Below are 288358 nucleotides of genomic sequence, written 5' to 3'. Positions count from 1 at the left end.
GGTTACGGTCATCAAGCTTGCCAGCGGTGTCATCTGATCTCAATAATGTTTTGCAGCCGTCATTAATATTCTCATGTGTTACTTTGATCACCGTGACCGTGGCAGTGATTCTTCTTTCCTTCTGCACCTCTTGTGACCAGCCAAACCTCTCTGGTGGCTGACTACACCCCATCAGCGACGAGCCAAAACTTCATGCGGTGCATTGCCTATTTTATATGCCCCTACCATTGCATTCCACTGCTGGGTTCTTAATGCCCCAGGCCAACATTTTTCACTGTGCTCATGTGAAGTTATTGTGCCGATACATTTTAGTGCTGATCACATTCTTAGTTCTTGACCCAGGATAGTAACGCAAGAGCCGGAACTTGCGTTATTATCTATCATCTTTTGTCCAAGTCTACATGCCTTATTCTTTTCTATGGTTCTGTATTAAATGTGCCAGGTGGCTTTTCCCCCTAGTCAGGAGTATGTCTTCCTCATGATGTAACCACATCCTACAAGTCGGATGGGGCTTTATTAAGTCAGAACCTGGCAAGAATCTGAAGGTTCTACTACCCTGAGGTCTACAAGGAAGACTCAGATGGAGGCACTGCGCTAAAGACTGAAGTGAGACCTTATACATAATCATACCTATAAGCATCCATTCCCAACCCTAGGAGTTACACTTACATGGTATGTTACTCAAAAGGACATCACAAACACTATAACATTCCAGTGAGCAAAGGGGAAACATATAGACATGTTAGTTTTGTCACATCATTTTTTGCTACCCATATGTTTCCATGTAGTAGTTGAACACACAAGTGTTCTTTTCTCTGTCTGCATTTTTTCCTCTCACTGTTTTCTGGGAGGTTTTTTCATCATGTTCGTTCAAATCAATAATAACAGCAGACGAAATAAGAAAGTAGGATGTTATGTTACAGGCAACATATCTGGTGTTTGCTTCAAAACAACACAAAAAAACTAAATAAGAAAACACTTATGTGTCCTCTAAGTGTTTCTCAAGTTAAAATAGAATATTTCTGTTACTATACTGACCAGTTTGACAAGTCTCTTGAGTAATTATCTGTTGAATTACTTCTACAAACTGTTCCATCTGTCTGTAATTCCCTGCTCTTCCATAGCATGTTAGATTCTTTTAACGATTAAGAATATACAGAAGTATAAGTACATATAGTATATTTTCTTTTTTTCCCTATCAGCCCCATTTGCAGCTATCTTCAATGTACTGTGTGTTCTGACGCCTTTCTATCATAGCCAGCATTAACTTTTTCAGCAATTTGTGCTACAGTAGCTCTTCTGTGGTTAGTCTTCCCTCCCCACGCAAATCAATGAGCCTTGAACACCCATGACACTGTTGTTGGTTCACTGATTGACCTTCCTTGGACCACTTTTGATAGGTAATAACCACTACATATCTGGAACACCCCAAAGGACCTACTGTTGCAGAGATGCTCTGACCCAGTAGTCTAGTCATCACAATTTGTCCCTTGCTATGGTGGCTCAGATCCTCATGCTTGCCAATTTTTCCTGCTTCCAACACATCAACTTCAAGAACTGACTGTTCACTTGCTGCCTAATATATCCCACTCTGTGTTCGGTGTGTGTATATGTGTGTATGTGTATGTATATGTGTGTGTATGTGTATATGAATATGTGTGTGTATATGTATATATATTGAAAGGCACGGGAATATCAGGATAGTAGAAACAGCAACTCTTGTAGTTTCAGCAATTCACAAAAACAAACCAAGGTATTAGTCGCTGGCCACTGGTTGGCGTCAGTCGTCCCAACCACAACACAAGTCCAGCTATTTAAGCTTCATCCCAAGCACTAACTAGCTGAACCCTTAATTAATTAAGTCACATCCATGTGCTCCACCTTTGATTCTGTGCTCTGTGTGTGGAGAAGTGTGGAGAATTATCCCTGACTGCAGTATGAGGCTGCAGACTGCCAGAAAATTTAAAACTCTCTTCACTTAGTCGCCAACTGCTCTTTTGCTGGGTGTTCCACCCTGCTACAGGAACACTATTTAGAGGTGCCCTGAAGATTCGGCACATGCGTATAACCACTTTTCCTATTTGAACATTCCGTAAAGAATTGAAACAGCAAGAAAGTGACTGGTGTCCTTATATTTTAAACAAGGGAGTTGTATTTATTTAGTTTTAAATGTGTTCTTTGGGTAATATCGTGAAATAAATATATTTTATTTGATTTTATTTATAGGAGAAAATCCAGGCATATGTTTCCCATAAGCCTACTAAAGGTTACTTTTGTGTGAATAATTCAATCCCCAAAGTAAACAACAAAGTATATTCAGCTGTTTCCCCTAATAGTAGTAATAGACATTGTTTTTCACCGCAGTTTTCTGTGATGTATTTGTTGCTCGTTATAATACAAAATATATATATATATATATATATATATATATATATATATATATATATATATATATATATTACTCAAAGTAATATACACTAGCATCTGTGTTAGTACATTTATTTACACCAGGTGTCCTTCATGCAGAAATGTTTGTCTTTATGAGGATGCAAACAGATGCCTTTTTAAGAAGACATTGCATGTGACCTCGACATCTGACCTTGGAATGCTCTTCCTTCTATAGCATAAAATTAGAACACTTGAAAGTTGTGGAAAATAACTAAAGACATCCGGTGTGGAACTCTCCCATGTCCCAAGCCAATGTATGGAAACCTATTAGTGCATAACTAGTAAACACGTGCTTGGTAAGTACAATAATTTGTTACATCCTTAAAAAAAAAAAAAAATTTAAATGAAAGCAAATGCTAAATTTAAAACAGTTATTCAAAAGTCATATAATCTTAAGAAAGAACTCCAAAGAAAACCTTTATGAACTGTGCGTCTAGGCACCATCTGCCATTCTACTGTACATTCGCACAAGGTATAAAAAGCAAAACTGATCACCAAACTGATATTGGTAGCAGAACAGGAATTTTCACAGAGGTGCAAAATTCCAGAAAAACAGGGCCTGATTCATTAAGGCATGTAAATACGTGCAGCATTTTGTGTAAAAACTCTCTGCACGTGCCCAGAAACAAGCCCTACGCCAGAGAACGCAGCAATGTCCAATTCATCATCAAGCGCAAAGAACCATTACTACAGCCTATGATTTCATGGGCGGAACAGGGAGGGGACTGGGCGTATGCACATAGTCAATGTACAGTAAGGGTGTGCCAAACCCGAGTGCCTGCAGCCATGTCCAATTGAAGCTTTGGGAATCTCAAAAGTACATGTTTTTCAATTGTATTACTTGCACCAGCTATAGGTCAGGTGTAGGTGCCGATTACCAATGATGACGACTGTGTATGCCTGGTAGAGCATGAGAAGCATCTGTAAAAATGTATTTTATGTACAGCAGACATTCATAACATCCTAATTTGAGTAGTTTATTTTCTGTACGTTTGTTTGTGACTTTATATTCCACATATATATTGGATGTATCCTGCAGTGTTTTCTCTGTTAGAGCTGAGCAGACCTACACCCGTATTCATCAACAGATGAATCTTCATATCCGTGTTTTTTTTTTAAAACGCACAATACGTTGTTTTGCGTTCCTTGATTAATCAGGCCCACAATGTTCAAGTTCATATTTGCTCCGTCATTCTGCACTGTGGGCCTCATGTAGAGTTGAAGTTGGCAATTTCTGTCTAAAGTGCAGCCGGTAATTGCGCCCGAACTAATGGAACCCTCTACATAGTATGTTGGGACGAATGTCAGCTGATCGCCATCATCAGTTCATAGATTACACCAAGGCGTACAGCACAAGCAACAGATACGATTCCCGACAGGTGTATCTACGTCTGCGTCCAGGTCTACATCAGTCGAATTTACTTGAACACGACTTTGCTGTACTTGGTCTACACTTGCACACCCCTTGCCTCCTCCGATCTGCCTCTATAAGCATAAGGAGACGTATACGCAAGATGCGACTGACTCTTCATACAGACTCTATAACTTCCGAACATTAGAGGAAGAGGAAATATGACTGCACTCCAAACTGTGAAGTCACATTAAGGCGTTATGAAGGCATCAAAGACAATATTCTGCAATGTCTCACATCCGCAACACATGCTACACAATGCTTCACCTCTTTAGTTTGAAACGATGCTGAATTTTCTGTTACATGGCAGCCTAATAAAGTATTTATAATGTGACTTTTGTTTGAAGTGCGTTCCCATTTCGATAATAGGAAGAAGGATTTGCATCTCCTTTTTTATATGTGTTAGTTTGGTAAAGCAAAAGTCCTTAGTGACTCTCCACGCCTCATTCCCAATCAGTTCAGAACATTCCTTATCCACTTATTCACATCCAATTCTCACAAAGTCTCACCCTCTTCAGGTGGGCAATGCAAGCTGCAAATTTCGACTGTCCAATGAAAACTGAGACATTTTGGCGTATGAATCTCTGAAGATAACTTTAGCTGATATTGTCATGAGCAGTGAAAAACCAGATATTTTACTAAAATCTCCTCTTATTAAATGAAACAGTCTAATAAAATGCTGCTAAAACTAAGGGGTAGACTCATTTTTTATATATATATATATATATATATATATATATATATATATATATATATATATATATAAATCACATGAAAGAATGAACACGCTAGTTATGGCAGATAAAGTGCAATTGCAAACAAACCCAGACTTCTCTCATTAACTGATATTCAATTGGCTCCAATTAGTTAGTCACTCCTATAGGCACCTGACATCACCTGACATGTTTCTCCGCCTCTAAAGGGGGCGGTTTCATCAAAGGTTGATGTATAAGCCATATGGGCACCCTTAAATACCATGTAGTACATTATATGGACCAATCATCATCGGTCTCACATTAATTCAACTTAACCAAAGCATTACAATAAATCAGTATTAAGGGATACCATTCAAAACTTCTTTATTCTAAAGTCTCTAATATCAGGTGCTGAGCACAAGTGGTCTGTTTTTCACTACTTCCTGTCCCTTACAAATACTAAGTGCAATGCTTAGGTGCTCTGTGTGTATCTATGTAGGGGATCTTAATTCCATTAAATAAGCATCTAATGCTGCCATCTGGCCAAACCTTCCATTCAGTATGTTCATATAAAAATTCATAAACACAGTAAGTAGACATGATGGGCCTGAGTCATTAAGGAGAGTAAATGAAAAAAAAGGAGTAAAATTGATCAAACCATGTTACAATACAAGAGGTGTAAATTAGTTTATTATTTTGCATATAAAGAAAATACTGGCTTTTTTGTCATATAGCACACAAATACTTGATAATTTTAGTTTTACATTGAAATATAAATTTGATCTAGGTCATGCCCTATCCCAACTATAATTCATAGTTGCCTACTCTCCCGGAATTTTCGGGAGACTCACAAATTTCTGGGAGTCCCCCCGGACTCCCGGGAGAGTAGGGCAATCTCCCGGTTATTAAAGACATCTATATTAAAGTGGTGGGGGCAGGGCTTATGACGCGAAACGTACGTCATTGTGGCCCCGCCTCCTTCTGCAATTGGACAACACAATGATGCCCGTTTAGGGGACGGGACCTAATGATGCGACCCCCGCTGTCCCACCCCCAACACGCCCTCCAATGCAACATGGTTTTGCAAAGGTGCAGTTTTTGCTTTGCTCTCTTTAATGACTCAGGCCCAATGTCTTACCAGCAGTTGTACAAGTATGGGTATCCAAGACGTTCCAAGTACTTAATGCCATTGCTGGTGGGCATGGCTGATGGCAAAGTAGATAATTACAGAGAGGGCAACCAACATCCACCCCCCCTCCCCCATCACAACCACACAACCTCCTCCTAAATGCCTGACACATGTTTAAAGTCCCTCAGAACAATGCAGTAATGAATAGGGTATCTGCTTTGTGCACCTACCAGGATGTGCCTTGTGTGGGTGCATGGGGGCATGTTGTTTACTGAAACGTGGTAAGCATAGTATTATACAATCCCAGGGAGCTAAACATGTTACATTACCAATACTGGATGTGATTGGGACCGCTGTAAGCATGCATATATTGACCTCAGAAATGAGATGACATGGTCCCTTGTAAATACATAAGGTTATTATTTTAATTTGAATTTGTTAGGCTGTTTTAATTAGGGATGAGCGCACTCGGATTTCTGAAATCCGAGCCCACCCGAACGTTGCGGATCCGAGTCGGATCCGAGACAGATCCGGGTATTGGCGCCAAATTCAAAAGTGAAACTGAGGCTCTGACTCATAATCCCGTTGTCGGTTCTCGCGATACTCGGATCCTATAAATTCCCCGCTAGTCGCCGCCATCTTCACTCGGGCATTGATCAGGGTAGAGGGAGGGTGTGTTAGGTGGTCCTCTGTGCTGTTTAGTTCTGTGCTGTTTAGTTCTGTGCTGTTTAGTGCTGTGCTGTTTAGTGCTGTGCTGTGCTGTGCTGTTTAGTGCTGTGCTGTGCTGTGCTGTGCTGTGCTGTGTTCTGCAGTATCAGTCCAGTGGTGCTGTGTGCTGTGCTCTGTCCTTCTGAGGTCAGTGGTGCTGCTGGGTCCTGTGCTGTGTCCTGTTCAGTCCAGTGGTGCTGTGTCCTGTGCTCTGTGCTTCTAAGGGCATAGTTATTTCCCCAATATTCCCCTGTGTTTAAAAAAATAAAAAAAAGTTTTTTTAAAAAATACCAAAAACTACTTTAATATTTTTTAATTACCACAAAATTTTCACAACCAATCCTGCAGTATAAGCCCATTGGTACTGCAATATTACCAAGTTCACACATTCAGCAGTAAAAGTCCAGTGGTACTGCAATATTACAAAGTTTACACATTCTGCAGTATCAGTCCAGTGGTGCTGTGTCCTGTGCTCTGTCCTGCTGAGTTCCGTAGTGCTGCTGGGTCCTGTGCCGTGTCCTGTTCAGTCCAGTGGTGCTGTGTCCTGTGCTCTGTGCTTCTAAGGGCATAGTTATTTCCCCATTATTCCCAAGTTTTTAAAAAATAAAAAAAAAGTAAAAAAAAATAAAAAATTTAAAAAAAAAAAAAAAATATAATAATTATAACCAAATTTGCAAAACCAATCCAGCATTATAAGTCCATTGGTACTGCAATATTACCAAGTTCACACATTCTGCAGTATCAGTCCAGTGGTGCTGTGTCCTGTGCTCTGTCCTGCTGAGTTCCGTAGTGCTGCTGGGTCCTGTGCCGTGTCCTGTTCAGTCCAGTGGTGCTGTGTCCTGTGCTCTGTGCTTCTAAGGGCATAGTTATTTCCCCACTATTCCCAAGTTTTTTAAAAATAAGAAAAAAGTAAAAAAAAATAAAAAATTTAAAAAAAAAATAAAAAATAATAATTATAACCAAATTTGCAAAACCAATCCAGCAGTATAAGTCCATTGGTACTGCAATATTACCAAGTTCACACATTCTGCAGTATCTTGTGCTACATATAATGGAGACCAAAAATTTGGAGGATAAAGTAGGGAAAGATCAAGACCCACTTCCTCCTAATGCTGAAGCTGCTGCCACTAGTCATGACATAGACGATGAAATGCCATCAACGTCGTCTTCCAAGCCCGATGCCCAATCTCGTAGTACCGGGCATGTAAAATCCAAAAAGCCCAAGTTAAGAAAAAGTAGCAAAAAGAGAAACTTAAAATCATCTGAGGAGAAACGTAAAGTTGCCAATATGCCATTTACGACACGGAGTGGCAAGGAACGGCTTAGGCCCTGGCCCGTGTTCATGACTAGTGGTTCAGCTTCACCCACGGATCTTAGCCCTCCTCCTCCTCCCCCCCCCTACAAAAAATTGAAGAGAGTTATGCTGTCAGCAACAAAACAGCAAACAACTCTGCCTTCTAAAGAGAAATTATCACAAATCCCCAAGGCGAGTCCAAGGGTGTTGTTGGTTGTGAACCCTGACCTTCCCATCACTGTACGGGAAGAGGTGGCTCGGGAGGAGGCTATTGATGATGTAGCTGGCGCTGTGGAGGAACTTGATGATGAGGATGGTGATGTGGTTATTGTAAATGAGGCACCAGGGGGGGAAACAGCTGATGTCCATGGGATGAAAAAGCCCATCGTCATGCCTGGTCAGAAGACCAAAAAATGCACCTCTTCGGTCTGGAGTTATTTTTATCCAAATCCAGACAACCAATGTATGGCAATATGTAGCTTATGTAAAGCTCAAATAAGCAGGGGTAAGGATCTTGCCCACCTAGGAACATCCTCCCTTATACGTCACCTGAATAACCTTCATAGTTCAGTGGTTAGTTCAGGAACTGGGGCTAGGACCCTCATCGGTACAGGGACACCTAAATCCCGTGGTCCAGTTGGATACACACCAGCAACACCCTCCTCGTCAACTTCCTCCACAATCTCCATCAGATTCAGTCCTGCAGCCCAAGTCAGCAGCCAGACTGAGTCCTCCTCAATACGGGATTCATCCGAGGAATCCTGCAGCGGTACGCCTACTACTGCCACTGCTGCTGTTGCTGCTGTTAGTCGGTCATCTTCCCAGAGGGGAAGTCGTAAGACCGCTAAGTCTTTCACCAAACAATTGACCGTCCAACAGTCGTTTGCCATGACCACCAAATACGATAGTAGTCACCCTATTGCAAAGCGTATAACTGCGGCTGTAACTGCAATGTTGGTGTTAGACGTGCGCCCGGTGTCCGCCATCAGTGGAGTGGGATTTAGAGGGTTGATGGAGGTATTGTGTCCCTGGTACCAAATCCCCTCGAGATTCCACTTCACTAGGCAGGCGATACCAAAAATGTACAGAGAAGTACGATCAAGTGTCCTCAGTGCTCTTAAAAATGCGGTTGTACCCACTGTCCACTTAACCACGGACATGTGGACAAGTGGTTCTGGGCAAACGAAGGACTATATGACTGTGACAGCCCACTGGGTAGATGCATCCCCTTCCGCAGCAACAGCTGCATCAGTAGCAGCATCTACAAAATGGCTGCTCATGCAAAGGCAGGCAACATTGTGCATTACAGGCTTTAATAAGAGGCACAACGCTGACAACATATTAGAGAAAATGAGGGAAATTATCTCCCAGTGGCTTACCCCACTTAGACTCTCATGGGGATTTGTGGTGTCAGACAATGCCAGTAACATTGTGCGGGCATTAAATATGGGCAATTTCCAGCACGTCCCATGTTTTGCCCACACCATTAATTTGGTGGTGCAGCATTACCTCAAGAGTGACAGGGGTGTGCAGGAGATGCTTGCGGTGGCCCGCAAAATTGCTGGACACTTTCGGCATTCAGCCAGTGCCTACCGCAGACTAGAGGCACATCAAAAAAGCTTGAACCTGCCCTGCCATCACCTCAAACAAGAGGTTGTGACGCGCTGGAACTCCACCCTCTATATGCTGCAGAGGATGGAGGAGCAGCAAAAGGCCATTCAGGCCTACACAGCCACCTACGACATAGGCAAAGGAGTGGGGATGCGCCTGAGTCAAGCGCAGTGGAGACTGATTTCCGTGTTGTGCAAGGTTCTGCAGCCATTTGAACTTGCCACACGAGAAGTCAGTTCCGACACTGCCAGCTTGAGTCAGGTCATTCCCCTGATCAGGCTGTTGCAGAAGCAGCTGGAGAAAGTGAGGGAGGAGCTGGTAAGCCATTGCGATTACAGCAAGCATGTAGCTCTTGTGGATGTAGCCCTTCGTACGCTTTGCCAGGATCCGAGGGTGGTCACTCTTTTAAAGTCAGAGGAATACATTCTGGCCACCGTGCTCGATCCTCGGTTTAAAGCGTATGTTGTGTCTCTGTTTCCGGCGGACACAAGTCTACAGCGGTGCAAAGACCTGCTGGTCAGGAGATTGTCCTCTGAAGAGGACCGTGACATGCCAACAGCTCCACCCTCATTTTCTTCCACATCTATGGCTGCGAGGAAAAAGCTCAGTTTTCCCAAAAGAGGCACTGGCGGGGATGCTGATAACATCTGGTCCGGACTGAAGGACCTGCCAACCATTGCAGACATGTCTACTCTCGCTGCATTGGATGCTGTGACAATAGAAAAAATTGTGGATGATTACTTTGCTGACACCATCCAAGTAGACATGTCAGACAGTCCATATTGTTACTGGCAGGAAAAAAAGGCAGTTTGGAAGCCCCTGTACAAACTGGCTCTATTTTACCTGAGTTGTCCCCCCTCCAGTGTGTACTCGGAAAGAGTTTTTAGTGCAGCGGGGAACCTGGTCAGTGAGCGGCGAAGGAGGTTGCTTCCTCACAATGTTGAAAAAATGATGTTTATAAAAATGAATAATCAATTCCTCAATGAAGTACAGCACTGCCCTCCAGATACTACAGAGGGACCTGTGGTTGTGGAGTCCAGCGGGGACGAATTGATAATGTGTGATGAGGAGGAAGTAGACACTGTAGGGGGAGAGGAATCAGAGGTTGAGGATGAGGACGACATCTTGCCTCAGTAGAGCCTGTTTAGTCTGTACAGGGAGAGATGAATAGCTTTTTTGGTGTGGGGGCCCAAACAAACCAATCATTTCAGTCAAAGTTGTTTGGTAGGCCCTGTCGCTGAAATGATTGGTTTGTTAAAGTGTGCATGTCCTATTTCAACAACATACCTCTCAACTGCAGCTCATCCCTCCTCTGCGGGGATAATGTCTCCTGTGCTCTGACACGTCACTCTGTGTACTCTCAGCCTCAGGATCTGACACTACAGCTACCATGCTTCTTGTAGCAGCCCTCACTCCAGGGCCTCTTCCATGTGCAGTGTCCCCCTCTCTCTTGGGTTCACTATAGTGGCATGGAGTTCTCCCCCTCATCCAGGGCACACATTCCTTGCCCTGGCTCAGTCACCACGCTCAGACTTCCAGGCAATGCTGGGGGAGCCTGGGAGCTTCCACCCCAGGTCCCCAGCTACAACTCTCCTCTCCTGTGTCTTCTCTCTCTTTCTGACACTTTAAAGATCGTGCCTTTAAATGAAAAAGTCAGTCTTCATTGCACGACTATGTGCAAGTGCAACAGGGACATTTTTTTGGGTTTACAAAGTCAAACAATAACACTTCGACCCTGTCTGTCTGGGGTCTCTCAATGACGAATTGTCTGTAGCATGTTTGGAGGAGGTATTGTGGCCCCGGTATCAAATTGGGTACCGGGGCCACCCCACTATGCAGTCCAGATACTTGTTTGGTGGAATTCCGACACGTGGAGGGTTTTTTAATTATATTGTGGCCTCGGTACCAAATTGTGTACCGGGGCCACCACACTACGCAGTCAAGATAGATAGATGCGTATTGCGTATCATAGATAAAGTACTTTCAGTGGTGTGGGGCAAATTGAAAAATATTCCAAATGCACTGACATTATCAAAAACAAGAGGTTGTCACACGCTAAAACTCCAACATGTATATGATGGAGAGGATGGAGGAGCAGCCGTATGTGTAGTGTAATGCAGATCTGTTGAAGGTTTTTTATATATTTTATTGTGGTGCCCAGTGCCCACTCCTCTACGCAGTCCAGATACATTTATTGGTGCGAATCATAAAAGTTCAGGGTTTTTAATATATATTGTGGTGACCCACTCCTCTACGCAGTCCAGGTACATTTATTGGTGCGATTCATAAAAGTTCAGGGTTTTTAAGATATCTTGTGGTGACCCACTCCTATACGCAGTCCAGGTACATTTATTGGTGCGATTCATAAAAGTTCAGGGTTTTTAATAGATATTGTGGTGACCCACTCCTCTACGCAGTCCAGGTACATTTATTGGTGCGAATCATAAAAGTTCAGGGTTTTTAATATATCTTGTGGTGACCCACTCCTCTACGCAGTCCAGGTACATTTATTGGTGCGAATCATAAAAGTTCAGGGTTTTTAAGATATTGTGGTGACCCACTCCTCTACGCAGTCCAGGTACAATTATTGGTGCGAATCATAAAAGTTCAGGGTTTTTAAGATATTGTGGTGACCCACTCCTCTACGCAGTCCAGGTACAATTATTGGTGCGAATCATAAAAGTTCAGGGTTTTTAATATATTGTGGTGACCCACTCCTCTACGCAGTCCAGGTACAATTATTGGTGCGAATCATAAAAGTTCAGGGTTTTTAAGATATTGTGGTGACCCACTCCTCTACGCAGTCCAGGTACAATTATTGTTGCGAATCATAAAAGTTCAGGGTTTTTAAGATATTGTGGTGACCCACTCCTCTACGCAGTCCAGGTACAATTATTGGTGCGAATCATAAAAGTTCAGGGTTTTTAAGATATTGTGGTGACCCACTCCTCTACGCAGTCCAGGTACAATTATTGGTGCGAATCATAAAAGTTCAGGGTTTTTAAGATATTGTGGTGACCCACTCCTCTACGCAGTCCAGGTACAATTATTGGTGCGAATCATAAAAGTTCAGGGTTTTTAAGATATTGTGGTGACCCACTCCTCTACGCAGTCCAGGTACAATTATTGGTGCGAATCATAAAAGTTCAGGGTTTTTAAGATATTGTGGTGACCCACTCCTCTACGCAGTCCAGGTACAATTATTGTTGCGAATCATAAAAGTTCAGGGTTTTTAAGATATTGTGGTGACCCACTCCTCTACGCAGTCCAGGTACAATTATTGGTGCGAATCATAAAAGTTCAGGGTTTTTAAGATATTGTGGTGACCCACTCCTCTACGCAGTCCAGGTACAATTATTGGTGCGAATCATAAAAGTTCAGGGTTTTTAAGATATTGTGGTGACCCACTCCTCTACGCAGTCCAGGTACAATTATTGGTGCGAATCATAAAAGTTCAGGGTTTTTAAGATATTGTGGTGACCCACTCCTCTACGCAGTCCAGGTACAATTATTGGTGCGAATCATAAAAGTTCAGGGTTTTTAAGATATTGTGGTGACCCACTCCTCTACGCAGTCCAGGTACAATTATTGGTGCGAATCATAAAAGTTCAGGGTTTTTAAGATATTGTGGTGACCCACTCCTCTACGCAGTCCAGGTACAATTATTGGTGCGAATCATAAAAGTTCAGGGTTTTTAAGATATTGTGGTGACCCACTCCTCTACGCAGTCCAGGTACATTTATTGGTGCGAATCATAAAAGTTCAGGGTTTTTAAGATATTGTGGTGACCCACTCCTCTACGCAGTCCAGGTACATTTATTGGTGCGATTCATAAAAGTTCAGGGTTTTTAATATATATTGTGGTGACCCACTCCTCTACGCAGTCCAGAAAGATACCTTGTTGCAACGTTTTGGACTAATAACTATATTGTGAGGTGTTCACAATACACTGTAAATTAGTGGAAATGCTTGTTATTGAATGTTATTGAGGTTAATAATAGCCTAGGATTGAAAATAAGCCCAAAAACTTGATTTTTAAACTTTTTATGTTTTTTTCAAAAAAAATCCGAATCCAATACCTTAAATCCGAACCGAGACCTTTCGTCAAGTGTTTTGCGAGACAAATCCGAACCTCAAAAATAACGAAAATCCGGATCCAAAACACAAAACACCAGACCTCAAAAGTCGCCGGTGCACATCCCTAGTTTTAATAATAATAGCAGCCAAAACAATGCTGGAAAATTTGGCATATTTATCTGCAAAAAGTGGAAGGAAATGCGTTTACTGTGATTCATTTCTTGTTTACTTTGGATTAGGAGAGTCATGAACTTTAAAATCAGACTGGGATGAAGTTCCCACACAATTAGCAATTCCGCCACCACAGATCACATTTTCAGTGAAAATTCTCTTACAGACACACTGGGAAATGATTGCTGAGTTTAGCTATATCAGACGGGGCAAACTGGCCATCTGCCAAATGCCAGAAGGACCGATGGCTAGATGGACCACTGTGGACTGGCCATTACATCCTTCCGGGACCTGAAACCTAATAAGGCCGGCCATAGCCTATTAGTGGCTGATTGCTGTAATGTGGGGGTCATGCGGGTTACTGTAATGTGGGGGTGATGCTGGTTGCTGTAATGTGTGGGTGATGCTGGTTGCTGTAATGTGGGGGTGATGCTGGTTGCTGTAATGTGGGGGTAATGCTGGTTGCTGTAATGTGGGGGTGATGCTGGTTACTGTAATGTGGGGGTGATGCTGGTTACTGTAATGTGGGGGTGATGCTGGTTGCTGTAATGTGGGGGGGTGATGCTGGTTGCTGTAATGTGGGGGGTGATGCCGGTTGCTGTAATGTGGGGGGTGATGCCGGTTGCTGTAATGTGGGGGGTGATGCTGGATGCTGTAATGTGGGGGGTGATGCTGGTTGCTGTAATGTGGAGGTGATGCTGGTTGCTGTAATGTGTGGGTGATGCTGGATGCTGTAATGTGGGGGGTGATGCTGGTTGCTGTAATGTGGGGGGTGATGCTGGTTGCTGTAATGTGTGGGTGATGCTGGTTGCTGTAATGTGGGGGTGATGCTGGTTGCTGTAATGTGGGGGTGATGCTGGTTGCTGTAATGTGGGGGTGATGCTGGTTGCTGTAATGTGGGGGTGATGCTGGTTGCTGTAATGTGGAGGTGATGCTGGTTGCTGTAATGTGGGGGTGATGCTGGTTGCTGTAATGTGGGGGTGATGCTGGATGCTGTAATGTGGGGGTAATGCTGGATGCTGTAATGTGGGGGGTGATGCTGGTTGCTGTAATGTGGGGGTGATGCTGGTTGCTGTAATGTGGAGGTGATGCTGGTTGCTGTAATGTGGGGGGTGATGCTGGTTGCTGTAATGTGGGGGTGATGCTGGTTGCTGTAATGTGGGGGTGATGCTGGTTGCTGTAATGTGGGGGTAATGCTGGATGCTGTAATGTGGGGGTGATGCTGGTTGCTGTAATGTGGGGGTGATGCTGGTTGCTGTAATGTGGGGGGTGATGCTGGTTGCTGTAATGTGGGGGTGATGCTGGATGCTGTAATGTGGGGGGTGATGCTGGTTGCTGTAATGTGAGGGGTGATGCTGGATGCTGTAATGTGGGGGTAATGCTGGTTGCTGTAATGTGAGGGGTGATGCTGGATGCTGTAATGTGTAGGGTGATGCTGGTTGCTGTAATGTGTGGGTGATGCTGGTTGCTGTAATGTGGGGGTGATGCTGGTTACTGTAATGTGGGGGTGATGGCAGTTGCTGTAATGTGGGGGGTGATGCTGGTTGCTGTAATGTGGGGGTGATGCTGGTTGCTGTAATGTGTGGGTGATGCTGGTTGCTGTAATGTGTGGGTGATGCTGGTTGCTGTAATGTGGGGGTAATGCTGGTTGCTGTAATGTGGGGGTGATGCTGGATGCTGTAATGTGGGGGGTGATGCTGGTTGCTGTAATGTGGGGGTGATGCTGGGCGCTGTAATGTGGGGGGTGATGCTGGATGCTGTAATGTGGGGGTGATGCTGGTTGCTGTAATGTGGGGGGTGATGCTGGATGCTGTAATGTGGGGGGTGATGCTGGATGCTGTAATGTGGGGGGTGATGCTGGTTGCTGTAATGTGGGGGTGATGCTGGTTGCTGTAATGTGGGGGTGATGCTGGTTGCTGTAATGTGGGGGGTGATGCTGGTTGCTGTAATGTGGGGGTGATGGCAGTTGCTGTAATGTGGGGGGTGATGCTGGACGCTGGAATGTGGGGGTGATGCTGGTTACTGTAATGTGGGGGGTGATGCTGGACGCTGTAATGTGGGGGGTGATGCTGGTTGCTGTAATGTGGGGGTAATGCTGGTTGCTGTAATGTGGGGGTGATGCTGGATGCTGTAATGTGGGGGGTGATGCTGGTTGCTGTAATGTGGGGGTGATGCTGGGCGCTGTAATGTGGGGGGTGATGCTGGATGCTGTAATGTGGGGGTGATGCTGGTTGCTGTAATGTGGGGGGTGATGCTGGATGCTGTAATGTGGGGGGTGATGCTGGATGCTGTAATGTGGGGGGGTGATGCTGGTTGCTGTAATGTGGGGGTGATGCTGGTTGCTGTAATGTGGGGGTGATGCTGGTTACTGTAATGTGGGGGTGATGGCAGTTGCTGTAATGTGGGGGGTGATGCTGGTTGCTGTAATGTGGGGGGTGATGCTGGTTGCTGTAATGTGGGGGGTGATGCTGGACGCTGTAATGTGGGGGGTGATGCTGGTTGCTGTAATGTGGGGGGTGATGCTGGTTGCTGTAATGTGGGGGGTTATGGCAGTTGCTGTAATGTGGGGGGTGATGCTGGATGCTGTAATGTGGGGGGTGATGCTGGTTGCTGTAATGTGGGGGGTGATGCTGGTTGCTGTAATGTGGGGGTGATGCTGGTTGCTGTAATGTGGGGGTGATGCTGGTTGCTGTAATGTGGGGGTGATGCTGGTTGCTGTAATGTGGAGGTGATGCTGGTTGCTGTAATGTGGGGGTGATGCTGGTTGCTGTAATGTGGGGGTGATGCTGGATGCTGTAATGTGGGGGTAATGCTGGATGCTGTAATGTGGGGGGTGATGCTGGATGCTGTAATGTGGGGGTGATGCTGGTTGCTGTAATGTGGAGGTGATGCTGGTTGCTGTAATGTGGGGGGTGATGCTGGTTGCTGTAATGTGGGGGTGATGCTGGTTGCTGTAATGTGGGGGTAATGCTGGATGCTGTAATGTGGGGGTGATGCTGGTTGCTGTAATGTGGGGGTGATGCTGGTTGCTGTAATGTGGGGGGTGATGCTGGTTGCTGTAATGTGGGGGTGATGCTGGATGCTGTAATGTGGGGGGTGATGCTGGTTGCTGTAATGTGAGGGGTGATGCTGGATGCTGTAATGTGGGGGGTGATGCTGGTTGCTGTAATGTGTGGGTGATGCTGGTTGCTGTAATGTGGGGGTGATGCTGGTTGCTGTAATGTGGGGGTAATGCTGGATGCTGTAATGTGGGGGGTGATGCTGGTTGCTGTAATGTGAGGGGTGATGCTGGATGCTGTAATGTGTAGGGTGATGCTGGTTGCTGTAATGTGTGGGTGATGCTGGTTGCTGTAATGTGGGGGTGATGCTGGTTACTGTAATGTGGGGGTGATGGCAGTTGCTGTAATGTGGGGGGTGATGCTGGTTGCTGTAATGTGGGGGTGATGCTGGTTGCTGTAATGTGTGGGTGATGCTGGTTGCTGTAATGTGTGGGTGATGCTGGTTGCTGTAATGTGGGGGTAATGCTGGTTGCTGTAATGTGGGGGTGATGCTGGATGCTGTAATGTGGGGGGTGATGCTGGTTGCTGTAATGTGGGGGTGATGCTGGGCGCTGTAATGTGGGGGGTGATGCTGGTTGCTGTAATGTGGGGGTAATGCTGGTTGCTGTAATGTGGGGGTGATGCTGGATGCTGTAATGTGGGGGGTGATGCTGGTTGCTGTAATGTGGGGGTGATGCTGGGCGCTGTAATGTGGGGGGTGATGCTGGATGCTGTAATGTGGGGGTGATGCTGGTTGCTGTAATGTGGGGGGTGATGCTGGATGCTGTAATGTGGGGGGTGATGCTGGATGCTGTAATGTGGGGGGGTGATGCTGGTTGCTGTAATGTGGGGGTGATGCTGGTTGCTGTAATGTGGGGGTGATGCTGGTTACTGTAATGTGGGGGTGATGGCAGTTGCTGTAATGTGGGGGGTGATGCTGGTTGCTGTAATGTGGGGGGTGATGCTGGTTGCTGTAATGTGGGGGGTGATGCTGGACGCTGTAATGTGGGGGGTGATGCTGGTTGCTGTAATGTGGGGGGTGATGCTGGTTGCTGTAATGTGGGGGGTTATGGCAGTTGCTGTAATGTGGGGGGTGATGCTGGATGCTGTAATGTGGGGGGTGATGCTGGTTGCTGTAATGTGGGGGGTGATGCTGGTTGCTGTAATGTGTGGGTGATGCTGGTTGCTGTAATGTGGGGGTGATGCTGGTTGCTGTAATGTGGGGGTGATGCTGGTTGCTGTAATGTGGAGGTGATGCTGGTTGCTGTAATGTGGGGGTGATGCTGGTTGCTGTAATGTGGGGGTGATGCTGGATGCTGTAATGTGGGGGTAATGCTGGATGCTGTAATGTGGGGGGTGATGCTGGTTGCTGTAATGTGGGGGTGATGCTGGTTGCTGTAATGTGGAGGTGATGCTGGTTGCTGTAATGTGGGGGGTGATGCTGGTTGCTGTAATGTGGGGGTGATGCTGGTTGCTGTAATGTGGGGGTGATGCTGGTTGCTGTAATGTGGGGGTAATGCTGGATGCTGTAATGTGGGGGTGATGCTGGTTGCTGTAATGTGGGGGTGATGCTGGTTGCTGTAATGTGGGGGGTGATGCTGGTTGCTGTAATGTGGGGGTGATGCTGGATGCTGTAATGTGGGGGGTGATGCTGGTTGCTGTAATGTGAGGGGTGATGCTGGATGCTGTAATGTGGGGGGTGATGCTGGTTGCTGTAATGTGTGGGTGATGCTGGTTGCTGTAATGTGGGGGTGATGCTGGTTGCTGTAATGTGGGGGTAATGCTGGATGCTGTAATGTGGGGGGTGATGCTGGTTGCTGTAATGTGAGGGGTGATGCTGGATGCTGTAATGTGTAGGGTGATGCTGGTTGCTGTAATGTGTGGGTGATGCTGGTTGCTGTAATGTGGGGGTGATGCTGGTTACTGTAATGTGGGGGTGATGGCAGTTGCTGTAATGTGGGGGGTGATGCTGGTTGCTGTAATGTGGGGGTGATGCTGGTTGCTGTAATGTGTGGGTGATGCTGGTTGCTGTAATGTGTGGGTGATGCTGGTTGCTGTAATGTGGGGGTAATGCTGGTTGCTGTAATGTGGGGGTGATGCTGGATGCTGTAATGTGGGGGGTGATGCTGGTTGCTGTAATGTGGGGGTGATGCTGGGTGCTGTAATGTGGGGGGTGATGCTGGATGCTGTAATGTGGGGGTGATGCTGGTTGCTGTAATGTGGGGGGTGATGCTGGATGCTGTAATGTGGGGGGTGATGCTGGATGCTGTAATGTGGGGGGTGATGCTGGTTGCTGTAATGTGGGGGTGATGCTGGTTGCTGTAATGTGGGGGTGATGCTGGTTGCTGTAATGTGTGGGTGATGCTGGTTGCTGTAATGTGGGGGTAATGCTGGATGCTGTAATGTGGGGGGTGATGCTGGTTGCTGTAATGTGGGGGGTGATGCTGGATGCTGTAATGTGGGGGGTGATGCTGGATGCTGTAATGTTGGGGGTGATGCTGGTTGCTGTAATGTGGGGGGGTGATGCTGGTTGCTGTAATGTGGGGGGTGATGCTGGTTGCTGTAATGTGGGGGTGATGCTGGTTACTGTAATGTGGGGGTGATGGCAGTTGCTGTAATGTGGGGGGTGATGCTGGTTGCTGTAATGTGTGGGTGATGCTGGTTGCTGGAATGTGGGAGTGATGCTGGTTGCTGTAATGTGGGGGGTGATGCTGGACGCTGTAATGTGGGGGGTGATGCTGGTTGCTGTAATGTGGGGGGTGATGCTGGACGCTGTAATGTGGGGGGTGATGCTGGTTGCTGTAATGTGGGGGGTGATGCTGGTTGCTGTAATGTGGGGGTGATGGCAGTTGCTGTAATGTGGGGGTGATGCTGGATGCTGTAATGTGGGGGGTGATGCTGGACGCTGTAATGTAAGGGGTGATGCTGGATGCTGTAATGTGGGGGGTGATGCTGGTTGCTGTAATGTGGGGGTGATGCTGGTTGCTGTAATGTGGGGGGTGATGCTGGATGCTGTAATGTGGGGGGTGATGCTGGATGCTGTAATGTGGGGGGTGATGCTGGTTGCTGTAATGTGGAGGTGATGCTGGTTGCTGTAATGTGGGGGTGATGGCAGTTGCTGTAATGTGGGGGGTGATGCTGGTTGCTGTAATGTGGGGGGTGATGCTGGTTGCTGTAATGTGGGGGTGATGCTGGTTGCTGTAATGTGGGGGTGATGCTGGTTGCTGTAATGTGGGGGTGATGCCGGTTGCTGTAATGTGGGGGTTATGGCAGTTGCTGTAATGTGGGGGGTGATGCTGGATGCTGTAATGTGGGGGGTGATGCTGGTTGCTGTAATGTGGGGGTGATGGCAGTTGCTGTAATGTGGGGGGTGATGCTGGACGCTGGAATGTGGGGGTGATGCTGGTTACTGTAATGTGGGGGGTGATGCTGGACGCTGTAATGTGGGGGGTGATGCTGGTTGCTGTAATGTGGGGGTAATGCTGGTTGCTGTAATGTGGGGGTGATGCTGGATGCTGTAATGTGGGGGGTGATGCTGGTTGCTGTAATGTGGGGGTGATGCTGGGCGCTGTAATGTGGGGGGTGATGCTGGATGCTGTAATGTGGGGGTGATGCTGGTTGCTGTAATGTGGGGGGTGATGCTGGATGCTGTAATGTGGGGGGTGATGCTGGATGCTGTAATGTGGGGGGGTGATGCTGGTTGCTGTAATGTGGGGGTGATGCTGGTTGCTGTAATGTGGGGGTGATGCTGGTTACTGTAATGTGGGGGTGATGGCAGTTGCTGTAATGTGGGGGGTGATGCTGGTTGCTGTAATGTGGGGGGTGATGCTGGTTGCTGTAATGTGGGGGGTGATGCTGGACGCTGTAATGTGGGGGGTGATGCTGGTTGCTGTAATGTGGGGGGTGATGCTGGTTGCTGTAATGTGGGGGGTTATGGCAGTTGCTGTAATGTGGGGGGTGATGCTGGATGCTGTAATGTGGGGGGTGATGCTGGTTGCTGTAATGTGGGGGTGATGCTGGTTGCTGTAATGTGGGGGGTGATGCTGGTTGCTGGAATGTGGGGGTGATGCTGGTTACTGTAATGTGGGGGTGATGGCAGTTGCTGTAATGTGGGGGTGATGCTGGTTGCTGTAATGTGGGGGTGATGCCGGTTGCTGTAATGTGGGGGTGATGCTGGTTGCTGTAATGTGGGGGTGATGCCGGATGCTGTAATGTGGGGGTGATGCTGGTTGCTGGAATGTGGGGGTGATGCTGGTTGCTGGAATGTGGGGGTGATGCCGGTTGCTGTAATGTGGGGGGTGATGGCAGTTGCTGTAATGTGGGGGGTGATGCTGGTTGCTCTAATGTGGGGCTGGGGGGGGCATGGGGACATCTGCCCCCTGGGTTGGTCCCATTGTGGGCTACCTTGGGCTAAGTTACTGGGCCACATGCATTTTTCTTTCTTTATAATAGGCTGCTGAGTCTTAGCCCCCGTGGTAAAGTTTGCCAGCCCTCAGATATATCATTAGTAAATTGTATTTATCAAACATACTTATATTGACTAATGTAATACCCTAGGGAATAGCCAGCACTTTTACACATAACTTTGCTTTGCTCCACTGTAGTTTTCCTCCCTTACAGCCATAGGTTTATACAAGTACTGGTTTATTGTACCAAGTAGGCACAAAGATATCAGAATTTATTGCTTGATGGCCACTTGGTTTCTCTTAAGGATTTCATGGGTCACTAATAATTCATATGCTGTTTGTTAGGTGTAATTTAAAATAAAGTTAGGGGAGCTCCACTTTACTTTATGGCTGGCCCCACCGCCTGTATAATGTAATCCAGGCGGTGGGGCCAGCAAATGCCGCTTTAAAAGCGCAGTTTTTACTGTGTCCATTCCAAGTGACGTCATTGATCACTGTACATATTTAGTTCAGTCACATTTTACATTTGGAGGCGAGTGCCTGTCTGTTATAGGGTAAGTACATATTTTCAGGTTGTCGGTGTCATGGTAATCTGTATTGTTTTCTAGTTATAAATTGTGTCAGCATTTAAAGTGCCTATAAACCCCACCACACCCCTTACATGAGAGTGAGTTTCTGATTTACCAGTATCGTTATAGAACATAATCACACATAATTAGTATCCAGGTTCAGTAAAGGGGCTGGTGTAGAGTAGGCTAGATTTCATAGCGTATCTTGTGTGAAATCACTCCCACTGCCCAGAAAGTGGACACACGCATATGCGCCTATGCAGATTTGCGTGACTCTGGCACTTATGCCCACCGGCTTCTAGAGAGAGGGGACGGGGAGGTGGGTGCGAGGGGTGTTCTTACATTGGGCCAGTGCACTGAAGGTGTTTTTACGCAAATGCAGCCCACGCAGACCTGCAGAAACACGTATATAAGCCTGTTATCTTTTGCACCTGCTGCGGGGCAGGTGCGGGGCAACATGCCTGGTGTAACCCTACAAGGCCTGGCAGCTCCAACAAATCCTGCTGCCTCCACCTTGGTCTATCCAATCCCACCTGACACTACTACCGCTTACCAGAATTCATCCATAAGCTTCACTCCCACTCCTCATATCTCAACATCCCCTCCTCCCTCTAGATTGTAAGCTTGCAAAAACAGGATGCTCCATGATTTGTTTTATTTTTCCAGTTGTTTATATGTACCTTGTTTTGTAAGCTTTCTTTGTATGCATTTATACTTCACCCATTGTACACAATGCACAGCGCTATGGCATCTTTCAACCCCCCATAAATTAACAATGATGACAGGGTCCCACAAGTCTAGAATGCCAGCTTTTAGTAAAGCTTCATAAACACCTTATACATAGTTTCAGTTGCCTCATACAAAGTCATATGAATGAATTGAAAAAACTATTCAAAGACAGGACATGGAGGAAGACTGTAGATCCACGTTATGTGAGTATTTCACACAGCTCTTACCATTACAGATCATTGTGTTAAAAAGTATAACGTTTATGAACAATAGTGGTATCCTGCCCTACTTTCCACTCTTTCTTTGTCTATGTCTCTCTTGATCTCTCCCTCGCTCTCTTATGAACCCTTCTTTTATTTTATGAGAAAGAACGTTTTGAAAATATGACGACCAAATTCTCTGAGCTACTGCTAGTGTTCTGGGAAAATATAATATTTACAAAGCTGGATATTTCTGTTTTCAAGTAGATGGAAAGTACATTTCAAATGATAAAAGCCAGTTGTCCTATCTATAAAAAAAAGTCAGGTGCACATTGATTGTGACTACAGAGAGCCGCAACACGTTTGCTTTCTTTATAAAATAAATGTAAAACTTAATTAAAATGTATATTTTTTATACAACTTTTTAAGCAGATGCCTAACTTTCAAAGCTTCATGTGCAGAAATAATAAAGTGGAGTAGAACTTGATAGAGTCATATTCACATAAACCCCATCCGCGCCCCCAACCGAGTCCCTTTATAACTGCAGCGTGTGTCCTGTAAGTGCTTCTGTAAAGTCACAAGCGTCAGTTTGTGGACCACAACCATATTTGTATAAAAATGTAAGAATGTGGGGACAAAGTGCGGAGTTATTATTATCCTTTGTTTATAAAGCACGACCATGTGGTCAAGGTGATCATGATACAATTTACATGAAGCCGAAGCTAAAGATGGCCCTGCACAAAGGCTTGCAATCTAAAGCTGGGTACACACTACAGAATTTTCCACCAACTTTTTATGCCGATCGCTCGGACCATGGACTGCATACACACTAGCCTTGTTTTAGACGATAAAGGGAAGAGCGGACGTCTCTTTAGCGACTTTTTACAGCCATGTTGTCGTGAGCAATGATTGCAACTTCGTACACACTGAAGCATCATTTGCGGGGCATATAACGATATACCAAATACATTAGCCTAAAGGAATGAAAGGAAATATAGCCAACATCAAGAAAAAAAATTAAAAACCTTGATAATACTTTTGATGACATGTATATGCTGTTTGCAACTTTTGTGCCACAAACCAGTAGCACCTTTTAAGTGTAATACTATTTTTGTTTCACGTGTCATATTGTACTATACAAATTTTTAAACTTTTTTTTTTACCTGCAATAAAACTGTTGCATCAACACTGTGTGATTTATTCTGGGCATTTTACAAATATTACTTAAGGTTAATATGACTTTTATAAGTTGAATAGTTTATAAAGGTTAAAGTTTATAAAGTGTAAATATGAATAGATTCCCAACATAGATGCAAAGGGTAATAACACACGTGCTTTACACAAGTGTAATGGTCTGCAACCAGACAGGTGCAATACACATTTATGCAAAACACAAGCCTGTGATGTGTGGATACCGCATCACGTGGGACTGGTACAGGCATCACAAATTTACATACACACGTCCCCCAGGTCGAGGAAGTATCGGAGGATTGTCATGGATCGGTTGGAAGTTTATAGACACTACACAACGGAAACGAGATTGGAACGAAAATATTTAACGGTACGACCAACCAAATGAGGCGACAATCGTCCATTTGGGCAGACTTTCGACCATCGTGTCACTACACACACTGACCCGACTTTTGAACGAGCGGTCGTATGTCGGCTGGTTGAGCCGATTATTGGATGAAAACCCTGCAGTGTGTACCCAGCTTTAGAGGTGTGTGGAACTGATACAAAGAGCTGGTAAATACTGCACAAGATAATGGGTGGGTTCCTGCCTTCTTTGGTACATTCACTATGATGTGCCTGAGTACGTGCACGATAAGAATGTTATTTAGGTTTTCAGAAGAAATGATGCAATAAGTGCCAGTAATCAAATACATAATAAGAGCATAATCAATTAAACAGTTTATACAGCCAGCGGGTTGGGATTACTAATTCGAGATGGAGTGGAAAGTGGTGTCAATAGGGTGTGCGTTTGTGACTGGCATAAATAAGAAAGGTCAAAGGGAGGGAAGTAAGGGGGGGGCAAGGCCTGGACCCCGTGGGCCACAATTCCGAGATGCTAATACAGAAGAACAATAAGAATTGGCTGAAATTTATGACATTTTATTTAAGTCTCTTGAATAATTTTTCATAGACCCAACTACCTCTTATCAATATATTATCTGTTGCAGTTCACAAATCAAATAAATTGTGATGTCCATATTTCTTACTATATTGAAAATAATGTATTACACAATCATTTTTGCATGTGTTTATGTCTCGATGCAAAATTTAGCTTTAGAAGAAGCCAATATAGTTACACAGATGTGCAGAGAATGTGAGTTCTCCATACAGAACCATCATGTTTATATGTTTTAGAATGTAAAGCAATTAAAGGCACATAAGTTTTGCTTATAAATAGATCTTGGTTTCAAAGGTCCATCTTCAGACCAGAGTCCAGTTATTTTGGCAGAGCTGTTTTGGAGATCCCTGCTGAGTCAGACTTACAGATACACCAGACATAATCAGCATACTTAACATAGCTGACCTTGTCTATTTAGGAATCAGGTCAGGGGAGTAGGGCAACGCCTTTGGCAGATTGTATGTGGTTCCATTCTCACTCCTGGCTGGATTCTAGTGTTGTTTGACCTGACTTAGTGAACCGGATAAACAATGCACGATATCTTCACATATTGGAAATGACATCATGATCAATTACAGCAAAAGCATTAGCATAAACATGTTGTGATTTCCCATAGATGAATTATATACACATAAACTCCACCTTGCTTGCACGCACGTGGCTCTTAATAGATCCATCACCTACAGACAGTGGGCGGGGCCATGTTGTTGGCTCAACCAATGTCACTAGTTCCTAGCTAAATAATACGCAAATGTTTGTTCTGCCCACAGAAAGGTCGCTCCCACTGTCTGCAGGTGACAGATCTTCTTACATGTTCTGGAACGGATATTACTTACTTATTAGTATGTCAGAGGATCATCATCACCATTTATTTATATAGCGCCACTGATTCCGCAGTGCTGTACAGAGAACTCATTCATATCAGTCCCTGCCCCATTGGAGCTTACAGTCTATATTCCCTAACATACACACACAGACAGAGAGAGAGAGAGAGAGAGACAGACTAGGGTCAATTTTTGATAGCAGCCAATTAACCTACTAGTATTTTTTTGGGCGTGTGGGAGGAAACCGGAGCACCCGGAGGAAACCCGCGCAGACACAGGGAGAACATACAATGGTTGGGAATTGAACTCATGACCCAAGCGCTGTGAGGCAGAAGTGCTAACCACTAAGCCACCGTGCTGCCCCAACTGTGTAAAAAGTATGTGAATTGGTGCGTACGTATTGGGCACCTCCAGGCCTGCACTAACCCTAATCTGCCAGCTCTGGCATTTGCGCGAATGGCCATTAGACGGGCCCGGTCTCCCATACTTTTGTTACAATAAGCTGCTCAGCGGCAGCCAGTCTTCCATTTCTGCTTTTAATAAAATGGTCTGGGCAAAAATTGGAGTGGGCATCAGGCCCTAGGCACTCCCTGATTCTGTCCTGTTTCTGCAGTCATGCCAAAAGACACAAATGTGAGTCTATTAAGCCAGGGTTGTTTTTGTGTCAGGACCATGGACCAATTGCCAGCTTCTGCATAGTACAAACAGGGTCCATTTTACACATTGGTCCTGTGCTCACAGAATGACAGGTTTCTCTATGATAAAACCTCACTCGTGCTGAGGATGCACTGATGGTTTCACAAACTTATGTGCAGGATTAAAATTAAAAATGAATTGACCTATTGAAAACTAAACATGAACAAAATTTCTTTATTGTACGTTAGCTATTTAAATAGGTTTTCCACCTTGGAGCAACCTTCTTTCTTTATTAAATACTTCATTGAGGGTCTCTTACCTGTCTGAGAAAATGTCACATTAAGTATAGATTTTCAATCCATAGCAGCTTAGAACTCTGCTGTACACAAGCTCCAGCAGAAACAAGTCTTTGGGGTAAAGTATCAAGCTGCGAGTTTCCGGTGGGTTTGAAATGTGGAGATGTTGCCTATAGCAACCAATCAGCTTCTAGTTATCATTTTGCAGAATGTACTAAATAAATGATAGCTAGAATCTGATTGGTTGCTATAGGCAACATCTCCACATTTCAAATCCGCAGCTTAATACATTTATCCCTGTATTGGCATTTGGAGGCTTCTGGGGTACCTCTTGGTAAGTTAGCTCTCAATTTAAAAACACATATATGTATGGCCCAAATATATGGGACTCTAACTGTTTAGAGTCAGGACCACCGTATTAGCAAAAGCACCGTGGAGTGGCGGGTGGCTTAAACTTAGATTTGCAAATGTGTGCAACTGAGACTTTTGCATTTTTATGTACAAGTAGAAATGGCAGCTCCTTTGCTGGCTATAGCAGTGTGCTGGGGGATTTTTTTATCGGTGTTTGTTCCTTTCAGGATAACCCCACCCTTTCAAGCACCTGCTATGAGCCTATGAATTGATTGAGCAACTTCCACTTCTGTAACATTTACCCCTTTGTCTTCCTACTCTCCTGATAGTACAGTCCACCAGCTGGAATAAGGTAGTAGTAGAGGTTCCAAACAAGTGCCCCCGTTAACACCTGTCATTCTTCTTCATAACAAATGACCACCATTCTTTTCCACAGGAAATGACTGCTATTGTCATACACAGCAGATGGCCACAGCAGCAAATAATTATCTTATCTAGCAAACAGCCATTACCACCAGAAATATACTGTACAGATAACCCTCACTGTTAGACACATGTTGTACAGATAACCAGCCAATGCAAGACACGTATTGCAGACAAATACTCCCATTGCAAATCACCAATTGCAGATACCCTCCACTGCAAACCACACAGAAAGAAAACAAGCAAAACTCTACTGTATAACAAAAACATTGTCCAGACAGTTCAACAGTGGAACACACTAGTCAGGAACTGAAAAAGAAGAATAATCAAGGTCAAAAAGAGAAGTCCAGGATTAGAGAGAACATAATTTTCTATGTCACTACCCGAGGTCAAGGGTTGGATAAAACAGTGGTCAGGTAAAAGTTCAGTAACAACAAGCAGTAGAATTCACACAACAAATGTTCAGGACTAATACTTTTCTCAAGGAGATCTAAATGATAGAATACAATAACAGGCAATAATGGGGCATAATATCATAATCCTGTGCCAAATACAAAAAAGATCTCAGTGTTATAGTTGCAGAGGCAATGCATGATGTCAGTGTGTATTGACAATACGACCGCGGACTTAGGGGGGTCTGGCAAAAAGGATGGGTCATGCACGTGTACACTAGAACCACGGATCAGGTAAGTTAGATATTTTTGCAAATATAGAATGATTACGCTTATTAAGTGAGGGTACTGGGCATCTAGAAAGTTTATAGACAATGCAGAAATGTCTACACTGCAAAACAAATGGTATAGCAGATATCACAGGCCAGCAATAGAGCACTAGATCTGAGCATAGTCATGTGCATTGTGGACCGTACTTAGAGTTAAGAGTAAAGTCAGCTAGAAAATTTAAATTTGCACCTGAACCATGTTGCAATGTAAGGGGTGCAAATAAAAATGTTTTGCATGCAGGGAAAATACTCCCTGTTTTTGCATGTAGCGGCCATAGGGGCATATTTAATAAAGCACGATAGTGCTTTTAACGGGTCATTAAGGTCCCACAGTGTCCTCCGCAAATTTATTAAGGGGGCATCGCAGCAGATATCATGGATATCTGCTGCTTTGCATTCCTCTTCGTTTTTGGGAGCAGTCACCATTCAACAGAATGGTGACTGCTCCTGGCCGCAATCTAACAAGTCCCGAAAAAACATTTTTTTCGGGAACTTTTCATGTTAATGTACGCCAGCTGAAGCTAGCGTACATCATCCGAATTGAGGAAATCTAATGCTGTCAGCTCTGCTCCGGAGAGCAGAGCTGGACAGCGCATGTGTGGAGGGATCACATGATCCCTCCCTGTTACTCAGCGCTCTCTCTCTGCAACTATCGTTGCAGAGACAGAGAGGGGATCTGTGTGCGCATGTCCAGTTCTTGGAACTGGACATGCGCAATTGAAGAGTGAAGAGAAGACCCGAAGACAGCGCTTCCGAAGAGGGGGGTAAGTATGATTTTTTTTATCACTGAAACAGCAGTTTTTCGGAACTGCTGTTTCTGTGCAGGGCTGTACATAAATGGAAGAAGTAGTTCAATCCTTATCATTGCGATAAGGATTGAAAACTACTTTTCACTTTATGTGAATATTGATAAATGTGCCCCATAGTGAGCTGTTTTATTTTAACACTGCCGTTTACAGTTGAGCTAAGACATGCCCCCTCTCAACTCCCGTAATCAGTCTGCACAGTCTAAATTGCGGCTTCAAAATACCTAGCCGAGAAGTACACATATACCGGAAACCACAAGCGGATGTATTACACCGCCAGAATTATAACAAAGTGGGATGAACGCTCCGACTGAGAATCTGGTACCAAAAGACAAAGGTAGAACCTTACAATATTTATATGTTGATGTAACCACTTCTGTGGATATCAGTCTATTGGAACATTGGGACTTGTGACTCAGTTGGACCAACCAACTAATTCAGCAGTTTGTGGGGATAATTTCTCCTAATTTCTAAAAGATTTATTAAAAGATTTCTAAATGACTGTATGACAACGTTAACATCATTAATCTTAATACATAAAATTATCGACTCTGCAGATATTGTGACTTACTGCTATACATGAATTGAATGTGTGCTATATATATAGATGGAATATTAACAATTTAGGTTTCAAAAAGTTGATTTCAAGGATAAAAATGTGTGTTTTTTTTTAATTGACTAAGTCAATTCCTCTTTTTTGTATAAATTACTTCTGTTACAAGGTGTTCTGTAGCACATAATATTGACTATAATATCCACGGCAGTGCTGTTTTATCTGTTTTACTTTTTATATTCGAACCTGCCCCCCCTCACCTGCAGTACAACCATACTTGCCTAACTCTCCTGGAATGTTCAGACTTCCACGTTTTAGAGACTCCTCCCTAGAGCGCAGGACTCCCTCCCAGATCCCACTTGTTGCGCAGCTGGGGGGCGATGCTGCAAATCGTGGCTTCATATCCCCAGCACTTGTCCTGGGACCTCCCCACCGTGATCTCCTGGAGGTAAGGTCCAAAAAGAAGGCAAGTATGACTACAGCATCATTTTGCTAGAGTGCAATATTGCACCTTTTATCTGGATTTGCTCTTAATCTGAAATGAGACCCTGCATGAGGATAATTCTGATTTTACTGTATTTATGTGGAAGATATTTAAATACATGCCTGACTTGGTTTTCAGCAGTTAAGGAAGTCACATTGTAGCACTATTGTAAAACATAACATAAACAATAATCAATTGCTTTCATTCAACAATAAAAAATACAATTGCAAATATCCTAAATGCTGTCAAGGAATATAAACCTTTATTGTGTAGAAAAGTAATGTTACAGACTACTCTCTAATATTTGATAAAAATGTATATTTGATTCAGCCCCTAATGATATCTGTTTATTTGCCAAAAGGATGCATTTGAATTACAAGGACTCAATAAAGTACCATATTATCATCATCTTACATATGACCTTTAGTTATGAAGGCAAGTTGTCCAATTCGTGATGATTTATTGAGTTAATGAACTTTACAAACTAGGGGCCTGATTCAATAAGGATCTTAACTTGAGAAACTTCTTATTTCAGTCTCCTGGACAAAACCATGTTACAATGCAAGGGGTGCAAATGAGTGTTCTGTTTTGCACATAAGTGAAATACTGACTGTTTTTTCATGTAGCACACAAATATCAACTTTAAATTTCAGTGTACAAATAAGCTATCAAATATTTGTGTGTTACATGAAAAAACAGGCAGAATTTAACTTATGTGCAAAACAGAAAACTAATTTGCACCCCTTGCATTGTAACATGGTTTTGTCCAGGAGACTGAAATAAGAAGTTTCTCAAGTTAAGATCCTTAATGAATATGCTTAGGAACCACATGTACAGCACCTACGTCTCTCTATAGGGATCACTATTCTCTAAATTAGCTACTTTCCTCTGATCTCCTGCTAAAGAACACAATGGATGGGATGGCGAGGGGAGGGATATGAAGACAACTATGTGCACGAACCTAAGAGGATTTGTTGAATGCACTACAAGAAGTACTGGAGAGTCAGTGGACAGCTTCTAAGAATAATTGACTTTACATGTAATGGACTTTTCGTGGTTCTGCATGGACAGGATGAGGCTTATCAATAAATGGTTACATTAGATGGATTAATGACTTCCTCCCTTTTCAGCCTAAATGACTATGTGACTGTATGTGGAATATGCAATAAGAATTGAAGATCACTGTATAACCCTCGATGTGCTATCCTTTATAGTAAAAATATAGTCACTAAAAGTATACTTTGTAACAAGTAAATATATGCATGCTGTATATAACCATATGACTGCATTGCTGTAGAGGTAATGTTATATGTATTCTGTGACCTATAAAAAAAAGCATGGCACTATGCCCGCTCTTCAGAAATGATAAAATCCTGTTAAACATTAATGTGCAGCTCTATCTTTCTGAAAGGTTTATTTAATATTAATGCTCTCAGAAGAGAGTCTATATATTTAGGGAAGCTATTTATGTGCCATTATCTTGAAGAGGTTGATCGGCTTACATATGTATGGCCATTAAAGCTTATTGTAATCCTTTCTTTCTAACTCCAATGTACACAACAAATACTATTCACATTTCATCTGGCAGGGCTATCAGTCTGTTGGGCCAGAATCACATTGTCATGTGTGCAGTCATCTGCTGATCAGGGGCCTGATTCATTAAGGATCTTAACTTGAGAAACTTCTTATTTAAGTCTTCTGGACAAAACCATGTTACAATGCAAGGGGTGCAAATTAGTATTCTGTTTTGCACATAATTTAAATACTGACTGTTTTTTCATGTAGCACACAAATATCAAAATTGCAGTGTACAAATAAGCTATCAAGTATTTGTGTGCTACATGAAAAAACAGTATTTAACTTATGTGCAAAACAGAATACTAATTGCACCCCTTACATTGTAGCATGGTTCTGTCCAGTAGACTTAAATAACAAGTTTCTCAAGTTAAGATCCTTAATGAATCAGGCCCTAGATTAGGAGTACCCTTAATATTGCTGACTTGTGGTCTCTTTGTGGCCAAACTGGTTATGAATTCAAACGTTTATTCTGGTAGTACATTAATCTGCACACAAATCTGTCAGCGTCTGTAAAGGTGCAAACGGTTGTATCTTTTGGTGGGAGGAGTTGAGCAGATACAGAAGGACTTAGATAAACATCATGTGTGGGAGGAGCTATTTAAATGCAATTCAAAGGTTCAAGAGGATGCATTTAAGGAGGTGTTCCGTGGTTAGTAGCTAAACGTTTTTTTCCCACAGTTTTCAAGGGTGCTCAGGAGTTATTGGTACTCTTCTGTGGTCCTATACTTTCAATGGGATGCCTTTTGACTCAACTGGTACATTGACTAACCAGTGAATATGTCAACACACCGGAGCCTCTGGCTTACTTACCGGGGTCCTCCGCTTCGCTGTCTTCCAAAGATGGCCGCCATTTTGAATACAGTAAATTAAAAATGAGGCACGAAGTAAGCTGTGCATTAATGCAAACCCCTCCAAACATTAATATTACATAATTCCATCTAGACTATCTTACCAAATTAATAGAATTCTTTGTAAATTAATACAGCTCCACAAATGAATACTACTCTCCCCTCACATCCAATTAAGGTAAAATAAAAATGACAATTAGTGTTGGAGTACTCACTCAGTGATTCACATCGCTCGTAACTTACTCTCTGTATTTTTTTTTTATTTTGTTTTACTAAAGTCACAAAACAAAACTAAGTAGTATAATAATGATGGCCATTTAAGTCAAAAATGCATTAAAACTTAGGCAGATCCACACAAAAAGTCTTATGCTGACATATTATAGTTTATTTAATTCTAATACCAACTGGGAGACACTTCTGCCTCCTTCACACAGGACTATCATGATAAGAGTGTGGAAGGGGTTTCTGTCATCCCTCCTCCCAGGGGCGGGCTGGGCCGCTCAGTCTGACCGCTGTTTGGCTCGGCCGCCCCCCCCCCCCCCTGTGCATGCCTGGGGGGGCCGCATCACAAGACACGCAATGTGGGCTCGTTAGCGCACAGGCGGCCGCATCACATGACACGCGATGCAGCCGCGTCATCAATGATGCGGCCGCATCGTGTGTCATGTGATTCAGCCGCCTGTGCGCCCCCTGGGCTGAAATTTGCCAGCCCGCGCCTGCCTCCTCCCAGAGTCACCACCTTCCCTCAATACTTATGATCAAGACCACAATTTCCTTAGTCTCCCAAGCCCGCCTCCTTGTGTCATTCCTGACTCCACCCACTGATTTACTACAGTCTGTTTTCTAGTTCTATCGCCTCCACCCTTGAAATATTGCTAGAATGACTGCTTTATTATTATTGGCCAATAATGCTGCTGCCTTATGAGGAAAGTATGACACGCACTCTAAACCAGCAGGTACAATTGCCATTCTGCTACGTTATGTATGAAGATTTCCCCACAACTCTTAGATTGTAAACTCATTTGGGCAGGATCTCCTTCTGTTTCATGTCATTGTATATACTTTGTGTCATCATGCTCTCTGCGTAATATGTCAGCACTTTATAAATAAATTATAATAATGTAATATGCCCTTTTCTTATCCAAGTTGCAATCAAAACTTTTACCCATTCCCTCATCTTATTCCTCCTTGACTACTGCAACCACCTTCTACCTAGCTCAACAATCTATCCCTATTTCAATTCACCCTAAATGCTGTTTGAGACTGATCCTCCACCCCTCCACATCCACCACAGCACTCTGCAAAATCCTACACTGACTCCCCACATCCTCCATAATCCAATTCCAATAGCTTTCCCCTTAACTACTAAGTCCTCTACACCACCCTTCATATATCTCAAATATTGTCAGGGTTTCCAAGGTACGACCACAGAGAGGATAAGTGAATGAAATGGTTTATTAGAAAACACAAATAACACTGGTTCAAGATGCAGGCACAGATAGTGGAACGGTTAACAGACAATGATGCGGGTTGATTGGATGACAGGTGTAGTGTTTACCACGAGTAGTGGAACAGGTCTGCAGAGATGAAAGAAATCCAATAAACAGCAGCGATAAACACAAAGCTGAGATGAGTAGCAGTAACCACAGATTGTGGCACAGGTATGCAGAGATCAGAGGAATCCAATACACAGCAGTGATGAACTCACAGCAGAGATGAGTAGCAGTTTACCACGGATGAACTCACAGCAGAGATGAGTAACCAGGAATCAAGGATTGCTTCTCATCAGATAGAATGACCTGATCATCTGGCAAAGGTTGCTTGAACAGACAGGCTTATATAGGCCAGAAGCAGGTGTAAAGCTCCCAGCAATAATAAGGCAGGTAAGAGCAGTCCAAGTAGCACAGTGGCTCCTTTGGTGGGCAGTGGTACTACAGGCAGGACAAATAGTCCAAGTAGCACAGTGACCCCTTTGGTGGGCAGTGGTACTACAGGCAGGACAAATATATGCAAAAGATCCAACAAGGTACTTGCAGACAGGAGCTGCAGAATGCAAGTCATGACAAATATTCTTTCTCATTTTTTTTAGATCTACCTCTGACCTGGGCCTCACCGCATCTGTGATAACAACCTCTAGCTTCCTCCTACAAGACTTCTTCTATACCACTACCCACTTATGGAATTCCCTACCACACCTGATCAGACTCTCCCCTAGCCTACAGATCTTTAAATGGTCTCTCAAAACATCTATATTAGAAGAACCCACCCTACTCCTACCTATACTACTCAGATTTATATCCTCACAACTGTCCCAAACTCCACTCTAAGCCCCACTTGCTCCTCTAGTCTCAGCTGTGCCCTTTTCCCAGTAGATTGTAAGCTCCCTCATGAGCAGGGCCCTCCCTACACTTTGTTTCCATGTCTGCATTTAGTTTGTGTACCTTCTTTGTCCGGTTTATGTATGCTCTGTTTTCCCACTGTCTGGCACTGTGCAGGGGCTCCTTACAAATGAACAATAAACCACTTGGTAACAGAGTGGCATTCCCTGGAGACTGTATACTATTGGTTGCTTATGTCTGTTCAGAGTAGACAGGGGTCCACCTGCTGTCCCCTTGGCACCCTGCTGATTCTGTCTACTACTGGTCTTCTTCCTTAAGTAATGGGAGGTAATGATACTACCTCCCCTGGTTTAACCACTTGATATAAAATGCTGTTCTCAGCCTGTGGATCATAAGAAGCCCCCCTGTTCCATGGTCAGAACTTTGTTACAGTCACTGAATCAAACGATATTCTCATTTTGGGCATGATTCATGTTCGGACACAACTTGCATATTAAAAAAGAGCACGGAACTTGTTCATAGTTCCTACCGTATTCAAATCCAAACGTATCTCAAAGGAGTTTGAATTTGAATCTGGGTGTAAGTACGTTCTGCCTATATGCTACTTGCTGTATGTAGATACACACGACAGCACTATACGCAAAGCGTCTGCTCAATAAAAAGTCACATCAGAACACTTAAAAGGTTTTTTAAATTATGAAATCAATGAGCAACTGTTAACAGCATAATCATTAAAAAAATATGAATTTTAAAAATATATATATTTTTTTATATTTAATACATAAATTAAGATGCTTTCAATGCACACTTTATATACAATGCATTTATATAGTAAATTTTCCTTGCATACATATGTTCTGTGCTATCTAGAGGCTTGCATATGTCTAGTTTTTAAAACAACTACTATGTCATGTCAGTCATCACTATCAGTCGGCACTTACACCTGCCCTGTAGCTAGTGCAAGTGATATGGCTGGAAAACAGGTTTGCTTACGAGAAATACAGGATTTGAATCGACTGCATCTCTGTTGGCAAAGCCGTAATATACATGGTCTACGTTCATCCTCCTCTGTCCTCCCCCATTCTGCCTCTCAAATCATAGGCAGTTGTGTCATTTGCATTTAGACATGAATTCCATGCAATTACATTCATCGACGTAAGGACCATTTCTGAGCATGCACATAGCTACTGCACACAAGATACAGCACAGACAATTACTTATGACATGAATCAGGCCCTTTATGTGCATAAAGAAGCAGACATAAACATCATATAACAGGTTATTTAACATAACTCATAATCCCTCAATCAAAATCGCCCACAAGGAAATCAAGAGTCCCAGAGCTTATGATTCTGGCTACTGACAAACGTGGATTCCAGTTGGGCTTAACCTTTATTAAACAGTACCTGATACTCTCAGCTTGCCACATTCCTCCCCATTCTTATTTCCCTTCGCTGTGCCGACTGTCCTTTGGCTGGGCAGGTTACGTAGTTTGGGGTTAGAGTGCAGCAGATCCCATAATAGAAATCCCTGGTGGCTGACACGGACATCTTGGTAGCTATCTCTATGCTCATGTGCCGTAGACTCTCCCATCTGGGTAACAATGGATAGCTTGAAAGCTCCAGAAGATCACAAATTGGAAGTCTTGTTGTCCTCTTCATGTCTTCTGAAAACAAGACACAATATCCCCTTCACCAGACAATCTTTGTCTGCCAAACATGGGAGTTTCTTGGAGTCTTGATTGCCAAAGATCCATCTGCCTTAGCATCCATGATGCCACTGCCTAGACTGGGCATGGTTGGCAAAAACGTGACTTTTATACTGGGATCTATTTCTCAGAACATGTCTTCCTCCAGCACTGCCGATGGGGAATGTCTTGGTGTTCTTGACTCTCCAGCACCCCTGATAGGGCTTGTAAGCTGGCCTAGTTTGTCTGACAGGTACCCTTCTTACTCTATGGGCTAGACTTACTAATTTGCGGGTTTGAAAAAGTGGGGATGTTGCCTATAGCAACCAATCAGATTCTAGCTTTCATTTATTTAGTACCTTCTACAAAATGATAGCTAGAATCTGATTGGTTGCTATAGGCAACATCCCCACTTTTTCAACTTAGTAAATCTAGCCCTATGTCTATTGCAGACATTGATATTTTATATGGAAGCCCTTAACTTTCTGCCTGATCCTGTTGCTCTGGTAGCTCCTTCCAAGCATTTGGCTTCTGGATGAGCCATCTCATATTATTATTATTATTATCTTTTATTTGTTAGGCGCCACAAGATTTCCGCAGCGCCGTACACCATACAAACAGTACACTATACAGGGTGAAACAGTACAAAACAATAAACAAAATACCAGTACTTCAGAAATCCAGGCAAGTAAAGCAATAAACACGGATCAGAAGAACAGGTAGGGAGACAGGAGGGAAGAGGGCCCTGCTCATGTGAGCTTACATCCTAAGGGAGGGAAAACAGAACAGGCACAAGGGGAGTCAGATGAGGCGAGGGTGAGCGCAGGTGGAGGAGAAGAAGGGGTTATGCGGGTAAGTAATACTGTGGGTATGCTAATATGTTGGACTGAGTAGGGAATATGTTGGACTGAGTAGGGAATTAAAGCTGCAGAGCCCCTGTATACTGTTGTGTTGATGACATACACACTTCGGAGATGTAAATGCAAATTATATAATTATAGTTTAAGAATTGGGGCTTCAATCATGAGACGTGCATCCCTATTATCCAGGTCAACTCTGGTCCCAGATTGTTCAGTTGTGGCAGCAGTTCATCCCAGGTGTCACCCTGACAGCATGCACAATGGTATCAAATTCAATATCAAAATCCAGCATCAAATTCAAATGACTAATCCTTACCTACAAGGCCCTCAACAATACTACCCCTGTATACAACTCAATTCTCATATCAAAATACTCTCCCTCCCGCCCTCTTAGATCTACCTCTGACCTGCGCCTTGTCTCCTCTCACTCCCGCCTACAAGACTTCTCCCGTGCTGCTTCCCACTTATGGAATTCCCTATGATCAGGGCCGGACTGGCCACCTGGCACTTCTGGCAAATGCCAGAAGGGCCGATGGCAGTATGGGCCGGTCCGGCTCCCTCTGATACCCCGATTAAATTAAAAAAACAATTATTTTTTTTGTGTGCAGCCGTCATGACGTGTGACGTCATGACGGCTCTGTGCGCCGGCCCGGCTCCCGCGTAGGATAAGCTGCAGTGGAGGCAGCTGTCAGTGTTGAGGTAAGTGTAGAGAATATGTGTGCAGGGAGGGGGGGGAGACAAACAGAATTTGTGTGCAGGGAGGGGGGGGGAGAGAAACGGAATATGTGTGCAGGGAGGGGGGGGGAGACAAACGGAATATGTGTGCAGGGAGGGGGGAGACAAACGGAAAATGTGTGCAGGGGGGGGGAGAGAAACAGAATATTGGTGCAGGGGGGGGAGAGGGGCAATAAATGTCTCCAGGGGGGGGCAATAAATGTCTACAGGGGGGGAGAGGGGCAATAAATGTCTGCAGGGGGGTGGGGGGGTGAGTGAAAGTGCAGGCGGAAGGGGGGATGAGTGAAAATGTCTGCAGGGGGGGTGTGAGTGAAAATGTCTGCAAGGGGAAGGAGGGGTGTGAGTGAAAATGTCTGCAGGGGGAAGGGGGGGGGTGAGTGAAAATGTCTGCAGGGGAAGAGGGGGTGAGTGAAAATGTCTGCAGGGGGAAGAGGGGGTGATTGAAAATGTCTGCAGGGGAAGAGGGGGTGATTGAAAATGTCTGGAGGGGGAAGAGAGGGTGATCGAAAATGTCTGCAAGGGGGGGCAATGGCTGTAGGAGGGGGAAAATAAAAATGGCCAATGTGTATGGGAACAGTATATGACTATAATGTGTGTGGGGGACAGTTTATGACTATAATGTGTGCTATTAAGCGAATGTGAGGCTGTTTGGGGAAAATGAGGTCTAATTATGAAATGTGATTATGAATTATTTAATGCCTGGGATGTTTGTGGGAAATGTTTGTGGGAAATGGTTATTTTTATTAAACATAAATACTAATTAATTTCTTGCTGAGGTTGTTTGGAGGGAGGGAAATAGATTTATTTATTAAATGGGAATACTATTATTTTAATGTTGGGGCTGGAGTGAGGCCTAATTTTATAACGTGGGTGCTATATTGAGTTAACATCGGTGCTGTTTGGAGTTTTCTAACTTTCATGTACCCATTTTTTTTTTTCAAATAGGGCCCCCAACATTCCAGGATCCAGACAAGCAGCAACTGATCTAAAGACACCAGCAGCCACAAGTGGTGACAATGACAAGACAGGTAAGAGAGACCAGGACAGTCTGCCAACTGTCCTGAATTTGGTGGGTGACTGTCCCGCTTAGTCAGGATTTGGTCTGACTGCAAGGACAGTTGGGAGGTATGTCCTACTTCACATTGTACTGCTTGTGAAGGCAGAACTGTGTGCACCTAATAGTAGTGCTCACAGTATTGACTATGTATTTGTTGAAAATGTGTCTTATAACCATATTACATCATAGGAGCCCCCTGTCTTAAGTGCCTAGGGCCCCCTGAGACTAAGTCCAGCTCTGGTTAGCAGGAGGGAGCGGATAGCTACTCCCAGTCCCTGGATAGGACACAGCCTGCAGAGCAAGCCGAGGAGCTCTAAGTCTCATGAGATTTATTAATCTTGTGAGACTAAGAGTTTCCCTGCTCACTCTACAGGAAGTTCCCATCCTGATGGATGTCAGCGGAATCAGAAGCATAGATAAGTACAGTGGACTGGGGGAAGAGCCAGATTTAGACCTCATGGGGCCCTAGGCAAGATACTGGTTTGGGCCCCCCTCCCTGAAAAAATCCATAGCACTATAATTTTTAGCATAACATATACCCCTATTCAGGGGCTGGCTGGCAGACTTTAGCCCAGGGGGGCAAGCACATAGCACTGGCCCATAAGTAGCGGCCCATTTTTAAAGGTTGGTCTCACCGCCGGCCCTGGGAGGGCCCTCTGGGGACCACTGGGCCCTAGGCAATTGCCTAGGTTTCCTAGTGGAAAATCTGGCCCTGACTGGGGGTGTTGTAATGTGCTTCTGGGGTGGAGGGGTGGCATGATAGGGAGGGCCTGATAAATGTAATGTTTTATTATAATGTATGTAATGTATGTATTAATGCCCCATCTTGACCACGCCCCAACATAATGTGGCCACGCCCTTAGCAGCACCCAGTTTTTTTCATGCTCATCAAATGAGATGGGCCTGTATGCTTGAAATGCCAGGGCTGATTTTTAGTCCCAGTCCGGCCCTGCCTATGATGATCAATCAAACTTTCCCCACAGCCTTCAAATCATTAAACGCTCTTTGAAAACCCATCTCTTTTTTAGAGGTGACCTTATCCCTGATAACACTATTTACATTAATGCATGCTCACCACTGTCCCAATCTCCACTCTGAACCACATTTGCTCCTCTTGTTTCAGCTGTGCCCTCTTCCACTTAGAATGTAAGCTCTCTAATGAGCAGGGTCCTTCATACCCTTTATTTTCATATCTGCATTTATTTTGTCTACCTTGTATGTCCCTGTTTTATGTATGTACTGTTTTCCCTATTGTAAGGTGCTGTGGAGCACTGTGGTGCCTTACAAATCTACGGTAATAATAATAATAATAATCAGCACTTACAATCTCCTCTCCCACAGTAGTCCAGACCAGCAGGAACTGTACATCACCCGAAAATTGTGATTCTCGTGTGTGCATTACACTGTATGAGACTTATTAAGGGACACCCTGAAGGGAATGTGAAAGGATTATACCAACGGCCCAGTGCAAGTGGACAGGAAAGATTTAGCTGGAGGTGCTGCAATTGGTTAAAGGGATAGCGAGAAAGCAAATATAGGACTGGGAATATTAAAAAACAAAATAATAAATTAAACATCAATCCACTCCCAAACTACAGTCCAAACTGTAAACTTTGCATATGGCCTTAATTCATAGAGCCCAGGAAAATTATGAAAAAGTGAGTGCTAGGTTCTAGAGCAGACAAATATCTGGGAAATACTATAAATAATGAAGAAAAACAAATAAACTGAAATATACTGTAATTGTTGCAGGTTAGGTGGTGCTAGTTTGCAACCTCAGCTGAGGAAATGGACCATAGGGAAGTTGGGGAGAAGGCTGAAAAAGGAGGTCAGTAGAAGTCCCAGTGTGAAGTCATTGTGTATTCTGCAAGTGGCAGGAAAAGCTGAAAAAGCACAAAAGGTCTGTCCCAAGAGGACTGTATTCCACCATACAGCTTAGGAGAGTCTTGTATTCCAGAAAGGAAAGATTTCCACAGTGGCCAGTTGGAAGGAATTCCTCTCCCTGGATATCTGAAACCACATGGTGATCACAGTGACTGTCTAAAAAGGGACTGCAGTAGTACTTTCCAGGGGGTGGGGGGATTGGGAGGAGCTCCAGTGCTGGGGCTCGTTGAAGGGAATTTGGGAGGGGGGAGGGGGAGCACGCTGCACAATTTGTAATTGCTGATTTTTCACAATACCATATATATGAGGAAAAGTGAAGCCTCGCATGTTGCAGTTGTTGACGTTGCACTGCCACCTGTCGTCTGTAACTGGTATTGTGATGGACCCTTTAAGAGCCCCCCCTCATTTCTCTTAGGTCAGACTCCGGATATGACCCTCTAAGATAAAGCACTGTTGAAATTGCTATGGGGTTTGATTAGCATGCGCCATCTGTCCGTCAACTGGGGGTGGTTCCTGGACGAGAAGTGTAGTGAAATTCCCAACCACTTGCAGAAAGTCCTCCAAAACTTAGCCATGAACTCTAAATCTAGTTTAGAGACGATCTCCAAGGGAAGTACATGCAGGTGGAAGACCTCTTTTGTGAAGATTTGGAAGAGTTCAAATGCCATAGCATTTTTTTCAAGGCTGTGAAGTGGACTTGCTTGGAGAAGCGATCTATTACTACCAGGATAATGGCGTTACCCTGAGAGCTGAGAAGGTCAGCTATGGAATCCATGAAGACATGGGTCCATGTGAGGATGACAGAGGTCAATGGACAGGTTGTACAGGAAGAAAGAGGTGACATGCTACCATACAATCGGACACCAGAATTCACGGAGGACCAAACAAATTGTTTTCCTGATGCCAGGATTCCTTATCAACCATGAGTAGTGTGCAGGACCTGGGGTGGGAGGTGTGGTAGAAACTGCCAGGAGATTGCCTGTTTTGATGGAAGAGTATTACCCAGAAAGTTTTACCAAATTATAGATAATGAGTCATTGCCTTTGAGAGCACTGGGTATTATTTTGATCCCCTGCCACTGTAAGATTAACTAAGACTTACCCACAACTTTTGGGGGTGGAGCACTACTTCTGGCAAATTCATTAGGTAAGTCTGTGTCCAACAAAGGACCTGAGTAACTTACACTCCAAATTGGGGACCAGGATATGAAGATTGTTATTCCCTCATTCCAAGTGGGGAGCAATTTGTTTTTGACACTGAAGGAAAAATAAGTCAATCCCTTCCCTCCCTTTCCATACTTCCAGTGATGATGCTGCAGGTGCCATTATTTGCACAATATGATTATAGTTTATGCTTATGAAACAAGTTTTTTAGTAGAATTTTCTCTATTATTTTGAAAGTCCTTTTAATAAATAATCAAGAAAGAATATAAAGTGCTCTTACAGCAACTAAATTATTACCAACCATGAGGCAAGGGAGAGAGCGAGTGGAGGAGATGTAGGGGTTATGCGGATGGTTGGTAGGCTTTAAGGAAGAGGTGGGTTTTCAGCGCACGTTTGAAGGAGCACAGAGTAGGAGAGAGGCGGATGGAACGAGGGAGGTCATTCCAGTGAAGGGGGGCAGCACGGGAAAAATCTTGGATTCTGGAGTGGGAAGAGGTGATAAGAGTGGAGATAATGTCATGACATTATCTAAATAAAAAAACAATACTTCACATCTAGCCTGTTTTTTGCCAATAATGCTGGCCTCACACAAACTGACCTTGCCACTCAGTCTGATAGTTGAGTTGACAGTACCACTTTCTAATTTGGCAACACGCATGGGTAGTCAAATTAGTTGAGACTGGGCAGATCTGTGCTTCAGTCAGATGGCTGGATTGTCACAAATCGGGATCTTAGCCGCACTTACCTCATCCGCCGCTGTCATATCACGGCTACCTGGGTCCCTTCTGGTCGTCTGCAGCATTCCCGTTCTCCACACCTCCATTTGTAAACAAACACATACTGTTTGTTCTGCTGCATGGGCGCGGCCATCTTGGATGCAGTCAGGTGATCATTCCAAACCAACCAGATTCAGAAGCTGTGATCACATGAACTGATCAGCCAATAGTTGTTTGGGACATCCTATTTAAACCTGCTGCTGTGATCTGTTCATTGCCAGAACAACACACTTCTCTCCAGAGGATAGTTCTTGGCTCCTGGTTCCAGTGTTCCTGTCTGCATAACTAAAGTGCAGCGTTCCTGTCTGCATAACTAAAGTGCAGCGTTCCTGTCTGCATAACTAAAGTGCAGTGCTCCTGTCAGCATTTCCAGACTGCTCATTCCCCTGCTATATTTTACATTCCGCAAGAATATGAGCAGGGAGATCATCCAGGCTGCTAGTTTATGTTTCAGTCCTGCTCCAGCTAGGCCCAAGGGTCCCGAATCGGATCAAGAAATTCAGACGACCGTGACATGGATCACTTCTGCACCACATAGGCTGTTATTGTGGTTGGGAGATAACAGCGTATGCTGGTCATTAGTGATCATCTTATGATGACAAAGTGAGTTGATGACACCATTCACCTTATTAAGTGGCTGTGGAAAAGGGTATGATGATACTTATTGTGTCGTACCACTTCTGTCACTCCCCCTTCCATGATGATAGACATTACGGATGGCGGGGATGGCATGGTCAAAACATTAATTGACTCCCCCCAATTTGACTCTCTCCACAAGTGCATGATACTCCATTTGATTCCCCCTCTGGATTAAAGCTGATTCTACCCTTGACACCCCTTCATGTCCACCAAACCAATGTTCTCAGAAAATGATATAATTAACACATAAACACTGTACTTTCTACTTACTTTTCACCTGTTCTGAGGATGAGGTGGCTGCCAGCCAGCGACAGCTACACTTGGTCTCATGAGATGAGACACTAGCAGTAGTGACATTCTGGCAGGAAACCAGAGTGCAGCTAATTCATTCTTATTCGCTGCAAAACTGTCACTGACCTTGCAGTCTCCATGTACCCAGCTGCAGTCAGACCCTGAGCAATGCTTTATAGGACAGATACAGAGGGACCTGGGACAGTAATACTGTGGTATTTACCCTGTATTATCATCCCAAGTCCAAGTTTTACCTTGAGAGACAGTCAGGGAGGTATAGTGAGTAAGCAGGTATGCCATCGTTTTGAAGTAATAAAATATAAAATCTAAAGTTTACAAAGGCCATAAAACCAAATCCCTACTCCTTTATGGATGCCATAAAAGGTAAAATAGTTATAAAGACCTATAACTGCTCATTGGGCCTGATTAAGGAAAGTAAAGCAGTGAGTAACTTTGAACCTTGTAAAACCATGTTACAATGCAGGGGGTGCAATTGGGTTTATTACTTTGCACATAAGTAAAATACTGTCTGTTTTTTCATGTAGGATGTAAATACTTGATAGCTTTATAATTACACGGACAATAAAAGTTGATCTAGGACAGTGGTGGGCAAACTCAGTCCTTAAGGGCTACCAACAGTTCATGTTTTTAGGATTTCTGTCTGTAGAAACAGCTGGGATAATCACTGACCCAACCAAATAGATTAACTCAGCTGTGCATGTGTAAAGAGGGTGCCCGAGAAGCGAGCGAAGATGCCCGCTATCGCCGTGTCCCTGGAGGGACAGAAGATGCCCCTGGTTCCTGTGCCCAGCAAGAGGGTGAAAAATGAAAAAAGAAGTTACTTACCCGCCCAGGTTCTGGCCGCGGAGGAAGGATGAGCCAATCAGGGCTCATCTTTCCCCGCTGGCCAATCAGCGGCCGGATACGTGAGCCAATCGCGGCTTGCGCTCGGCCGTTTAAAAGATTGGGGCCGACGCGAGCCAATCGGCGCTCGCGCTGGCTGATGACGTCACACCGGTGACTATATAAGTCGCCGGGCGGCGCAATTTTGGCAGAAGAGAGTCGGCGGCGGAGGGAGAAGGACGTCGTGGGACGTCCGGAGCGCATCAAGAAGAAAGGAAGCCGCCGGAGCGGAGATCATCGGCGGGGAGCCCTTGTAAGGGCTAAGAGTGCCCCCGCCAAGCAGCCTTCAACAGCGCCGAAGAGGAGAAGAGGCGCCGCCGACTGGAGAGTCTGGAAAACCCGGAGAAAGAAGAGGAAGATGGCGTGGCAAGCTGAGATTCCTGCACAGAGCAGGTAAGTCGACTCAGCGTTAACTCGGGCACTAGGCCCGCGGCCATGGTCGGGCACAAGGCCCATGGAGCAGTGAATTAGGGGCACAAGGCCCAGGGAACTGGGCACTAGGCCCCTATGAAGTAGTGGGCCAGTAGGCCATATTGTTAAAGGGGACAAGCCCCTGTTAGCTAGTGAGGTAGGGGAGGCTCAGAGCCCCCAGGTATAAGGGCACAAGGCCCTTAGGTAGGTAGTGGCCTAGAGGCCATAGGAAGGCCACAGGGTCTGAGATAGCCCGTAGACTGAGAAGGGCACAAGGCCCTAGTAGAAAGTTAGGGAGGCCACAAGGCCTAAGTAGGCAGGGGCTAGTGCCCCTAGGTGGTAGGGCACAAGGCCCTAGTTAGTGGGCTCAGAGCCCTGAGTTAGAGGGGGCTGAGGCCCATAGTCAGAGCACAAGGCTCTGTAGGCAGCTGTGCACGAGGCACATGGTGTGTAGGGCATAAGGCCCTAGTGGTGTGATAGAGGCGTGAGAGCCTTGTGAGTGTAGGCGCGGTCCTGTGTGAGGTGAGCACACAGAGTTAGGAGGTACAGTAGAGCGGAGGCTCCTGTGGTGCTGTAGCAGCCAGCTGGTTGGCTAGCAGCTGTGTGCTCTGGTGAGTAGCGTATAAAGTACTGTATACTGCATTTATAGTGTCTGTGCGGCGAGTATTGTTTGTATTACTGTATTTTGGGGTGTGCTACATAATTGTGTCCAGGGGCAAGACGTCAGGCCCCCATTAAAGGTAGGCTTGTTTCCTGTGTTTTCCTGTGCTAACCCGTGCTGTGGGGACAGGTGTAGTTACCAGCTTACACATAGTCAGGGAAGAACACGCGTAGTTTTCCCGTCCCTTAGGTCCCTGGGGTCACGCTGGTTCCCAGAGGGGGTGACTGAGTGAGTCGGTGGCAGTGCAGCACACCTTGAGGTAGTTCCAGTGGCGGCCCGTGGTTCTGGTTGAGTGTCCCCAAGGCCGGTTCCGTGCAGGTTAACCTGTGGTTCCGGGTGTAAGGACACGTGTAAGATACCCGAGTACAGGCAGTCAGGCGGTTCAGTTCGATCGGCTGTTCCGTGCGGCAGTCGGCCCGCGGGTTAGTGTGCTGTTCCAGCGAGCCTCAGTCGGGCCTGGTGCAGCCGGCCCTTAGGGTCCGTGGGTGATCCCATAGTAAGGAGACAGTCTCCTTGGTTAGACCTGGGTGAGGGGGTTAGGAACCGCCCTCCGGTATAGTCCGTGAACACCGGCTGGTGTTCCCCGTAGTGCTTAGTGAGCAGTTCCCGTTAGTGCACCACACCTAGTTAGTCATAGTTGTTTGACTTAGTTGCGTTGCCGACCATTAGAGCGTTGTTAGGGTCGGGTCGCTGTTGTAGTCAGTTTAGTTTTGTGGGTGCCCATCTTAGTCTCGCTGAGAGTGCAGAGGGAGGCTGTGTGTGTTCCTTGTCATCTGCAGGTGTCGGGGAGGTGCAGGAGAACCGGATCGGAAGTGGGAGTGTCCCGGTGAGTATCACGCTCGATTCCCCCTTTCGGTTAGGCCCTCACCGGATGGTGTGCGAGGTACTTGAGGCGGGACTAGTCCTGGTCTCAAGTGCCTGTAGTCCCCCGTGCCTTGGCAAGAGCAAAGTGAGTAGGCGGCAAGGGGGCTTGGACTGAGAGTGTCCTTGTTCATTGCCGTATTCTCGGACAGCCCTTTCCTGGTAGGCACGGCCGTAATCTCTGTCTCTTTCTTAGAGGGACGTGTTTGGAGGTGATAAGGGTTGCGGCTGCTGATCTGCTGGGATCGAATCGCAGCTGGGATATTGGAAGCAGACTGGAGGTGACCAGTGTTTACAAAGTAAGTTCTTTTGTGTTGCGTCTGTCCTGTTCCCCGCAGGCGCTACACATGATTAAAAAAATCCTAAAAACATGAACTGTTGGTAGCCCTTGAGGACTGAGTTTGCCCACCACTGATCTAGGACATGCTCTACCCCAATTATAAATCTGTCCTCACATTTTAAATTTACTTCCCATTCAATACAACATAATTTTTGCCAAGGTTCAAAGTTACTCATTTTATTTGCTTTACTTTCCTTAATGAATCAGGCCCATTGTGTTTATTTGGCTGTGTCAGTAATTTATATGACAATAAGCTTTGTGAGTTGAAGATTTGCAGTGGAAAAAGGTGCTCTATCCATGGAAAACAGGGACGTAAGGGAGCCCTCAGCATTGTGGGTGTCTTAAGTATATGGATGCAGGACAGTTACATTTTAAATGGAGAAAAATTCCTGGACCATCTGGTTGTGGGTTATGGTGGTGATGGGGCGTATTGCACTCAACACAGTTGCCTTCACTTTCACCGACTTGTGCCATCCTGGCTGCGCCCATCACGACACACGAATGTATAACTCTTAGTCGCATTAATTCTCAGCCATAAATAATGTGGATTTCCCACGTTACATAAAGCATTTTTACAGTGTACGACTGCTGGTATCGCAGAAACCAGGAAACTATATTAATTTTTATGGGCAGTGATCCTAGCAGATTTAATTTGGATTCCTATAACTGTGTTGTGCATTTATTCCCTAGAAAGAAGCATGCTGTAGTTTTTATGAATGGAGGAAAATATAGTCATTACTGAGGCAGCACTATTGGTAGTCAGCCTAGGTTTCCTCTGCAAGCACTGATCCTGGCAGCCTCATCTCTCTCTATCTCTAGGTAACACACCCCACATAAGCCAGCTTAGCACTCTGCATCAGCTGGAGAGCAGTACTCCATAACACCACCACCACCATGACTAGCATGGAGTTAATAATAACATAAAGCCAGGCTGGGCGGCTACGTATAGGGTCACGTGATACGTGACAGCGGCTCTCTCTCACACAGTGGACGTGGGCGTGTTCGATAGGCGTGCCTTATGGCAGTATGGGCGTGGCTTGGCTCAGTCGTTTCCTCTTGGTGTAGCGGGGCGGGCTGGGCTCCCTCCTTCCCCCCAGTCACGGTGCACCCCCCCCCTGGGCGGAGGAAGAGGGCTCCCAGACGTGTGCAGGTGGGAGGAGAAGAAGGAAGAAGCAAGAGGGGAAAGCACCAACTTACCAGAGCTGTATTACTGCGGCGACAGTGACCGGACTCCCAGCAGAGGAAGTCTTCCTCTCCCCAGCCAGGTGCACGGCTCAGCCCCCTCCACTGCATGAGTCCATGGATTACATGGTATGTGCCTGTCACCCCTCATCACTCTTCTTATCTGATGGCTGCAGCAGTCCAGGCCATTGCCCGGCTATTAGATGCCTGGAGATAGGTCCTGGGCTGCTGCTTGCAGAATGCAGCCCCATAAAGCATGCTCCAGTGAGCTGATCTCTGCATTTTGTCCTCATTTACCATTCAATGGCACTGCTAATTCCTGGTTAATGTGTCACAGGTGTCTTATGTGCTGGGAACTTGCTGCATAGGTCATGCTCTGCCTGAGTCCCCAGTCCCTGCACTCTAGCCTACATGGCCTTGAGCTACCTTTTAATTACCTCTCCTCCTTATGTTATATACAGTATAAAGTGCATAATTGAATGATCTGCTTCTTATGTCTCACTGCATCTCCTGTTTCCCAGTGACAGCAGTTGTGTATGCGGTTATGTGACATGGTTAATATCACCAGTGACTGTTTTACATTAATTTAGTGTACACATATTTGAGAACTCAGTTATTGGATCTATTCATTGCAGTGTTATTTGTGCTTTTCTTGCATTCATTGATAAAGCTAAGTATGTCAGACTAGTATTTTGGGGACTGATGACTTCCCTTTCCCTTGTTGTCCTCGGCCACTTTTGAGAGTTTCATTTAGAAGTCTCCACACTATTCTAAACTGTTTCATTTCACGTTAAAGGTACATCTCACTATGCAGTTTTATTTGTTTTTTTTAGTTGTATGTAGTTCTATGGTTGCTTTTTAGTCATTTTTAATATGGAGCAAACAGCTTAATATATATTAAAAGCCAATTGTCATTTTTATTAAATGCCTGGTTTTTCCAACCGAGTTTGTTTGGCCCTATAAGGCACTCTGAATACTTTGAGTGTAACATGCCTGATATCACCAAACATAGATGTGACTTGGCCCATAGTTATCAGTTGTCTATTTGTACCTCATATCTCTGTTATGTGCACTGTTTTTATATTATTGTTTTTCTGTAGTTTGGTGGAGTTATATTTATAATTTGCTTTATCTTCTTCATTTTGTCAACTTGGTTAGAGCTTCTTTTGTTGCCAAGAAAGACTCCTTGTGTCACTGTAGTTCAATTGGAATGTAAGCTTTTGTGCCCAAGCTCCCAATGTTATTGACTTAAATCATCCTTTGAATTTTATAAAGTGCGTGGCTGTAGTATTCCAGTTACACAGTGTAAAATGAATGTTAAGTTGTATAATTTTTGAAAATATACATTCAGAAAACAAATTGCAGTGTCCTATTATAAAAAAATACCACACAAAACCTTTTTGTATATATGTGGGTGTTTTAGCCACCTTGCAATCAACAATGTTGGCTAACAATGCCCACAAGGTGTTTTCTTTCATATTATGGTCAGCAACCTTTTCAGCATTTGCAAACGTCAATTTTTCAAATTGATTAAGTTGCAAAGCAGAAAGTCTGTCAAACTAGTTTGTCAGACTTTGTAATTGGTAGTTCTGCTCATTCAGCTCAACCTGCAGTTGCATAACTCTTCGTGAACAATTTGGGATTGTCAAATATACATCATGTTGTCACATTCCATGAGACTATATTTGGCCAGTTTATTTTATGTTCTGCGTATTTCTTAGTTATACGGGCGACACTTAAAACGTGAACTCTGCCCACCTGTCATTTGTTTATCAAGAGCATATGGTGATCTGGTGCTGCTGATTGAATACCCACCTTCACAGAGAGCACCGATGTGTCCCTGCCCACCAGCTGCATTGTGTGAGTGGGCCGCATGCAGGCAGAGGGGGCTGGAGGAATACTGGAGTACTACAGCAGACAAGCTCATCCTCTGTGTTAATAAGTGCAACCAGTACTCAAGGTAACCGAATGACAGGTAGGTAGAGTTCTTGTGGTGCCAAAATAATTAACAAGTACCATGTTAAAAACAGTACATATTGATAGACTTTTGTGAATAGAACCCACTTTAGTAAGTGGGGGTGTTAAAAAAAAAAAAAAAAAAGCGTGCTGCAAACCATATTGGGTCAAACATTTGCTTTTAGTATTATAGCAGTGATGGGCAACAGGCGGCCCCTTTGAACCTTCACCTGCAGCCAACTAATCTCTGCTCTCTCTCTCTCTTTATGCCCCATCTCTTTTTCTTTGCTTTGTGCCCCACTGGGCTTAACCTCTGGCCCCAGCTCTTATTCTGAGAGTAAGGGTAATGTGTGGCCCTTTTAAAGGTTAGATGGATGCCCATACACAGCCCTTGATGGGTATTGCGTTGCCCGTCACTTATATATAGTGTGTACGTCTTTTTTTCATCTGTCTAGTATTGTGATTGTACTGACCCTATGCGTAGATTTACAAACCTTTTAAAAAGATAAAAATGGAGGTGTTGCCCATAGCAACCATTTAGATTCTAGCTATCTGTCACCTAGTACATTCTAGATGAATGATGGCTAGAATCTGACTGGTTTATATGGGCAAAACCTCCATATTTCCTTTAGAAGCTTTGATAAATCTACCCCTTATGTCTTCTGCCAGGACAATTGAAGAGGGATAGAAAATTGAGATCCAGTTATTTTTGCAAAAAACCATGGCTAGACAATTGCAGGGTGCCAGGTTACAAATGCACCCCAAAATTGCTCCTGCCTAATTTTTTTTGAAGTCTTCTCTACCTTAAAAATTCCTGCTGGCTACTGAATTCCATATTATTTAGTCATTACATTTAGAGCACTGTGAACTGTTAAACAGACCGATTTTAAACAAAGGCGTGTCCACATATAGTAAACATACTGCCAGAGTGATCATTGGATGCTATCTGGTGTAACTTAATGTTTGATCTGATTCTATTCTCCTTTTGGATTTGGTCTGTCAGCTTCTTGTTGAATTCCAGTGTTCAAAACTATAGCAACCATCGCTGTGATCTGTGAAGAGGAACCTTGCTTTGTTTCTTTGCTCTGCCAAAATACACTAAATTGTTTAAAAATACAGGACATGTCTGTCCACTTCTTGGCATTACCGTTATATGAGATAAAGGCTGTATGTGCGGCATATATATGAATTCTTATTAGTGAACTACTTTTGGTTAACTTTTCCAGCTGACATTGCAGATTAAATCTACAAGTTACGCAGAGCCCTTCGTCCATGTTTTGGTATTACAAGTCATTGCAGTTTTTATGGGGCGTGCAAACAGACTGAGTTTTGAGTTCATGTCATTTGAGTTTAATGGCTATTTGTGGTGGTGTTAAGTATCGTCCATTGTCTGTTTATGACATATCATCTAATATTGCCCACTTACATTATTTTTAGGCTAAATCTTGGTTTGATATATATGTGGTATATAAATCTCTCAATCCTCTATGGACAATAAAGTGCCTTCTGTCTCCCTAAGGCTTAGACTGGGTACACAGGACAGAAAATTTCTCCCGATGCGATATCGTTAACAAGTTTTCTTGGTCACGGGGTTCCGCATAAAATTTTGCCAGTCTTTTATTGAACTGATTATTTCATGTGTACCCACTATATAACATACACATTTTAAGCATCCAAAATATGGCTCCTTGATCTGTAGTGCTGACATATGGCTTATGTTTGAGCTGTTATCACCAATCACTGTGCCCAGTTCTACTGGAGATGAATAGTGCTTGTAGCCTTTATAGGACAGTAATTGTATTTTAATGGCTTGTCTACCTAAATGGGGCATTGCACTAGTCCTTTGGTAATATGGAATTGATTGTTGGAATTTTCAGCTTGAAAATTGCTTTCATTTTGTTGACCTGGTTTAATACATTACTGCTAAGTGGATGGAAGCATAGAGATGCACTTTACTAAATTACATGCGCTCTAAAGAAATTCCTATAGCGCCAATAAGATGGGCACACAAATGGCTTGAATACGATTTTAAGAACCATTTCTTGTACTTTACAGACCTGATTTCTACACTTGTTTCAAATGGCATTCCTGTAGTCGCTCCTAACTTTTTTAACATTACTAACAAAAAACATGCACCCTGGGATAAAACAACATTGCTTTATCAGATTCTCTGTTCGTGGTTTTGCAGAATAAATAAATAGAAGTGTACAGGATTGCAAGAAGGAAGAAGCAGAATATTAAAACACTCTATACTGCAGAGAGGTTCTTTAGAGTGATGTTTAGAGAGAAAAGCTATTTTTTTTCTTTTTCTGCAGAATTTTCTAGGTACAGTATGCTGAAGTTGTATGCTCTATCAGAGCAGCATTTTTGCAGAGGTTGCCCATACCGCATTCCAAAGGCAAACCATCTGGAAAATCATGCGACAATCAAGACCATTGATCCTGGTGTCTGCACACCTCTGCTGTTTACCTGAGTGTCAGTGTGATTCACAGGTCAGAACAAAGGTTTAGAAGTCTATACATGTCCGATTTTCCGACAGGTTGACCTGCTGTTTGTACTGCTGCTCATGTGCACAGAATAGGTAAACAAGCAATGGTTTCAATGATGTCAATTCCTGCACAGGTTTGTTTTTTTGTTTTTTTACATTTTCATTTTGAAACGCGGAGTGAACAGAATTTGGTGCAATACTCTTCTTAAATAAAATAAAAAATTTGCTTTGTAAAACTATTTCTGTAAAATGCCTAGACCGGCGGTTCCCAAACTGTGCGCTGTCATAGGGGCGCCGCTGCGCTGTCACAGGGGTGCCGCGGGCCAGCCAGGGAAAAAACAAAACAAAAACTTACAAATCCGCCGGGCGCCGGGACCCAGCATCCTCCTCTCTCACGCAGCATGAGAGAGGAGGATGCTGGGTCCCAGCACCCGGCGGATTTTTGTTTTGTTGTTTTTTTCCCTGGCTGGCCCGTGGCATCCCTGTGGCAGAGGAGGGGGACAGCGTGGCAGAGGAGGGGGACAGCGTGGCAGAGGAGGGGGACAGCGTGGCAGAGGAGGGGGACAGCGTGAGAGGGCAGAGGGGGCAGAGTGTCTGGATGCAGAGGGGGCAGAGTGTCTGGATGCAGAGGGGGCAGAGTGTCTGGATACAGAGGGGGCATTTTTGTATACAACTAAATAAGTATTTCTGTCCTGACCTAAATACTTATTACATTTTTTTGACCCAACTACTTCTAAAACAGGACTGCTCGGGAATTATTTTGAAAGGGTGTCTTGAAAAAATTATGGAGACTCTAGGGGTGCCTCGAACTGCAAAAGTTTGGGAACCACTGGCCTAGGCCCTAAGGTCTTAGCACATTTAGGCTATTTCACCATCCTTTTTAAAGGCTGCATTTACATTACTGTGAATGCAGCACTACTGCGCCAAGCTTTGATCCCTATGTACGCTAGGAACACGGTACGGATCAGGAGAAGATGGCATGCGCGACTTCCTGACCTTAATATTTAGTCCTATGTTTACACTGAAGATCCATTTTATATAGGGAGCAAAAAGATTGTCCTGCTGTTGAGCTGAATAAAGAATTGCCCCCACGGTCTAGGGGCAATTTTTGCTTACTAAAGTACCTTCTTGCTGTATTCATTCTTTGTTCTCCCCTTGGTTATTTTACATGTAGAAAGGACACCGAACTCCCTGCTGTATCACTTAAACAATTGTCATCATATATCAAACACTCTGCACTGATAACTATCGGCTAAATATTTTGACCTAGGTGGAGACTTGTAATTGTCTTCTCCAGATGGTTTATATGACAACTATTGCAAACAATGGCTGAAAATTTAGCAGTTGGATACACTCTGAATCAGGTGTAGCCAACCTGTAGCTCTTCAAGTGTTGTTAAACTACATGTTCCAGCTTGCCCTGCCATCTATCAGCTGAAAATATACTGGCAAAGCATGCTGGGGCTTGTAGTTTCACAACATTTGGAGAGCCACAGGTTGGCCTGGCCTGCTGTATATGATGGTGTATATCTTGTGAGTGAAAAAAGCGGAGACCTATCCCGTTTTAAGGAAATGGATTTTTCAATTTTTTTTTACACTTTGACTTTTACAATGTATAAATACAAATATACACAAAAGCTTTCGGTATGTTATGTGACAGTGCCTGCTACAAACAGCAGTTTACAGCCCATTTCAAATACCACCTTTCTTCTTGTTGCTTTCCCATATTAGACCTTCTCCTGCGTGCTAAAAATCCCCCACTTTCAGCTGCACCACAACCCTCCCTAATTGCAGACAGAATTACATTAAATGTTTAGCGGTTGATAACATAACTATAAACTCTTAATCTTAACCTTAACACTTATGCTGTGTAATAAAGAGACACCACACCTACTTGTTCGCAAATTAACTTGTTTATTTAACCGCTCACTGATATGGTGGAGGGAGAACACTGTACGCAACATCCACAACTGCTCAATACCAATCTGGATGTCCCACCACGGTCACCCAACCTCAGGACATCAGTATTTATCCACTGTTTTGCCTGAGCGCACCATTGTAATGTATACTTAAACTGGGACCATATTCCCCAGGCCTTCTGGAACAAATTAGCCCCTTCTGGGCTAATTGTAATGCATCACAAGTCAGCCCCCAGGGGTGGAAATTTTTGATGGGGAACGGGTTCTTAAAAAACCTTGCCTATCACCTGTGCAATGTTCTCCTGCCACGCAAAAGGCTGCACCTGGCACTGAACCTGTGGACCAAGTGGCTTTTCATACCTTCGGGCCTGTACCAGTACATGTACCAGATACCAGGGCTGGTGCATCAAGCTCTTCACAGTCTCAGGCCAGCACCAGAACCTGGCTTAAGACGTAGAGAGCATCTCCCCTACCCCAGGGCACATCAGCAGGCAGACGAACCCAGCAACCAGGCGAAGAACGCCGGATCCAGCAGTCGGGCGTGGGTAGGAGGGTTACTTTCCTGAACGCAAGAGCACTGAATGACTACTCCCTGTGCTTTTATAGCCTGTTCCCTTCATCCTGCCCCCTATGACACTTGCATAGGGATCACCACAACTTCCCTGATTTTGTTAACCCTTAGGCTGGATACACACAGGTTTTTCAGCCGACAATTGGGCCAATATCGCATTAGTGTGTATACTTAAACGATGGAAAAATAGTCGTTCCAAAGTACTGATCGTTGTTTCTATTTGATTGTTCAGCAGAACTATAAATCTCATTCCAACGTAGTTCCAATCCTGCAGTGTGTATACACTCAACGATCAGGATCTCCATAGCATTTACAGAGTCACAATCTTTTCAGCCGACGGTTATGACAATTGAAGAGCACAGATCGGAGGGTAAATCTTTTAAAACATGTATAGTGTGTATGCATCAATTGGCATGCTGATTGTGGCATTTTTTTTTCTCTGTTGTCGGTGCAATCGTTGTATATAACACATTGGTCGGAAAATTCTGTAGTCTAGCCAGTCTTAACTAGTTATGTACACCACCCTCCGTTTTTAATCTCCTGGCTTAATTCGTCTCTCAGTTCTAATGACTTTCTTATCAGATATTTATTTAGAGAGAAGAATGGGAGTGAGAGGAGAGGGTGGAAGGGACCACCAGGGGCCATTTGTGGCTATCTCCCGTGGAAAGTGGCTTTAGATGCCTTAACCTAGCATTTAACCAAATGTGTCATTGTGTTCCTGTTATCCTCGTTTGTTCTAGATTTTCATTCTGGTCTATTTTTCACCTTGTTGGTCAATCTATTTGCTATCAGATTAAGTGAGAATTGTGCGTCTGGCAGACAGAGGTCACTTGTACTGAACAACAGGTATATGCTGCTCTGAGAGTACCTATCACTCCCGTCTTACTCTACCAGCCAGTTCTGGATCTTTTATAATGTAATATATCCTCTCCTCATTAATCACCTAGCACTTCTGTAGGCTTAACTTGGTCTTATAAACGGGAGTTATTGCACAAGAGAGGAATCTGATCTCAGAGGTAAACAATGTTGTGTGTGTATATATCTGCTGTAGAAAGAACTGGTATTGTTATCTTGTGATACACTGCTAATCACAGTAAACAGATCGCTTAAACAATTATTTAAAGAATGACACTTTTTTTTTTTTTTTTTTTTTTAATGTTTCGTGCATGTTTTTGGTTGGTAACCACAGGTAAACTTAAGGGAGTTAAAGACCACTAAAGTGATTTAGGGGGTCACTTAATCATCATAATTAACTATTTATATAGCGCCTCCAATTCCACAGCTCTGTACAGAGAACTCACTCGCATCAGTACACACACACACACACACACACACACACACCCTGAAAGAAACCAAGGTCAATTTTGATAGCAGCCAATTAACCTACCAGTGTGTTTTTGGAGTGTGGGAGGAGACCGGAGGAAACCCACGCAAACACGGGGAGAACATACAAACTCCACACAGATAAGGCCATGGTCGGCAATGGGACACTGTAGTTTACCTTTCCTATGTACATATGTGGCTTCCAATACTTAAAACCTTAAGGATGAACTCCACCAAAAAGCTTTAGCTTTAAGTGGATTTTACTATGTTACACTAAATTATAGATTATCTGCGGTGCGTTAATTTCTCTTGTTCCCCAATATCTGTAATAATTCAGAGCTGCTCTCCTCCGTGCAGCTTGGGGCTGAACTGTTTCAGGCAGGAAGAGGAGTTGTCGGTGACCCACACCAAAGAACGTCCCATTCCTGTCTGAAAGCGGCAAGATGTAGCCCTCTAGATAATGGCAGCGTTGGAATGTGAGAGGTATCGGGGATCTCATGGCCTCAGGGGGAGGGGAACACCTTATCATTGAGAAATAATACTCTCCAATTTACCTTAACATAGTGAACAAAAATTAAATTTTACATTTTGTGTGCAGTCCTTTACATAAGGTGGCCCTTGTGTGTTAGGGTATTGTGCTGCTGATTCTATTACGGTACTACATGCAATTCTTTCAGATTGAGTGATGCTTTGCTTCAAGTTGGTGGGGACTGTTTATTAAGTATATAGAGGCAGAACAGGCCAGTATCATAGGCCTTTATTAACCTATTGTGAATTCAACATGTTCTTAATGCAGGGCTTGATAAAGCCCAGAATACGGTAACCATTGAGTCAAGTAAACTACTGCTGGCGTCTACATTTTGGGAATAATTTTTCTTGAAGTCGGTGGATGCACATCTTCCCCTGACAGGTTATGCTTGTTAGTGACTTTGCTCCTGAACTCTACATTATTTTGTCCATCCCTGTTTTAGCTCCCAGTAAGTTCTAAGAACTGATGGCGTCCCAGCAAAGTGGAATCAAACCCAAAGAGTTTGCAGTTTATTTAGGAGAGAAACTAGCGCCCAACTAGCATCTTGATTATTCGTGTCTTGAGCTTTTTTAAAGATTGGACAGTTTTGTGCCAAGTCAGGTTTGTCTAAACCAGCAACAATCTGTGCCCCTTTATGTAACTCGACACCTCCGTTCTGCACAAGATCTGCGTCTCTCTTCCACGCTCATCATATCCTCCCATTCCCAGTTACAGGACTTTTTTCGGTCTGCACCCACTTTGTGGAATTCACTCCCTCGCACCACAAGACTTTCCTCTAGTCTTCAAAACTTCAAGCATTCTCTGAGAACCCACCTCTTCAGGCAAGCTTATAATATTCCTCTACCACCCTCTTAATCTCTCTAGGTTACCCTATTACCACCCTCTACACAGCTAACACAAGACAGCAACTCTGACCAACATAGTTCTGTGACTGAGCATACAGCCCACTAAATACTTTGTAACCTTTGGATTCTAGCTGAACAAATATTCAATATGATGTAGCACTTACCTTTGTGTATCAAACCATTGTCCCATACATTGTAAGCATGCGAGCAGGGCCTTCTTACCTCTCCGTATGTATTTCCCAGTATTGTTTTATTACTGTTTTGTTTCTAATTGTAAAGCGCTGCGGAATCTGCTGGCGCTATATAAATGTTGGTGGTGATTTTCCAGGACTGGAATAAAATGGGAGACCGTTATTAAGCTTGGTGCACATGCAAGAGTATATTAAAGGTGCTGTTATCCATAGTAATCTGATTCTAGTCCTCTTTTTAGAGGCATATAGCTATTGCACAATTGGTTACTCTGTGTTGCAGCACTTGGCTGTCTCACCTCTACCAGTTTAAATGTAGGTAGGTTTATTTAACCATTCAGAGCTACTCGGTAGCCATTGCTCAAAACTTAGACTTCCTATAGTTTGTTTTAAAAAAACAAAACAAAAACAAACCTTGCTGGTTATGGTTACAAATGTCCTGACTGCATACTGATATTTCTCTTGTTCTGTATGCTGGTTATAATGTAGGTCTTGTTTTAGGACTTTTGCTTCTTGCTGTGCATAATACTGTATGTTTGACAATAAAATGCTGGTCACTGCAGGCAGTTATATGTTGGTCATTGCCTGCGACTTGTGCAAATCTTATAAAGTGTAGCTTTAACGAACAACCAAATACCACAGTTGAATATATTGCATATGAATGATGAAGATAGAATACTTTGTTCAGAATTAACAGAGCTGCAGCTGAATGCAAGATTAAACAGTATAGTATTACCTCTCCACTCCATTAGACAGCTAAAGCTCCTCCCACATTTTTAAGACCGTGACCTGATTGGATCTGGCCCTGGTCTTACATTAAGAATGCAGCTATTTGAACTGTATGAATTCACCAATCCTCTGCACAGTGCATCACTGTAAAGCAAGTGTGCCAGGCTGTCAGTCCCTCTGCCTGCTGTATCAGAGAAGCATTTGTCTCCTAGCATGGAGTCCTGCTGCAGAAGTGTCAATGAATGTTTGTTTGATTAATGATGTATAAATATTCCACGTATTTCATGGTATATTATTCTGCTTTGTAATGCATACTTTGGCAAATATTTTACTATTTTATATTAATATATACACTAAAGTTGCCCATTTTCTTAGCTGGAGCACCAGGGACCGCTACTTGCAGCCATTTTCTATGGACTCTGCTGGTTCTGTATTAAAGAAAACGGCAAATCAGTTGGGTTAACCAAGTGTGTGAGCAACGGGCCTGCCGTGATTTGGGACTCGCGCTCTCATTTATAGGCAAATACCCTCTGGTTTATATTGGTGTTACAATTTGTTACTTTGCGGTTGCTGTATGCTTCACCAATGTGATTACTTATGGTAAAGTCATGTAAATGGTTCAAGATGCGGATTGAAAAAATATGTTTACTGTATTGGACCAGCGCTAAATGCTAGTACAGTGCATGTATGTCGTATCGGTGAGTAGGTGGCCATAGAGGGAATCAGCACATGAGGAAGGGGAGCATGTTGAGTAAAAATATTTAGGATTTATTTGATGTAGAATAGTTTTGGCAAGTTGTTTGTAGTTTACCAAATAGACTTATGGGATTTTTTTAAATGTTGCATTAAGTAGAAATAACTTAGAGATTTCCTGAATATATGGGATAAAGGAGAGTGAGTGACTGCAAGACACCGAGCTGTAGGGGTGTGTAATATTGTTGACTATTACAGATATCAGATAGTGATCTGGAGTAATATAGTTTTTTGTTTTTTTTCTGTTTAGTTGTAGGTGCCTTTGGGACATCCGTGAGCAAATGGCTGCAAGGGAAATATTAACCATTAAAGTTCAGTGAGGTTGAAGAGGAGAGGTAGATCTGGGTGTCATCTGCGTACAGGTGATACTGGAACTGGTTGAAGGACATTAGTTTTCCCAAGATGGTTAGTGTAAGCCGAATACAGGCGTTGGCCAAGGATGGAGTCCTCCTTATACATCAACAGAGAGAGAGAGAGAGAGAGATGGGAAGATGAGGATCCATTGAACCATTGATATTCGCCTTGAGCACTTTATTTCTATGTCCGGCTCACTCTTCTGCATTACTACCTTGTTTTCTTGTAGATTGTAAGCTCTTATGAGCAGATCTGTCATTCCACTTCTCAAGTCCCTGTATAATAATCCTGTATTTTATGTTTGTTTTATATCCTCTTTGAACAGCACTGCGGCATATGTTGACACTTTATAAATAAAATAATAACACCGAACAGTCAGACATGCTTTATGTAAACAAGCAATGGGCAGCATTGTGGAGGCAGAGAATGAAGTGTTCACAGGGGAAGGGGGTGGTCGAGCATTGTCTAAAAAGAAATGAAGGGGGGAAATTGGACATTTTAATACATTAAATATGGTTAATTAAACTGTTTAGCGAGTTAAAGGCTACTACAATATTCAGTGGGCTGTTCAGTGGCAGTGCCAAGAGCAAGTGGTCATTAGGCCATAGAATTGTAAAGGGATGTCAAACAACCCCATTGTATTGTGAGCAAAGCAACCTTTGATTGAGCTGTTTATACAGCCGAATAATGTGTTTTAAAGACTTCTGTCGTGAATACTCTTTAAAAATCCTCTTTTCGTACATGTAGACTATACACAAAACTTCTGACCTCATTCTCTACATCCTGCGATTCTTTTTTTTTTTTAATACCAAACCTTAGTTTTCTCTAAACAACCCAGAATAGAAGACGGCTTCGCATTGTGGCATATTAACCACTTCATACACACAGTTTATTCCGTAGTCCAGTGGTTCCCAAACTTTTGCAGTTTCGCGGCACCCTTAGAGTCTCCATAATTTTTTCAAGGCACCCCTCCAAAATATTTACAGAGCAGTCGCATTTCATAAGTAGATGGGGCAAAAAAACCTAATAAATATTTAGGTCAGGACAGAAATACTTCTTTAGTTGTATGCAAAAATAATACACATAAATCCAAGGGAAAAGAATATTTTTATATATTTTTTTCAATTATATTTCTGTCATTGAATAATTTACAGCTAACTCTCACTGCGCCCTCCTTCATCTCCGCGCGCACTCTGCGCCCTCCTTCATCTCCGCGCGCACTCTGTGCCCTCCATCTCCGCGCGCACTCTGTGCCCTCCTTCATCTCCGCGCGCACTCTGCGCCCTCCTTCATCTCCGCGCGCACTCTGCGCCCTCCTTCATCTCCGCGCGCACTCTGCGCCCTCCTTCATCTCCGCGCGCACTCTGCGCCCTCCTTCATCTCCGCGCGCACTCTGCGCCCTCCTTCATCTCCGCGCGCACTCTGCGCCCTCCTTCATCTCCGCGCGCACTCTGCGCCCTCCTTCATCTCCGCGCGCACTCTGCGCCCTCCTTCATCTCCGCGCGCACTCTGCGCCCTCCTTCATCTCCGCGCGCACTCTGCGCCCTCCTTCATCTCCGCGCGCACTCTGCGCCCTCCTTCATCTCCGCGCGCACTCTGCGCCCTCCTTCATCTCCGCGCGCACTCTGCGCCCTCCTTCATCTCCGCGCGCACTCTGCGCCCTCCTTCATCTCCGCGCGCACTCTGCGCCCTCCTTCATCTCCGCGCGCACTCTGCGCCCTCCTTCATCTCCGCGCGCACTCTGCGCCCTCCTTCATCTCCGCGCGCACTCTGCGCCCTCCTTCATCTCCACCCTCTTTTGCCTTTCCATTGCTGTTGCCTATCGCCATTCCCCTCAGTTTCGTTACTTACCATACTTGACCTTCTTTCTTCTATTTCTTCTGTCTTACCAATTCGGCTGTGCCTTGTCACTGAATGTCGAGCGTGATGACGTCACGCCTGACATTCAGTGAGAAGCGAGGAGGGATGAGGATGCTGGGTCCCGGGCGCCGCAAGATTGGTAAAAAAAAAAAAAGTAGAGTGTGAAAACTAATGTGTGCTTTAGTGGTGCAGCTAATGAGATTTATTCTTCTAATATAAATTGTAACCTAAAGGTAATTGATGGCTAGATACTCTTTAGTGGAGTGCATCTAACTTTTATTTAACTTGTACCAGGGCACACAATAATGTCATGTCACCTCCCAATGGCAGGCCAATTTAGTTTAATTTGTAGGGCAACCCCTATTTCTGCATCCCAGGAATATTCCGGCAAAAAAAACCAAAACCTCCTTTACCATCCTCCTCTTCTCTCGATCTGTAACGAGACAAGGAAGCCATAGTAAATCCCTACAAACATCCCCAGCCCTGACACACCTATCGCATCAGGACCAGATCCCCCAGTTTAATGTCAGTATAGTTAATTGCACTCGATCATCCAGTCGTGTACTACTGCAGTACAGGGTGATAATGGTTCTTTAGTGCAGCTATTTACTTGTACACCATGTCACTTATGTGAGACGCGTTGCGATAGATGCTATTATCATGCCAAGTCGCTTAAGACAAAAGTTTGAATTGAGTTTGCATATCACCTTTTGTTGTATACTGACAGTTGATGAGTTGGGGGAAAAAACAAGCATTAAGGGCTTGTCCACACTACAGTGACAATAGACCAGGCGCAGTCATTGGTGGTGATGGGCCTCCTCCAGTCACACAGTGGTATGTGGTAATATTACATGAGCCTGGAACTCTGCGTACTGCGTTTACTATGGTCTGTATGGGGAAGGTCTACTTTGACCACATTGGGAGTAATATTTCCAGTGTCTGCTCTATTCTTACTGCACTGTGTCGCTGCTCTCAAACTGTGGACATTACAAGCCGAGCACTTCATACCGTGATGCGAACAACCCCCCCCAAGTAAAGTTCTTTGGTTTGACTGTTCCGAGAAGATTGCTTAATATCTTTCTTGAAACAAGAATGTAAACACGATGTATATTTAGATAACATAGACTGATTTCATTATAATATTTAAAAGTATCATGAGCCCTGTGTTCTTATTCCAAGTATATAAACACAGAACTTTGTCTTAACAGCTGATAATACAGCGACTTGATGCCTTAATTATGCGGTCTGTAGAAATACAGCTACATTTAATGGCATCTCAAGAAAAATAACCATTGGCAGTTATACATGGCACAGCGTATACCAGTGATCGGCAACCTGATACACTTCAGAGGCCCCATGGGTGGCCCTTTATGCTTCAAAAGGGCCACACAGTACCCTTCATATCGGTAAGATAATACAATATGCTCAATCAAAGAATGAGACGTCTGTAATAACATATCAGCAGGTATATTAAACTAGAGGCACAATATATAATAAACAAATCTAGCCATAAAGTAGAAAGGTGCTGGGGGCCACAGGTAAAGTCTCCAGAGGGCTTTGTGTGGCCCTAGGGCTGCCATCACTGTGTTACATAGTTTGCTGAAGGATCTCTAAATACTTTGTTCACTTACTTAACTATGTACCTATTTGCATCTTTCTCTAGGATTAGTGTGCGTTACTAAACCTTTTCACTTGTATTATACTTGTAAGAAAGCTGGACGTCATTGAATCATTCCTTGTCATTAAGTCTTGTGCACTTCTGAGGTGTAAACGTCATGTGGTTCAGTATATGGTCATTTTATCACATGACACAATGGGAATGTTTGATTTCAGATTGTTATCTTGATGATTCTGTTGGTATAGTGACTGCTAAATAAGAGATAAGCATCTTGCCTTGACAATGCTGATTCCACAGGTCAGGGGAAGAGCGTGTTTGATTGTAGCTCGGAGGTAAAACTTGGCCTATTTTGGATATCAGAATCTTAGTCTTGGATATCGGTACACTTTACTAGCAGTGGGAAGCATGCGTTTAGCATGTCCTGCCTCTGTCAGTTTGCTAAAGCTTGCCAGTTTGCTAAAGCTTGCTAGAGGTACGTAAGGGGTGTAGTTTTTAAAATTGATAAATTATGTACTTGGCTGTCAACAGGTAGATCCCCTCTCCATTGTTTTGCCCACCCAGCGCTGTCTGACCACCATACTGTGATGAGGCTACCTCTTCTACAAAGCTGCATGGGATGAGCTGAGATTACTAGAGCCAGTCATGACACTGCTAGCTGGTATATGGTATAGGGATGACCCTGAATGTAAACTTGGGTGGGTGTGGGGCTTACACCATAATACTAACATATAGGCTATTTGGACATCATGCAATAATATTAAATAAGATAAGCAAACATTCAATGAACGCTTAGACCTGATCACACCATAACGCGCACTGGTACTACAACCATACTGGGTTATATATCCTATCGCTGGTTATTTGCTGAGCAGGCCGGCCACTGTGACATTTCCATCACATAATTGATTTGGAGCTGTGGCACCAGACTTTGTGTAGAGCCTGCTGTTGTATGCTGTCAGCAGCATGTTATACAACAGGCTGCCGCGCTGGGTGTTTTCAGGAAAAGTTGTGCATAATAGCAAAAAACAAAACAAAAAACCTGTCTTTGTCTTGACTGACCTGGCTCAGGTTGTAGCATTAATCTGGCAGATGGACAGCACTGTGTGTGTCCTTATAAAAGCAACCTAAAGATTTCTAATATTGCTTCAAAGAAGATTAATGGCACAGCTGTAACCCAAGATCTTATTTCTGTAAATCTAGGAATCCACTAAACCACCCAAGATGTAACATTAGTTTTGTGTAGAGCTCACCTAAGCTACGATTAAATACAGCGCTGGATATATATTGGGGGGCAGTGTGCCGCCAGGTTACCTAGAAGACCTCCAGCGCTGCTCTCCTCTCTGCTACTACCGCTGCCTGTTTGGCACGGACAGCCATGTTCATCCTATGCATCAGAATAGGAAACAGGAGAGGGACATCGGCAACTCTGTTGTGTGTTTAACGCAGGCCCAGCAGCAGTAGTAACAGGAAGGCAAAACTCAACCATGGGAGTCTATAATGGGGGAAAGGACAGCACCACCCCTAGGTAAATAAAACTATATATTTTTCTTTTTTCTTTGTAGTGAATTCAATCCAAAACAAAAAGGTCAACCTTTGGGTGAAATGTTCCTTTATTTATGTAATATTATCTAATGCAATTAACACTTTTCAGGCATTGTATAGTGGTGTGTGTGTGATCACTTAGCAGCAATTATTTATATCTCTAAATGCTTTTTGAAGTTATCTGTATACTGATAATCTAAGGCTAGGTACACACTGGAGAATTTTTCGACTAACGTGTTATCTACAAAGATTGTACCTAGGACTGAAGGTCCGATTGGACGGACAGGTGATTCATGCATACACACTAGACACGATTTACCTTCAGAGCTGTGCTCTTCATCTGGTCCTTTAGAGAATGACAGCACAATATGAATTCATTCCTGTCACACTGATTACACCTACCTTGTTATAGCTATCCACATGTCATAACGAATTTCGCTAGCTTCTGTGACTCTTAAACGAAATATTCAGTCTCAGAATGAATTATTCCATCTACAGCACTCTACATTTACTCACCGGGATGTGTTAATTGCAGCCATAGGCTGAAAAAAATCATGACTGTAAACTCTATATTGAGGTTGTGATCCTGAGTGCGTACACACTGCTTGGATCGCAAGGTGATTGAAATGAGATGATCAAACCGACCAACCAAATGAAACGTCAATCAGCACTTTGGAACGACTGTCTCTCTTCGTGTAAGTACACACACTAACGAGATATCTGGTCATATATCGGCTGATTTGGCCCTATGATTGGCTGAAAAACCTCCAGTGTATACTCAGCCTAAGGTATGAATTATATAATTCCCGCTCTGCATATCATACAACCCTAACTGGTGCTGGGAGATCTCAGGGGTTATGAGCACTTGCTGTTGGTCAGACGTTCTAATTTCTGTGATTGCCGGGCTCCTATAGGCTGACAGGTTGTAAGTTCACTTATTGTGTTGCTTGTTGTACCATTTGTGTAAATTGTAGGAAATCGTTGCAGAGTGATCTACTGAACTATGTGTCTGGTTGTAGACCAAAGGAAAAAGTGCATTTAAAAGAAATAACAAAATTATATTTGGGGTTCAAGTCTATTTTACATTTACAGTGTTTATTGTGCAGAATAGCTTTTCTATGTGTCTTACTGACTGTTAAAATATTAGGAAATTTCATAAATGCGTCTTATTAATCGACTCGTTTTCCTTTCACTATCTGAAAAATCTGTAAAATTAATAATTTCCATGTTTCCCGTTACCTGGACACTTACACACAGTGGACCATACACCTACTTTGGTTTTACATCGGTCTACTTTGCGCACGTAAAGTAGGTCCATCTACTCTTCCTCTCTGCCAGTTAGAAGTGCACCGAGCTGAGCAGGATGTTTATAAAATCTCCAGATGTACACTGTGCATATGTGTAAAGCCTCACCTCAAAGTCCAGCCTCTCACTGCAGAATCACTCCTATCATTAAGACAAATGTATACTGCTTGGTGTAGCTTCATTTATGGCTTAAATGAATCATGAGTAATGGGGCATCAAGATTGGCTTTAATGCATGTGGCACTTTTGTGCATGTTGAAGCTTGTTTTTACATTGTATGAAGTATGTCTGCTCTGTAAACCTATGCACTGGTGACAATCTAGGACCATGTTCGCAAAGCACTACCGAAGAGGATGTTACATTGCACCTTGGCCATTTTGTTCTTCACAAATGAGGCTCAGCTTAGCCAACCATTTTGTGAGAAGTGGCAATATGTGTCTTATGAAGTCACAAGGGACCAATGACATCACTTAAGCATTTGACACTGAGTACTTTATGCTACAGTGATGTCATTATTTACATCAAGGCCATAGTTAGAGGGGGGGAAAAAGACACCCCAGTAAAAAACATTTTTTAGTATTCTACAGCTCTAAAACACTTATCGATTTAATATTTCTTTTTAAAAAGGTTCATATTACCACATTCACAAAGTCCATTGTGGCAAAATATTAAAATAAAAATTTGAAAAGTGAAAAGAGAGAAATAAAGTGCTCTGGTAAAAATAATTTTTCAAACCCTTAAATGGGACCAGATTATGCGATCTGGTAGGGTGGAATCCTCATATGTTTAGCTATGTGTATCAATCTTTAATAAACTTGACTGATGGTGATGTCACTCCCCACAAAATGGCTGCCTCCATGGTGTGCATAATGGGTAGACTTTACTAATGTATGCTGTTTTATAGTATACTAAAAGCTTCACTAGTGGTTTTCCTTTGTCCTTTCAGTTCAGTATGTATAAAAATAATTTTATTTATGGGTGTGGGACAGAAGTATGGACTCGTGTTTAATCTTTAGAAAGAGCGCACTGTCGGCTTATCTGGAGGTGACCATATCTTGTCTTTTAATTTTAGACAGTATCAGACTGCGTCCAGCTCTCTTGTGCAGTTTGTAGAATTGCCATTTACACGGTAAGGTGTCTGTGCTGTAGCTGGCTTGTGGTGTTGTGGTATATATCGTGCCTCATGTCATTAGTTGTATTTCTGCCATTCATTAAGCAAGCATGTACTTTTCTGTAGCTAGTAGCTGTGGATGTTTCATTTATCACACAGCTTTCATGTTTTCAGTCATAAGCATTTGCATTGATTTTATTTTTTTAAAAAAATTAAATAGTTGTGTGTTTGTTTTTTTTTTTTTTGTTTTTTTCCCTCCTCGTCCTTCCTATCCTAGGCACTGTAAAGGATCAGCCATCTGTGTGACATGTCTGGCATCATATAACCCTCACCACACCCATAATGTCACCCATATTGTAGAGGCTGCTGTACATGTATAACCAGGACCCATTGATACCAATGTGACACTGAATTTAACAAATTATCTTTTTTGTAGACCTAATGATAACAAATAACATTCACCAAAGAAGTCTGTTTTATTTTCTAGAAAGCTAACCCCTCTACTTAATGGGATGAGTCATTTTCAGCATTTCCGTGCACTCTGAAAGACACATTTAAATAGCCATCCAGTGTTGACCTAAGTTTCATTTGCATGCACCCTCCCACCCAAATGTCATATTTTGCCCGTCACACCCCAAAGTGTGCCATTCTCATTGGCTCAGTTGACAACTCTTAAATTAATTATTCTTTCCAACGTTTCTTGACTGGGAGATGTTTCTATTGCAGGTGCGAGCATTGGTGAGTCAATCCTAAACAGACACCGGCCAGGGTATGGGCCCTGTATTTACTTGTTGGTGGAAATATGACATTTCAAAGGGGGTCTCCTTTTTAATTGGTACTTTTTATTAGTATTTTGAATAAATGTCAACTCTTTGTGTCATTTAAACGTTTTAATTTAAAAATTATTTGAAAAAACAAAAGCATCTCTTCGGAGATATACGTGTACAAGCCTTCACTGCAGTCCTTAGAATGGGATAGCTACGGAGATTACACCACCTTCTGCAGTCACCGCAATATCTGACCGTCACAGATCTGTGTGCCCACCAGGAGCTCAGAAAGTGCCCTGGTGAAATCCTCAAACATTAATTTGGCTTGCATGTATTTTACAAGCTCCAATTGTATTGACTGCCATGATGTGAGCTTAACTGTACTGAGAGCAAAGACCTTTGTATAAGACATGCTTAATATAGTGCTGGACAAATCCCCGTAGCCAGCAAGGCAATGCACCTTAAAGATTTTCTGCCAGCGCCTAACTTTTCTATTCATACATGATTTCTATTAATGTAAGTCAGGCTCGGACAATCTGTGGCTCTGCAGGTGTTGTGAAACTACAAGCCCCAGCATGCTTTGCTGATAGCTGGCAGGGTATGCTTGGACTTGTATCACAACGTAGTGAGAGCCATAGGTTGACCAGGCCTGATGTAAATGCATTATTCACTGCCTCGTAAAAAAATAAATTAATATATAAAATCTGTTGGATCCTGAATTCTGCAAGAATGTCCACCTCTGGTCTCATGTAAGAAGTCTAATGCAGTGTAGGTCATGTATAAGAGGGCTGTTTATTGAATTGTGTACATGATAAGGGATATAGGATGGGTAGAATTTGGAAGTAAGTTTTGAGCTATTTTCTCCCTAAGGAGAACTGTTCTGACATTCAAGGAAAAGCAGCAATGTGCACGTGTTACTACAACCAGTTAAAGCCAGGGCGAATAGCCATCCTGCTATTGTACTAATGCTTATTACTTGTCTGAGGAGTTTAAATTGTTTTTCGGAATCAAGAAGAGAAAATGATTCTCTGGTACAAGTCACTGGATCATTCTGTGTAAACTACAAACAGAACCGCACAAGTGAATGAATTATTCAATTCTATTATGATTAAGAGTTTTAATCTGTAAGTATTTTATCAAGTATCTAGCAAATAAGTTTTATATCATTACCATGTGTGATGCTACAACTGAAATCGCCGTAAAACAAGTAAAGTTAAGATTTTTCTTGTGTCCATAAAACCCTCTGCTGCCACGTTTCACCATGGCACATGTCTTGCCTCTAAAACGTCAAGTCAGAGAAAAGTGTATGGGGTATAAGATTCTTTTTAAACAGAGACGCAAACTGGTGGTGGCCTGTTTTCAAGTACAGGGGTAGGTGATGGATCACTTAAAGTTTAACTCTGTTATAGGTAAAAGGATTGTAGCGCTTCACGGATTTTGTATGACCATTTGTTTGCGTAGTTATATATAATAATACTACCTTAAAACTAGGGATGTGCACCGGCGACTTTTGAGGTCTCGTGTTTTGTGTTTTGGATCCGGATTTTCGTTATTTTTGAGGTTCGGATTTGTCTCGCAAAACACTTGACGAAAGGTCTCGGTTCGGATTTAAGGTATTGGATTCGGATTTTTTTTGAAAAAAACATTAAAAGTTTAAAAATCAAGTTTTTGGGCTTATTTTCACTCCTAGGCTATTATTAACCTCAATAACATTCAATAACAAGCATTTCCACTAATTTACAGTGTATTCTGAACACCTCACAATATAGTTATTAGTCCAAAACGTTGCAACAAGGTATCTTTCTGGACTGCGTAGAGGAGTGGGTCACCACAATATATTAAAAACCCTGAACTTTTATGATTCGCACCAATAATTGTACCTGGACTGCGTAGAGGAGTGGGTCACCACAATATCTTAAAAACCCTGAACTTTTATGATTCGCACCAATAATTGTACCTGGACTGCGTAGAGGAGTGGGTCACCACAATATCTTAAAAACCCTGAACTTTTATGATTCGCACCAATAATTGTACCTGGACTGCGTAGAGGAGTGGGTCACCACAATATCTTAAAAACCCTGAACTTTTATGATTCGCACCAATAATTGTACCTGGACTGCGTAGAGGAGTGGGTCACCACAATATATTAAAAACCCTGAACTTTTATGAATCGCACCAATAAATGTACCTGGACTGCGTAGAGGAGTGGGTCACCACAATATATATAATAAGAAAACCACCAACTTGTTTGATTCGCACCAATAAATGTACCTGGACTGCGTAGAGGAGTGGGTCACCACAATATATTAAAAACCCTGAACTTTTATGAATCGCACCAATAAATGTACCTGGACTGCCTAGAGGAGTGGGCACTGGGCACCACAATAAAATATATAAAAAACCTTCAACAGGTCTGCATTACACTACACATACGGCTGCTCCTCCATCCTCTCCATCATATACATGTTGGAGTTTTAGCGTGTGACAACCTCTTGTTTTTGATAATGTCAGTGCATTTTGAATATTTTTCAATTTGCCCCACACCACTGAATGTACTTTATCTATGATACGCATCTATCTATCTTGACTGCGTAGTGTGGTGGCCCCGGTACACAATTTGGTACCGAGGCCACAATATAATTAAAAAACCCTCCACGTGTCAGAATTCCACCAAACAAGTATCTGGACTGCGTAGTGGGGTGGCCCCGGTACCCAATTTGATACCGGGGCCACAATAAAATAAATACACCCTCCACGTGTCAGAATTCCACCAAACAAGTATCTGGACTGCGTAGTGGGGTGGCCCCGGTACCCAATTTGATACCGGGGCCACAATAAAATAAATACACCCTCCACGTGTCAGAATTCCACCAAACAAGTATCTGGACTGCGTAGTGGGGTGGCCCCGGTACCCAACTTGATACCGGGGCCACAATACCTCCTCCAAACATGCTACAGACAATTCGTCATTGAGATCCCATCAAGTATGTTAAAGACAGACAGGGTCCAAGTGTTATTAGTTGACTTTGTAAAGAAAAAAACTGTCCCTGTTGCACATAGTCGTGCAATGAAGACTTACTTTTTCATTTAAAGGCACGATCTTTAAAGTGTCAGAAAGAGAGAGAAGACACAGGAGAGGAGAGTTGTAGCTGGGGACCTGGGGTGGAAGCTCCCAGGCTCCCCCAGCATTGCCTGGAAGTCTGAGCGTGGTGACTGAGCCAGGGCAAGGAATGTGTGCCCTGGATGAGGGGGAGAACTCCATGCCACTATAGTGAACCCAAGAGAGAGGGGGACACTGCACATGGAAGAGGCCCTGGAGTGAGGGCTGCTACAAGAGGCATGGTAGCTGTAGTGTCAGATCCTGAGGCTGAGAGTACACAGAGTGACGTGTCAGAGCACAGGAGACATTATCCCCGCAGAGGAGGGATGAGCTGCAGTTGAGAGGTCTGTTGTTGAAATAGGACATGCACACTTTAACAAACCAATCATTTCAGCGACAGGGCCTACCAAACAACTTTGACTGAAATGATTGGTTTGTTTGGGCCCCCACACCAAAAAAGCTATTCATCTCTCCCTGTACAGACTAAACAGGCTCTACTGAGGCAAGATGTCGTCCTCATCCTCAACCTCTGATTCCTCTCCCCCTACAGTGTGTACTTCCTCCTCATCACACATTATCAATTCGTCCCCGCTGGACTCCACAACCACAGGTCCCTCTGTAGTATCTGGAGGGCAGTGCTGTACTTCATTGAGGAATTGATTATTCATTTTTATAAACATCATTTTTTCAACGTTGTGAGGAAGCAACCTCCTTCGCCGCTCACTGACCAGGTTCCCCGCTGCACTAAAAACTCTTTCCGAGTACACACTGGAGGGGGGACAACTCAGGTAAAATAGAGCCAGTTTGTACAGGGGCTTCCAAACTGCCTTTTTTTCCTGCCAGTAACAATATGGACTGTCTGACATGTCTACTTGGATGGTGTCAGCAAAGTAATCCTCCACAATTTTTTCAATTGTGACAGCATCCAATGCAGCGAGAGTAGACATGTCTGCAATGGTTGGCAGGTCCTTCAGTCCGGACCAGATGTTATCAGCATCCCCGCCAGTGCCTCTTTTGGGAAAACTGAGCTTTTTCCTCGCAGCCATAGATGTGGAAGAAAATGAGGGTGGAGCTGTTGGCATGTCACGGTCCTCTTCAGAGGACAATCTCCTGACCAGCAGGTCTTTGCACCGCTGTAGATTTGTGTCCGCCGGAAACAGAGACACAACATACGCTTTAAACCGAGGATCGAGCACGGTGGCCAGAATGTATTCCTCTGACTTTAAAAGAGTGACCACCCTCGGATCCTGGCAAAGCGTACGAAGGGCTACATCCACAAGAGCTACATGCTTGCTGTAATCGCAATGGCTTACCAGCTCCTCCCTCACTTTCTCCAGCTGCTTCTGCAACAGCCTGATCAGGGGAATGACCTGACTCAAGCTGGCAGTGTCGGAACTGACTTCTCGTGTGGCAAGTTCAAATGGCTGCAGAACCTTGCACAACACGGAAATCAGTCTCCACTGCGCTTGACTCAGGCGCATCCCCACTCCTTTGCCTATGTCGTAGGTGGCTGTGTAGGCCTGAATGGCCTTTTGCTGCTCCTCCATCCTCTGCAGCATATAGAGGGTGGAGTTCCAGCGCGTCACAACCTCTTGTTTGAGGTGATGGCAGGGCAGGTTCAAGCTTTTTTGATGTGCCTCTAGTCTGCGGTAGGCACTGGCTGAATGCCGAAAGTGTCCAGCAATTTTGCGGGCCACCGCAAGCATCTCCTGCACACCCCTGTCACTCTTGAGGTAATGCTGCACCACCAAATTAATGGTGTGGGCAAAACATGGGACGTGCTGGAAATTGCCCATATTTAATGCCCGCACAATGTTACTGGCATTGTCTGACACCACAAATCCCCATGAGAGTCTAAGTGGGGTAAGCCACTGGGAGATAATTTCCCTCATTTTCTCTAATATGTTGTCAGCGTTGTGCCTCTTATTAAAGCCTGTAATGCACAATGTTGCCTGCCTTTGCATGAGCAGCCATTTTGTAGATGCTGCTACTGATGCAGCTGTTGCTGTTGCTGCGGAAGGGGATGCATCTACCCAGTGGGCTGTCACAGTCATATAGTCCTTCGTTTGCCCAGAACCACTTGTCCACATGTCCGTGGTTAAGTGGACAGTGGGTACAACCGCATTTTTAAGAGCACTGAGGACACTTGATCGTACTTCTCTGTACATTTTTGGTATCGCCTGCCTAGTGAAGTGGAATCTCGAGGGGATTTGGTACCGGGGACACAATACCTCCATCAACCCTCTAAATCCCACTCCACTGATGGCGGACACCGGGCGCACGTCTAACACCAACATTGCAGTTACAGCCGCAGTTATACGCTTTGCAATAGGGTGACTACTATCGTATTTGGTGGTCATGGCAAACGACTGTTGGACGGTCAATTGTTTGGTGAAAGACTTAGCGGTCTTACGACTTCCCCTCTGGGAAGATGACCGACTAACAGCAGCAACAGCAGCAGTGGCAGTAGTAGGCGTACCGCTGCAGGATTCCTCGGATGAATCCCGTATTGAGGAGGACTCAGTCTGGCTGGTGACTTGGGCTGCAGGACTGAATCTGATGGAGATTGTGGAGGAAGTTGACGAGGAGGGTGTTGCTGGTGTGTATCCAACTGGACCACGGGATTTAGGTGTCCCTGTACCGATGAGGGTCCTAGCCCCAGTTCCTGAACTAACCACTGAACTATGAAGGTTATTCAGGTGACGTATAAGGGAGGATGTTCCTAGGTGGGCAAGATCCTTACCCCTGCTTATTTGAGCTTTACATAAGCTACATATTGCCATACATTGGTTGTCTGGATTTGGATAAAAATAACTCCAGACCGAAGAGGTGCATTTTTTGGTCTTCTGACCAGGCATGACGATGGGCTTTTTCATCCCATGGACATCAGCTGTTTCCCCCCCTGGTGCCTCATTTACAATAACCACATCACCATCCTCATCATCAAGTTCCTCCACAGCGCCAGCTACATCATCAATAGCCTCCTCCCGAGCCACCTCTTCCCGTACAGTGATGGGAAGGTCAGGCTTGACAACCACCAACACCCTTGGACTCGCCTTGGGGATTTGTGATAATTTCTCTTTAGAAGGCAGAGTTGTTTGCTGTTTTGTTGCTGACAGCATAACTCTCTTCAATTTTTTGTAGGGGGGGGGAGGAGGAGGAGGGCTAAGATCCGTGGGTGAAGCTGAACCACTAGTCATGAACACGGGCCAGGGCCTAAGCCGTTCCTTGCCACTCCGTGTCGTAAATGGCATATTGGCAACTTTACGTTTCTCCTCAGATGATTTTAAGTTTCTCTTTTTGCTACTTTTTCTTAACTTGGGCTTTTTGGATTTTACATGCCCGGTACTACGAGATTGGGCATCGGGCTTGGAAGACGACGTTGATGGCATTTCATCGTCTATGTCATGACTAGTGGCAGCAGCTTCAGCATTAGGAGGAAGTGGGTCTTGATCTTTCCCTACTTTATCCTCCAAATTTTTGGTCTCCATTATATGTAGCACAAGATACTGCAGAATGTGTGAACTTGGTAATATTGCAGTACCAATGGACTTATACTGCTGGATTGGTTTTGCAAATTTGGTTATAATTATTATATATTTTTTTTATTTTTTATTTTTTTTTACTTTTTTTTTATTTCTAAAAAACTTGGGAATAGTGGGGAAATAACTATGCCCTTAGAAGCACAGAGCACAGGACACAGCACCACTGGACTGATCAGGACACGGCACAGGACCCAGCAGCACTACGGAACTCAGCAGGACAGAGCACAGGACACAGCACCACTGGACTGATACTGCAGAATGTGTGAACTTGGTAATATTGCAGTACCAATGGACTTATAATGCTGGATTGGTTTTGCAAATTTGGTTATAATTATTATATATTTTTTTTTTTTTAAATTTTTTTATTATTTTTTACTTTTTTTTTATTTTTTAAAAACTTGGGAATAGTGGGGAAATAACTATGCCCTTAGAAGCACAGAGCACAGGACACAGCACCACTGGACTGAACAGGACACGGCACAGGACCCAGCAGCACTACGGAACTCAGCAGGACAGAGCACAGGACACAGCACCACTGGACTGATACTGCAGAATGTGTGAACTTGGTAATATTGCAGTACCAATGGACTTATAATGCTGGATTGGTTTTGCAAATTTGGTTATAATTATTATATATTTTTTTTTTTTTAAATTTTTTATTATTTTTTACTTTTTTTTTATTTTTTAAAAACTTGGGAATAGTGGGGAAATAACTATGCCCTTAGAAGCACAGAGCACAGGACACAGCACCACTGGACTGAACAGGACACAGCACAGGACCCAGCAGCACCACTGACCTCAGAAGGACAGAGCACAGCACACAGCACCACTGGACTGATACTGCAGAACACAGCACAGCACAGCACTAAACAGCACAGAACTAAACAGCACAGAACTAAACAGCACAGAACTAAACAGCACAGAACTAAACAGCACAGAGGACCACCTAACACACCCTCCCTCTACCCTGATCAATGCCCGAGTGAAGATGGCGGCGACTAGCGGGGAATTTATAGGATCCGAGTATCGCGAGATCCGACAACGGGATTATGAGTCAGAGCCTCAGTTTCACTTTTGAATTTGGCGCCAATACCCGGATCTGTCTCGGATCCGACTCGGATCCGCAACGTTCGGGTGGGCTCGGATTTCAGAAATCCGAGCGCGCTCATCCCTACTTAAAACAAAGTATATAAATTGAATAAATGAAGTCCGTGATTCCAACAGTCAGGCCAGCTTGAAGTCTTTGCTATGTGGTTCATGGAGATATCCAAAGGCTTCAGGATCTTAAGTGATGGTTGCAAAAACCATCTGTGTAAAACTAGCCTTAAATGGAACTCTTTATTTTACCTCCGCTAACCTAAGGTTTCTCTCTAACGTGCTCTACAGCTACAACAGAGGATAGCCGCGCTACCATGACAGAAGCTCAGTGCTTACACTGGTAAATAGAGCATATACACAGGTGGTTTAATACATGGCTGCACAAAGTGTTCATTTGTTCTCAAATGTTCCTAAATCCTTTTGGGGAATAGTTGGCATGCAGTTAAATGGGCACCTAACAAATGCAATGACGACGATAATAAAAATAATACCTTGAGATGGATCATATAGTAATACTAGACTAATAATAGTCACCTTATTCAAACAACATCTGTGCTGTCAGTGCCCCTCCTCTTTAAGCTTCTTAGCGCACAGGAATGGGAAGTTAACAGCGGAAGGAGCCTCAGATAAATGTCCTGTTTGAAAGATGCGTGCACTTCTAAGGGGGGGTGATGAATTCTGTGAGGAGTGAGAAAAAAAAATATGATGTTACATCACCTCGTGGCGCCTTCTCCTCCGCTCTGGGGGTAAATGTAAAGCTGAAAGTTTTCCGGCGGGTTTGAAAAGTGGAGATGTTGCCCATAGTAACCAATCAGATTCTAGCTGTCATTTTGTAGAATGTACTAAATAAATGATAGCTAGAATCTGATTGGTTCTTCAAACCCGCCGGAAAACTCTCAGCTTGATACATTTACCCCCTGGAGTCACACCGTAATGCATTTTCTGAGAATTGAATTCCCCCTTTAGTCTATGGAAGAACAGTGCAGAATCATTCCAAAAGGTGTAAACAACATTCTTAATTTAAGTAAAACTGTCAATACTATACGTTAAGATTTGATTGGCGTCCATTTACCATTTGTTTTTTTAAAATGCACATTATGCTCACAGTTTGCAAATGCTATAGTTGCATTTATCTTATCTGAAATATTTACCTCATCAAAAATACTTTACAGCAAGCTGAGAGGTTGCAGCCAAGCACAATAGCACATTTTTCCAGCTGTACTTTTGTAAATTAAACCTGAAACGATTTTCAGAGTAACTCCCCTAAGAAAACAAGAAAAGAGTGTGCTAAAAGAAAGTGTTTTATGTAAAAACAGCAGCTCAGGGGTGAATTTACCAAAGTGCAGTTTGATCAACTCGCTGTTTATCTGAGTTTCTTTGGCCGAGATGCAAACCTCCGATTTCATTAAAGGTTAACTTGCTGGAAATTCACTAGAAAGTCACGATTTTGAAACGCGACTTGCATCAAATTGCCATCCCTATGTTTAACATTGTCTGTATACAATTCGCCCGATCAATGAAGCTGCTTCTCTAGCTTAAATGGCTCACCTGCAGCCTGTTAGCATTCAGGAACACTATAAAAACCTAGACAAAGCTCTTACTGTAAAAAGATGGTTGAGCTTGTTGTTTGTGTAGCGAGAGAGCCATTAATGAGGTCCTCTGCCTAAGGCTAGGTATACACTACTGGTTTTTCAGCCGACTAATGATAAATGACCGTTTGGCCAGATATCTCATCAGTGTGTACGCTTCAACTATGAACGATTATTGTTCCAAAGCTCATCGTATCGTTTGGTGTGATTTTTAAACTGAACTAAAAATCTTGTTCAACGATGGAACAGTGTCGTTCCAATTCTGCAGTGTGCATACACGCACGGCTGGCAGTGTCCGTGGATCTCTATGGCGTGTGCAGAGTCGCCATCTTTTCAGCAGATGGTTATGACAGATGAAGAGCACAGATCTAAGGGTAAAATGTGTTTAGTGTGTACACATGAAACGGCATGCTGATTGGAACTTTTTTTTTTTTTTTAATAGTTTGTAAAATTGCTAAGGAAATTGCATCAGGAGAAATTTTGTACATAGGTCAAAGGAACAACACTAACCACTGATAAATAAAAATAAAAAAAAAACTGTACCAGCACACAACACACACACACAAATAAAGCACTGAACAATAAAAAGTTTCAGACAAATCGCTAAATGATATAAGGACACTGCACTAACTCTACTCTCTCCCTCTCCCGTTTCTAACTCCTGCAACCCTATCAACTAAGCATAGGTAACAGGCAGACTTATAATAATGCAGATGAGGCCCAAATCCCTCGGTTTGAAATTGCCCAATGAGTCTAGCATTATTTAAAAACGTTACCAGCGGTTTTCATTGTTTAGGTGTGTTTGTAATACCTGCGGTTTGTTGTCCATGATCGTGAGTTTTAAGCCTCCAAAACACAGGAGCAGAAATCCCGCTGGTTGGAATCGCCAAAATCGCCAACGAGCTTTGGCAATTACAAACACCCTGGAAAAACAATTCTCTGGGAAATAGCTGAGGTATGTCAGCGGCTTTACTATGCAGCACACAAAACGACTTCCTGTGTGTAAGTGATGGGTGTGCTTTAAGATCAGACTGTATGTTATCTCACTCGTTATTTTTCTGCACAGTTGAAAGCTAGTTTCCCTGCCAGATGTCCTTGTCTCATCCCGCATTTCAACTGTTCCTCTACCATAGGAGGTCTTCTGTTTCATATGTAGGGATTGTCACTGCAGTATCAAAACAAACAGGGTCGTGCTGAGTTTCAGGTGAATTAATCAGCTTTAATAATGAATGTACCCTAGCGCCAGAAGAAAATATATTTTCTAATTCTAGAACAGGCTCGGAACACATTCTTGTGGAAGTGTCAATAAATATCATTAAACATTACTCAACAAATCAGACCGTTAAGTGACCCTCCAGCTGAAAGGTGTATATTAAATATATTCTGTGTTGAATGTAGATGTCGGTATGTTTTTACTTGTGTACAAATGTTTAAATGACTGTACGAATGGGCTGCCCAGGCCTGACTGTCCGCCAAACAGACTTTTTTTTGTGCTCTTCATATGAGACTGTGGGTGAATTGTGTGAGATTAATTTTATAGAAGTATTTTTATTTATTTATAAGGCGCCACGGATTCCTTAGCGTCTGGCTACAGAAGCAAGTAACAAATAGGTGATATTTTACATATAAGTAGCACAGATGAGTGTGAGTAATGCTATGGGGACTCACACACTCGACAGGATGTACGAGGGAGTCAGACAGCAGACAGACGTGGGACAATAGGTAGAGCGGACCCTACCCCCGTGAGCTTACATTCTAGAGGGAAGTACAAGTCCCCTACCAGTTACATGTTGTGGTGTTGGAAGGAACGGCAGCAATTGAAAGCCGGCAGAAATATAAAATCCAAATTTGAAACAATGTGTAAGTGACATTTGTGGAGATGACGCTTTCTACATAGTAACCAAGAGATTTCTGCATCTATACTCTATGGTAGTTACTGGCTGTAGCTGTTTATAGAAGCTGGTCAATCACATCTGGGACTTTCAATTAGTCAATCGAGCTTAATGTATGAACAATTAAATAGGGTACACACAGATGAGAAATAATAAAGTCCTCTGACGCTTGTCAAGTCCACCTTTAGAAAGTATAATTGCTCTATCCAGTCATGCTCTGTTTACACTTAAGGAGCATATGTTAAAAACACAACAGATAAAATATAGAAGTTCTCTTTAGGTCTTATTGATACATGCATTATTTATCTGCTTTTTTGCTATACACTTCTTGTGGCCATGCACCAAATACCTAATGAAGGTGTGGGCGGATCAACCAGCAAAATGGGCGACATGCCAGTGTCCAATTCATATTGATTGGCACATTGTCAGGCATGCCCATGTATATGGTATCGTGTGCAGTCGGGCGGTGTGTGCAGCCATCAGTCAGTCACACTAAGCGGGCCACCATCTATTTTGAGTGCTGAACAGGGGCGAGAGGGCATCTGGATCTCAGGCCGGTCCCATAGTGGGCTACCTTGGACTCGGTAACTGGGCAACCTGCATTTTTTTTTCCCCTTAAAAAAGTTCCTAATAGGCTGCTGAGCCAAGTCAAAAGTTAGGTGTATGATGGGGGGGAGGAGAGAGAAACAGTAGAGGGGGGAGTAAAAGATATAGTTAGAGAAGGAAAGAGGTAGGTGATGGAGGTCATGGGACGGGTGGGAGACTGAGGGAAGAAGGGGTATAAGAGAGTTGGAAATGTTTGAATGAATAGTGGGGAATATAGGTTTTGGGTTAGGAGCCTGACCTTATAGAAAACCATAGAGAGGTCTATATCGCCTATCTAGTTACGTATTTTGTTTTTCACTTAACTATGTTAATAATGGAGAGGTTAGAGGTGGAAATGGTGCAAGGAATGGATAGGTGGAGGAAAACACAGTTCTCTGCACCTCTACTCAGATAAGGATTTGGCTTTAATGTCTATTCATGTATCATATTTATCAAGCTCAACCTCCTTATAGTCGTCTCAATAAGGACCATTCAGTTCCTTCAAACACCTGCATGATGTGAGACTGTACATGACCACCTAACTTTTCAATGTAGACATCCCATTTGTCATGAAACTGTTTAACCCTTTTCCAAATCTGAAAAGATAGCACGCCTATCAAAGTACAGGGTATGTAATAAGTCTGACTTTAATTCTAGCACAGTTGGAGATGCCTATGAGGTCCACCTGCTAATGCTAATGTAACAATTATCGTTAACAGACATAATTTGAAGGCCTCTCAATTGTCTTGATTTTTTAAATGGAAATGTTGGTAGGTATGCCGATCTATATTGCGGAAATGTATTTCTTACCATTAGCAATCCTCTGACCACAACTGCCGTGCTCAATTCTTCATGCTGTTTATTAAATAGAAATTATGTTGTCACAGAGTGCTACTACTCTGCCTTAGCTTTTCTTCATGTCTAAAAATGTCGGCTTTCAAGCAGCCTCCAGGCACTGTGCAATAAAATGAGTATCTATGCAGCTATGCTTCAAGGACTTTGTGCCCCACCCCCCCACCCAGGATAATCAACATCAAGTTTTAAAGTATAGTGCAAATGAACCTCGGTATCGGTGATTTGGCATTTATTCCCCAACGCATCCGGTTTATCCCCCTCTCTACAGAGTAATTGTGTGTGGTTTAATTTATCAGCACTAGTGCAGGCTCACCCACCCCAAATAACATTTCTGTTCAAATTGGCATGTCTGTTTCCCTTATTATGTGCAGGTGTGTCCTGTCTGGCACTCCGTCAACATAGGAAAATGCATGGAAAGAAATAAAAGTAAAAAATTAATAGATCACAATTTGTAGATGCAAACCTGTTCAGACTGTGTTTCTGCAAAACAACCCCGGTTGTGCCATATGCCTTGTGGGAAAATTGTGTTGTGTAACTCATTGTAGCATAAAGAATGTACATATGAATCATAAAGTCTGTTAAACAATAACATGAGCTTTAATTTGCCGCATAGTATACCTGCGTTCCTTCTACTGTTTTATAGTAACCAGACAAAATACAATATATCAACATAACCGGTTTATTATCCCAAGGTACTGGTCACGTGTAGCAATTAAGCAAGCTCCTTGCCATTTAGTGGTGTTGACATGGGGGTGGGGGGGGGGGATTATAGTCCTCTCTTTAATCCAGTGGTGTTTACATTATTATCTGCCTTGTTCTTCTCAGTAAAGGTCCAGTTTATAGAAGTGCAATATGTACATTCTGAAATTTTAATGAGCAAAATGACCTTTAAATCCCTTTCAAGTATTTATGAAACTGTAATTGTGCTTTCTTTGGACCATGATATTTATCCTTTAATTAATTTTCGCTTAAATATAAAGAATATAAATTTCTCCTATTTATAAAGTTCTTTAGGATCCACCGATCCACCTATAGTTTATATAAATATTAAGAGATGAATGTAAAAAAAAAATCCTGTTATTGTGCTTTCTCTGGTTTACATGATGGTGTTAGTAAGTCTGCACAGCTCCTCGTATAGTTCAGTTACCATTGTGTATTTATAAACCCTTCATTGTTTCCCGAAGACAACCTGATCATCTTTTTCCAGTGCAATAGTTTGGTGGTGTAACCTAGTGGCAATGGATATGACAGTTGGCAAAGAGGTGTCAAACACAACTGCTTAGTTCTATAAGAAATAGAATGCTATGTCTGGTCCCCTATGCTAGGCACGAATGAGGAAAGTAGAAATATCGCGGCGCATACGGTCAGTTAATATCTTTCCCTTAGACGCAGTTTGTTCCAGAATGACCGGGGTGCAGATGCATTGTTTTAGAGGCGTGGCCCTTTTGGCAAGTGTTTGAGTATACCTGGTAATGTACATCTTGACCTTTACCTACGGTAATTTTTGGGATGGCACTGCCTTATACATGCTGATATTAAAATACAGCGTTTAAATTTGTGTCTGTATATTTAATCCCAGTATAAGTTCTTATAGGGTGGTTTGTAGATTTGTGCATTACCGGGTAAAAAATAATCCCTTGTCGCAGTAGCTGGGCATTCACAATTTGATCAAAATGTGCACTTAGAACCTCATGTTTATTTCACATATTATTTTTTTCATTGAGATTAGAGTAAAATGCACAAATGTTTGTTGTTGTGATTAGTTTGTCATTCGTGTGTAATGTGTGTATATAACTTCTGTATGTGTGGACACATCAGTGGATGTCTCGCTATTACCCCAGTGGTTTTCTTGTGAGGATGTGCTATAGTGATTACCGAAATTTATTTTCATAGGCCGTTATCTGACTCGTCCGTTATTTAGCCATTTCCAAATTAATTTACTCGCTTACTCTGGATTCCTGTACATGTATCACTCACTATTTCTGTAGAGCAAACTCTTATGGAAATCTATAAAGATCCAGCATATCCTTCAGGCTGATCCGATTAGTGTCAGGTTGTCTCTTATTTTTTTTCTTTTTTCTTTTTTTCTTTTATTTTTTTTTTCACTCTTCGGCTTCTGTCCACTTGACATAAATCCCTTTTCCGGGACACCCCAGTCATTTGCCTTCATTGCACCTTCTACCTACTTTTGTAGTATTGGCCACACCCCTTGTATGCCATCATCCCCATCGAAGACAGACTTTTTGTGATACCTGACCTGGCCAGCAAATATCGTGATACCACTGTGAGGACCGCACGTCCTAGTGGGTTCCTTGCAATCGCCAAGACAGATTGTTGCAACCAGTTTATACCACAGATGGCAATAGAGACATGTGGATATACAATCACCAGACAGATGCTTTCTTTGCATGTACACTATACACATGACGGAAGCTCCGTTCCTAGTCCCCAATCCACGTACACACCTTAGTACTCCCAAACACAGATTCAGTATTCCTACGGTGGTGGGTGGATTATGGGTGGTAGCCAGATTTTGATATGTGGGAAAATGATAAGACTTACCCCTTAGTGTCATCCCCCATGGTGGTTGGGGACTGTTGGCTCACTGTGGAGGTGCCTAGCAGTCTAATCCAGGATACTAGTATAACAATAGTGACATTGCTGGCTAAACATGAAAAGTTTGATGGTATTATATCTGCATACGCTAATTGTTTAACCCAGACCTCTTGTTCTCTCTTATCCCTGATTAAACACTCCACCTGGCGACATTTAATAAAATAAAGTTATATAACAATTAACATAAATATGCACGGCATACAATAACATATGTTAACCAGATAGGAATAGGCATAGGAACAGATGACAAACTTTATGGCAGCGAGGCGATGGCCGTTCAGAGAGCACAGAAAGGGGCAATGGACTGCAAATGTCTTTATGCTTCAATTGCATGAATACAAATTCTGCTCCAATTGCATGAGTACAAATTCTTCTCAATCTGGTTTCAAAACCACAAATTCACAAACAGACTTCTCGATTTTAGTTGCTTTGCTTGTTTTTTAACCACCAATTACTTTAAATTTTGAAGTCTTTCTACCTGCAACTCGCGAGCAATTCCAGGGGGTTGTCGGAAGTTCTGTCTTTTTTGACAACTCGTTCATTCCCCACTACAAAGAGACCCATATTTATACATCCTACATGAACATTTGTTTTGTTTTAGAAGATACATTTTTGATGTCTTCATTGTTGGTCAGACTCAGAAAATCTCTCCTTGTTTTTTTGTGGTTTTGTTTTTTTGTTCGTACATCTTGTATGTTCTGTCGACATCAAGTTGATCTTTAGACTTTTCAGAAATAAGTTTTTTTCCTTGTGAATTTCACCCACTGCCCATGATCAGAAACATTTTTTTAAGCTTAGATGCTTCCAATAATACGCATCAACAGCTTGGGTTTCGTAATGATGAGCATTTACTGGATTTGTTTATATTTTAAAGATTGTGATTTAAACACATCAGGAAGTTTTGCCAACAGTTATTTTGCATATCTAGATTTTCCCACAATAATTTCATCACTCTTAGAGGCTCTGATTCTGCTAACTTGGATTTCTTATCCAATATCTCCACACCTACTATCTGCATTAGTACTTGCACTTGTTTTTGCTTTGGTACTTGTAGTTTTGCTTTACATGGATAAAGCCATTGCTTTATGAGATACTGTAAGTCTAAATGTAAGAATGTTCTTAGGAATGTCCTTAAGGTGACCCGCCAGTCTCCCGGAACATTGTCATTCCCTTTCTGCTCTGTTGCAGGCTGGTTCATCATGAACCTCTAAAGTCTCATGGCGATGGTCCTCGAACATATTACATTAGGAATCCGACTCAATTTATCGGTTACACAACCTAGTTCTTAAGAGTCTGAATGAGAAAGTCTATGTTTTGTATGACTTTTTTTTTTTTTTTTTTTTTTTTTTAATATAACATTCTTTATTTGGTTCTGACTTATATTGTCAGCTTTAGTTTCCTTTTATCTTACTTTGCCCAGAGTTCTGGTACGACTTTCTTGCTGTAAGTACGCAGGACCTGGTTTAGCATATGCGGCCAAAATGTACATCTAAACATACATTCGCAAAATTGTGGACTTACACCATACTTGCAAACTCTCCTCGAATGTTTGGGAGACTCCCGAATTCCATGTAGGTCTCTCGGACTGCTGGGAGAGTAGGGCATCCTCTCGTATCTGGCCACTTCCTAGTGAAGTGGGCAGAATCAGAGCTGCAATGACGCAATTTTCAGGGAATGGCGTTATTTTGGTCCTGTCCCCGCTGTGAAATGACGCATTTGCGTCAAGTCGTGGGGGCCTGGCCAACAATGATACAATTCTTCAAACCCCACCCTATCCCATACCCCTTCTGGGAACTCCATTATGGGCACTACAAAAAGTTGGCAAGTATGCCTTACATGTGTATTGTGAGTTACATCTACCCTTAGTAAAGATACAGCATCATAGGCTTCAACCTTAAAAAAATAATAAAAAAAAATGGAAAGGTGAGAAATTGGTGTAGCCCCTTCCCTGCAGATAAGTAACGAGCAATGGCTTAGACTGGTTGCTGCTAAAGTAGAAGGACACGAGCATTGGCTCCCTGGCAAAACTGGCAAGTGACCAGTCTGTCTTCACACTTGGCAAAATCAGGCCTGCACCCTATGGGCAACCAGCCCTTTGCTTAATACCCCTGAGATGGTGGTGCCAGGGTAAAGGTACAATTTGGAAAAATAGTTTGCACTTCCACAAATAGTACCTAAGGGGGGGGGGGGGGGGGGTGGCAAGCTTCAAGTATAGAATACTTCATTCCCTGAATTGAAACTATGGACCTAAATCAAACTGACTCAAAGCATTGAGAGGTTATCTAGGTGTTGTCAGAGACCATCATCCACATAAACATGTATTTATATAGCGCTAGCAGATTCCAGTAGGGCTTTACAGTTGGACCAACACCAATGCCCATTTCAAGAGCACAAATATGCTTTTCCCATTAAACAGTAGCAACATTTAGTTGTTCTGGAAAATTTTCTGTCAAAACAGCTGATGCAGCTATGTAGATAATCAGGATTTGATGGACTACAGGAAGTCCAGAACTATGCAGCAATAATTCTGTGAACAAACATAGAATCGCCACTTGTGGGTTGTTATTTATCACAAAAACAGTGGTTGTAAAGATCAGAAAATACTGCCTGTCAGTTTGCAGGGTACAGAAGATGCTGACATAATACATATATAACACTAATGGCTTCTTCCTAGTGGCAGAAAAAAAATCTGTGTATATTTATTGTTGTGGTGCTAACGGATTATACAGCACTTTACAGAGAATGTGAGTCCCTGTCTCAGTGGAGCTTATAGTCTCTACACTGATGAGCCACAACATTAAAACCACTTGCCAAATATTGTGTAGGTCCCTCTTGTGCCACCAAAACAGCTCTGACCCTTTGAGGCATGGTTACCACAGACCTCTGAAGGTGTCCTGTGGTATCTGGCACCAAGGCGTTAGCAGCAGATCCTTTAAGTCCTGTACGTTGCGAGGTGGGGCCTCCATGGCTCTGACTTGTTTATCCAACACATTCCACAGATGCTCGATCGGATGGAGATTTGAGGAATTTGGAGGCCAAGTCAACACCTTCAACTCTGTCATGTTCCTCAAACCAGTCCTGAACAATTTTTGCAGTACATTATCCTACTGAGAGGCCCCTGCCATCATGGAATACCATTGCCATGGGTGTACATGGTCTGCAACGATGTTTAAGTAGGTGGTACATGTCAAAGTAACATCCACATGAATGCCAGGCCCCAAGGTTTCCCAGCAGAACACTACCCAGAGCATCCCACTGCCTCTGACTGCACGCCTTCTTCCCATAGTGCATCCTGGTGCCATCTATTTCCCAGGTAACATAGTTGATGAGGTTGAAAAAAGACACCAGTCCATCAAGATCAACCTATTTTGGATCTCCTGCGATCCTGCACTTATATTTGAAATTGATCCAGAGTAAGCAACCGCCAATCTGTTTCAATTGTGAAAATCCCCCCAGACCCAATATTGCAGTCCTATTTTTACCCTATATCCACTACTATCCTTCATTTTAATTAATGGTCGTATCCCTGGATACACTTTTCCGCTAAAAATGTGTCTAACCCTTTCTTAAACATGTCTATTGAATCGCCATCGCAACCTTCCCTGGCAATGAATTCCATATCTTGACTGCCCTTACTGTAAAGAACCCCGTTTTTTGCTGGTTGTGAAATTCCCCCTCCTCTGACCCTAGGGGGTGACCACGTGTCCTGTGTATAGTCATTGGGGTAGAAAGTTCTCTGTATTGACCCCTAATGTATTTAATCCTATCTACTCTTAGACGCCTCTTTTCTAAAGTAAACATGCCTAAACTGGCTAACCTTTCTGTATAACTTAATGACTCCATACCATTTATCAATTTTGGCGCCCTTCTCTGAACACTTTCTTGTTAAAAATTATCTTTTTTTATAGAGTGGTGCCCAGAACTGTACTGCATATTCAAGATGAGGTCTTACCATTGATTCACACAGTGGCAAAATTATACTGTCTTCCCTTGCATCTATACCCCTTTTTATTGGCATGCATAAAAAGGGGCATAGATGCAAGGGAAGACAGTGTAACTTTGCCACTGTATAAACCGTTGGTAAGACCTCATTTTGAATATGCAGTACAGTTCTGGGCACCACTCTATAAAAAAGATAATTTGGAACTAGAAAGGGTTCAGAGGTAAATGACCAACACACGCACTCGGCTGTCCACATGATGTGAAAGGAAATGGGATTCATCAGGCCAGGCCACCTTCTACCATTGCTCCATGGTCCAGTTCTCACGTGCCCATTGTAGGTGTTTTCGGTGGTGAACAGGGGTCAGCATGGGCACTCTGACCGGTCTGAAGCCATGCAGCAAGCTGCAATACACTGTTTGTTCTGACACCTTTGTAACATAATCAGCATTAACTTTTTCAGCAATTTGTGCTACAGCATCTCTTCTGTGGGATTGGACCAGACGGGCTAGCCTTCACTGCCCCTGCGCATCATTGAGCCTGGGCGCCCATGACCCTGTTGCCTGTTCACTGGTTTTCCTTCTTTGGGCCACTTTTGGTAGGTATTAACCACTGCATACCGGGAACACCCCACAAGACCTGCCGTTTTGGAGGTGCTCTGACCCAGTTGTCTAGTCATCACAATTTGGCTCTTGCACATGCACATTGGTCACAATTTGGCTCTTATCGGGATCGCTCAGTTTCTTGCGCTTGCCCATTTGTCCTGCTTCCAACACCTCAACTTCAAGAACTGACTGTTCACTTGCTGCCTGATATAACACACCCCTTGACCATTGTAGCAAGATAATCAATGTTATTCACTTCACTTGTCACTGGTTTTAATCTTGTTGTTGATCAGTGTAAATTCTCTTTACCATATACATACACATATGCTATGGTTAATATAGTAAAAAGCCAAGTAAATGAATAGTATATTTGTTTGTTTGTTTGATTGTGGGAGAAAACTGGAGCATCCGTAACAAATTGGTGCCCCGGTCAGAATGGAGCCTGCGGCCCCAGAACTGGGACATGAAGAAGTCATGTGGGTGAAAGGTAAGTATGCCCCATGGTTCAGTAGTGTACAGAACCACATTAAGCAGCAGTAATTTTGAAGTCATTGTTTTTTTGTATGTGTTTATCAGTCTCTAACATTGTATTTTCGAAGTTTTGGACTCGTCCTACTTACAAGTGCTTACCAGCTCATTTTGTTTAAAGGCATTCATTTATGAACAGCTTCTTCTTTTTTTTGGAATATTGAACCAGAAACACAGACAATGGACAATAATTAGAACATTACATAGACAGACTGAGTTAGAATACAATGCAGAGAAATGCCAAATAGAGGCACACAGCAACAAAAGTAACAGAAAAGAACAGTATTTCAATAATTATTTTAAGAATAGAAAAGGAGATTAGGGAGAGGAAAAGAGGAAGGATGTGGTAAGCTAAACTGGTCATCGCCGATGGGGTAAAATACAAATCAGAGGTAAGCAGTGAAGATGGCCTCAGGAGCGGGCACAACTCGGAAGGTCAAGCATCGAAAGAACTGCTGTGAAAAAGAGAGAGGGTAGTGTGGGTGAATTTGGAAACTCCAAGTAGAGCCAGGGAACCCAGATCTGGTGGAACTTACCATCCTGCTGATGATGGGTGACAATAAACCAGCTATAAGACCGTAGGGCAGGAATGGTAGAAAGATCGGTCTTCTTTCACGTCTTGGCAACTAAGCAATGTGCTGCAGCCAGGACAGGGGAAGCTAACCGCGCAGTGTCTGTCATCGTCCATCGGGGATAAAGGAGGAAGGACCATGGATCTTTCTGAATGAGACACGGAAGGAGGGAGGAGAGGAGGGCCATAAACTGCTCTCTTTTAAGGTCTTGCCACAGCGTCTCAATGGAGTTGAGGTGTGGACTTTAACTGGGCCATTCCATAAGCTAGATTCTTCTCGTTTTCAGCCATCTATTCAACCATTTGCTAGTGTGTTTAGGATCATTGAACTATTGCATGATCCAAGCCTCAGTAGTCAGACAGATGACATCACATTTTATTCTGCTATATAAAGGAATTAATTGTGGATTCAATAATTGTGAGATGTTCAGGTCCTGTGGCTGCAAAACAACTCTACTTACTACTCTTCCACCGTGCTTGATGGTATGAGGACTTTGTGGTGATATACTGTGTTTTGTCCTTTGCTAGTAACACTAAACAACTCCAAGTTGGTATTTTCTGTCCAGAGGATATTCTTCTAGAACTCTTGTTTTGTTCAGATGCAACTTTTCTAATCTAAGCCTTGTGTGGCTTTTGGGTTTTCTTGAAGCATTTCAAGGTCTTATCTTTGGGTGAATTTTCCTATGAAGATTGGCAGCTGTCTTCAGTGCTCTCAAGTAGATTGATGGACTTGAAATTAGTGGAAATAGGCTTAAAACAAGTACTTCTCTGAGATCATTGCAGATGTCTTTTCTCCTCGTCATGGTGTTAACATAGAGCTGTATGCTCCAGAATTAACTGTTTTCTACTTTTCTACTTGAGGATATTCAGTTAAATGAAGATGTTCATTTTTCTGCACACCTCTAAGGAACATGAGGAAAAATGAGTGAAGATTCTTTCTTCAACTTCGCATCGATGTGTCTCTGTGTACTGCTCCAGAGACCTATTGTGCTGAATTTTATCTCCCCCCCCCCCCACTGCGCATGGATTTTTCTTAGTGGCATATCTTTTGTTGATTGATTAAATAATGGCAGTGTAAAATTTGATTGTTTATTATGTCCTGATATTTATAAAACCAGATTTCTTTTTCACGTCTAGTGTGCAACAGCCAACTTGCATGCATGTTAAATCATTCATTTTAAAATGTCATTGTTCTATCTTTCATACAACCACTTTGGAAAGATTTTTTCCCCTGAAGCATATTTACAAGCAAGTCACGTGCATCCTACTTGCGGCGGTAATAAAATGGACTGAGCTGCTCTGACGTAACTCCTTGTTGATATTTTTGTGCCACACAGAATATTTGTACTTCTTAGCAACTTGGTGTGAATTGCAGGATATGAAATGTGGGGTCCTCCCAGTCTTTTAATTCAATGATCCTAAAACCGATAGACAAACACACAATTCTGAGACAGGATACAAGAGTTCTTCAAAAATCCTGAGAAAGTGTACAGCACACAATTCATGTGTATATATAACTGAGCAGTTCCTATTTTGTGTGTTACATTCTAGGGCTGTACACTGACCTCATCTTCTGAGAAATGTTGCTATGTAAATTTGAGTTTAAGTGCAGCTGAAATACCAAATACTATAAATGTCTTGCAACATTTTTTACTTCTTAACGTTCACTGGAAACATGAATATATTGGGAAGCTTATTAAATCCATTTTTTCCCATTCGGTCGTTTCTGGTAAACTGGTTAGCATCTGATGAATTTGTGACATATTTAAAACTTGTCTCACTTTTTGTATGTAGATTGATTGAAATTAGTTTTTTTGATCTTTTATATACTTTTTCCTGGACTAACATCAATTGTTCATATTTTGGATGTTTTTATCTAGCTGCGCATCTGTGATGTCTATAAAAACCGTTGAATGATTGATAATTTTATAATCCTTTTAATACATTTTAATACATTTTGGATAATTTGGTGCATTATATAAATCTTTTCACATATTCGACAATTAAGATTATTTTTGCAACTTTAATACATTTATTCCCTGACTGACACTTATGGAGATCTTCATCATCAGCTATTTATATAGCGCCACTAATTCCGCAGCGCTGTACAGAGAACTCACTCACATCAGTCCCTGTCCCATTGGAGCTTACAGTCTAAATTCCCTAATATATACACACACACACACACACACACACACACACACACACACCTAAGGTCAATTTTAGTAGCAGCCCATTAACCTACTAGTATATTTTTAAAGTGTGTGACGAAATCTGATCTTTCAGAGGAATCCCACGCAAACACAGGGAGAACATACAAACTCCGGACCCATGACTCCAGTGCTGTGAGGCAGAAGTGCTAATCACTAAGCCAATGTGCTGTCTCTTTTTTGATAGTCTTGTTCATTTGGACAATCATCGCCATTTATTTGTATAGTGCCACCAATTCCGCAGTGCTGTAAAGAGAATTTGTCTTTCACATCAGTCCCATGGTCTAAATACGCGAACACATGCACAAATAGTAGGATGTATGATATATTGTTGGTAATATGACATGCTGACTTGTGATGCTCCTAGGAGGTTCTGAACATTAAGGCTCCACCCCTAGATTTCTCATCCATCCTCGGATGGACAGCTGAGTTGCAGCATTTGGACTGTATGTACCACTTTCATGGACCAAGACCATCAAGGGTCCTAGTGCAAACCATATAACCATCCTTTCCAATCACTTTGTGAGAGGAGCTTTAAAAATTCAGCAAAACATCACCACATTACATTATTGTTTAAACCCTTTCTCACCCTCGGCACACCTAAGCCCTTCCCAGAATTCCGCGGCACAACAAAAGCAAAAATATACACAAAACAAAGCAGGAATTGCAAAGTGCATACATTAAGAGAGCAGTGTAGCAAAATGTATATGTATTTTAGCAAGTATTATATTGAAACACTCCTTAATGCTCCAGCAGGCTAGGCGTGATTCTATTATAAACCTTTCAAATATCTTCTTATATTGTCACATGGATACATTCCTTAGTGTAGATTCTCTTAGGAGATGATAGTTTTTTTTTCAGTGGCATTGAAAAGTGCTGTGTGCATAGTATTTTATTTAAATATTTGACACACCTTCATAGGTCAGGAAGAAACCCCTGAACGATTGGATGTGATTGGTTTTCCAGTGAGGGTGTGATTGCTACATTTATCCAATCCTGTTGGAAGCTTGGCGGCAACCAGAGCCCCATCTGATCTTGCACGTGTTACACCACGTACAAGTAGATTGTGTGTGGACTCTCCGGGACACAGGGGGTATGGGCGACTTTCAAATTCAAAATGTCTCAGGAACAGTTTGTAACACTGATTCTGCAGTTAGAGGAAGGAGGCGTCCCACTTAGTGCACACCGCCGGAAGCAGGGAATAGAGGTAAGAGAACGGAGGTGTGGAGTGGGAAGAGGAGGGACGAATCAACCCAGGGCTGATCCCGTGTGGCACAGCTAGTAAGGTGGCTGGATCCCGAGGAGGAGCCAGTCACCAGGAAGTGGCTACTCCGCCCCTGGGCCCCTTTTTCTCCATGTTCTCCGGTGCCTTGCACTGGCCACACCACCGGTAGTTCCGCCACAGGCACCGCGGCACACTAGGTAACATCTCGCGGGAACATCGGTTGCGGAGCACTGGCTTAAACCACATGATCATGAATGTACCTATAATTCATTGTATATCAATTGTGGCTGCACAGAATATCAATTAGCATGAGGTATCCAGGTTTCTGATGTCCAACACTGGTTTTTAGTTAGTTTTTTAATTTTACATTATTGTTTTATAAATGTAAAAGTAAAACGGAGAACACAATTGTGACTTTGAGACTGGGTTCTATACGTCACCTCTAGTTCAGAATGCCCTGGTTTTCTGGCTGAAATGCATTCTATAACAAAATGCTGATACATATAAATTACAATATCTGAACTCGATTCAAAGAACTTTGCCTCTTATACTGAATTGTACTCTTTTTATCCAACTTGCCAGGTTAGATATTCATGTGTTTGTACTGGACAAAGCTGATTACTTTCTTTTATAAATATCATTGAATACAAGTAGTCAGATCATATAAGTGTAGTTTATTATTGGCCCTGGGAGATGTATAACCTCACTTGAGTTCTCTAAGCTAATGTTTACAACCGCTGGTATTTCAGATAAAATAGTTGAAGCAGAAACCTCAAATTATCACCATACAGGTCGTTGGTCATTGGTGGCCCTTGGTCCCACTAAGGGGCCACACAGCACCACTTGCAGAAAATTGTCAGACCACATTATGAGATCACAATAATTACATGCAGTGAATACATAGCACCAGCACAGAATAACCTGAGACAGGTTTATTACAACCCCTGGATAGAGGACCACCACTCTGACAGCAGAAATGCTAAGATGACGACCAAAGAGGAGAAACTAATCATGTCAGAGGGTAAACCCTGCACCTGCCGTTTACCTATCACTGTGTATATGATATGTCCGTTTTAATTTACAGATGCAGAGTTTTTGTAATTTTATACTGCGTAAAACTGAATGAAAAACAAAAAACAAAACGTTTTTTTTTTCTCTCTCTCTCTCTCTCTCTTTTTAAACTATGTTTCACACCCTAAAAAGTTGACTTGGTGTTTTTTTTTAATGGACGAGTAGTCCCAGTTTTAAGTTTTTATAAAAAGCAAACAAACAAAGCCTTGTAGACAGTTTGTGCCTGACACATTGCAATTGTGTGAAAATAACAAGGCAAAACTGCCCTCTGTTGGCCACAGTTTATATTGGCAAGACCTAAAGAGAAAACATAACATAGTTTAAAGTTCTCCCTTTTGGAGCAAGCTTCATATTCAGAAATGAGACATGAAGCTATTCTTTATAGCACAATGGCCACTGCGCTTTTGATTATTAGTTAAAAAGTAAGAAAGCACAGTGTATGTTAAAGAATTTAGACTATTAGCTCCAATGGGCAGGGACTGATGTGTGTGAGTTCTCTGTACAGCGCTGTGGAATTAGTGGCGCTATATAAATATATGATGATGATGATCCCTCATACATACATACATGGAACTTCCCTTATACTAAGAAATATCATTCCAGAAGAAATAGGTTTCTTAGTGTATTCCTCCTGCGCTCCCTATGACTATGTACTACAGATTTATCTGTTCTGTTCATTATTGGTCAGTAGTAGTTAGAAGTCCTCACAGCCTTTATATTTGTCTAATGCAATTTTTAATTATTTAACTTGAAGATGGGTGAATCCCTGTTGTCAGGTCACCATGGTAACTGGAAAATGTCCCCAATCTACTGAATATGTGGGCTGTTTCCTGGTGCCCGCCACGAGGCCTGCAGGGTATAATTGAATAAACATGCGTGTCACTGCCCTGACTGAGCGCCACTGACTCTAAACGTGGTGTATCTGCTTTACATAACCACACTGACCACTTGGTCATATTGGAAGCAGAAGCCGCTGAAACATTTACTGCTGAGCTCACACGGATAATGCACAAGGTGACAATTGGGCACATGATATACATACATTCCTTAGAACACACTTGTAATTACACAACTAATAAGGAGTTGAAGCATTGAACCTCCGCCCGTCCACCTGCTTTCTGTAGTCGCTGTGAACAGCCCGCCCTGGGTACGAGGATAAAAACTGACAGCAGATGCAACAGTTCTTTATCAAATGTGCCCAGGGCTCTCTAACCCCCCCATCCTTGAGTGCCTGTAATGTGCTCTACAGCATCATGTGACCTGCAGATTAGGGGGTTTGTTTTTTGTTGGTTTGTTTTGTATTTATTTTTAAGTTGCATTAAATTTACTTTATTAGCTAATTGTAGACGGTGCTGTTAATGATGGTGCAAATAGATAAAGTGGTTTGTTTCATAATGGCAATAATAATAATACAATTATTTTGGTGCCTGGCATACAGGGAGACATTGGCCAAAGTCATTAGGTGCTGACTTTGATGTATCTCGTCCCCTCCTCTGCAGGGGGGGGGGGGGGGGGTGATGTCTCTCGTCCCCTCCTCTGCAAGGGGGGGAGCGCGATGATGCCTCTCATCCCCTTTTAATGGTTTCTGTCTCTCCTTTGTATCATCCTGTCACTTTCTGAGGTAATATATCCCAGAAATCTGCCCCATGTCCCTGGTATTCTGTCTGTGATGTTGTACTATGGCCCCTAGTGGCAGCAGGTGATGGACCAGCCCCCAGATTATAAGGGGGGTCCCAGGACCTCCTCCCCTCTGTCCTGGGTCCCTGGCTGTCCCTCTCCCCTCATACCAGTCTGATGTTGCTAAGCAGCATTCCTGCTGTGTCTCCTCTGGGTCCTAGTGCCGGGCCACACTCTCAGTCACTGGGAGGTGTGACTAACAGCCCCAGAGGGGACATGACCAAAGGTCCAGTCAGCATCACCTAGTGCAGGGTTTATGTGGGACCAATAACATGCTTCTCTATCACCATGCCCTTTCTCCTAACCTATTGTGTAGTACCAACTGCTAAACTAGTTATTGTAGTATAATATTTAATTAGTGCCCAGTTTTCTATTCAAGAGTAATACCTAATTTGTAAATTAATATTTGTAAAAAAAAATTCCCCAAAAGCTTATTCGTATTTAAATGGCGAATAGTGGATACAAAACTGATCCATAGACACCATAATTTGGGTTCTGAAGAAAAAAGGTTATCCCCTGAGCTAGTGGTATCCCTGGTTATGTCATTATTGTGATGTCACTGGGTTTGAGCACACAGCTGCCCCATTGGCTGAACACAAAAAATAAATTGAATCCTTCCTTCCTTCCTTCCTTCCTTCCGTCCATTTTCCAAGGTCTATGTCTTCACTGGATGTTTATATGCTCCCCCGGGCACAGGCTTTTAGGATGTATAAACTGTTTTGGTCATTAATAGGGTAATGAGTTATATAGGGTTGGGTATACTGTGTATCTATATTCTGTTTTATGCATGTTATTTATTCTTTAATTCACTACCTGGTCAGCAATGTTCCCTGTTTTTTTCACATTTGTCCTCTGTGAACGACTATTTCTTCCAGAGAAAATGTTTGGGTTCTATGTTTTGTCCCCGACTTCTGGCTTTCAGAATTTTTTTCCAGGTTTGATTTTACTGTACAAGACCCCAACAACTGCTAAGAATGTGTTTGGTGGGTCCATCACTCTATGGAAGAGCTTTCTTATCATACAACCTTTTAGTTACCCTCCCTCCAGTCAGGCTATAGTCTCTTGCCCTAGGCATCCCCTTGTGTTTTAAATATCCTGTTTTACTGAACTCCATTATTGAATACTTATATCCTCTCTGTCTGATATATGGTTTGCATACTGTATAGATAAAGGATAATTCCAGCTGGGGGTATATGCTGGAGGCGTTTGGGAAATACACAGCACAATGTTGGTTAATCCACATTGATTTCTAATGGGATTGTGCGCTACATGTACAGTCATGGCCAAAAGTTTTGAGATTGACACAAGTATTAGTTTTCACCAAGTTTGCTGCTTAAGTGTTTTTAGACCTTTTTGTCAGATGTTGCTATGTATATACTGAAGTAAAATTACAAGCATTTAATAAGTGTCAAAGGCTTTTATTGACAATTACATTAAGTTTATGCAAAGAGTCAATATTTGCAGTGTTGTCCCTTCTTTTTAAAGTCCTCTGCAATTGGCCCTGGCATGCTGTCAATCAACTTCTGGGCCACATACTGACTGATGACCGCCCATTCTTACCTAATCAATGCTTGGAGTTTGTCAGAATTTGTGGGTTTTTGTTTGTCCACCCGCCTCTTGAGGATTGACCATGAATTCTCCTGTCCAAGGACCCAAAATGTTGATGTACGGTTTGTAGCGCTCCTTTCCTTTTCCGGACAAGCATTTTCCAGATGCCCCAAACAATCTGAAAGGGGATTCATCAGAGAAAATTACTTTACCCCAGTCCTTTGCAGTCCAATCTCTGTACCTTTTGCAGAATATCAGTCTGTCCCTGATGTTTTTCTTGGAGAGAAGTGACTTTTTTACTGGCCTACTGGACACTAGGCCATCCTCCAAAAGTCTTTGCCTCACTATGCATGCAGATGCATTTACACCTGCCTGCTGCCATTCCTGAGCAAGCTCTGCACTGGTGGTGCCTCGATCCCGCAGCTGAATCATTTCTAGGAGACGGTCCTGGCGCTTGCTGGATGTTCTTGGGCGTCCTGAAGCCTCCTTCACAACTATTGAACCTCTCTCCTTGAAGTTCTTGATGATCGGATAAATGGTTGCTTTCTTACTAGCAGCAATATCCTTGCCTATGAAGCCCTTTTTTTTTGCAAAGCAATGATGACTGCATGTGTTTCCTTGCAGGTAACCATGATTAACAGAGGAAGAATAATGATTTCTAGCACCACCCTCCTTTTAAAGCTTCCAGTCTGTTATTCTAACTCAATCGGCATGACAGAGTGAACTCCAGCCTTGTCCTCATCAACATTCTTGCCTGTGTTAACGAGAGAATCACTGACTGATGTCAGCTGGTCTTTTTGTGGTAGGGCTGAAATGCAGTGGAAATGTTTTTTTTGGGATACCCATGACACATCACAAGGATAATGATACTTATATTAGGAAACATTGCACACATATACATTTAACTTGAATAACAATCTTACAGATATATGATATAGCATAGATACATCACCAAGTTTTCTTTGCCCTGAATACACTGATCAGCCCCAACATTAAAGCCACCTGCCTACTATTGTGTAGGCCCTCTTGCGCCACCAAAACAGCGCTGAGCCATTGAGGCATGGACTCTACAAGACCTCTGAAGGTGTCCTGTGGTATCTGGCACCAAAACGTTACAGCAGATCCTTACGTCCTGTAAGTTGCGAGGTGGGGCCTCCATGGTGAGGACTTGTTTTTCCAGCACATCCCACAGATGCTTGATCGGTTTGAGATCTGGGGAATCTGGAAGCCTCTGTCATGTTATTTAAACCATTCCTCAACATTTTTGTCAACGTGGGAAGGCGCATTATCCTGCTGAAAGAGGCCACTGCCATCAGGGAATACTGTTTGCCATGAAAGGGTGTACTTGGTCTGCAACAATGTTTAGGTAGGTGGTACGTGTCAAAGTAACATCTACATGAATACCAGGGCCCAAGGTTTCCAAGCGGATCATAGCCCAGAGGATTACCCCACCTGCGCCGTCTTACCTTCTTCCCAGAGTGCGTCCCAAGGTAAATGACGCACACGCACCAGGCCTTCAACATGAAGTAAAATAAACGTGATTAATCAGACCAGTCCCCCTTTCTAGCATAGCACCATGGTCCAGTTCTGGCGCTCACATGTCCATTGTAGGCGCTTTCATCAGTGGACATGGGTCAGCATGTGCATTCTGAACTAGTCTGCAGCTATGCAGCAAGCTGCGATGCGCAGTGTATTCTGACACCTTCATGTCATAGCCAGCATTAACCTTTTCAGCAATTTGTGCTATAGTAAATTTTTTGTGGGATTAGACCAGAAAAATTAGCCTTCACTCCCTACACGCATGAGCCTTGAGTGCCAATAACTCTATTGTCTGTTCACTGCTCATCCTAGCTTGGACCAATTTTGGTAGCTACTAACCACTGCATACCGGGAACGCCCCACACAACCTGGTGTTTTGGAGATGCTCTGACCCAGGCGTCTAGCCATCACAATTTGGCCCTTGTTAAAGTCGTTCAGATCCCTATACTTGCCCATTTTTCCTGCTTCCAACACATCAACTTCAAGAACCGACTGTTCACTTGCTGCCTAATATATCGCACACCTTGACAAGTGCCAATGTAAGGAGATAATGAATGTTGTTCACTTCACTTGTCGGTGGTTTTAATGTTGTGGCTGGTTGGTGAACATGTGTATAAATACAACAAAATGAGGGAGGCGGATGCAGTATAGTGCAGTATCTTTTTATTAAAGTTTATATGCCAGAATTTTAAAAATAAATAAATATTGAAAACACACACACCCACACACCTTCATATGGTTACAAAAATGAAAAAATAAATAAAAAATAAATAAATAAAATATATATATATATATATATTTACATCACAACTATCTCTCAACTGTAGCCCTATGTCCATCCAAAGTCCCAGTCATCCTCCACATTATATCACAAGTTCTGTAGTGACGGGCAAGCAGAAGTACAGTAAGGACATGTTAACAGAATTGTGGCACATTCAGACGGGGAAGCGCTCACGGATACCCTGGTGCAAGATGATGAACTTACTACTGTTTAAAAATAAGTACATTAAAAAAAAACAAAGGCATGTGGCCCCACCCATTCCATAAGCCAATCAGAGTCGCAAAAAAAACCTCCTGCCCTAGAAAAAACATGGCCATGCTGACATCATTAGGGTTCCTCCTAACACCTTCTCCAATGGGTGTTTGTTTACTAAATGTGTAAAAAGAAGAAAAATCTGCATATTCCTGAGGCACTACTGATCCCAGCAAGCCATTGCAGTCATAAACTACTTCAGTGTGCTGGTACTTGTAGAACTGCTTTCAGCACAGGGCTGAGTTTTTTTTCTTGGGGAGTGAGCTGCATTTTTTTGCGGACACAGTTCTCCTCAGGCAGCAGTGGCCAATCAGTCGGAGACTAAGAGCCAGAAAAATATCTATAGATAGGGCAAAGAGACAAGTTTACCTTTTATATATGTGTGCATATACACAGTATATTCATGCACATACATACTGTACATAATGCACTGAAAGTATAACCTAATTTACAATAACATGAAAAAGAAAATGTCCAACATAAAATGTTCAGAATAGTGATCGAGAGATGTGTTCAAAAGACCATTTACTGTCTCTTTATAGTAGCTCAATCGCTGTGGAAGGAATTGTTGAAGTGGGGATAAAAAAGGTCATAAACATGCCCATCAGACCTACCCGCATGCCCCTTAAATGTCATTAGACCTCCCCACATGTCCCTTAATTCCCATCAGCACCCCCCCCCCCCCCATGCAATGAGATCTGCCCACTTTCCAAATACATGCAATCAGAATACCACACATTCCAACAGATCTCCCCAAGTGCCATAAGATTTCCTTAGATGCCCATCAGCCTCTCACATACCCCTTACTTACCTTTCGCACCTCCCACGCAGAGGAAGGTGGAGAGAACACTACCTGCTTTCCTCCTCCTTCCCTGATTGGATTGTCTGTGATAACGTGACCTGCTCCAAGTCCAGTGGCAGGTGGGGGAGTATGACTGGGGCGTAACGCAGGAGTCCTAAGGGAGCTCAAGGAGGACAGAATCCACCCATGGAGCAGAAGGGCAAACACTTGGCTCATTATGCAGAGGAGGTCACATGGTCCAGCTGTTCTTGGTCAGCTGAGCAGTAACATGTTTACAAATCTGCGGCTGTCAGCACCAGGAGCACTGTGCATGGGTGATACTCTGGCCAGCTGTGTTGGCCACTGTTGCCCTAGGGAATTCAGCCCCATGCTAAACAGGCTGGGGCTGTGCAATATGACGAGTGGACCCCACATTGTGGCTTTCCATGTAAGTGTCACTAGCCCAGCCTGTCGGAGTGTGGTGCCGCAAACAGCTTTGATGGGGGTCCTCCTTGTACATTATAGGAACCTGTGTATACAAAAGAAGCTTAATTGTAAAGTAGATTACAGGTGTTAGGCCACGTATTTCAAAGAAAAAGCTAAACCGTAATATACTATAATATATTATAGTGTATGTGTATATATCTCCTGTATGAAGTAAACTACCTATATAGAGGCCTGTTTATTTGAATACACCTGTTACCAAGCTTTCCTGTAATGTTGTTCAGATTTATTTTCTTTTCACAAAATTGAAAGCTTGAAATACAGTATTAGATTGTACAGTAATCAGTGGTCGAAGTTGAAATTTTGAAAGTGGCGCTATGGAGAATGTAGATGAATGGAATATGACAGTGTAACAATGCAGGCAGTAGGAGAAGTGGCGGTATGGAGAATGTAGATGAATGGAATATGACAGTGTAACAATGCAGGCAGTGGGAGAAGTGGCGGTATGGAGAATGTAGATGAATGGAATATGACAGTGTAACAATGCAGGCAGTGAGAGAAGTGGCGGTATGGAGAATGTAGATGAATGTAATATGACAGTGTAACAATGCAGGCAGTGAGAGAAGTGGCGGTATGGAGATTGTAGATGAATGGAATATGACAGTGTAACAATGCAGGCAGTGGGAGAAGTGGCGGTATGGAGATTGTAGATGAATGTAATATGACAGTGTAACAATGCAGGCAGTGGGAGAAGTGGCGGTATGGAGAATGTAGATGAATGGAATATGACAGTGTAACAATGCAGGCAGTGAGAGAAGTGGCGGTATGGAGAATGTAGATGAATGGAATATGACAGTGTAACAATGCAGGCAGTAGGAGAAGTGGCGGTATGGAGAATGTAGATGAATGGAATATGACAGTGTAACAATGCAGGCAGTAGGAGAAGTGGCGGTATGGAGAATGTAGATGAATGGAATATGACAGTGTAACAATGCAGGCAGTAGGAGAAGTGGCGGTATGGAGAATGTAGATGAATGGAATATGACAGTGTAACAATGCAGGCAGTAGGAGAAGTGGCGGTATGGAGAATGTAGATGAATGGAATATGACAGTGTAACAATGCAGGCAGTGGGAGAAGTGGCGGTATGGAGATTGTAGATGAATGGAATATGACAGTGTAACAATGCAGGCAGTGGGAGAAGTGGCGGTATGGAGATTGTAGATGAATGGAATATGACAGTGTAACAATGCAGCCAGTGGGAGAAGTGGCGGTATGGAGAATGTAGATGAATGGAATATGACAGTGTAACAATGCAGACAGTGGGAGAAGTGGCGGTATGGAGAATGTAGATGAATGGAATATGACAGTGTAACAATGCAGGCAGTAGGAGAAGTGGCGGTATGGCGTTCCACCGTATACCAGACCACCACCACTGGCAGTAATACAATATTTATTGTTCGGTCAGTAGTACAGCTCTGTGGAGAGCAGGGACAGAGATGATTCATGGACACGTTCAGATATATTGCATGTGTTGTTAGAGTTCAGGAAGGCTGTACTTTTACTGAGGTTAAGAGGATTTCTATAATGAGGAAACAGACTTTAATCAGAAGAGAGAGACAGAAAATGGGTGATAGATCCTTGAAATAGTCTCCAGCAATTATGGTGAGGGTCACCGTAAAATAATTCAAGAATGCATGGGGCAAACATATACCAATTGCTAAGAAATCTAAAATACTATGGGCAAACCCCCCACCCAAGAAAAACTCCATACTCTCTGAGCGGAGTCCTGTTTTGTTTTTCAGCATAATGATTATAGCAGGAGATGTTTTATCACAAGTATACCTTCTTTACATTACATTACTCTCTCAGGATAGGCTGAGAAGCTTAGTATTGCAGTAATTGTATTATAATATGTTTAAAAAGTGACAGGGAATTCTTCGATGTAGGACATGCTGTCAGGACTTGCTGTTTGGTTGAGAACAAGCTGACTAAAGCAGGGGTCTAATGTAACATCATTTATTCCACGTTGAGGATTTGAGTTTCTAGGCGGACCAAAAGGGTGTTTTCTATTGGGAAGCACTCTCATAGGATTCTATTATATTGCACTTAGAGAGTATCGGCATATAATATGGAAGATAAATCTCCCCAACTGCTTTTTACCCGTTTAATTTTTTACATCTGTTTACGCAGCGTCAGAGAGTTAGTGATGATCCAAAACTATTTTGCTTTTAAATGATATAAGGTGTGTGTGTGTGTGTGTGTGTGTATGTATATATGTATGTATGTATGTATAATATATATATATATATATATATATATATATATATATATATATATATATAGTTTGTGTGTGTATATGTATATATTTCTCCTTCATCCACTCTAGGAGACACTGCTACCATTGGGTTGTATGAGGGCGCATGGAGTTGACACTTAAATAGTTAACAACTAAGTTTGCTGCTGACGCCTCCCCTCTGCAATCCCACAGACCTCAGTTTTGTTTTAGTGCCTAAGGAGTTGGGCTGCGTTTACTACTGCTTAGCGGTACTTGCTGCTTAGGTTTAGATTTTATTATTTTTATTAGATTATTGGTATGAGTGAAGGTGAGGATGGATGTATTTAACATTTTTTTCCTCACAGGTTTCAAAATGGAGCAATGCTCCGTTTTCCTTTTAAAAAAATAAAAATAAAAAGAAGATGAAGAAGAATATTTATAAAATTACCGCACAGCTCAGTGTGGTGTTTATTGATCAAGAGCAGTGACAGCGCTAAGCGACTGTTACTGCACTGTCCCGACGGGTCCGGCGCTGCCACAGGCAGAGTGCGCCACACTCCCTCCGAGAACCGGACATACTGGGAGATACCAAGTCCCCCGCTGAGGCAGAGGGGGGACTTGGATCTCTTATAGCCTTAGGAAGGATTCCGAATGGGCATTGATACAGGAGCACAACGCAGTGCGGCAGCCTGAGCTGATGGAGGCTTCCTGTGGGCATTTGAACCATCAGATAGCGGGGAGTGAGTGAGAGATTCTCTCCCTGTCAGTGGTATGCTCCGAGGCGGGAGATATTCGCACCTTTTCCTGTCATCGCAGTCGGATTTCAGAGGCAGCTCAGAGAGTTCTACTGCTGATGGCTTCTCCTCACAAGTCCTCCTTGTGTCAGCTAAGTACCCCATAGGGGATATATATTAAAAAAAGAAAAGAAAAACACCAGTGCTGGGAGCGTAAAGGAGACCCCCCCTCCCCCCCCCCCTCCTGCTGATTGGTACACTCCAAAGGTGGGAAATTTCAGACAGAGTTTACTTTAGAGGACTCCTGACTGAAATAGTGGAGAATCCATCTGCTGCCGCTTCACTTCATTGTCAGTAGCACTAAGTACCCCAGTTTATGATATAAGTCAGCAGAGTTTTTTATTTATATATATATATATATATATATATATATATATATATATATATATATATTGTGTGTGTGTGTGTGTGTGTTTGTGTTTGTTTGTTTGTTAATGAGTATATATATGTGTTTACAAAAGGCATATAGGGCTATAACTAGACTCTATCTGCTCTTAGGTGATTTTATACAATATCTTCCACTTTTACATTATTATTACCACAGATATTTATATTACTGTTTTGAGGCTATTAGCCAGAGTCAGAACTGGTAAATATTTTACTGTATTTTTCTCTTTGAAAGTTGTGTAATCTGTATTTCTTTAAAAAAATAAATATAATGTCTGATAAGAACAAGAATTATTGTGCAGAATTTTATGCCTGTTCACAATACCTGTCAAATTACCTGTGGCTTAAAGAGACCAGGGGGTCGTTTGTGCTCAGTGTGACACTGTCCTCAGCAGTAATTACCGAACTGGGGAATAACTAGTTAATGAGGCACCTTGTGGTAATAGAAAGAACACTGTCTATATAATATATATATATATATATATATATATATATATATATATATATATATATATATATATATATATTATTATTATTATAGGAGGATCTAAAGGTAATGCAGACAGTATTTTATATGAGTGTTTGTTTAGTCAATGATTATGAGACATAAATTTATTATGCAGAGTTCAATTTCCATACTGTTTTGCAGCATTAGCCAGGGTCAAATCAAATGTGTTTATATCTCTGTGCTGTGATTGTTTGCGGCCTGTATCTTTTTCTTTTTTTTTTTAATAATAACATATAAAATCTGAGGAGGATCATGTCATTTTCCTATAGGACTGCTCCCTCTTTACAAATTGGTCTGTTCCTTGAAGCCAATTCACGGAACTGGACAGTAGACAGTTGAAGAAACTCCTGAGCAGTTTTACCTCACAGACACTGATCAGCAGTATATACTGTATGCGACTGACAGGCTGCTCTCTATCAGCAGTATATACTGTGTGTGACTGACAGGCTGCTCTCTATCAGCAGTATATACTGTGTGTGACTGACAGGCTGCTCTCTATCAGCAGTATATACTGTGTGTGACTGACAGGCTGCTCTCTATCTGTGGGTGCTACAGGTATCACTGCTGCTGATCAGCAGTATATACTGTGTGTGACTGACGGGCTGCTCTCAGTCTGTGGGTACTACAGGTATCACTGCCACTGATCAGCAGTATATACTGTGTGTGACTGACGGGCTGCTCTCAGTCTGTGGGTACTACAGGTATCACTGCCACTGATCAGCAGTATTCTGTGTGTAACTGACAGGCAGCTCTCTATCAGCAGTAGACTGTCTGTCTAACAGGTTGCTTTCTATCTGCGGGTGCTCTGCCCTAGACATGGTTCTGGAGGGATGAGTATCTTACATCAGTTTTGCCTTACACATATCTGTACACATAGATTTCTGTAGAATATGTACTAATCCCTTCACATAGTTATCAACTTATTGTAGAGATTCGTCTATTGTGAGAATTATTCTGATAGATATGTGTGTGTATATATATATATATATATATATATATTATATTGACACAGGATTGTGTTGGGTAGTATGATTAGCCAAGCAACCGGAGGTAAAGGTACTTTTACTACCGGTGAATGCCCCTAAATCAAGAACTACGTGTTTTGGGTCTTTTTGGAAATCCTTTCTTGTGAACACAGGCTATTAAGTTCAGCCTGCCAATAGAGGTAGTCTCCTTGAAATTCGAGAACAGTTGCAAACGGGTAGAGATGCTTACTCTAGAAGATGTCCGAATCCCAAGCTCTTAAAAGAAAAATAAATAAAATACTAATCCGCATGACGGGACTTTCCTCTCCTCGCGACTGCGGAGGTAGGGGTCACCTACAATTATTCAAATATCAGTGGGCGGCGTACACCTAAGATATTTGGAACTTGGGCATCATGTCCAGAGTGGCAGAAACACCGGGGGCTTTATTGAAACCTGTTCTTCATGCCCAAACAGGACGGTTCATTTCGATCATTTCTAAACATCAAGGGGCTAAACCAACATCTACGAGTAGATAAGTTTCGGATGGGATCAGTCCTTTGTTTTTACAGTAGGAAGCTCCCATTATCAATTCAGGGCTTTCCCCTTTGGCTTTCCACAGCCCAGAGAGGTTTCACAAAGATTATGGCGGTAATGGCAGAATGTTTACGTGCCTTGGGAGAGAACATTATTCGGCATTTGGACTATTTTCTCCTCAAAGACTTAACAGGTCCTTTTCTCTATTCGCATCTGACCCTGTCATTCGAATTCTGGAGCAACACTGTGATAATCAATTCTTCCAGATCCCAGTTGATGCCTTCACAGAGGATGATGTTTATAGGATTAATAATGGACACCACTTTTTCCAGAACCTTCTCTTCAGATCCCTCCAACTCTCTATGCGGTTAATCCTGAGTCACCCTGGTCCTTCCATGCGCTTAGGCATGGGTATTCTAAGGTTGATGATATCTATGTTCGAAACCCTCCCATACGGTTGTTACCACTCTTGCACGTTCCAGTGGAATCTACTAAGACATTGGTTGTGTCCCCCTTTTTCATCTGTGACCCAACGAATCAGATTCTCCAGGGAGACTTGTCAACCTCTGAAATGGTGGCTAGTTCAAGAGCTTCTGATGATGGGCCGATCTTTTGTCCTGTGGTCTTGGATTCTGGTGACCACAGATGCCACTCTGAAGGGCTGGGGAGCTGTTGTTTTCCAGCTTCGTCTCCAGGGTCTTTGGAAAGACAGGGAGGCGCTTTGGCCTATAGATGTTCTCGAGCTAAGAGCCATGCTGTTAGCCCTCCAGGGAGTTCAGTCTCTCATTCAAGGAAAACCAGTCCATCTTCAATCCTTCAATGTCACTGCAGTGGCATATGTAAATTGCCAAGGAGAAACAAGAACTGCAGAAGCTATGCAGGTAGCAGAACAGGTCTTCTTGTGGGTGGAGAAATTCCAGCGATTTTGGCAGTGTTTATTCCGGAGTGAACAACTACAAGATGATTATCTCAGCAGGCATGCAATCCTTCTGGGAGAATGGGAACTGCATCCTCAGGTGTTTCAGCAGTTAGTTTGGAAATGGACCTGCCAGATCTGGATCTAATGGCATCCAGACACAATCACTAGGTTCCAAGATACTGCGCAAGAACCAGAGTTTCTCTGGCTGTGGAGGTAATGTTCATGAGGTTGGACTCCTGTTTAGGATATCACTTTCCACCAATTCCGATGATTCCTCGGATCCTAAGACGAGTACTGTTGGAAAGTTTTCCGATCATTCTGGTGGCACCGAATTGGCTCGGTTGGCTCTGATTCGGCAACATCTTCTAGTGGAAGGGTCAGGCTGAGCTTTTCCTTTCAGGCTGGGCTTTTCCTCTCAGGCCCGATCTTTTAAGTCAAGAACCATTTACACCATCCACACTTGCCTCGGCTGGCTTTAATGGTGTGGCTGTTGAAGCCAACCTCTGACGGTCGAGGAGGTTCTCTTCCAGGGTAATGGAGACCCTCATAAAGGCTCAGAAGCGGGTATCAGCTAAGATCTATCACAAGGTGTGGAGGATCTATGTACTGTAGGGAAGAAGTGTCATAACCCTACCTTTTTCAGATTAGCCGTTTTCTGGTCTTTCTTCAGGATGGGTTAGGGATGGGGCTAAGACTGAGTTCTTTGAAGATTCAGGTCTCTGCGCTTTCTATTTTCTTTCAGCGCCAGTTGGCTTTCCTCCCTGACGTTTGTACTTTCCTTCAAGGGGTTTTTCATGTTTAGCCTCACAACGTTCCTCCGTTGGTCCCGTGGGATTTGAACTTCGTTATTGAGGTTCTTCAGCGGCCTCCATTCGAACCCCTGGAGTCGACTGATCTGCGTTTCTTGACGTGGAAGGTGGTGTTTTTGCTGGCCATTGCATCTACTCAACGTGTGTCCGGGCTTGGAGCTTTGTCCCGTAGGGGTCTTTATCTGGTGTTCCATGAGAATAAGACGGTTCGTAGGACTGTACCTGCTGTCTTGCCTAGGGTGGTTCCTGGTTTTTATTTAAATCATGAAATAGTGGTTCCGGGCTTTAGAGAAAGGATTGCTCCTTCTGGGCCTTCTTCCTCTGTTAGTCTGCACGTGGTCCAGGCTTTACGGGTTTATGTGGACAAGACTTCTGCTGGTTGCAGGACTGACTCTCTTTTTGTTCTTTACGAATTTCATAGGAGAGGTTGGCTGTCCACCAAGCAGACCATTGTTTATCGGATTACATCCGGGGGACACTGCGTTCCCTCCCTTTTGCTGTTCTACAATTAGTTGTTTTGTTGAGCCCTTTTCTTAGGACTTTAGTATTACTGAGGTCTGTGGGAGGAGTCAGCAGCAAACTTAGTTGTTAACTATTTAAGTGCCAACTCTATGCGCTCTCATACAACCCCATGGCAGCAGTGTCCCCCAGATGGAAATGGAGAAAGAGATTTAACGTAAGTACAAAAATCTTTATATATATATATATATATATATATAATATATATATATATATATATAATGTTAACCCGTGCATGATACTCATGCATTCTAGTCAAATCAAGATACTTAAGCTCTTAAAAAGGTTCTTGTCATGCATTTGGGCCATAGCCCAGGCCTCCTCAGGGGAAGAGCGTTACTTCCCGACGCAAGCACCCTTTTTACTGTGTGTTCATGAGGTAAAATTACCTCACGAAAATGAGTTTGAGCCCTCAACTCGTAAATTTAGCCTTTACTACCCCTCCTACGGGGGGAAGGGGGGATGATGGAAGTTTACTGACTTCACTATTCTAATTTTTTTGTCAAATAATGTCAGTATACCAAATTTCAGGTCAATTGGATGAGCCCTTTCTGAGAAAATATTTTTTTCCACACACTAACACACGCCACTACACATGTGTGTTCATGAGGTAAAATTACCGCACGAAAATGAGTTTGAGCCCTACCAAATTTCAGCCCTTTCTGGAAAAATATTTGACAATTCATGGGTTGTACCTTACAACACATATTTGTTACTAAAATATAATTGCCACATCAATGTTGAGGTGTGTGCATCAATACAAAGTGTGAAGTATTTGTTTAAATACGTATATAAAGGACATGATTGTGCCAATGTTGAAATTAAAGTAGATAAACATGATGAGCCTGCGAAGCATGTAGATTCGAGATATGTGAGTGCTCCCGAAGCAATATGGAGGATATTTGCATTTCCAATGCACATGCAGACACATGCCATCATACGATTGGCGGTGCATATGCCTGGACAACAGAGCATATTCTTCGACACAGAAAATATGGAAGACTTTGTACAGAGATTGAATAAGAATTCAACTCTCATGGCTTGGTTCAAGCTGAATGAAACCAATCAAAATGCTCGCCAATTTTTTTATCGAGAAATTCCTGAGCATTTTGTTTTTGAAAAGGGAGTTTGGAAAAAGAGACAGAGAGGAGGACACAAGGTGATTGGAAGAATGTACTCGGTGGGGTTAAAAGAAGGGGAGAGATATTATTTGAGATTAAATTTGTTACACGTCAAGGGAGCTACAAACTTCCAAGATTTGAGAACTGTTGGTGAAGTGGAATATTTGACTTTTCGTGAAGCGGCAAAAGCAAGAGGATTTTTGCTTGATGATACGGTGTGGAAATCGACTATGAAAGATGCAGTTGTGTGTAATATGCCTCGGCAACTACGAGATTTATTTGCATACATTTGCGTGTTTGGCTCTCCGACTGATCTACGCAAATTGTATGAAGAATTTAAACACGATATGATGGAAGATTACTGTCACAGACTTCATTCGCAAGACCCTACTTGCAATGAATGTGAGGGCTATGCCCTTAGAGATATTAATGATGTGTTAGCGTCCCATCGAATGAGTTGTGCATATTACGGACTTCCGAGTCCTCCAGTTTATTTGCCAGACATTGATCAAGAAATTGATCAAGAAATAGAAAGGCAGCAAGCAGAAGAAATGAGCCTTACGTTGAATGAAGAGCAGAGAAATGCATATGACAAAATAACGAAAGCAATTTCGAATAAACCTCTAAGTGAGAATTTGTTCTTTATTGATGGCCCTGGAGGAAGTGGAAAAACTTACCTTTATGCTAATTTGATCCATTTTATGAATGGGATAGGAGAGAAAGTGATTACTGCTGTCTCGACAGGCATTGCAGCTAATCTTTTAAATGGAGGAAGGACAGTCCATTCCTTATATGGACTTCCAATTCCAATTAATGAAACATCTGTATCCAGAATTAAGCCAACATCCGATCAGGCTAAGAGCCTTCAGCTCGCAAAATTATTTATAATTGGCGAGTGCACAATGGTTTCTAACCATACACTCAATACAATAGATCGTCTTTTGAGAGAAGTGATGAAGAATAATATACCCTTTGGGGGGAAAGTTATTTTACTGGGAGGTGACTTCAGACAATGCTTGCCGGTTCTACTGCATGCAATGAGAGCTGCCATTGTGCAAGGAAGCATTAAGTTTTCGAGCACATGGAGGCAATTTAAAAGACTTGAATTGAAGATTAATCAGCGATCGGAAGATCCTGAATACAGTGATTGGTTGTTGAAGTTGGGAGATGGAGCTTTTACAAATGAAGATGAATTTAACGAAGAAACAATTGAGATACCACACGACATGGTATGCGATGATATTGTTAAGGAGATATTTGGCGAGAACATTTCGATCGACATGGTTAAATCTATGTCGAATCGAGCAATTTTGTGTCCCTTAAATGAGGATGTTGATTAACTTAATGAAGAGGTGATGGAGATAATGGAAGGTGAATTTATGATTTATTTGAGTGATGATGCAGTACAAGCAGACGATGACACTGAGAAAGAAAATTTCCCAGTTGAGTTTTTAAATACGTTGACTCCTTCCGGAATGCCAAGGCACAGATTAAGATTGAAAGTTGGAAGCATTATTATGCTATTGAGAAATCTGAATGTTAAGAGAGGACTGTGCAATGGCACTCGATTAGTAGTGACAGCACTGAAAACGAATGTGATGCAAGCAGAAGTTTTGACTGGCTCTGCTAAAGGAGAAAAGGTGATGATACCTCGGATTGACTTGTGTCCATCCGAAATAGGACTGCCGTTTAAGCTAAGACAGCGGCAGTTCCCTTTGAAGGCGGCATTTGCTATGACCATTAACAAGTCACAGGGTCAAACACTTGACCGTGTGGGTATTTATTTACCACAGCCTGTGTTTGGTCATGGACAATTGTATGTCGCATTTTCACGAGTACGGAGAAGCAGTGATGTGAAGGTGCAGGTTATGAATACTGCCCTTCAAGGAAGACTGATTGAGCACAGCGATAAGGTGTTTAGCAGAAACGTTGTGTATCGAGAAGTTTTAGAACAGTAAGACGATGGAGATGAAGGATGTGGCGATAAAGATGAAGGATGAGGTGATGGAGAAGAATGATGAGGTGGTGACATGTGGACAAAACCACGTTAAAAAAGGGCGCTTGCGTCGGGAAGTAACGCTCTTCCCCTGAGGAGGTCTGGGCTATGGCCCAAATGCATGACAAGAAACTTTTTAACACCTTAAGTAGCTTCATTTGACTAGAATGCATGAGTATCATGCACGGGTTAACTTGTGTGTATGTGTGTATATATATATATATATGTATATATATATATATATATATATATATATATATATATATATATATATATATATATATATATATATATAATTTTATTAATAATATAGCATTATATCGCATCAGTCGGGAATAACTCTATCCCACTAATTCAGCATCTTGACCAGATATGTCCATGATCTGCATTTATATATGTCTGACTTGTCCTAAATGGTGTTTAGCTTATATACATATTTTTATCTATTTCTAAAATCTTAAAATATATACGCAGGCTGTGTCCATAATGAGATATGTGCCGTTAGTAATAATAATAATTTTTCTTGTTTCACGTTGAGAGTTTAGGTGAACCGGGTGGGAATTTGTCTTCTATCCATCTGACACTATCTTCTGCTGATGGGAAGAAATGAGACTGGCCCCCTTCTATCAGATTGAATTTAGGGGGGATTAGAAGGGGAACAGGGCTCTAGGGCTGTATGCGGCCCTCCGAGACTTCATCAGTGGCCCCCAGCTCATCCTAGATTTATTGTCAGATTAGTTAGTTTGTTCTAGCTTGTAACACTTGCTGGTGACATGTCAATACAGATAGGTGTCTCTAACTTTGATTAAATATATTGTTTTAATTTATTACGGAGAAGATTAGAGGACTGTCCTGCTGCCCCTGAGGTGTATCTGGCTGCCTATCACTGGTATAGAATATGGAGGCTCACTTAGTCATTTTGTGGTTTCTTTACTTTAGTGGTGAATTCAATATGATTCAAATTGTATAGGGCATTTATTCTTCAGTCAGCGGATGACATATCCTCTATTGCTATAATTCAGCATCTTAGGACTGTCCACAAAGGAGCACAAAGAGGTGGGAGTTTGGGAGAAGCTCTACAGGTGAATGTATAGGAGAACGCTTCTCTTTCAATCTTCACCTCCAATTATTTTCCCAGGAATGCCTGAGGGTCCTCTGTTCTCTTGGGAAGGCCTAAACTAGAATATTACTTCTTACCATCCTGTTCTCTTGGTCATCAGTGTCCTTTGCAGTTGTATGACCTTCTGCTGGAGGTGACGTATATCTGAAGAGAGAGGGATTTCTCCCCCCCCATATAAAGCTGACCTATCATTCTTTTAGCTATGAGGCAATATTGACATTGTTTATAGAATATTTTTTATATGGTTTGTTTCACCAAAGGAATCTGGCTGCAGTGTCCTTGATCAGAGTTTGAGGGTTCCTTATGGTTATTGCCAGTAGCTGCCAACTCTGTCAGCACGTCAAAACCTTTCTTGTTTACCCAACATTTGGACACTTTCAAAATGAAATACTATAATTACTGGTATGTCAAGTATTAGGGTGTCAGGACAACGCTGTATGCCAGCTCTCACACCCCACATTTGTCTACATGTGCAGCCAGACGCTCCCCCATATATATTTAATAATTAAAGTATAAGTGGGTCACATATTATTTTCTTACTGATAGGCTCCCTTCCGCCCAATCGGCAGACCTGTGGTATACGCAGCATCAGAAACGCGTAGGTTATGAAAAACTTTCTCTATCCCCACCACCTCCCTCTCCCTGATTAACAACATCAGCGGGTTGTCATGGGCGTCTGGCAGTAGTAGGAAGGGGGGTGTGCTTGGAAATATCTTTTTAATTGTGCCTAGTTCTTTATTCATTTAAGTTAGTAGATGTCAAAGGAATTTGTGGGGAGGGGAGGTATATTAGTGTAACGTACTGCTGATAACAGGTTTTTATTATTCAGAGGCTTGGGATGCAGGGCAGACTTTCTTAGAAATAATCCAGAAATATATAGACGTGTGTAAACACAGCTGTTCTGACATTCCAGGAAAAGTTAGATAATACAACCTACTCCCGACCGAACACGTCACATATTTTTAGTTGCGTTAGTGCATTCTCTTCGTTCATTATATTTTATATGAGAAATTCTATATGATTGCTATGAAGTTTCTATTGCTGATATTTTGAAGTTGCAATAAAGGAATCTGCTTTTTATTTGCATGCGCTGCAGATTTACAGAGAGAAATGTATTAGTCCCGTTCCCACCCCTTCCTCTGTGTAAGGTACAGCAGGGAAACGTTCTTCAAAGGAAGAGATATATTAGAACACAAAGACATGCACTGACACTGGAGGGGGAAGTAGGTTCAGAAAAATTTGAGGAAAAACTACTTCATGGAAAGGGCAGTGTATAAGTGTAATAGCCTCCCATTAGAGGTGGTAGAGGATAATACAGTAGAGCAGTTTAAACATGCTTAGGATAGACATAAGGATATCCTTACAAAGTTTAAATGACCAAATAGGGTTTTAGGTTACCATATTTTAATTAAAAATTGGGCAAACTAGATGGGACAAGCGGTTCTTATCTGCCGTCAAAATCTATATCTAGTCTAGTATATACAGCCATTACATTAGCTGTATAAACGTGTAATTCGTGAAGTTGTTTTAGAAGTCACCTGTTTGAAATAACTCAGCAGAACACCGTGGGTTATTACTGTTCCTTGACTTAATAAATAAAGATGATATTTAATGTAGGATGCTGAGGATTTAAAAACGGTAACATAAGTGTGCATTCTACTTTTCTGCCACTGGATGGCAGTGCAGTTTAACATTTAGACATTGTACTGAAAACCTCTTCAGTTTGTTGCACTTTGTCACTTCTGTAATTATAGAATCACGCTGTTTGAAATTATCCTTAAATAAAGTCAGTTCAAATGGAGCTATTTAAATTCTTCTGCTCTTTTTATAGTATGATGACCTTTTATGCTGTATAATTTTTTTTGTAAGATGTTTCTCATCCTCTGCAGCATGTATAACTCTCCAAATTCCCCTCACCCATTATATTTTGTCCATGCTGTGCAACTGCAAGTTCAGCAAATATAAAAGTTGTATACAATTCTCAGTACTTCTAGGTACATTTAGTTTTTACAATATCGTGTATTATGAATGTGACTTGGAAAAAATATCTGCGTGGGAAATTGTGCCAGAAATGTTCTTGCATCATCTCTGGTCCCTGAAGAAATAACAATGAAAAAGTTAATAAATCAACGTCTGCTTTTAACTAATGATATTTTTGGGGTTGAGCTTTTGGATATTCAAGGACAATCCCGGTTTTTTGGCACTGAGACTGTTTAACTTGCACTTTTTATGTTACCACTCTATAGACTTCCAATGAATAGGTTGAGTCAGACCGGGGTCGTACAATTGTTACTATGACACACAATAGGAAACTTGGGTATTGTGACCTGAAAAAAAAACGTTTTGTTACAGTCTTGGATGTTTGTTACAAATGTATGGATGCATGTTGGCTGTATGGTTATGTAATGTCATTTCATAGAGCAGGGGTGGACAAAGTAATGTATAATCCAGCAGTATCTTTAACATGACCAGAGATTGTTTGCATCCAATAACTATAATAGAAATGTTAGGCCAGGGTTTCCCAAACCCAGTCCTCAGGGCTCCCTAACAGTGCAGGTTTTCCATATCTCCTTGCTGGAGCACAGGTGTATTCATTACTGGCTGACACATTGTAACAGATCCACAGGTGGTCCTAATTACGTCACATGTGATCCAAGAAACCGGCACTGTTGGGGAGCCCTGAGGATTGGGTTTGGGAAACCCTGTGTTAAGCGCCAGCAGTAACTGTTGTTGGTGCATTGGCTACCTGGCTCTAGATATAATTGCGTCCTTGGTATTTCTGCTGATTGGTCGCCTTGACTATCATAGCTGGATAATCTGTGTGTGTATATAAAAATGTATACAAAAATAATTTGGCGTTAGGGATGGATGGGTGAGGTCTCGTGTGCAGGGCCCTCTCCGCTTTCTGTCCTAAATCTGCACCTTCATTGTCTACCTTGTATGTACTGGTTCTGTGTTTGTGTATGGTTTCTTATCCCATACCATCCAACTGTCCCAGCACTTTTTTGTCGGGACTGTTGGGAGATATGACCCGTTCACGCCACCTCGCATAGCTATTGCATGCGACACTGCATGTGAGATTTCGTGGAAGAGAGAGGAGGGCAGGGTGTGGCTTAGTGCTAGCCACAGGAGCGTGGCTGGGAGGTGTGGTCATTTCCACATTATGAGGTGGTCGCACTCTGTTTCATGCACACAGCAGCGTTGTTGCAGCACACACAACTACTTCCTTTTGAAAATTTGGGAGGTGTGGCTATACGGATTGTCTGGTGCTGCTGGGTATTGTAGCACCTTTATTAAAAAAAAATAAAGGGTCTTAGAATAGTTTGGTTTACCCAGCAAATTATTAGATTTTCCACTCTGAACTTCCAGTTCTGGAGATTTCCTATTAAAACCGGCCACGGTTCAAAAAATAAAGGCACCCAGTATCTACCCTTCTTGCTGTTTGATAAGTGTTCCTTGGCTCTTCTCCTCCTGCGCTATTTATATAGCGCCACTGAGGTTTTCTTTTAAATTAAGACATCATGTCTGTTCCCACGAAGTATCCAATAATACCAGTAAGAGCTTATTAGGCAACACCCTAATCCCCCCCCCCCCCTGTAATATTGTGGGTCACAATGGGTCTGTGTATGAGGTGTGTTACTTTTATTATTGGATATGTTGGCTGTTCGGAGCACCAGCGCTTTACGCTAGAAGTGAAGGACACAGACCCCGCTGTAAGACTTGGTTTGCTCCTACCTGGTAACCTTATGGCTCTCCCTGGATTTATTACAATTTCATAATTGGTCTTAAGCAAAAGTTTAATTGCTTGTCCTGTTTGCAGTCTTTGCACCTCTTGTCTCACGTATGAATGGAAGAATGCATGTACAGGGTATAGACTTATTCTTGTTATACTTAGCAAGCTCTACAGAAAATCTATCCTGATGCAATATTAACGATTTTACCTGAAAGTCCCGCTCAGCATGCCGATACCTGTGTACACACCTGCATGATTTACCGTCAGATCTGTGCTTTTCATCTGTCTTAATCATCAGCTGAAAAGATGGTGACTCTGTACACTGTATGGAGATCTGCCTACACTGCTGGTCATGTGTACACACTGCAGAATCTGCCCGATATCATTCCATCATTTATAGAGATTTTTAGTCCATTTATAAAATCAAATGAAACGATACAATGTGCTTTGGAACAATAAAACATGATTGTGAGAGCGTACACACTAATACAATATTGAACCTAACAGTCATGTATTGTGTGACCATCCTGATAATCGGATGAAAAACCTGTAGTGTGTACCCAGCCTTATAGTCAAAATGTCATTTGTTTCAGTAATATTCCTTTATAATGTTCACTCTGTGTCAGAGTTTTCCAGTCTTGCTGTGTTTCAGCTGATAGTGGCTTGTACAAGGTCACGGGAAGAGCAGGCTGCTGTTACTGATTTTCCTGTCTGCACCGTTCTTTAGAGATCATGTGTCATAATTCGGCATGTTAAATTACATAGATTTACGCAGTCTGCGGTCAGCTAACCTGCAGATTGCACGCTGTCTTTTCAGATAAGAAAGATGATGATCACTTTGAACTGGTTGACACTGGACACTAGATTATTATGTCTGTGTGGGGATTGTTTTTCTGTTTTTGTATGGTTTAGTTTACTACTGGGGGGGTGGTGATCTTTTGGAGTCATTGATATCGTATGGATGGCAATGACCGGTCTCCAGTACAGATCTGCTGGCCGGGCTGTGTGTGACACACATCGCTCATTTGTTTTGTGGTACAAAGATAAGACTGTTTGCAGAGTTTTGTCTGTGGTCGTTTCCCAGTGCATTTCCCAAAGATTTTAAAAGAGGTACTGGAAATTTCTGCTTTTCCCAACACCCTCGATTTCCCGATTGTGAGGAAGAAAAAGTCCTGTAGACTATCGCACTATTCTCTTCCCCTCACAGTAGTGACTTTAGCAGTAAATGAAGGCTGCCGAGTTGCTGGATTTGCATTTTAATGTGAACATAATGTAAAAAAAATAGACATGTTACTTAGTTTACAAAACTTTGTGTATGAGGTTGTTGATCATAATCTGACAGACTATCCTTTTCATAGTATCCTAGTAGTCTCTGTTTTTCCTTTTAATGACAATAACCTGGGCTGAATTCATCAAGATTTCTTTAACTTGACTTAATTAACTCAGACTAGGTTGTTGCAATTGAAAAATAAATGGGGAAAAAGAAAAGGGAAATGAGATCATAGTTGGCATATATAATGTTGCTAACAGGGCATCATCATCATCATCATCATCATCATGCAGACTAAAAACACATGATAGAATATAAGTATATCAAAGATTATCAATAGAGTAAAGAGAGTTAAGCATTGTGTATGATTAGGGGTGTATTAATAAAATGATTAAGTAAACCGGTATGGTTTGAGATTTTTGATGATTTGAGTGAGAGGGGGCTACACTGCAATATCTATAGCAGACTTGCCAACTCTCCCGAAATATCCGGGAGACTCCCGCATTTTGCGAGAGTCTCCCGGGCTCCCGGGCGAGTGTGGCAATCCCCCGCATCTGGATAATTCTGCCCACTTCCTAGTGAAGTGGGCAGAATTAAGTCCCAAACGCCGCGATTCCCAGTGAATCGCGGCGTTTGGCCCCGCCCCCGCTGTCAAATGACGCATTTTGCGTCATCACGTCATGGGGGCAGGTCCAAAATGACGTCACCCCCCCCCCCCCCCCCCCCCCCCCGTCACGCCCACCTCCTCTGCAGGCTCCCGGATTTCACCAACAGAAAGTTGGTAAGTATGATCTATAGTGATTTTACTAATGTCTGAAATTCCTGATCAGCATGCTGACTCATGCATATATATCATTATCATCACCATTTATTTATATAACGCCACAGGTTCTGCACCGCTGTACAGAGAAGTCACTCACATCAGTCCCTGCCCCATTGGAGCTTACAGTCTAAATTCCCTAACACACACACACAGACAGAGAGAGGGAAAGACTAGGGTCAATTTTGATAGCAGCCAATTAACCTACCAGTATGTTTTTGGAGTGTGGGAGGAAACCGGAGCACCCGGAGGAAACCCACGCAAACACGGGTAGAACATACAAACTCCACACAGATAAGGCCATGGTCGGGAATTGAACTCGTGACCCCAGCGCTGTGAGGCAGAAGTGCTAACCACTGAGTCACCTTTTACACGATTTACTTTCAGATCTGTGCCCTTTAGCTGTCATAACCATCTGCTACAAGATGGTGACTCTGTACACTCTATGGGGATCTGCCTACACTGCTGGTCATGAGTCCGTACACACTGCAGAATTTGCCCGACATCCTTCCATCGTTTATAGAGATTTTTAGTCCCTTTTAAAAAAATCAAATCATGCGATACAATGTGCTTTGTAACCGTAAAACATGGTCATGGAAGCGTACACACTAACGCAATTATCGGACCCAACAGTCTTTTATCGTGTAATTGGCATGATAATCAGGTGAGAAACCTGTAGCGTGCATCCAGCTTAATGATGTGGGACAGACTTTCACGTAAATATACCAGCACTCGGCAGCATACAATAAGCAACTTGAAATAATTAGCCAGAGTTGTTCTACATTTAAGAGTGTGAAGGAAATGCAAGTCAGGTTTATTTTAACTTTAAATCGTCAACTATACTGTGTTACAAAGCAATCATTGATGTATTCTGCAGTTAAAAAATATAAAAAAAAGGGATTAGTTTATACATTTATTTTTAAAATGTGATTTTAAACTGAAATAAGCGACTGTATGTATTATAAAATGTGCTTATTTCCTTTTTAAGTGAAAGGCAGTGTTTTTTTCTGCTAGGGAAATGCGATAACACCAGCATCATGTGTAATTATATTGTCGTGTCATTTATCCCCTGATCGAAGTTTGTTTTACCTCTTCTAAGAGAAATGCACCGATCAGCGGTAGCAGATCGCTTCTATGTTCTGATACTGTTTATAGTTCACAAATGAAAGTTACTTGGCGTTTGTTCCTTCTGTGTATAAAGTTGGCGGATTGGAGACTGCCCTGCCTCTTCACCAGACTTTTATATTCGCTATACGCAAAGCAGTTCAATAGGGGGCCCCCATGGCTTTGATGTGATGCTGCAGTGGAGTTTAATGGAAGACCGAGCAAGAGAAATACACTTAGCTATGAAGTGCAATGAATACCAATAGAACCGTTTATGCTACTGAATCATTGGGCATCTGATGGGTTAAGATCTGCAGGTTCCTAGAGGTTCTAAAGCAGGTATGGTAGGTTCTGTCTATTAACAACCATGGCATCCCCCCCCCCCTCTCTTTCTGTTCACGCTTTGCTAAGTGCTTACAAAGTCCGGGATTTCTTCGTTAAGGTCTTCAGAAAATTGCTGGGTGAGCTCAGATTGAATCTTCTGTGTGTAGGACTTCATGAACGCATTAGCATGTGCTTTGATCCCATTTGTGAATGGCACTGGGTAGACTCTTATTGCTATTTCCAGATGGTGTAACAGGGGACAAACAGTTGTGTTTGAGCATTTCTCAATAGACTGTCTAGACTGGCCTAGCAGCAGACAGATACAGCCACCCATCAAATTAGCGTTTGTCAGATTTATGTTAATAGCCCACCAAAGTCCCTTCCTGTCATTGACATTAAGATTTATGCACACACTGTTATGCTGTAACAAAAAATAAAATAAATATAAGAGGACTCCTAGCGGTACATATTTTTTTGCCATATTTATCTGTGTTCTTTTGTCTTGCACTTTGCAAAGCGTGACAGAAAGGAGAAATAACTGCGAGCATTAGTGAATTGTTTCTTTACTTGGAAAGGAAACTTTTTTTTTTTTCTTTTTTGTGACATTCTAGAAAATGAGCATTTTCGTGCTACATGGAGTAATTTGACCCTTCTCCGTGCAGTGGGAATCACCTTTTGACAGGCACTAGTGCTATTGTTTTTCTAAGTCTGACCCCAACAACTTTGATCAGGTTCTCATTTACAGGCTTGTCTGCGTGCATATTTTTTAAAACCTAGATAGCAACAAGTGTGAGAACAGTCTAGTCGGGTTTTAGGGCTGTGAAAGAATAAATTACACGCACTTATAGGCGTTTTCTAAATGAAACACACTCATAATAGTCTTATTATTTTAGGAATCTCGCACTCAAAAAAACGATTCCGATTTTCTTGTATCTGTAAATCTTGAAGTGAGGCGTAAATGGGTGAATAATTAGTTGGGGGAGTGTAGTAATAGTTCTTGGTTTGTATTTTTCTTTGGGGATCATAGTAGCCCCTTGTTTTAACCAAACGGTGACTTTTAGAATTTACAGCCAGGGAATGATGTGTTCTGCTGGTCATATGTACATGTAATATGTGTGTGCATTTCCTATATTTCCCATATTTACTATAATAAGAAGATACCCTGGGATAGATTTATCAAACCTTCTCAAAAGAAAGTGGAGGTGTTGCCCATAGCAACCTGTCAGATTCCAGCTATCGAATGTACTAGATAAATGACAGCTGGAATCTGATTGGTCACTATAGGCAATACCTCCACATTTCCCTTTTTGGAAAGTTTGATAAATCGACCCCAATATCCTTATAATTCCTCCTATAATTGTGTTAAAATATTTTAATCAAAGGGGAAGTTCATTGTAATACTTTTAAGATATTTATCATATACCCGTATGTGGTCTTCTATTGGGAAATTTACCGTTCAAAAAGATAATGAAGTAAATACTTTGGGCTCCTTGTAAACACTGCCATAATCACAGGTCATGTCCTCTCTCTGTCACTGAGTAGAGATAGTGAGGAGGAGAATATCGTACATAGAATATGAGGGAGGAGAAGGGGAGATGCCAGCTGTAATATGGGTCTAGACCACACTTATGTTTTCTGTAATTGAGTCTATATTTTAGCCATGTCGCCCCAAGTGATGGAAAGTCCCCATGTCCTGGGCATTCCAGATAAGACTCCCCATATTTGTATATATTTCTGCTGAACCTTGGCTTTGCATGTGTAGATCTCGTACTTGTTACTTTGGAGAGAGGTTTAATATGTTCGGTCACATTAGAGGTGTGATGATGCATAACGCAGAGGTTCAGGAGAGCTATAAAATTAGCTGGCAGCTCTGACTTGTTGTTCTTCCTCGCTCCAATCATATCAAACTGTTACCTCTTCACATGAAGCGAACTGTGATCACAAGTAGATTATGCATCCCTGAAAACCAATAAAAGGACACCAGCCCGATCCAATGAACTTTGCTTGCTGTGTATATTATACAGTTCCCACGTGGTTCTCAGCAGTAGATGAATGTAAGGGAACAGCTCTACTCTATCGACATGTGTGTTGAGCATTATAATACTCCTAGCTGGGCTGAAGATTTTATTAAAATCCTGCTTAGCTGGCTGTTCCAAGAACGCAACCTTATCAAGAGATCCACGAAGGCTTAGGCTATCCTCCCCCTTGGCCTCAGCCCCTGTGATGTTAAATGTTTTGCACCAAACTTGTTATAATGGGTTCTTTTGAAGCATCTAAACGCCTGTGGAATAAGGGGTAGATTTATCAAAACTAGGGAAAAGTAGTTGCGTTGCCCATAGCAACCAATCAGATGGTTGCTTTCTTTGTTTAGGATGAAATAGATTAATGATAGCTAGAATCTGATTGGTTGCTGTGGGCAACACCTCTCTGTTTCCTTTTGACTAGCTTTGCTAAATCTACCCCTTAATGATAAAGGAGTGCCCTCTTTCTGTACCTCCCCAGTGATAGTGGTCTACCCCTGTAGTGCAGCGGTCCTGGTCTGTTTCAGATACTTCCTATATTTCTTTTTTACGATCCCATTTTGAAGATAAGTGGCTCACGTTGGCTGCTTGGAACCATCACCCCAACCTCTCCAAGGGACGGACTACCTAGTCAAAGACGGTCCGCCTGTTCATACTGCCTCAGTGACTTCCTTTCATCAGATCAGTAGGTGCAGTTTATGGTACTGGAGTGGATCTGAGGGGGTCACGTTCTGTGGCACAGCCGGCTGATTGGCTGCTGGACATGGTTTTATGAAGCAGACTGCGCACATCAAGTCTGAAGCAGGATGAGGGGCTTTCTTCAACCGCACTTTGCAAGTCATTGCTTTCCTCCTCCTAGATATGGTTACACTATCACCAGCCAGCTATAATAAAGCTTCACTAAGAAAGGAGAGGCGCCACAGCCAAGCATACATATTGGCAAAACTCATTTCTAATTAAATAGATGTTGCTGTTCAATTATATAGGATTTTCTACAATCTATTGAAATTTCTACTTTGATGGTTTCTCACTTATTGTATACTATAGTCTTGCTATAGTGTTACATTTTAGGGTTCCTACACAATGTAATGAACTACATTAGTATTGTGGTATATACTTTGTGCTTTAACGGATATACAGTATTTTCTGTATTATATGACAAGTGATTTGAATTACTGTATACTATAGGAAGTGTGTACTACTATCTAAAGGATAGTTTGTTTTTAAGCAATAATTAGCAGTAACTTGTAGCAGTATTTCAGCTCAATGTGCCGTAGTCTGACATAGATTCTTCACTTTAAAACCAAAAGGTTACTTATAGAATTTTTGTGTTGCACAATATTTTTATGGGTTTTTTGTACAATAACATTTTACAGAACACACCTATTTTGAACACCTTGCATTGTAAACCATTATCATTGCTAATGTCTTTATTATATTTTGCAGTGTTTTCGAGCCCTCTGTTGTAAGGGTCCTCCCCCTCCGCGGCCCGAATATGATATAGTTTGTATAGGGCTCACGGGATCCGGCAAGACCAGCCTTTTAACACAGCTGTGCAGTGAAAGCCAAGACAATATTGTGCCTACCACAGGTAATTCCATTTACTGTGCACTGTCATAGCTATGGTGATTTTACAGGGATGTTTTCATGACTGGGGCAATCATTACAGGTGAGGCTAACTTGGAATAGAGGTTGAACCTTTTACTTTTATATTTATTTTCTTCCCCTGGTCATTGTACTTGATGAAAATAAATTAAAGGTCTCTACTCTAACAGTTGGTCCACACCTATTTATTAGTTTTCGTTATCATTTTCCCTGTCACTTTAAAGAATAATTCCACCGTTAAAATTATTTTTTAACAAACGCCTCCACCCCCTCAGCTATAAAACCTGAGTGTGAGTCACATTCCGAGGAACCCAGAAGTTCCGAATGACTCGCTCCAATGCAGAGCTTTCTCTAATAACACTTCTCCAGAATTCCAGGTTTGTGTGCCATGAGGTGCCGGGATGGTATTCCACAGTTCTGCTAGTTGGGAAGAGGGAGATGCTTTAAAAAATAATAATTTTAGGGTGGAGTTGTCCTTTATCTTTAATATGATCAGTTTGAGTGCTTAGTCACACGTTTTAGGGTTTGTACAAAGACGCTTGGGGCTAGATTTACTAAACTGCGGGTTTGAAAAAGTGGAGATGTTGCCTATAGCAACCAATCAGATTCTAGCTGTCATTTCGTAGAATGTACTAAATAAATGACAGAGAGAATCTGATTGGTTGCTATAGTAGGCAACATCTCCACTTTTTCAAACCCGCAGTTTAGTAAATCTAGCCCTTGGTCTGTATTGCATTTAGTGCTTGGCAAATGCAGCTAAACTGGCTCGGCAAATAAGATTAATTAAATCCTAGGAAGTACACGCTGACAGTGTTACCAACCACTCAGGATGAAAGAAGCATTTACAATCGTCTTCTGCCCGTGTTTCATCCAGTGCCCTCCTCTTAAATGTTAATGTGTGCTATCGGCATGTTCTTCATAAAGACATAATGTCTTTCTGCAGTTAAGTTGCGTTTGCCAAGTTGGGATATAGAAGAAAGTACTGTCTAAATTACTGCAATGACAAATTAGAGAATGCGTTACTACTGTGCCAACTCCATTTATAACCTTTTAAACAGATTGTAATAATCCGTTCTGTTATGGATACTGCTAGATGGGGTATCTGTATATCTTCATATTAAAGTCATCTATGAAAGCTTTTCCACGTATGGAAGATGTGGTATTCCTTATGTAAACTGTACTAGCCATCTGACAGTTATAATTCGATTGGTTGCTAGGGGTCACCTTTTTCCAAACAGTTTTTTATAAATGTCCAGAATACTGTGCAGAAGCAAGAGGATGTGACTGAGCCTAACAGGACTGTATATAGGAACCTGACACATTCTATGAGCGATATAGTTACTCCATACCTCCCAGCAGGCCATAGTTTCAGCCACATCCATTTGTCCCATGTTCTGCCAAAGTAGTCTCTTGTCAGTTGTATGTTTCTTAGAGACAGTGCATTTGTAGATACTAATCGGTTTGTGGATGTTTGCACAACTTGTGTTTTAATAAAGCTGTTCATGTTCAAAATATTGTGTTTTGTTTATTAATAGAATCAAACCAATGTCTATAACCATCCTTAATTGGAGGGCACTTCACATTGTACATAGCATCTTCTATGCCTTATTTGTCCTCTCTGTTTAAACCATTTAGTAACTACAAGTGCTTGTTGTCTATCTTACTGTTGGTTACATTCACTCTCTAGGGGACAAAGTCCTCTGGACGCTAGAAGTCCGCTTGTGGTGTGCCCCTTGTAAATTAGTTAGGGTTGAGTTTGCCCAAGATGTGCCAAAATTACGTAGATTGTGCCAGCAGCACATACCACAGACTAGCAGCATTGCCTGGCACATGTACTCAACAGTGCCCATCATTTATCATCCATGCCTGGCACATTGACCCAGCAAGTATTGTAACCCACATAACTACCTACCTGTATATAATAACTCTCCTCACCTCTGGTGGTCAGCAGATGTCTACTAATACACCTCCTGTTCTGCTTTAGTGACTGATGCCACTAATTGCGACTGCTTTTTTTCAGTACATTTTCCTTCCACTGGCTAGAACAGCAATGGTTGGGGGTCTTTGTACTGAAACAGTACTTGTTATATTAGTGATTGCTGATCCAGGTAGAATCCCTGAGCTCCGTTCTGGCCCAGGGTGACTTGACTTTGCAGTCTGGATAACTGGCCCAGCCGGCATAAACGTGCGTCAGTTGGGTGCAGAGCCGGATTTACACCTCATGGGGCCCTAGGCAAGATATCGGTTTGGTGCCCCCCCCCCCCTCCACACACACAGTGGCCCCTCGCACACACAATACACGCACGCAGTGGCCCCTCACACACACACACATAATACACACACACATAATACACGCACGCAGTGGCCCCTCACACACACATAATACATGCACACAGTGGCCCCTCACACACACACATAATACACACAGACAGTGGCCACACACACAGACAATTAGTATTATTATCGTTTATTTGTTAGGCGCCACAAGGTATCCGCAGCGCCGTACATGGTACAAACAGTAGACTATACAGGGTAAAACCATACAGAACAGTAAACACAAAGTACCAGAACTTCAGAGACTCCAGGCAGGCAAATACTGTAAAGACGGAGCGGAAGAACAGGTCTGGAGACAGGAGGGGAGAGGGGCCCTGCTCATACGAGCTTACATCCTAAGGGAGGGTAGACAAAATCAGGCACAAAAAGGGGGCCAGTGAAGCAAAGGGGAGAGAAAAAGGAGCCAGTGAGAAACAGAAGAGGTGAGAGGTTAAGTGGATGGTTGGTAGGCCTTAAGGAACAGGTGAGTTTTAAGTGCCCGCTTGAAGGAGCACAGATTGGGTGATAGACGGATGGAGCGAGGGAGGTCGTTCCAGTGAAGGGGGGCAGCTCGGGAGAAGTCTTGTATTCTAGAGTGGGAAGAAGTAATCAGAGTGGAGGAGAGGCGGCGATCATTGCCTGAGTGCAGGGAGCGGGCGGGAGTGTGGATGGAGAGGAGGTTAGAGATATAAGGGGCAGTAGACTGGGAGAGAGCCTTGTAGGTGGTGGTGAGGAGTTTGAAAAGGATTCTGTAGGGGAAGGGGAGCCAGTGTAAGGCAAGACAGAGAGGGGAGGCAGAGGAGGAACGGCGTGTGAGGAAGATGAGTCTCGCAGCCGCATTAAGTATAGAGCAGAGGGGGGCAATACACACAGACAGTGGCCACACACACACACACACACACACACAAGGCCTGATCAAGGGTTCTGGCAGCCCTAGGCTAATACGGCCGCAGCGCCCCCCCGAATATATATGTGTATAGGAACACTCCTGAATATGAATGTTCAGGTGTATTCTCCAGCATTCAAATTTAGAACTCTGTGTGTCAGATCACCTGTCACAGCACCCTAGTTTTAGAGCATAGAACTGGATGTCTATGGGTACCAAGTCTATGGAACTGCATATACATATATATATATATTGTGTGTGTATGTGTAATGTATATAGAGCCCTCCAACAGGAGAAGGCTTACTATAGATTGCTAACGATTGCATCTGGTGTTGCACCTAACCATTCACTACTGTTTGTTCTGTTTATGTTTTAGGTTTTAGTATAAAAGCAGTTCCATTCCAGAGTGCCATTCTGAATATAAAAGAACTTGGAGGTATTGTTTCTTTTACTTACCTGTTTCTCCATTAAGAAAAATACAAACTGCTGACTTCATGACTTGGTTACAGTACTAAGTATAGAAGTTCTGTATGACGAGGTCACGTGGGTGAATATTTCATGGTTGTTCCAGGAGGTTTGTTCTCAGAAAGCTGTAAACTTTTATGTTATATAAAATAGGTGCTGTTCATATAATAACACGGGCCCAGAGCTTTATATTAGTGTTTATGAGGAGCCACATACTGTGGGAGCATCTCATGCCCAAAGAAGTTTAGACGTCATTGATACAAAGAGTCTGATGTTGTAATATATTATACCTACGTTATATAAACTGTGTTTATATGTCCAGAAGATACAGGTATTCACTGGACTTCATCTGAAGTGAAAAATATACTCAATATACTGGTGACTTAGTTCTAAGCTTGCTTATACAAAGACATATATGCCCCAATGAGAACTCCAACCAAAACTATACTTATACTCTATCATATACAATATGGAATTAGGCCAAATGAAATTTAATATGAAATACATGCATTTATCTTCGCTCTCCGATCCTTCTTTCTATCTGGCTGTAACTATCAGAGCACCATTCCTAAATTCTCTTCCCCTTGAGGTTTCTTTTGGGAAGGGAAGATTGGAGGAGCAGAGGAAAGTAAATTTTTATTTTTTTATTCCTTATTTCATCAAAATCAACATTTTTAATTTTGGGAGGAATTATCCTTTTAGACGCTTTCCCGTATTTTTATTGGCAATATTTTATTTATTTAAAAAAAAAAAAAAAATTGATGTCAAAAATGAATAAATTCTCATAGGATTATAATGTTAATGATCCTCCAAATGGAATGATTCCAAAAGTACATTGTTTGCTACTTGTTACATTGTACATAATATCTATCTGTGTATGTTCTGAGGTCTGATACCGTGTGTTTCATACGACTTCTGGTAGTAGCACTGGAGGTCTAGTAAACACACCTCACATTTCACCTCTGGCTACAGGGTCACTAACCTCTCAGAGGGAGGAAGTTATCACTTCGGTCGCTGAGAGATCTGGCCGTTCCATAAGGGAATTATTAAGTGTGGTCTGAGCCATTGTTGCTGTTTGAGTCAGAGCATCGGGGGAAAATGGTGTTAAAAGGGCCGGTAAACAGACTAAATGTGTCGGGGTCTTGGGGGAACTCAGTGTAAAAAAGAGGTTAAACAAAGAATTCTCAGTAAATACTCGTTAGCATAGCAAATGCATATGTTGCCTACACACAGTGGGGCAGCCTTTTTTATAGGCAGAACCAGATTTTATTATACTGTCTCCTATCGTTTCACTAAGAAACAGTGACCTCATCAGAGTGCTCAGATAACTAGGAACCATTCACTTCCCAGAGTCCTCCATTCTGTGCAGGTGAACGGTAACTATGTGTGAACAATGCTATATAAACTGTGACTGATTAACCACTTAAAATGTCCAGTTCTCATACAAACATATGTGCAGCTTAATATTTATTTTGTTTTCTCTTTTGGGAGAAGACATTCTTATTTGAAATGCTTCACCCATTTTTTTTTTTTTTTTCATGTTTGCGATATAATATAGAAATAATCCTGGCGGTCTTCTAGTCTCATCTGATGTGCAAAATAAAAAAAATAATTTGCACCCCTTGCATTGTAACATGGTTTTGCCCAGGAGAAAATGTGCTCATTTGTTGCCTTACGTTCCTTAGTGAATCAGGCCTATTATTTATGCAATTGTAAAATGTATTGAAAAGTGAAAATGACAGAATCTAGAGCACGACTCGCCAACCTGTGGCTCTCTGGGTGTAGTGAAACTACCCTGCAAGCTATCGGTTGGCTGTCGGCTGCAAAGCATTATGAGGCTTGTAGATTTACAACACCTGGAGAGCCACAAGTTCCCCAAACCTGATCTAGATGGTATAAAGGGGATTGGAGAGTTGTTATAAGGGACCACAAGAGATTGTTGTGATTAATGCTGTGTGATATTTATTTCTGTCAGAGGTTGTCAACTTTCTTTGCATCAATTTCAGTGCTTCCTGCAACGTTCATGCGTTATGTTTGGTACACTATAGTGCAGTTTTATGAGAACGCTTAGTTAAATACTTAGCAGAATAATCTGAGGACTCGCTTCTAATGTTCTATTAAAAACAATGTTTTATTTCTCATTCTTTTGGTGTAAAATGGAATCTAATGAGACTTCAGTGACGTAAAGAGAAAAAAAAAACGGGATTTCTCTAACTGTATGATTGTGGAAATACCTGATGTCCCACTTTTTTTTTTTTTTTTTTTAAATCATTACAGCATAAAATTAGTTGCAAGAAGTTCGAAACTCATTCAAACGTGATTCTCCTTCTGGGTGCCGTAATTTGAGAGGGGGTCCACTGGGGGTCTGCAAACCCAGTAAGAGATGTAGTTAGTGAACCTTGCTGTACAACTGTGAACAACTGGTATATATGCACCGCAGAATCTTTTTGTCTGACGGTCTCTCACATACTTTCAGGCAATTTGTCACTAGATCAGTGGTGGTTTAATGAGCATGAAGTGTCCTGACGGAGCACTGAGCCTCTCCTGTGTCAGGGAGGTTATCCTGAAATTGGCTTTGCTGATGGAATATAATTGGCATTTTCTACTTTTACATGGAACCCTTCAAGTTTATTTTCTCCTTTGAACTGTCCCCGTCCAGTAAAGAAGATTGCGTTAACGTTTCTAAAGATGCGGAGTAGATGGTGACGATAATCATTTTTCCTTCCGGTTATTATACAGTATTTTAAATTAATTTTTTGGGGAATTAAACCACTTTCTTTGTGTTTAATAATGATAGGCTTGCTGTATTTGTAATTGTTGTCAAACGTGTTCCAGTGTCGTTTTTATTTTATTTTTTTACTAGGGAGCCATGATTAAGATGTGAAACTGGACACACACTTTGCAATATTGTCGCCATCGCATTCAAAATCAATTTAATCATTCATTCAGAACTACTAAGTTAGGGCATGTTTTCTCTCAATGACTGAAGGGCAGCACAAAGTCTAACGACGGCTCTGGTACAAACATTTTATTTTGAATAAAACCATTCCCTTTTTCCCAACTAGCCAGGAGCTCTACAAAATGCTGCTTTGTTTGCTCCTGCATTCAGTCCTCTATAAACCGACACCCTGGAGAACGTTAAATGAATCCAGCGAGCAGTCCTATGGTATCTATGAAGTTAATGTGTTGATTGCTTATCCAGTCAGTGTTCTGAATACATTTGCAGAGGTGAGTGTACTGTATTGTGGGGGTTCAAGACCCAGAACCCCACTGATCTGCTCGTCTGGGGGAACATTAGCAGAGTTCTTTAAAGATGCATTAGCACCTAGGAAAATGTTTAATCCGGTCACCCATTTTCCCTTACCGGAGCTGTGTTGGATGCTTCATGCATCATGGGGAGCGCATGGCAATAAAAGTGTTTGGAAGGGAGTACGGGGCTGCCTAGTGCTTCATGAGTGCTAGGCATGTCATTGGGGTTTGGCCACCCCCCATCGTGACCCTTATTGTGATGTGACCACACCCCCTGTCCAGAGGACACCTACCCAAATGTTGGCAGGTATGGGAAAGTGATCCTTTGTTTTTCAAACTTGCATAATGCAGAAGGCACTTTATAAAACTATTTTATTCAAATTAGAATTGTATTGAGACCTACTGCCCACACCAATCCTCGTCGTAAAGAAATATATATCAGCCCCATTTAGGGTACTATCTAAGCCAAGAAAACTGCGTTTTTAGGCAACATAAACTCTGAGTTCCTGTCACATGGGCATAGATTAAATTATAAAATTATAAGCATTGGCTTTCCTTGGCTAAAAAATGGAAGTGCCGAAAGCACTTGTATGACCAAGTCTTTAAGGGTAGTTTATCTCTATCTAATTGCTTGGTGAAAAACTCTCTTGCACTTTAAACTTTTTAGGAACATTTTTATTTTCGGCATAGTACATTTTGTAAGTGTGAAAACATGTCTAGTGTGAGTGAAGGAATCCTGACGCATGTAGCTGTGTTTTTGATCTGGGATTAAAGTCCACTCTTCTTTGCCAAATTCCGATTTTACAAGATTTTTATGAAATACTGCAGCAAGCATTACACAATCACAGTTATTTTTTAATAGAACATAGATTTAGGTCACCAGCATATAAAGGAATTTGTATAGGGTAACCTGGCTATGAGAGCTGATTCTGAAACACACAGTGGCAGTCTTCAAAAAACAGGCTTGTATGTTTTTGTAAAAAGTTCTATTTGGTTAATCCTCTCTCCTATGATTTACTATAAGCAAAGATCTTTTTCTCTTGCGCACACGCTCTCTCTCTATGTTCTGTTTAGACGTTAGATTTTTTTTTACAAACCTACCTCCGCATAAGGCTTTATTTTGTGAAGTTATTCACAAAATAGCACTAAGCGCTTTTTACCTTTGCATTGTGACTGGACCAATCTTTTATGTAAAAATCATTGGTCTGTTTGTCTGGCTGGTTATGCATTCAGACACCCCTGCACCGATTGGGATGTAACCAACGCGAGGTGGTCCAGTTATATCCTGGTCGGTGTTTAGGGGGATTAGGGTCTCAGTCGGACCTCCTGTTGGTGTATGCTGGGCAGAACTTTGACCTGAGGAGACTGTTCTGGGCCCTTCACAGTATGGATTTGGATGGCGTTTAATATTAAAACAAAAACGACACTGGACAGCTACCTCATGGGTGTGTTTGGAAAAGCTACTAATTATTTTTAAAATGTTGACAGTTACGTCCAACTCATTGATAACTTAATAACTTGAAGATTTAAACTCGGGCAACGTTTGGTACTTCAGTTAGTATGCAATATGTAGCACTTAACCTCGTATATCAAACTCCCTTTGTCCCTTCGATTGTAAGCTTGTGGCCAGGGATGTCTTACCTCTCTATCTGTCTGTATTTCCTGGTATTGTTTTATTACTGTGTTTGTTTCCAATTGTTAAGCGCTACGGAATTTAAATAAATGTTGATGATGATAATGTGTTTCTTACAAGAGGTTAAAAAGGTTGCAGCATGTATTAAATGTAGTTATATTTATTAGCATACAAATAGCACTACACATAAGCTGAATTATATCTACACTTATTATTTGTTTCACTTGTGAACACTTAATATGTAGGTATGTATAACCAAATATTGTACATCAGACTATAACCAAAGGCATTTTCTTTCAGTAGTGTAAACGCAAACATACAGTATTTTTTGAATTATCATAATCATTTATTTATATAGCGCCACTGATTCCGCAGCGCTGTACAGAGAACTCAACAACATCAGTCTCTGCCCCATTGGAGCTTACAGGCTAAATTTTGAATGAACATTGGGATCATAGATAATGCAGTTGATGGCCACACAATGTATCATGGTCTATTTTCACCAGTCTCGATCGGCATCTGTAAGATCTTGATCGATATTGATCGGTTTAGGTGGTTGCTATAGACAAGTACATTTGCAGCCAATGTCAAACGACCCAATTAAGTGTAATCTATGGTATAAATATGTGGGCCATTGTGAGTCCGTTTTTATTTAATTCACATAATCTTTTTAAAATTTGCAATACATTTGATGCTTTTATTGAAGATGTTCTGGTCTCTTTATCTGTATTTGTAGACTTTTAGTACATACTCCTACCTTCTGTTTCCATCACTTTTAACTGCGCTCTCCAGCTACTCAGCTCACCTCCTCTCAGTCCCTCTGCCCTCTGTCTCCTCTCGCTTCTCTCCGCTCCCCTCAGTGACTCTCAACCTGTCATCTGTGCCCACCCTCTTGGGCCATAGTTACCTGCCTATACTCACATTTCCCCTCCCTCCCTCTCTTTCATGCTGTGCCTGAGCCCCCAGAGTTATAGTGCTTACTGTTACTTGTACTGTGCTGTTTCACCTTGTACTGTGCCATTGTTTGTCCTTGTACGGCGCTACGGATACTTTGTGGCGCCCTATAAATAAAAATTAATAATAATAATAATAATCTCAGGGATGCAGAGATTGATATATTCACATCATCCTCTCTAAGCCACAGGAGATGACCACTGGATATGGAAATGTTCTATATCCCTTCAAAATGTAGGACGGAATTGTGCAAAGAGCAGATTCTTACAACCACAATGTGATTTGAAGTAGGCGGGGCGATCAGTGGGCCATGTGACCAGCGGCAGATTGATTTTACAAGCAGAAAGGGAAAAAAGTTTTGGTCTAACAGCAAGCACTATGCTCAGCTCTACACATTGCACACAGCCCTTTCAGAAGAAAGCAGTCCCATGGGAGGCGGGAGGGTCTCTGCTATTCAAGTCAGGGGACTGGGCACCACATTTTTTTTATGAAAGAAAAAATCGTGTCCTGTCCCTTTTATTGTGCATGCATCTTTAACACATACCTGTACTTGAGAGTTGTCCAATGCTTTATTCTAGGTAGGGAGTTGTATTTTCAGTTAAGACCTTTTGGGTCTAATGCATTTGAGAACTATAAAAACATGTTCTCAAGATAATCCATTACTTAACAAAAGATTTAAAAAATCCATAAACTCAACAATCCCCCCTCCCCAAATAAAGGAAATAGTGAGAAGTTTCAATACTAATTCCCAAAAACTCTGAGTTGCAACACAATGAAAAATGTAATTTTTACAGTAAGCAGTAGTAGTCTAGTAAGCAAGCCAGCAGGTCTAAGGTCTCACCAAGGGTAGTTCATCAAATATATTTTGGAGCATATTTCTGTTTAGTGTTATCATAAGAACATGACTCTACTCTTCCTTCATCTTCATTAGATATAGGCCGCTCCGTCAAACCTTTCAGTGATCTAACCAAGCTTCCTCGCTTTTTCCAGATAACCTCCCAGAAGTGCAGTGTTTTTGGCGGTTTGTCAGAATGTGTAGAAAGTGATGTGAATGGAACAGAACAGGGAAACACAAATGATTAAAAGTGCTGGACGGCAGCCAGGAGTTAAAGGGAAAGTACTAGACATAGCAGACATTGCAGAACTTTTCTTCTTTATCAAAGCTTAGTTGCAAGGCGTTTATTCTTTCATATTATTAATCGTGCTGTGGTTTATTATTCCTTGGTAACGCCTAATAACGGTCCTCTTTATAAACTAGAATAGTAAGTCATGTGACGGATGGCCGACCTGTGCTCGTTTGGAATGTCAATATGTCTGCAATAGTTATATGTTAGTGTCAGACCTGAGGATTAGTGAATCCTTGTGTGAAATCTGATCTGCTTGTTCTTTACGCTTTCTCTTTTACACATTGATTATCTATGGTCTGTAGAGATCAGACTGATTTCGAAGGTCTTTTACTCTTTCCTACCTATTTTTGTTTGTGAACGTAGTGAACGGACATCAGCTACGAAGTATATTTCAATTGATCTTTGCTGCTATTTATATGGTAGACAACACTATCGACATGTTAAACAGCAGTAGAAGAGTGACTCCAAAATCCAGTAACTTTGGTGACTCACTTAGAGGTGATGTCTATCATTTTATTTTTGTTAAATCCTATTCCCTCAGCTGAAGATACAGTGGCATGCTAACCATTTTATTTATTATTCTACTGTGTTGAGTTTCTATAAATTATGGCCTTTTCAGCAGCATATTGGGGGGGAATCTGGTGTAAAAAAAAAGAATAGCGTAAAAAAAAGGACATAATTTGCTACAATAAGAGTGAATTCATTGTCAGTACTCTCCTATTTAGTAAACGGAAAGTTTGTTTTGAAGTTAACAGTTGTGATTTTATGTGATTTTAGGAATTTGTTGTCTTTTAGTTTCTTTTGTTTAACAAATTGTAAAGTTATGCAAATATTATAGTACATCTCTTTCTTTCAGGTTGTTAGAGAAAAAGAGGGTAGCTGTGTTAGAGAACACAGACACAAAAATCTCTCTCTTTCACTTTTTTGTTCTTTCTTTCGCGCGCCCTGTCTCTTTCGCTCTTTGGCACCCTGTTTCTTTCGCTCTTTGGCGCCCTGTCTCTTTCGCTCTTTGGCGCCCTGTCTCTTTCGCTCTTTGGCGCCCTGTCTCTTTCGCTCTTTGGCGCCCTGTCTCTATCGCTCTTTGGCGCCCTGTCTCTTTCGCTCTTTGGCGCCCGGTCTCTTTCGCTCTTTGGCGCCCGGTCTCTTTCGCTCTTTGGCGCCCTGTCTCTTTCGCTCTTTGGCGCCCTGTCTCTTTCGCTCTTTGGCGCCCTGTCTCTATCGCTCTTTGGTGCCCTTTGGCGCCCGTGCCCTCTCTCTTTCTTTCTTGTTGTTTTTTTTTTAACAAAATTGCCAGTCACCCTCTAATACTCTTTCAATGTACACTATTTTGACTTCACCTGAAGTTTCAGACTGCACTCGAGACTGTATAAACTGTATAGTCTATATGTGACAGCAAGTTATCGAGACATCATCAGGTCTCTTTTGTACAGTATACAGCAATATACAATCCTCCTTGAAATTCTTAAGCTGCCTCCTCAAATAAGCAATAGCTTTGTTTCTCCTGTCACCTCCATCTTCACAATGCCTTCTCAGTGGTATTAAGTCAGAATCACCTGTCTAAACCAGTGAGTTCATTTCTGAAGATTTTCATGGCTACTTTGCAAATCCCAATTTACTAGGCTCCCCTGTTAGTTACAATGCATGGGTAATTTGTATGATTTTTATATGTGTACTCTTTAGATTTTATTTTTGAAGTTTTTAAAAAGTGGTAATTTTGGGGGGGTTTTTGGGCAAATTTCCCGTTAATGGGTTTTGAGATTTGAAAATCTCCAAAAAGTAGTTTTTTAATGGTGCTCAGAGCAAATCACTATTTACTAGTCCCCCTCCCCCTCACAAGTGCAAATGGTCCTGTTGACTTTAGAATATCCGTTGTATCTAGTGCAAGCTGGATAATACACACACACACACACATATATATATATATATATATATATATATATATATATATATATATATATATATATATATATATATATATATATATATTGTGCTTAATGTGATGTCTTCACCAGACAGTTTGGATCTAGCTTATGTATTCTAAAATATCAGCTGGGAAATGTATAAAAATATCACAAGCAGCTGTGAAGTTTGCCTTCCCTGTTAAACAGAACAAATGTAACACAAGAACCTGTGTATTATACATCGCATCGTTGTCTAGATGGCTGCCTACTCCAAACAAAGCTGAGGGTTAGGTGGGTAGTCAAAATCTGCACGCAATTAATAGGTACAGCAGGGAATTCTAATTGTATCCATATTGACAAGTTGGGAGGCACCTTACTGTAAAATATCTATGGCGATAAAATTCTCCTGTAGATGAGTAGAAAACTACCTCCACTAGGTTCAAACTTGACCTGTCCGAATAAGTACCTGCCTGAGTACTGGGAGTTTAACCACCAAAGCACAAGTTACTGTACCTCACCTCCCACAATGGTGTGCCAGCCAATCAAAGACATTTCTACTCGGGGATTGTTCATTTGTATTTCTGGCTTGCAGTGGCTAAGTTTGTTTCTGTTCAGTATGGACATGAGAAAAAAACAATTATTTTGGGGTTGGGAACTGGTAGTCTGAGACTCCACTTTAAAATTCAAATTAGCTGGAATTATGCAATAGTTTTGTACAATGGTGAACAGGGTTCCAACACATAAATAAAAGGTTCAGAATCAATAGGCGCACCAAATCAGATGCCGCTATATAGCTACCTCAGGAGCAATACACCTTTAAATGCCCAAAGAAGTCCAAAGTGTCAAATTACAGTTCAGATACTATTCAAATAGATTATATTTGGATACTATCTGGTCTGTAAAAGTTCATTTTCTAGTAAGTACGAACACAAAAGACCGGGACTGGAGGAATTTCATTATTTGGAGAACTTGTCCTAGACTGCTTTGTGTAACTATTATATTGGTATCCATGTGGTGGCACAAGAAGCGCTTGTCCGTTCCTCTTTATATTTTACATTAGGGTTCCAACACTTAATGGTTTTGTGGCCCAAGTACCCCTGACGTGAAAGTTCTTAGTTTAACCACAGAAAATATTGGAGTCTATGTATCTAGGATATTCGCTACAGGTTTGAATAATTTCATCTGATACCTTGCTGATGTGCTGACAAGAGCATTCGAGGAATTGTCCACCCCACTCCTCATGTCATGTAGTTGCCACGTTAGGAATGCTGAAATTGCTACTGACTGGTATTGACACAACTAAACAGGAAGGTGTGGAGTCTAACGCACTCCCGGTGTTCACCAGAAACCCCCGCAAGGAGGTATGGGCTTGGCTGCGTGAGGTGCGCAGGTCGCGATTCTCCAAGTTATTCACCAGAGCGGTGGTGTGATGAACAGGAATAGTGGAACAATCCGGGTCAAAGCCACACAGTAGCGCTGTACACCGGGAGGATCCAGAAGGTAGATCAGAGGCGAGCTAAAGATCAGAAACAGAAGGAGCAATCTGGTACCAAACAGATATACAAAGGAGAAGTCCAAGAAACAAGACAAAGGTGTGAATCCAAATGCAGATAACTGTAACGCTGGAGCTGGTGTGCACCAATACTCTGGCACTTAATTGGTGTCAGTGGGCTCCTTAAATAGGAGGAAGTTGGCCCTGATTGGGGGGAGCAGATTCAGCGGTCAGAACTCAGCTGACTGCCGACAGAACCAAGAAGGCGCGTCCCATTGCCTAGCAACGGGATTCAGCAAAATAGTTTATAAGCCAGAAGCACATCCCGTTACTAGGCAACAGGACGCGTGCAGAGACCAGAGGCAGGCGTCCGTTCCCAGCACCTAGAAGAAGTGCGGGGACGGAGCCTGACAGAAGTAATGCCAGGAGCCAGACCACGTAAAGTGACTATCTGAAAGTAGCTGCTGTAGTTTAGAACGCAGGACGACTTCATCTGTCCAATCCGATTCATTAGATCAGAATAGAACGCTTCTATAGTGATCTGTAGATTTTAGACTGGGCAGATTGAATCCCCCTAAAGTGACTCCCTGGCTTCAGGTAACGGATGGAGTTCCAGGGTTCCCTATTTTTTATACGTGGATACAGGATGAAATCTTTGGTGATTAGTAGCATTTTAAGAGTAGGTCCGCAGAGATTTAATTTTAATGTTAGATCTGTGAGAATATCTGGATTAAAAAAAGTCAACAGCTGAAAAAAAAGGCAGCTTTTATGGCCCAGCTAAGCTTATGTTTACTAAGAATACACTTTGACAGCTGTATTTATCATTGGTAACCGTATATAACAATATAAGCTGCCAGTGTTGAATATGCTGTTTGATTAATGGCTTCCTTTTTTGACTTTGAATATTTATGTTGTTTTTATTTGACCTTTTTGTGTAATTGTGCAGTAACATGGACCATCTGCATGATATTGTGGTTTTTAATTCTTTGTATATTTCGGAGAGTCCTTATAGCTGGTATTTGTAAGTCCCTGGTTGGAATGCACATTCTGCGGGGAGTGGGCTCAAGCTATACAATATAGGAGGGTTTCAGTACATTTTTTTTGCCATGATAACAGTGACTCTGCCCAGGTATTAAGTGGCCACTATAGTAAAAACAAAAATGTTTCTATATATATATATATATATATATATATATATATATATATATATATTAATGTGTGTTATTTAACTTATAGGAAAGGTGAAAATAGTATAATAAAGAATAAAACAGTGAACTTTATAAAATAGTGCTGCATCTATACTAAAAAAGACAACTGCACTACCGCTTACATGTAATATAATATTCATCTACTCTCCTGGACCATCCAGAAGATTCCCAAATTTGGGGGAATCCCCCCCAGTCTCCCAGGAAAGTAGGCTGTCCTCCCAGATCCTGCCTCTCCTCTTGTAAAAATGCAATTTTTGTACATGAGAACAGATTATCCAATTCCGTTTGCCATCTTACAATGATGGCGGGGTGGGAAGGCCAATCACAAACTCGCAGCTCATGGTTGGTCCTCCCACTAGCATCCCCACTGTTTTCAGCCACTTTAACATGAACAGACAGAGTAGGTTAGTAAAACCTAACATTCAGATGGTAGTGCAGCTATAAAGCGTTACAGGATCCTGAAATCCCCAGTGCTGATCAGAAATCCGGCTTACAATATGAAGAAAATCCTTTTTTACTGGCAATTCCATCACTACACCAGATTTCACACTGGCACATGTCTGAAGCCGTTTCATTTATAGGGGGGGGTCGGGGGATGGGGTTAAGTATAATCTTTGGGTGGTCATTGATCACAGCCCATTAATGAAATGTAGTGCATGTGTGCAAAGACAGTTTATTCAGAAATGGTTTATATTACGTTATTGTAGCTCTCTTGATTCTATAGGTGATTACGCACGCAGTTGCTCGGCCCATTTTGTTGTTTAGGCATAAATTGGCCCCCCATCAGTGAATGCAGACCCCAAAACCTTCCCCATTAAAAGATGTCTGTGAGAACTGCCTGAAAATCTGCTTGTCCAATGACCACAATCTGCTAGGCCGCACACGATTCAGGGTTTTGGTCTCTTTGCCGGGCAACTGGATCCATGTTCATTTATGGGTATGGCCGAACTGGATACGTTAGATCTCTCAGGTAGAGTATGTTCTCTTCTTAGGCTGTTTTCTGTTCTGGACATACGTTAAATGCCTTGTAACAATGCAGTTGGCATTCAAGGCAGCGCCCCATAATAAACAGATGCTTAAGAGACCAGGCTTCCTACACCAGACTTACCTCTCTTCTCAGTTATTTACAAGACGACCGTTGCAATGGCTGAACTTTCACTAGTGTGAATGTTCCCCTACTGTTCTTTAATTTATTTATTGTATGTTTGTATTATGGCCTCCCCCTTGGGTAAAATTAAATACATGATGGATTTGGAACATAGGCAAAATATTCTATGCTGTGATAGACATCCTGCTGGTTGCTTTATTGGCTGCAGATCTCCAGGTCTTCACCACATCTGCTTCTTGTGAGAAGTCTTGTCCATAGTGAAGGAGGTGAAAAGGTTTTAGTGTACATGGTATTAGACCATATAGGTGATTTATATTGTGAATGTTTGCCGCCTTCTATATAGTTAGTTATAAATCTTGTATAAACCATTTATGGAAAGTTAAAGATACATTTAAGAAATACATTTTTCATGCTTTAGTGTCCCCGGTGTATGACAAAGTTGATCTGCGGTATGAGCCTTCTCACGCAGTGAGGAATAAAATGCATAATGATTTTTGTTCCTCCTTCTTTTTGGTGTCTTGCTCTATTTAGGGACTGTTTGTTTTATTATTTAATATTGGGTAGGTTTTCTTAGTTTAGTCTGTATTGGATTTTTCAAGGACAAACGAAAGTAACTCAATAAGATGAGTTAGGCAGCGTAGTGACACTTTGGTTACCATTGCTGCTGACAGTGCTCAGACCATGGACCTATCTGTGTGTAGTTCTGTATGCTATTCCCGTAGTGACGTGGGTTTCGCCTGGGAGCTCTGGTTTCCTCCCACAGTCCAGAAACATTGTGTTAGGTAATTAGCTGCAGGCAGAAATGGACCGTAGTTTGTGTGCGCTTTAGTAGTAGCACATATAGGGGGTACTCAATTGTCCGCAAGTTTTTTTGTTTTTTCCCCCTGCAGCGTAAAAAAAATAAATAAAAAAAGAAATCTCCCGCAGGTTGTTATTTAGCGCAGCACAAAAACTTGTGCAATTCGATTGAAAAAGAGGGAACTCTGCCCCCGCCTGTTAATCATTGTGTTTGTGAATTTTTAGGGGAGTGAAGGGGAGTTTTAACGCGGTTATGTTTAACACACAATAGAGGTTGAAAATTGAATACCCCCATAGACTGTAAGCTCCAATAGATCAGGACTGATGACACGTGATTATTCTCTGAATATTGCTGCACAATATGGGGTGCTATACAAAGAAACGATGAGGAGGAAATGAGTCCACGTGGACTTCCATATTTACGTATTTGTACTACAGAATAGACATATAATTTGTTTTAAACTTCAAGTAGAATTTACAAGGACAATGCTGCTTTACAAACATTCCAGATGCTTTGTGTAATCCAGGAAGTAATCTCTGTCTATAATAAAATCAGGCCCCACCCATATGGGGCCAACTTTGCACTTATACTGATACTATTGACTGTGATCATATCAAGTTTGCAATCTGTAAATGGTTCCTCTAGTCACTGTACTACGATACTGACATGGGGGAGGGGGACAGTTGATCATAATGATTAGTTTGGCATCGTCCCAGAGCGTACTCATAAGTGATCTGATATCGCTGCGATTATTGCGCTTGGTAATGCAGTATATATGAGCTTAAAATTACTGCAGTCTCTGATATTGATCCTCTCAAAATTGTGAAGGCAAGTGTCGAGCACAGTATTACAGGAAGATGATCGCTGATAACCCCCATCGGCCTGCATGTGTTGTCATCTTCTGACCGCGCTAAGAGGCCGCCGTGAGGGCCAGAAGTGATACATATGCTCGCGTCTCGTCTACCGTGGCCACCCACAAACTATAGTTCTGTCCCTTAACCAGCTGTAGCTAGCTTTAGTGATTTGGTTTTGGGCATCCATATACTTGGCTGGACATTTGTCTTCTCTTCCAGTTTTTGTTTTTTTGGATTAGAATTAATGGTATCCTTTCATCTACAGCTGTCTTATAAAGGAGACCGGACAGGGTCACCCTTCATATTTGTCTTGGATTTAAAAACTTCTTTAAGAATATTATATAGCTGCAGGATTTTAATGGCAACCTTAAGCTATACAGTGTTTATAAATGTAACAAATGTAATGAATCATTAAACGAAGGCTGAAACAATGAACCATTTGCATTCTTAACTTTTAAATGGGTCTGTGGACATATTTGGGCTGATTTAGATGCTGATTTTTCCCTGCCACGAAATTTGCAGCTGAGCAAACCATGTTTTTAATGCAAGGGTTGCAAATGCAAACCTTTTTTGGCATGCAGGGCAAATACCGCATGCATCACACACATGCTGGCCAGCTCTATTTTTGCACAGCATTTTTAAAATTAGGCAACGCCACGTCCCCCTCACAACTCTTAAGGGGTGCCACAGTTGCCACATAGCCCCACAATTAATTTAGAACCTTGCGGCTAATTGAATCTCCCCCTAAATCAGCTGTTTATTGTACACTTGTTCTTATCCAAGCAACCAAAATGACAAATTTAGCTTTAATAAAGGTAATAATGCAGACCAATAAAGGTCTCTACGTTTTGGATATATCTGACACCATTTCTATTGAGTTTGTCAGGCTTCATAAATTATGTAATCCTGTGTTATTTTTCATACTGTTGAAACGTGAAGCTTTTTAGCATATGTAGCTCTTTAACATGAAACATTGCTCATTATAATCTAAGCCGTAAAGATGTACACTGATCTGATATGTATTGTATATGCTACATTTCTAAGAAACTCATGAGGGTACAAAGTACACAAACCTCTGCGTAAAAACTGTCAGCTGAAGAATGGATCAACCATTGCTGCCTTGGCATTGAAGAGGTTAAGTGAGAAGACCCATGAGCCTTGGTGATGTCATTATTTTAAGAGAAGTCTATTATAAACATCCATTAATTCTAATGTATGTGCATGTGTAAATAGCAACCTTTAAGTTATATTATGAGACATAAACAGATTTTGTTACAAGCTCATAAGTTTAGCACAGATTAATCACAATGACAAATTCAGCTGTTATTTATTTTTATATTTACACATTAACAGGAAACCAGTGATTAATTTTAGCAAAGTGGTTCCCAGTCTACCACCTCGGGACACAGAGTATTTAAGGCTTTAAGGATACTTATACAAGGACAGGTTGCTGGAAGTGATTGAACAAATTCATGTTCAATATGTGGATATAGTAGAGGTGAAGTCAGAATATTCCTTCATCATTACCTAGGTTGAAAAAAAGACCCAAGTCTACCAATTTCAAACCTTTAATAAATTATAATTGTTGATCTACAGGAAGACTCCCAGTAAGGCAGTTGGCCCCATAAATGGCAACCAAATAATTCCCAGTATCAATCGCCCACATCACTAGTTCCTCTGATGTCACTTTATTGTTACTATATAGTGTTGTATGCAGTTTGTAGAAAGCCAGGTGACCCACAAGATTTGCCTGCCCCCCCCCCCCCCTATAACGCTGTATAAGGCGGCGTGTAGTGATCCGGGCCATCACCATGACCTCCTTCTGTATCTCTGAGAAGCCTGTCTGTGGCAGACAGTACCTAGAACATCTTTCTTCCAAGTCAAGCTCTCATGTTACACTGTGCTCACTTCCGGGATTTAGTTCTCTCTTTTCTGAAACAGGCTTTTGTCGGTACCATGTTTTGCTTAGCTACCTGCACAGTGCCGAGACACTGAGCAGTAAAGTAACACCAGAGCCTGGTGACACTGCTTTTACAGTGAAGAACATTTTCCTGTGCTGAAGGTGAAGCAGTCATTATTCCACTCACTGTTTCACTTGTCATCTGCATGGTCTTGCGTATGACACATCTTTCTGTTGACCTTGGATATTTTTTATACACATTAGGACATTACAAAGGCATCTATTTCCAAAATGAACATACCTAGGTGTAAATGTATGAACATGCAGGTTCTTCAACACCCGCGTGTTCAGCGTGTTCGGCGATTAAATTTCAAGCGGCGCTGCATTGTAAAGGGAAGTTTCCCTTTACAATACAGCGCCGCTTGACATTTAATCGCTGAACACGCGGGTGTTGAAGAACCCGCATGTTCATACATTTACCCCCTAGTTTTAATTACCTGTTTATCATTTAAGCCTTACTTTTGCTTTCTTAATGAGGTTATTTTTCTTTCTTTTAGTGCACTAACAAGTAACTTAGAGTGGTAAAACTATGTTTGTATTACGTACATTTATCCCACTCTTTGTGCATCCCAGAAAGGAATTTGCCTTTGCAGAAGCTGACTGGCTCTGAGTAGTGCTTCTCACCTTTCTGTCAGCCTGTATTGTTATGCCATCAGTAGATACCGTTGCCATGAAGGGGTGTATTGGTCTGCAACAATGTTTAGTTAGGTGGTACGTATGAAAGTAATGTCCACGTGAATGCCAGAACCCAAGGTTTCCCGGAGCATCACACTGCCTCTGCAGACTTGCCTTCTTTCCACAGTGCATCCTGGTGCCATTTTTTCCCCAGTTAAACGGCGCACACGCACAAAGCCGTCCACATAGTGTTAAAGAAACCGTGATTCATCAGACCGGGCCACCTTCTTCCATTGCTCCATGGTCCAGTTCTGGCACTCACAAACCCATTGTAGGCGCTTTCGGCAGTGGACAGGGTGTTCTGACACCTTTCTATCATTGCCAGCATTAACTTTTTCAGCAGTTTGTGCTGCAGTAGCTCTTCTGTGGGATTGGACCAGACTTCGTTCACCTTGTGCATCAATGAGCCTTGGGCCCCCATGACCCTGTCACATGGTTCACCGGATGTCCTTCCTTGGGCCACTTTTGGTAGGCACTAACCACTGCATACTGGGAACACCCCACAAGACCTGCCGTTTTGGAGATCCTCTGACCCAGTTATCTAACCATCACAATTTGGCCCTTGTCAAACTCACACATATCCTTACACTTGCCCATCTTTCCTGCTTCCAACCCATCAACTTCAAGAACTGACTGTTCGCTTGCTGCCTAATATATCCCACTCCTTGACAGGTGTCATTGTAACACGATAAACAGTGTTATTCACTTCTCTTGTTAGTGGCTGAACATTGTATCTATTATAAAAAAAATATTTGGTCCATTTTAAAGTATAACTTGACCATGTATTTTACTGAACATATAAATAATTTTTTTTTATATAAATACTGTACATTTTTCCTTTTTCTCAAGAAGCCATAGTGCAGCTGAGAACTTTGCAATAAACATTTAATTACAGTCAACTGTTTGTGTTCCACATAGATACAAATGTTACTGATATTATTATTATTATTATTATTATTATTATTATTATTATTATTATTAAGATTTATACTGCGCCAAAATATTCTGTGGTGCCATACAGAGCATACAGAGTAGTGTAAAATGACTGACGCAGTGCAAGAGACATTCGAACAAAGCGGATGGAGACAATTTAAGTACCATTACATGGCAACCTAGATGACAATAGGGTAACAGAATGCAAGTTGTGTCACTAGACCGGAGTGACAATGAGTGGTATTTCAGAAGGTAACTACAGTAAAGATAGCGGAGTGGGGGTAGTAAAAGACAGGATAGGAACGAGTAGAGGAGACAGGAGGAAGAGCGCCCTAGTCATGAGAGCTTACACTCTACAAGTGTCGTCATGTGAATCCCCTGTTGCCTTCATTTTAATATTTAGCACGTTTTCCAATAAGTGTCACCCAGTGTATACATGATTATTACATGGATGAAGAATCGGTTACTTCATAATTCAGGCTGTTACGTTTTGTTTTACTTATGTGTAGGGGTAGAGATCTGGGCAATGGTAATAACTGGTTTGTGCTAATAACCAGTATTCTTTACACACTGGTAGAAGAGGGGACGTCTGCTGTGTTCCTATCAAGGAAATTACAATCATGTTTAATCATCAGGTTTATTATATGTCTTTTATATTCTAATATTTCACTTTTATTTTTGCAGGAGCCTCCAATATCCGGAAATACTGGAGCCGTTATTACCAGGGATCTCAAGGAGTAATATTTGTTCTGGATAGTGCTTCATCTGAAGAGGACCTAGAAACTGCCAGGAACGAGCTGCATTCGGCGCTGCAGCACCCGCAACTATGCACTTTACCATTTTTAATACTGGCCAATCACCAGGACAAGCCAGCAGCTCGGTCCTTACAAGAGGTAGGCAATCTAATTCATTCCTATTTGTCTGTACAAGATGTGATCGAGAAATCCAGCAACATTCCTATACGGTAAGTGGCAACAGGAAGTACTGTAGGGGTATCGGTGAAAACTCAGTGGAGATCGCTGTGTGCGTGCGGCCGTTACACACACTTGCTGCTGAACGTGGGTTTCTGTATGCTGAAACACTGTTATGTTTTACGATAATTCATAAATCACGGTTTTTATATCCGGAATTTTTTCTGTACAGTTCAAACATTGAAATCGTAAAACAGTAATTAGTTTTTATATATTTCTTTTTCCAGTGTCCAGATTATAAAATACGTTTTTTTGTTTTTGTTTTTTTTTGTGGGGGGATTCCTTTTCTATTTCTAGTACAGTGCTATTATTAGTGTCATTATGAACAAAACATTTAAGCCAAATACTAAGATCCTTGTTTTTGTGATGTGTTTTCTTTGTGTGTGTGTGTGTGCATATTTTCAATTACATTTCAGTAAAAATCATACTTGCATAGGTATGGAGGCGAAAATGTCACATTAAGGTTGTGTGTATGTAGACATTGTTATCCATCTATTTATCCATTCATCAATATCTATGGCACTGTGTTTCCTATTAGCCAATGAATGCGCAGACAGGACAGTCTGCCCTACCTGATACAAATCCTATCTGTTTGGATTTTGCTTGTTCCTGGTGACCGTATTGGACCAGTGGCACTTTCTCCAGTTTCAGGCCAGTTTAACAACACATTTGTACCCAGTTTAACAATCAGTGGGAATTCAATTCAGCGCCAGTTGTCTAGCCTGCCGTGAGCAGGACTTTATTATAAGCACTTCTCACTTTGGTACTTGTTCTTTTTTTATTCAGTCTGCCACTTACCACTTTCGTACTGCTGCCCCGGCAATATCCCGGGTTTTTTAAGCCAGGTTTTTGCAGGGGCTCGGAGCGTCCCAGCTCAGAAACACCATTCATACTGCACCTCGGACCCGGGAATTTCCCGGGTTGACCCCATTCATACTGCACAAGTCTGTGCCCTGGCAATTTGTGGGAGTCATCACCAGAGCAGTTTTCATTGGCTGAAAAATGAAGACTGGATGCTGCTCCAGTGTTTAAATCCTGGCAGAAAAACCTGAACTTTGCTTCCTTTCACACAACTAGTATTTCCCAGACTTTGTACCTCTGTAATGTGGGATATCAGCTACATCAGACACCCAAATAAATACACAGCACTGCACTTTAATCAGGACAAGTAACCTTTAAAGGGAAATATACTCTATCTATTAGCATGATTTATATATATAAAAAAGTACAATAGTGATGGTGCCTTCTCTATATATCTCCAATCATGTATACCAAATGGTATATTTATGCATGTAATAGCCATTAATAAAATTTCTGTAAACTGCCCTTCTTTTCATATACATTCTTTGTATTCTCCTGCTTTAAATCCTCCAGAGACAGGCAGACAGCCAATCATCTTGTTTTCTGTGCAACCTGGGATGAAAAACCCGGGTTGCACCATTCATAGTGCAGGCAACCCGGGTCCGACCCAGGAATTACCCCTCGATAAATCCCGGGTTGAAGACCCGGGTTTTTAGACTTGTACCATTCATACTGCACCAAGACCCGGGTCGTTTGAACTCGCCCCGGGAAAAACCCGGGATTTTGGTGCAGTATGAATGGGGTATTATTAGTTGTATGTACAGCAAATCAGTGGTGAAAATACTAATATTGATTAGAAACAATGAAAGGAGTTTAAAGCCACTGCAATGAAGAAAAACAATCTTCTAAGAAATGTTGTTGCTCTTTTAGTCAGTGCTGCGGCCCCTGGATTTTCAGAGAGTAACATGAGCCTGTGCTTTGCTGTTATTCCCACTTGTTAGAGCTAGTTAGGGCAGGATGAGCTTATACGCCCATCATGCACACAGCCAACCCTATTGATGCAATGAAAATGGCTACTGAGAGTATCAAACCACTCCAAGATAATGAAAATATTAGGAGAATAAGGTGGTTTCTTGTGCATATTTTTTTTATTAATATTAATTGATAACTTTAGGACTTCTGTTTACCTGTTATATTAAAGTGTATTGGCCTCTCCCCTCAGGGAGGTCATGAAGTGTGTGTGTGTGTGGGGTGGGGGTCAGTTGCAACTGCGGGAGAAGGCTATCCTGTCAATGTAACCCTGCCCCCTGCTGAGAACATGACTGCCCTTAAGCCCCGCCTCCACCGCTGTTCCAGTAGGATGCCTGCTCTACTAGGGACACTCCCAAAATTTGTGAGTCTCCTAGACATTCCGAGAGACTATGCAAATATGTGTTAAAGAAGAAGTCTCAGTATATGGAGAAGCCACACTGTCCATTTTGCACCATTGTAGTCAATGTAAGAAACCACATTCAAGGCGCTTTAGTGATGACTATAGCTACAAGCTACACGCAGATTTTGTTTTTCCAAGCAGTTAATTGAAAAGCTGCAATATATGTCATTTTATGAGAAACCTTAGGGCAAAGGCACATTGGTTTGGCCACCCCACATTCACCATTTATATTCCTATTTTTGATGTCTCTAAGGATTGTAAAAGAGCTTTAAAGTGCAGTGGCAAAACTCCCACTTGTCATTATAAAGCATAGGTAATTTAAATATAAATTGCTAATCAATAGGTGTTAATATACTCCTGTATTTATCATGCTTTTATATTTGAGGTTGTATTCAGCTAAAAACATAGATCAGTGTTTTAGACCTAGAAATCTACTTTTCCCTTGCAACATTAGCTGTCACCCAATAAATCCTTGCTATAAATCAAAGTAGTCTTTCAAGCATTGTAAAGTACATTTTGGCAGCAGTGTATAGCCCTATAATTTTATCATGCGGTATATAGGGTAGCATACATTCCTATGGAATGATTCCTGGGACAACTCCCTTTTGTGTTTTTAAGTTATTGTTTTTTCTTTTTACTAAAAAGTTATTGCACATTGCTTAAAGATTGAAATATGTCTGTCATCAATTGCAAATAATATTTCCTTATTTTTTCAATTTTGGATTGTAGACTGATTTTGTGACAAAAAGTAATAGCACAGTTATTACATGTAGTACATTAATCTCAGTGTTGTTATCATGTATGTAGAATAGTGAGAGGGTGCAGATTAATTCATCCTTGGTGGTAGCGCTATTTCATCATTGACGGACAGAGTTAGAATAGGTACACACTGCAGAAAATTTCTCCCAATGCGATATCATTAACAATTTTACCAACAAATGAAAGTCCCAATCAGCTGCTGATTCATGTGTACACACTATATACGTTTTACAAGATTTACCTGCAGATCTGTGCTCTTCATCTGTCATCACCATCAGCTGAAAAGATGGCGACTCTGCACACTCCATAGAGATCTATGGATACTGCTGGTCGTGAGTGTATGCACACTGCAGGATTGGAGCATCATCGTTCCATCATTGAGCGAGATTTTTAGTCCATTTATAAATTCAAATGAAACAGTACTATGTGCTTTGAAATGAAATCCGTTGATCGTTGGAGCTTACACACGAATGTGATATTGGGCCGAACGGTTGTTTATTGTGTGATTGGCCTAAACATTGGCTGAAAACACTGTAGTGTGTACCCATCCTTAGTGTTGAAATGTGAAGAGGAAATGAGTAAGGAGTGCCAAGGGCAGTGCAAAGAGCTATTTTATTTACAGGTGGTGATTTTCTCACGTTATCCTTAATAGTTATTTCTCATTCCATTTGCTCTGATGTATACAACTGGTTCTTTGGAGCAGCACGGTGGCTTAGTGGTTAGCACTTCTGCCTCACAGCACTGGGGTCATTAGTTCAATTCCCGACCATATCCTTATCTGTGTGGAGTTTGTATGTTCTCCCTGTGTTTGCGTGGGTTTCCTCCGGGTGATCCGGTTTCCTCCCACACTCCTAAAACATATTGATAGGGTAATTGGCTGCTATTAAATTGACCTTGGTTAAAATAAGGGGGTGGTAGATCGGGTCAAGTTAATCTCCGGTAAGCACAGAGCGGACAGGCCAATTATATCAATCATGAAACCAATAAGAATTTCCTGGAGGTCCATTGATCTCCAACCACCACAAGCTCCATTAGGCATCTTTTACTAATCTAAATTAAGGAGAGCCAAGAGATCTTCTGAGAACACCACTTAGAGGTAAAATATGCAGTCTAACGTGTATAGAGACCTGAATTAAATGGTTGGCCTGTGACTCAATGATAGAGACTCTTAATCCGTGTAAACAGTAAGAGTTGCGACTGGCGTAGAGGAGAGATATGTAAGGAACCTGTGGATGGAACCTTGGAGGTGTCAGACAGTTGTTGGAATAACATACACCCCCATTCCTACACACGTTTTGCAAGGAACCAACTTTCATGATAGTGCAGCCTATTAATTCACTATGTTCTTGTAAGAACACTGAGCCAATATTAGCTATTTACAGTACTTGAATTCTGTTTAGCAAAACCATTATAAGCTCTATGTTCTTTTTTTTGCCAGAAACCTACAGCATATTTCCCTGTGTACGTTAGATGCAGAAACTTAACATGTTAACGTCATTAACATTGCATTTAGGTGGACATTTACACTAAACCATAGCAATTAAGTCTAGTGCAAGTCAGACAAAGCAAATGTATGATTGTTGGCTTTGGCTTAATGAAAATGTTTCCCCGAAATTAAATCTTCATAAATAACTGTGTGTTAATATGGTCTCACTCAGTGATGGAAACTATAAATCAGCCTTTGCTATAAATGCCTATGCTCAACATACAGCATACCCCTGTCTGCGGCTTTGTATCGGCTACACTACCAGCAATGAAGGTAGTTTCTCTGTTGTCAACGTACGCCTGGACAGAATTCTAAAGACATATAAGCTATTATACTCATCACATATACAACATATAAAAGTCTAATTTATATATTTATTTATTTTTTTGTTTACTTATTGACTGAATTCAAACATGTATTTTACTGTAATAAAGTTGTTTTTATTCAATGAACATCATTGATGAAAAGGAGCCGAAGATCTGTCTACTAAATTTACACTTACGAACAGAAGGCATTCACATAGTCATAGCTAATTTATACCAACCAGCATAATACAGCAGAACTAGAGAGCGATGGGTTAGAGTCAAATCGCACCCTACTTGTCCCTATATGGTTCAGGTTGGTTACGCGCACATTGATACAGCCAGCGAGGCACAACGACAAATCCATTTCAGAGACCACTATTTATATCCTGTTAGGTCTCATATTTGCAAGATATTGGTCCATGATTTAATTGATGTAGAGCCTGAACAGAATATCTAATCTGATTATGGTAAAATGTAATGTCGGGCAGCACAGTGGCCTAGTGGTTAGCACTTCTGCCTCACAGCACTGGAGTCATGAGTTTGATTCCCGACCATGGCCTTACCTGTGTGGAGTTTGTATGTTCTCCCTGTGTTTACGTGGGTTTCCTCCGGGTGCTCCGGTTTCCTCCCACACTCCAAAAACATGCTAGTAGGTTAATTGGGTGTTATCAAAATTGACCTTAGTCTCTCTCTCTGTATGTTTGTGTATGTTCGGGAATTTAGACTGTAAGCTCCAATGGGGCAGGGACTGATGTGAGTTCTCTGTACAGCGCTGCGGAATTAGTAGCGCTATATAAATAGATGATGATGATGATGATGTGCTAATAAGGTGATGGGGCATTCAGTGTTGACCATACAATACGAGTTTCCTTAAACAGAAGATATCCACAAGTGTATAGCTAGTTCATCCCAAATAATTCCTTTTAAATGAATTATAGTGACCTTGCTATTACTCCAACAAAAACATAGTTACTATTAATAAATGATTTGCCGGGAATAGAGACGTTTTTAGTCTTTTGGCCTTTAAACTGGCTGACTTGCTATTGAAATATTTTGAAATTAAATGGTGATTCATTCTACTTACTCTAATTTGACCTGTGGGTTAAAAATCCCTGCATCATATGTCCATGTCATCTTCCAAACTCATGTCAACACCATAACGTAGGTTTACTTTTATTTTACAGTATTTGTGGCATTTCAGGCTAGATGGTGAAACATAACACCCTATTTGTAGGGAGTAGAGATCTCCTCTTACATTCTTTACCATTACACAGTTTGTGTTGGATCCTGTAACACCACTTGTCTGCTGCTCCAGAAAATCAGTTGTCTTTGGAAAAAGTAGAAAACCTACTGTATTTTATTTTTCGTGCTAAACTTTACCATCCCAAATAACATGTAGTAAAAGTTATTGTTCAATTTTTTATTTGTTTATTTATTTATTTTTGGTACAAAGTTTAAAATTAATTTTCAGATTATTTTTTTTTTCTTTGCCAAGGAGAAATTTGTCCAGACAAATGTAAAAGATGTCTCTATTGGACACTAATCTGATGACAGGGGAGGGAGAAAATTATAGCACATAGCGAAATAGCCAACATTATAATGGGTTTTAGCTTTAATTCACTGCAGATGGTCAGATTCAAACTCATCATTTTGTTTTTCGTTTTAATACGTTTTTTTTTCATCAAATGTGAACTGTTCAGCCACAGAGCTGATCAGCTCCTTAAAGGGACATAAAAGGGAAACTTGGGTTTAAAAGCAATGTATGTTTTGTAAAGTGCCATATAGTGAACAAGACAAGGGTGGTCCCAGGTCTGTGATTTTAATTCAAATGTCATTTGTTTGATACAACATGGCAGAATTGTAGTTTCATTTAATACTATTTGGCCTCTAGAGGCGTAAGGGTGATGATTCACTTTTTTTTTTGCCAAGCAAACAATATGACTGCTCCTTTTCATACAGCTAAATGCAAATATATTAAGATAAATATAGTTCTGTGGACAGAACATCTTAAGACTATATGTGTTTGTGACCATTTCCCGAGGGAAATATTGCCTAATAGTGTATATTTCCCCTTTAAAAGTTCACACAACTTGTTTGTTAACATGGTGATATTATATATACATGAGCCTTGTTAGTTAGAAGCAGATTTCCACCTACAAAAAATGCAATTTGCATTGCAGGGAAAGAACTGCTTGCTTTTACATGTGCTAGACAGCTTTATTTTTACACTGCAACTCCTGCTCAACTCTAAATCTGACCGCATTTTACTTTTGATTGGAAAATAGAGCATACATAAAACAGGGTCATGACGGCATACACAGTAAAAGCACATGTGGGAATAAAGTATAGGGAGGGCCCTCATGTCTCAGCTCTGCCCATTTGTCACTAAACTATAAGCTCTCTCATAACATGTGGAGATTGGGGCAGTTGTGTGGGTGTACAAGTGTGGGGGCACTAGTAAAGTGTTGGGTTTTTCAGAGATCCATAGGTGGGTAACTGCACAAGAGAAGTATTGTTGGAGGCAGTGGGAGGTGAGGCGCAGGTCATAGGTAGATCTAAGATGGTTTGAAGACAAGTATTACAGAATGAGAGATTTGTAGGTGAGGATAAGTAATTTAATTGCATTCTGGAGGATATGGAGAGCCAGCGTAGGGATTTGCAGAGTTGGAGTGTTAAGAATGGAAGATCAGTCTTGCTGCGGCATTTAGGATAGATTGAAGCGGTGACTGATGGATGAGGGGAATGCCAGAGAGGAGGAGGTTGCAGTATTTGAGGCAGGAGGTGATAACAGAGTGTAATATGCATTTTGGTTGCACTTTGGATAAAGAAAGGGAGCATTCCAGCAATTTTGGGGAAAGTGGCAACAGGACTATGAGAGAGGGTGGAGTCAAGGGTGACACCAAGACAGCGGGCTTAGTATACTTAGGAAATAGTGGTGCTGTTGATGGTGATTTGACAGGAGGTGGTGACTCGGCCGGAGGGATAATGATGACCTTGGTTTTGGACATGATGAGCTTTAGGTAATGTTGGGACATCTGTGTGGATGGATATAGCAGAGAAACAATAAGTTGGATGAGGTAGGAAGGGGAGAGGCCAGGAAAGGAGGTGGTACTGAGGATCAAATCAGCAAAGTAGCTCATCAGTAGGAGAGGTGTATGGTGAGGAAAGCAGAGGCACCTGTGAGTCCTCAACAGATTTTGGGAGTAGAGGGGGTTGTGCCACGAAGGAACGGTAGGAAGCTTTTTTTTTCATTCATCATCATCATCAGCTATTTCTATAGCACCACTAATTCCGCATTCATTATTTTTTGTCAAGTATTCAGTTGTCATTTGGGATACACAATCGTTTTAACAACTATATACTTTCTCCTAGTCCTTGACGGGCATCAATGAGTGCTACATTTGAGAGCAGAGGTTATCCTATGAGTGTGGTTTATCCACAGTGATTCCAGACAGTAACTTTTCAAGTGCATGTAATTTTGTGGGCCTAACCAATTTTCAGGAGAATGCAGTTTATCCATTTAGTAGGGACCACTGACTGAAATTGAAAAGACGACACTCTAAATTATTGTAGGTAATGCTGCAATTTTTTGTCAACACACATCTGTAATATTTAGTTTTATTTGGGCAGTTACTGTCTGTATGATAAACATATAATCAGCATTTGTTTTTTTTTTCTTCATGTGAATTCTGCCCTGATTAGTCCACTTTGATTGTGTGTCAAGCTCTCTGTTTCCAGGTCAGCTTTCCCCATTTAATTTTTAACGATAGCTCTTTTGTTAAATACCAATGGACTTAAGGTTCATTAGGCAAAGCTGATCAAGTAATGGAAGTACTGGATGAGCGCATGGCTCAGTACATGCATCCTTTTAATTACTAAAAAATAATTTTTGTAAAAGGGGGTGCAACAGGGCTGTGATCAAATGCAATGCAGAAAACAATTGTATTCACACACACACATATATATATATATATATATATATATATATATATATATATATATATACCGTATATACTCGTGTATAAGCCGACTTTTTCAGCACATTTTTTATGCTGAAAAAGCCCCCCTCGGCTTATACACGAGTGAACTTACCTGCTCTCCAGTCCCTCAGCTCTTAACTTCCGCAGTGGAACGCATGTGCATTCCACTGACAGGAAGTTCGGCATTTGGAACACAACTTGCGTTCCAAATGCCGAACTTCCTGTCAGTGGAATGCACATGCGTTCCACTGCGGAGGTAAGTAAAAGGCTATGGTGGAAATTAGGAAGCTTAAGTTGCCCTACGGAAACCTGCCAGGTGAAAAGCGTTGAACGCTGTGAGGAATGTACCAAATGCAACTGGCTACATGTGTCTTCGCCACCTGCGTCCGGGGAATACACTGTTCTGACCACCTGTGCTAGGACAACTATTGTCGTGAGAGGCCGGGGAGGGGATCATTTTAAGTGACCACCCCCAACACTGGGACATCTGCAGACCGTATGTAATAACTTATAATTTCCTTTCTTTTAATACATTCAATATAATTGTGTGGAGTTTTCCTCTTTATTGAATCAATTAACACTTGAAATTGGCTGTCTTTTTGCTAGTAGCACTAATTACCCTATTGGAGAGGTTTACTATGGGTTAATGGACGCTGTTGTATCTTATATATGATACTAGAGGTGTTCTCCATGAAGACTGGTGTAATGCTCACGTTCACTAGAACTAATTGTATTAATTAGTGATCGTGGTCTATTCTCTGTACCATCTACACATTACCAGTAGCTGCTGCATTTCCCACCCTAGGCTTATACTCGAGTCAATAAGTTTTCCCATTTTTTTGTGGTAAAATGAGGTGCCTCGGCTTATATTCGGGTCGACTTATACTCGAGTATATACGATATATATATATATATATATATATATATATATATATATATATATATATATATATATATATATATATATTGAAGAATCTTTAATATTTCTGAAGATAAAATGAAGTGTGTGTGTCTGCTTTTAAGGAGTGAATTTTTTGCGTGTCCAAACTAAAACAGTGACGTGTCTATCCTTATAATCATGCATACCATGAGATTAATATACTGGGACTTGTAAACTAACCAATTAGATATATTTTTGTTAAAAATATGAATAATAGATATCATTGGCCACAGTAATAATAAATGATATATTGCCTCGTTCTCCAATATGTAAAATGCACAATTTCGGTTACTTTCGGATTAGTAATGGTTTGTTGCATTAATCTCATGAATGATTCTCCATTGAAGTTCTCCCGACCTCTTTGGAAATGGTGGTTTGTACATCCACTTCAAGTATGATATAAATATTATAATTTCTGCAAATTGGCAAACTTTTGTGCACAAAATGTTTCTTTTTATTTAGTAAAATTGACAAGTCTATAAATCTAAAACAAAAAACATTTCCCAGCTGAGCATATCTTAAATCAATAGCAGCGAATAATGTCATGTTTTGTGTGTTTTGTTTTGTTTTTTTTTATAAATCTTTTAGGCAAGTCAGATTCCAAAACACATTTTTCGGATTATATTTGTAATTTTTCCGATAAATCACCTATAGATAACCACTTAAAATGTATTCTATTCCATCAGATTTTTAATTGTATTTACTTTTACCTAGGTAAACGCAAACCAATTGTCACTAACCAGCACTTGCCTGATCCTGCTTGACATGATTGTGACATAAGGTCAATCACAACAAACCCACCTGGTTTATCTCGTAATTATTAAAATCCCCTTTTTATGTCACACACTATTAATCCAAAACTGCCACCACCAAGATTTATTTTCAAAGATTATTCATCTTAACTAAAAATACAATCACAAATTATATCCCACTACAATTCAAGTTTAAATCAACCAGTTACATATTAACCAAATACTCTGTATTTCAGTTCTGTAGCTCTTTTATTAAGCAAGCTATCTAGCACATGAGTTCATTAAGAACACAAAGGCAAAGATTATTATGTGGAATTTAATATGGCACAATAACTACAAAGCTGAAGGTAACAAAATAATATGACATACAGTATTATACTTATGTAAAACAGTTTCTTCAAAAATTAAATGGAGAAATAGAGAAAAATTTACACAATTTCCTATCTGTTGCATAGTTTTGCGAGAGAGGATATCCCTATATAACAGACTTTAAGAACACTGAATATTTTTCTATGATTTGTTAACAACAAATCCATGTAATTTTTTTTTGCACCCTGAATCCTGGTATCCAAAATGCTTGTTATTTTTTATATCATAAATTCTCTTATGCTTCAATTTGGATAGGTTATACTGTTGATAAAACATATTTATTTTTACTTAACCAATGTTCCACCATTGTCTGAAATGTTTAAACAAATGTATCCATTTGGACCACTTTGACCAAAGAGTAAAACATTATATAAGTTGGATTTCTTTTAAAAAAGAACAGCAAAAATGCCAATAAACCTCTGTGAACTTAATAAAGACTAAACCAAGACTGCAAATCACCTGTCTGTGGTCAGAAAAACCGTTAGGATTAATATCCATGGCCTGGGGAGCAGAGGAGCATTTGGCCCCTGGGCCAGTTCCATAATGTGCTTACCTTGTCCTGGGTCACTGGGCTACCCGTATTTTTTCCCTTTGAAACGTTCCTGATATCCTGCTGAGCCAGTCAATCAGCCAACCCCTGTTAATGTTAAACAGCAGATTGATGATCTCACTTAAGCTGGGTACACACTACACTGTTTTCGTCCAATAATCGGCTCAAACAGCCGACATACGACCGCTCATTCAAAAGTCGGGTCAGTGTGTGCAGTGACACGATGGTCGAAAGTCTTCCCAAATGGACGATTGTCGCCTCATTTGGTTGGTCGTACCGTTTAATATTTTCGTTCCAATCTTGTTTCCGCTGTGTAGTGTGTATAAACCTTTGAACGATCCACGACAATCCTCCGATACTTCCTCGACCTGGGGGGCATCTGTATGTAAATTTTTTGATGTCTGTCCCAGTCCCACGTGGTGCAGAATCCGCACATCACAGGCTTGTGTTTTGTATCGCTGTATATTGCACCTGTCTGGCTGCAGACCATTACACTTGTATAAAGCACGTGGGTTATTACCCTTTGCGTCTATGTCGGCAATGTATTCATATTTACTCTTTATACACTTATACCTTTATAACCTATTAAAGTTATATTAACCTTTATTAACTTATAATTGTGAAGTACCCAGAATAAACCACACAGTGTTCAAGCAACATTTTTATTGCAGGAAAAAGGTACAAACATTTTAACACACAGCTGTCTGAAAGATCCGCATGAGTACTGCAGAGTATTATTTTTAGTATTTAGTATTTTTAAAGGTGCTACTGGTTTGTGGCATAACAGGTCTTGATGTCGCTTGGGTTTCTATTCCCTTTGATTTCTTTATCTATATTTTGGTCCCTGTGGCTAAATCGCAATAATAGCAGGCTTAACCTCCATACATTCTGGAAAACAGGCGCCATTTTGGTTATTATAACGGTACAGGTATGTGCCCAAAGCATTTAGTTGTCTACACATGTTCACTGAAATACCTTTGTGAAAAACTTCTTTAGTATATTTTTCTTTTTCAATTTTTTCTTGTTTGCTAACAGGTGTAAAATTAGTGGTATCAGTGGTATCTAAACAGGCCTTCTCACCGTTAATTCTTTGTTCTGACATAAAAAAATTAGTTTACAAATTAGGCGTTTACATTGCTTTATGTGACATTAGAATGAAATAAAGTCCTTCTAGCGAGTACACTACATGTGCTACTGACCTTTTTTAATGTCGTTGTCGTCCTGGTCCAGTACTTTGACCATCATCTCCACCTCTTTTGGGCTCATTGGATTTGCTCTTTGCTCTTTGCTCTTCTCGAGTATCTCCATCTTACACCTTAACTTTTCCAACATTTTTTGGCCCTTCCAGCACCATCTCTGACTCCGTCTCCGTCTCCATAGCTGCAACCCCCACTGACACCTTCTCCTCACCCGCAGCCCCCACTGACACCTTCTCCTCACCCGCAGCCCCCACTGACACCTTCTCCTCACCCGCAGCCCCCACTGACACCTTCTCCTCACCCGCAGCCCCCACTGACACTTTCTCACTCACCATCTTCTCACGCTCCTCTGCGCCAAACAGGTTCCTCTGTCATTTTATACAATCAGACATGGGCGTTCGTTTCTGCTGTGGACCAATCAGCGATGATGCACGCCGAGAATGGAGCATTCCATTACATACAAAGGGATTTTATTATTAGGGAATATTCATTGCATTGCACTTTAGCAGTTAAATGTTTTTCTAAATTTAATGTATATTACTAAACTTCTATTTTATAGAAATGAATGAAGAGACAGTGTTGCCTTCTCTTTTTATGCAGCTTTGGGTGTTAACTATAGTGAAAGCTCTGCCCCTTTATGCTAATGTCTTTGGTATCTCGTTACATTTCCCTCAAATGTCGCTGCAGTGTGTACGAAATTAAAATCATTGCTCACGTCAACATGGCTGTAAAAAGTCGCTAAAGGGACGTCTGCTCTTCCCTTTATCGTCCTAAACAAGGCTAGTGCGTATGCAGTCCATGGACCGAGCGATCGGACCATCGATCGCATGTAAAATCGCTCGGCATAAAAAGTTGGTCGAAATTTCTGTAGTGTGTACCCATCTTTAGGCTGAGTACACCCAGGAGAATTTTCTGAACAATCTGTTATCTACAACGATTGTACCTATGAATAAAGGTCCGACCAGACAGGTAATTCATGCATACACACTACACATGATTTACCTTCAGATCTGTGCTCTTCATCTGGTCCTATAGTCCTTTCGAGAATGGCAGCACAATATGCATTTATTCATTCCTGTCACACTGATTAACCACCTTGTTATAGCTTTACACATGCCATAACGAATTTCGTTAGCTTTTGTGACTCTGAAACAAAATATTCAGTTGCAGAATGAACAAATGAATTATTCCATCTACAGCACACTCTACATTTATTACGCGGGACATTTTCATTGCCGGAATCAGCTGAAAAGACCATGGAGACTCAGTGGAGATCGTGAACATGAGTGCATACACACTGTATGATCGGAATGTGATTGGAACGAGATTATCAAACATGCTGAACGACCAAATAAAACCACAATCTGTAGTTTGGGATGACTGTTGTTCATCGTGTAAGTATACTCACTAACGCGATATCTCACCAAACAGACGTATATATGCTGACTGGCCTGATGATTGGCTGAAAAATCTCCAGTGTGTACTTAGCCTTAAACTAAACCAAGTATATTACTCAAATCTGAAACAAAAATTTCTCTGTCATCAATTAAATCATTAACGTTTAGACATGAATTCCTCTCCATTTCATAATGAGCAGTACAATTAAAATCATCCCCAAATAACAGCTCAGTTGCAAATTTAATTTAATGCATCACCCCAAACTAAAATGTTGTTTTCCTATAAAAGGGGCATAAACACTTATAAAGCAGAAATGATCTTCACCAACAGCAGCTGTTTTTAAAATCACATCTGCACTAAAACGAACGCCATGGCTGAGATGAATGCCTCCGATCCGTTCCCTTAGTCACAGACTTTCAATGTTTACATCTGTGTATTTCTTTCAAAAAATATCAGTTCTCATTTGTAGCAAATATGAAAAAAGTAACTGTCATTTTCTCATATCGCCTTCATCCATTTACGTTGTCACTCACCTGTTAACTTATACAAATTTTTTACCCATTTTAGATAAAGAAGAATTTAAAAAAATAAAACACAGAATAGCAGAAAAAAGGTTAAATGAAAAATAACTTCTCCTAATCTGCTTCTCCTCTGGTTGTTCTCACAGCCCCACGCAAAAACCAGGGATGTGTGAACACGTAAATCTCAACTTTTTACAAAACTGCCAAATTTTTTTGCAAAAGTAAAGAAATCGCCATAAATTTTACAGTCACACCGTGTAGTTTAGAGCAGAAAGAATCTCTAAAAGGGCAATTTGCAAAATTGCTAGGAGTGAAATCCGTAATCCCACTGGTTTCAGACCATCAAAATTGCCCCAAAAAAACTGTGAGATAAGTGAGGATTTCTATTCATTTCAATGGCCGTGCGGGGGAAAAACCCCATAGAAATACATTGGTGATTGAAATGAATGTGAAATGCATAAGTAAATAAATGAATCCTTTGAAAAATATATTAAATACTGTCGTTGAACTACAAGTTCCAGCATGTTGAGTCAACCGCCGCTGCCAGATCTTTTTGTTTATTTAACTGAATAAATATCACCCTATGTATAATTTTCAAGAAGTGCTTACCAAGCCTTGAAACTGTTTCATATATACTTCTATTATTAAGTTCTTTATTAAGTTCTTTACTAAATAAGGAGCACAAGGAGGTTTGAACTTTTTTTTTTTTTTTGCGTCTTTGATACTCCGTTCTATTCTTCAGTAAAAAGCCAAATCGTTTTTTTGGTCAGGTCTTGTAAAGGTTAGCTTTGTAGAACAGTAAAAAGTCAACTCGACCGTACTAACTTGTTGCAGTGAAGGTAATGTTGAGGGCAGGCTCCATCTATTATATCTTCATAAAGTGAGTCTGTGTGGTCTTTTTTTTTTTTTTTTTAAGCAAGTCTTCTAAGGAATAAATGGCGCGGCATTCTCCACTTTTTTCTGAAGAATGAATAGCGGTACCAAGATAGCCGAGCGCCCTAAATTATCCTGTGAATTTATGGTCACACATTCCCTGTGGATCAATGGTAATGTCTGCATGTCCTCCGGAGATCATCCTTTGCTTCCACACATGTGAAGCACATGCTCCAATGACGTCTGTGGCATGTTTGTTTTATTAATGCTTGGACGTTTAATCTTTTTACATGTTTTTCTATTCAAATCCAAGAAGTGTAGTAAATTCTGTCTTTTAAGAATCGTATTTGTTTTCTTTTGGATAGAAGCTCGTAGTAGGCAAGTTAATTCATGTAGCGGATAAAAGCGCTCCTGTCATGTGCAAAAAAAATAGGTCAACGTACGTATGTCTGTGTGTGTATATATGTTTGTGTATGTACATGGTTATGTATATCTACGTATATATGTGTGTGTATGTATGTGTGTATATGTATGTATGTATATATATATATATATATATATATGTATATGTGTGTGTGTATGTATATATATATATATATATATATATATATATATATTTTCCTATTTTTGTAGTCTGCTATTCTTGTTTCCTTTTGATCATTGATCCGAGTGACCCTACCCTAGGTTTTTTCCTCTCTCTTCATGGATTGAATTTTGAAGTATAGTCTTCTTTTGGGAAACGGCAGTTCCACTTGAGTAACTTGCGATCTAATGAGCAGCTAGGCTGTGTTCTACTGACCATTTTGCTGGCATTGAGGGAGGATGGCTAGACAGGATAGGACAGGGGCTAGGTCATTGAATAAAAGAGATCCAAGGTGAAAGACTTGTTAGCCCACATTAGTGTGGCTGATTTACTTCACAGCAGGTCACCGCGGGCCAAAGACTGGGGTGCCATTAAATTGCAGGCTCTGGAAATCCTAATGTTCTCTGCATTCAGAAAGCTGAACGCTGTAAATTAAGAGTGTTTGTATAATTCTTGTTCACTTTTCACGCAATACACAGAGCAGTACTAGAATTACTTTGTCACTGAAGGTATTATAGGATGTAGCACACACATTAAAACCCATGGTAATTAGTGGTAGTTTTAGGGTGACGTGAAAAGGACACAGTTGTCCATGTGTTTCCTTTCTTTAATGACAGCAACAACTAAAAAAATACTTTTTGATGATATTATTTATTGCTAACTTCACCATTTTTGGTGCCATTATCCTTAGAGCTTTTTTGTTTGCAGTAATATTTTTTGTGTGTGTGTTTATGCAAAAATCCAGAATGATTTTTAAAAGAGAAAATCAAACGCGAGCTATAGCAGGTCTTCAAATTAAAATAAGTGGAAAGTGGAGGAACATTAACTCAATATAACTCCACAAGTAATTAAAAAAATGCACTTTTTTTTTTTTCATTTGATTTACGAAAATTTGATAGCAGCCAATTAAACTACTAGTATGTTTTTTGAGCGTGGGAGGAAACCGGAGCACCCGGAGGAAACCCACGCAAACACGGGGAGAACATACAAACTCCACACAGATAAGGTCATGGTCGGGAATCGAACTCATGACCTCAGTGCTGTGAGTCAGAAGTGCTAACCATTTAGCCACCGTGCTGCCCCTTGGCCTAAGTTATCTGTAGTTGTATTCCCAGTACCCTGCAGGAACACTCTGGATGAGTGAAGTGACTTTGAGACCCATAAACATCAATGGCTAATTTTATTTTTTATGTTTGATCTTTTAAAATTAGCTGTTTGTTGTTTTAGCCAATTCTTCCCAAACAAAATATTTTGGAGATATATGGCATGTATACAGTGATGTGTCTGCAAGCTGAAACAGAGATATTACCTGCCAGGGAAAAATCTTTTTACTGGGAAGTTTAAAAGACCAGTAAGCTCAATGTTGTGTCCATTAACTACGTTCATATTTAGAGTCTGGTCGCCATAGCTGTGCATGTTTTGTGTTTTGCCATTACGTACTTCACACAAACTGAATTTCATTAGAAGGAATGGCCTTTAGTTTTGATGAAGTGGAGATTCTTTTGTAGAGAGAAAAAGAAGCAATAATCTTTTCCTTAGGCACTTGGGACGTAGCGCCTCGTGATTTGTGGAGCACGACTCATTCTGGCCTGTAAATGCCTTGGTGTCAGTAACTTTACTAAGAGCTGAACTGAACACGTACTTAAGGGAACGCTAAACAGCAACATTTTAAATTTTCAGATATAAACTAGAAAGGTAAAGGACTTTGCGTTAACCTAACATTCCGCTGCGGCTCTGTTAACAATTAAATTATCACCTCTGCCACAAGACAGTGACCTGATGGGATCTGAAGCAGAAAGCTGAGAATTCAGTCAGTAGAGTTACTACAACCTCACTGGCTCCTCACCTGTGTATGAATCAACCAATTAGTACAGTGCATCACTACAAAACAAGGCTGCCAATCTATCAGTCACACAATGCCTGATGTGTTAAAGAAGCACCTCTCTTCTAATGGGGTAGCCTGCTGATGAGTGAATGAATTACCCCAGTTATTTCATTATATGTTATTCAGCTCTATTAAGCAGTCTTTGACATGTGTTACTGTCCAGTAGAGACCTTACTGGCTCTGTAATTGCACTAGTAGTGCATAGTATTAATGTGCACCAGTCTCCTCTATGCAGTGTAATTGGAATTCTTTTTTGTGCATGTTAGAGTCAATGTTTATCGTGCATTTCTTCTTCTTTGCATTGTACATTCATATTTATTATGTAGGAGTCAAAAATGAAATCATTGTAAATGTTGTAAACATGATATTATCGGGATTGCTGGGCTGCAAGGTCCTCTGGGACTGTATATGGCGTGAAAGAGCTTTGATGCGCCAGATCAGCAGCTAGGTGCCTCTAGTGATTAAGTCGAAACTATGAAACTATTTGAAACCTCATATTCTGAGTCTGTTTACACTTCAATGACCAAGTCCCTAATTATAATTTTGTGCCTCCTCTGTCTCCTGGAATTCATTCTTAATTTCTTTATCTCTCAATCTACACACATTGGGCCTGAGTCATTAAGGAGAGCAAAGCATAAAAAAGGAGTAACATTTGGACCTGGGAAAAAATATGCTGTATTGGAGGGGAGGTCAATTTAAAATGTGGGAACACATTTATAGTTGGGGCTGGGCATGTCCTAGATCAACTTTAAATTTCAGTGTAGTAATAAAGCTATTAAGTATTTGTGTGCTAGATGAAAAAACAGCCAGTATTAAACTTATGTGCAAAATAATAAACTAATTTGCACCCCTTGCATTGTAACATGGTTTGTCCCAGAGAACATTTTACTCATTTTTTGCCTTAATGACTCAGGCCCATTGATAGCAATAGATATCTATTTTAACTTATGGGAATGCTGTCACCTTCTTATCCTGAGTACAACAATACCAAATATGTGTATTTAAAGCTGGGCACACACTAATGTATATATTGTGCAGATCACACAATAAACGACTGTTTGGTCAGATATTCCAAGAGTGTGTACAACCTTGCCATCATGTTTTATCATGCCAAAGCACATCGTATTGTTTCAATTGGTATTATAAAGTTCTTAACAATCACGATCAAAGATGCAGCGATGCCGGACAAATGTGGAAGTGTGTATGCACTCACAACCAGCAGTGTAGGCAGATATCTGAAGAGTGTGTACAGTGTCACAATCTTTTCAGCAGATTGTTATGAGAGATGAAGATCACAGATCTGAAGGTAAATCATGTAGGTGTGTACACATCAATCTGCGTGATCATCGGGACTTTCAGTCGTTGGTAAAAGCATAGAAATCGCATCTGAAGTAATTTTTAATAACGTGTAGCCAGCTTTACTCAAAGCACTGAGGAAAAAGAATAGGAAATAAGATTGAGGTTTCAGGGCATTTGTGCTGTTCAGCCTTCCTGTATGAGAGTCCCTACTGATGGCACAGGTCAGTTTGTGGGGATCGCCATGTCAAAATGACACATTAAACTAACAGCATGAATTGTTTGAGGCTCAGTAGTGCAGGTGTTTCAAGTGTTCATCCCTTGTCCCCTGGGCTCTCATTGACAGTGGGGGTCTAGCGACAGGGGTGAAAAGTGAAGCATGTAGCTGCCATATTTGACGGAAGTCACTCTGTGAGAATGGGTTTTGGTATTTTGTTTGAAAAGAAGTTCTAAGCTTTATGACTGAAAAGAAAATAGAAAGTTTATCTAAGTGTAAATATTATGCAAATCTTCACCTGGAACTTGCATCCTATTCTAATATTATAAATATGTTTGCCAATTACATTATGTATAATTATTTACCTTGCAAATATACATACATTGTAACCTTCCCTCAATCCTTTGGCTTTCTGCATTGTCTGCCTGCATACTGCAAAAAATTAAGGAATGAACTGTGTTTATGCTTCGTTAAAAGGCCCAAGGCTCCTTACAGTATATACGATCAATCATAAAAAAACTGTACTTGAGTCCCTTATATTTCTGTTATATTACTTTAAAATTATAGAGAGCGAGCCTAGAGATCTCATTATTGCATGGTCTAAAGCAGGTCTCAACTCCATTCCTCAAGTATCACCAACAGGTCATGTTTTCAGAATTTCTATCTGTGGAATCGGATACGATTATTGACCTAGCATGATCAAAGAAATCCTGAAAACGTGACCCGTTTGGGTGGTCCTTGGGAATTGGAGTTGAATAAGAGAACGAACCATTTTAAATCATGCTCTCATGTTATGATTTGTTTTAAAGTCTGTAAAACTACGTTATTGCATGAATTAGACCCAGGCATAGTGACAACATGTGGACAATGCATAAGGTGAAAATGAACATGGCTTGTAGAATATACTTTATATATGCGTAGCACATTATTATTATCCTTAATTTATAAGATGGAGACAAATTACGCAGCAATGTACGTTGAGAGGATCATACTCTAAAGAAATTACAATCCTATTACAATGACATGAAACACAAGAACGGCCCTGCCCAAATGAGCCTACAATCGAAGAGCACATCTTTTTTAAATAGACTTTCAGTAGCTAATTTCAAAGGATTTGTTTTGTTTTTTATCAGTGAGGAAATACTGTACAGATTAGTCATTTATCATTTGTTTATACATGGTAAAAAAAAAAAACATATTTAAAACAATATTGGGAATTCTTCCTCTGATTTGCTTTGTACTCACAGATCACCGCATCCAGACTGTTTGAATTAGATAACAATAAAAGATGAATTTCTCCCTTGATTTAACCAATCTGAGATGTAGCTTGTTGTTTAAACTTGTCTTCTAGATGACTGCTGGAACACGGCGTGTTCCCTAATCTGTCTGATTCCATTTGAAAGCGTGTTGACTTGTGAGTGAAAGGAAAAACCATTGGACAATGGATTGAACAGACAATCATAGCTATTCTTGATTGTTGCAAGTAGGCTGTCGTTGTTGATTTTGCATTTTTGTGTCAGTAACCACAGTTATGTAATATTAAGGGGAGAATAAAGTCACTGCTGCTGTTTTATTTCATAGATATTGTACTAAATGTTAAAATAACAGTGACTGCAGAGAAAGAAATGTTTCTGCCTACACTAGCTCTTTGACACATAAAGAAGGCATGTGAAATGTGTACTAAACCAAATTCACATTTTTACTGTGCTCCACTTATTGTTCAGAGATTAGTAGTTCACAGACCACTTTTTGTGTGCTTAAAGGTTCAACTTATTATAATATTAACAATTAGTATCTTCGTAACGGAACTACACACAAATCACATACCTGGCTGTATCTGTTTGTTAGTTGTAAGTGTAGATCCATCCTTGTAACCAGCTGGTTCCTTTCTCCATGTTGCTTTTGGTGTCCAGAGGTAACTGTGAACATGATTGCTAATGTGTATTCAGAAGTGATTGGTTGATTGACAGTCCCAGCTCTTTTTTACACTGAAAAGATGGTGCACAAACATATTTCAACCTGACTGATCACTGTTAACAGGTGCCCATAGCAACCCAGAACAGCAACTTGAGGAGAGGGTCATTCTATTGTGGAGATGGGTCAGTAGCTGTAACTGTTGAACAAGTACAGCCAGGGGAGTGTCTGTTAGTGTGCCATACTTGGCCAATTATGTTTACAATTTGTTCTCAATGTAAGATTTAATGGAGTTACTCTTAAAGAGACAACGTACAGTAATTCCTAAACCTACACTTTTGCACTTGATTAATTGCATGCCCCAGTCTGCAGATGTCTCCAACCAGCTCAAACACAGCTCACAGCCTAGATCCTGGGTGTTAAAGCATGGGCTTGCCAAGCACACATTCAAAGATAGGAAGTGCTTAATAGAGCCTCACCTTCCCCTGTGGGAAGTGCTGAAATGAACACAGCACCCACCCTGACAGCCAAGTGCCACAGGTAGCAGATTCCATTTGTAGTTCAAGCCAACTGCATTTATAATTTAGTCTTACGCAGATAAGGGAGTCTGTCATAGTTAATTAACTATGTCTCATAAAGTAGCACATTACATATTTCCTTTATATCGTTTTAGTGGTTTGTTTCAGAGGTCATTGCTTTTTCTAGTTGCTTTTTATATTTTTTTTTTATTATTTTTTTTTTATTATTCCATCTTTGTCAGCTGGTGCTTCTTCTAGACTGACTGAGACAATGTATGGAAGGGATATGTAAGGGAATGAATCAGCAAACATTCTATAAGGGTTAGAAAAAGAATGGCACAGTCATCTGGTGGCTCGGCTCCCCGCTGCGCAATGCTGTGATTCGCGACATTGTGTTGCAATGGGTGAGGGCGGGATGACACAAATTGTAGCGAGCCGCGTCATTAAGCCCCGCCCACTGTACTAGGGAAGTGAGCAGGGTGCGAGAGAGTGCACTGCTTTCCCGGGAATCCGGAAGAACTCCTAGAAATTTTGGAGTCTCTCGGACGTTCCAGGAGACTAGGCTACTCTGATACCAATTTGTGGAATTTATTTGACTAGGAGTCAGCAACGTCACAAGGATTGCTGCCTGTTTAATATTCATGGGGTATGGTTTTAATATTTTCACAAATGTTGGTTCAGCTGACAAAATGACCCTCTATTGTGAGTGGTCCGTTTTAAGAGCTGTTAATATATTGATTCATAAAAACTTAATAGGTGCATTTGTTTAGTTTCTTCAGATAGATTGATTCATAAATGAATAAGTAACACCTTGTTCCATTAAGGAATGGTTTAGTCCGTCCAACAGTCTTCATGCACAATTTATTCTTGGTGATATTCAGTTGAAGACTTATCAATGAAATACAAATGTAATGGGTTATTCAAGTTTCACTTTAAGTTTAAGGAATTCATATTTTAATGTTTTTATTACTAATGACAGATTGCTAAATTGGCTTAAATACTTGGCTGCATCATTGCCAAAAACAATTTTGACGCATACAAGTTATCTGTCTGCCATATGTGTACTGACATGTTCTCCTACAGACAACTGTCTGAATTAAACTGGTATAAAAGCTGAACAACCCATTAACAATAGAGATCAAAGTGTAAACATGGGCAAACCTACTTCTGTTTGGATGAGTTTATTACACTTTGGGATTACTTTACCGGATACAAAGGTTCACTAATATCTGATTGACTGTTTCATAGTAGATTCATTTTTTAAAGTTATGTATCTGAAAGATCGGTTTGTCCTTTCATTGCTAAACACTACATAGATTTTATTGTAGTATTATTATTACTTTACTCAGAGACTTGTGGTTCAGTGACCATTGTCATCACTGGAATATATTAGCAAATATAGCTAAAATATATATATCAAAGTAATTTTAGGATGAAAATAAAGGTAACTATACTATAAAAAAAAACATTTTAATATGCCGAACTGTTCCAGCGAATCTGCAGTGGATGACTGCCTGGGCTACCTCCTATGCAGCCTTCTAAATAGTCAACGAAGATCCACAAACTGTTTGTTGCTTAACCACATGGTTAGGGGTTCCCTTGGTTGGAATATGTTTTACCCTGCAGGGAGCTGGTGATTCTATTGCAATTGCAGCTGAAAAACCACCTAGATAAAAGTTTGATTGTTCCCTGGAATAGACCACCACACTGGGAAACTTATCCCACATAGTCTTAATGCATCTGCCAGACAGAGGCCTCCTGGAAAGACCCTAACCACACATGTCATGTGTATAGTATGGAACACATCACTTGTATCCTAAAAGATTTGTCTATATCTTGGGGTCCATTTGCCACCTAGCATCTATGTACCACCCTAATCGGACACACAATCTCTGTAGCTCCAGATACCTACAGCTATCTCCACTACATGCTTACCCCCCTCAAGCAGCCATCTTGACAACAGCCTCCTTGTACCTGAGGAGTTACAAATCTTCTATTCACAGAATAAATGCACCAATTAAGACCTCTCATTTAATATCTAATGGACATATAATATGTATGTTTTTATGCCCTAATAGTGACACCAACTAGGTTCAAAAGTGATTATTAAATTAACTATTACACATATTGTTTTACACTCTAAGCCAGAGGTGTCCAACTTTAGTCCTCGAGGGCTACCAACAGTTCATGTTTTCAGGATTTCTGTCTGTAGAAACAGGTGGGATAATTACCGACCAAGCCAGATAGATTAGCTCAGCTGTGCATGATTAGAGAAATCCTGAAAACATGAACTGTTGGTAGCCCTTGAGGACTTACCTTGGACACCTCTGCCCTAAGCCAAATTATAATGAGCCACATTGCTGCACTAAACCTATCCCAGGTGCTAATATTGGGAGATGTCCATCTAGTGCTAGACTCCTTATTGGACAGAACTATGGTGTTAAACTATCCCGTGAAGAGGCCTTTTTCTTGCCATCATTGTCTTACCGAGCACTTATTATAATTGATTAGCTTTTCGCTCAAGTGATGTGTAAAAGCCATTGGATATTTACCCTGGGGAGAAACTGTCCGTGTCCCACAAGAAATTAAATTTGTTTAAAACTTGTTGATAGTGATGTCTAACATTGTCATCATGATGACAATGTTAGTATACCAGAAAACAATGGTATGAGAAAGGTGGAGTCAGAACTGTTCAAGCAGTACACAAATATATTCTAGAAATTATAGAGAATATTTAATCTGGTTGTTAAATTAAGTTTCTCACCATAAAAGAAAGAATAAGAATAGTAGCCTTGTTGCGTTACGATCCTGAGTGGACATTAGGATTTATCACTGTCGGGCTTTCTACCAATCTTTGTATACATCATGTCAATTTAGGCCTTAGAGTCACATTGGATACAGAAAATGCATTTGATTCTATCAGCTGTCCCTACCTATGGGAGGTACTTGCCAAGTTTAGGTTCTTGTCTAAATTTGTTATTTGAGTGAAGCTGTTGTAACATTCACCTTGATATCTCCCGCTTTCACTCTGCAGCATGGTATTAGCCAGACATTTCCTTTCTCTGACTTTTTCTGTCTGCCTTGGATCCAATTACTATTTTGTTAAGAAATTTGGACCGGCTGCTGGGTTAAAATTGTGGTGTCTTGAATAAGAAAGTGACATTTATTGGCAGCACGGTGGCTGAGTGGTTAGCAGTTCCACCTCTCAGTGCTAGGGTCATGAGTTCAATTCCCAACCATGGCCTTATCTGTGTGGAGTTTGTATTTTCTCCCAATGTTTGCGTGGGTTTCCTCCTGGTGCTACGGTTTCCTCCCACACTCCAAAAACATACTGGTAGGTTAATTGGCTGCTATCAATTTGACCCTAGTCTCTCTCTGTGTTTGTTAGGTAATTTAGACTGTAAGCTCCAACGGGGCAGGGACTGATGTGACTTCTCTGCACAGTGCTGCGGAATTAGTGGCATTATATAAATAGATAATGATGATCTATGCTGATGTTATATGCTGCTTACCTGGTAGATCCCGGGCCATCCCTCAGTGGATATTATTTTGGTTTTGGTTTTTTTAAGTGTTAATTGGGGCAAATTGCCTCTGGAGCTGCATTCAATAAAAGTGATGAAAAAGATAAATATTGGATGGATGTGTGGGCTTATTCCATCAACCCCCAGTGTGGATTGCCAAAACGTTTTTCTTCACAAAATAGATCATAGTCTGTCTGTCTTGTGGCCCAGTGGCCGTGATCGTCTGCATTCATTCTAAACTCCAAGAGAAGTTAGGAAGCGATTGCCCGTCCCCTCTGGGAAATCGCTTCCTAACTTCTCTGCAAACTTTCTAGACACTTTTCTGGTCTTGGTCAGTTGGTTCATTACTTTGGAGTGTACAGTCTGTAGACTTTTAAGCCATTCAAAAGGTTGTTTTCAGAGTCCCTTTATATATTACAAAAGTTACAGTAGCCATGTGAACATGCGTGAAGGCCTGAAGAGTAGCCAGAGCCAAGTTCAGTATCCACCTTTCTGCACATTGATCCCTCTTTACTCGGCTACGAGTTAACTCCCAACTTATTAAAAGTTTCAAGATATTGTGGAGGATGGCATTCTGCACACATTTGATTAATTGAAAAGGGAATTCTCTATACCTACTAAAAAAAATTATTTTAGATTTCTCATGTGCTCTGTGCCCCTATCTCCACATAGTACTCGAGATAAGTCCTTTAGAGGCTTTTACTATTCTCTCAAAGATTATACAACCTCTCTCATATTTAACTCATGGTCCCTGATGAATTTAGCACCCTTCCCTTGAGGTGTTGTAGAAGAGTGGCAGAAGATATTGGACATCATCATCTAGTCTGATCTTAGCACGTGACTGCATGGTTCAAATAAAAAAAAAAAAAAAAAAAAGCTTTTCACCCTCTGTTGCTCAAGACTGAGTAAGATAAATCCAGTAGTTGCATCTATTATCTCAAATGTCAAGTAATTGGTAGTGCTTTCTTGCATCTGGTTTGGTCTTGCCTGAAGTTAGTGGAAATTAAAAGCATATTTTGTTGTACTGCAAACTGTCACAGGTACAAAAGTGAAAATGTATACAAATTCACAGGATGGACCTTACTGACTGGAAGCCAGACTGTACAGGTAGAAATGCAGGTAACCTGTCCGTGCTGCAAGCAGGACTGGAGTGGCACTGGTATAATGCGATTGTACAGGACTGAAGTAACTGGGATGTACTGACACCTCTCATTTATGAAGCTGTGTAGGTAACATGACTAAAGTAGTTTGCAAATAAGCTGTGTAGGTATTATTGCTGTAGTAGCTGGATACACTGGCAATACTCATAAATAAGCTGTGCAGGTAACAAGGCAGAAGTAGCTGGATATTCTGGAAATGGTTGTAATTAAACTGGAGAAAACAAGGTTCAATTAGATATTCTGGGTGCAAATTAGTTTATGCTGATAATAGGACTGAAAATAGCTGGCTTGCACACTAATAACAGAGGGTCAAAAGCAGGATGATCACCACTTAATGGCATGGTGTCAGTGCCAGGACAGGAGCTAGACAAATGCAGGGGATCAAAGTTAGAACAAAGTCCTGAAACTCCTGACCTCAACTTGTTTCAGAAGTCCACAAGGTCAGGGTCAAGTCAAAGTTTAGGTATCTGGTAAAATAAGACAGGTGATTTCATAGTAGAAATTGCAACACAAGCAACACATGACTTTGCTAGGCTCCAATACAAAAGGCCCCTTTTTAAAGGATAACAGTCAGGGATGATCAGAGGCAGCTGGAGAGTAATGAGCATAGACTGAGCATGCTCCAGGATCAGAATACTGAAGACCAAAAGTTATCTTTTCTTTTTACGAGTGGAGGGCTGTGACAGACCCACTGACCAGAAAGAAGTGGATTTCACATGTTAAATCATTACTTTCTCTATATATATTAACTTACTGGAGTTGTAAGTGCCTGGAAAAATTTGAGAAAGTATTTATCTGTGTGGACAACCTGCCTGTTGACAAATTCATCCGTTCTGTAGGGCTTGCTCTCCAAGTTGTCTGGGCTGCAGGTAGTCTCTGTAGCTTTCTATTGGCTTCCTGATGCTGGGGTCAGAATGTCCGTTGGCCAGGCCAGTGAGTAGCAGTGAACTGAACATTGTGTGTGCAGTTGGTTTATTGTTAAAAAAGTGATTTATTTATTTTTTAATTTTTATTTTGTATTTGATATCTAGAACCTGGTGGTTTAATATAGTGTAACCACAATTTTAAATTAAAGTAAAATGATTAGAATAGACACCCCTAAAGAGGCAAGGAGAAGGCCAGCTGTGTGCCCCAAGACACCAATTGAAATTCCTGCTTCAGAAGCTCTTTTTGCATAAGTAATTTATTGTGCATTTTATCTTAAAGCTAATATAACATAGATAGAATTTCAGTATCTCACTCAAATATATGTGTGTTTCATGTTAGAAGAATAATATGTCTTGGCTGGTCTGCTATGCTGGTATAAAGTGCACCTTTTTACGTACACACGTTAGGGGCTGCTATTTTGTGAGATGATCCATGGCAGTATAATCTAAAATCACTCTGAATCACTGATATCACTGATGCGCTTTTCTGGTGGCTAGTATATAAAACGGATCTCTTCATAAATGGATAATTCTAGTAGCTAATGTATAAACTACCCCTTTTATAAAGGCTAGATCGTGCAGAAATGCAACACTTCCCATTGGCCGGAATAGAGGAGAGTCTCTTTCTGATGTCTAGTATACATTCGTAAGCACTAAAAACATCCCGAGGGTGTCAAGCATCATCATACCAAAATACCCAGCTTCAATTATTTGATGGCATGCATTTGCATTATTATAAATGCATACTGATATTAAGGGAGTCGTTGCAGCGCTACTGGGTTTTCTATAAATCCAAAATACAGAAAGAGAGATATTTATAACCGTTATCCTACAGACAATCTATTCCATTCATATAAAGTAAACAGTAAGGGATCAAAAATAATGCAGGAGACTTGACTGAGCATTTATGCAATCACTGACTTTCAAACGGTAGTTGTATTCTTCACACTCAAATTGAAACTTTTCAGGTTGCAGACTATAAGAAATAAACTCACAGTCAAGTAGTAGACGATGTTCACGTAGCAGTTACTTGTATCAGATGAAATACTGCAGTTTTTCCCAAAGAGTTCTATGTCAGTCCTCCGCAATACAGCTGATTCCCGTATTAGAATTAGCAGCGGCTGATGTGCTTCAGACGTTATTTCAATCTTCACCTCTCCACATAATTGTGAATAAAATATAAAAAGAAAAGAAAGCCATTCTTGTGTAATACGTAAAACACAATTTAATAACACATATTAAAAATCCATTGGACCGGGATTCAATTGCCCGTACCAGAAGGTGAACGGGTCACAAGCTCAATGAAATCAGGTGTAAAACAATTTGTGTGTATGTTGCTTCACTTATTTTTTTTAAAACTTTTGTCTGTTAATTGTACAAATTGCTAGTAATTAGACACATTGCTGCAGATTGGTGTAGGCTCCTTGCAAAATGTGTCATTATTCAGTCCAAAGTTTCAACATCCAAAGCCTAGGAGTTCCCAGAAAGTGATTCATGCTCCAGGTATTATAGAGGTCATTTTCAATTTAAGTTATGTATTTATGGGAGCATTGCTGAATAAATGTTATCTTTTCTCGCAGTAAGGTTGATGACACATGCTACTTCTACTAAGTCAAACCAAATTGAAACCTGTGTTTTGTCAGCCGTTATTAATTTATTATTAACTTAGTATTTTGCAAATCATTAAGTTGTCAGTGGTCTACTTAATGTATACTTTGAAATTTGAAATGGAACTTGTAATTTCCCCATAGAGAAGGGAAGATATAATTTAAAGAAGAACTATACCCAGTTGCTTGCCTATGATAGCCTTTCCCATCAACATCTGATCTCCCCTTGAGTATCCTTCCCACCCTTGCTTGGATACTCTCCCTGTTGGTTTGATGCTTACCTGGTGGATTCATCGCTCCGGTTTCTGCTTCTCTTCATATGCTGAGTACGTGGTAAGGTTACAGGGATTTTTTGTGTGAGTGGATTATTATTACTTTTTATTGTCATTTGTATTACTACTGCAGCTATCATTACTATTATTATAGTAGTTATGATTGTTTATTGAGTTACTTTGAGCATGGGACTGACACTTCCAGGGTGCCGGCAAGCTGTGGGCAGCTTCTGCTATTCTTATATTGAAATGGATTTGAAACAATGCCATTCCCCTTCCTTTACAGTATGTCAATGCTTTTTCAGGCTTCGCTCCAGTTTAATGGCCTTTACTTAACAGTTTACTGCAAATGCAATAGATCTGTAGTAAATGCTTGGATATAATTTGTCAAATTAATTTATATTATTGTTTTACATATACAATCAACTAGAAGTAAATCCCTCCTCTCTCTGTACTGGAACTAATCTTTGTTTTTGTAGAACAATCTTTTCTTCCACAAACATCTACGTGTGTGTGTGCGTGTGCGTGTGCGTGTGCGTGTGCGTGCGTGTGTGTGTGTGTGTGTGCGTGTGTGTGTGTGTGTGTGCGTGTGTGTGTGTGTGTGTGTGTTCCATCCCCTGTTTATTAGAAAATGAAGAAACACACTTTGTTAAATTTGAGCTAAAAGACACACAAGACTTCTCCTTGGGGTGACTTGTCGAAATTCGGTTGAATTGCTTACATTAATTACTATAGTGATGAAATAATGCTAGATTAATGTTTTGTTATACTATAAAAGAGACACGTTAGCGTCGTTTCCTACAGTGAAGATGATTGTATATTCATATCGAAGGGTTTTTTTTTTTCTAAGTGATGGCTGCTCTTTTAAGACTGCACATGCAAACTTTTATTGCAGAGGCCTGGTGCACATAGTACTGGTGGTACTACCTTGGAGATCGAAATATCACTTTTACTTAATAAGCTCTTTGCACCAACCTTTCCTACTTATGTTGGGCCAAGGTTATGTGTGTGTAATGGTAGTTCTGCTTCTTCACAGATTGCAAATAGTGAGTTGTAATCGTGAAGCAGGTTTTTTATGCCACTAGCATATTAAAAGATTGCAAAGTTATTATATTTTAATTCCTATTTCCTTTATTATTTTTTGATGGCAACTTGTTCCTGCAAATAAATGGGGTATGTGAACTTCGTCTTATAAAGAGGCATATTACACATGTGCTTCTGTACATGTAACATCGTTTAAATGCAGACTGAAGACGGTGGAGGATATTACATCCAGACTGATCCTGCGTGTTATTCAGGCATTGAGCATTTCATGGACATCATTAAACCTAACCGTGTAATACAATCAATTCCCCTGACTTGAATAATAGAAATAAATTAGAAAAAGGGGCTTTTTAGGCCCTCTCCATCTACTGCAAGTATTTGTTTCTTTTATTTAAAGTCAAAAAGATGGGAGCTATTGTCTTTGCATTGACTATGAAGATATAAATAAGATCACCGTACAGAACAAATATCCTTTTCCACATATTTCATAATTGTTTGCCCAAATAGAGGGTCCAGTATCTTTTCCCATCTGGATCTTAGGTGTGCAAGCACATTATACGCATCAGACAGGGAGACAAATGGTGGACAGCTTTAAATGGCATAGACATAAATATATGCAAATATTCCTAGTATTTGCCAACTACAGTATTCAATTCATCAAGGGATTCTCCATTATAATTCCACCTATTACAAATTCTTTACTTGTCCTTTAAAAAAGCTCACCCTCCAGTTCTCCAGCACCCTAATATACAGCTCCCTTTCATTGTTGAAGTTGATGTGTCCAGAGTTGGAGCCAAAGCTATAATTTCACAGTAGTCAGGTGATCCTAAAATATTCCATCCTTATGCCTGCTTTTTCAGTAAGTTCCTTCTCCCAAAACAGTTATGACATAAGAAAACCATGAGTTGTTACCTGTCAAAAGGGCCTTTTAGGAATGGAAATACTGGTTAAGAGCAGAATTCCACACCACCAAAGTATACACCGGCAATAAGAAGTCTTGGATGTATGGAAACAACTTAGAAACGAAATCCTTGTCTGATAAAATGGTATTTATTCTTGAAAAAGTTCAACTTTATTATTACCTTCAGACCAAAGGCAATACTCTATCCAGGAGTTGTCTTCATGAACATTCTGAACCCAGTGCAATTATTTCCATTATACCCAAGTCACATATCATTGCAGTCGTAGGTCAAGATTTATTTGTCCATGTTCGACAAAATCAGATTTAGTGAAACTTCATCTAAGCAATTAGATGTTCCAGAAAAACTCTAACATGTCTTTTTCAAGGTTAATGATTCTAAATTAGCAGGTCTTCCAAAAATCTCTAGAACTAACTGTTTTTTATCCAGGTCTGCCTGGTAAACCGTTTTAGCAAAATGGGTCATTTTGTACCACTGTCTGAATTGTCTACTGCAAAGGAATTAGCTTGGAATACCTGTCAACATTGCTTCATACAAAGGAACTTAATTTACATCAAAATTGTGTAAGTTTTATTTGTCATATTGTAGGAATTATGTCATTCTTCATTTCATCCTCAAAGTAACATTCAGACGTAATGCTCCAACTAGTGTTTGGAACAGTATTTAGGTTGCTATGTCAAATCACCAATTGGACTCATCCGATTACTTTCCGTGAAAATAATTTGTTTCTAGCAACTCTCCGCACCCCTCCACTTTACTCTCCCCTTTTTACTGTGTATATTTCAGTCACCCCAGACCATTTTCTGTTACATTATTTCAATCTTTATATGATCCAGAGGCAGAATATACAATATCCCATAAAAAACTAATTTGGTAAGGAGTATGATCTTAATTACAGCATTCAGTCTTCATGCAAAAATACTTTTTAGATAAGCATAATTTCAGGACTTGTAATTTCATAATAGTTATGAACCAGGAACATCAATATATCCTATCAAAGTCATATCATGCCTTTGGCGTAGCCAAGTCCAGAACACATTGGACCCTATCAAATTACATCAATTATAAATGCATGAACTCTTCAACTATGTCAGTTATTATCACTGAGAATTCCTAATGTTTCCTTAAAAAGTTTTTTTTATATAAACCAGTGCATTCTTCTAGACCACCAGCTCCTTTTTCTTGTCCTCCCCAATCATAATTGAAGGCTAACCTTATTGGGAAATTGAGAAAATCCTAGATTTTAGATTGTTATGTAAGACCCGTCAATTTATGTAAGTTCCGTCAATACTTCATACATTGGAAAGGATATGGTTCCGAGGAAACTTATTGAGCCCCAACCAAAGATATACAGGTGGAATGTCTCGAAGAAACATTTCCATAAACAGTATCCTAGAAACCTCATTTACATGTTCCTAGGGCTCCTCATCAAAAGGGGGTGGTTCTGTGAGGTTCTCATCTGTAAAGTGGATTAAGCACATTTTTACACCACTTATTTGCCTCATCGGGCACTGCCTCTACTGGGTATGCACAAGTTGCTGAGGGGTTGTGTGCATTTCAGCACTTATTAACATGACCTATTTATGTGCGTTGATAGGGGATGGCTAACTGTCTGGGTCAGAGCATCTCTAAAACGTCAGGTCTTGTGGGATGTTCTCGGGATGCAGTGGTTAGTACCTACCAAACATGATCCAAGGAAGGACAAATGGTGAACTGGCGACGGGGTCATGAGTGCTCAAGTCTCATTGATGCGAGTGGGGAGCGAAGGCTAGCCCATCTAGTCCAATCCCACAGAATCTTAAAGCTACTACAGCACAAATTGATGAGAAAGCTAATGCTGACTATGGTAGAAAGATGTCGAAACACACAATGCATCACAGTTTGCTGTGTAGCCGCAGACCGGTCAGAGTGCCCATGCTGTCCACTGGTGAAAGCGCCTACATGAGCACAAAAACTGGACCATGAAGCAATGGAAGAAGGTGGCCTGGTCTGATGAATCATGTTTTCTTTTACATCAAGTGGAGGGTCGGGTGCGTGTGCTTCGTTTACCTGGGGAAGAGATGGGACCAGGATGCACTATTTAAGAAGGCAAGTGGGGGGAGTCTGTGTGTTGGTCTGGGTAATGTCCTGCTGGAGATCCTTGGTTCCTGGAATTCATGTGGATGTTACTTTGACATGTACCACCTACCTTAGCATTTCTGCACACCAAATGCACCCCTTAATGGCAGCGGCCTCTTTCAGTGGGACAATGCTCCTTGCCACACTGCAAAAATTGTTCACTAATGTTTTGAGGAACATGATAAAGAGTTCAAGGTGTTGACTTGGCCTCCAGTTTCTCCAGCTCTCTCAATTCAATCGAGCATCTGTGGGATGTGCTGGAAAATCAAGTCTGAGCCATGAAGGATCCGCCTCGCAACTTACAGGACTTAAAGGGTCTGCTGCTATTGTCTTGTATTGTCAGATACCACAGGACACCTTCAGAGGTCTTGTGGAGTCCATGCCTTGATGGGTCAGAGCTGTTTTAGTGGCACGAGGAGGACCTACACAATATTAGGCAGGTGGTTTTAATGTTGTGGCTGATTGAAGTGTATATACATACATACGGTATATATGTTGCTCTCACGCATACATTGCCTGTTCATGGGTTAAGTTGCTTTTACCTGGGTGCATGTTATTCTTCTATTATTCTATGTGTTGTCTGGCTGAACTCTTGACTTTGATGGAACGCCTCCATCCCAGACCTTTACTTTGTTTGACCTTGCTCCGCCTTGTTACTGCTGACTTGGTTATTGACAGCTGTCCATTTTGACCTTGTCTAACCTACATATTGTCTATTCTCCGTTCTATATCACTAATAAACACAGATAACAAGTAGTGGCAACAGAGTACTGATGAGCATATGTAACTCTAAGCGAACTAATAAAATTTACAATTGACCTGAATTATTGGTATTCACTGAAGGTTCCAAGGTTCTGTCATTACACCCTTAAATATTTTTGCATAGTAAAAAAGCAAATGTAAATATATTTTACTACTTATTTTTGTAGAAATCAAATTTCCAGCATACCTGATTTTTTTTTTTTTTTTTTTTTTTAGAAGCTCATAGCAACATTTAATTTTGGGGGGAGATAGGTGAGCAAGTGATTTTAGGTAAGTCACTTAAAACTCCAATTTTGGCGTGTCTCACAACCTCTCAAGCAGTCTGAGCCCCACTTGGGGGCTTTTCTCAAACTGCTGCCACATTGTCAAGGTTCTCCCCTAACTCCCACCAATTATTTTTTTTAATTTCGAGAGATTTATCCTTTAAAAACCATTCAGGGAAAGATGACAACTTTGTTGCATATTAGTGGCACATAAGTGTAATACCGCTATATAAAATAAATTTCATGTATAAGACCTGTTATCAGGAAAAATATTTATTAGATGCCAGTATTGTAATAAATGTTTAGGGGTAGATTTATCAAACCTTCTAAAAAGGAGAAGTGGAGTAGAATTAATTTGTGTTTTCACACTATGTCCAGTCCAGACTACTTACTGCTTTGTAATCGTCATTTATCTATTTTCCGTATATTTACTTTAGTGTTCCCTCGTCTTATTTTTGAGTTGAATTGGACCTCTAGTCTGATCATTTTGTGTTTCTATTGTAGGTAGTCGTTTTATAGCATTACACCAGAAATGTAAATAGTGTTGACAGAGGTGTGTGAAAGATCAAAAGAATAATTTCAAGTTCATCACTTCATGACACAACTTTAAAACGTCTTCTTTCAGATTTTGCCAAAAAATGTAAAGGTCCATGACCGATTTAGAAAATGGGGAAATATAGTAGAGATAAATGGCTGTAATATTAACAGACTGAGAGCGGGAAAGCAGAACAAAGACAATAGGTGATTTACATACATATAACAAACTAGAAGTAACCTATTGAGCACTATGGCATGTAAAAAAAATGTGTAAACCAGGTGAATCCCAAAAAACAGACAGATTTAAGTCAAGTCATGATCTGTTTATTCTCTTATTTTAATAGTCTCAATGTAATGCGTTTTCCATTTATTTTTGAAAAAATAACCCTAATAAACTTTCCCCATCTCAGCAGCTTGATTAATGGTACACATTTAAGGAGTTGTTGCTTATTAGTGTGGTTTTCTGAAGTCTTTGGCTTTTTTTGGTCAATATATCTCCAACTTCTCTGTCTGAAAGATACGTGTAGATGAATAAAAACAATTGCACCCCACTTTCAGAGGTTTACACGTATGTCAAGAAGCTGTTGTGAAGAGCACAGTGCGTGAGGTTCTCTGTCACACAGCGTCACCTTAAAGTAGGTGTCATGTGACATGATGGGCAGCATGCAAAAAGCTAATTGACTCTGATCTTTTGTTAATTAGTGCAAAGTAAATCTTTTAATGATGCTTTGAAGGGCTCATCTGAAATAGATGAAAGCTGAAGCTTTACTCCGTGTCAGGGCCTTGATGTTAATTGAGTCCTGTGACCCAAGAACAAGGAATGCCTACCAACGTTGTGATCAGCTTTAGGCACTTCTTTTTTTTCTTTTTCTTTTTTATTTAAGTCCATAGTGGCTTTTGAAAACGTCTTGCCTAGGAATGATATTAGCTGGTCCAAATTTGTCATTGGTGCCCTTCACTTTGCAATTACCATATATGTGAAACCTGGTGAGTCACCACTTTATCGTAACATATGTCCCATTAATGTCACATTAATCTTTCTCTATTCTAAACATCCATTAAAGCTTCATAAAGTAGAGGGATATCTACTTGATAATGATGTACCAAGTGCGAAATACATGCTTGGTGTGAGGTTTTTTTTTATGATTATTTTTTTTTGTCTAACTTCTTTATCCATTCCCCACTTTTAGAGTTATTTTACTACTAAACAGTACCCGCACGTATCTTATATCTGCATGGTGGCTTAGTTATCAGCACTTATACCTCACAGCACTGGGGTCATGAGTTTGATTCCTGACCATGGCCTTATCTGTGTGGAGTTTGTATGTTCTCCCCGTGTTTGTGTGGGTTTGCTCATGTTTCCCCCCTCACTCCAAAAAGATACTAGTACGTTAATTGGCTGCAGTTAAAAAAAAATTGGCCTTAGTCTCTCTTTATGTCTGAGTGTGTGTGTGTGTGTGTATGTTAGGGAATTTAGACTGTTAGCTCCAATGGTGCAGGGACTGATGTGAGTGCGTTCTCTGTACAGCGCTGCGGAATTAGTCGTTTTATATAAATAAATGATGATGATTATATCGCTTGCTGCTCCTACTGCAGCATCCACACGGCTCAGTCCTAGCTGTAAGAGTTTGACTGTAGGTATTCCTGGATTCCTTACTGGGTTAGCCTATTATTATTTTATATGTTTATAAGACACCACAATTTTGCAGTGCTGTACATTGGGGAAATAGAACATAGTGCATAAATCATAGAGGTCCAACAAGCAAACACAAAATGCAGAGCATCCAAGAAGCATAAATGCAATAATACAAAACTATAAGGCGTAAGATATAATAGACAAGGTGCATGAAAAACATGAAGGATAGTTGACAAGGTGGAAGCGGACAACAATATGGGAGGAGAGAAGTGTCCTGTTTGCCAGAGCTTACTATCTAATGATCTCATTATAATATGGTATATTATGTGCTATCATAAAAGCGCACATTATAATTATTTATAGATTTCAGGGATCCACAGTGACCGGCACTCCATGGAATGCTGCAAGTATAACATCAGACAATCGGCACTGTGAGCTGCGTGATCTGTATTTGCTGTCAATGCTGGTCTACAGTTGTATAAGTACAATATAAGTATGCGGTCTAAAACAAACTTCACGCATCAGAGCCAGCAGAGTAAGCTGTATGCTGCCTGTGGGTGAATGCAATAAGTCATTGCATCTCGAAGTACCATTTTCAGGTATATAGTTACTTAGAATCATGTTCCAGGAACATGCATGTTTATCAGGTCACTTCTATACATTTTGTACTAGGCATTGTAAAAAAAAATTTTAGAAAAAAAATCTATTGGGCCAAAATGACAGTAACAGTAGAATTCTCACTATTTTAAAATCAGAGACCAGCAAATTGCCTAGGTAGAATTGTAAAATGCAGGTATGCTTTGAGTATAGGCATTAATAGAAAGAAAATTTCCCCGCCCCTTGAAATATGTAGTAATGACGAGATTAAATACTGCAGCATTTTGCTTTAATAAAGCTATTATTTTACATGTCACTATAGTCCTTTAAGTAGATTTCAGGCTACGACCTCTAATTAGCTGATGAGTTGGGGGGAAGCATGCAGAATATCCTAAGGTAGGCTTAGCTTTCTAAACACAGTATTACGCAGTAACGGTGTCTGGAAACGGAAGTCTCTCTTCCTTCTGCCTTATTTGTGAGAGCTTAATTAGTGTGAGGCAGACTTTGGAATAATAGCTTTGAAGTTAAGACAGTGCCATTGTGTGCAGCTTTGTGTGCATCGGTCTGTGTGTGTGAGAGAGCGCCCACACATCTATTTTTTTTTTATTGGGAAAGAGGGTTAAAGATTTTTTTTTTTTTTTTAGACATGCTTGCCAAATAGTCATTTACTGACAGTCCTTAATAAAATGTGAAATTGTCATCCTACTGAGACTAATAAACAGCACAGAACACTCACCATCACCAGTTCCTTGGCCCGACGTAGATTAATATTTTCTGTTTTTGAGCCCTGCTCTCTAAATTAAATAATTTAATTTGTTGTTTTTTATTATATTGCTTAAGTAATTTGTTCTTAAAAACTGGGGACTGTCACTTCTGCTCCCTCAGAGGAGGAAAGTTGCATAGTTAACACCCCCCGTAATTTAGACAATGCCTCAAACCCTTAGCAAGTTCTCCAGGTACCTATGTCTGGAGAATAATACAAAACAGAAATCTTTGTTGCTGTATCCAAGGTAACAATGGGAAAATGTCCACAAATTATACAGTAGTGGGGGAGGGTTAATTTGTTTCACCATTTATTTGTCACTTACAAGATAACTTTTCATGTTAATTCCATTTTTATTATAGATTTAGGGGTAGACTTCATAAACCTTCTAGGAAGGAAAAGTGTAGATATTGCCCAGCCAATCAGATCCTAGCTATTACTTTATAGAATGTAGTTAATAGATTATACTTAGAATCTGATTGGTTACTATGGGCAACACCTGCTCTTTTAGTATTTAGTAGGTTTGATGACGCTACTGCTTAGTGATCTTTCATAGGCTAAGTCTGCTTTATAAAATGCTTTTTAAAAGTCTTTTTCCGACCAACTTTTGTGAATGGTCCTGTCCTGGGGAACTCCTCTCTGAGCTAGGTCTACCGCTGCCTTATTTCCCCACTTTAACCCACCAAGATAATTATGTTTTAATGTCCCAATTAGAGGGCTGAAGTGGTAGAAGGAGGCAGGCCCATCATTACACATTGCTGTAGGCTGCTCTGTCAGTGTGTATTTTTATGCGTGTGTATGAAATATTATACATTGTACTCAAATTATGGGGCATATTCAATTAGGTTTCCGGTCCGCGGTCAGTATTGACGGTAATATGGTACCGCAATAACACAGATTTTCCTACGCAATCCTATGGGGTGTGCATGAAAATCCACGTTATTGCAGTACCGTGGATTGACTTCACCGTTCGTTCCGGCGCGTTCCTGCTGACCAGAAACCTAATTGAATATGCCCCTATATATTTAACACCCCCTTCTCCCCCACATTTACATTAATAAGCGGTACCCTAACTGATGTTAATAAGCGGTAGCTTTGGTTTGTTTTGATCATAGGTACAGCGCTTTATTATAGCGTTCAGCTCTTGGCATCAATGGAGGAAGCTTTTTATATTGGTGTACATGTTTGTTTTGTCTGTTTTAAGGATAAACTTTTAAGATATAGAGTGGTATTTGTTTTTAGAGCCTCAATATTATGACTTGGTCAAACCTGTTAACCTGTGATTCCCTCTAATTTTTTATTTTTTTTATTTTTTTAAAGTTACTTTCTAATTTGAATAATAAGGGTTTGGCAGAAGCTCTGTAATTGAAAAGTTCTAGGTGCATTTGGTGAACAATCACATTGCTTTGTAGATGGGGGAAAAAAATACTGTGAATCACAATTTGCTCACTAATAATAAATCTAGACCAAAGTGCCACAAATACATGAATAGCTTTTATTATACTTCTTCCCTTTTCCCCTTATTAGGGTTTTCTCACAGTACAAGTGGCCTCTTGTTCAGGTCACCCTACCTTACTAATGGTGCCGCTTGTACCATTCTTGTCCAGTTTTTTGTTATTAAAATTTCCTTGAACCTAAAGCGGACCTTCCATGGGGAAAAAATGATTTTGTAGTGCAAATTGGTAATTCGTTGAAAGGACGACTTTGAATGTACTTCCTGCCCCACTTCTCCTTCTGTCAATGTGAAATGTGGGGCAGTTGTTATAAAGGGTGAAGGATGCGGCCTTGTTCAGTCCTGCGGCCATACAAAAGGAAAGAAACCCAGTGTTTGATAGCGAGTATAAATGGAATCCTTGGGTGTGAATAGATTTCTCTTTTTTTTTTTTTTTTTGAACAGACATTCAAGCAGTAGTTAAGTGTTTAGTATAATGTAGACACAGGTATAAGTAAACAGCGTGTGAGCCGAGTGCTAGACATCGCCCTGGGCACAAGGAATTACACTGTCATGCACGGGATATGTTCTTGCTGCTATTTTACAGTTTGATTTCTTTGTTGTCACATAGTTGAAGTCGGTCCAGATTAGAAAGATGTGTTAACGTCAAGAAATAAAGAAACATCTCTAAGGTGGTAGGCTGGGAGGGAGGTAGAGAAATGCCAATTATGTTGGGTTTTTTTCTCTGATACCTTTCCTTCTTTTTTATTATAAAACAAGCAACAGAATTATTTATTGTTTACAGCATTGCATAATTTATATAGCTCTTTTGTTGTCTTAGTTCCCGAAATTGTAGATATAGGAAATCTTGACAAATAATCTTAATATACTGTATTACCCATGTGTATAATTTATATATGACCATTAACATTAAACAATCCACCCAGAGTGTAGCACTACACCGCAATCTGGCCACTTTGTCTTTGGACCCGACGGGGCTCCTTGTTGAACTCTCATAATTTAAGGGATGTGTTGGAATCTATGTCCACAGAGGCTCCAGTGTATTTATGACCCAGAAGTCAATATGGCGTCACTATGGAGCAGCTCATGTCTGACCCTACACTTTTCTATGGTGCCCTAATTGCGATCCTCCTTATTACATAGCCACACGATGAGCAGGACCTAGGGGTATATTTACTAAACTGTGGGTTTAAAAAAAATGGAAATGTTGCCTATAGCAACCAATCACATTCTAGCTGTCATCTTGTAGAATGTGCTAAATAAATGATAACTAGAATCTAATTGGTTGCTATAGGCAACATCTCCACTTTTTCAAACCCGCAGTTTAATAAATCTAGCCCCTAGAGTTTTCCCAGGCAGTGCTAAACTAGGACAGAGTCCTCTGTTCATCAAGAGAAGTTTGCTCTCCTCTTGGTGGAGAAAAAAATAAAAAATAAATAAATATATATATATATATATATATATATATATATATATATATATATATATATATATATATATATATATATATATATATATATATATAGTATAAGTACTGGATCAACCCTGTAATAACTGAATGACACTACCTAATGAAACGCTGTTTATATACCCTAATTTGTACTAGGGATAGAGAGCCTATCATAAACAAAGCTCCACCATATTAAGGCATGAAGACTAATACACCCCCAAGACCTCTATAATACATTACTGACTCTCTCTGCAGCTCTCCATCAGACTGTCAAGATGGCCACCACATTCTGTGTCTGCCAATAGCATTCCACACAAGGAAGAAATATATTGAGTATTACACATATGAATTGAATATTACACAAGCATAAAAGTGCCGACTGCAAGGTTGAATGTTTGTAGAAGTACCAAATCTGTATCTTTTTAAAAAGTTAAGCTTTACTATTTGCCTACAATCCAGTATTCCCATTAGTGACTGCATGATGACTGTAATGTGATATCATCATAGTGTTCAGGTGCCATCGGATATACAAGATAAATAAAGCCATTGTGTGTGTGTGTGTGTGTGTGTGTGTGTGTGTGTGTGGCCAACTAGGCAACTAATCGGCTGAATGGAACAATGAAGTTGTATCCACGTGTCATCCGGTTGTTTGATGAAACGGCAGATATCTGACATACATATCTGGTGGTGCACCAGTCTGACAGACAACCATGCATAGGATTAATTTGTTCACAATATGCATGACAAATCTGCCTGGTCATTCAGAGATCCGGTGGACTGACCAGATCTAGCTTAGTTTAATAATTCTGTTACAAATTTACAGGAAAAACTAGAACTGTCCTGATAAAACCAGAATAATTTGGAGCCATGTCTGCATGAGATAGCACCAATCCACATCTTGAAGGACACTGGATGGAAATCCTGCATATTACAGAACACGGTGGTTAATCAGAATAACACAATCTGGGCTGTGTGGTGGTTAAGTTAAGATTTTTTTTTTTTTCAGGGGAAGTGGGGTACAGTGTAAATTGTCAGACAGGCAGTTGTCTACTAAGTCCTGTGTAATGAACCAGTAAATAGTGAATAGGGGCGATAGATAAGTAGTATGGTCAGCAGGAGCTTGCTATGCAGCGGGACGCTCTTCTGTTCGGGCGGTCAGTGTGTCTGACCGCCCCTGCTCTCTTCCAATCCCCCGGCAGCAGCCTCTATTTAAAACCTGCTGAGTATCAGGTCCAGCATTGTTATCCAGCATTGTTCCTGCCTCTTCTTATACATTGGTTTTGACCCGGCGTCCTCTGACTCCTCTCTTGGTTTGTGTGCTCTGCCTCTGTTGTTACCCGGCTTGCTGACTATTCTCCTGTATTTCTCGTGACCCTTGACCTCAGCCTGTTTGACTACTTGTGGATTACCCTTCTGTACCGCCTGTCTCCGTTTGGTTTGATCCGGACCGTCCTGACCATTCTAATCACTACTCTGATAACTGTCTAGGTGGACCGTGACCTGCGTACCCCTGGCAGCCACGCCCAAACCTCCTTGCGGGGGTCCCTGGTGAACATCAGGGGTACAATAGACTCCGCACTTCCTAGTTCAGTGGCTTTAATACCAGTTGGTGGTCTGAGCTCCCTGAGTCCAGCGGCTCTCAGAGTCTGACAGTAGCCTCTCCACTAAGGTCTAGTGACGTCGCTGAGACACACTGTGGACAAGCAGAAGGTTCACAGTAAAGTGTAACTGGTATCCTGAACTTCGTATTTGATGACAAAAAATGACAAAACATACTGTCAGTTTATTTTTAAAATATAGGTATGTAATTTTCTTTTATATGCAGTTCTCAAATAGTCATTACGGAGGCACACATGCAGGTATCACACCAGACAATCAGAGGTGCATATTAGGAGTCCTAACTAACATCACTCGCTCATATCCAAGATACCATAATAATAATAATAATAATAACTTTCTGCTCTGCTGGGCCTGTCTAAGAAGATATCCGTGAGCTTTACTTGCCTGCTCGCCAGGCATGGTGGAACTGAGAGCCCAGATTTGGGTTTTCACTCACACTAATGTGGGAAGAAATTAAAATAGATTATTTATTAAAAAATTGAAACCCTGAGATGGCAATAATAGGGCAGGTATTTGGGTGGACTTGAGGTAATTTGTTTTTAGATATTTTAGCATTTGTAAACCATAGCATTACACAAATGCATACAGTTTTTGCCTAAAACCAGTAAGGGCCATTAGTGGGAGCATTAAGGGGTTAGTCTGCCCAAGTCTGTGCTTATGATGCAGTCAGCCACCCACTTGGCCAACACTACCGTACTCTGATAGAGATGACTCCAATCACAAATTGCCCTGCCAATGGTGATTCCTGTATGACAACATAAGTCTAGTGGCACACAGGAGCTTTCTGCCCCTCTGTGTTCTCCGTAGGCACTGTGGGCACAGAGTTCCTGTCTCTGCGTGCTGATCAGTTCCATGAACTCTACAGGAAGTTGTCCATTGAAACATTCTTCATTGGTGTACGGCCAATCAAATCACTAGGAACAAGTGACATCACAAACTGCCTTATGTCCCTGTTTCCTAGTGAATTGGTTCAATGAAGATTGGTTCATCCCACAAGAAAAAAAATAAAAACTGCCCCCACTGTGTTTAGTGGTAAACTTTATTATTGTGTTTAAGTATAAACATATACATATTTTGATATCTATGACCCTTTAAGGTGGAATCAGAAAGTTAATATTCTTAGTGAAAGTGTGCAACTTCACTAATTAAGCAGATGCCACTCTCACTAATGCTGTGTGGTGGATTTGTTCATAATAACTGCTGGGTTTTGTTTTCACTTGTTTTGTTGGTCTTGAGAGGGGAAATTGTATAGCTTTGAGTAAACGGTATACTCGGTTTTCACCTGTACTGTGCTTTATGTATAATTGACTATTTCCTTACATGTTTCCTTCTCTGGTAATTGGTATGCGTGTTAACTTCAGCAGCTCTTGTTCTGTCATGCACAATAGTGATAGCTTGGTTCCTCCTTTTCACCAGAGGGGGGAGTCCAATCCATCTAAATACAGTTTCTTGGCTTATTTTAAAAATAGTTTTTCCTTGCATATTAATGCTATACCATTTTGAAATACATATTAACATGTGATCTTATAAGAAGTCAATTAGTTTGAAAAATATGTTTTGCATTTGAAAAAGTTTTCTTAGTTCAGAGTTAGACATTTGTGCAAGGAACTTTCTGTCTTTAAAGAAATACCGTATTTCCCCATGTATAAGACGCACCTTTTTCCCAAAAATTTTGGGTCCAAAACCTGGGTGCGTCTTATACAGGGGTAGCATTATAGGGGCAGCGGAGGGGGGGGGGGGGGTGATCCAGCAGGCGGGGACAGGCAGCGGGGATGCAGAAGGCAGAGTGTCAGCACGATCCAGCAGGCGGGGACAGGCAGCGGGGATGCAGAAGGCAGAGTGTCAGCACGATCTAGCAGGCGGGGACAGGCAGCGGGGATGCAGAAGGCAGAGTGTCAGCGCGATCCAGCAGGCGGGGACAGGCAGCGTGTCAGCGGGGATCCAGCAGGCAAGGACAGGCAGAGAGAGTGTCAGCGGGGATCCAGGAGGAGGGGGACAGAGGCACAGTGGCAGCGATTGCAGGGAGATCACTATCAGAGCACCTGGCCATTACACTCTCCCTGCCTTTTTTGACAGCTACCGTAATATTTTTTTTCCAAATTTCGGGGCCAAAAGTAAGGTGCGTCTTATACATGGGAGCGCCTTATACATGGGGAAATACGGTTAATGCTGCTGTGAAAAACAAGTTCAAAATGTTATGGTGAAGTTTATGACCAGGTCTAAAATCTACTCGTAGGCGTACTGTGCGAGCTGAGGAGCAACAACAACTGTTTGGAGGTTATTCATATTTGGTTGTTACCTGTCATTGTAGAACAATTTCTAACGAAGTAAACCCTCATGAACTCCTGCTGCAATAAGTTAATGCTCGACAGATAGGAATTTTGGGGACAATAGAGTCCGTAAACGTTCATAGACTTCACCACTGTCCTGATTTATCAATCAGATGTGGAAAGGGAACCTCAACCTTTTATTTTCTTACCCCTCCCATGTTGTCTTCTTTTCAGACTGATAAGAGTTCATCTCCATCCTGTCCAGTCTGTAAAAGGGATGAGTAGCAAATCATCACCTTAATCTTTTGTCTTCCTCCATTGTTTATAACATTGCTCTTCTGAAAAGGGAAAGGTGCTTTAAAAATTGAAACTTTGAATTTCACGCAGCTGGAGTGAGGAGTTCTGCATACAGGTTGTGAAGAATTTGTAAAACATGTGCAAGTCCTAATATAAATGTATGCAAGCTCTGTAAAACCATACATATAAGTCTGGCTTTCAGTACAGTTGATGAGCTATGGAGCGAAGTTCTAGCGATTAAATATTGAGTTTCGTTTTTATTTCGCCATTCCACTCAATGCTTTTCTGTACTGTATTGTAGAGTTGCACTTTGCAGAATTGACACACAGTGAATAGCGATGGGGCAATGAAGGTCCATTCAGTCTGCTGTGCAGTGTGGTTGGGGTAGTACCGGGAACATTTAAGATCAAATTCTGCTAGAGATGTGCAAGATTTTGCAGCCAAATGCAGAATAAAATACTTTGCAGAACAATTTTGAAAATTGTACATACATACATACTTATATAGCCCAATTACAAAGCACCTAGTTACAGGGACTGCTAACGACCATTTCACCCTCATGCTCCTGGTCAATACATAATTATTATATTACAGTACATTTTTGCGCGAGTCCTATGTTGTTTGCTTAAATCACACGCATGTCTCTTTCTTTTTTTTATGTGCCACACGCTGACATTATGCACAATTAGCCATATTTGTTGTTATGCTTAATCGTACTCTTGGATTTGTTATTATTCTGTTTTCATATATATTACGCCACCTTTTATAAAGCAACATTGATGACGTATCCACCGACACTCCCTCGAAAGCATAAGCTGCTCTCTTATCTCGACATTGGGAGCTTTCATTTACCACCTCTAAAACAATTTGCATTGTAGTTGTTACAGTTTAGGAGAACATTTTTTTTTCCCCCAAAAGGTTCGTTGACAGTGGCAGCAAAAACATTCCGAAAAAATGAGTCAATTCTCAAAAAAAGAAAAAAAAAAAGAATTTGTACAATATCATTATAAAATAAAGATAGCAATAACCAAGAGACAGTCATTACTGATCAATGTGAAAAAAACAACGGAAAGGAAGGGGCTGCAAAATTCTAATTCACATTATGTGATAAATTACATAATGAAACTTTTTCAAAATGTGTAATCAGCGCTGTAATAATGTTACCTGGGGTGTCTTGTGTTATTAAATGTTTTAGAGAAGTTATTAAGAATGCATGTGATACGCCCCATGCTGTAAATATACCAAAGTCTATTAATAGCTATGAGAAGGGGGCAACCAGGAGATTTCTAAAGTGGAGCCAACCGGAAATCGCAGCAGTACGGTTATGGCAAATTATTTAATTGAAGAACTTATCAGCTGGAAACTGGAGCAAAAGAGAAAAAAAAAATCAGGGAGGGGACTTCTATGGGTGTCACAGCTTTAATTATTTTGTTAATTTCGGACCAAAGTTTTACTAATTTAAGGCAAGTCCAACAAATGTGGATGAAATTATCCAATTGAGAACAACCTTGCCAACTAGGATCGGGTCAAAAATGGGGAAAATACATAAATGCGTGAACAAGTTACCATCTTTAATATAATTTATAGGATTTTTTAGAACAAGTTTTGGGTAACTTCTTACGAAAATAGTCTTCATTGGAGAGTGACCCCCCCCCCCCCCCCATCTCCTGCTCCCATGATAAGTCAAAAGGATACTTTTCTGCTCTGGGTGGAGCTATGAGTCATTTATAAATAGAGTGAGTCCAATCTTTGGAAGTTGAATAAAACATACAAGGAGATTCCAGATATGAGCGAGGAGTCTTGTGACAAAGCAAGTGGAATCACTAAAACTTCGTATTTGTAAATATTGATGGAAATGTTCTTTAGCGAGATGTAGTTTCGGTTGAAGGTCAGAATATTATGGAAAGGAGCCTATTGAAATCAAATCATGACACAGACTAATTCCATTATGTAACTAAACGGAGAAAAAACTAGGGGTTCATGCCAGAGGGAAAATTCAGATTATTCCAAAGAGGGCAAACAGAAGGTATTGGAGTTATTAATTTAAATGAAGATGTCACTTGATCTAAAGGAGACGCTCAATATCATTTGTCTCATAATCAACTCTAGTTTGGTATTCAAGGGAATTTGCATTTGAATGCACTTTGATATATACATTACATATATACATTACTAAATAGTAGTTCTTAAAGTCTAGGAGGCTCAAGCCTCCACCCACAATATGCCAGTGTAGAGTATTAATTTTATCCCACTTTAAACAAAATTGGTGGTTCTTCTTAAGTAGTGAAATAGGTATAAGGGACTCTGGAAGGTATGGTCTGAAAGAAATATTACAATTTTGTAAGTACATTCATTTTAACCTTAGTCTCTCCATATAGCCAAGAAATAAAAAGTGGTTGCCATCTTGTGAAGTTTTTTTTTTTCCTGGGAGTAAAATTAGCTGAAAATAGCTCATCATAAGATTTTAGTTACGGTGGTAGTCATCAGAATGATGCTGATGACTACAACGGCGAGAACACAGACGTAAAAAATCAGATATCCATAATGACTATAAAAAGCAAATGCAGTCTTACAAGAAAACTGACAAGAGAACTCGCCAACCTGCTTATGTTACATTCGGAACTGTGGCAAAGATGCCACTTTCTATGCATGTCAGTTGCCATAGCGACTTGAACTTTTTTCTATTTAAAACGGCAATGCCAACATTCAAACACTACTAGGTAATTAAACATGGTAGACAGTTTGACATTCCACACCACGGCTGTTGGCATTGCCGATTTAAATTGCATTTATTTTTTGTGCATTTTATATTAGACATATTTGTAGCTTCTAAGTGGCCCATTAGGGGGATATAACTTTTTTTTTTTTATTATTTATTTATTTTTATTCAGAGAAACATCAGATCACATTTTGATATTTGAAGACCTGCAAGAAGTGTTTATACATTTGAAGCATTAGATAGCTATGTCTGGCTGGTCAAGCTGGTGAGAAGATCTCTACATCAGTCACACACGAGCCTGCTACATAGATTTCATTATTCTGCTGTGTCCACTCTCTGGTATCCTATTAGGAAAATGACCAACTACTGTGGTTAGAAGGATCACAGACCACCAGATGACCACGAATGGTCCCTTTACTTGATCCGAAAAGTCCTTTTATGGCCTTTTGAAATGGTGTGTGGTCTCTGTAATACAATTGGTTGAATGTTACTTGGAAGAGCACCTGTCTATCTGTATTATAGGTAGTAATTATGGAAGTAGATTACTCCTCTGGATTCTCTGAAGCTTGCAATCAAAGTTGATCCTCTTTTTTTTAGCTATAGCAATACCTTGTAGAATGGGGTAATCCATTCCCTAGAGTTATTGTTTTAAGCAAACCCAGGACATTACTAGTGCCTTTGCATTAAGTAAAATAATGCAAGGCGAATAGAAAACACCATCACCCTCCGTGTTCACCTTGCTATCTAATTAATCTTAATGCACCATTAGCAGGTGCCTATTCCTTGAATAATGGTGTTGAAGCAGAACAGGACTTTGCCCTTTTGCTCACCCTTGCAGTTCCTGTTCCTTTTCTGAGTCAACATCACTCAGAACACAGTGTTTGATCCGTAAAAGGCTGTTTCCCATAGACACTGTTTGTTTGCTTTTAAAATTAACACAAAACCTGTGACAGTACATGAGATTACAAGATGGGCATTTTTCTTTGTTACACCTTTAACTAGTCGGTGAAAGCAGCAGAGATAATCTGACAATGGAAATCTTGTATATTAGACATTTGAAGCTGAAAGAAAGGCGAAACTTCCCCACAGTTGCATAGACAACGTTTGAGCACCGTCAATTTGTTCCCTAAACAGTTGAAATTTTATTCACCATCAGTTTGAGTTACAGCTGTCCATACAATGACTAAAGCACAAATAATTGTGTTTAAGGCTAAGTGCCCAAAGAAAATAAACATAATATTATTGGTTTGTTTGATCGGTTAATTACACTACTTGCGTTTTTCCCCTTTCAAAAAACAATCTCTTTTTTTTTTATTTTTAATTTATGAGTGTAAAAGCTCTTGAAGTACAAACATTTCTTTTTTTTTATTTTTTAAGTACTCAATGTCCCTTAATCTGTAGTGCTATGATAAGTATAGTTACCATTATGTTTTTATCAAAAACATATCTGCAATGAATTTTTTTTTTTTTTTAAATAAGTTAATCGTTATATTGTTGTTCTATTGAATTTTAGCATCTTACAATCATTTGCACAAGTAGATATTAAGGAAAATATTGTTGTTAAATCTGTGCATATGTAAGACTTTTTATAACCAACCGTAAAGTAAATATCTCAAGTAAATTCACATTATAATAGTTTGGTTCGCTGGGACTAGACTCTAGAAGGGTCAGTGGGAGCTGTTGCAGCAGAATGTAGTGCATTAGTGTCTTCCAGAAAGAAATTTAGAGGAGGAACGGGTCTCTGGATAACAGGGGACAGAATTTGAGGAAGGCGGATTCTGTGAACCGTTTAAGCTTCTCCAGTCTGCTCCCTCAACACATTGATGGAATATCCACTTGGAGAATAAGTACAACAGGGGGCACAGTTTAGAGCTCTGATGGGCACCCTGCTAGATTTAGTGGGCTTTAAATGGTGCCTCTGACTCCTCCAAAGGGCTGCACATTACTTTTTTCTACACTTGCTGGAATTAAGATGAACAACAAGATATATTCATACACACACACACACACACCAGCAGTAGTTGGTTCCATGCCTGGAAGTGTGTCTGCAGTAACAGTAATAAAAATGCCCAATGTACCATCGGTAGTCGTAATACCCAGAAGTATGCCACTGAAAATACCCATTAATGTCACCATTAACAATAATGCACAGTAACAGAAATGTCAAGCAGTACTAGAAGTGGGCACAAATATGCCAGAAACTAACAGTAATGCCCAATAATGTCGTCACTTCGTATTATTGGGAAAAATAATGCCCAATGATGTCAAAAGTGCCACTAGTGTCCTCTAATATTACAAGCAGTGCTAGTGGTGCTCTATAATCACCTGTAGTAATAATACCCAGTAGCCAGCCACCAGTACTTACTGCTGAGGCTTCCTACTTGGCTTCACAGTCCAGCTACTTTTTTACCGATAGAATATGTCCCCTGACAGCATCAGTTTAATGTCACTTGTGGTTGCTCCCTAGGCTTCTAATTGGCCAATGCCCACTGCCAATCAGAACCTGGTGGTGCATATCCAACATTATGCAAAGTAACGTATGATACTCGAAGTCTCTCTGTAATATTACTGCCAGATTTTAACTCTTCCACACACCCAGCTGTCATCTGTTTGACAAAGAGGTAAAAAGACCCATAAGTGCACTGCAAACATTAATTGAGTTTTGGGTTAATAGCGGTAAGATGTTAATAAATCTCTCCTTTTTTTTTTTTTTTTTTTTTTACTGTTTCTATCCAAATCCTTATAAATGCTATACTTTAAACTGGTAGGAGAAAATTTATAAGGGATCGACACATGGTAATATTTATCAGTTGGGAGACACAGCAACATACTTGGCTGAGAAAGGTTTTCCAGTGTAGGATGTGAGTTGATCATTTGATGCTCCCATCCGGCATCCTGTCCACCTGCCGTTCACGTACTACCATGGTCAGCCTCTTCGACCAGGTACAGCACGTTTCTTCTAATCCTCCTAAACAATAAAAAATATAGATCTTGCAGTGTGACTGGTGGTTTTCGTCCACTGTAATGGACTCACAGTTGCAGATTTTATTTGCTGCCTAATTCAGAAGTGATGACCAATCCCCACTCTTCAGGTGAAGTCATGTACAATATATGGACAACAATCCCATTATATACTGCTGGAACTGTGCACGTTTTTTTTTTTTTTTTGGGTTTGTTTGTTTTTTTTTTGAAATCCAGACATTTTTATTGAGGTTTTAAGTTTTATAACCTAGCAATGAAAAACTTTGGCTATGGTAGTGGCTGAGCACCTGCCCGTGATAAAACATTAAAGAGAGATCCACCTCCCGCAGTCCTTCATAAGGAGAAATTCTCCATTGGTACCAAATCTTCTCATATTTGTCCACCAAGTTATGACTGGTGTACATAAACCTTTCATGCCCAACTGTGTTATTGACCATGTCTGTCCATTCTATCAGAACAGGGCCCCCTGAAGCCATCCACTTCCTGGCTAGGATCACTTTCACCAGCATAAGTAGCGTAGTAATAAGCAGCCTAATAAATGTATGCATCTTTCTTGCCAGAGGGACCATCTGACCCCCACTACATTTGGATAGTTGAATAGGAGTAAAATGAGATCAACGTTAAAGAAAAACTTGACTTTGTCGAAATCTAGCAGATGCAGTGACTTTATATGGACTTCCTAACATATTACCCCATGCCTTGTCATTAATCTCAACCACATCAGCTTCCCAGACAAGTCTCTTTCCCTGAAGGCCATCTGCATTCTCACCCTCCATTAGTATGGAGTATAGAGACGAGATTTGGTGTTTCGTACCCAGCCTCGTCAGTTGCACCCGTAGAGGATCTGCAAGGAGGCTCGAGCTGGTCTCTCGAGACTGTGAAGCAAAAGCGTGTCTGAGTTGTCGGTATCTACAGTAATAACTCCTAGGAAGCACAGACATTCCTTGGAGTTCTTTAATTGTGCACATTTTAATGTATTTTCACTCTTACATGATATGGGGATGTTTCCTTTTTTTCTTTTGTTTTTAAGTGACCAATATACTGTTGTTATGATTGTTATTTCTGTATTTTTTGACCACCAGGGCTTACAAAATAGAAAAAAAAAACCTGTTTGACAAATCATTATGTCATTTTAGGATTTTAATAATTATCTCCAAAGGTGTTTAATAGGCATAAAGCCCAGAAGGAAAGGTCAAAATCTGCTTATTCCTTCCCTCATTTACGGTATAGGGTAGAGAATTACCCAAGCACTCGACAAATCCCTTATGATTGTAGACATATGTTTTATTTTTAAAACCATTGGTAACAGTTGCATATGGAATAAAGCTCAATAAATGTTCAATTTTAACAGCGGGTTAGTAGAAGTTAGCAGAAACTATTGTGACGAAAGGGAAAACCTGGATGAATGAATCCGTATAATCTAGTGTCTTTCCCAATCACTGACCGACATGTGGTATGGCACATCGTTTAATGTGTTTGTACCTGCTCGTCTGTAGGTCAATGTCCCACTCATTGTTGGCAGATGTAGAGAATGATGGACTGCATATATCAGGATCCTTCATTGTGGGTTCAATAACTGTTCCAGGGCCCACCTTATGGTCTATGAAATTCCAACATATCATCTTTTTCATTCATGTGTTTACTGCCAAAATAATCTGGACTCTTAAATCCACATGATGTTCTGTTGAAAAGGCTTATGTTGCTATGAAATTGCCATTTGTAACTCATCTGAGTAAATAAAGCGTGATTTGTGGACACGAAGAACATCACGAGGATTGTTCGGGATTTGGGTTATTGATTGGCAATCTTTGCTTATTTGTCTTTTTTTTATTTTTGTAGAAAGAAATTATTTCCCTTATGATTCCATATGTGCTGTATATAAACTTGATACTTTTCATATTGATCATTTACTGACTTCTCTAGAGAACTACTGAGTGTCGCCTTGTGGATTTGTATATTTAAAAATCTGCTATTGTCCCAGCAGTGAATTTTTTTTGGCCTCCAATTGTCAGAACTTCCGCAGCCCTTAAGGGAAGTCTGTTCCTGCATGTTATTTTGCAGGTAGTCTGTTCCCTCCTTGTACCGCTGGTTTTACAGAGGTTAAAATGTGATCACTGAGCTGCTGAGAGTAAATCGAGGAATATCTCACACCTGCCAACTGGGTGTAACGGTCAGGACATCTGTATTGGGCTTAGCCAGGAAGGGGCCCCAGCTTGTGTTAGCCATTCCCTCCATGAAATTAAAATTGTGGACTCTTTCCATGATATCACTTATGGGATGGGCCCATCTTCTACAGTGTAATTTATTGATGAATTATTTTATCAAGAAATACATTTGGCTTGTTAGTGTAAGACTCTCCCAAACTTAAACTGACACAATTATACTAGGCTTGTTAAACAGCAACAATAGTGTGACTGAGCCACAAATAAACTTCCATAGAGTAAAAGAAACCAAGCAAGGCAAATCAACCTGATTTTGGACATTGCTTAATTTAATTGCCTGTTGCTTGCCCCGTGTTGTGTGTATATGTATATATAGATATGTGTATACAGGTACTCCTCACTTAACAACCTACCCATTTAATGACCACTCAGAGTTACGACCAGGTTCTCCCTGGGTCCTCATTGTTATAATTGCTGCTGTTTGTAGAGCTTTACTGTACACGTTTATTTTCTGTTATGCAGTGTTATGCAATGTAAAACAAACTTATCAAAATACAGTTTTCTTTAGTCTATTTCTTCATTCAGAATCAATCAAAATTATTACAATACATGTAGGTGCATATAACAGTACTGTACTCACTTAGCGACCAATTCGCTTAACGACCTAGTCGTAGGAACGGAACTCGGTCGTTAAGTGAGGAGTACCTGTATATAGATATGTGTGTGTGTATATATCGAGATATATATATATATATATATATATATATATATATATATATATATATATATATATATATATATATATATACACATACTTATTCATATCTTCCTGCAGCTTTAACTGAATACATTGCGATATTATATCATCAGCACAGAGCAAATGTGTGCCGTATCCCAGGGAACTCTGCCTGGTGATATAAATACGCACTTAGTAAATTTGCAAAGTAATACATTAAAGTCATCTTAAGTTGCACAACCCTTTAATATGCTGATTTCCTATTGATTTATTCTTTCTAGGTACATAATGAATAAGGCACTATATAGCAAAGCAATAAAAATAATTTGAACTATTGCTGATGCCAGTTTCCTTACAACATCAGGCTGCTACTCGAATTTGTATTTCTAATACTTATATTTGATTACACTATGATTTATAAATATAATTCACCATAGCCTTGATGTGTGGAGTTATTCTTACTATAATAAATTATACTTTTAAAAAAAAACAAAAAACATTTTTTGTTCTTTTGGATGAACAGATTGTAGGATGGTTCTGATGTAAATTCTACGTGCCGGAACAAAGTTAAAAGCTAAACGAGGACACTGGTGACAATAATTAAACATAATTCATTATCTTTGTTTTAGTGTGTTATAACTTGATTTAGGTTGTGCATTTTGTAAACGCTCAGACATTTCAGCTCCTTGTTGATTTTGTATAAATTACACGCACACTCGACTTGTCAGGACACGGTAACTTGCTCTATTATTTAACCGGCAGACACAATATGAGCAGACACTAACAGTGTAAGTAATACTTCAGAGTTATTTGTAAGTGTGAGACTTAATGTTAAGGTAGGACGAGTTTGCTCCTGTAACTGTAATTGGAACATGCAGTGAGACTCTGTTTCCCATGCAAGATAGCTCAGTTCTGACCTCTTGAAATGTACGTACGTCGTAGAACACATACCAGACAAAACTACTATAGGCTTGAAGTCAAAAGTCCCTGGAGCACCACAGCAAGTTTCAACAGTGATTTAATAAGCAAAGAAAAATATCTAGGTGACAATCTACACCATTTCCATTTCAGACATGGTATATATTCAATGTATATAGCTTAAAAACATTTATCCTAATGTTTGGATGCTGTGTTATCATGGAGTTATTCCCGGAACGGGTACATTACGGTGTAACGGTACTCAGTCTGTGGTGCGTGCATTGGCAGTGGTATTCCAGACAGATTAGAGCTACCTTAGATAGCTAAGTTGCCCACACAGAGCGATTTGACCAAGCAGTGTCATAGAGGGCAAACTTGGCGCAGTCGAAAGGTGACCACTTTCACCAGCCACCCCTGTCCACGTCTGCATCGTTGAGATGTTAACGTTGATCGGTAATTTTTTTTTTTTTTTAGACCCTTGCTCCTTTCATTTTTTCAAATTAGATCTGGAATGGACCTAATTGACCAGCAGATCCTTAGCGTGTATGGGCACCGTAACTAATAATGGTTTACAGAGTAAAATAGAAGTGATAAAAGTGAGTTTATTTTGTCAACATCTATAAGCCTAGATATTATTGGGTTACTTTGTTTTGCCCACATTGTCATTAGGCCAGACTTACTGTACCATCCTGTATTCCCCTAGTCCCATCTTCGTGCATGTTTTATACATTGGTGCCACTTAAGAAAGGTGTTAAAAGTCTCTACACCTGTGATAGAACAAGAGGGTCCTCCCACTCCCTCATGTAGGTGTGTGCATGTTCACTGTGCTTTTTGGAAGGCAGCATGTTTCATCAATTTTTTGTGTCTTTAATTTATTCAGATTTTTTAATCTGAATGTAGCGAGAAACATTAAAACTGTATTTTTAAAATGTGTGTATTAATATTTGTTGTTGTAGACAATATTTACAAAACCTTATGTAAAAAAAAAAAAATCAAAAACATACTATATCTTATACGGCAATAATCAGTGTGATTTTTTTTAATCAGTTAAAAAAAATTATATACCCGGCCTTCAGATATATTTTTTTTTTGTAAGATTTATAAGTAGTGCCCACTTTCATTTCTTCTTACTGGAATAAAACCGATAAATAAGTGGAAGGCAGTTTTCAAATCCTTCCCCCTGAGCCCACGTCTCTTTTAGAGAAGTCACCCCAATCTGAAAAAACAACCTTTAAAGAATAATGCAGTTCCACAAATTATACTCTATCCAGCTTACCTATCTGGAGTCCTGCACTCAGGCGGTTTGACTCTCCTGGCTCCATTACCTGCTGCAGTCTCCTCTGTCCTGCCTTATGGTCTCTTGTTAGACAGGTGACGTGTCGTGCCGTCCTGGTGGCGGCATCCAGGATGTTGGGGGACTGCGCTGGTCCTTGGGAATGGCCGATCCCGGGTATGTACACTTTGGGGATGGGGTATAGCTTGTGACATTACACACAATTTTTGAACTTAATGCAATACAAATGCACAAAGACCACGTATCTGTGTGCAATATCCCACAAAGACCACGTATCTCTGTGCATAATCCCACAAAGACCACGTATCTGTGTGCATAACCCCACAAAGACCACGTATCTGTGTGCACAATCCTATGGTTTCAAACATCTTAATAATGCTAAATAAGGCATCCCTCTTTATGTCCCTAGATCTCTTAACCAAACCTCTGGATACGCACTGCATTACGATACATGCTGCTTTTACCCACATAATGATGGCTGCACTTTGGTGCTGTACTGTGATATGGTTTGTTGGGATAACTGGGGACTTTTGGGATAAAGCCAGGGCGAGCAAGAGGCTCTAAAATGTGACTACCTTAAGCAAACTAAGAAACGTGGTGTGTGAAATAGGGAACAGTAGGATGTGTGCACCAACACTACATTGGGCAAATTGTTGCACGTCCATTCTTATCACACACAACATTTTGTTAATCTGTCATGTGGTAGGTGATACCTATGGAACCTGTAATTGTCCTTGTTTGGATAGATTTCTTCCAGGTGCTTCAGCTACCTCCCACACTTCAAATTGTCTAGTAGTAGTTGGCATATGACTAAAATTGGCCCAGTGTCATACCTGCCAACAAATTAAACTGCATATCTTATCCACCTAGCCCAACGCAAATTTCTAACCATGCTACGCCAATTTTTCAGTAGGCTAACAATCCCTTTTCCACAAAAAATTGAAACCGTTGACAGATATGTTGCGCGTGTGTTTGTGTCTGTATGTACTTCCCTGTGCGAACGGGGTAGGCAAATTAGATTGCATGCTCCACTGCTGAGAGGCTTTTATTAAAAATGTCTGTGTCAGAAACCAGTTGCACAAAATGCAGCCCCTATCATACGTCGATATACCTTTTAACATAAATGTGACATTTCTGAGACTTTTCTTTTGCAACATTGAGACCTAGAAAAAAAATGCACAACTAACGTCAAGTATAGACCTGGGTAAGACAGGTGCGGGAGACCTTGGCACACGACAATGAGCATCTATCTATAGGAGGTGCTTGGCATGCTGATGATAAGTTACAAATCTATAGGAGAGGTTTGACATTATGAGCACCACTTTTCAAAAAGAGTAATCTGCCCTTAGTCTGCCGTGCACTGGTTTTATTAAATGTCTAGTGCGTGTGAGTCTACCATACTGATTAATATGTTAGAGCAGTATAAAAATCACATTAATATGGTTGTTTCTCTAGTCTTCAGCAGCTTTATATCATGGTGTATGTGGTTTTAGCTAATGGCTGCAGTACAGTATACTCGCTCTCGGCAGGAATGTGATATAATCGCCTGTGCAGACCATGCTGTGCGCCTTATTTACTTAGTGTAAAGTCCAAATGTTTTATCATTAGTATATTTCCTAATAATATGTTATTTTCCCACCTGCTCATTGCCAAGCAGTGAAGGTTTATATTCACAGAATTATATGTAGGCTTATTTGGTCCCCCTCTGGCAAGAACTATGTAGCACAGTAACAATGTGCTTGTTGAAACCGCCCCAGGGACTACACCTGAGATTCATTAAGAAACTCGGCATTACCTAGAGAAATCTTCCATTCACAGTCCTCTCTGACTGGTTGTAACATGACAAGTCATTTATGTATGTATATGCCCTTATTGTGTGGGAGGTAGAATTATTAGTAAACTCGTATCCATCATTAACATAACTGAGATGCAGATGAGTTATGAGTCGTGTTTTTGGCAATAACATCCGCACTACATTATCCACATGATGTCATTAGATAAGTATGCGAGCAGCGAGAATTACTGTGTCCTGTATAATGTAGCTATGTAAGTGCATGTAAATGTACAGAGGGGAGAGCTGGAAAATAAATGGTCATCTTAGTAAGTTCGTTTGTAGTTGAGACTGAGGGGTTATTTGGGTGTTGTTTATTTAACCCTGCTAAAGGTTTTTTTGTTTAACATACAGTCCAGAAGGGGTTAGTCCAGGGTTTCCCAAACCCAGTCCTCAGGGCTCCCTAACAGTGCAGGTTTTCCGGATCACATGTGACATAATTAGGACCACCTGTGGATCTGTTACAATGTGTCAGTCAGTAATGAATACACCTGTGCTCCAGCCAGGAGATATGGAAAACCTGCCCTGTTATAAAGCCCTGATGACTGGGTTTGGGAAACCCTGGGTTAGTCTACAAGTGGATAATGCAGTCATAACAATTGCATACACCGCTTATTTTCTCTCTGTTGCATTGCTCCACACTGTCCCGATTGAGGCCGAACAGTCCTGATTTGAGGGGTCCGTCCCGCGGGTGGGATATTTGAGAGGCATGTCTAATTCATTACTGTTCTGCATGGCAGGTTAGCTGTGAACGGGTGCCATGTGCGCACGTCAATGAAAGTGTTTGGAGAGGAAAATAAGAGTGTGGAGTTTATTGCTGTGAGGATGCACAGTAATTAGGATTTTCTGAACAAATACGGACCTTAAGGCTTTCTTCCTGATTCATATCATTGGCCGGACTGGTATAATACCACCCTAGAAGCAATTCATATCAATCTTGTCGTAATCATAAAGATTTCTTTCACGTGAAAAACATTTAAAGGAACTACACAGAGGAGCGATTGGAAAAAAATTTAGAAAGCATTTTTGCCTTTGGATGACACAGCAGAGTTTTCTCTTGCAGAGCTAATGGCTATGAATTGAATACAACTTTGGGTGGCTATAAGAGATGAATCAGCGTAAGTTATCCATTGTATTTAGGAAAAACAAGAAACACCAAACTCATCCACTCGTGTAACGCACACATATAACACAATGCAAAAGAACGGCATTCAGCCCGAATCAGATATTCTACTATCAGTTGTTCTAGACATTGATTGACACCGAGATACTTGCTGAATACTCTGGTTTGAAATCCAGTGTCAGATCCTGGTGACCTTGACATGTCGCTTTGTCTCCTGTTGTCCCAGGAACCAAAAACAACAAGATTGTAAGCCCGGCTGAGCAGACTGTATTTTTCCTTTTATACCACATGTAACAACCAAATAATTCAAAACTATGCTTCATCAGGAAATTGAGAAAACATATGCGCCAAGTGTGCCATGGGGGGAATCCTTCACTCCACCGAAAAGGGTCAAATTGACAGAATATTGCTAGATCCGTATGATGTCCAAGTATACAATGCAGTGTTTAAGCTCAGATCCATTGTTATAACAAAGGATCCAAGGGAGGGTATGCAGGTAGTCAATGTACAGTAAGTGCGCGCCAAGCACATGCAGTGACGTCTGATTCAAGCTTTGGGCATCTCTAACGTGTTTTTCCGTTGTATCAATTGCACCAGCTACAGGTCAGGTGTAAATGCCAAGTGATAGTGATGACGGACGTGTATGCATGCTACAACATGTGTTTGCAATCAGGAGCAACAGTAACAATATATTTTATGTACTGTTGACATTAATAACTTCCTGATAAATGTATTTCATGGAAAAAGATTTTTTACCAATAATGACTATATTAACATGTGACGATAATTGAATACTTTTATTTTTACCTGTGCATTCTGATAGCACTTTATATTGAACATATATATTGCACGTATCCTGCAGTGTGTTGTGTCAATACGGCAAGTGCCATGTAAGCAGAGCGTACCTAATGCTAACCTAGAACTCATTATTGTTTTATATACTGCACCGTATTGTCAGGGACATCTATATAATGCGTGGTTGTATAATATATTGTAATTTGCCCTTCTCTTTATACTTTTTTGTTGTTTTTTGTGTTTTGTTTTTGTTTGTTTCATAAATAATATACTTTTTTTATTACTGCTGTCTACAAGTTAAGTGTATTACTGTTGCAAGTATAATGAATTTAAAGTTATATGAAAGCTGTAGCTTTGCACAGGGAGCACCATGAAGAGGGTTGGTCCATATTTTGGGTGTCCACTGGGTTAGGAACCCCTGATAAATACAGTGAACATTAGGCTGGAGAATAAGAAAATATTTTCACTTCAGTTACATGTTCTATTTCCCTCCATAGCAGAAATTCTCTCTATCATTTTTAATGCTAATTTCTGTGGAAGATCTGTATCTCAATGGACAGTATATTGTTTCAATGTACTTGGAACTTTTAGGGAAAATGAAATTAATCTTACACGAACTTTGGGCAACTATTCAGCTGCAAATTATAAATATTTTTTTAATCCAAATTTTTCAGTTTATGGAGTTTTAGGAATAGTGTTTTTTACCCATAATTTACTATTAAATCTTGCATCAATTTGTCCTATGTTTTGTTCCAGCATGTTTGTGCTTGTCATCTTTGGTAAAAGCTACATACTTATTATAATGATTTACTAATGAGCATCTCGCCTTTCAAATAAAATGTTTAAAAACTCTATTTTTGAGTGCAGTTTATTGCGACCTTTTGCATGCCATATTGCACATTTTTTCTCTACATGGCTTTAGGAATTATCACATGCTAAAACAATTGCAGTGAGTATTGTACAGTTATATAGTACGAATTCAATGCAAAACTCAACACCACAGCAAAAAGAAAACACTGTGCATCGCAAATTTTAGAAAAATGTCCTTAACTACCAATATGGTAAAAAAAAGAAACACAAATAATAAAAATATCATTAAATGTCTGGCGTTTAAAGGATCAAAGTTTCTCTGCCTAAAAGTCAACTTCCATACTGCAAAACCTTATATGTTTTAGTAATTAACAAATAAAAGAAAATTCTAACAAACAACATTTACTGTTAATTCTTGCTTGTTTGCAATGATTCGATGTTGTTTTATTTGCAGCTAAATAAATTAAACCCCACATTTGACACTTATGTTTCTGTGCGGGGATGAGATTGCATCTACTTTGATCAATGCTCACTTCGAATATGAGCTGGTGATGGTATATAATCCATCATTCATACAGCAGGGGAAAAAAATGAGCTGTCATGTCAAAATTACTGTAGTGAGATATAACGGTCTGAATAAAAAAAATAGTTTGGTTATAAAGTAAGTTTGTTTAAATGCATGGTTACTTGCCAGATGTGTAGTACAGATGTCACTTTCTTAATCAGCCATTCTTGGACATTGTTTTTTCTTTATATAAACAGAAGGGAAACACTGTTCTTAACAAATATATATATTTTTTATTTTAAGGTTATTTTGAGCCTTCGCACAACTAAGCTTCCCTCTGCATTGGCTTTCCTACAGATTTTTGGCAATCTCTTTAAAAATAACTTTTTTTCCTTTTTTATAAAGAAAAATTTTACATTTAAAAAAATAAATGAAATTAGCCAGCAAAATAATTTGACAAATACATTGCTTGTTTACCACCGCTTCAGACGTTTCCGGTTTTTATTTATTTAAAAAAAAAAATCTTTCACTTGTCCACTTTGGATAAAAAAAAAAAAGGCCCATAGTGCTTTGCAGGTACTTCACTAGTTGGAAATCTACTGAACACAGACAAACGTATACATTGAGTTAACTTTCTAGGTATGTCAGACTGTGAAATCTCTCTTTTGACATTAGCAATTCAGAAAATGTCTTTATGAATAAAAAAAAAAAAACTCCAGGCTGTCATATTTTCTGTCAGGAGCCCCCTTTTACATTTGCTTCTGGATGATGAAGCTTCTGAGTAAGAGGTATTTAAGTATGAAGTTTCATTACAGGTACAGCCTTACACTCGTCTTAATCATACATGCCATTCCTTTGAAAGCTCTCACTCCCATAGTATGCTGCCCTAGGGGGGAAGCTCGAGCGCTGGTTTGGCATTGAGGTATAGAGCCACGTGATACTTCATTAATAGTTTTCATTGCACACAAATAGCTTCTAAATTAACACACACAGACCGTAGGCCCTCTGTTATGTCTTATTCCCCCCCAAAATAACGTTAATTTCAACCATACTCTCTTCACTTAGACACCAGTGGTCGGGGATTGTGTACACTAATCTCTTCACATGGGCATTCTACGTCTGTAATAATAAATACTTAAGCTGTCATTAAGGACCGAATTTTCCTAGGCCAAAATAATAAAAGAAATTGATCCCATACGTTGTTTGGCTTAGTCTGTGTACAGAAACAAAAGCCAAGCGTAGCAGAGTCAAAACACGAACAGCAGAGAGTAAGCTGCTTTTCTGCTACAAGTAATGGATGGGTCCATTTTACTTAAGTTTACACCAAGAATGTTGGCCTAGACTGTATGGTTTATTTAGCAGGGGAGAGATGACAGACTGTGGGGGGTAGGGGAGGAGAAGAAGTTTGAGAAGGAAGCTTACTTTTGGAATGTAAATACACATAGAGCTGGTCTAGCCTTTGTTTAGTATCTCTTTAAACTAAGACAAAAAAAGTCAGTGAATGAATGGATAGCAGCATGGTGACATACCTAAATGTTTGAGTCAAAATTTTTGGATGTTTGAAATCCTATTTGGATCCTTTTCCCAGATCGCAGAGCATTCATATGCACTCAGCGGGAAACTTCATGGAGATGCACATATGGGGAGAAGGTCTTTGGCGGTGCCTAATTCTTAACTTCTGCCTTTTCTTCTTTTGAAGAAAGTAATGGCTTAAGTCTGGCTGAAGCATAATCTTTTTTTGTATGTCCCCTATACGAATTTACTTATGGTTCACAGGTTTTTACCCATCATCAGCGTCTGCAGCCCTCCGAGTTTAAAACAGAATATGTCCCTGTGCGGGCGGCAGGAAACCCCAGATTAAAAAACGGAGTAATACTGACTTAAAAATAAGTACTTTTTGGGGAGATATGTAGTGGACCTCTAGTGACTGACAGATATAGTGATTGGCCAGCACAGGAGATCTGCAGCGGAAGCTAAAGTACAGTACAGTACACATGGTTACCATATTGGTAATCATTTGTCAGTCACTGCATTTAAAGTCAGAATGTCTCTGTTTTACCAGTTTCCAGTCTGTAATGTGTTAGAAAGGAGACCGTTCTCTTGCAGCTAGTTTTTATTTAAATGGAGATGTGACCACTCTACAACCTCAGCACTGTGCCTTCATGGTCCGCATACAATAACATTGTTTCCACCTGTGCAGCATCTCCATTATTAGAGTATGTAGCAACTGAATTTTAGGTCCCTTTTCACAGACTATGACTGGCATGGTAAAATATGTAAAAAAAAAAAAAAAAAAAAACAACTGCTGGAGTAGTTACATTTTGGTGTAGTTATATTCAGTGGTCAAAGTGGAAATTAGAAGTGGCGGTATGAAAATATAATGGGAATGTAAGTGAATGGAATTTAATAGTTGTACATTGAAGGCAGTAGAAGTGGCGGTACGGCGTACCACCGTATACACCCCCACTTCCACCACTGGGTTATACCATGAAAAGCAAATCGTTTTTAATATATACGTTCCTGCATAAACTGCATCCTATAACAAGCTGCGGGGTATATTTGTTAATAACTGGCCATAGGGCTTATTGCGGTGATAGAACATTGCCTGTCGACATTTATCGGCTTTGGCCGGCGAATCTTACCCCAGTGATGTGTGTGTTTTTGGAGAAGATGGGGGAGGGCTTTTTGCCCTATAATAAATAGATTAGTGTTATTCTTATACAGTGCTGTGGTCACCTGTTCAGAAGGTGTTACTAATGATCTACACTCTAAAGATCTGATTTGATAAACAAGGTGGTCTATATGTAGAGCTGCATGTGACACCACATGTGCTGTTTAGATCCTCAAATTAGATACTTGTTAGCATAACCCCGTCTTTCAATTTGCCTGAACCCGGGAGCTGGCTGAGCTTAAATACTCTGAGCAGCTGCTAACCCTGCCGCCCTCATCTCCTAAATGTTAGTGATATCTCACCTCTTTTCAAGAATGAATATAATAGGTGCTTCTACTCTTGTCAAACGCACTTTTTAAAAAAAAAGGGAAAAATTAGGTATAGAAAGGAAAAGGTCACAGTACAGAAAGTTCCCTGAAAGACTAACTCACAGAAATAGATATCGCAGGTTGTATTTTAAAAAGATGTGACAGATACGTCACCATTCCAACACCTTTGGCCAAAGATAAGAAATAGTATCATGTTCAAATGAGTTTTTATCCTATCGATTTAAACGTAAAATTAGAGTTCACAGTATAATTAATATAGACTAAACTTGGTGTAGTTTGAAGAGAAGTTATTATTCTCAGCAGATTGAAGGGACTTTGCAAATATTTGTTATGACATCAACAGGTGCCATAGCTGGTAAAGTCTGCTCAACAATAAGACAAGCACTTTACCCCGGTAAAATAAAAATAAGCCCGTCATCTGAACTTGCCTCTGAAGACAGATTATGTTTGTCCCTTGAAACAAAATCACCATTTTTTATTGCGCACAAAAGTGACCTTGGAACATCAGTAGCACATAATAATCATTTTTGGCATTTAATCTTATTGAGTGCTGCTGGCATTTGTCAGCCAATAGAATAAAATGGCTTGACCACGTGCCATCATCATTTTCAGTATGCCAGAAAGTACAGCGATGTGACAAAGATTACACCTCATATTAAGTGGCAGATGTACATCATTACATTGTTGTGGATATGGCAATTAGCAATGTACTATTTCTTGTGTTCGACAACCAGATTTGTGCCTTGTGCCTCACTGCTGTCACTAATCCTGTAGGAGGTGCCACCGCTACAGCATGAGCAGTGACGCCACAGCTGAGCAGAGCAGGGGGCCCCCTGGAGGGTGGACCCTCCCACAAATTTTGCTATGGGACTTAGCAATGCCGTGTACCTCCCCTAGTCCTGGTGAATTGATGGCCCAGAATGTATATATTTAGTGTGGGAAGGGGACATACTGAGCCAGATACATGTTCGGACGTAAGTCCCTTTGTCTGCTGTATCTTGCGTTAAATAGCTCTGCACATTCTCAGAAGCGCCAATGGCATGCAGTTCATGTCTGGACGCAAATGACACTTACTACTGCCTACAATTTGAAGGGCACAAGGAGGGAGAGAAGAGGCGGACAAACGCAGGCAATGTACAGTAAAGACGTGCCAACACAGATGTGGCCAAATCAAGTCCTGGGCCTCTCGACAGTGTTCTTGTTTCAGCCATATCATTTGCACCAGCTACAGGGCAGGTCTAAGTAACCAACTTATAGTGATGACTGTCACAGCATAGTCTTTGTATTAAAAATTACACACATGTGCCACTAGCTAGCACAGAGCAACTGTATGCAAGTAATATACACCATAAAATTGCATTATATGTACAGTATGTATTAAGAACATCTTGATTTATGTATTCAATGTGAGTTATATTTTTAATAGTCCTTTTTTGTATTAATGATTACACTATATTATACTAGTTGTTCATTTATTTCTTTGTGTGCGTTCTGAAGTGACCCTATATTGTACATATGATTGTGCGCATTCTGCATTCTGTTCTGTATGTCTACATACAGCAAGTAACATTTGGGCAGAGTGTACTTACACCAAGAGTCAGCTGGAAACGTTCTGTGCTTTTTTTTTTTTTTTTTAAACGTAAGTTGCGTCCGAATATGAATCAGGGCTAATGTGTCTATAGAGTCCCAAGTTATCAAGCAACAAATTAAGGGGAAATGTAATTAATTACGGCACCAATGAGAAAAGCGTGCCTTGTGTATGGTGTATATCTGCATGAAGATACGTTGAAAGAAAATAAGGGTCACCAATGTTAAATAAGAAGCTTCTGTCACCTATATATTTGAAATACGCCATAGATTGGTTCAAATTTGAGACTTTTTCCTATTTATAGAAAATTATCTGCTTAAAGGATTTTCAGTTGTATTAAGACTTTTTTTTAGCCAACATTTTATGTACTTATAATATTATTTTGAAGTTGACAAATGAATGTGAAGAATCAACATTTGTCATTGAGCCCCAGGACCCAATATACAATTTTTTGGGTGTTTCTTCAGTTATGTCAAATGTATTCTTATTTCATCCCAGCATTAAAGAGATGTGTACAAAACAAAAAGACAGTTGTCAGCGCTTATCCTTTGCACTGCATATCTGTGTGTGTCTAGCAAAATGAAAACATGAGGTATTAGTTCATATTTTTATCAAAACATTTAAGCCTGCATCCCAGCGTCAAGGGCACCTCATATGCAGGTCCTACACTGACCTATATGCTTTAAACACCATCCATTAAAATGTAGTTAAAATCAGCTCCCAGTTATAGGGGTTTACATCTAGCAAGGGCTGGCTTGTGAGCTACACCCAAATGTGCCTTAAATAGGCTTGATGGACAGCTGTTATGACAATAAGGCAATATTTTGAAACAAAACCAGAGAAAAAAAAAATGCTATTTTCTATGCTAGTGGTGGGCAGCATAAAATATTTGAAGGACCTCACAATGGTCTTTGGATCATCAAGGAAGCCTTGCATTGCATTGTCGAAGAATGTTAGATCGCAAAAGTCCCGTTACAATTACGTCCCTTATTGAATGTTCTTTATAATGTCGGAGTGTCATAGGAACTGGAACCCCAAACGGGGCATTCATGGCTGAGTGGACGTGTTGGTTAGTAAAGAAATCTTGATTTCATCCTGGACAACCTCAAAGTATTACTGTCGGAAGATCCCAGGCACTTGAAATTATGGATGTTTGGGTTTCCAAGTACATGTAATCTACCCTTAAACATACTAATGGTCCTGGTGATTTAACATCTACATCATTCAATTTGAAATCGTCCAAATCGTTGTCCACCAATGTGCTATCATTCCATAAAGTGATAGTCCTTCAGAAACACAGTAAGAGACTTGTAAGGGACAATAGTGACCCATATCTATTTATTATAAAGTATACATAATATAGGAGAAACATATTTTACCTCCCACCCTACAGTATGCCAGATGAGGATCTGCAGTGTAAGGTGTCTAGTATAATATATTCTTGACTTCGCTTTTGAGTCGAGCCAGGCTGTGCTCTCTGCTCTCCCATCATGGTCCCTTCCAGTAGATCGGGTCTCCCAGTGCTTGCAAGACCCAGATCTATGAACTCACAGCTCTCTGAATTGGAGTTTTACTGGAGGTGGCCAACTATACCGACTTTGCAATCCAACGCTTCTCGGAAGACAAAGTGTAGCTATTGGCTTATTTGGCATGCTACATTGTGAGTCTAATAAAATACGTTATTGCACTGCTCTATGTAAATCATTATATTTTTTGTAAGATTTGAAAAGAACGCGCCCCTGTTGACTGGTCCCATTTATACCAGTCCTATTACAGCATTTCTAACCACAAAGCAGGTACCTTGCCACAAATGACCTTCAATATATCCAGCTGCACTGAAACATGTTAAGAGAAGTGGAGCTCATTAAAAAGAGTTAACTACCAAATTAGGAAGTAAAATCTCTTTCTCTTCTGTAACAACCGCCTCCAAAAATGTTGTAGCCAAAAGCAAGATTGGTGCTGTTCCATCAATGTTTAAAAAACAACTTTCTTCAGATCTTGTAACTTTGATAGCTCTCAAAAGACCAGTGCTTCCTGAAAGCTCTGCAAGGGAACGCCTAAGAAATATAACACACATTAAAGGTGAAGAATGTGTGGAGCTTGCCATGCAAGTCAGCAAAATAGGCTCGCTGAGCAAAAGCTGTTAATCATACATATTGATTTGAGGAACAGTTGGGTATTAAATGTATCAAACTTGGACTATTGTGTGCACATATTGGAGGCAGGGGTATTCTACATTTAGAAAATAGATTATCGTTCATCTACATTTTTATGGCAGCAGAAGAGTGAAAAACAGCTTTGGTTTAAAAATAAGTTATTGGGGTTAATAGATGCCAGAAATGCAGAATAAACACAAGCATCATGGCCCCACCGAGTTTAATACCACTAAATAACATTTGTGCGTATGGTACATTTTGTAACATGATTCACTTTTGAGTGTAGCATTGCGAGGAAATGACACAACATAATTGTTTGACTCAGACAAATGTTTTTGTTAACAAAAAGAAGAGCTTATTTTTGTTTTACACTTTGTTAAAATTCCAGATCTAACAATTGGCCAGTGTATTGGTTTAACTTGTTTACCAATACCTTCGATCTGCTCACTGAATTAATGGTGAGCAGGAATAAACTAATATACATATATATATATATATATATATATATATATATATATATATATATATATATATATATATAATCACTTATTCATATTATATAGCGCCACTGATTCCACAGCGCTGTACAGAGAACTCATTCACATCAGTCCCTGCTCTATTGGAGCTTACAGTCTAAATTCCCCAACATACACACAGACACAGACTAGGGTCAATTTGATAGCAGCCAAATAACCTACTAGCATGTTTTTGGAGTGTGGTAGGAAACCTGATCACCCGGAGGAAACCCACGCAAACACAGGGAGAACATACAAACTCCACACAGATAAGGCCATGGTCGGGAATTGAACTCATGACCCCAGCGCTGTGAGGCAGAAGTGCTAACCACTAAGCCACCGTACAATTCATACCTCTCAATCTCAACATTTCTAATGGAAAAATGTGGACACTTGGCAAATGCTAGGATCCATGCATCCATCTGTCCCCATCCATATTTTCTATGTTTTCATTTGACAGCCCAATGCCCCTTTCACGTTATAAATGGGTCTTGCCAAAACTGAAAAATGCGTACTGCACTGTCAGTGCTATGAAAATGTCTGGTCATTTAATTGAACGCAGTGCATTAAATATGGCTGGTAATGTTTTTGGTTTTTTTTAGTTGTTTTTTTTTTGCCAAAACATGCCAAAGTTTCAACTTGTTTTTATGCTTCGAATACCATCCCCATAAGAAACAAATGTTTTTTTTAAAAAAATAATCCCAAAACATTGATTCTTCTTCCTCTTCCTTTTCCTCTTCCTCTTCCTCTTCTTCTTCTTCCTCTTCTTCTTCTTCCTCTTCTTCTTCTTCCTCTTCTTCTTCTTCCTCTTCTTCTTCTTCCTCTTCTTCTTCTTCCTCTTCTTCTTCCTCCTCTTCTTCTTCCTCCTCTTCTTCTTCTTCCTCTTCTTCTTCTTCTTCTTCTTCCTCTTCTTCCTCTTCTTCCTCTTCCTCTTCTTCTTCCTCTTCTTCCTCTTCTTCCTCTTCTTCCTCTTCTTCCGCCTCACAGCGCTGGGGTCATGAGTTCAATTCCCGACCATGGCCTTATCTGTGTGGAGTTTGTATGTTCTCCCTGTGTTTGCGTGGGTTTCCTCCCACACTCCAAAAACACACTGGTAGGTTAATTGGCTGCTATCAAAATTGACCCTAGTCTCTCTCTCTCTCTCTATGTCTATGTGTGTATGTTAGGGAATTTAGACTGTAAGCTCCAATGGGGCAGGAACTGATGTGAATGAGTTCTCTGTACAGCGCTGCGGAATCAGTGGCGCTATATAAATAGATGGTGATGATGTATTTATAATATAATGTTGTTTGATAAATGACCCTCTGTTTGTCCAAGCCCATATAACTAAATTGATGTTAGTATATCAGATGTCTGCCTTGATGTATAGAAGGGAACATTCTCTATAGAGATGATAGTGAGCTACTAAGCATGCATATGTGTTGGGATTTTGGACGTTTTTAGAAAACGTAAAAATGTATTGTTACAAACATAAATTATGTGGCTATTAAAAAGGCTGTTTGTTTGTTTGTTTTTTTTTGTTTTGATTTCAATTCTGGTGACCTTCATAAATTCCAGGGTTAAGCGAATATTCCTTACTCATTAACTTTTCAGATATTCACACTTGAGATGATGCTACACCCGTACTTGGCGTCGCTACCTGGCGATCTCTGAGTGCTGTTTCTGTGTAGCTAGTCAGCGCTGTCCGTAGTGTGTTCTGTTTTATTGTTTATGTTTGCCTTTTTCTTGAACTACAATTCCCAAGGCACCGTGGGGAAAACTATCTACTCATAGTAAAACATTTTTTGCTCTCCAACTTTTTTGCGTTCAAGCTTTGCTGGACGAGCCTGTAAATAAGTGCATCTGCTTAGTATCAGTGTCTAGGCATAATAGAAAAGCTGAAACAGAAATATCACAGATTATGGGGAACTGCTTCTGAGGCTTTTCTAAAACATCTTATTTCTGAATTATCCAATTTAAACAGACATGTGAAATGTATTAGATTGCTATACCAGTATTGGAAGCGCATATACTTATTTCATGTTTTCTTAATTTGCTATAGAAAATTGTACCCATAATACTGGGTTGGTCCTTTATCATCACTATGTGAAAAATATGTTGTGTACTGTAAATGTTCAAACACATACATCGTAGTATTCTAATGTGATACATTTTTACACATCACTCATTAGAGCATTCGATTAAAGGATAATCGGTGGAGGTTGATAAGTCAAACATAAATGCAAAATATTATTTTAAAGATAACTAACTGTGTTGGGGCAGGTACTCCAACGTAGCCGGTGCTTCGGGGAGACTTCCCTCACTCCTGCTCCCTGTATGAGAGAGGCTGTCTGGTCAGGGTTGAGGAGAGCACCCACTGAATGTGGTTGATTGTGGAAATTGCCTTTATATTTGAACTGATGGCAGTAAATAATGTGGCCCTATTGAGTTGTAGATTGCAGATATAGGCACTGTGAAAGTAAGAGCAAGTCACCTATTGATAAACCATAACGTGGGATGGTCATCGGACTAAGTCATACTGCAGTGATTGGATTGTTATAACTGTCACATTGGCCTTGGAGACCACAAAGCTGTTGAACACAACACGTAACCTCCAGGACCCTGTGCAGTGCTGCCAATTGCCCTCATACAACTCGCTCAAGTTCTGCTGCTCCATCACTGTGGTATTGTTGCTTTGGGTCATTGAACTGCTGTGCTGTTGGAGGACCCTGTTTGTTCTCCTGGCTAACTCTCTAACTGCAAATAGATAACAAAAAGGTTATCTGACCCTTGTCAAACACCTCCCCCCCGTAAATTGTGTGATTTTTATGCACTCCACACTCAAATCTTCATCCATTGTAGACAGACAGCAAGAATACAGGCAGAGGTCTTGATGAGGTCTGGGGATTATATGATTATCCATTGGATTACTACTGATTAATATGTCAAAGGAGGCACATATTATTGTTACCCCTTGTTCTAGGCATAGTTAGTGTTTATTTATTAAAATACTGTGTTTTAGTTTGATAGGGGCTTCTACTTTCTTTTATACAACCCACAGCACCAGTGGGACAGGTCACATTACCACCCAGTCCACACCACAGTAGGTGGACCAGGCTTCTCCCTCCCAACAAGGGTGAGATTAGCTCTGTTACTTCATCTCACACCAGAAAGCTCCTCTAGTGTGATGAGTGGTAAGGTGTGAAAGCAGTACTTATAATTGCCTCGTTATTTAGGCCACACTTATGGACATTGTGTATGTAAAATTAACCCAAAATTGCCTTGTGTGTGGGCTCCACCCACTACAAGAGATGACCAGGAATGAGTGATGCCCCCTGAAAGTTGGGTGGTGCCTGCTGTCTTTGTTCAGTCATTGGGCAACTGCATAATTAACTGAGCTGCCGACTCGTCAAAGCTATACAATTTTGCCACCCATGTATGTGTGCAGTAAATGTCCAGATCTCAGTGTGTTAAGAGGCGGTGAGGTATCTTTATTAAACATCTCTAGTGTAAGATATAGACAAAAAGTAAAGGCTTTATTAAATAGCTTGAGCCAAATAGCATAAATGTGTTGTAACAACTAGTTGCATATTGAACAGTCTAATGCAATGTAGCCTAATGAAAGCCAATATGCAATTGGTTATTGTGGGTTTCATTACATTTATGGCTATTTGCTCCATATTTTTTAATCTAACTTTTACTGTTTAACATGAGTGAGTTTCTTGCCCCTTTTTTGCTTCTGGTTAATTCATTATTCTGCATAATTCAATAGACAGTAGGCCTGGATTGCCTGGACATTGCCCATTGAAATGTGAACCTTGTGAAAGACGTTTCCTGATTGTGATTTAGATCTTTCATCATCTGCAGCTAATATAGTCTAATATAAATGATAGATATGTGTGTGTGTGTATGTATATATATATATATATATATATATATATATATGTATATGTAGATATAAAGTTAAATATGTCTGTATTTATTGTTGCATTATGCTGAGGCGCATATTCTCTGGATCGGTAATACTTTCATGGTGTAGAACGTGCAGCTGCTTTTTCTAGGCACAAAACAGACAACTACAAAATGTACTTCAGTAGTAAGGCTAGTCCCAAACACTTACACATGAATGTCCCTGATCCACCTATTAAACGGCAAGAGTCTGCAAATGCTGTATATTTGCAACTCAAAATATTGGGGCAAGATGTGCGCATTCGCAATGCAGCACATTTTATGTAATCTGCTAAATGCTGACGAGTAAATGCACTTGCATCCAAATAGAAATCGGTCCCTGAATTTTGGACATCTATCGCCAATCCAGTCCTCTTCTTTACAGACATGTCCAGTAACGATCTAAACCGTTAGGTATTATGCTCGTTTTAGACCCACACATACGCTTTGATACCGTGCCTAGTGCACAATATAACTGGCATTATCGCAACATACAAGGCCAACAACATGGGTCAAAAAGCTCAAACCGCAAAGTCGGCTACTCTCTCATATTTGCATCCAACAAATATTAGGTATTTCCAAGGAAAATGAAAGCCAATAACGAAGATTTATGAAGCTCTGGACGTTTATTGCCAATCCTTTCTCTCCTTATTAATGCAAGCTGGAGAAGTTTCATCTCTCTTCACAGTTTACATATATCTACTTCCAGTAAAGGGATGGATTGCATCCTTGACATTTTTGTTCGGTATAAACACATCAGTTATGCTAGGTATGATAAATGTTAATCATTTGCTTTTCTCTTCCCAACCTCACCTCGCTCTCTTCCCCAATCTAATCCACTCTCTCTCCTCACTTGTACCTTATTGGTGATGAATGACGCAGATACTAGGTGTTGTACCATTCAGCATTTGGAATGTTGCTTTGTGGATCTTTTTATCCCCGCAAGCAGATATTTCCAGAACTGTTGTAAAAACATCTCTATTTTAATCTCTGTAATTACTTAGAAGTCTAGATGGAAATTGAGATAATTTTATGTATTTTTTGCTATTCTGGCCAGACATCCAGGAAACCCCCATATCAATTTCTTTCTTCATTAGTAACTTGAGCTGACAATATTCACACCCACTCCCGTGAGCTTCAAGACTCCAGTAGTCAAGAGGAGTACTCTAAATTGTGTGAGAGAGAACGGGATAAAGCATCGCTGAGAGATTTATAATAGCCTACATGGAAGATCAGAAGCCCTTGATGAGACCTTGGGTGTAATACAAAGTCTGCTTTTTAAATCATTGGGTGCCATCTATATCAACACATTGGGCCTGATTCATTAAGGAAAGCAAGTCAAATGAGTAAGTTTTCTCCTGGACAAAACCATGTTCAATGGAAGGGGTGCATATTAGTTTATTATTTTGCACATAAGTTAAATACTGGCTGTTTTTTCATGTAGCACACACATACTTGATAGCTTTATCTGTACGCTGAAATTTAAAATTGATCTAGGACATGCCTTACCCCAACTATAAACCTGTCCCCACATTTTACATTGACCTCCCCCTCCAATGCAACATGGTTTTGCCAAGGTGCAAAGTTACTCATTTTCATTTTTTTTTTATTTACTTTCCTTAATGAATTGGACCTATTATGTTTATCCTGTCTTTATTTCAGAATCAATGTACTGGAATGGGATATTTTAATCTGAATCCCATTATCTAGAGTGTTTCATAAAGAAGAAAGTAAAAAGTAAAACGATCACTGCTTAGTGGGGATATTGTTGTACACTCAGACATAATCAGTGCTAAAGTCACTGTGAAGAGTGCTGCTAAACAATATATTGAGAAATGCAATGAGGAAAAAGATTGGTGTTGTTTTAAAATGTAATTAAGTACATTTTAGGCATGGTGTTGTTAATAGATCACTAACCTGCATTAAAGTTTTCTTGTGGTTGAAGACATCATTTTGGGTATCGGCCAATAAAGATGAAGAAGAAATCGAGCTCTGCGTGTTTGGTAAACAGTGTGTGTGTCAAATGAACTTAAACTGCTATCCAGCAAACTCTTAAGCTAGCCACACAAATACCGTCCATCCATCGCATCAGCCACCAATATGGACAAGCTTGTGGCAAATGAATTAAAAAGCGCTTGGCTTAAATCGATCACACTGCAGATTTGGCATTCCATTTCCAGATTTTGCGAAAAAAATATTAATACAATATCCATTAAATTTGTAATCTTTGAGTCGTTGTCATTCCTATTTACCAATTTCAACTTAGGTGTCAATAAGCAACAAATACAAATTAAATAATCTTGTTTTCCTATTCTGAACTTTATTTGTGTAAACTAAATACTGATTTAAGTGCTGATGTTCTTGCGAAAGCCAATCTATGAATTGCTAAAGCCAAGTCCTGCTACTGGAACAAAATGTTCTCAACTTTTCTTAGAGCTCACTAATGCTTGATGTATGGATTCTCTATGCTGGTTTAATGGAATTTTAATTTAAGATGACTACAAATGATTTGTCTTTCAGTATTTTGGAAGGTGTTTTTAAGTACTACACTCTTGCTGTGCAAAATGAAAGAACAGATTTGTCCATGTGATTGATGTTCCATTAAAACTTTTCTGAACATTTGTCTTACCTGAGTCTGCGTTATAGTTTTGCAGACATTCAGCTAGTACTGTGCATGTTTTACTTTAGGTATGCATTGCACCCTGGGGAATATTAACTCGTTTTGGCTAAAAAATAAAGAGCAATTCAAACAAAGGATATTCGGAGAGCACTCTGATTAATATAGCAGGTATAGGCTTGGAGCAAGCAATTTGCCCTTTGACAGATGCTTCAATATGCAAAAGGCCTCAACCCCTAGTAATTTACCCTTTAAATTAAACCAATTAATTTTGTTGCTAGGCATTATTTGTTTTCAATGCATCAGAATTTAATATCAATAACAGTAATAACAATCCATGCATCTGTAAATACTTCCAATTACACACATTGAATAACTATCTTTGAGAAGTAGGTTTGTGTGTCCACTCAGGAGTTTGCTATGTCGGAATCTATATATTATCTCTCCCTGCCCACCTAATGGACAATCTGCCCAAGATGTCCAATTGGCAACAGTATAAACCATCAGATCTCCTCTGTTTTCAACGTATGGGAAAGTGAATCTACTTTATCCAGCTTTTCATCCATTTCTTTATGAGACCATTGTCTTTGTTTGCTACAGTTAGAACAGTTACTTATTTCATTTTGAAGTGTTTTTATTCTCTATGTGGGTTATGTTTTTATGTTTCATTTCCTTAATTATCTGATTGTCTTCTCAATACTTTTGGTTGGTCATTTACTAAAACTGTGTAGATTATGGTATTTGCTACAATCCCTTTAATTCTAAAAATGTTGCATCTTTCTAACGTTGTTAATCACAGAGGTTATGTTTAATAATTTTGGCAATACAGTAGCTTGCTTTTGGTAATTTTTATTTCACTTTTAGTTGTGTCGGTGACCTACAACCAGTTACATAGTCATTTCCTGACTGTATATCACCGATTACAAAGAAAGGCTGTAATCTAGGAGGAATCCATATAGCTCGTACACGGTGTATTTCAGTAAAGGTCAGTGGCCAGCTACATGTGTGTGCCGTCCAGCTGTATCTTGCTGTAAAGCTCAGGGTGCAGAATATGTATCTAAGCAGAAGGTAACATGTTGCTCTGTATATTTAAATATTTGATACATTAAGGCTCTTCGATACTGTCATATTCTGCTGCATTCTTGAAACCCAGAATGCAACTTGTTTCCGCTGTTTTAAATGTACTATTTACAGTTCTGCTGGGACTTATAGTTCAATGTCAGGAGACTCAGAGGGTGTGGAAGTTTGGTGAATTTAGAATTGCACTGTAGTGAAAGGTACTAGAGCTGTTGTACTGTTTGTTTCAGTCAGTGTTGCATTCCGACAAGAAGTTATGGGGGGACTTTAATGGAACGCATGTTGTCTATGTATATATCCCTGTCTGAAATATGTCCCCTAAATATATCTATCCTGGCCAGAGCGATATACTCCCAATTCATCTATTGTGGCCTAAGCTAATATATATCTATTTATATCTATCCTGGCCTAAGCTGTAGCTGCCCAATGTACTGTATCTTTCCCAGCCTGAGTTATAGCTCCCAGATATATCTTTAGAGGCCTGATCCTCCCAACTTATCTCTCCTAGCATAAGCTATATCTTCCATCATTTCTACCCAACCTGTGTTATGTCCAATATGTATACTGGGCTTGGGTAAATATAACAATATATCCCAGCAAGGTGTCTAACTGATGTCCCACTGATTGTTCATAAGGGCTAAAGCTGGGTACACACTACAGAAAATTACTACAAATGCGATTTCTGTATTGATTTTACCAACGACTGAAAGTCCCAATGAGCACGCAGATTTATGTGTGCGCACCAACACGATTTACTGTGCTCTTCATCTGTCATAACCGTTGACTGAAAAGATGGTGACTCTGTACACTCCATAGAGATCTGTCTACACTGCTGGTCGTGAGTGCAATTTCGGACCTAACAGCCGTTTATCGTGTGCTTGGCACAATAGTTGGTTGAAAAACCTGTGGTGTACCCAGCTTAGTGTCAGGTATTGTTTACCTGACTCCTGTGAAATGAAGACAAGTGAGCAGTAGAGCAGCTTAAGCATTGCTCAACCTTCATATTGCCGTGCATGATATGAACATTGCCCCTCTAGCTTGTGATTGGCCACTGCCAGTGACCAACCAGAAACCAGTGGTACAACCGTCATGAAAAGGAAGTTATATAGTCAGTTGCGGTATTTGGGTGAGTACTTTCTCCCATATGTCTGTGTATTATTGCTGGGATCCCTGAGACACATTATTATTAGACACTTCTATTACTGCTCAATTAGTGAGCAGTGGTGTAGTACAGTGTGTCTTTTTGTCAAATGTCTTCTTTATAAATTACTCTATGTTCTATATGGGTATAGAAATCTGTGCCTTCTAATTTTACAGTAGAGCAGTAGAATGTACGTTACTTATGTAATTTGGGGGAAAGAAAATAACATAGGGTTGTTTTTAATTATTTTAAATTATTGCGCCTTAAAACCTCCATTTCATAAAAATAATTTCTAATTTTTGCTACAAATGTCTTGATAATTATACTATGATATTACAGTTTATTATTATTATCAATTGTCTTCAAAGAGCTACGAAATTCTTCAGTGTTGTACATTGGGGAAATAGACGATAGTACATCAAACTAGAGGTCTGATAAACAAAATACAGAACGGTCAAGAAGCATAGATGCAATAATAAACATAATTCATTATACAAGGACGCCCAGGTGAATGAGGTTGGAGAGAACAAGGAGACACCAGGAGAGAGGGGCCTTCATTGTGAAGACTTAGAATCTAATGGATACGTGCAGTTTGATGATGCCTACTGACCCTGGAGCAGAGAAGCATGGTCTGCGGGGTGTGAATAGACCAAACAAAAGCTGATGTTGTAGCCACACAGGTTGAGATTTCAGAAATCCAGTAGATAAGTGGTCAACTAATTATATCACAAGGAGACTAGTTATTTAACCTCACAAACCACAGTCCAAATTTTCCCAGGACAAACCTGTATTTTTAGGCAAAGGGGCTGTTCTCAACCAAAATTAGTGTGGTTTGGACAGTTACAGTTTTGGTGGATCAGGGCTTAGGCAATTTTATCCCTAATTTTCATTGACAAGGAATGACAAGTATGATAAAATAAGATGGTCGTTGGCTGCCCAATTTTACCAACAGACTCTATTATTTGTATAGCTCAGTGGATTCCAAACTTTTTCAGTTCAAAGCACCCCTAAGCCCATACACGTGGTTGTTCTAACTTGGACATGAAAAATCTAAGTACTCAATCCTCACTCTGCATACTGTAATGGACTGAAGCTTACAAAAGGAAAATCAAGAGGCACAAAGTTTTGCTCTTATTCACTGAACACCGCAGTACATAGGTCTTACTTCACACTCATGGGAAATTTACGAACACTTGTTGCATAGAGAAAAAGGTGCTGTAACCGTAGCAACCAAACTTTTACTTTAGTTTTCTAAATTGCACTAGTAAATTGACACATAGGGGATACTTATCAATATATTTCCCATCACACCGTATTGCAGTGGTAAAAAAAAATCTCCTTTTGCCCGTCATTCGTCAAAAATGATTGGCGATGCAGGCGGCCAGGAGCGGTAAGAATTAGTTTAGATCTTATCCTTGGGCCAGTTTACTGAGTTGTGCGCATATCTTAATATAGTTTAAAATATATTTAATTTTTTTTTTTTTTTTTTAAAAATCATAAGAGAGTAAATAATGTTTTAATGATTTTGTTATGTTGTTGCCATTGTCATATGGCGAAAGCAGAGCAGGTATAACAGCAGTACCATTATTCTTGTTACATCGGCATGTAGAAACCTTCCTCTGTAAAACTTACCGCAAGCGGGGTTATCACACTTGAGGGTCGTTGTCACTTGGCCAGATACACCCAACTACCTGTCACTGGCAAGAGGGCTCTTTGCTCTTAAATAGGACCCTTATTCTGAGCGGTTTCTATGTATTATCCTTTCTCGTTTCATAAATGTCTGATTTGTTAGTGATGCATTTAAGATGCTTCTTATGAGTATGGCATCTGCATGCGAGAATTTATTTAGTCATATTTATTAATATGAAGCCTCAGTAATTTTGCCAATTCTCAACTCCTCTATAGCCTTCCTGCCCAGTGTAAGCCGTCATTGTGTGGGCTGAGCAAACATTCATTAGAATGCAGCCGATCACTTTACTAGGTGACCTCAGTGAGCTACGACATTTATGAATTGTCAGTTAATACGTTGCATTGTCAAAGCTATTCTGCTCACAACGACCTCTGCCTTCACTATGCATAGGCAACAGGTGAGCTTTAATCATGTCAAACATCAATACTTACTAATATATAACAAGGTAGGTGCATACAGCTTTCCCTTTAAATTCTAATGTCATTTAAATAATTCTATTTATAGTTGCCGTTATTGTGTGTTCTATTGGTTATATATTGGACAATCGGTAAACCTGCATCATTTTACAGATAAAGTTCCTGGCAGTCTTTTAACTTCTCAACCCCCTTAGGAGACTCCACAGCTTCACACAAACATAAGTCAAATACATTATGAATTTCCCTAGGAGAATCAACAAGTTTTCCAGCTGTTTGGATACTTTGTCTAAATCCTGCCCAGTTCTGTTCTCCCAGCACTGTTCTGGGCTTCAGCAACTTGACTTTTCATTGCTTCACTGCTCTATTTCATAGTCTGTGCCAAATTTTGGATGTTGTGTGTGTTTGTTGTTGTTGTGTTGTTGTGCAAGGTTTGAACTCTTATCATCTGGGAAAAAGTGATCTATAAGAGCAGGAAAAATAGACCGCTCTGATTCTGCATCATTTCATACCAGTGTCAACTAAAGCGTGTTTTAAATCCTCTGCAAGGCGTTTTAGTACCATTAACCGGATAATGTTTTCTGCGGTTGTTTCCGTTAATGGTACGTTGTGAGAATAGCTGTTGAAACATCGAAAGCGGTTGCTTGCTTAGATTGTGACGGTTCAATTTATGTTGAGCGACTGCTATGCTAAGGTTTATGGGCCATTTTGCGTTAAATACTTGAACAGACACTGAAAAAAAAAGTACTTTATCCAAGCCACAAAGAAGACACTTATAATGACTTCAACATGATCCCAAGGGGTGCTCGAACCTTGTCTGAGATGTTTGTACAGGTTTTTTTGTTCTTGGTGATGGTCCCCAAAATGTAAACTATAAGGTTCTTGCCTGGAATTTTGATGATTTTAGTTAGTACACATTTTCTTTTAGACAAATATTAAATGTGGTAAAGGGCTACAGCATTTATTTGTTTTACAAATATTCCTTGAAGCATTACCAAAACAAAACATTTATAAAAGCCACAGATCTGACTATTTTAGCTATATCACTAATTTGGTATATGATGTGTAAAAAGATGCATAATGGGCCAGTTAGTGCCAAATACTGGCAAATAGACCCGGCAGTGGGCACAGTAAAAGAGTCCCCAAATATCTGGCTGGGGCGCGTGTGTATGTATGTGTATATATGTATGTATGTGTATATATATATATATATATATGTAAGTATGTGTGTGTATATGTATGTATGTATGTGTGTGTGTGTATATACATATATATATATATATATATATATATATATATATATATATATGTGTGTGTATATGCATGTCTCATGTCTCTCTCTGATTCCTAATAAACGGACTGGCAGCAGCTTTCGGTTTCTTGGTTCAGCCGGCAAAATTACTGCCTCCCCTATGTGTACATGATGGGTGCACTACATTGGGGGCTCCTCTGTAGTATTCTTTTTGGGGTTTTTTATTGAGTGTAGTGCAGTATTTTATTCTGCATGCTTCTTTAGAGTCAGCTTCATGTATGGCTGCCAGTGAGGTTTATCTTTGTGCTACATATGACTGACCATAGGCTAACACTGCGAAAAAATCCTCAAATTGGCAGCCAGGTAAAGCACAATATATGGCAATGAAATGAGCTTTGTGTAATAAGTATGGGTGGCAACCTTTATGTAATGAATCACTGGCAATGGGAGGATTTATGTGCTACATATGGCTGGCAACGTGAGTGTTTCCTGTGTGAAATAATACTGTCAATAGGAGTATGTGTAATATATGGGCATTTGTGTGATACATGAATGTCAGCAGGGTTTACCTCTGTTTGTTATAGTACTGGCAATAGGGTTCATCTTTCTTATGACTGGTAATGGGATTTATCACTGTGCAATACCTGATGGCAATGGAGTTTATCTCTACCTGTGACTGCCAATAGAATGATTTTGCAGTTTGTTTGGGTAACAATGGGGTATATCTGTTTAGTGTGTGACTGGCACTGGGAGGATCCTGTATTAATGGACAGTTCTGTGGCACAATGGTTAGCATTGCTGACTCACAATATTGGGGCCATGAGCTGGATTTGGACCAGGGCCCTATCTGTTTGGAGTTTGTATGTTTTCTCCGTATCTGCGTGGATTACCTCTGGGTACTCTGGTTTCCTCCCACACTCCAAAAATATACTAATAGGTTAATTGGCTTCTGACAAAGAGGTTAGACTGTAAGTTCCAATCAGGGACTGATGTGAATGATTAAATATTCTCTATACAACATGGCGTAATAAGGTAGTGCTATATAAGCAATATTATTATTATTATTATTATTATTATTATTATTATTATTATTATTATTATTAAGCAACCATGCAAATATATTCCCATTTGGCATATCCTAGTACTTTATAAATGTCTCGGAATAAACATTTTTTTTATTATTTTTATTTTTTTAGACGTTCTAGAGCTTTTTATTTCAAACCTATTTTATTTATTTCTTGGTTTGTTTGCAAGGGCATAGCATATCATTAAAGCATTAAACTCATGTAAGCGTAACAATTTTTATTTTAGAGGGACTGGAGTTTTTGTAGAGTGATTTATATATTTGTACTTAGTTTGATTTTGGTTTTTTTAAATGGTCTTCTTCATGCTGTGTGTTCCAGTGAGCAGTTGGATGTCGGCTAAAGATGTTAAATCAATCACGAATTAAAGTTCCAACTCTAGAGACATGATGGTTAGCAGATCATCTTTATTGGTTCATGTTCATCTTAAGTACATGGTTTCAAGATGAATTAGGACATTGTCTTCCAATTTGTATGGATTAAATAAGAATCTGTGGTCTTGATTTTCTTCTTTATTATTTAATGCAATATATTAATATCTTAATTGAAAACCAGAACATATTTTGCTAGTTATTGCATTATTTTATTTTTTTAACCATCCAGATTAAATTTAATCAATTCTTCCTACAGGACAGTTTGCTTTTTCCATTTCTCTCCCTTTAAATAATATTAAAAAAAAACGTATCCAATTAACACACATCACTTCACTCTTAACTGGATCATACAGAAAAGTTTGAAATCTCCTTTGCATTTTCCAACACCGTATAACTCTGGTTTTGAAACTTAGGTATCCAATTGGAATAGTTATATTAAATAAACCTATTTTAGATTACTACTTTAATTTTCAATTTGCACTGTGTATCCAGCCCATGAAGGGGTGTTTTAAGATATATTTGGGCCCCTATAGGATGGAAGGGCTGGTACGTTTTGGTCCGGGAAATACAAGTAAGTGGCCCAGGCTCGTCAAGCAACACTCTGTTACCAAAAATAGATGCAGACAAAACCCTGTGGGCTTGGATTGTCTAATGTTGGTATGGTTTTACACAACCATTGACATGTATGGAAAATTGTTATTTTAAGAGTTATATACAGAAACTGCAGGATTCAATGCTGAGCATTCTAGTGTCCTTAGTACGATGCAGGGATCATTCTAATGTCCCCTGTACGATGCGGGGAGCATTTTAGTGTCCTCTGTACGATGCGAGGAGCATTCTAGTGTCCTCTGTACGATGCGGGGAGCATTCTAGTGTCCCCTGTACGCTGCGGGGAGCATTCTAGTGTCCTCTGTACGATGCGGGGAGCATTCTAGTGTCCTCAGTACGATGCGGGGAGCATTCTAGTGTCCTCAGTACGATGCGGGGAGCATTCTAGTGTCCTCTCTACGATGCGGGAAGCATTTTAGTGTCCTTAGTACAATGTGGGGAGCATTCTAATGTCTCCTGTATGATGTGGATCATTCTAATGCCCCCTGTATGATGTGGATCATTCTAATGCCCCCTGTATAATGCGGGGAGCATTCTAATGCCCCATGTACGATGCGGGGGGCATTCTAATGTCCCCTGTACGATGCGGGGGTCATTCTAATGTTTCCTGTACGGTGCAGGGAGCATTCTAATGTCCCCTGTACGATGCAGGGATCATTTTCGTGTCCTCTCTACGATGCTGAGAGCATTTTAGTGTCCTGTGTACAGTGCGGGGAGCATTCTAGTGCCCTGTGTATGGTGCGGGGAGCATTCTAGTGCCCTTGGTATGATGCGCGGAGCATTCTAGTGCCCTTGGTATGATGCACAGAGCATTTTAGTGCCCTCTGTACGGTGCGGGGAGCATTTTAGTGCCCCCTGTACGGTGCGGGGAGCATTTTAGGGCCCCCTGTGCGGTGCTGGGAGCATTTTAGTGCCCTCTATACTTTACACAGTAACCGGTATGCAATATGAAGACCATCCTGGTGACCACTATACAGTGCTGAACCCTAGCAACAAAAATAGATTACTTATCCGTCCTGCTGCTGGAATGGTGGCTGTGACCCAGCAATCATACACTTTGGCGGAAGCTGTCTACTCCTCAGTTAAAAATTCAATAATCAGCCTGTAACAACCCGGGTGGAAATTGACACCTTTACCATCCCACCTCTGCCGGTACCATTTGTAAAGCCCAAGAAGCAACTATTCCAAAAAAAACAATTCTCAAGAAAGAAATACAAGACTAATAAATATTTGTTGCAAATTATCCTGTGATAAGGTGAAAATTATTTCCTGTCTTCTGTTTTTTTTTTTATTTGTTGTTTTGTGATAACTTCTGAAGGACACTCTTGAAGACCAACATCTTATCTTTATAATATCTATTTGCAGCATAGGAACCAGTCACTAACTCCTTCCTAGCTGCTCGGACATAGTTGGACAGTCATTGGAAATTTTTACTCTACTTTTACTCTAGGGGTTAATTCTTACAATGCATTGTCAGACCCATCAGGTGGCAAAGTTCTATGTGCCACTGGGCAACAATCCCACACCTCCCATTTCGTTAAGCATTACGGCATACAGGCAAGACCCAAAGCGAGATAGACCAGCAAGCCCTACACCCCTCCATTATAATAGTTTGGTATTCTCTAGCATAAACTATGTGAATAAGGGTTTCAAAGTGACTTCCAGTGAGTATTGGTGACTTATGCTTGACTACTTTGAGGGAGAAAGTATCTGATCTGGCATAGTGGCTCTTAGCTAAGTACTTGTGCAGTGTTTTATTTTGTGCATTGATATGGAACAGGGAAGATGAGGCGGGTTTGAGAAATTAACTTGCAGTCTCCCAGACTATGTAAATGCTTGCTCTGAATGAGCTGCTGCAACAGGCATGTCAACTGTTGTAACTTCTCACTTAATATACCCACTTTTATTTGGCTATTTATCACACATGTGATTATTGAGCTAGCCAACTGGACCTTTCAACTAAAATTAAGATTGAATATGGAAGATTTTCTAAATGTAAAAATAATCTGGCAACATATGAACTTCTGCAGCTGCTCGACATACATGTAGGTGGCCTATTTGAATGAGAAGTGGGTGGCCGAATCACTTCCAGCACAACTTCCAACAGCGGTCAACTGTGGTCGCCTCCAACCATATTGCTCAGTAATGATCTGATCAATATTATGCATCATGGTGGATTTCTGCGATGTTAGGCTAATTGCTTGGAATATTGGAGCCTGTGTGGTCTAGGTTAACGCGGTTATGAAATAAAATTATACATGTATGTATATTATATATGTGTGTATATTATATATATATATGTGTGTGTGTGTGTGTGTGTATATGTATATATATATATATATATATATATATATATATATATATATATATAAGTTAACCCGTGCATGATACTCATGCATTCTAATCAAATCAAGCTACTTAAGGTGTTAAAAAGATTTTTGTCATGCATTTGGGCCATAGCCCAGGCCTCAACCACCAACCACTCCCCACTGTCACCCCCGGCAACCACCAACCACTCCCAACTGTCACTTCTCTTTCAAGAAATATATATATATTTTAAATCTTTATAAACACTTTTACCAATTAACAAATTAAATTAACAAATTAAAAACATCTTAGTATACCAAATTTCAGCCCTTTCTGAATTTTTTTTTCCACACAAACTAAGAATTTAGTAGGTCAGTGTATAACTCTGCCCAGCAGGTGGCGCTGCAGCTTGGTTTTATTTTTTCCACACACAGACAGACTAACACACGCCACTAGACATTTATATTATAGATATATATATATATATGTGTGTGTGTGTGTGTGTATATATATATATATATATATATATATATATATATATATATATATATATATATATATATATATATATATGTTTATTTACCCCTTAAATACGTTGTTGTAGTTCAATGTAAAGTTTTTCATTATATCTTCTTCCATTGGGTGTCGCTGTTCTTTTGCTGTTTGAATATGTTTAACTTGGTAGGTAGGTCAAAAATGCAAACCTGAAACCGCTGACTTGTGTAGCTGGACGCACCAAACAGCTTCCCCCACAGTTATTGCTGAACGGAGGTACAATATAAACTACTCAAATTATATATTATAATTTTGTTAGTGATTTCAGTGATAATATACTGAAACCTTAAATGTTATGCAAGTCAGCAGTAGCAGAATTAAAAAAAAGTTATTTTAAATCTATGCTATAAATGGGGTTTGATATAAAATGGAAATAAAAGCAACATTTTTACATTTTAAAAAAATATGATTGTATTATGTTCAGTGTTTTGTTATTTTAGACCTAGTCCAGTGAGAAAAAAAAATGACATTTGTAATTAAGAAAGTTATAATCTTGACAAGTTCCTGACCTGAAAATCGTTTCCAGTTCTGATGTAGAGCTTATGGTCTGTATAACCACGTATGTCTGGAAATCCTAAGATAGACATAATATTCTGTACGATCCACAGACACACATGGAGGTACATCTTAAGAACGTTTGCTGTGCTGCTCAGGTGACCGGACAGTGTTGGCCCCCCAGCAGTAATTGGGTGGGAGGCTGTACTGCAGTAAAGGCGTTTGCTTGTGACTATCCAGAAACTGCATTGTGTAAAAATATAGCTGCCTTTTATAGTCCATGCTAAATAAAGAGTGTGAAAACAATTGCACTTCTTCTTCCTTTCCGTGTTTGTTTTCATTTGCATGACTGCAAAACTCATTTATTTGCTTATCGATGTATGTTAAAATAATCTGCATGGTAATCACCACTCGCTGGGCCTGTGTTATGAAGACATAATTTAGATGGGAATGTAGATAGCATTACAGCATTGCATTCTTGCATAAAATAGTTTTTCTCTGAATTGTCAAGGATGGGTTAAAATGCATAGAAAATAATTTTTACTAGAATAACTCTTCTGTGCAAAGAGGAGGGGTCAGTAATCCCATGCAAAACAGAAGGCATTTCCATGTGCTACAAGTATTAATACCCAGCCGGCAAGGTTATGTGTCTAGTGTTAGAAAGTGCTTACTGTGACATGATTAACTTGTTCAGTAAGTTGCAGTTCAAAAAATGTGCACAAGGAAACTTTATTGACATAACAGAATATAATTTGAGACACTGCATCACTGGTACATACCGCCCAGCATTTAGGTAGCCAGCATAAGGATAGGGGCGTGGCCATGTCCCAGTGGTGGATGGTCACACCCAGCGGCATGCCAAGTGCTTTTGAATGGCTAGGCTGTCCCGTATTGTCCTATCCATCTCTCCAAACACTGTCATTGTGTGCAAAGCTGTCCCGATCGGGATGGTGGGACAAAGCTTTCAAATTGGGTACTCTCTTGTCTAAATTGGGACAGTTGAGAGGTATGCTGGTATAATAGTGTAAATGCACCCATCTCTCACACACAAAAGAGGCGGCCATTTTGTCAGCTGAACCGTCAATGAGGCATGGCTAAGTCTCCCATCATTTTGTATTGATAAACGGGAACATTCCTGTGACCTAAAGTTAACTCACGCCATCCAGTCAACCCCATAATTATTTTTGCCTATTAAATAAGCTAAAACCTTAATATTGGAAAACTTAAGACTTTGCCAGTTAAGACTTTGGTGGGTTTGATGTACTTTGTGCCTCGGCAATGTCAATAGTGAATTTTATGTTCGTTTAGACCATAAAACAGCCGCCTATCCTGTGTGTGGACGATGGGTCCAGTTTTTCAATTTCATGTGAAAAGTGGGATAGGGGACATTTTGCTAAATACTGGGCATTAAGCCAAAACAACTGGAGGTCACAACTTTCTCTGAGTTATGAAAGACAGATGCTGGAAAGAAAAACTAAGTATCTGTCTACAAATAAAGGTATCACTCTGCTATGGTTTTTGCAGATCTTCCATCATTTATGCCACTTCATTTTCATATAGATTAACATAACTATTTCTAGATATGTAAAAGCTGTTTCTTATTTGCATTGTAAGAAAAAAAAACATAGTAGCGCCATAGCAAGATACGTAGAGATATTGCATGGAGTCCTGTGATCATGTGACTGAATGATCACAGATGAGTCGTCCTGGTTTTGCAGTAAGATGTACGCACCTCAGTATAGCTCTAATAATACATTGAATTACACAGAAGACAGTGAAAGTGCCGCTTCAGCCACATTTCCACATTCCATGCACAGTTTTATTTTTTTAAAAAGTCAAACGTATTGTACATGTAAATTTAAGAGCACTAATTTGGTGAAAGGGACAACAAAACTGGGACAACTATATGGCCTTTTTATAATAGGGAGCAAACATGTTCTTCTGACGAAAAACGGGTCTGTTGACTGGAGAAAATGCTTTTCCCTATTTATCAAGGTGTTACCACCGGCGGTTTTGCGGAGTGTCTCCCGGCATGATACATGGTATATATAACGCCATATGTCATCTCGGGATGGCCATAGCCGTGGATATCGATTGGGGAAAAATGCTTTATTTATATAGTGTCTTTTTTTTGGTGAAAGTGGAACTGGAAGTCCAGACGTTGGATGCTATTACGCATGTGTGATCTGACAAGCTGGCTCACGCATACACTTATGTCCCCGGGTGATGCTGTAAGTGCAGCCTTACCACTGCCAGCCATTATCGCAGGGCAGCGGAGTATCATTCAGCTGCTCCAGCAATAATTTAATGGTAAATTGCAGTGAAAATAGATTTTGTTTATGTTTATTTCAGTTTTCTGCCAAAAGAGAGCCCATAAGTTTAAATGGGTATTCTTTCGAATAAAAAACAAAAACAAAAAATTATTACTGGTATAACCCGCACATGGCTGAAGTGTAAAAATCAGTCTACCGGTTTAGGTGTTATATGCAGAAATTGTGGTCACAGATTTTCTCACACAAATAATCACATTTTTGACCATCAGTCTTCTTTTGACAGTGGAGGATATTTAAGAAGCCCCATGTGCAGGCCTAGCCTCCTCTCTTCAGTTTCATTTTGCAGTTGTCAGTGCATAAAAACTGGGCATTTCCCAGGAGTAAGTATTTGAAACCTTGTTCTGTCCCTGGAAGTTGGGGATAATTGGCGACTATGCAGGTGGCATCTTCTGATCCAGAGATTACTGCTGTATATTGCATTTTGCAGAGGGTCGGATTAACATTAAATTTATTAATGTACCCGGAGGAGGGATGGGCTTATCATGACAGGTATAGAATCATACGCCATGCCCCCAGACCAGCTCTATTAATTGCTTTCACGTTCCTGCCTCTGCTTGCCAAAATCTGCCGGATGACTCCTATGGTGATCACATATATCGAATTTGTACTTGTGTGACCTTCATGGGGTGTATATGAGTCGTCGTCATATCAAATATAAGTTCTTCTTATTAATACACGGACCTGTAATATCGCTCCAGGCCTCAGAGGGTAAATAGGAGTGACCTAATGCAGCTGTCCATGCAGTAGGACCCCACCTCCCTGTCTTTCTCACAATACAGATTTGGAAGGGTCATTTGAAGCTATTTCACTTTTTCTTTTAACCCATTAAACCTTAACGCGCTTAGCTAAAACGCTGCGTCATTTTCCGTCCTAAAATTATCTTTTATTGTTTATCGTTGCAACCAGTGGAGTTGACTACTTTTTTTTTTATTTTTGTTTTGTTTCTACCCAAGATATGATGAACTGAAATGCCATCATCTAATAGAATTGTATCGCTCGCTGCCAGTTTCCACTTTGCATGTTGTCCGGCCACTTCTTACCGTGCTGAACAGTACTTTTAACAGCTGGCTTTTTTGGAATGCCTGGTGGATACTGATACATTTGTGTGTCTGTTTTTATCTGTAGATTATAAACACAATGGCTTAATTGAGCTTAGATATGACAATTATTTTCACACGTTGTGGAGTTTACTTGGTGCACCCAGCTGTCATATATTATTGTCAGAAAGAATCTCTCCAGGGGCTGGAATCATATTCTGCAAGTGCTTATTCTCTCATCCACTGAAAACTGTGCCTAGTTTCTTACCTCCAGTATGCACATCTGTATCTAATCTCCAGAAAGCACAGTCCACCCATGCCTCAACTTTTGAAATCTTTAAATACTCCCATAGGTGTAGAAATTCCGGGATAGAAATAATGCAATGTTTTGGTTCGAAATGTCTTATATCAAAGGGTGTAAGGAGTAAATTTTGTGTTTTCAATATGCCCATTATACTTGACTGAAGAATCATCATCATGAACATTTATTTATATAGCGCCAGCAAATTCCGTAGCGCTTTAAAATTGGGATCAAACACCGTAATAAGACAATACTGGGTAATACAGACAGAGAGGTAAGAGGGTCCTGCTTGAAAGCTTACAATCTATGGGATCAATTTAATACATTTTAATTATGTAATAGATGCTGTAATATTTAATTTAATGTTCCCTTTTTGTCTCCTCTGCTTGTCTAATATGTATATGTGTGGGCGTGAATATTGAAGATATATAAATATGTATTGGTAATGAAATATTGTTCTTGTTTGGCATGCGTAATTTAAGGTGATTCCTCTCCTACTAAGAACAAGTGGAACCGATCCTGTAGATTTCCCTCAGAACTCATAAGACCAAGGGCTAGATTTACTAAGCTGCGGGTTTGAAAAAGTGGGGATGTTGCCTATAGCAACCAATCAGATTTTAGCTATCATTTTGTAGAAGGTACTAAATAAATGAAAGCTAGAATCTGATTGGTTGCTATAGGCAACATCCCCACTTTTTCAAACCCGCAGCTTAGTAAATCTAGCCCCAAGTGTAACTTGATGTGATTAATGATTAAGAGGAAAAATAAATATTGCCCATACATGGGAGTTTGTCCCCACAGGTTCAACCTTCAATACCCCTTTTTATGGCATATAAGAAGTAACAAACCTGGTACTGCCTTTCCTTACTAAAAGGAAAAAAAATTAGCTAAACAGTTAAAAGCAAACAGTTCACTTTCAGATCCACATCATACAAAAATAAATATACCCATGGGGGTACATGTATCCAAATATCTTTGTTGATTATTTATTACAGGTTTCTTAATATCTGGACAATTTTGGCTTGGTAGAAGATTTAAAGTATATGTGGTAATGTTTATATAGTACCAATTTTAAAGGAAATATTTTTTTTTAAGTGTTTCTTGATGGTTTCCTAATAGGTAAGGAATTAAAAATAAGGTTCTTTTTTTTTTGGTGGTGGGGGGTTGGCATATACTTATAAGTATGTCATCCATACTAAGCTGGAAGCCACTTGTTGATTCTCAATACCTAAACGCCTCCCATTTCTATACATTATTATTTGCAATGGGTATTGTTCTAGGGTAACATGTGTCTAGTACATGGGGACTGTACACGCCAGTCACAGATATATGTATGTATCAGTAAATGTGTCTAGTACATGGGGACTGTACACGCCAGTCACAGATATATGTATGTATCAGTAAATGTGCGTAGTACATGGGGACTGCACAAAGTTGATGTGTTGGATGCAGGAAAAATGGGCAAGTATAATGATCTCAGTGACTTTGACAAGGGCCAGATGGTAATGGCTAGATGACTGGATCTGAGCATCTCCAAAACGGCAGGTCTAGTGGGGTGTTCCTGGTACGCAGTGGTTAGTACCTACCAAAAATGGTCCAAGGAAGTACAAGCGGTGACAGGGTGATGGGCGCCCGAGGCTTTGATGCGCGTGGGGAGTGAAGGCTAGTCCGTCAGGTCCAAGTCCAAAGAAGAACTACTGTAGCACAAATTTCTGAAAATTTGATGCTGGCTATGATAGAAAGGTGTCACAACAAACAGAAGCTTGCTGCAAACAATGGGTACGTGACCACCTGAACTGGACCATGGAGCAACAGAAGACGGTGGCCTGGTCTGGTGAATTAAATTTTCTTTTACATCGCTTGGCCGGCCGGGTGTATGTGCGTCATTTACCTGGGGAAGAGAATGGCACCAGAATGCACTAAGGCAAGAATGCAAGCCGGCATAGGCAGTGTGATGCTCTGGGCAATGTTCTGCTGGGAAATCTTGGGCTCTGACATATGGATGTTACTTTGACACGTACCACCTACATAAACATTTTTGCACACCAAGTACACCCCTTCATGGGAACAGTATTCCCTAATGGCAGGGGCTTCTTTCTGCAGGATAATGTGCCCTCCCACACTGCAAAAATTGTTCAGGAATGGTTCGATGAACATGACAACATGTTCAAAGTGTTGACTTGACCTCTAAATTCTACAGATCTCAATCTGATCAAGCATCTGTGGGATGTGCTGGAGAAACAAGTCCAAACCATGGAGGCCACACCTCGCAACTTACAGGACTTAATGAATGTGCTACTAATGTCTTGGTGCCAGATACCACAGGTCACTTTCAGAGGTCTTTTGGAGTCCATGCCTCGACAGCTCAGAACAGTTTTGGCGGTAGAGCTGTAGGCATGCCTACACAATAATAGACAGGCTTTTTTTAATGTTACAGCTGGTTGGTGTATGTGTGTGTATATAATGTATAATATATACACACACACACACCGTGCCACACCTTTCCTGCATAGGGACTGCGAGATCCTAAGATTCTATAGGGGTATACAGATGAAAGACATCTGTGTAACAAAGTATAAGGTATTCGCTTACATTGTGGAGGTGGTTTGGATGTATTTTTCTTTTACAGCAGACTGGGTGCATCTGCGGTGAGACTGATCTAACAGAGCACCTGATGAAACCTGGAAGTGTCACCTGTCAATCTAGCTAGGGTGTAGGAGGACTGTAAAGTATTTAAACCCACATTGTGCGACCGTTGCCAGATAATGACCAGTGTTTAGACAGAAGGACTATGTCTAGTCAGAATTAGGGCTCCTTGTGTCATCCTGACAGGAAGTGTGCTGTTGTATCTGTGATGTAAACAATAAAAGCACAGTTTTTTCAGCAAAAAGCTGTTCAATATAACACATCATGGGGTTATAGTGCGAGGCCTAACTCGTGCGGACAGCAAAAGATGTTCTTGGCATCTCCTGCCTAACAGTAAATTGTCCCTGAAATATTTTTTTTATTTTTTTTTTATTATTGTTGGCATCCATGAGTGATGTCACCAATTTCTCGTGAATTGATTGGCTGCATTCTGTTGTATATAAGTAATTGCACTGTGCAGTTCATCAATATTGAAAATGAGTCAAATATGGAAATCTTAAAAACTGGGACTTTTGCCGAAACTTAGTTGGCATCTATGTATCACTGTGGCATGAGACACATTGTACCTCATTGCTTAGTGATGTCACCAGGTCCTAGAGGACTGAAGGACTAAACCTCTTTAATATGGATTTAGCGACGAATATGGGTTCATCCAGTGGGTGTACTAAGGGGGTACACTTTAAATGTCTAAACAGACACTATAGAGTTGTGTGACTTGACTTTTTGCCACTTAGCAGGAAGGGTATTATATTGGTTGATTGCCAGACAGAGTGATATATACTTTTTCCATTTGAGTTGATACAGTTGCTTAAAAATACCTGCTAGTAACGAATGCTTCTTAACCTTGAAAACCAGAGGTCATTGACAGCAACTGTTGAGTTTTAAAGAAAAAAAAATACTATGTGTTAAACACAGAAGTAGTTTTATAGTTGATGGGTGGAATTTAATCCTTGCCAACCCCATTCATGTTTTATGACTAAGCCTCTGTTACTGATTCAATAGTATTTTATGTACTATGAAGAAAAATCCCTGCAGTGAATACATGCTTTTTTATCATGCAGTTTCTGCAATGAATCACGCTGCCGAAGCTTTATCATGATGAGATCACATAGTTCTCAATGACATGCTGAATACTTTGAGTAATGCACCCCTCACACAAAGCTAGAGGAATTTGATTTATTTAACTCTTCATAAGCACCTTTCTAATATTTTTATTCCAGTGTTCCGTCTTCCTCAGAATGTGACATCACGTGAGGGGACAAAAATGATAATGTTGCATTTAGCTCTAAATGTCGGTCAGTTGTAAGTCCATTTTTTTTTGTTGTTGCATAACATTTGCATTTCCATACTGTGCATGCCCACAATAAAATAGGCATACTTCCCTATGCAGATTCAGACACATCTTCCACTTCATGCTTACAGAGATGGGAAGGGGGCGTGCAAGCGTCGGCCATGTTAAGTAAGGGCATGTTAACGTAATTGTGCAGGTACGCCTGTTAGGAGGCATATCTGTCACTGGTGCCTGACCCCTGGGTCGTGTGGGGAAAAAAAAAGTCCCCCTTCCCCCTAGATCCCTCCACCGTCTCAAAAGAAAAGAAAAAATTGATACCAAGGCTTATAGCCCTGACCGGCTGTGGCAGGCTATTTCAGCTCGCGGCTCAGGGAGCTGCAAGCTGAAATCTCAGTAGAATTACCGTAATAACCTATTTACTTTTTCCGCGGCGGAAAAAGTAAACAATTGAATATGCCCCTTAAAATAAAGAATTCCCCACACACACTCTCTTTTACCCATTTATTAGACAGCTAATTCCAGGTGGGTCCTCTTCAGTCTTGTGGTTTTGAATCCACTGGGATTGAAAGTAAAAACCACTTGAAAGTTGATGACTTGCTCCACAAGCAGCCACAGTGGCGTCTCCAGGCTTTTCAGTGGTATCCAAACAAAATCGCTTCACTCTGATTGGTCAGCGCATGAGAAAGACGTTCTGATTGGATATTAGTGACTGAACCCAACTTTAAACATATCTTCATGCAGCAGACGTAATAAGATATGTGCGTCTCAGCATCACGCATAATTGCTGGGGGTTTTTTTTTGGGGGTGGGGGGGACATTTTACATCTGTTTCTTACGTAAAATTCTTCCAGCTCTGCATGAGGCCTACGTGACTGTCTGTGAATGTCAATCATAGGTACACATGGGATTGTTTATTCAGAAACCCAGCATTCAGAAAGTTACATTTAATTCTAAAATAATTTCAAATACAAATCTGTGATGCTGTACACAACGACATGATCACTGAGTTCCTCAATATAACATGGGGAATGTCAGAGAGAAGATATGGGCTCATGTTTAACAAGCATATCCCACATAGTATATTAAGCTATTTGTAATTCCAGCCAAGAGACACAGCACATGAAAACCGATTCAGCCTGTGAGATTCCGGAATTGTTGATTTATATTATTATTTAAATTGTAGTATAAAAAAAAAAAATGAATACATTTCAGAAAGTTGGCATTTTATCGCCTTTGATTGGAAGGTTCACAGCTCTGTAGCTAACCCCATAATCCCAGATTTCTGTGAGTGAAATATAATTAAGGACACTGATCCCATCTAATCTGTGTTAATAATTTATGTAAATCACTACACCAAAGTTTACTTTAAATTAACGAGTGAAGGGTTTTTAGAACATAGAAATTATTTGAGCATTTCACATGAATCATTGGCTGATTTCTGAGCATTGTACTCTTAGAGCAGTCTATGGTTTTTAAAAAAGTTTTCTCTATTTAAATAAGTTCACAAGCTGTGGGTAAACCTTAATAGAGGTCTTCCTCTGTAGCATAACCACCTTCCTGTGCAAAGTACATCCAGCAAGCATTTTGTGCAATAAAGACAATTTGAGAACTTCTGGTCTTCCTACTTAACCCAACCAATCTAAGGTATTTCATCATGTTTGTTGGTGAGGAATCGCTTATTGATATCAGCTCTATGTGGAAAGAAAAAAATGTTCATTTTCATACCTGCTAGAATTCTATTGTGGAACATGTTAGGGAGGTCTCCTAAGTTATTGATATGTGGCAGGATGCCAAATGTGTGCTCCGTCTTCTAAGGCCAGATGTTCTTTGTCAGGGTGTTCATAGCCTTTGACAAATTTGTCAGAAGGTCACATAAATATATTCTTCCCATTAGTCTCCCTCGTCTTGTGTGTTTTGCATTAAAATAACTGACAGAGGGCCCTGTTTCACGGTGCATAAGTTTGTGTCCAGTATTTAAAAATATGAAAGTATAGTTTAAATTAGGTCTATCAGATCCATACATTTAACTGTATTCCCTACAAGCTACACAGTAAACAAATTATGTGTTAGACAAAGCCCCAACCAATTACACAACCTGTTTTTCTATGGGCGGGGGGGGGGGGGGGGGGGGGCGTTGTCTCAGGTAGCGCCATCTGGATGATTTTGTTGTATAAATGTTCATCAAACACCCAACATTTGCGTCCTCAAACTCTTGTGCTAGTTACTCGCTTTACAAAAAAATAAAAGTTCCATTCCAGTACCGACACCTGGTGAAAAAAAAAGTCTTGATATATTCTTTAATACGTAATACCTTGTCTTTGTATCCCTTTTGATTATTTTATTGCTGGATAATTAGCTTTATTTAGGTTTTTTTTTAGCAATACTGCTTTAATACACACAAAAAAGAGACATGTTGTGACATTATACTCTTTGATAGGAACGCTGAATTCTGTGTAATACTTGGTGCCGTGGTTATACCTGCAAACGGTATAGTGTGCTTGTCTCAGTGCATGTGGACACAATGGAATGACCACTTGTAATCTAACTTGACTCACCCTTCATGACATCATTAACATCTGCATTAGTCATCATTTTCGACAGCAGCGGCTTGAAGAGCACAAGTGAACAAATGAGCTCAAATAATGATTGACACTTTCTCTCATTGACTTCCTTTTAATAGACTTGTTTACACTGACTTGCTGGGTGTGGGACACCATCTGCAACATCAACGCGCTGTTTGCAGAACACAGAATTTTGTTGAAAGATTAAAGTAAAAGGGGGGATTTTGATGACAAACTGAAAATTGCTTTTAAAGATCACTTTGTCACTTCTCTGTCCTGTCAGCCAAATATCAACAAAACAAGTGTAGGACTCTCTCCGTAACCCCAGCTTAAAGACGGCCAACGTGTTCCGGGATGTTATAAATGCTTCCTTGTCCTCCTATGTCCACAATAATAGTTCTAGTAAAACCGTTCTGTGTTTCATTTTAACAAATTGTAACAAATATATTAGTGTCTTCGTGAGGAGGGGGGGGGGCTTGGGATACAATAAATAATTGTGGAAATGACATTGTACAATACTATGAAAGTTCCAACTGTCCTAGTGCCCTGCCCTTTTTCTAGAGCAATGTAATTATAATAGTGTATGTATACACCATACATGAAAATTGGGTAGTCAATGTCCCGCCCCTCTTTAGAAGAAAGAGGGGTGGTATCAGGAATGGTGGCCTGTGAGCCCAGGAGAATTCCCCAAAATTCAGTAGTTTCCCAGATATTCCAGCCGTAAAAGTCTGCATCTTTATAGAGGAAAGCCATGAGCAAATTTGTGAAAAGTGAGCACGTTTGCAGACCTTCCAGGTGCAATTTTGGAGCAATATATAGATAATTAGGATATTAATAATTCACACATCCATAACTTTAATTGTACATGATCATTTATTGCGTACAGGTTTAGTTTTGTCTTTCTTGGCTTAATTCTAAACCCAAAGCTAATCTATGGACTTGTATAATGGATTAAGTTAGGAAATGGGCATGGAGCATTAACCATTGCATGTAAAGAATGTCTCATTTTCTATTCTGCATGGTTTGCACTTAAAATTTATCATGGACGTCAATGAAGTCGCATTTATCTGACCCACTCATTGTACAGTATGTATGAAGTGGAGCTTACCTTAGTAGGTATGGGGCATCATGCATGTAAGAAGTTATAGGAATTCACTGACCGCGTACCCACCAGCATTAGCATTTCTGAAGCCTCTTGCTTCAGTTGTTTTCGCTACAGGGGTCAGTGACACTCCTTCCCCACCTGCACCGTCTGACCCCTGCTGCTGTACTAACTGGTGGGAGGATTAACAGAAAATATTTAGTTTGGGGGGACATTTTCTTTAAGGACATGAAATGTTAAGCAAGTGGTAAAATATATCCAGTGTTGGGATTATTCATGTTTGTTAGTGATGATCTTGAAATATATCAATATGAATCTGTAAAGAAGTCACCTAGTTACAAAGGGTTTGCATGGACATTCCTATATATACTTAAGCTTGAGGTTGACATCTGTGCACCTCTGCTGGCATTGGCCCTAACACAGACTACATCCCAGACCATCATAAGATTCTAAGAGGAATGCTGACAGTGGTTAGTGCTCATTAGGCTGCCCATCCCATGAAGCCCCAATGAAGCTCTGCGATATGTGCTGTTACATGTGGTGTGCCCTCTTTCTGGGGTCTCACTGACTGCCTGCCTTCATCACTGACCGAAGTGCCAGCAACAGCCTATTAAGGCTCTGGCCCACCTCCTGGCTTATAAGTGCCAGGAGGTGGGCTCGTCAAGATACAACCAAGGCGCCAGTGCGTTCTGTGAACATCATCATCATCTAATTATTTATATAGCGCCACTAATCCCGCAGCGCTGAGCACAGAGAACTCACTCACATCAGTCCCTGCCCCATTAGAGCTTACAGTCTAAATCCTCTAACATACACACACAGGCCAAGAGAGACTAAGGGCAATTTAATAGCAGCCAATTAACCTTTTAGTATGTTTTTTGGAGTGTGGGAGGAAACCGGAGCACCCGGAGGAAACCCACGCAAACACAGGGAGAACATACAAACTCCACACAGATAAGGCCATGGTCGGGAATGGAACCCATGACCCCAGTGCTGTGAGGCAGAAGTGTTAGCCACTAAGCCACCGTGCTGCCCATAACAGCTCTATTTCAGCCAGAAAGTGGTGAATCCTCAGGCACTTCATGGCAGCCTGACCTTGGATATTTCTGGCTGTTACTGATAAACACCAAAAGTACGTTTTAAAGGAGAAACTTTGAAAGATAGGTTTTATTTGTCGCCCATTTTAATTCTTTTGATTGCATCATGTTGCCGCTAGTTGCTGTTAAATTGGCACATTTAGTTTCCTAACCAAATCAATAAATAAAAATTACTCTTCTTCTAAGGATTGTGTCATATTATGCAATATACATTCCCGGAATATATTTAGAAAGTGCTTTTTTATTATTTTATTTTTGTTGAAATTGGCCCATTGTAGATATTTATGGCTGACTGCCTTTGTTTCTCTACGGATTAGCTCTACCAGCATATTTAAAAAGCCTAATTGTATTTTGAAAGGAAATTTGTACAAAGAAAGAAATGTGTGGTTGCTAAACATTTTGAACTCTCAAAAAAGAAAGACAGAAAATGACTGTTCATAGTAAATGGTGACTTAATAAATTGTCTGTGAAATTTTGAATGGAAAAGATCAAAAGTTTACTATTGTAGTAAGAGTAGATTCTACCAAAGGAGAATCCAACAAGGATTCTAACTTGACTACTTTTTGGACCCAGAGGACAAATGAAAAGTGTAAGTGTGGGGATGCGATTAGCGTCATCCGGGCCCTGCTCCACATGCACGTGATCCGCTCCATCGTACGTTGGGATTGGTTTACAATGACACCACTGCATGATGACGAGAATAGCATCACTTTGCAGCTAAGGTAGGGCCTAATAACTTGACACCCTTCCCCCCCTCCATCCCCAACTTAACCTCAACCTCACCAGAAGCAGGAACATTTGGGAGACTCCTGAACGTGTTACCCACAGCATCGTGTTTCAATACTCCCTAAATTCAAAAACATCTATCTACAATCTCATGCCCCTCTATCCAACACCCCATCCCCCATATTGTGGCATATAAGGGGTTTATAAAGATCAAGCCCAAACATTTTAAAAGGAATAAGTAAGTATATACAGACAAGAGAACATTTAATCTCCAGGCATGATTGTGGGTGGTGGGTATGGTAAATAAAGGCTACTATAGCAGTTTAGTATTTTTTACAACAAATAGTTTGACATATAAATCTATCTATTGGCTAGAGTTCAAATACAAAAAACTTGATTCTGTAATAAACATAGAAAAATGATGATACTGTTTCGTTTAATGAATCCCTTACACTGTTTGGTAAGCATGGAAAGTGTCTGTGGCATAATGAAATGATGTGAAAGTCTGTGCTCCGTACCATCCACTGATAATGTAGACCCAAGGTGGAATGGTGAGAAAACTTGGCTAAATGTCATTATAATGTCATGCTTAGCCTTGGTTTTAATCATGAAAGGCATTTCCTAAATAATCCTATGACCGGAATTACAATGGCATTTGATTCTTGAACAGAGCCCCTAAAGAGACTTCATGTGTTCTTAGATCCCATCAGCCTGGAATCCATGGTATCCCTTTCTGGTAATACAGTGTCTTTATCAGTAATTATTTAGTACACAAACATTAAGGGCAAGCTTTCTAAACCACATTCCCTGTATTTTCCCTAGGAAAGAACACGTAGCTTTAGAGTGATTGTCAGACTCAGACATTTGTTCTTTGCCTGTCGCTATTCTTAAGGGAGCTTAGTGTAATCTCTGGACACACACACAAAACAGTGCTGGACTTTGAAAGTTTACTTCTTTCTGACACCTTAAATATGTTAGACGTTTTACTAGATGTTATTTCATGATTCGCTGTGTTTTGTTTTGGTTTATTTGGTTGTGGGTTATTTCTGTTTTGGTTTTTTTTTGTGTTTTTTTTTTTTTAAACTATGATTACATTTTTAATTTTTAATACTTATTACTACCAACTCTGAATTGTAAAATAGAAATATAAAACAAAGGAGCATTAGGGAGCCTGTGGGTGAGTTTTTCATCTAATTGGAGAACCCCTTAGAATACATATAACTACTTGTGTTTTGTCCTGTATATCTCATTAATTACAACAAATGTAGTAGAGTAGTGTAATTAATCTATTAATTTAAATTAAGAGTCCTCAGTCCGCTATTTTGCTTCCTAGATTGCTTCTTTCTGCCACACAGATCATTCTCAATGGATATTTTAACAAAAAAATAGAAAACTTTAGAACAACGAATATACTGGTTCAAGGGGTTTCTCACACTAAATTCCGTCTGGAGATCACCTTTGCTGCTGTTGCTGGTCTCGGACTTACTGTACCAGGAGAGATCGACACAGTGGCACTAATTGAAAAGCGGCTGCTTATTGGCGGGGCAGGCATGGGCGCACGCAGGATTGTCAGGGGGGGTTTCCCCTCCCTGACCCAAAAAAAACAAACACGAGAGAGCTGCTGCGCATGCGCCGGCAGCGCTGTCCTATACAGCAGCCGCGGCGCTGCCAAAGAAGCGTCCGCGGTGGTGCTGTATACAATAAAGCAACTCCACGGACGCTTCTTTGACAGCGCCGCGGCTGCTGTATAGGATAGTGCCGCTATGGCGGCCACTTAGTTAGCGCAGGGGTGGGGGGTTTCTGGAGAATCAGAAACCCCCCCTGCGTGCGCCACTGGCAGGCTGTGGTGTGAATGTGTAAGTACCAGTATTGGGAAGCCAGTGGATTATATTTTAAATGTTAATTAAGTGCTGGCCATAGATGCAAAAGTGTTTTAAGACTGAACAATTGGCTTCATATACAATTCAATGCATTTTCAGTGATGACACATATTGCAATTGCATGTTTGGGAAAATTATCTTATTAACAACTGATGTTTGAGCCACAAATTGTAATATAGTTAGAATTTTGATACATAATTATAAATCGCAGGCTTCATAAAACTTCAGATTAGATTAACATTTCTGGCAGAAAGCCACCAACAGATCCATCTAGTTTCCCATTTTTGCATGTGTATTGGTCTTCCTCCAAATCTTAAGTGTGTTCCCTTGTTATATACACTCTTATTTTAAAAATACTGCCTTCCTGAACTCTACACTATTAATACCTTTGATCCGTTTGTGTGTTTATATCAGATCACCTCTGTCCCTTCCATCGTCTAAGTTGTACATGTTCAGCTGCTCAAGTCTTTCCTGTTAAATTTAGTTTTGCAGCCCATGCACCATTTTAGTAGCTTCTCTCTAATTTTTATTTAATTAATTATTTTTGCAGATAGGGCATCCAGAAATGTTTGTGAGGTTGAGATCTTACAAGTGGCCTATTAAGTGACACTATAACTTCCCTGTTATCATCATCATCATTTATTTATATAGCGCAAACATATTCCGTAGCGCTGTTATTGCTACTATTGCTACATCTTTCTCAACAACTAAGTTTGACTTTTCCCACCCCAATGCTTATTTACCTTCATATCATCTGAAATTATAACTCCAAGGTCACTTTAATATTGTGTTGTTGACATTCAATCAAAATTCATTCTGATTTCAGATTGTTGTGTCCCACCTATATTACTTTACATTTTAATGTATTAGATTTAAGATTCCACACTTTAGTCTGTATACTTCTAATGTCACTATACCTTTGTTACACACCTTCTGGTGTATCAATACCTTCCCTTGTAGATCACAATTAAAATGTCTAATGAATACATTAAACATACCTGGACCCAGGGCTGATTCCCGATCATATTATTGATCGATCAATGAATCTGTACCTAATCATATTTAATTTGTCACCCACACATATTTTGACTATTACATTATTGATGAAAAGCGGTTTAATCATAAGATATAAAAATGTGTATGGCCATTACAGTGTTTTTGGACATTGGGATCTCAGGAGATTTTTAAGTAATTACCATCTTATTTTTCAACAGATGCTATTACTACTGAAATGTGTAGGGAGTAGGCATTCTCGGACAACTCCGTTGTGTAGGGAGTTGGCGTCCTCGGAGAACACTGTTGTGTTGAGAGTAGGCGTCCTCGGAGCATTCCGTTGTGTTGCGAGTAGGTGTCCTCGGAGCACTCCGTTTTGTTGGGACTAGGCGTCCTCGGAGCACTCCATTGTGTTGGGAGTAGGCGTCCTCGGAGCACTCCGTTGTATAGGGAGTAGGCGTTCTCGGAGCACTCCGTTGTGTAGGGAGTGGGTGTCCTCGGAGCACTCCGTTGTGTAGGGAGTAGGCATCCTCGGAGCACTCGATTGTGTTGGGAGTAGGCGTCCTTGGAGCACTCCATTGTGTAGGGAGTAGGAGAACTTTGTTGTGTAGGGAATAGGCGTCCTCTGAGAACTCCGTTGAGTAGGGAATAGGCGCCCTCAGAAAATTTTGTTGTGTTGGGAGTTCGCATCATCTGTTTTGTTGTTTTACATTTTCAGGGAACATATCGGTATCATGTTTTATAATATGCTTTTAAAGAATTTAATGGTGAATGCACCTAGTCTGTAAACAAGCCACTTAAGCATTTTCATTCTTGGTAGCAGACCATTTTACAAGTAACGGATACTTTTACAAGCCAATGTTTCAGACAGAGTAATTGTCTTTATTAAATAAGGAAAAGGGGAGTGATGGGAAAATGTGTATACAGGGCACTCTTTTAGTTCAATATATATAATAGATTTCTGTTAAGAGTAATATCTTTATTATAATAAACAGATGATACATTCGCGAAATAATTAAAAACACTAAGTGAATTAAAATGATAACCAAATGTATTAGGTAGAACACTGTTAAGAAGTAGTAAAAAAAGACTACTGTGTTCTATCGGTAATGTTAAGAAATAAGCTGTACCAATATCACATTAATCAAATATTGATATTGAGTTCAATATGTATAGGTATAATGGATTATCCTCATTGTGTGTCCAAACCTTCTATCATTTTATAGGTCTATTTTAGGACACTTAATATCTCATTAAAACCCCTATATATATATATCTACTCTCCAAGGAACACAGTCCCATATTATTGCTCCTAGGGGTGGAACTCAGTACTACACTGGTTACAATGATGTAAATATTGTTAATCTGATAGTACATGGGTACATAACCTCACCCCTCTGGTACTGAATAGTAGTATAGATATAACAATATTACTAAAGTTATAATAGGTTTAGCAATGGTGGAGACTAGGGTTAGGTATCACTACATATCTGGATACCTGACACACCATCTAATCTGTTTTCTAATTAGTAAGGTGCTCTTGAATGTAAAAACCCAAAACCTAACAGGCTGGGGAATAGCTGGATGGTTAATCAGATCTTAATAATGTATTGTCTCTAACACTCTTAAGGGTGCCCAGCGTAACCCCGTTAGTCTATTGGAGAGGAGTAACGTAGTACAGCTCAATACATATTGATTAATATCAGACAAACTCAGTGAGCTCAGCTGAACGCCAACGCGCGTTTCGCTAAGAGCTTTATCAAGGCAAGAGTAATTGTCTTTATCTGATATAAAATTAGAGCCTGCTTCTCTTTATCATTTCTTTATTGTTCTACGTGATCTCGATAATGAGTATGGTTCATCTGAATTTGTTTGCGTGAGATATATATAAAAAATATACTCACAGGTGTAGTTTTTGTATCTGACATGTAGTATTTAAAATTGTTATCTGAATAATTGCTAAAATGTTGCATCATTTTGTAGGACCACTTAGACTGTGATCTCTAAATAAGTTATATGAAATATGTTCTACATATATAAAGACTTGTTATTGTTAACAGGTTGGTTGCTAATATACTAAATACATCACCCACTAAAAGTCGGCTTTTTTAATACTGTACACATACTATGAATGAGTTTTTGAAAGTAGTATGATTCATTTTATACATTTTATAATTATATATATCAGATGTTGAAATTAGACTTTTTAAAACATAAGTTATTAATATCCAATAAACTGGAGCAAATAAATTAAATAATATACTATATAATAAAATACTATAAAGTAATATTCAAAATGAATTATATTGGAGATATTTTGATACCAAATAAGATCTTTTGCTCTCACAGAAAATGAAACAAGACTGAGTCACAATGAACTATTTTGACAAATTGTTAAATTATTACTGTATGATTTGCCCACTGTTTTTTTTTAACCTCACTTACTCAACACTACAATGATTTTAACGGCTGTTTCAATATTGTTTGGCTTTTAGAAATAACATATATAATCTCTAACAGTAAATCAGCATACATTAAGGATACCAATATCCTGTTTTGTGGTAAAATTCTATGTTGCTATTTTTGTGTAATCTGCAGTAGACTAAATAAAATATAATATATAACTGTAGAGGTTACCCAATAAAATGTTTTTTTTAATTGGGTTTAAAAGAGATTTTCTTGAATACTATTTTTGTACTTAAAATATTAAACTAACAAACTCTTCAGAAACACATGACATGTTCTCATGTTTCAAATGCTTTTCTTGAATACCACCCAAACTGTCATGGTAAATTGTTTAATTCTTCCCTAAGGAAGATTCTTATGTTTCAACCCCCCCCCCCTCTTCTTTTCTCTTGGGCCAGACACTTTTCCCAAGACTGAAGTGCCATTTCAGACCAGTTGAAAACAAGTGCCTCTGGTTTGTTTTGATCTGAGTTGGCAGTGGCTCCTTAATTCTCCTTTGAGTGGAGACGTGTTGATTGTATTCTCTCTCTCACTACCTATCTCCTGTGTGTGCGTGTGTAAATGAAGTTAACACAGCATCTGCAGACATTTCTGCACAGTAAGTATTTGTATCCACATTTTAATGCACAATTACTCTTTTTGATGAATTTAACAGAGCACAAAAAACTAGAACGGAGAAGGTGGCATGTGCAAAAGTTTGGGCACCCTCTCGGTCAGCTTTTTAACACTTCCTTTAACAGCATTTATTACCACTTCCAAACATTTCTGGTAGCCAACTAAGAATAATGCTATTCTTACTTTAGGAATTTGTCCCACTCCTCTTTGCAGAACTCTTCTACTTTAGGAATATTCTTACATCTGCTTGCATGCACTGGTACTACCCACCTCTTTTATATGACTTTCAAGTCTAGAGTCTCTAAAGGACATAAGAAAAACCTTAAGCTTTCATTACTGTAAGTAATCCATGGTTGATTTTGAGGTATCATTTGGATTGTTGTATTGCAAATATATCCAACCTCTTTTCAGCTTCCATGTCTTCATTGACTCATGGACTTTAGGTTATAACATTTGTTAATACTCAGTTGAATCCATTCATCCTTCTACTCGAAGAATATTTTCTGTGCCACTGCCTGTCAAAAGATAAATCCGCTCCCATGCTTAATGTTTAGCTATGTTTTTCTCCAAGTGCATCTATTGTGGCTGGGACATGAGGCCACAGCTCTTCATTCCAAAATATTTCTGGCTTATATAGATGGTGTTTGTGGTGAGGTCATAGGAAAGATGCCATACTGTGCACCACTACTCTGGTGTCACTTAAATATTTCTGCAGATCTTTTACAGTATTATGTGAATTCTGCTTTGCAGATCTGACCAGTTTACAACTGGGTGTTTCAGATATTGCCTTGTCTTCAATGGTTCCCTTAGCTTCCATTTCTTAATTATGGTTCTGTAAATGGAAATTCCAAGCTGGAAGCACTTGGATACCTTTATATGGTTTTCCCCTGCTTTGATACAGTCAATTATATGTATTAACTGTGTGTTTGTGTGTATACATATACATACATGAAATATTACACACCTTGTTTGCCAACATTTCATTTTTTTTCCCAGGGATACCTTGCTACTGAGGTATTCCTTCCTGACCTTTGCACACTCTCTTTTCCCCACAGGAAGACAGCTTACCTTGTTTTCAAAAATAACTTTATTATAAATTACATATAATGCAATAAAACATTAACACCATAAAACAATTATAGTCTCAAGCATATTGGTTGCATGCAAATACCTAGCCACATTGCCAGTTCCACCGGCAGGATTTCCGTAGTATGGCCATGCCTATCCTAAAGTAAATAGTAATCCCCAGTCACACCTCAGAGGTCACACATCCCCAGCTTAGGACAGCCTCAGGCATGAGCAGATGCCTCAAATTCAGCTGAACTTTCAAATCTCCTCAGTCAACCTGACTGGATCATATTCACCTTACACTTGACTACCACAACTAGGCTATTCTAACATTATATCCATTTCTTTATCCTGGCTTCCTCAACCAACCAGAAGACCCTCTCCAAAGTCTCTAAAGGAAAAGGTTGAATTCCATTTCAGTGAAATACACACCATCATCCTTATGAAAGCCATACAGACACGCCACCCAATTCCAAAACACACCCTCCTGAAGAACCTTTTCCATGCCCTCTCAATATCCTTCATGTTATGTGCCATATGCCAGCCAATTCAAGGGGCCAGATCACTAGTGGTTGGCTTGCAGTAGACTGAATAAATGCACTGTGGTCAAGTCATTACCACCTCCTTAAAGCAAGAGGATTTATGAACCCCCCCCAGACCAGCTTATTCATATCTATGCTGCCTTCATCAGGGTACATAGTTCACAATGGAATTTTGAAGTATTCCATCATCTCTTGAGACGTCCCCATTAAGCATGCACATACCAGTCCAAGGGGGACCTATTCCAAAAGGGACTAAATGTCTTAAAGCAAAAACATAAAATATAATACCCCATCTGAGGCAAAGATCCCCCAAAACATATCTCTCAAACAAAGCCCTAGCAAATGAAGACTCAAAAGATGGACCAGTGAAAAAAAAATGAAAATGTGACTTTTCTCACTCCCCGATTTGTTGACTACCTAAAAATCTACCTAGACCTTTAATTGACAGTGAATCGAGAAAAAAATTTCATATGGCTCATACATGCTCACTCAGTATCTCGGTTGTGTAGACACAATTCAGAATTTTGGAATGATGGTACAATACACCTAGCCTGCTACATAAATTTTCACCTACTGTATCTGCTTCCTGCTGGAGATGCAATTCAGCTACGGGGACCTTTTTCCATAACTAGTGGGACTGCTCCAAAGATGATAACGGGGTCAGGCGACCAGTAGACCCACAATTCTGGCTCCTTTCTCTTGCTAATTTGTCCCTCTCTAACTAAAGACTCTAAAATATTTAAATAAATGCTATTAAGGCACTCACTTCGGTATGTTGGAAATCCCCCTCACCTTTTTCCATGAAGGAGTGGTTTAGCCAAATATATTTTTTTCTGTCCATGGATGAAATAACCATGGTGGTAATAGATAGGTTTCACAAGGTCTCTGCCATCTGGTCATTGTTAGACCCCCTCGGAGACAGCTGGTTAATTGATTCAGCTATTTCTGAGGAAAAAACTTCTCCAGATGAAATGAAAATTCAGTAACAGACTTGGCCAATTCCGCACTCACATTGCACTCTCTAAGCCCTTCTCCCTCACCCATCCTAACCTACAATACAGCACCGCCACGGACGCTTCTTTTACAGTGCCGCGGCTGCTATATAGTACAGTGCCGCTATGTAGCACTTCTTTAGCGGAGGGGAGGGGTTTCTGGAGACCCAGAACCCCCCCCCCCCCCCCCCCGCGCATTAATAGAATAAAGATATCTACATACTTGCCTTTCTAATTCTTATCTTTCAAAAGACTGGAAAAAAAACCAGAAAGCAAATAAGCATAACCCACATTCGCATCATATCTTGTAGGCATCCATCCTGTCTACTGTGCTAGGAAAACCTTCAGAACCCTCTTAAATCAATGATACAATAGCCATAAATATATTGTCATCCTCCCCAAAATGCAAGCCTGGCTTGATTCATCCTCCTGCAAAGGAGCAGAGATTCTGACTCCACCATCACTGTTGTTACGGAAGGCACTGCTGCTGCAGATGTTGCTGGAATTTCCACAGTGGTCAGAGACATGGGATAAATCACAGACTGTGGCAAGCTGCTGCTGATACAGGGACTTGAGAAAGCTACTAATGATGCCTCCACTCACCCACCTCTCTCCTCCATCCTCACCCCCATGATCCACACAGTCCAACTATCCTCAGAAGAGTAACAGTAAGCGTATTTACATCACTGAGTTAAATTACTCCAAGGACATCAAAGAAGGGAGGGCTCGGCACTCTCCAAAAGAAAGACCTTTCCACCACCTAAAAAGTGCGTTCAACCTCCGCCGGATATCTTAATCTTTTTTGTCTGGACATGACTTGGAAAACATAGAACAAAGACTGCTTTCCACTATAAAAACAGGTGCCACTCACACTTTTTATACACACCCCTCTGTCGGACTGCTTCTGTGCCCGCTTGCAAGCTTCGGACCTGCAGGCAGTGTACGCAAGATACAGTCTTGACTAACCATCATGTTTACTTAATATGATAATAATGCACTTTGCGTCTTAAGTACTCATTTGCAATAAGTATCAACCTCTAAAACTTCACGAATAAGTATATATATTAAGGACAGTACCTAAATTTGTTGTGCGTTTAGTAAATGTTGAAAAACATGGCACTATCCCTGGAAATTAGTAACAGTTGGCAACCAATGACACAGCACGATCACAAAATGCCATGTTGTAGGAAAAAAAAAATCAACAACTTGTGAAAGACATGATGGCATTATTTTAAAAATCATACTGAGCTCACAGGGAATGCCAGTGCTTAGAAATGTCTCTAGACAGACTCTAATGTTTCCTGGACATCAATGAGTGATGGTTTTTTTTTAAAAAAAAAATCCCACTCAGAGTGGCAAAAGCTACTGTATGTAATCTCTAGTTACTCACAGGAGGGGAGTGTCAGACAAGCTCTCAAAGAGGTTTATCCTGCCATATTTGTCAGCTTAACACCAGTAAAATTATTTGTGAAGTGCTGGGTCTTAAATTTGTTTTGCTAACATGATTGTGTAGCTGTCATTTTCAAAGATTTATTGAGCAAAGAAATGAAATAAAAATGCATGCCTTATTTCAGACTTAAAATATTATAATCTACTCCGTAGTAATTGCGCTGTGTCGTTTAAAGAAGTGAAAGTATGATCTATAGAGATGGGATATAAATTAGACGTGTGAAATTGGCAGTATGTGGTTAAGGATATTTTATTGCTGATTCCCATTTATGTCTGTCTTATTTTATTATATTTCTTTTATTCTTTTTTTTTTTTGCATGCATGCATTTGTTTAATATAAATTAGTATGGTTAATTCACAGTTGTTTCAGCCACTGGCGATTGATTTGCATTTAAATAGCAAGAGCAAATGGCAGTGAAAACTGATTGACATGCAGTTTGGTAGGTCTTTAGAGGACACACCAATAACACAAGTTAAACGCAGTGAATGGAGTGAGCAGTGTTTGGAATATCGCAACATTCCGGAACGCAAGTAACTTCGTCAGAGGTTATACAAAGTTGCACTAGTTTTAGAAGCACTAGTATAACACGTGAAATTGACGCCAGCACAAATAAACTAATATAGGGAAAATATGACAACTTCAATAGTAAGAGCATGCCCACTTCTCCAGTTCTATTTCACTTATTAAATTCCTTGAGGCAGTCTGAACTGTGAATCCGGGTTGAATGCATCTTTACAAGGGATGTTTTTTTGTCATAAATTGCCGTTTGCCAAATACTGATAATATAGTACTATATGTATTTGGGGTTTTTACTAAAGGGGTTGTCCATCTTCAGATGACTTTAACTTATTGGTTTGTGTGCGCCCCCCTACAATGTTTACTAAATACATTCTTTTATCGCTCTCTTTTTTTTATGCTTTTAATCCATTTATTTATATTAACATACTGATTTGTTTATGTTTATTGCTGCTAGATACAACATTTATGCCCTGTGATCTTTCCATTGTTTACTGTTGTATTCAGAAAGCAGATTTTTATCGTATCCATCAACAACAAAATTATCTGTCTAATATTCAGATGTAACTGAAGAAAACAGAAAGATGATAGAAAGATAAAGTAATGTACTTAGTAAATATTGCACAAGTGCACACCCAAACCAAATAAATACTCTGAAGGTGGAAAAAACAAGATGTTAACTTGTAAGAATCATTTTAGTGGTTGTTAGAGTTAGATTTTATTTTCTAGTTGTGACTTATTCAGTTACATATATTCATTAGGTATGGTTTTCTAGTATATTTACTTTTTTATAGAGGGTTTGAGGCTTTTGAATTGATGGCCAGTCTTCATTTTTTTTATATTTTAAGCTAGTCACAAATTAATTCCCCAAGCAACAATGTTGCTTTTGAACTACTTATTTATCCAAACAAACTCCTTTCCATATTTCTTCTAAGTAACGTTCTCCTATATGTGTTCATATTTTAGTTGCATGTTTGTCTCATTCTATACTGTTTTAAATCTGTAGTATATTTTAAATAGAGATGTTTGCATTGGCTTGGAGCACAATCCTATTTAAGTTTCTATTTTTTAATTACGTTGCTAACTAAATAAATGTCGTCGTATTGCCTTTTAGACATGCCTGAGGCAGTGAAATATATTGCACATAAAAGCAATAGAATATTTTTTGCATACTTGTGGCTATTTTGGTAGGAGTGTGGAAAACTAATATTCCTTAAGAAAATACCCTTACACAAAAGAATGTGCAAACTAAACTGTGTTCGGGCAACAGCTATTTTCTGGTATGTTAACAATGGTTATATTAGCTTACATAGAATTTCTAGTTTGATTGGAACACAATAAAAATATGCTTGAAATGCCTAACAGTTGTTAAACAAATTGTAAATCCATTGATTCACACACGGTACTAAACTCAATGAAAACATGAGCAATAAAACTGCTAATATATTGGTTTCTATGTCGCGGTGTGTAGATTATTTTGGTTGTTCTATTTTGTATCCACCTATAAGGGGGGAAGTCAATTAGCCACGAAGTGTCTCACGCACGTTCCAGAGAGACTTCACTGCGGAGATTTTGACGGAAATCTCCACTCAATTTTCATAGCGGTGCGAGGAAACATGAGTGGTGATTTCCACCGTAATTACCGGCAATGTGCGCGGTGCGATGCCTGCGCGCCGCATCACCGACAATTGAATTCCCCTCGTAGTGGCGACTCGTCATTGAGCAATAATGAGTCTATAGGATTTCTGCCTCCGCCTTGGCTAAGCCATGCTGTCATTTGTCCCTTTTTTGTTTAGAGAAATCTCATGTTTATAGATTAGTCCCCTGCAATGCTCCATGTTTTTGTTATAGACCAACTGCATGCATGTTGTCTAGAAAATCTTTGCGCTCTAGACTAAATTGTCGGCTCGTTTGTCTGTGAATGAACCATCCTGTAAGGACTTGTGTCTAAGAGGTGTCATAACAGTAAAGAAGGTGCATGTTATCTGACTACATGTGGACAAGGTTGGTTTTTGGTCGGGCCATCCAATCATCTTCGGTCCACACAATCATCTTCAATCCACACACAGATCTGTGTGAAGCTGCTGTAGGGTATAATGGGGGTGATTGAGAAAGGAAGCACCAATCGAAAGCCACAATCACAGAAATGGCGTCTTCTGATTGGCCCTCTTGCTCACACATCCTCTCTGCAGCTACTTTAATGTGGTACATCTAAAGGTTCTGCCACGTAGATGGTAAATTAGCTAAATAAGAGTGGCTGGAGACGCTTTCCTTAAAATAGCAGGATTTGTTCTCGCATTGGAATATTACATAGTCTTTTTTTGTTAAACAAAACATGAACAATCTTCACATCAATCATTAATGCGTTCATCATTCTTCATTTATTGGTATTTATTTTTTTCAAACTGATGCCAAAAGTTTCTACACAAAACAAAAAGGAAATTTGAAAAAACATTGTCAGGAATCGTTTCGTTTCAAAATTTAGCATCTTTTGACATTTAATTGACACAAGCCGTCAAAAAACATGAATAGATTTGCTTTTAGGTTTATATGCCGTGACTCTAGAGCATATTTTGCTTACACAAAGTATTTGGAAAAATGTATAGTACACTTTCCTGCGGAAAAAATGTACAATAATATATCTTCACACGAAAGTTACTAACCAGATCTCTTTACACTAACCTCAAGTGTTCTGTCTGTTACTGTGATGTGAATTGTCATGTTGTCCATTCTTGTTATTTTGTGTTGCCTAGGGTGCATTTTATTGTTACTAGTCATTGCTGAGAATGATTATGATTTTAGCTACTTTGTAGCTGTCTTTTTCGTTTCTTTATATATAAAAATATGTGAGGGGTGTGAGCTAGGTAGCGGGAATAGGGCTATATTAAATGTTGATTCTTTCCTTATATTTGTAAACCTTAAACTTCACCCATCCTATGAATACAGTGTAGACAGCTGTTTTGTGAGCTGAACCAATATTCTTGTGTGTGTAACCTATCAGTGCACTAGAAACGAGTGACATTGCTGAGACGTGGGACGATGCCTCTGGTGGGACTGTGGGTGGATGGGTGTAAGGTACAATTTGTATTTATATCTGCTAATTAAAACTTTTCAACAAAATATATTAGTACTCAAGCTGGGTGCTGCTGCGATTTCACAGGGGTGCCGCGGCAAGGGCCTACATGGTAATTATTTTGGCTTAGGGGTGCCTTGAAAAAATTATGTAAACCCTATGGGTACCTTGAACTGAGAAAGTTTGGGATCCACTGAGTTAGATCGTCACCTATAGAATAGACTTCTTCTACATACCTTATTAATCAATATGTGCAAGTACAATGTATGCAATATATAAATGCTGTTAAAAAATAAATAGTTTACATTGTTTTCACGAGTTTGCTTTAGACCTCTCTCATTGACCCAGACAGCTAATTTTCATATTAGTCCCCATTAAGATACTGGTCATGGAAATGCGAGAAGGCCAAAAAAAGAAAGCCATTAATTGTGTATAACATGCAGGGGATGTCTTTTATGTCTTTTCAGTTATTTTAACCAGCTTACTTGTCATTAGCAGGCACAGAAAGCTTGATATGGAATTTGAAATTTATTTTAACTGCTGATTGTTGGTCTCTGGTTGTGTTGTTTTATAAAGAATAGTTTTATGAAACTTTGTATCTTATTTCACAATGTTAAGGCCCATAACATGAACTTTGTAATATGGTGAAATAACGTTTAAGTTATTTAATACATTGTTCCAAACAATATTTTGAAACTGTTTGTTGGTCAAAGTGTAAGCAGTGTTTTAATAATAAGTATTGGTATTTCATTTTTATTTCAAGAGTCATTCACACTAAAGAAACTTGTAAACTTTAAGAGCAAGAGAGAATTTGAGACCTATTTATTGGCTGACTTGCACAAAGGTGCAATCACTTTGTGCTAATGTTTTCGCATCACAAAATCATTTATTTATGAATTTATTGTTTTCTTAGATAGATCAGTTTGGTGTGTTGGTAAAAGTTTGCTGATGTAGAGTACGACAAAATGTGAAAGCATACCATGTCATTTGTGTCTTATGTGACATCACTGGCTATGTGAGAATGTTCCACTATAGAATATTTGTTATCTAGTAGAATGCAAGCCAGACCCAGACTGAGGCTTCTTCAGTACCCCAGGATCACTGCAAGAATGTGGCTATCAGCAGCAATGAGATGTATGGTGAAAAATAAACAATGTCAGATTAGATTATGATCAGGCTTTGAAATCTATCAATTTCCAATAAATTACTTTTTCATTATTGGTAGTTTGTATAATAAAATAGATACATACACTTGAGCTCCCCTCTTTGTATACTTGAATATTCATGCATATAAGTCCATACTTTGAGACGGATCTTAATCGTGATGGATGAATGGTATTAGTTCTCCATCATATATGGAAAAATAAATGCAAAAAACAACATAGTATAACATCGTTATGGAAATTGTATGAAAGTCCACCACCACTTGATCAATGATATAATGTTATTAGCGTGTTGAATAAATAGGAACAAATACAGAGAACACCCTGTGATGATGGTCACTGAAACCCCTTCAGGGTATATGTTTGCAAATTGTGTCAAATCATGCGGCTTCACAAAATTCCTTTAGCTGTGATCTCTTAAAGAGCTGTGTTTTTCTCCTGATCGAATGACACGAATCCCTCATCAGAAACATTGTATGTAAGGGGAAAGAAATGGACGCAAAAAAATCTTATGTATTACCTTCATAAATGCTAAAATTCTTTTAATATACAATTAAAAAACCCATGAATCAATTCAAATATAAAACTCCACAAGACATAACATATGGATATGACCATACCAGAAATCCATAGGTAACAGCGTCTGAATCATACACCCGCAGATGTCACAATGCAATCCAGGTATTCTGCAAACAAACGGAATTCCTGGTCAAGCAAATTATCAATCGCCAAAGCGTTTCGACACGGAACTCGGGTCTTTATCAAGGCTTTATTGGTAGTTTGGTTGATTTGGGATTTTTATGATTTTGTTTTACTAATTTTCTTGCTACATAAACAGCAAAAAAATGCAGTATTGTGAAACATAATTTCTGTCTTGACCTATTGCACATTTTGGTGCAGTAAGTCCTGAAGCTTAGTGCCTTACCTGAAACTTCAGTGACCATGGTACATATATTGTGGACTTGAACCAATAACCAACTTATAAATACTCTATAGGAGGTATGGCCATGATACAGAGCAGAGCCGATTCCCTAACGGTCAGTGTACAGCATTGAGCCCGATTCTTTGTGGCCAGTGTACAACAATTTTCTAGGTTCCTGGCGACCAAATGTGCCCTATAGAGCCCAGTGCCTGGTGGCCACTGTACACTGTCAGCCAATGGGTATGGTTTGTGATGTCACCGTTCCTAGTGAATTGATAGGATGCATTCTCCTCAGGGGCGGATCTAGAAAACTACTGTACCCGGGGCGATATAGGGGGGGCGATTTAGGCCCCACCCCTTTTTAAAATCTTAGGCTGCCGACGGCTGCACACTATGTGCAGGTCCGTCCAGCCGTGACAGGCAGGGACAGTGTGCTGCCCGGCTGCTCTGATTGTGTTTTAAACACAATCAGAGCAGCCGGGCAGCACACTGTCCCTGGCTGCACGGACCTGCACATACAGTGCAGCCGTCGGCAGCAAGTGTCTGCTATTTGTAGAGTTCTAAACCGGTGTTTGTTTTCCTTCCAGATCAAAAAGTATTTTGAACTTGAACCACTTGCACGAGGAAAGAGGTGGATTCTACAGCCAACCTCATTGGAGAACATGGAAGCAGTAAAAGACAGCTTTTCAATGCTAATAAATTTACTAGATGAGCGAGAACTTGAGCCTATTCAAATATGAAAGTTATTGGGAATAAACAGTTATAGTTGTGCTGGCAGCTGCGTTTACTCCAGAGGAAGAATACACCGACAACAACATGAAGCCTGGATCGGAAAACATTCTCCATTGCTTTGCTGCCTTGCATCTACCCACCTAAATTGATTTGTTTTTTTTATGATTAAAATCCTGGTTTTACTTTAATGCCATCTACCCGGCCACTATTGCTCATGCAAATCAGACTGTACATAAATACATATTGGAAGAAAGAAAATTGGAGGCCTTGATATTGAATAATTACGACATTTTGCACCACCATAGGCTTTTTAAATTGTTTAGCAATTCCTACATACCACTTTCACTAGAGTTTTATTGTAATCACACTATGATTAGTCTTTTAAATAGCATTGGGCTGACAAAACTCAGTTACCCAACGCGTACCTATCCCTCCCTATGCACCATGAACATCACTGAGGTATAAGACGGGAAATGATAGTCTGCAGTCTCATATATGTTGGTTCAGGAAACAAAATGTCTGCCCCTACCGTATGTAGGCGATTGGTACACTGAAGTTTTTATACTCATTGTGTTGCAGTATCCAATGGGTGTATTCCCAAACTGCAGCCATTAAAATATATTACTAATGGATGAATAACAGGTGCTTTATTTCTTATAAGCTAAGAGGGCATAGCGATTTTTAGGTTTATTTTGTTTTATTTTGTAGAGGTGGAAATTAAGTTAAAAAAAATAATAAAAATAAAACATTCTGTGATGTTCTTGAGGCCATAGAGTACTACTGAATTGACTTTACCACAAGGTAGGTAGTCCTAACTTAGCGTGTGTTTTTTTTTTCCTGTTCTCCATAGCTTAATATAGATATTGTTTTTTTATTTAACAAAAAAAGCTTTATTGTAATCTTGCAGTGTTTGTTCTGTCTAAATACACAGTGATGTATTACAGTGAAAGTTGTTGCCTTTTGGTATAATATATAAATATATTTTTAATTTAAACACAACCAAGTTTTTCCACTATAGATGTAAATAACCAAGTTGCACATGTGGATAGGAAAATATTATGTTAGCTTTTTGTTTTTTATTATTATTTTTTATTAATTTTTTTTTCTGCGAGAGTAAGACAATAAAACAGTATTATGGTAAATTTACTATACATCTGTAATCTGCCACTCTTTGCCATTAAACACTACTTTACACGTTATGCTGGGCAAAAAAATATTTATAATAAAATTGTAAAAATTTTGAAAAAAAAAAAAATTGCTCTGTGTGTGAGGATCACACTATTGAAAAGGGACCTGACGAGTGAATTCTGTATTAACATGAATGTTCATCTTAGAATGAATGTAATATATTAATCTTATATTAAAACTTTTTGTAATGTATATTCTGTCTTTTTGGCGGAGAGGTGGGAGCTGTTGGGGTTTTTTGGTTTTTTTTCTTCAACTGTGAAAAAATTAACTCTCAATGAAAGCTGAACAGTACAAGATTCTTTTTTTTTTTAACAGACAATAGATTAAATCCTTTTCTTAATATTTGTCGGGCACCTAAGTACTATTTTAATGAGGAGGAAATCCTCTTGCAAGGATGATCATTACGCAAGGAATAGTCTTTTTTTTTTTTTTTTAATATAGAATATTGTGGTTTGATATTGCTTAGCCATCTGTGAAATTGCTTTCTAGCTGTGTTCTATGTGTTTGTATGTGTGCGCCTTGGGTTTCTACATTTTGTAAGACCTGTGACTGCCTGCGATACTGTATTTTAGTAGCCACAATAAAAACACTATCCATCAGTCCTCAGCAGCAGCTGCTTTTGACAAGCTTCTGTCTGACGCCGAATGCTTTACAACTGTCAGCAAGCTACTGTCTACGTCTGCCAGATCTAAGCTTTCTGTTTTGCCCTTCCCTTGGTTTTACATGAGCGTACATCTTTTACATACATATCTAGATCCGGAGACACGTTTTGAAAGCCTTTGTTGATGTGCCGTATGTTTCGTTACTGCATATCGTGCCATGTTTATGATGTAGGTGACCCGAACCTATGATGTAATTCCTAGCACAGTGTATTTCCTCGTATTTATAGAAGTGACCGATTTTTTGTAACCTGTCCGCTAGGCAACGTTCTCTTTTTGTAATGACCCTTCATTTGTATGACAACAGTTTGTTATCTTTAATATAGTTGAGTAATACTGTTTTTGTTCATTATCTAACATGTTATTCTAACTTTATACTAAATTAACTATAACTACATGAAACAGAAGTCTTATGTGGAGAGTGCCACAAACAAGGAAAATGTCATATATATATAATTCTAAATGATTTCCACAATGTATGAAAATAAATGAGAATGTAACATTCAGACTGAATATTTCATTTCTTCTCCAATTTGGTGCAGGGTATTGGGGGTAATAAAGATTATTGGGCTACACTGATTGTTGTCCGAAGATGGCCGTCCTTACTCACTATTGGGACATTAGCAAAGTTCTAGTATCTGGGAAAAAAAGTATTAAAATGTTTACAATACTATTTTTTGAGACCTTTTGAAGTTTGTTGCTATTAGAGTTTATACAGCAGCCCTTTAAAGGGGCATTACAGTGGATATTGTGACCATGACAAACACATGAGTGTGGAGACAGAATTCTAGAAGCAGACAGCTGTTTCACCCTTATTGAGGATCATGAGTGTAGTATAGGGGCTTAACATGTAAAGCATTATAGAGACCGCCTCACAGGGAAAGCAAGGGAGACTTCCGCTTCTTTCTAGTGAATATATGCAAATAAGCATCTTCATTTTAATAACTGTTACTTTTAAGGACATTATTTTAATTTTATTCAATGCAGCATGAATGCTGTTCTGGAATTCAGCCTCTTCTAGACAAATTCACAGTTGTATAATATTCTTCCCCATTTCTTTATAGTGGACAGTGCCTTGGAGAATATTAAATAAATATTTGAAATCTTTTTATAACTTTACTTGATTGGTGCTTTTCAAATACATTTTCTCAGATGTTCTTTGATTGCTCTTTTCTTCCCAACATTTTTGTTTGCAAATTCGCTAGCCAATGGTGGGACCTTCTACAGACAGGTTTGTCTTTAAAAAAAAATAAAAAAAAATGAGGTGTGTTTTATTCCTTTGAAAATAAATCACTGTCACAGACTACAAAATGAATCTTGGTAATTACAATTTTCCTTGATTTCTTCAGGCTGTTGTTAATCATTTATAAATCTGCAGGGTTTGCACAGTGTCATGTGTCTACCATGCTAACCACAGTCACATGACACATGCTGTACTGAGCAGTGAGGCTTTGGAACGTCCTCTGAGCTCAATCTGCTCTGTGGACTGTAGACTCCTCCCCCTTCGTCTTTCCACCACCCCCGTCACATGGTATGCTGTGAGATTGTGTGACCGGAAGTCATAGTTCTCTATCCTCAACAGAGGTTTTGAAAAGGAGATAATTTGTAGGAAGACCACTAAGAAAATTGATCAGCTACATGCTTTAAGGTATTTAACTTGCTATTAAAATAAAAGACTATGTAGGATTGCTGCTTTATGTGTATATTAGCAAAAGTGGTAAATGCTTATGTAGTACATTATGGTCTGAATTTTTTTCTTTGTAATTATGTGACAGTACTGAGCACTTTGTGTTGATCAATTTTAAATTGATGTAAGAAAATAAAATGTGGAACATGCCCAAGGGGAGTATACATTTTATAGCCACTGTATAGTATCTAAAATATATTTAAACTTTGCATTTTATTTTGTTAGGAAATATACAGTTACTATATATATTTGTGTATGATGTTCTTCATATTTAGTATTATGGTTAGTTTGCTTAACTGCCTGAAGGTGTCATTGTTGCTTCTGCTGTCTAAAGCGCTTCAGCCTGTGAGAGCCTAAATTAAAGAGGAAAAGCTTTACAAAACTGTTTTAATAAGATGTAAACTTTCAGGTTTTTTTTTTCTCAAGAAAATAGTTCCATTATATGTAAATATAAAAATTGGTTTAAAAGAATAGTTTTGTTATTTTCTAATAGACCTACGAGGACATATTTTAAATAAATTCCTTAACGCAATTTTTCAATTTACCGCTGAATGGGTGATTGAGTCTGTCTGACAAAGGTATAAATGTATTACAACTGTACAACTTCACTTAATTCCTTTTTAGAAGGGTAGATAAATCTACTCCTTGAACATGTCGTGTTGAGAGCCATATAGTGTCTTGGATGAACTGCGTATGATGGGCAATAACTTAGCCCCTGGGATGGAGTGGTGTAGGAACAGTCAGGTGTGGAGTAGAAGGTCAAGGACTAGATGCAAAGAAACCATAAAGCACAGGTGTTATAAAGGAAAGGAAACCTTATTGAACAGAAGGTAAGACAAGCCAAGATAAGATACTTCAGATAGGCTAAGAATCAGATGCTGTAATGTGGAGGTCCTGGGATCGCATCCTGGTTGGTCTTAATACAATCCTTCCAGTTGGGATCTGAGAATGCAAAACGAAGCGCTAAAAGGTAAAAGCCAATATGTGAGGCACCATATTACAAACATAATAGAAAAAGATCTTTGGATTCATAGATCTTGGTAAAATAAGCCATGTACAAAAGACTTTATTCCACTTGATTTGTCAGCATTGCTGCATAGAAAGAAAACCTGGACTTGTTTCATTCTATTTTATTAAAGCAACAAGGGGGTAAACCACTTAAAATATAGTTGACCGTTAACGGCATATATGGTAAACCAAGATTTCTCTGCGTCTTTTGGTGCATCCTCACAGAGGTTCAGACAATGTCATTGTGTCCTTGGAAATGTTTTAGTCTTGGCAAAGGTATACACTTGTGTGCAGTATTTTTCTGAAAGCCTTGCAGAACCATGGAGCAAAGCGTGGCTGGAGATTTATCCTGCAGACTTGTAGTCTAATGATCTCTAGACCTTGGCCAGTAAGGAGATATGGATGTCTTGTTGATGAGTAGGCTCATTACATGTGTTTGTACCCGGTATATCAACTGATGCACATATATGATTTGCTTATTTCTCCAGAAAGGCAGCAATCAACCTCGCAATTAATTATAATACAGTAAAAGTCCAAATATGTTGGCAGGAGAATAGCAACTTTGTTAAAGTTAATCTAGTACATGATCTGCTTTCTCTCTTGGAATGCATTTTCTGGCGACTGGAAAGCAGAGCAGCTCTTACTTGTGATTGTGTACTTTGGATGCTGATCGTGTTTGTTGCTGCATCCTACAGTAACAACAGACTTTAACAATTCTGGCCTATTAGTTTAAAAAAATTTTATATGTACATACACAAATACCATCTTTAGATACCAGTTCCCTCCACCCAACTATCTGAACTGTTCGGTCCAATGCATGGGACCACTGCAATCCATTAATACATACCCCCACTTGCGCTACACCAGATTCACTGACCACATCAACAACATAAAAGAGGTGAAAAACAAGCAGCGATGTGTTAATGTTTAATGCAGGCGCTGATTGAACTGAGCCAAGTCTCTGTGCAATCAGTTCCTGTGTAAAGCTGGGTACACACTAGTGCATTTTACTGCAGATGAGAGTTCTGTAACGATTGTAACAACGACTGAACATCCCGATGAGCATGCAGATGTATGTGTGCAGACTTACACAATTTACCTTCAGGTCTGTGATCTTTATCTCTCATATCAATCTGCTGAAAAGATCCTGATTCTGCACATGCCATAGAGATCAGCCTACACTGCTGGTGGTGAGTGCGTACACACTTCCACATTTACCCGACATCAGTCCTCTGCTGGTCATGATTTTAAGGAAGTTTATAAAAGCGTGTGATCTGCATGATCATTGCATCAGTGTAAACCCAGCTTTAGAAACATAGGGAGAGAGTATGGTGCTGTGCTGGTGGTGATGGGTAATGCAGTACTGTAGGGATTCCTGGGATGGAAACTAAATGTATTTATGGCTGGACGTACCCTTTAAAGCTGCAGTCCAATGAAAAAAAAGTTTTAACAGAAATCACTCTTATTACATCATTTTGTTTTAATTTCCTTACTTATATATTTTAAGATTAAGTATTAACAGTTTACTTAGTGTATGTGATTACCAGGGCAATCACAGTCATGTGATACATTATGTAGTAAACAGAGTGGCTTTGTAATGCACCACTTTTCCGAAAGCTTGGTCATAGCACAACCCCAGTCTGCCAGATCCACGTCTTCCTCTGCCGTCATGTGACCAATGAGGAGCTTCTTGACTGATTGGCTCTGACTCGGAGATCAAGTTACTCCCCGCTCATGAAAGTGTTTTTCACTTGGAAGTATTTTGTTTCAGCTCTCAAGCAAGATACTACACTGCTAGCCATATTACTAATTAGATTTTGCAAAGCGAAGACTGAGTTATGCGAGGACAACCTGGCAAATTACCATCTGCTTCATATGGAAAAGGTACAAAAAGAACAAAAGTTTGTGGATTTGCAACTTTTAATTGGACTTATTTAAAAAACCATGGTACAAAGAACAGTCATGTGCTTTAACCCCTAGCAACCAGCTCTTAGATATCCGTTATCATTAGTCTAGTGTGCAGCACAGTGGTTATCATTTTTGCCTCACAGTGCTGAGGTCATGAATTTGATTCCCAACCATGGCCGTATCTGTGTGGAGTTTGTATTATGTTCTAATGTTTGCGTGAGTTTCCTCTGAGTGCTCTGCTTTCCTCCCACACTCCAAGAACATACTGAGTTAATGTTGTCCGCAGCCTACCAGTAGGTAGTGCAACTTAGGTCATTTAGACCGTAAGATCCAATGGGGCATGGACGGATGTGAATGACACACATTCTCTCTACAGTGTTGTGTAACGTGTGGCTCTATTTAAATAACCTATAATAATAATAATACAAGAGAGTCTGTGAATTATAATATGTATATATGTTCATCGACTGAAATTTCTTAAACCGTTTCCTGGGGTGGCTCATATGCCAAATTGGCAAAATATGTAAGTAAATCAGTTAGAAAATTGTAAATGGATGCACAATGTAATTATTATAAATAAGGTAAGTTTTATGTTGAAACAATCATGTGAAATCAGTATTAAGAGTTTACCAAATCCGAATCTTACTTGCTGGTGTCACATGGACAAATTAGAATGCTGTGATTTTCTAGCCTGATGAGCATGGTGTTCTAAAGTCCCACATTGCCAACATTTGTCAACTTCCCTCTGGGAGATCCAAGAGGGTAAATCCTGCTGCTGAGCCCTGAGGGTGGCGCAGCGCAGTGCGGTTTGCTTAATTAAAACACGCCCACTGCTGCTCAGTGCCACTATTTGCAGATTAAGGCGGGCCCTGGATGGTGCAATGTGCAGTGAGTCATGTCCTTAGGCCCCACCCACTTCACTAGAGAAGTGGGCAGGATGCAGGAGGTTGCGCTGCTCTCCCATGAGTCCAGGACAACTCCTATAAATTCAGGAGTCTTCGGAAGATTCTGGGAGCCTAGGCAACTAAAGTTTTCCTAGAACACAGGAAGTGATTCAGCTGTTAAAATGCTGCATTCAGCGTAAGCATTTCTTGTGAGAAAGGGAAAACACATTTTTCGTTAACTACAGGAGATTTGGGAAGTTGCACTTGCAGAATGGGAAGGTGATATGTCCCATTTCATCCTTTGTGACACCAGCCTTAATATCTTGCAGGATACCTGAACCTTTCCTAAGGTTTATTTTAGTATTGGGTGGCAACTTACAGCACTTTCTTTCTTCACCGCCTATATCTCTGTAATAAAGAACTCACGGACTTGGCAGAGCTATGTCACAGAAACACAGTGCCGCTCTCAATGCAGTTTCAATGAATTTGGCTTCGGAGTGCAAAAAATATAAAACAACTATATGTCGAAGAGTGGCCGCTGTTTCCAAGCCAGCTTTCTATGATGCTCTTCTTGCCAGAAACAAGTTTTAATGACTGCGCCCAAAATATCTTGCAATTCTTAGTCTGCACATTTACTAGACAGTATTCTGTTGACCTTTACTGCAATCATTCTTGAAATTAAAACTCTTATGTGCTGGACGAAATTTGGAAGAAAAGTGTTTTCTTAATTGACACTTAAAACAACACAGTCGTTCCAAAGATTTTTGAAATATGATTACAGCATTCCTTGTAAGCCATCAGCTCGAAGATGCTCATTCTGCTGCCAGAGAACCCATTGAAGGTTGAGTTACTTTTAATCCATTCTAGAACTCTGCACATTTCACTTATTTTCTCATTATGTATTAATATAATAAAGGGTCAGTGGATTTAAGATGTTTTGATTGAAGTATAATTTCAGCCAGTGTCTGCCAGCCATTTGTGAGATCCTGCCCCTTGGTAAATCGGTAGCACTTATAATCTATAGAAGAAATAGTAGTGGAAAATTGGAACTGAGAATGGTCATCCAAGGTAATGATTTGTGGTGGTATTTATTAAATCCATTGTTTCTGGCACATGTTATGCTGCTGTGAAGATGAAATAACGATCAGCCAGCCTATGTATAATGTAAGTGACTTGGAAAAAAATGAGTCCTACTGCAAGCTAGTATTGGGGTTATTATTGTGAATCACTCCAAGCCAAAAAATATTGTCCGGATGATGCTAATTTAAAAACTAAGCTGGGTGCGTACAGTAAGTATTTCTTATTAATAATTTGAAATGTCACATTATAAACAAATAATGTTGCATTTAATACTTTAGAATGTTAGGAACAGCACCATTGACTCTTATTTGTCCGGTTTTTAATGCGCTTTTCATGTGTTATCTAGAAAAAAAAATTTACACGTTAAGTTTGAGCATAACTTCGACAAACAGCATGCACACCAAAAAGACAATGGTCTAATTCAGGGGTGTCCAACCTTTTAGCTTCCCTGGGCCACATTGGCAGATGACGAGTTGGTTTGGACCACACATAAGATACACTAACAATAACGATAGCTGATCATCCAAAAAAAACATAGAAAACATAGTTAATATATATATATATATATATATATATATATATATATATATACACATATATAGATAGATATATATATATATATATATATATATATATATATATATATATAAGAAAAAAGTGATTATATATCTATAATATAAATGCTTAGTGGCGTGTGTGTGGAAAAAATAAAACCAAGCTGCAGCGCCACCTGCTGGGCGGAGTTATACACTGACCTACTAAATTCTTAGTGTGTGTGGAAAAAAAACCTCATAAAGGGCTGAAATTTGGTATACTAAGATGTTTTTAATTTGTTAATTTAATTTGTTAATTGTTAAAAGTATTTATAAAGATTTAAAAGAAATATATATATATTTTTTTTAAAGGAGAAGTGACAGTTGGGAGTGGTTGGTGGTTGCCGGGGGTGACAGTGGGGAGTGGTTAGTGGTTGCCGGGGGTAACAGAGCGAGAGGAGTGTGATACTCAGGACCGCTGAGAGAGATCCCTGTGTCTGGATAGATGTGGCGATGAAAATGAAGGATGAGGTGATGGAGAAGAATGATGAGGTGATGACATGTGGACAAAACCACGTTAAAAAAGGGCGCTTGCGTCGGGAAGTAACGCTCTTCCCCTGAGGAGGCCTGGGCTAGGGCCCAAATGCATGACAAGAACCTTTTTAACACCTTAAGTAGCTTGATTTGACTAGAATGCATGAGTATCATGCACGGGTTAACTTGTATAATATATATATATATATATATATATATATATATATATATGTATATTATATATATATATATATATATATATATATATATATATATATATATATAGCTATCACTTTTTTTTCAAATCCCCCTATACTTACCTTTCAATCGCCCTGTTCAAAAAATCCTCTCTAGTTATTATACTATAATCACTTTTTGTATTGTTTCGATGCAATATAATTTAAGCCAGGCATTGTATATCAGGGTGCAATGACCAGGCCTGCGGTACCTGACATGTACACCACTGTGACTCCAAATTGTGACCTGTTTTGATAATTACACCACTATGTTAGTTAAGGGATAACAACTTAAAATGGGCCAAAGAGAATAATATATAATGCCCCATTAGTAATACAAGTAGAAGTATGTAGCAGGGGAGATAAGGTCCATGATGCTCCAGGACCAGGTGACTTTTATTCACTTGTCAGCGTCCCTTGAAATAATAAAAAAAAAATCCCCCTTAACTTACCTTTTAATCAGCTTGTTCTCCTGTCCTCTTCTCTTCTTTTCTCCAATTCTGTGCTGCTGATTGTTCTTCTCGCGCGGGTGTCTCCTCTGTGCTGCGCTCTGCAATGGATGTTGGGCGTGATGATATCATGCCCGACATTCACTGCGAGCGCCGCACGGAGAGGAGACAAGGGAGGAAGCTGGAGTACCAGCTGACGTGACCGCGTGACCGCAAGGTAAGTAGTTTCTTTTCTTTCTTTTTTTTTTGCAGGATTTTTTATTTGCCATTAAGAGCGCTGCCCCCTTGCCACAACCAAAACTCCTTCTGGGCCACATTTGCAGGCGTGCTGGGCCGCGGGTTGGACAACCCTGGTCTAATTAGACAGAACACCACAATGAGAAATCCAGTTCTAGAGATAGGTCAGAAGCTAGCAGTAACACTTGCATTCTCTGCACAGGTGAATATATTGGATGGTAACAGCCACAGTATGACACCTGATGCTGCCTTATAAGACATTATTTGGTTCATATGATTTCCAATACATTGCTGTAAAACACCCAAAATGAGATTAAAAAAAATTAGATGTTTAATGGCTAACCAGAAAACAATTACAATGTGAGCTTTTGGGCAACTGACAATATCCAGTCATTATTTGTATGTTATAATATACACTTCACTAATAAAAATGGTACTTTGTGTAAGGAATGAGAAGGACGTCATTTTTGTTGCTACCTCATGAAGCATAATGATATGGTCGTCAGTGTCTGTAGCCATTAATATCAAAATTAAAAAACTATCTATTTGTATAACCTAAAGTTTATATTTACGGACCCATGAGCACAATGCAGTATTGTACTCTCAAAAAACGAACACATCAAAAACTAGTTGCACCAGTGTTTGTGGATTTAATGTCGATTAATTCTCACAGAGACATCTGAGTTTCATTTCATGGACATGCTTTTTGTTTAATTATGTTATTACACATAAGTAGAAATAAAATTGATTTATTGAAAAGCTTGAGTGCACATGTTTTAGGGGAAACAATAAGCCAAATTCTTTTAACATCGTGTTTACTAAATGCTCCCTCAATGGCATTTTGTTGAGACATATTGATATGTTTGTGTTTTATTACGGTTTATTCACTTGGGTCAAAATGATTGTTTGGCTGAAGAAAATGGTATTGTTCATTGCTAGTAAAATGTATCTATTCTCCCTCAAGGATTAAAAATATATTAGACATATAGTTAAAACACAATCTCAGCAAAAAGGTGCAATTATATCATTTTATTCACATATATTATATTTGGGGTAATACATTCTTTCTTCATGTCACACAGGGCTAAAGAGTCTGTGAAAGCAGTTAAAATGTACCCGTCAATGCCATTCAATCAAATCCATTGATAAGTCCACTAATAAACAGGTTCGCCACATGTAACACATCCAAGCTCCAAATTACAAAGTACTGTGTTATGACTCTGCCTATACTTTGTATGTGGCAGCAGTACCTCAAATCAACCAGAGGTGCTGCTGTTCTGCCCCTGAACTTTACACCATACCTGTAGGAGTTAAGCTCCTTACCTGATTAGAACTGCACCTGTCTCACAGCTTCTAATACCTTCCTCAATCTGTGGTCTGGGTAGTTCATCATTTATACCTGGCTGCTGCTTGTCTCTGGTTTATCCCTGTTCTAGTTTTGCTTTGCTGTTGTCTGATCTCCTGTTGTGACCCTCTGCCTGATTCCTGAACCCTGCTTGTTTGCCTTTTTGCCATGACCTCTGCATGATTACTGGACTAAGCTTGTTTGCTTGTGACCCTGACCTCTGCCTGGCTACTGGTTTCTTTTTGAACATTTGTTGCACTGACCTCTGCCTGGTTACTGGACTCAGCTAGTCTGTTTGCTTCCCTGGACTACCTTGTGCCTCTGGCAATTTGGAATCCTGATCCCTGCCTCCTTAGTCTGGAGCCTCGTGCCTCCTGGCAATTGGGTAACTCAATATACTTATTCCTTTATTTAAACTGTATGTGTCATTGCTTGGAACCTGCTGCTTCTGTGGACTATTCCTGCCATTCATCATACCTGTTCATAATTGTGTATTGGAGTATAACTGTTTATTCTACTACCTGAAATCTGCATATTCCACGAACTCAATCTTCAGATATTTTGCCTAAATATAGACACTTGGTTTTTCTACTGATATTGCCGTGTCCTGAATTCACTAGGAATCATAACAGACTGGAAGAAAACTTCACAAGCATCCATAAACAATGTGGTCAACAGAATCTGGCACGCAGTCTCCTAAATGACAACGTTAAACATTTCAATAAAGTCTGGGAGTCTTGGTACCACGAAAATAACAGCAACTACCAGGTTTGATATAACTTTCTCATTGGTATCAACATAGAGGAGACCATGTTCTACCCACACAATCGCTGTCCCTTAGAATGTTTTACAGACCATTTTTCATCCTCCAAAAGCTACAGAGACTGCTAAATTACCACTTTCCCCTTCCTTTACACCCCCCTCTCTATCAGATACAGCACCCCTGCCTTCCCCACCTTTTTATAATCTAAACACACTCATCAGTTTTTCGAACCTTACTACGTGCCATATGGTCACACTTCTAAAAAGCACTTGATTTTTGTTTGTGTTTTCTATTTCACATCTTTATTGTGACATCAGTAGGCTGGTCTTGATCTTTGTATCTTTTCTGTGTGCATAAGGCTGGGTACACACCATAGGTTTTTCAGCTGATTATCGGGCCAATCACAAGATAAATCCGATATTGCATTAGTGTGTCCGCTCCCACAATAATTTTTTATCGTACCAAAGCACATCGTATCATTTGAATTTATAAACAGACTAAAAATCTCTATCAACGATGGGCAGCACAGTGGCCTAATGGTTAGCACTTCTGCTTCACAGCACTGGGGTCATGAGTTCGATTCCTGACCATGGCCTTACCTGTGAGGAGTTTGTATGTTCTCCCTGTGTTTGCGTGGGTTTCCTCCGGGTGCTCCGGTTTCCTCCCACACTCCAAAAACATACTGGTAGGTTAATTGGCAGCTATCAAAATTGACCCTAGTCTCTCCCTCTCTGTCTGTCTGTGTCTCTGTGTGTATGTGTGTCTATATTAGGGAATTTAGACTATAAGCTCCAATGGGGCAGGGACTGATGTGAATGAGTTCTCTGTACAGCGCTGCGGAATTAGTGGCGCTATATAAATAATTGACGATGATGAACGATGGAACGAGGTCAAGCAAATTCTGCAGTGTTTGCGCACTCACAACCAGCAGTGTAGGCAGATCTCCATACAGTTTAAAGGGTCACAATCTTTTCAGACGATGGTTACGACAGATGAAGAGCACAGATCTGAGGGTAAATCTTGTAACACGTGTATAGTGTGTACATACTATAATCAGCATGCTGATCGTGACTTTCAGTCGTTGATAAAATCATTAACGATATCGCATTGGGAAAATTTTTCTGTAGTGTGTACCCAGCCTAACTTTGTATATGTGACATATATATATTTTGTGACATTTTTGTTGGATATGACCTGCATTTAACTGTACTCTGCTGTTCTAAATTAAACAGTATAAAAATGTAACACTCCCCTACACTCAATGAGGGCAGCCATTTTGGCTCATAAGATATTCATGAGAATAATGAGGTAATGTCACTAGTTCCTAGTTAATTGACTGACTAATAATGAATCTTATAAATACTTATGAATACTTTGTAAAATCACACTATGATTTTGGAGACTTTGGATCTTGAGCTTCCATTCACACTTTAAGTATTCAGCAACAACACTATGAAACTGTTGTATACTGAATTAGATCAATTAGAGAAACCATACACTGCTGGCTTAGTGACTTCCCAAGTCCCGAACCATGAATAGAATTTAGGAATTCATTTTAAACCAAGTTTCCAAATCTGTTCTTGCTGTAGTGGAAATTTCCACGATTGTTGGCTCACAATTCTCATCTTGGATTACATTATAAGTATAGGAAATTGCTCTAACTCCTCAAAGTTGTAAATTTTGGATAAAAATGAGTTATTGCATAATTCTATTATAACCCAAGGATGTTGTAAATTCCAGCTCGTGATTTTAATGCATGGGCCCTTATTCAATAAACCACAATACTGCCATTCAATTTAATGACTTGGTTTAATGACTTGGTTTAATAAATTGACTCAAATATGCTCTTATATAAATTGGATTCTTTCCCTTCTGAAATGATGGATTTGTTTTCACATTGTTTTAGTCCACCTGCATAATATATGTGCTTGGATGTATATGGAGGTATGTTTCAGCAAAAGTCTGAAGAATTCTAATATAACACATGTATATTAACTAGAAGACTTTTTGTGTGATGCAATATAAGTGCTGAGCAAGCGCCAGTACACCAGGTATTACTGAGCTGATACTCAACCAAGAAGGTTACCAGCAACTAGAATGCCGAAGATTGTGCAAAAGACTAATCTAAGCTAAAAAATAAATTAAACAAGCTGAGAAAAAAAGTGTAATGGACAAATCCACATAAAATGAATAAAAAAACAAACAAACATTTTTCCTAATTAAAATCATTCTGCATAGTAACATAACATACTGGCAAAACACCTGATACTTGAAATAGGACTTGTACTCTAAGTCGGCGGTTGGAAGACTCAGACATGGCTGTTGCTGCCAATTGGCAGACAAGTGATAGTCTGACAATCCTCTGCAACATCTGTATGCGTCAAATGTAAAATGCATGTGGGGCATAAAAGCCAAATAAAGAATGAACAGTGATGTCATGTTAACCACAATAGAGGAATAGGACCTCGGAGTTGCAGATGAAATGAAGCAAGCAGTGTAGGTTTTATTGAAGAAGTACTAGTAACAGAAAGAGGGGAGTTATATTGTCACTTTATAGACCACTGGTAAGTCCACACCTTAAGTGCTGTGTACAGTTCTGGAGGACCTATCTCTAAAAAAAATAGAATTAATATAGAAAAAATAAATCGGAGCGCGACCACTAAAGTCGTACATGGGCAGCATAGCTGAATTTATCAGGAAAGACGTCAAGATCTAAACATGTAAAGCTTATAGGAGAGAAGGGATAGATTGGATATAATAGAAACATACAAACATGTCAAAGGTAATAATAGAGTTCAGGACGGTAGTATTGGTTACTAATAGGAATTCATACATTTGTTTTCGACATCTTGCTGCTTTTCAATACACTTTGTCCATCTGTCAACAAGCTTTCGTATTCCTTCATTAAAAAATGTTTTAGGCTGAGCTGCGAGCCACGGATGCACCGCTGTCTTCACCTCTTAATCAGACGTGAATCTTTGTCCTCTTAGGGCTTCTTTCAGGGGACCAAACAGGTGATAGTCTGATGGAGCAAGATCAGGACTATAGGCAGGATGCTTTAACACCTCAAAACAAAGTTTTTGGAGAGTGTCGACAGTATGAGCAGCGGTGTGCGGATGTGCATTGTCATGCAATAACACAACACCCCTGGATAGCAGTCCTATACATTTTGTTTGAATTTTAGGCTTCAGCTCTTCAGTAAGCAGCTCACTGTAACGAGCACTGTTGATTATTCAACCTTTTTCCTGATAATGTTCCAATACTGGCCCTTGAGAATCCCAGAAAACTGTAAGCATCAACTTTCCAGCTGATTGTTGACTTTTGAACTTTGTCTTGGTTGGCGATTAAGGATGTTTCCATTCCATACTCTGCTGTTTGCTCTCAGGCTCGTAGTGATGAATCATATCTCATCGCCAGTATTGACTCTTTTTAAGAAACTTTCATCTTCCTTAGAGTATCGGTCCAAGTTTTCTTTGCTGATGTCCAAATGCTTCTGTTTGTGCTCTTCTGTGAGTTGTTTCGGCACCCATCTTGCACAAACTTTTTAAAACCCAAGTCTGTTGTGGATTATTGCATAGACAGAGCCATGGCTGATTTGCAACATAATGCACTGTCACTCGTCTAGCCAACAGAATCCGTTCACGTGCACGCTCAATGTTCTCATCAGTCATGGGCGTGGACGAGCTTCCGGCTCCTCTTTCATGGCTGATATTTGTGTAGCCTTCTTTGAACTTCTCTATCCATTCGTACAAACTTCTTTGTGACAAAACACTTTCTCCATAGTGTGCACAAAGTCTTCGATAAATATCAGCACCAGACACACCCTCAGACAACAAAAAAGAATCACTGCACGCAGCTCTAGTTTCATGTAAATCACAAGTGGGGAAGGCATTTTTTCTTGCACTGCAGTCACAAATGAACTTGTGTAACATGTTCAAACCTGCACAGCAGTGACTGGGGAGACAGCAACCTTGTATGGAAAATGTTGATAAGACAGTGCGGCCAACAGAAGTTTTAATATAACTGGAGTGCAGATAATTTTTGACTCACCCTCATAATTGGGACCCTAGGCATGGAAACTGGTATGCGGCCGGCAATTAGAAATGGCTGCATTTAGATCTAATCAGTGCTCTGCCTCCCCCATATCATCATTTGTAAAGGAAGCGGGAACTTAGAGTGCGGATTAGTGTCATCACACCAAAGACAAGGTTGTTTGAAGATCTATTGGAATGCCATCTCAGTTGGGGTGTTAGAACCTTTAAGGTCAACTGTCATTATTGTTGCCATCTCTGCGCCTCCTTCGTTGATCTTTGCAGACTCCTTGGTTGAAGCAGCTGTGACCACAACTTCTGATATCACAGAGCATAATTTTCCTGGCTCTGTGCACAATGGTCTGCATTATGCCAAACAAACATGGTGCCTGAGTCTTCCAACTGCTGATTTAGGGCATTATTTCAGATATTAGGAGTGATTCCGGCAACTTGTGGTTATTAGCAGCATAACAATTATAATGAAACTAAATATTTTTATTTATCTTTTAAAGAACCTTTGTCTCTTGCTAAAAGTCAACGGACTAGTGAATGCAGCCCACACCGTTCCTGTGAAGTCATGCTGTTAAGACTATTAGCTCAATGGAACCAGATGGAGAATATACATGTTTAAATGAAGAACACAGTTGAAGCCAGAGACTCGTTGTTCAGTTTCATTAATAACCAGAATGCACAATAAGCAGAAATCAGATTAGAATAATGCAGCTGGCTGGGACATCTGTAAATGATAAACAGGACTCTGATCATTTAAAATTGAAAAACAAGGACACTCGTGTGTCCTGAAAGTTGCATTGTCCATAAAAGCCACCCAATGCCTCCCTTTAGGTGCCAAAATGCAGTGAAAGACTTAGAGGTGTCTACTCCCATTAATCCTATTAATCTGGCAGATCAGGGGTGAGGTCTGAATTCTAGGAAGATTAGTATCCTCAATTAGTGATTTCTACCTAAAAGACACTGGGACCAAGTACGTAACTACCATAAGTGTAAGAGGGCAGAATTGTTGAAGGGCACTCACCTTAACTGTCAAAGCCACTTTTGTATATTTCGGTTTTTCACAATCGGGCAGTACAAAATGTTGCTGTGGTGTCCACAAATGTCTCGTTACACCTCGAACTGGGAAAAATTGGAACCATCATCATTGGTTTGGTCTTATTAATGATTTATGGTTTAATAACTGTGAAATATTGACACATACACGCACCTCATTACTTTATTAGCTCATGATATGTAATAACACATGACACCTAGCAACGTATAGGTTCTACTGACACAATCTACATGCTCTAACACTCCAACAATACCAGGTCAAATCAGCTTAGCCCTATAGTTTCTTTGATTGATTCTGAAAATCTAGTTTCTTGTACACCTCATGTTTCCCCTCTTACTTTAACTCAATATTCTTTATAAAATAAATTATCATGACAAAAATTGCTCTGATCCACCAATAGGACATTATTCACTAACTATATCCTGCAAGTTACCATTTACCTTTCTCTTCCCCAAGAGCATTAGTTTTGTATGTTTTGCTTCAAATGGTGACCTTTGACTTCTGATCTATTTTAATCTAAACTACATCTGAACAGACAACTCTTCCTACTGTGTTTTTATGTCTAGAAATGAAGAGGGAAAGTGGGGATCAAGCCTCTATGAATTTAATGTAGATAACTGATACTTGCTGAAAAATCTTTCTGCTAAAATGCCATATTTAATAACTATTACTTAACTCATCTCTATTCCAATAGCAGATGCTGAGCAATGCTGTTTTATAGTCTCATTATAATATAGTAACACTATGTTTTTAAAGTGCAGTAGCTGATTACATATACATTAGGGCTAAAAGGCATAAAAGTCACTGGTGATTAAAGAAAAAATGATGTCATAAAACGATTGAATTATACTCTGCAGGTGAAGGTAAAAGGCACCTGCTTAGTTTAAAGGACTGATTGAGAAATCATAAAAATTAGCGATATGAAGCTTTGCAGGGTTTTTAACAACCTATTACAGGCCATTAACAACATATTTGTATAAGAAAACAATCATGTGACCTTTTACATCTTGTCTTAGCAAATGTATGTGTCAGTGATAAGCCCCTCTACCCACTCCCTGATTTAATATCTTATCATATATTCCACCAGTCATACAATACATCACCTCTCTTTTGTCAGGAAACTGCTCCTGAACCCCTTTATCGGTCACATACCGTCCTCTGCGCACTTGTGACTTGGAATCTTACTGTAAGGGAACACACAAGATTCCAGCCTAAACCTCAAACTCACCTCTATTTCAGGCTACAGATTTCTCTGGTCCCTTTCCCAACAGACGCAGGCTTCACATTAGGGATGAGCGCACTCGGATTTATGAAATCCGAGCCCACCCGAACGTTGCCGATCCGAGTCGGATCCGAGACAGATCCGGGTATTGGCGCCAAATTCAAATCTGAAACTGAGGCTCTGACTCATAATCCCGTTGTCGGATCTCGCGATACTCGGATCCTATAAATTCCCCGCTAGTCGCCGCCATCTTCACTCGGGCATTGATCAGGGTAGAGGGAGGGTGTGTTAGGTGGTCCTCTGTCCTGGTAGATCTCGTGCTGTGCTGTTTAGTTCTGTGCTGTGCTGTTTAGTTCTGTGCTGTGCTGTGTTCTGCAGTATCAGTCCAGTGGTGCTGTGTGCTGTGCTCTGTCCTTCTGAGGTCAGTGGTGCTGCTGGGTCCTGTGCTGTGTCCTGTTCAGTCCAGTGGTGCTGTGTCCTGTGCTCTGTGCTTCTAAGGGCATAGTTATTTCCCCATTATTCCCAAGTTTTTAAAAAGTAAAAAAAAAGTAAAAAAAAATAAAAAATTAAAAATTAAAAAAAATATATATAATTATAACCAAATTTGCAAAACCAATCCAGCAGTATAAGTCCATTGGTACTGCAATATTACAAAGTTCACACATTCTGCAGTATCAGTCCATTGGTGCTGTGTCCTGTGCTCTGTCCTGCTGAGTTCCGTAGTGCTGCTGGGTCCTGTGCCGTGTCCTGTTCAGTCCAGTGGTGCTGTGTCCTGTGCTCTGTGCTTCTAAGGGCATAGTTATTTCCCCAATATTCCCCTGTGTTTAAAAAAATAAAAAAAAGTTATTTAAAAAAATACCAAAAACTAATTTAATTTTTTTTAATTACCACAAAATTTGCACAACCAATCCTGCAGTATAAGCCCATTGGTACTGCAATATTACCAAGTTCACACATTCAGCAGTAAAAGTCCAGTGGTACTGCAATATTACCAAGTTCACACATTCTGCAGTATCAGTCCAGTGGTGCTGTGTCCTGTGCTCTGTCCTGCTGAGTTCCGTAGTGCTGCTGGGTCCTGTGCCGTGTCCTGTTCAGTCCAGTGGTGCTGTGTCCTGTGCTCTGTGCTTCTAAGGGCATAGTTATTTCCCCATTATTCCCAAGTTTTTAAAAAATAAAAAAAAAGTAAAAAAAAAATAAAAATTAAAAATTAAAAAAAATATATATAATAATTATAACCAAATTTGCAAAACCAATCCAGCAGTATAAGTCCATTGGTACTGCAATATTACCAAGTTCACACATTCTGCAGTATCTTGTGCTACATATAATGGAGACCAAAAATTTGGAGGATAAAGTAGGGAAAGATCAAGACCCACTTCCTCCTAATGCTGAAGCTGCTGCCACTAGTCATGACATAGACGATGAAATGCCATCAACGTCGTCTGGCAAGCACGATGCCCAATCTCCTAGTACAGGGCATGTAAAATCCAAAAAGCCCAAGTTCTCAAAAAACAGCAAAAAAAGAAACTTAAAATCATCTGAGGAGAAACGTAAAGTTGGCAATATGCCAATTACGACAAGTAGTGGCAAGGAACGGCTTAGGCCCTGTCCCGTGTTCATGACTAGTGGTCCAGCTTCACCCAAGGATCTAAGCCCTCCTCCCCCCCCCTACAAAAAATTGAAGAGAGTTATGCTGTCAGCAACAACAACAAAACAGCAAAGAACTCTGCCTTCTAAACAGATGACATCACAAATCCCCAAGGCGAGTCCAAGGGTGTTGTTGGTTGTGAACCCTGACCTTCCCATCACTGTACGGGAAGAGGTGACTCCATCCAGCATTTGCAGCACGCCCTCTGCATATGCTGGAAGGATCACCCACAGTCCAGTTACAGATTTGGCTAATGAAGGTGTGAATGTTGTACACTGGGAGGAGGATATTGATGTAGCTGGCGCTGAGGAGGATGTTGATGATTATGATGCAGACAGATACCAAATTGCATTTCTCAATTTCTATTTATATTCTAGATTATATAACGGCTGAAAAGTTTTCTGTTTTACTCCTAGTGGAGAGGGGATCTGATGCAGACAGATACCAAACTGCCTTTGTCCATTTCTTTGTATATTTGAATTGCTAGTTCTACAGTCTATGCAGGCTGCTTTATTTATATTCAACTACAAGTGTAGGGCGGGGGGGGCATAGATAGCCACCAAAGTAACGTGGTCCATTTAATTTCACTTTCTAGCTCCACAGTCTGTGCAGCCTGCTTTTTTTTATCTTCAAAGTATTTATATTTACAAGCCTTGCAATCTAAATTAACTAGAGGTAGTGACGTGGTAGAACTCCAAAAGGCAGTTTGGAAGCCCCTGTACAAACTGGCTCTATTTTTTAACTGAGTTGTCCCCCCTCCAGTGTGTACTCGGAAAGAGTTTTTAGTGCAGCGGGGAACCTGGTCAGTGAGCGGCGAAGGAGGTTGCTTCCTCACAACGTTGAAAAAATGATGTTTATAAAAATGAATAATCAATTCCTCAATGAAGTACAGCACTGCCCTCCAGACAGTACAGAGGGACTGTGGTTGTGGAGTCCAGCGGGGACGAATTGATAATGTGTGAGGAGGAGGAAGTACACACTGTAGGGGGAGAGGAATCAGAGGTTGAGGATAAGGACGACATCTTTCCTCAGTAGAGCCTGTTTAGTTTGTACAGGGAGAGATGAATTGTTTTATTGGTGTGGGGGCCCAAACAAACCAATCATTTCAGCCACAGTTGTTTGGTAGGCCCTGTCGCTGAAATGATTGGTTTGTTAAAGTGTGCATGTCCTATTTCAACAACATAAGGGTGGGTGGGAGGGCCCAAGGACAATTCCATCTTGCAACTTTTTTTTTGGCATTATGTGACCATTCAACAGTCGTTTGCCATGTTCAAAAAGTAAAAGAAAATGCCAACAAATTCAATAAATTAAATCAAAAGTTAAATGCCCTGTCATTATTTAAAACAAGAGGTTTTGACGTGCTAGAATTAGTGTAGTGTTAAGATGTTATAAACACTACACTTGGAAATTGGAGGAGGTAATATGGCCCCGGTATCAAATTGGGTACCGGGGCCACCCCACTACGCAGTCCAGATACTTGTTTGGTGGAATTCAGACCAGTTGAGGGTGTATTTATTTTATTGTGGCCCCGGTATCAAATTAGGTACCGGGGCCACCCCACTACGCAGTCCAGATACTTGTTTGGTGGAATTCTGACACGTGGAGGGTTTTTTAATTATATTGTGGCCTCGGTACCAAATTGTGTACCGGGGCCACCACACTACGCAGTCAAGATAGATAGATGTGTATCATAGATAAAGTACATTCAGTGGTGTGGGGCAAATTGAAAAATATTCAAAATGCACTGACATTATCAAAAACAAGAGGTTGTCACACGCTAAAACTCCAACATGTATATGATGGAGAGGATGGAGGAGCAGCCGTATGTGTAGTGTAATGCAGACCTGTTGAAGGTTTTTTATATATTTTATTGTGGTGCCCAGTGCCCACTCCTCTACGCAGTCCAGGTACATTTATTGGTGCGAATCATAAAAGTTCAGGGTTTTTAATATATTGTGGTGACCCACTCCTCTACGCAGTCCAGGTACATTTATTGGTGCGATTCATAAAAGTTCAGGGTTTTTAATATATATTGTGGTGACCCACTCCTCTACGCAGTCCAGGTACATTTATTGGTGCGAATCATACAAGTTGATGGTTTTCTTATTATATATATTGTGGTGACCCACTCCTCTACGCAGTCCAGGTACATTTATTGGTGCGATTCATAAAAGTTCAGGGTTTTTAATATATTGTGGCGACCCACTCCTCTACGCAGTCCAGGTACATTTATTGGTGCGATTCATAAAAGTTCAGGGTTTTTAATATATTGTGGCGACCCACTCCTCTACGCAGTCCAGGTACATTTATTGGTGCGATTCATAAAAGTTCAGGGTTTTTAATATATTGTGGTGACCCACTCCTCTACACAGTCCAGGTACATTTATTGGTGCGATTCATAAAAGTTCAGGGTTTTTAATATATATTGTGGTGACCCACTCCTCTACGCAGTCCAGGTACATTTATTGGTGCGAATCATACAAGTTGATGGTTTTCTTATTATATATATTGTGGTGACCCACTCCTCTAGGCAGTCCAGGTACATTTATTGGTGCGAATCATAAAAGTTCAGGGTTTTTAATATATATTGTGGTGACCCACTCCTCTACGCAGTCCAGGTACATTTATTGGTGCGATTCATAAAAGTTCAGGGTTTTTAATATATATTGTGGTGACCCACTCCTCTACACAGTCCAGGAACATTTATTGGTGCGAATCATAAAAGTTCAGGGTTTTTAATATATATTGTGGTGACCCACTCCTCTACGCAGTCCAGAAAGATACCTTGTTGCAACGTTTTGGACTAATAACTATATTGTGAGGTGTTCAGAATACACTGTAAATTAGTGGAAATGCTTGTTATTGAATGTTATTGAGGTTAATAATAGCGTAGGAGTGAAAATAAGCCCAAAAACTTGATTTTTAAACTTTTTATGTTTTTTTCAAAAAAAATCCGAATCCAAAACCTTAAATCAGAACCGAGACCTTTCGTCAAGTGTTTTGCGAGACAAATCCGAACCCCAAAAATAACGAAAATCCGGATCCAAAACACAAAACAGGGTTTTTAATATATATTGTGGTGACCCACTCCTCTACGCAGTCCAGAAAGATACCTTGTTGCAACGTTTTGGACTAATAACTATATTGTGAGGTGTTCAGAATACACTGTAAATTAGTGGAAATGCTTGTTATTGAATGTTATTGAGGTTAATAATAGCGTAGGAGTGAAAATAAGCCCAAAAACTTGATTTTTAAACTTTTTATGTTTTTTTCAAAAAAAATCCGAATCCAAAACCTTAAATCAGAACCGAGACCTTTCGTCAAGTGTTTTGCGAGACAAATCCGAACCCCAAAAATAACGAAAATCCGGATCCAAAACACAAAACACGAGATCTCAAAAGTCGCCGGTGCACATCCCTACCTCACATCTCTCAGCAACTACCACCAGCTACGTATAAGGCCCGTAGCAAACCTATAATCACCCAATTGCGCACAATCAGTGGTCTGGTAGCTAAACAGTTAACCCTTCACACACTGTTTTCTAAACAGTTAATCCAGCCAAGAAATCTGTCTGTTCTAAACAGGCAATGGATTCGTTTAGAGCAATAAGGACAGAACTATAAAGTTGCTAGATTTAATATACAAAAGGTACAATGCTTACAGATCATACAAAACAATTAGATAAAGATTTGACATACAAATAAAAAATTGCAAACAGTTATAAAAAAAAAAAAAAAGGGATGAAAGTACAGAGAATCACTTATATATATTAATCTGTATGCCTGGGGGTAGGCAGAAAAGATGGACAGTCCTTCAATTAGATTGTTCCCCAGGAAAATGACAATTTGCCCCTTCCCAACACAGATTTTTTTAAGCAGAAAAAAAGGGGAGGGTCTTCACAGGGGCAGCGTTAATGCGTTAATTTGCTCACAAATATTCCAAAAGTTTTTACCTTTGGTAACTCTCCACAGATATATCCCAGAGACATAACTCCCCCTTCACTAAACCGGTCATAATCTCCCGCACATTTAAATACCAAACATGATGGAATTATAACAATGTGACATCCCTTTCCCAAAAACATGTGATTATAGCTTTTCCCTGATACTGCTAGTACCTGTAATTCACAACCCTGGTCTGATTTCTGCTCCTCAGTATGGAGTGCCACACAGATTTCCCAAAATATGAAACTTGAAGACATCTTCTTTTGAAGTTCATATTTCTATATACCTGTATAGGCAGCCTTCAAATACTGTCTTTATCTGTAATATTCTCACCTAGGCATATGGCTCTCTCTATTTTACACCTAGTGGTTCTTTTGTGTTTAAACTACCTATTGAAAGGAAGTCATTTAGGAAGTGAAATACAGGATCAAAACAATGGATGTCTAGGATCTGCATATCTTAATTTAGTCTCCTCACAAAAGGTCTGCTCAACCTAATTACCCCCTACTGGGCTAATTGACCAATTTTTTTTAAAAAGGAAACATTTATCTGCGGGGCAATTGAGGTTCACATCTATGTATCAATGCAATATTTTATTTGGGCCCTGACATGTAATATTCTACTTCAACATATCAGATTTATGCTCTCATCCTGACAGTATGCCTTTTATTTAAGATCAATAATAACGGTGGTCCAGCAAAGTAATAAAATTGAGCAATTATTATTTGTGTCATTGGGAGGAGCTGATGGGTAAGGCAGCAAGCCTCCCAACATTGCACTGCGCAAGGAGAGAAGTGAATTATAATTTTGACTTTCCTGCAGCATACAGAGGACACGTGCATGTTTGTGATAATGTGCATATGGCCCACAGTTAGATTTTGCAATCAGCGGCAGTATGGAGGACAATGTATCTGTCTCTCTGACAGACTCTCTACAGGGACTTTTGTTCAATCTCATTTACCACTTTCCCTGGGATTGCGCATATCTGGCAGCCTATCCTTGCCCGCAGCAGGCATCCTACTCCTGTTCACAATTTGCATACTTTTTCATCTCATATCTGGCAGCATGAAACATCCCACATTCAGCATAAAGGGTCACTGCACCATGAATGACAATGTTTTCCCACAGAACCCATCAGGCTCTTCCCCTGTAGACTAGGAGTGTGAGGAGGTGGCAAGAACCTTCAAATGAGTTAAAAACAGTGATATTCAAATATCTTGGATGGCCTTAGTGGATAAGACACCACTAACAAAATAATATGGGTCATATTGTATTCTGTCTAATGAGTGTGAGGCGTGGAAGGCCAGCTTTGCAAACTTCAGCATCTCAGACCTGTGATTACAGGTCTGAGATGATGAAGTTTGCAAAGCTGGCCTTCCACGCCTCACACTCATTAGACAAGGTTAGCAGGTGTCCCATCACGCTTTTGCTCCAGATAGCAACCTGCCCTTTGCATTTTGCCTGTGGTAAGATGCATAAAGACCCCACCAACCGGACAGTGAGAAAAGTCCAATGTTAAATAGCAGATGTGATTGGACCATTCTTGTACATGCTGGACAATGTTGAGAGGAAAGGCAAGTCTGTGTGCTCTCCTCAAAAACTAACATCAGAGCTACTCACATTATAGGCCAGATCTTTAATTATATCACTAACACTCACCGGTCTCTGTGGCCATCCAGAGCAGATCTTGGCCCCTAAATCTCTGGATTTTTCGAATTGCGTAGATACAGATTTGTTCGAGCCGCAGTTTATTGAGGAGCTAAAGGCCAGCGATAAAGCCAGTAGGCCTTTTAACAACCTCAAGCACCTTTTTATCAGGGAGGTTGGGCTTCCAAAGGTGGGGGTCCAATCAGAGATTACCAAGGCTCTGGAAGGTCCCAAAAAGGAGGTTTTGGATATCAACCCCAAGATGGTGGGAGAGGGGCAATGTCAAGCATGTTAAGGAAAAATCCATGGTAAGTGTATCTTTTTTTCTCTTAATCTTCTTACAATCAGAGACAGCATACCTGTGTGGCAGCAGAATACCACAGACCAATGGTTGCTACAGGTAATTTGATCAGGGTTATTCCTTCCACTTTTCTTTGTTCAAGGAATTGCGCCCCTCTGCTAGACAAGGTCCTGATATTAACTTTGGACCAAGAGAAAATAGTATTGACTGATCTGTATTCCAAGGTTTGTACCAGTCATCTCTTTCCTGTCAATACGCAGGAAGGCTCTTTCAGACCAGTCCTCAATATCAGGTCTGTAAACCACTATCTGAAGCAAAAATGGTTTTGAATGGAAGATTTGGCAGATCTCCATTATTTACTATCCATGGGGTGTCAGTGCATAAAGATAGATTTAAAAGAGTTTCCATTCTATATCTGTTCATCCAAGCCACAGTCGGCTTCTGCTGTTTTTTACTTGAAAGATCTTTTTCAATGGACTGTATTGGTGTTTGGCCTGTTCATTGCCCCCTATACATTCACTAGAGTCATGAAAGCAGCTATCTCACACCTGCATCAACAGAGAGTGTTCATTGCATAATTTATTGGGATGACATGCTCTTGGTGCATCTGGATCACAATACCTTAATGCATCACAGGGATTCAACACTTTATCTTTTTACAAGTCTGGGTTTCATAGTAAATGAGCCAATGTCGGTTTTGAACCTGTCACATGCTATTACATTTCAGGGTTTAAAATTAGATACCCCTTATTTCTCTTTTGCAGTACCTCCAGAAATTGCCTAGACATTCAGGAACTTGTATAGAGAACCCTCCAAAAGTGCAGGGTTTCATTACATTGCCTGGAAAGAATCATAGGGAAAAGGATTTTCCTGTCCCCAGTTTTCTGCAAGTGCTGCTTCTATGCAGAGAATCCCAGAGTCTCATAGGGTCATATTTCTTGCCTATTATGTTTGGCCAGACAATATTTGTCTGACACAATGGGTAAGACAGGAGCTTTTCCATTGGTGCAGTCTTCCTCTGCCTCCTCCACTTCCTCTTGTTGATCTACAGACAACAAAATTGGCATGAAGGTCTTAGTTCACAAGTGGCATCAAGAGTTTCCCATTCAGTTTTTCATAGTCAACAAAACAGCTGTTTTGTTTGTCAATAGGGTGGGAGTCACTCATGCAAAATGTCTAAGCCGGGAAGCCCTGGAGATCTTGGATTGGGCAGTTCAGAAAAGCAATTT

General features: G+C 40.4%; 1 protein-coding gene across 2 annotated transcripts; it reads left to right on the top strand.

Moving 5' to 3' along the window:
* Positions 1 to 47779: 47779 nt before the first annotated feature.
* ARL15 (ARF like GTPase 15) lies at positions 47780 to 263112 on the top strand. 2 transcript variants are annotated; one of them, XM_075183999.1, is made up of 6 exons: positions 47780 to 48055; positions 66977 to 67033; positions 122901 to 123045; positions 126635 to 126694; positions 145301 to 145509; positions 260615 to 263112. In XM_075183999.1, exons 1-6 carry the CDS (start codon positions 48044 to 48046, stop codon positions 260765 to 260767), a joined length of 636 nt encoding a protein of 211 aa, XP_075040100.1. In that variant the 5' UTR covers positions 47780 to 48043; the 3' UTR covers positions 260768 to 263112. The 2 variants fall into 2 exon arrangements, with proteins under 2 accessions (XP_075040100.1, XP_075040103.1); XM_075184002.1 differs by lacking the exon at positions 66977 to 67033.
* The last annotated feature ends 25246 nt before the right edge of the window (positions 263113 to 288358 follow it).

The sequence above is a fragment of the Mixophyes fleayi genome, chromosome 1 (genome assembly GCF_038048845.1).
Source record: "Mixophyes fleayi isolate aMixFle1 chromosome 1, aMixFle1.hap1, whole genome shotgun sequence".
NCBI classification, from domain to species: Eukaryota; Metazoa; Chordata; class Amphibia; order Anura; family Limnodynastidae; genus Mixophyes; species Mixophyes fleayi.
This window is presented reverse-complemented; position numbering and strand designations above follow the sequence as displayed.

Excerpts from the sequence above, each read along its gene's own strand:
- ARL15 (XM_075183999.1), top strand. Across the intron at positions 126,695-145,300 it reads GAATATAAAAGAACTTGGAG|GAGCCTCCAATATCCGGAAA; the intron begins GTATTGTTTCTT and ends TTATTTTTGCAG. Across the intron at positions 145,510-260,614 it reads CAGCTCGGTCCTTACAAGAG|ATCAAAAAGTATTTTGAACT; the intron begins GTAGGCAATCTA and ends TTTTCCTTCCAG.